The sequence below is a fragment of the Denticeps clupeoides genome, chromosome 2 (genome assembly GCF_900700375.1).
Source record: "Denticeps clupeoides chromosome 2, fDenClu1.1, whole genome shotgun sequence".
In the NCBI taxonomy this organism is placed as follows: Eukaryota; Metazoa; Chordata; class Actinopteri; order Clupeiformes; family Denticipitidae; genus Denticeps; species Denticeps clupeoides.
This window is the reverse complement of record NC_041708.1, coordinates 38,284,934-38,564,933: the sequence shown is the minus strand read 5'-3', so window position 1 is coordinate 38,564,933 and position 280,000 is coordinate 38,284,934. Positions and strand designations below refer to the sequence as shown.

The window sequence follows — 280,000 nt, the reverse complement described above, 5'->3', positions numbered from 1 at the left end:
TGTGTGTGTGTGTGTGTGAAGTGCCAACTCAGCCGTTTCAGTTCCCAGCGGCGCTCTGCTATTCGTGGCCTTTTTTAGAGACACACTTTGAAAATGTCATTTCCAGACGGATGTTGCTGGACTTGTTCTGCATCACAGCGAGTTTGGGGTTCGGCGTCTGAGAATGAACTGAGGTCGGGCTTTTTCCCGAGTTTCTGCTCAGTCCTGGTGATGAAGGATTGGGCAAAAAAGTGGACATAGAATGTCAACCTCCAGTCAGGCTGGGACACACACGTCCTCATCGGTCCAGGGATGAAGGTGAAATGGGCGTCCTGGTGTTAAAGGAACAGCGCCAGCTGTAAACCACGCCCACATCTCCACCACTCTTACTAACAACATGATGTGTGGCCTAAAAAACTAATTCAGTCAGATGGACAGATTCCCTGGCTTTAAAAAAGTGGCATCTTGAAAAAACACAGACACACACACACACACATTCACACACACACACACACTCACATTCACACACACACACACACACGGCTGTGAGGGAGCAGATTATGACACGCATGAGGACTTGAGGACAAGAGCAAAGAGGAAATGAAGGTTTTCATGTTGGAGCGTCTCCACCCTCGTGTTTTATGTGTGTGTGTGTGTGTGTGTGTGTGTGTGTGTGTGTGTGTGTGTGTGGATCATATGTTGCCAGAAAATAAACGTTACATCACATAGAAAGGGATGCGTTTAGAATACTGAATTCATATAAAGTACGTGTGCGTTCATTTCGCAGATCCGCATCAGCATGAGTAAAATGTTAATGTCACATCAGATGTGCTGTAAAGTTATTCAATTGCAACTATATTCTAAATACCGACATTCCATGAATATTGGAATACTGGGATGCATGTCTTCCATTCTGTTTAGTTTCTGACTTTTTTTGTGTTTTCTCCTCTTCTCCAGGATGACGATAACAGCAGCTGCAGAGGTAAGAGAAGAATCTCTTCTGTTCTACAGCACCTGCTGTAGTTCTATGTGTGTGTGGTGCAGAATGTTAAGCCCTGTGTGTGCTACTGTTTGGCTGGATGGGTTGTGCTGGACGCACACTGTGTAGTAGTGTTTGGGTAGACAACCTACTGCTAGTACCTGGATCTGGCATGTATGGTGCTGTATGAGGTGAGGTTGTGTCAGCATGGTCAGCGTGCCACTACAACCTCCCCTCCTGTAGGTGGCGCTGTACGACTGGGTACTTATTCCTGGGTAATTACCTTTTGGCATTTCATGCAGAGTCAAATCACAAAACACGACAGACCGAGCAATTTGCTGCTATAATTGTCATTATAGCAGCAAATGTGAGATATTCAGGCAACACAACACTGATTTACAAGCTCTTTTGAGCAGGAACCAGAACCAGTACAACAGAAACCAAAGCCTATAAACAAACTCCCATCTGCCTCGCACTCAAAAAACACAAAAAAAATCCGAAATCAAACAAACTCCCATCCGTCTTACACTCAAAAAACACAGGAATCAATCAAACTCCCACCTCGCCTCACACTCAAAAAACTACATCAAACAGACTCCCAGCCACCTCGCCTCGCACTCCAGAAAATATGAAACCAAACAAACTCCCATCCACCTCGCCTCACACTCATAAAACTACAACATCAAACAAACTCCCATCCAACCTTCTGATTACGGGGCCGTTTTCATTACCTGCTAGGCCATCGCTGCCCAAAAATCTTCCATCCATTTCGCACTAAAAAAAAAGATGACGTAATTAAACAAACTCCCATCCACTTCATTCTCAGAAATCAAAAAAACTCCCAAATGACCTACCCTCTTACCCAATAGAAAATGACGGAATCCACCTCACCTTGCACTTGCACAAACTACGGAATTGGTAGTTCAGGAATTCTATAACGCAGATTCAGGTACATGGTCAACACCCTGGAGCCACGGGATGTACACGTTGTAAAAAATCTATTCTCTCTGCAGTGTAGAATTTGGTCTCCGGTACGTGTGGTGGTGATGTTGGGTGGTGTTTGGGCTGGAGGGCCTTGCCGGACAGTGTAGAATTTGGACTCTGGTACGTGTGGTGGTGATGTTGGGTGGTGTTTGGCTGGAGGGCCTTGCCGGACAGTGCAGAATTTGGACTCTGGTACGTGTGGTGGTGATGTTGGGTGGTGTTTGGCAGAAGGGCCTTGCCGGACAGTGCAGAATTTAGACTCTGGTATGTGTGGTGGTGATGTTGGGTGGTGTTTGGGCTGGAGGGCCTTGCCGGACAGTGTAGAATTTGGACTCTGGTACGTGTGGTGGTGATGTTGGGTGGTGTTTGGCAGGAGGGCCTTGTCGGACAGTGCAGAATTTAGACTCTGGTACGTGTGGTGGTGATGTTGGGTGGTGTTTGGCTGGAGGGCCTTGCTGGACAGTGTAGAATTTGGACTCTGGTACGTGTGGGGGTGATGTTGGGTGGTGTTTGGCAGGAGGGCCTTGTCGGACAGTGCAGAATTTAGACTCTGGTACGTGTGGTGGTGATGTTGGGTGGTGTTTGGCAGGAGGGCCTTGCTGGACAGTGCAGAATTTGGACTCTGGTATGTCTGGTGGTGATGTTGGGTGGTGTTTGGCTGGAGGGCCTTGCTGGACAGTGTAGAATTTGGACTCTGGTACGTGTGGTGGTGATGTTGGCTGGTGTTTGGCTGGAGGGCCTTGCTGGACAGTGTAGAATTTGGACTCTGGTATGTGTGGTGGTGATGTTGGGTGGTGCTTGGCAGGAGGGCCTTGCTGGACAGTGTAGAATTTGGACTCTGGTACGTGTGGTGGTGATGTTGGGTGGTGTTTGGCAGGAGGGCCTTGCTGGACAGTGTAGAATTCTGACTCTGGTACGTGTGGTGGTGATGTTGGGTGGTGTTTGGGCTGGAGGGCCTTGCTGGACAGTGTAGAATTTGGACTCTGGTACGTGTGGTGGTGATGTTGGGTGGTGTTTGGGCTGGAGGGCCTTGCTGGACAGTGTAGAATTTGGACTCAGGTACGTGTGGTGGTGATGTTGGCTGGTGTTTGGCTGGAGGGCCTTGCTGGACAGTGTAGAATTTGGACTCTGGTATGTGTGGTGGTGATGTTGGGTGGTGCTTGGCAGGAGGGCCTTGCTGGACAGTGTAGAATTTGGACTCTGGTACGTGTGGTGGTGATGTTGGGTGGTGTTTGGCAGGAGGGCCTTGCTGGACAGTGTAGAATTCTGACTCTGGTACGTGTGGTGGTGATGTTGGGTGGTGTTTGGGCTGGAGGGCCTTGCTGGACAGTGTAGAATTTGGACTCTGGTACGTGTGGTGGTGATGTTGGGTGGTGTTTGGGCTGGAGGGCCTTGCTGGACAGTGTAGAATTTGGACTCAGGTACGTGTGGTGGTGATGTTGGGTGGTGTTTGGGCTGGAGGGCCTTGCTGGACAGTGTAGAATTTGGACTCTGGTACGTGTGGTGGTGATGTTGGGTGGTGTTTGGGCTGGAGGGCCTTGCTGGACAGTGTAGAATTTGGACTCTGGTACGTGTGGTGGTGATGTTGGGTGGTGTTTGGGCTGGAGGGCCTTGCTGGACAGTGTAGAATTTGGACTCTGGTACGTGTGGTGGTGATGTTGGGTGGTGTTTGGGCTGGAGGGCCTTGCTGGACAGTGTAGAATTTGGACTCTGGTACGTGTGGTGGTGATGTTGGGTGGTGTTTGGCTGGACGGCCTTGCTGGACGGTGTAGAATTTGGACTCTGGTACGTGTGGTGGTGATGTTGGGTGGTGTTTGGCTGGACGGTCTTGCTGGACAGTGTAGAATTTGGACACTGGTACGTGTGGTGGTGATGTTGGGTGGTGTTTGGCTGGAGGGCCTTGCTGGACAGTGTAGAATTTGGACTCTGGTACGTGTGGTGGTGATGTTTGGTGGTGTTTGGCTGGACGGCCTTGCTGGACAGTGTAGAATTTGGACTCTGGTACGTGTGGTGGTGATGTTTGGTGGTGTTTGGGCTGGAGGGCCTTGCTGGACAGTGTAGAATTTGGACTCTGGTACGTGTGGTGGTGATGTTGGGTGGTGTTTGGCTGGAGGGCCTTGCTGGACAGTGTAGAATTTGGACTCTGGTACGTGTGGTGGTGATGTTGGGTGGTGTTTGGCTGGACGGCCTTGCTGGACAGTGTAGAATTTGGACTCTGGTACGTGTGGTGGTGATGTTGGGTGGTGTTTGGCTGGACGGCCTTGCTGGACAGTGTAGAATTTGGACTCTGGTACGTGTGGTGGTGATGTTGGGTGGTGTTTGGCTGGACGGTCTTGCTGGACAGTGTAGAATTTGGACTCTGGTACGTGTGGTGGTGATGTTGGGTGGTGTTTGGCTGGACGGCCTTGCTGGACAGTGTAGAATTTGGACTCTGGTACGTGTGGTGGTGATGTTGGGTGGTGTTTGGCTGGACGGCCTTGCTGGACAGTGTAGAATTTGGACTCTGGTACGTGTGGTGGTGATGTTGGGTGGTGTTTGGCTGGACGGCCTTGCTGGACAGTGTAGAATTTGGACTCTGGTACGTGTGGTGGTGATGTTGGGTGGTGTTTGGCTGGAGGGCCTTGCTGGACAGTGTAGAATTTGGACTCTGGTACGTGTGGTGGTGATGTTGGGTGGTGTTTGGCTGGACGGCCTTGCTGGACAGTGTAGAATTTGGACTCTGGTACGTGTGGTGGTGATGTTGGGTGGTGTTTGGCTGGACGGCCTTGCTGGACAGTGTAGAATTTGGACTCTGGTACGTGTGGTGGTGATGTTGGGTGGTGTTTGGCTGGACGGCCTTGCTGGACAGTGTAGAATTTGGACTCTGGTACGTGTGGTGGTGATGTTGGGTGGTGTTTGGCTGGACGGCCTTGCTGGACAGTGTAGAATTTGGACTCTGGTACGTGTGGTGGTGATGTTGGGTGGTGTTTGGCTGGACGGCCTTGCTGGACAGTGTAGAATTTGGACTCTGGTACGTGTGGTGGTGATGTTGGGTGGTGTTTGGCTGGACGGCCTTGCTGGACAGTGTAGAATTTGGACTCTGGTACGTGTGGTGGTGATGTTGGGTGGTGTTTGGCTGGACGGCCTTGCTGGACAGTGTAGAATTTGGACTCTGGTACGTGTGGTGGTGATGTTGGGTGGTGTTTGGCTGGAGGGCGTGGTGTGCGGTGGAGTTGCTACGTGATGATGACGCCTGTTAAAAGGTCAGCTGCTGCTGATTGGCTGTCCGGAGTTCGGTTACGGCCGCGGCGCTCCGCAGGAGGTCGTGACCTGTAGAGGAGCGCCAGGCATCCGGCCTTCATGCAGCATGCCGGAACACGTCCCCACACACACACGCACATTCCGAATAGTCCATCTGCCGAGCCGATTGACGTGTCCCGCTCCTCACCGCGCCTGGCGCGCTGTTCGCGGTGCAGAAGAAGTCGTCTGCTCGCCGCATGTTGACAACATGGCGGTCTCGGCCCATCTCGGCTGTGCTGCTGTGTTGTTGTGTTATAAAACCAGCGGCGTTTTACCGCTCGGTAACGTGCCGTGACGCCGTGAGCCGCTGCTTCTTCCACCTGATACCGCCCTGGTCCCGGCAAATCTATTTATCGACCGCTTCGTGTCTGATGCTGCCGATTGGCGCAGTAGGTGCTGATCAGCCGGTTCGTTTTCATGACCTCGCAGCGTCTCCTCGGCGTTTATTTACTCCATACGGATACTGTACTTTTGAAATGTAAGAATGTGGAATATTCTTTGTGGTTTACGCTGGGTTTCTGATGGAAGGACTGGTGGAACGTTGAGGGGTGCGCGGGGCGGAGAGCTTTTGTAAGTGAGCTGCATGTTGTCCCCTGTGGTTACAGGTTTATATGAGCAGCGTTGAAGGTCTACGTGCACGAGTAGATCGCATCATCTGGGCGTGTTCAGGCCAAGTTCCTCGCTCCTCGTTCTTCATGCTCTCCAGCATCAGCTGCTTGTTAACTTTATCGCTCTGCTAGCTCTCCAACAATCGGAACGGTATTGGATGATTATTAATAATCGGCACTGTGATGGGCTGGTTGGTGGTTTCGCTGTTTGGTGAAATTGTTGATGCTGGAGGGTTAACATCTCAGGAGCAGCATTTCTTCCACCCACTTTCTTCTGGACGTCATGCTTCTCCACTTTGTGTTTGAAATGCCGAGGTGCTGATGTCAGAAGTGTAGCGGGTACCACACTCGCCTATAAACCAGAAGACCCGGGTTCAAACCCCACTTACTACCATCGTGTCCCTCCCTGAGCAGGACACTTAACCCTGAGTGTCTCCAGGAGGGGGACTGTCCCCATAAATACTGCTGGATAAGGGCGTCTGGTAAACGCCATAAGTGTAAATGTCATAGAGAAAACACACTTGATGTACACCAGGATGGACCTGGTGTGTGTGTGTGTGTGGGGGGGGGGTCCTCATGTGGGCGGGACTGAATTTTGGCGAGGAGACGCGGAGAGGAAGTGCAGGGTGTGGTCAGCTGCTCTGGGACTCCAATTAGAGAAACGGGGGAGAGACGGGTCTGTATCCATGGTTACCGTACAGTTCTAATGTTCTAATGTCATGAATCCAGTGATGAATGCAGCTGCTGTGAGATATATATATATATATCTGAGTGAAGCTCCTGGTGAAGCTCCTGGTCCTCGATTGGTGCTTTCCTTGTGCAGAGCGCGCCACGCCAGGGATTTCCTGAAGAATGTGCCCTGGACTTGCCCCGTCGGTGCAGAACGCGCCTCAGATCCCGCGTAGGTGCCCGATGTGTCCATATTCCCACCGAGGTCCTCTACCTTCTCCTTTCTGTTTCGTTCCCCAGTCAACATTCTTCCTCCCAGGAGGAGGGAGGGGAGTCGTGGAGGAATTTGGCCGACTGGGTTGCGTAATGATTCTGTGTGTGTGTGTGTGTGTGTGTGTGTGTGTGTGTAATAATATTATCAGCAGTCCTGGCCCTAAGACAGCAGTCCAGCTGTGTGCACACAGAGTCCAGCCAAAATAAAAGTGGAACACGCCTTTAACAACACGCCCAACCGCTGCATCGTAAAGCATCATCTGGACTTTTTAAACACACACACACACACACACACTGCATCATGTTACACAATCCCCCTCGGTTCCTCCGCATTCTTGCTGTAATAAAGATGTGATGGTGACTGGAATGTGACGGTGCTGCTTCTTGATCCCAGAGAGAAGGACGGAAACGAGTGTGTAAGCAGGTCACGTGACCTGGTCTCTGAGCTTCACCATCTTCTCTTCATGTATTTGTGTGTGTTGCTACGAAGGAGGCAAGTGTGTTTAATACCACTGTGATGCTGTCACACACACGGCGGAGGCTGAACTGCTCCCTCTACTGGAAGCGACACGGTATCCTCAGTACCGGTTTTACAGAGGCCTCAGACCACCATCCACACACACCAGGGGTCTGTTGACACGTCTGTGAAGATTCTCAGTCATCCAGGGGAATTTGTCTGAAAGTTGAGTCTATTGATGGAGAAAGTTCTGTGGATGCAGAATGAAACATCTCTATATTAAAGAAAGTCCACTTGCCACGACTCAACTTTCAGACATGTCCACTGATATGTCACAGTGTCTACAAGTGGGGCAGTGGTGGCCTAGCGGTTAAGGAAGCGGCCCCGTAATCAGAAGGTTGTCGGTTCGAATCCCGACCCGCCAAGGTGCCACTGAGGTGCCACTGAGCAAAGCACCGTCCCCACACACTGCTCCCCGGGCGCTGGTCATGGCTGCCCACTGCTCACTCAGGGTGATGGTTAAATGCAGAGGACAAATTTTACTGTGTGCACCGTGTGCTGTGCTGCTGTGTATCACATGTGATGTCCCAGAGCAGTTTTCACACACACACACACACACACACACACACACACACACACACACACACACACACACAGAGGCCATAACGTATACACCATATATTGTTCTTCTCACACACTCCTGGTGTAAAATGCGGTGTTGTTCATATGTTCTGAGAGTAAGCACGCCGAACTCTGTCCATAGTTTTAACCCCTGTGGACATTGTGGATTTCAATACAGTCTTGCATATTACATCACTTTTTGTATAAGACTCACAATGGCATTAAAGTGGGCCGGTGGTGGCCTAGCGGTTAAGGAAGCCAGAATCCCGGTCCGCCACAGCTTTTTAAAAGCCTGGCTATGAGCGAGCGTTAGACGGAAGCTGGGCGTACGCTGCTCGCTACGAATAAATGGCATGGCGAGCTCACCATGTATGTAATATGCTACCTGACACAACCAATATGAACACATCGGAAGCAGAAGAAGAACTGACATCAGTAGTGATGCTGAACAAAGCAAAACGTGCCGCTTTGGCCATTTGGTGAGCAGAAAACTTTCCCACTGTTCTCCCCGTTGTTCCAGTCGTGGTAAGTAGGTGAGACCACGTCACGGCTTCAACTGTTAAGTTGGTGGCACATGCGCGGTGAGGACCGACCAAACTACGGGCGTGCGAATCACTTGCACCAATCACCAAAATAAATGTACAAGCAGCAAATCACTATAGCCTGAAAGTTGAGCTGAGCCCAACTAAAATGATAAAAATGGAGGCCAAACCCGACCAAGAATTACAGCTCTAAAAACTTCGCACTTTTTCTATTTACATTTCAACAGCTGTAACACATAGATTAAAAGTGTACAATAACAGTGTATTACTCATTATTATATATGTAATAATAATAAATAAATAAAGTGAAGTGATACACACATGTGATACACAGCAGCACAGCACATGGTGTACACAGTGAAATGTGTCCTCTGCATTTAACCATCACCCTGAGAGGGCAGTGGGCAGCCGTGACAGGCGCCCGGGGAGCAGTGTGTGGGGACGGTGCTTTGTGACACCTCAGTGGGACCTTCTGATTACGGGGCCGCTTTCTTATCCGCTAGGCCACCACTGCCCCTAATGCACCACTGTACTAATGCCACATTTTTGATCACGCTCTTAACACACACACACACCCACACACCCCGCCCCCAGGTTTTAACGCAGGTTTTAGGTCCGTTTTGTTGGTACGTGGCGGGTTATAAATGAGACCCCAGGAGATGAACTCATCTGGCAACTGTATCGTGTGTGTCAGCGTGTTTAAAGTCATGTTCCAAATGAACGGTAGACGGCGGTTAAATCATTGATCAGATATTTGAACGACAGTCAATCATTGACATAAATATGATGATGGCCACAGAAATGAAGAGGAGAGCCTGGAGACTTGTCTTCATCAATTGAAAATGAGATCATTCAAGACGTTTCTACATAACTACCTTTATTTCCAGAAAGTTAATCCCTGGAAGTTCATCATCAGGCCTGGTTTTCTGACTTATTTGTCACCTTGTGTGTTTTTCCATGAAATGTGCGTTTATCTGAATGTTTAAGATCCAGTCAGTTGATAGACACGCACACACACACTCTTGCAGTCACGCTTGCATTAGCGTTCCAGCCTGAAGGTAATTGTTTGATTGGAAGCTCATGTTGTTTCGTTGCCCCTTCAGCACTGCAGCTCCGCCACTCATCAAGGCCAGTTCTGTGTGTGTAGGTCATCCAGTCATGACCCCTTTTGTCTGGCTCACACAGCAGCAGTGGAGGGTGTATGATGAGGGGGTCATCAAAGGTGAAGTGACCCTATGACCCTAACGTTCACTGACCAGACACTTTTTTTTTCCCACCAGGGAGACAGAGGAATCGCCTGGAACCAATGGACACCATCTTTGTCAAGCAGGTGAAGGAGGGAGGCCCCGCCCATGGAGCTGGACTCTGCACTGGTAAAGCCCCGCCCCCTGCATGCTGTCATCATTAACAGCCATGTTTTTGACTCTGATGCTTCTACTGCTTCTGCAGTCATATTTCCAGAATAAAATAAATGAATAAACTGGTACACACCTGAGGTGTTACAGACCAACTGGTGTTACCAAAAGAGGCAAAAGTGACGTCTGAGGCTCACCAGCCTGGCCATTCATGTCTTTCATGTTCTCTCAAGGGAGAACGATAGTCTGGCACTCTGCGTTTTCCCACCGTTATCTCCACCATATCTGCTTCGTCCATCTCCTCTGCCCTTCTTCCTCTGGCTTTTTTCTTTAGAAAATGGCCATCGCAAATCTCACTGCTGCTGCGGAAAATGTTCTATTTCATTCTAATACAGTATTTAATTCATTTTTCTTTTTTATTACTAGTATTGCTGTTGTTTTAGTAGTTTTTACTGTACAGTTCTAGAAAAGAGATGCATTTGTAAGATGGTGGGTGTGTAGATATTTCAATGGTTCCTGTAAGGTGGTGTGTAGATGTTTTGATGGTCCCTGTAAGACAATATGTATATTTTTGATGGTCCCTGTAAGACAGTGTGTAAATGTTTTGATGATCCCTGTAAGACAATATGTATATTTTTGATGGTCCCTGTAAGACAGTGCATAGATGTTTTGATTGTCCCTGTAAGACAGTGTATAAATGTTTTAATGGTCCCTGTAAGACAGTGTGTAAATGTTTTGATGGTCCCTGTAAGACAGTGTGTAAATGTTTTGTTGGTCCCTGTAAGACAGTGTGTAAATGTTTTGTTGGTCCCTGTAAGACAGTGTGTAAATGTTTTGTTGGTCCCTGTAAGACGTTGTATAATGGTATCTCGTGTCTTGTTCTCTGCCCCAGGGGACCGGATCGTGAAGGTGAATGGGGAGAGTATTATTGGGAAGACGTACTCCCAGGTCATCGCACTGATACAGAACAGGTACCCATCACTTTAATTCAGATGCACATTCTACTAACATCACAGAGCCTGAATTATGAAGATATCAAGCAAACCACACATTTCTACAGTAATCCATCACTGACTCAATTTCACAAAATTGATTCTTTGTGAACAGCAAAGTTAATGGGGTCCTGTTTATATGAAACGGAACATGTTTGAATGTTCTGTATGTCTAATGGGCCCTCAGATCCTTGTTAGCATGGTGTGTTGGAGCTGTGATTAACCAGGCCCGGTGATTATTTTCAGCCTGACTGTTTATCTCTCATCCCCCATCATACAGTACAATGAAGTGTAATATGTGCCTGAAAATAACATTGTGTGTGTGTGTGTGTGTGTGTGTGTTTCTTCCTACAGTGACACGTGTCTGGAATTATGTGTAATGCCAAAAGATGAAGACATTCTGCAGTTGGTAAGATATCATCTGTGTAATTGTGCTTTGTTGGGTCTGTGTTGTTCCATTAAAGTCTCCCTGCCGCTACCATATTCACCACCATGCATTTTTAAAATGCCTATTTTATTCTGGGGTCTGACTTTTTGTAGGGTTTAATCTGGCTTTACTGCAAGTTTAGTCTCTTTTCGGAGGTGACAGTCGTATAGTGATTAATCGGTGCTTCCTGTTTCACTTTTTCACCACAATGAAGGCTGAGGGATGAGCTTCATCCTCTTCCTATCTCCCACTGGACTAATGATCTTTCAGTCCATTTTTCCTGGGCAGTACACACCACATCTGTCCATATTTTCTAGTCCACTACATCAAGAGCACATTTAATCTGGTTCGGTTGACCTCTACAATACACTTTGAGTACCTGCTGATTTCTAGTATGCCAAAGATATCCATCACCACAACTCCGTTTGGTTTGTTCCTTTTGTTCCGATTAACACTTTCATGTTCTTCCATCCAGCTAAAAATACACTCCTATACTAGTAGAAAAGGAGTGATGGTGTAGATAAAGTGGTCAAGAAAGTTTTTTTCCTTCCTTCCTTCCATCCTTCCTTCCTTCCTCTGTCCCGTGTATCTGTCTCTATTAGACCCACAGTGTGTGTGTTTAGCATGCTTGACTCCAGTAGACTCTTTTCTCCTCACTCCTCTTCCTCTTTCTTCCCTCCTCTCTCCTGGTTTCCATGATTTCCAGTTCTCGAGAGACATCACAGCTCTGGTAAGGAGGACCTATCACCGCTCCCTCCCCGTCTTGGCTGGCCTCGATGCTTGTTGCATGTGTCTGGAGTGTGTGTGTGTGAGTGTGTATGGTGTGTTTTCAGTGCATACCTTGGGTGGATCTCCCCCTTTTTTTATTTCTTTCAAACTCCCCTTCCTGCAACCGTCTGCACAGCAACTACATTTGTATCTGATTTGTATTATTTTGAAAGTGTTCCCCCATGCGGTGCTCCGCCCACTACTCACGCGCCCCGCCTACTCACGCGCCCCGCCCTGAGGTGCACCGAAACTTGACTCTGCAGGTAGAGCAGCTCACGTGCTGATGAAAGTTCAGCCATTTCCCTCGCTCCAGAGCTCTCTCAGCAAACACTTCGCTCGCAGGCTCCGTCTGGTTTTATGGGGGGGGGGTTCCGTTTGAGACCTTGCTCCATTTTTCCGGGGGGCTCCGCCAGTGTTTTGGGTCGGTTGTTTTTTTTCGGTCAGCTCTTAGACGTGATCACGGAGCCGGAGATAGCCGGTCCAGGCTGAACACATCCTTCACCACCTCCCCGGTTTTCCCTCACTGTTCCGCCAGGGTGAAGGTGGGTGAGCCTCGGACCGATTGGATACTAGAGCGGCGTGTTTCTTCTCACCTCGCCTCACAGTTGTGGGCGTGTCATGGTTACCTGGTGGAGTTGGGGAGCGTAAACCTTAGCAGAGTGCAGTTTTTCAGTTTGAATAGAATTTCCGATGTTAATCTGGAATTATATTCATCACTTTATTTTATCTGGAGGTGTTTTGAGATCTGTCTACTGCTTATGGAATGAGTCAAGTTTCATTCCCTCTACTGATGTTTCTAATGTTCCAATGTTTTTGCTTGCAGGCGTATTCCCAAGATGCATATCTCAAAGGAAACGAAGCATACAGCGGAATTGCCCAGAACATACCAGAACCACCCTCCATATGTTACCCTCGGATAGAGCACAAAACCTCCTCGGCCACAGACCTTTCCTGGGGAGCGGCGTCTGGATCCTGCCGCAGAACTGCGGCCTCGTCCATCCCAGCGACACAACCAGAAGTGAAGTACTGCGTGGAGACACCTGGACCCGCCTCTTCCCCAGATCCCTCACAAGTCACCAAGACCCATACCCAAGCCGTTGTGTGTGTTTGTAACGAGAGTGCTAGATCTGTGGTGGCACCGCCAGCAGACGCCCAGGCTTCCAGTGAGTGGGGGTCACGCATTACATCCTCTGGACCTGGTCATCGAACTGAGGGGAACCTGTACACGCCCTCCACAGACCCCGCTTCTGCCAGGTTCAGGCCCCTGACCACCTCCATGCCATCTGTGGCACAGCAGTTTACCCCAACTCGGTCTGTGGAGCCATCAGGCCACCCTTCTACCGGCTCCTCCAGACGTTCTCCACAGCCCTACCCTGAAACGCCCCCAGCCAACTCGCCCAGCCACTACACCCCTTCCCCTCCCAACTCCTCCTCGCCCTGCTCTCCACACCAGAACATCGACTGGCGTAACTACACCACCTACAAGGAGTACATCGACAACAAGCGGCTCTATATGTATGGCTGCCGCACCATCCAGGAGCGTCTGGACAGTCTTCGTGCTGCAGCTGCTGCGGTTTCACGTAGCAACTCACTACAGCAGCAGCAGGCTCCACCGGTCACCTCCGTTGCACCAGTCAGCCTCCGCAGTGGCCTCTTGGGGTCACAGGTCAGGCGCAGGAGTACGTCCCACGACCGGGTGTACTCGGCACCCAGCATGGTCCCTCTACGCAGCACCTCTCAGGACCGTCTGGTTGGTATGGTGAGGGACAGGGGCAGAGACTGGCCACGCAGCGCCTCCCAGGATGCACTCCCTTCTTCATCTTCCTCTAGAAGCGTGCCCAAAGCCCGGGCTCATTCCTGCGATTTCCTCGGCAGACCCAGTGCTGAGGGCCTCGGTGACCGGCCTGCTGTGTTCAGCAGGGTGGTGGAGGAGCGGCTGTGTAGTGCCGGAAAAGACCGGCTCAGTAGACAGGCTGAGACGTCTCCAACATCACTTGGGGGCAGTGGAGGTTCGGACCCAACGCTGACCCCCAGGACTGAGGGCCACAGGATGTCTCGGCTGCCTGTGAAGACCTCTGATCCAGCTGCTTCTGCCTCCTCATATGTGGCCATCGCTCTGGCCTCTGTTCAGAGCCACATCAGCAGCACCAATACCACCTCAGCAGACCATCTCAGAGACCAAAGACCTGTTGTAGGCAACCACCTGTCCCAAGTATCAATCCCGACTCATCTGCAGCACCGGGGCCGGTCCGGTAGTCTCCAGGAGCCGGGAAGCAGGGAGGTGGGGCGCAGTCTGAGGTCGGTATCTTGTTCCGTCTCTTCTAAAAGCACCACCTCCAGAACTCAACAGGTCGCCACCACGAGTAGTACTTCCCCTCTGACCAGTAATGGCAGAACATCTGTCCCCAAGGCCACACAGGGCCAGGGAGACGTTCAGGGTCGAGCTAATGGGAAGGCACCAGAGGGGGGTACCGAAGGCACGGGCTCCAAGGTTGTTGTGGTGATGCGGCGTGAGAAGTCCGGGACCCAGCCCATTCGACACCCATCCTACATCCTGGCGGTAACTGACGTGGCAGGGACGGCGGGGTCAGGGGTGGATTCGTCCAGCATGTGCTGGCTGCCCAATGATGCCAGGCGTGAGATGCACATGAGGAGGCTTGGAGAACAGCACATAGTGTCCTGCCCCAGCAACCTGGATGACTCGCTGGACTCCATCCCCTTCATCGGTGAGTAGCCAACGTAGTGGGTGGATACGAACACAAGGGGCACGTCGCTTCATGCCGCATTAGTTAGTCTTAATGCAGGCGTTAGATTGAATGCGTTCAGTTCGCACGCTTCCATGATGTGGAATAAACAGCATGTAAAAGTTCTATCAGACAGTGGTGCTCTTGCTTATGGCCACCTGTACTGACTAGGTCGTCAAAGGAAGTGGAGTGATACACAGCAGCACAGCACATGGTGCACACAGTGAAATGTGTCCTCTGCATTTAACCATCACCCTGAGTGAGCAGTGGGTACCATGACCGGCGCCCGGGGAGCAGTGTGTGGGGACGGTGCTTTGCTCAGTGGCACCTCAGTGGCGCCTTGGCGGATCGGGATTCGAACCGTCAACCTTCTGATTACCGCTAGGCCACCACTGCCCCCAACATTGGAATCTGTGAATAGCTCATTATAAAATGTGAATGGGAGATAAGGGCCACGCTGCCCCACCCTCTCTCTGTTTGTTCATGTAGTCCCAGCTACCCTCAGATAAGTGAAAGTTGATAATAACGGTGTCTTGTGTGTGTCTGCTGTAGTGCTGTGTGAGGTTTCCGGTAAAGAGAGGGGTTTCCATGCCGGGGAATTCCCCCGTGGCAGAAACACACAGCACTAAGCTTTTAGGGTTGCAGTTCTGTAATATGGCCAGCGGGCAAAAAGGAAGATCGTAAGGCCTTCGGGTCACATCACTGCACCGGTCTCGCGGCGTTGGGGGAGCCCTGGTCCCCCCTGAAACCCCAACAATGACATTTTGATGCTCCAGTCAAATCTACACAGGCCTTATTTTTTTATTTTTGATCATTTACAGAACTTGAATAACCTGCTTACCTTGGCATGCGAAATATGCCAAGATTAATGGCATGTTAAGACGGCATGAGATCACTGCGGTATTTCCGATAGCAGCTTTAGATGTGATTCAAGTGATGTTATTTATCACCTCCTGCAGGATAAAGCAATTCATCTTGTCTGGTTATCTGATCATCCTTAATTTTTGTCGAACACCATAATCGTTTCCGAACACCGAAAGCTTGTTAACGATTCAAATATGAATTGATTATACAGTTCCAGCTCAGCTACTGCAGGCATTTTAATTCTGGGTAGACGTCCATGCAGCTGGGAACCACCCAGCTTTACCATTCGCATCTTTACTGAGACACAACACACACACTTATGATCAGATGTTTGCGACGAGACGTTTCAGGCCAGTTTTTCCTGGTTGGCAGCGGTTCCATGCTGATAAAGTCATGTGGTTCAAATGAATTTGAAGTTTGTATTGCACGCAACCTGTGTGTGTGTGCATGGAACGCTTGTTGCCCTGTGTGTTGTTCTTGATTGCCATGAATGACTGACACAGTTCACGGGAAGTTTATTTCACACTTGAACTCATTTCAAATCATTTGGACTGTGAGAGATAAAGATCATCAAACCAGAAACGGTCACACAGCAGTGGAGCCGGGCTCTTTTACGAAGCGTTTCGGGGTTTTTTTACGCTGCATGCAGTACGACAACAAGGGATCCAAGTTGGGAATAAATTACAGAAAAGGGCGGATTTATGCAGATGCTGACCAACCAAACCGAAATTACTTCTCTGAAAGTCCAACATGTTTTCTTTATCTTCAGGACCATTTACGTTGGTAGATTCTCACTGAAGGCATCAAAACTATGAATGAACACATGTGGAGTTCTGTACTTAACAAAAAGTGGAGACCTGACCTCCACAGTCACCGGACCTGAACCCAATCCAGATGGTTTGGGGTGAGCTGGACCAACAAGTGCTAAACACCTCTGGGAACTCCTTCAAGACTGTTGGAGAAGCATTTCAGGTGACGACCTCTTGAAGCTCATCGAGAGAATGCCAAGAGTGTGTAAAGCAGTAACCAGAGCAAAGAAACTAGAATATAAAACATGTTTTCACTTATTTCACCTTTTTTTGTTAAGTTCATAACTCCACATGTGTTCATTCATAGTTTTGATGCCTTCAGTGAGAATCTACCAACGTAAATGGTCCTGAAGATAAAGAAGACACGTTGAATGAGGAGGTGTCTCCAGACTTCTGGCCTGTACTGTATATCACAGTACTCAGGAATAGACAGCTGATGTGACCTCTTCTCCCTCGTTTTCTCTATTTATGTAAATCCTGAGGGTTCACCTGCGAACACGCCCCAGATTTAGCGTGCAGCGCTGCATCTTGCCTTCAGTCTTGTGCTAAATGATTTGCTCTTTCTTACATAGACGAGCCTTCCAGTCCGAGTATCGACCACGACTCCCCTCACATTCCCGCCTCCGCAGTCATCTCCGTCACCCCCAGCACCCCTGTCATCACCACCATCCCCCCGAGCCCGACATCCCCCTCTCCGATGATTCGCCGGCAGCTGTCACATGACCACGGTGAGCCACCCTTTACCGATCGGTGTTCAACCGGGCGTCTCTCAGCCTTTCTCATAATTTACTCTTATTGTCCTCGAAAAGATTCTCTGCGTCTGACCATCCTGAGTTCTGACTCTGCGAGCAAAACTGAGCGTTCCAAGTCCTACGACGAAGGCCTGGACAACTACAGAGAAGAAGGCAGGGCAGGGTAGGTCCGGGCTCCACCGCAGCAGCATTCCACCAGGACGCGGTGAGGTTGTCTGACCCCGTCTGTGCTTTTCAGGAGGGGTCTGAGGGCCATCGCGGGGCTCCGGGGACTCAGGAAGGTCAGTAACCTGCGGTCCGCTGCTCTGCCCTCAGTACTGTACTGGAAGTGTGTAACAGGTTCGGATGTGGACGTGATCCGAACCAGACCCGACAAACACAGCTCTTTAATCTGAACTAAGAGGGCAAAGAAATGAGTGACCGAGAATTGCCAATCAAATTAACATTTCATTAAACAATTCATTTTTAATAACAAAATGTACAACATGCGAAACGTACAAGCAGCGGATAATACGGAAAGACCAGAAGTTGGTGTTTGCGGACAGACCAAAGCCTGACCCAACCCGACCCGACCCAAAGATTTACATGATTTCAACAGGTGGTTTGGTGAGTAGAGTTCTGCAGGTTCTCCGTAAGCCCGCTGACAGGTCAAGTGAAGAACATAATCCACCTAGCTTGCCAGAAAAAGGCAAATGAGAATCTGAAGTTGGCCGTGGAGTGGTGGAAGAACCAACATTGTCCCCCTGATGTCCTGTTGATGGCATGTCCTGTCCTGTTGTATTTTCTTGTGGATGGCTGTACGGTTTTAGCTCATGGGTGGGTGTTCCTTCGCTTGCTCTGCACTTTTCCTGTGTTCTCCCAAAGACGGAGATTGGAAGAGATTAAGAGGAAGGAAAAGGGATGAAGAGAGGTCTCCTAACGAGGCAGTATCTTCACAGGGAGCTTTTAGAAGACTAGATGAAAACGCTGGAGAAACCCGCTCAGTCGCCAGAACTCAGTTACTGGTGTTGCCCGTAGATCTCCTGTCAGCAAGGGTAAATGTGGAGTACAGGGCTGCAGTTGTGATGCTCCTCTCGTGTGATGCAGCCTGTGGACAAGTCTTCAGAAGACTCTGGATCCAGGCGGGATTCGTCCTCAGATGTGTTCAGTGATGCCACGAAGGAGGGTTTGCTTCACTTCCGCCAGCTGAACTCGGACAAGGGCAAGGTACGTTCACCACAAGCCTAAACAGTGGTTATGGTGGCCTCTACCTACTTAATTTTATTGCCATATTATGGTACTGAATCACATGACTTTTTTTTCCATTGCTCCTGTGTCCAGGATCAGTAGTTTTCTTCTGACCACTCTTCTAAGCTCATGTTGCATGGTGTGTCTGGAAATGCTTTAAGTTCAGTCCAAATCTCAAAATCTCCATATTCCTTTCTGCTAAGATATTTCCAGCTTGAACAGTTCTTATCCCATTTCGATGCAGGTCCGTAATTTGAACCTTCTGAAATGCAGTGACATCCTTTCCCGCATATGGGATGTTTTCCCACTTATCTTTTTTAAGAAATGGGATTTCTTCATCCGTTAGGAATAAATAATACGTTACCCTCTGAAACATGTTCATCACTCAGCCACTTGGTTTATTGTGTGATTGCAGTGGGGGGGTGGAGGCATGCGGCCCTGGAAACAGATGTACGTGGTGCTCAGAGGCCACACCCTCAACCTTTATAAGGACAGAAAAGAGGGCGTGGCCCACGCCAACATCCAGGTGGAGGATGAGCCCCTGTCGATCAGCATCAAGGCCTGTCTGATTGACATTTCCTACAGCGACACCAAGCGTAAGAACGTGCTGCGACTGACCACCTCCGACTGCGAGTACCTGTTCCAGGCCGAGGATCGGGAGGACATGCTGTCCTGGATCAGAGTCATCCAGGACAACAGCAACGTGGATGAGGAGGTGGGTGCCGTACTGCCAGACTGCGATTCAGAGGAATAGAGGAGCACCATGGCTTCTTCTGACAGAGTTTCCCTTTCCAGAATGCCGCAGTCACCAGCCAGGATCTCATTAGCCGGAAAATTAAAGAGTACAACACGCTCATGAGGTAAAGACGCACTTTTAAATTCAAACTTGAGTGTGACTTACGAGGCCTGGTGTTTAAAGGACATTTAATGTTCCTCAGTCCACCCAGCAGCAAGATGGAACCATCACCCAAACAGTCCCGCAGTATCAGGCAGACTCTGCTTGGTGGGAAAGGCGACACCAAGTCCCAGAGTCCTCAGTCACCCAAACAGGAGCAGGACAGGAAGGCTCTGCACAAAGGTTCGGCCGGTTGGATGTTCTGTATCATGTGGGGTTTGACCCGTGTCGGTTGTAATTATCGGGGGACATGACTGTCTTTAGACGAGACCAGCCCTCCCAAAGATAAAGGCACATGGAGGAAAGGGATACCGGTTTTGATGAGGAAGCCGTTTGAGAAGAAAGTGCCAGCGGGGGTGACATTTGGAGTTCGTCTTGATGACTGCCCACCTGCCCAGACCAATCGGGTAAGAGCCTGACCCTAAACACCACGTGGGACTTGTGCCTCCTGTAGGAACATAACAGAACGTGTGTTTGCAGTTTGTTCCTCTGATTGTGGAGGTGTGCTGTAAACTGGTGGAGGAGAGAGGTCTTGACTACACCGGCATCTACAGGGTACCTGGCAACAACGCTGCCATCTCCAACATGCAGGAAGAGCTCAACCGGGGCATGGGAGATCTTGACATTCAGGACGATGTGAGAGTCCAGAGTCATCATCCTGCACATGTCACCACTTCTACCATCATCTTCCTCAAACTCCTGCACACGTCACCACCGCTACCATCATCATCGTCCTCACACCTTCACACGTCATCACTTCTACCATCATCTTCCTCAAACTCCTGCACACGTCACCACTTCTACCATCATCATCGTCCTCACACCTTCACACGTCACCACTTCTACCATCATAATCGTCCTCACACCTTCACACGTCACCACTTCTACCATCATCGTCCTCACACCTTCACACGTCACCACTTCTATCATCATCATCCTCACACCTTCACACGTCACCACTTCTACCATCATCATCCTCACACCTTCACACGTCACCACTTCTACCATCATCTTCCTTAAACTCCTGCACACGTCACCACTTCTACCATCATCTTCCTCAAACTCCTGCACACGTCACCACTTCTACCATCATCATCGTCCTCACACCTTCACACGTCACCACTTCTACCATCATCGTCCTCACACCTTCACACATCACCACTTCTACCATCATCTTCCTCAAACTCCTGCACACGTCACCACTTCTACCATCATCTTCCTCAAACTCCTGCACACGTCACCACTTCTACCATCATCTTCCTCAAACTCCTGCACACGTCACCACTTCTACCATCATCTTCCTCAAACTCCTGCACACGTCACCACTTCTACCATCATCATCATCATCACACCTTCACACGTCACCACTTCTATCATCATCATCCTCACACCTTCACACGTCATCACTTCTACCATCATCATCCTCACACCTTCACACGTCACCACCACTACCATCATCATCCTCACACCTTCACACGTCACCACTTCTACCATCATCATCCTCACACCTTCACACGTCACCACTTCTACCATCATCATCCTCAAACTCCTGCACACGTCACCACTTCTACCATCATCATCATCCTCACACCTTCACACGTCACCACTTCTACCATCATCATCATCATCACACCTTCACACGTCACCACTTCTACCATCATCGTCCTCACACCTGCACACGTCACCACTTCTACCATCATCATCCTCACACCTTCACACGTCACCACTTCTACCATCATCATCCTCACACCTTCACACGTCACCACTTCTGCCATCATCATCCTCACACCTTCACACGTCACCACTTCTGCCATCATCATCCTCACATTTTCACACGTCACCACCACTACCATCATCATCCTCACACCTTCACACGTCACCACTTCTACCATCATCATCGTCCTCACACCTTCACACGTCACCACTTCTACCATCATCATCCTCAAACTCCTGCACACGTCACCACTTCTACCATCATCATCCTCACACCTTCACACGTCACCACTTCTACCATCATCATCCTCACACCTTCACACGTCACCACTTCAACCATCATCTTCCTCAAACTCCTGCACACGTCACCACTTCTACCATCATCATCATCATCACACCTTCACACGTCACCACTTCTACCATCATCATCCTCACACCTTCACACGTCACCACTTCTACCATCATCTTCCTTAAACTCCTGCACACGTCACCACTTCTACCATCATCTTCCTCAAACTCCTGCACACGTCACCACTTCTACCATCATCATCATCATCACACCTTCACACGTCACCACTTCTACCATCATCGTCCTCACACCTTCACACATCACCACTTCTACCATCATCATCCTCAAACTCCTGCACACGTCACCACTTCTACCATCATCTTCCTCAAACTCCTGCACACGTCACCACTTCTACCATCATCTTCCTCAAACTCCTGCACACGTCACCACTTCTACCATCATCATCATCATCACACCTTCACACGTCACCACTTCTACCATCATCGTCCTCACACCTTCACACGTCACCACTTCTACCATCATCATCCTCACACCTTCACACGTCACCACTTCAACCATCATCTTCCTCAAACTCCTGCACACGTCACCACTTCTACCATCATCATCCTCACACCTTCACACGTCACCACTTCTACCATCATCGTCCTCACACCTTCACACGTCACCACTTCTACCATCATCGTCCTCACACCTTCACACGTCACCACTTCTACCATCATCATCCTCACACCTTCACATGTCACCACTTCTACCATCATCATCCTCACACTTTCACACATCACCACTTCTACCATCATCATCCTCACACCTTCACACGTCACCACTTCTACCATCATCATCCTCACACCTTCACACTTCATCACTTCTACCATCATCATCCTCACACCTTCACACGTCACCACCACTACCATCATCTTCCTCACACCTTCACACGTCACCACTTCTACCATCATCTTCCTCACACCTTCACACGTCACCACTTCTACCATCATCATCCTCACACCCTCACACGTCACCACTTCTACCATCATCATCCTCACACCTTCACACATCACCACTTCTACCATCATCGTCCTCACACCTTCACACGTCACCACTTCTACCATCATCATCCTCACACCCTCACACGTCACCACTTCTACCATCATCATCCTCACACCCTCACACGTCACCACTTCTACCATCATCATCCTCACACCTTCACACATCACCACTTCTACCATCATCATCCTCACACCTTCACACGTCACCACCACTACCATCATCATCCTCACACCTGCACACGTCACCACTTCTACCATCATCATCCTCACACCTTCACACGTCACCACTTCTACCATCATCGTCCTCACACCTTCACACGTCACCTTTATTCTATTTGCTGAAATCTGAGTTTTTTTCTGGCAGAAATGGAGGGACCTAAATGTGATCAGCAGTTTATTGAAGTCATTCTTCCGGAAGCTTCCAGAACCGCTCTTCACCAATGGTACATTTTAATGTAATAATTTATATTACACAGCATTTCAATATGAACGGTTATTTATACATTTGGACCTGAGTGACAGCGGTACATCATTTGGTCTTCTCTAGAAAGGTACGGTGATTTTATTGAGGCCAACAGAATTGAGGACCCCCTTGAGAGGCTGAAGGTTTTGAAGAGATTGGTGAGTTTGGCCTTTAATTACCGCTGTAGGACTCATGTCCTCATTACTTTCTCCTCTTAATTAACAAACATCCCCAGGGACAAGGACCTTGCTCCAGCAATTTAATCAAAGAACATCTCATTTTCAGCTGCATGAGCTCCCAGACCACCACTACGAGACGCTCAAGTTCCTCTCGGCGCACCTCAAAACCGTGGCGGACAACTCTGAGAAAAACAAGGTTCCTCCGCCGTTCTGAAGCGGCCACTGTGGAACGCGGCGTCTGGGTTCTTCAGCCTTGCTTCCTCTCTCTGTCTCAGATGGAACCACGCAACCTGGCCATCGTGTTCGGCCCGACGCTGGTCCGCACCTCCGAGGACAACATGACGCACATGGTGACGCACATGCCTGACCAGTACAAGATAGTGGAGACCCTCATACAGCACGTGAGACCCTGTCGCTCGCATCAGGAGGGACGCTGAGTGGTGAAGTTCCGTAAACAGAGCGTCTCTCTCTCTCTCTCTGTGTCCCTGCAGTATGACTGGGTTTTCACTGACGAGGACACCGAGGACCCGGTGGTGGGTATCGGCCCTGTGGGCATCTCTGTCTGTCTCTCTTCACCATGTTTCTGTGGAGTTCGCATTTTTAAAGCTTGTGTCTCCGCGTCCCAGACGTCTGTCCAGCAGGAGAGCGCCGTGGAGTCGCAGCCCGTGCCCAACATCGACCACCTGCTGACCAACATCGGCAGGACGGGCACGTCCCCGGGGGAAGTGTCAGGTAACGCTGGTGGGCTCGGGGGGACTGAATGTGGTTGGACGTGGCTTGGAAGCAGCTTCTCTTCCTTTGCTTCAGCATGAATGAGTTTTAAAAATGGGAATGTGGGAATGGCGTGGGAATGTTTTTCGTGACCTTTCCCTGACCTTGTCTGTTTCTGACTAACTCGGCATCTTCTTTCCCCAAGAGGGTAAAATCCAACAAACGCCACCGAGCCGATCTCTAGCGCCCCTCTGTCGCGTGTCCTAACGGCTTTCCCAGCATTCACACATACTGATCTTGACACAGGCCAAGTGGGCGGAGTCTATCACGCCGTGATGTCACTGATGGACTCTGTAATGTCAGTGATGGACAGCTGGAACTGTAGGAAGAAGGACGACTGCTGTCCCCAGTGCAGCTGCCTAATCTGCCGCCGCCCACAGGTCCTTTGAAAAGGCGGAGAATTGTGGGTACTGTGGCGGCGTGGGTGAGCTGTGCTGGACGCGCGTGTGCGCGCGCGTGTGTGTGTGTGTGTGTGTGTGTGTGTGTGTGTGGTGGGCGAGAGAGCGGCGCCGCCGTCTCAAAGACTCTCTCCACTCTGTCTGCTCCCCTCTCTGAAGCCGGCCAGCAGGAGAGAGAGCACGGTATGGCCCCCCAGTCACCACGACCCCACCCGATCACCCATCATTGCCGCGCCCACGGGGGGTGTGCAGGGGGGCTTGGCTCCGGGGGGAAACACGTTAAATGGGTGGAGCAGGAGTACGTCTGTGTCCGTGTTCGGTAGCTAGCCCCTCTCTGACCCCCGCCATCACGTCCGATTCTCACTGTTGCCATGACAGCACTTCCTCCATCTTCTCCATGCATGGACAGAGTTTCACCTCCACGCCCATGATCACATTTTCACCCGCTCATCCTGCGGATATGTCGTCTCCCTCCCTCGCTCTTCACCCTTTTTCTTGCTGTTTTTCTGTAATGGGGTCATGACCCTTGACCTCGGTGCACAAACAGTCCTTAACGTTTGGTTTTGTCGTCTCTCTCTCTCTCCCCCCCAGATTCAGCCAATAGTGATCCTGCCAAGTCCAAGGTGAGTGGGTGTGGCTGTGGACAGGACTGAGTGGACGCTCCCTGAGCGTTTGGAATGTCGCTGGAACGTGAGGCTGCTTTAGCTCTGGCTGGGTAGTGGGGTGAATGCGCTCAGGGTGGAGCTTCTGCCGTGCTGTGGGCGGGGCAGGGTGGGCGGGGCTCTAACGCTTTCTCTGTTGACCGGCCCCTGCTGGCAGACGTGCAGGTGAAGTACGTTCTGCTCCGCCCCGTAGCTCAGCCAGCGCTGATGTCCATCTGCTGACTCCGTCCACTCATTGTTGCTTGTCCTCAGCAGGGCTGTGTGGCTTCGGGGAAGGACCCGTCCAGCCGCGACCTTCTGGTCTCCTCCATCTTTGCTGCAGCCACCCGGAAACGAAAGAAGCCCAAGGAGAAAGCGCAGCCTAGCAGCTCCGACGACGACCTGGACGCCGTGTTCTGCACGGAGCCGGAGGAGCCGCCCACCACCACCACCACCACAGCCGGGGAGCGGGCCCCGCCCGGACCCCAGCCCCGAGGACCCGTCTCTGGAGAAAAGACGGCCAAGAGCAGGAAGGAGCACAGGAACTCGTTCTTCCGCAGAGAGAAACCGACACCATCTCCCTCCCCGTCCCCAAAACACCGCGCTCCTGCCCCCTCCCAGCTGGACGAGCCCACGTCGGACCTGGGCACCACCAGCTCCGGGGCCTCGGGGCCTCGGGGCGGCTCCAGGACGTGGCTGGAGCCGGCCGGAACAGAGGTGAGCTCCGTCACCTCCGACTACTCCACCACCTCCTCCAACACCTTCCCCACGGGGGCGGAGTCCAGCGCCATGCTCAGCCCGGAGGCGGGCTCTGCCGCGGAGAGCCGGGGGGGCGACGAGGCGGACGACGAGCGCAGCGAGCTGGTCAGCGAGGGCCGGCCCGTGGAGACCGACAGCGACAGCGACTTCCCGTACTTCTCCAGCGGGGGCGCCACCCTGTCCGCCGAGCACATCACCACGGACCGCGCGGGTTCAGCCCGCGCAGGGGCTGATGGGAAAGACTGTCTCCGCCTCCTGCCCTCCCACAGGCTGCTCGAATGCGACACGCTCTCTCGGAGGCGGTCCCTGTGGCAGAAGACCGATAGTGACTCGTCAGTGGAGGGCGGAGCCAGCAGCGGCGGGGGTCGAGAAGGGTCATCATCGGTGAGGCGGCTGTCGCGGGTGCTGGAGATGATGAGGAGGGGACGCTCCACAGGAAGTCTGAGTTCCTCGTCCCGTAGCGAATCAGAGCGTGCCGCAACAACAACAACAACAAGCGGCCCCGCCTCAGAGTCGGCCTGGCGAATCAAGATCACGGAGCGGGTGAAACTCCGCCTCCGGGGCTCCGCTGACGACATGTCCGGAGTGGGTTCCCCGAAGAACCGTTCTCCAGACCTCACCCGCAGGGCCAGCAAGAAGAACAAGAACATCCGCCGCCGCCACACCATGGCCGGTCAGGGAGACTTTGCCGAGCTGTCGGCCATTCACGACTGGCGGGAGGAGGGGGGCGTGGCCCAGGCGGCCGAGCTGTCCGCCGTGGACCGCCTGAAGCCCAAGTGCAGCTCGCAGGACTTGTCCATCCGGGACTGGATCGCCCGTGAGCGAGGGGGGTCCCCCGCGCCGCCAGCCAATGAGGACAGAAGGGACAGCGTGTGTCGGAGAGCCACGCCTCCTGCCCCGCCCTCGGCGGTGGAGCCGGAACCGGCCAACGGGGCGGCTTCACAGGCCAAAACCAAAGCTGGACTCAACCTGGGGGGGGACGCCCATCCGCACAAGCTGTCTGGAGCGCAGGTGGTGCGCTCGCGCTTTTATCAGTATCTGTGAAGTGTGTGTGTGTGTGTGTGTGTGTGTGTGTGTGAGAGAGAGAGAGAACCATACTGTTACATATGTAAATACAATGAAGCATTATAGATTTTTTTTTATAAACTATATATAAATATATTCTATAAAATTGTATATATCTTGATGTGTACAGGACTGTATCTGTAATGTAACTGGAGTTTAAGAGATTTTTCTCTCTCGTACTGGAACAAACCGGAAAAGTTGACCTCTCTTGACCTCAGAGCCCGGTACGGCGATGAAGGACTTCCCTGCAGAGGCGAGAGAGAAGCTCCTTTTCTGTAGGAACCCGGTTCTACCTGTAGTATCTCGTATGAGGAATGTATTCATGTTCTGGTTATGTTGCTCGTTGCACGAAAAACCGTGTACATACGTCGTGTCTCTACTTGAAGACTTTGACTTCTGTCCTGCGGGCTGTCGGAAGGAGTTTTATTTTTGCAGCGTAGTTCCAGGTCTGAGTAAAATATACATACAGGACTTGTCCCCGACAGCCCGTCCCCTCGGACGGTTTACCGGACTTTTACTCCGCCACCAGCGGCGTGATGTCGCTGAAGAGAAGAGAATGGAAGTGCCTCATGTTCTTGGTTACTGAGGACAGTTAGGGTGCCATTTATTATTCTTGTTTTTTAACAGATGTATTTTGAATGACTGGATTTTTTTTGTCAAGCCCATTAAAATAATTTTACACGTTTGAAAGGAAAAGCAACATGTGAACTTTTATTTCCATCCACTTTCCTTCTCATTCTTTCCCTTTCCAGCAGCGAGTGGTTGATGGGAAATAAATTTCTGCGTCCCCACAGCGCACCCATGTGGCCAGGGGTGGAATGTCATCTTCTTTATACTGACAGCAGAGGGCGCTGTCAAGACAGCAATCACAAGCAGAAAACTTTATAGGTTGTACAAAGTCTTCTGGTGCACATAAATAAGAGATCTTGTGAGTATACACATAGTTTTATACGATCCAGGAAAAGTGATAATAAAGGCATGTTCCAAATTAAATCGAGCTTAAATAATACTCATGCAGGCACCTGATAAAATTGTACATTGGTTTTGGTTTCTGAGTTTATTCGTGAGGAGGATGTATGAAGGACGTGGAGGTGAAAGGTCATGCGGTAGGGAGTCGGATATTAACTCAGGCCTTTGAATGGGGAAACTCGGCACCTTTTGTAATGGTCACGTCTGCCCGTGTCAGCTCTCCGTTGCACAACTCCACAAACTCCACACCCTGAACACACTTTCTCGCTCCCGCAGCCACCGGCTGGAGTTGTGCAACTGGTCCGATGCAGACGAGCTAATTAATCAGGACGGGTTGTGTGTGTGTGTGTGTGTGTGTGTGAGACGCAGCTGTTGTGCTGCAGTGGGTGGACTGTACAGTCGAGTGGGCAGGGATAATTGCAGGTTCCGTGCTGCTCCTCTCCTCCTTAATGCGCTTTAATGGAACGAGATGAAGAAGCGTGCTGGAGATGCCTCGGGGTCCGGCCTGCTTCCCCGATAAAAGCTTCTGCGGGGGTCCCGGCCACGGCACACCATGCAGATACACACACACACACAGACCGACAGGCCCCGACCCTTCAGGGCAGCGGTGGAGCGTGTGGAGGGGACCTCGCGGGGACCTGAATATTTCTGTGTTTATTCGTGCTGTATCGACACAGCAAACAGTCATTGTGAAATTCCCGCTTGGGTTTAAAATTGGTTATGACGGCTGAAAAGGAGATTTTTGGTTCCACTGATGCATTTTGACAGATGCAATTGATCCCGTGATGCGTCCTTTCCTCCAGGACCCTGAGAGACGGTGGCATCTGTCACAAAACATCACTGCAGCAGGACTACAGCCAGCAGCGTGTGACAAACCCGCCATGCCAGTAAATCCTGCAGCCGATAGGTCCCGGGACTCATCGTCATCGGCCATCGTGCCGCTAGAAAGACAAAAGTCCCCAAATGACGGCGGTTAGTAATAATTAACCCTCCGGTTTCCTCATTCCCGCGCGTGGACCTGCCCCCCGCGGGGGTTAAATAGAAGCCGGCGAGATAAGGTGGGGGACACCATGGCGCGCACCGACTGCGTCCAGAAGCCGCTGGCGCTGCTGTTCCACAAGCTGGGACACCTGGTCGGGTCCTATCCCGTCTGCTTCCTGACGGTCCCCGTTCTGCTCAGCGCTGGTCTGGGAGGGGGACTGTACCTCCTCGGGGACCGAGAAGACAACGACATCGAACGCCAGTTCACCCCGACCGCTGGCCGGTCAAAGGAGACCAGGAGGTTCGTCCAGGAGAACTTTCCACATGACGCCTCCATGTTCTCAGTCCAGCGGCTGGACACGGAGGGGATCTACGCTTCCATCATCATTACGTCTTCAGATGAGGACAACATTCTGAAAAAGACCACATTTGAGGAAATCGTTGACCTCAACGGTAAAATAAGGAGCATCTCTGTCACTTCTTCTGATAAGGTGTTTAAATACGAGGGGCTTTGCACCAGAACCAGAGCCGGCTGCCTGTCCAACGACATCTTAGACATCATCGAGCACCAGCCAGAGAAGATCGAGCAGGTCAACATCTCCTTTCCCGTGCATGAGGTCAGAGGTCGGCCAGCGTTCCTCGGCGCGGCGGTCGGAGGCGTCGACCGGTCGAAGACGCAGTCGCTCCGGAGCGCCCGGGCAGTCCGGCTCTTCTTCTTCCTGAAGGACACGGACATCTCCCGCCTGTGGCTGAGGACGTTCCACCACTGGATGTCCTCCAACAGAACCTACCAGCAAATCAGGGTGAGCGTTGCAGCCAGAAAAGATGAAGGAACCAACGAGCCAGTATCTTCAGAATGATTCTCGTCTACAACCTCAGTAGCTGCTTACTTGGTCTTCACAGGTGTCTCACTTCACGTCACTGTCCCGGCAGGAGGAGTTTGAGGAGCACACGCCTGATGGCATCCCATTGTTCTCCATCACTTACGCTCTGGTCATCGTCTTCTCCGTCATGTCCTGTCTGAGGTAAGCAGCAGCGATGCGGGGTGACGTGCGATGCGCCGCGAGGATCTCAAGCCAGACGTTTCTGCTGTGCCTCAGGCTGGAGAACGTGAGGAACAAGGTGTGGGTGGCGTCGGTCGGGGTTCTGTCTGCAGGACTGGCGGTGCTCTCCAGCTTCGGCCTCATGCTGTACATCGGAGTCCCTTTTGTCATAACTGTGGTCAACTCGCCGTTCCTCATACTTGGTAAGGACGACATTGTCCAGAGTGCCTTACAGTCAGTAGTTACAGGGACAGTCCCCCCCTGGAGACACTCAGGGTTAAATGTCTTGCTCAGGGACACAATGGTAGTAAGTGGGGTTTGAACCTGGGACTTTGTGGTCTTCATGTTTATACTGGAAGTTCAGAGGTTAGCGGCACATTGATGATAAAGTCCATGCACCATGGATGTACAGTACAGGCCAGGAGTCTGGACACCTTCTCATTCAATGTGTTTTCTTTATCTTCATGACCATTTACGTTGGTAGATTCTCACTGAAGGCATCAAAACTATGAATGAACACGTGTGGAGTTACGTACTTAACAAAAAAAGGTGAAATAAGTGAAAACATGTTTTATATTCTAGTTTCTTTGCTCTGGTTACTGCTTTACACACTCTTGGCATTCTCTCGATGAGCTTCAAGAGGTCGTCACCTGAAATGCTTCTCCAACAGTCTTGAAGGAGTTCCCATAGGTGTTTAGCACTTGTTGGTCCAGCTCACCCCAAACCATCTGGACTGGGTTCAGGTCCGGTGACTGTGGAGGTCAGGTCTCCACTTTTTGTTAAGTACAGAACTCCACATGTGTTCATTCATAGTTTTGATGCCTTCAGTGAGACTCTACCAACGTAAATGGTCCTGAAGATAAAGAAAACACGTCAAACGAGAAGGTGTCCAAACTTTACTTGATGCCACTCTGTGACTTTTTAGTTGGTGTTGCACCTAAATGCTTTGGAGCTCATGCAGGGATCCATTTGGTTTCATAACTTTTGTCCAGATGATGTATGGGCGTTAAACTGTGGCCTGAATTCTCTCGTACTTCTCAGGGATTGGTGTGGACGACATGTTCATCATGATCTCCAACTGGCAGCAGACGGCCGTGAGCGACCCGGTGCCAAAGCGAATGGCCGACACCTACAAAGAAGCAGCCATGTCCATCACCATCACCACGGTGACCGACATCATCGGCTTCTACGTCGGACTGATGACCGACTTCCGGTCGGTCCAGGCCTTCTGTCTCTACACCAGCACGTCCATTTTCTTCTGCTACCTCTACAACGTCACCTTCTTCGGCGCCTTCCTGGCCCTGAACGGTCGGAGGGAGGGCTCGAACCGGCACTGGCTGACCTGCGCGAAGGTCCCGACCGAAAGGCCGGCGGGCAGCTCCGCGACCTTCGCGCTCTGCTGCGTCGGAGGCGCGTTCGACGAAGCGACCGGGAGGGAAAAGGAGCAGCCTGTCAATCATTTCTTCAAACAGCATTATGGGCCGCTGCTGACCAAGCCATGGACCAAAGCGTGCGTCCTCGTCCTGTACGTGGGGTACCTGGCCGCCGCGCTCTACGGATGTCTCCACATTCAGGACGGGACCGACCTCAGGAATTTAGCTGCGGACGATTCGTATCTCATCAGCTACTATGAGGACGAGAAGAAACACTTCACCACCTTTGGCCCCACCGTGATGGTCATAGTGGGAGAGGAGTTTCCATACTGGGATCCCAACCGAACGTCACAACTCGCCGCCTGTTTAAACCGGTTTAAGGAGCTCAGTTTCGTCAGTCAGGACATCTTCTTCTCGTGGCTCGACATCTACCAAGAATTTTCACGGAAAATTGGATTTAACATAAACGATGAACACGATTTCATGAACAATTTATCCTTCTTTTTTAAAGTCTTCCCTGAGCTTCGGTTGGATGTTAATGTAACGGCCTCTAAAGTCCAAGCTTCTCGATTCTTCATCCAGACGATGGACGTGGCCAACGCTTCCATGGAAATCAAGGTGTTTAACGGGCTGAGGGACACGGCGAAGTCCTGTCCAGCGACCCGCCTGCTGGTTTATCACCCCGTCTTTGTCCTGTTCGATCAATATGACGTGATCAAGCTGAGCACCATCCAGAGCATCACCCTCACCGCCGCCGTGATGCTGCTCACCTCCCTCCTGCTTATTCCCAACCCCCTCTGCTCCCTCTGGGTCACCCTCTCCATCGGCTCGGTCATGACCGGGGTCACCGGTTTCATGGCTCTGTGGGAGGTCAACCTGGACACCATATCCATGATCATTCTGGTCGTGTGTGTGGGCTTCACTGTGGACTTCTCGGCCCACATCTCCTATGCGTTCGTGTCCAGCGAAAAAGAGACGGCCAATGAGAAGGTCACCGATGCTCTTTTCCACCTGGGCTACCCGGTGGTCCAGGGGGCCGTGTCCACCATTATTGGAGTGGTGGTGCTGGCCACCTCCAAGAACTACATCTACCGCACGGTTTTCAAGATCGTGTTCCTCGTCATGATGCTGGGACTCGTTCACAGCGTCACCTTCATTCCTGTCTTCCTCACCCTATTCTCCTGCGGCTCCACCAAATGCCAGAAAACACCAAACCATCTCGTCAGCCAGGGTCTTCAGGCACAAAAACACATTTTACTGAGCAGGAACGTTCTGATTTACGACAATCGAGCCGTCCTGACCGACACCATCAGTACACAGCAGACCTACGTGATCCAGTATGGTACAGCTCCCACGAGGGCGTGGCTGGACCCGGACTGCCCATGAAGTTCACATTTCAGAACCCGATCATGGAACTGGTGCCGTCTTGCTTTGACGTATCTTTGGTGATGAAATATCGCACAGAGAGTTTTATTTTGCAGCTCGCGGCCCCCGGCGACCCCTGTCACCGCCATCGCACGCCTGTCTTCCCCCAACGCGGGCGATCTGATCTGGGGAAGGCTGGCGAACCAGACGCTTCCGGGCTGCAGCGTGCATCTCTACTGCAGGCCGGAGCTGCTGCCGTCTTCAAGAACCAGCTTACCGTCCATTAAGCTGCTCGCACCCCTGCTATTTCAATAAAAACCTGCTGAAAATGAGACCTTGAGCTTCCGGTGTGCATTATTTCTTGTGTGTGAGCCAATGGAAGTGAAGTGATTGTCACATCAGCAGCACATCACAGCACACGGTGCACACAGTGAAATGTGTCCTCTGCATTTAACCCATCACCCTTGGTGAGCAGTGGGCACCATGACAGGCGCCCGGGGAGCAGTGTGTGGGGACGGTGCTTTGCTCAGTGGCACCTTGACGGATCGGGATTCGAACCGGCAACCTTCTGATTACGGGGCCGCTTCCTTAACCGAAGGGGTGCTGGCGAGGCGGTGACTCACTGCACCATCTTTCACGACTTCCGGTTCACGATTAATTCGCCAGGAAGGTGGAAATGTGGAGGAATGTGTGGTAGTTTCATAAATCTCGGGATCCTTATCGGTAAAGCAGCGGTTTCCAGCAGCAGGCTGCCGTTCCGCTCCTTCGCAGCCGCACCTATCGCGAGATTTCCGGGCGAGATGATCGACGGCCCGTGCGGCCATACGCGGCGCCGGGGAACCCGCGGGGAGCCAATGAGGCGCGGGAGGGGGCGGGCCTTGGTCCGGACGCGCTGCGCGCCGCGGCCGGAAGGGGGCGCAGCGCTCCGGGCTTCCTGCCGCGGCGTGCGTTGTGCAGGAGCCGCGCAGTCGGGGGAAGACGGAGAGCCGGAGACGCAGACGCTCCTGCGCGCCGATCACGTCACTTTTTATTTAAAAAATACTAATAAAAAGAGAGAATTTGGCGCGCCTCTGGTTTCATTCTAATTCTAATAATAATAATAATTATTATTCCTCGGCCGGCGCGGGAAATATCTACAGGTGAAAATGCGCCGCTGACTGCGCGCCGACGACGATGGAGACGCCGCTGCTCCGCCTGGCGCTGCTGCTGCTGCAGGCGGCCGGGCTCCTCGCAGCGAGCGGCGGACCGAACCGCCGCCCCGACGAGCGCCTGTCGCGCCCGGTCGCCGCCTTCCTGCGCTCCGGGGAGCCCTCCGCGCTGACGCACGCCAACTGCTCCCGCAGGTACGAGCTCCAGACCCCCGGCGGGACGCACGGAGCCGTGCGCGGCGTGCTGGACGCGGTGACGCACGCCGCCAACTTCCTCAACATGGTCCTCCAGGCCAACAGGTCCCGGGAGCGGAGCCTGCGGCCGGACGCGGAGTGGTACCACGCCTTGGTCCGGAGCGTCCTGGAGGGCGACGCCAGGATCCAGCGGGCCGCGGTGGCCCTGGGCCCGGACGCCGGCGTCTTCCTGCAGGCCACCAGGGAGGGCGGAGAGGTGGTCCTGCGGGACCACAGCGGGGGCCCCGACGCCGGCTGGTTCCACGACTTCAGGGGCAAGAAGAAGGGCCACTTCCAGCGGCGCGTGCAGAGCCACGACATCGAGTCGCTGGACGCGTCCCTCAAGGCAGGAGAGACCTTCGTCCTGGACAAGAGCCACGTCAGGTGGTCCTCGCCCTACCTGGAGTGCAGGAACGGCGTCCTGCTCCCACGCTGGCTGCTGACCTTATCTGCAGGCTTCTACGGCCTCAAAGCTCCCTCCGTCCCCGACTTCAGGTAAGAGGCCACCGGGGAGGCCGTGACGGTTTTTTAAGGCGCTGATGTGTGGCGAGCAGAGAAAAGCGAGTGTAATTCCATACGCGCACACACACACACACACACACACACACACACACACACACACACCTGCCTCAACACCCTTCATCCAGCATTAAACCAAGAAGAAGCACGCATATACACACACATATACACGTTGCCATGTTGTGAGAGATGAAGGGACCTGGACGACGTTGGTGACGTCTGGTGACGTCCTGGCTGCTAAAAATACCCACAGGGCGGGGTCCGCAGCCCGGTGACGGTGCGTGCATGTAGGCGCCGACCCGGTCCTCCGCCGTCTAGTGTTCCCACGTGTCACGGAGATCTGGATCGATATTCGTATGAAACCAGACCTCCCGCTTCAGTACTGATCACTTGGGCACAAAGTCGAGCAAACGACACCTGATGATGTCACGTGTGATGTCACCAGATCCACTTCACAGTTCTGTGTTCTGAGAGTCGTGGTTTTACCTGAAATGTAAAGAATTTACTTCTGGCTGAACCACACACACATACACACACCCATACACACACACACACACACACACACACACATACACGCATATACACACATATACACACACACATATACACACACATACACACATATACACACACATACACACACACACACACACACACACACACACATACACGCATATACACACACATACACACACACATACACACACGCACACACATATACACACACATACACACACACATACACACACGCACACACATATACACACACGCACACACACATATACACACCCATACACACACAAACACACACACACACATATACGCACACCCATACACACACACACACATACACGCATATACACACACATACACACACACACATACACGCATATACACACACATATACACACACACACACACACACATACACGCATATACACACACATATACACACACATACACACACACACACACATACACGCATATACACACACATACCACACACATACACACACGCACACACATATACACACACACATACACACACGCACACACATATACACACACCCATACACACGCGCACACACACGCACACACATACACGCATACACACACACACCCATACACACACACACATATACGCACACCCATACACACACACACACACCCATACACACACAAACACACACACATATACCCACACCCATACACACACATATACACACACGCACACACACATATACACACCCATACACACACAAACACACACACACATATACGCACACCCATACACACACACACACCCATACACACACAAACACACACACATATACGCACACACATATACGCACACACATACACACACGCACATATACACACACATACACACACGCACACATACACACACATATATACACACACCCATACACATACACACACGCATATACACACGCACACATACACACACGCACACACATATACACACACACTTACACACATACACACTCACACACACTCTGTGTCGGGAGGAAATAGCGGATCACCTGCCCGTCGATACGAATGATGAATAAATAATGAAAGACGGAGAGCGGCTGCCTCGGGCGAACGTTCTGGACGGTCCCCGTCCTGCTGGACGGTCCTCTATGGCCCGATACTACATCTCCGGGTCACGCCGTCATCATGGAAGAACGTTCATCTAGCCTCGATGCCATGACATGGTGACGGGACACCCGGTGGTGGCAGGGGACATATTTGTATTGTGGCTGTATTGTGAACGCTGCGTGTGACCACGTGGCGTGACGTCCGGGACCAGAACCGCTGAGCTGAATTTCCAGAACCATTTCCAGTGACATCTCTGTACGAGATTACTGAAGACGGTCCGGGATTAAAGTCCCCGAGGGGGGAGCTGCGTGATGGATATTAATATCGTGTTGTGTCTGACCATCGCCGTGGACGTCAACCTGGAGACGTGTCACCGGTGGCAGCTCGGATGTGTCACGTAACCCCGCATTTCACCTCGTTCCGGTACGAACTACCCACCGCGCCCTCTGAGTTGGCCTGGAATTATTTATGGCACCCAGAAGGTGAACTTTACAAAGGGGAGGAGCCTGTGATGATGAAGACCATGTAAACCCCCCCCCCCCCCCGTATCGAACAGATATTCCCGCTCCGGTTTTAACTAGTTTATCTGTATAAAAAGTTCCATTTAACGGCCAGCCATGTCACCCGCCTACCAGACCACCACCTGCAGCTCACCAACAAGACCGCGCCCACGGTGCAGTGGTGGCACAAACCGGGCGTGACGTGGCGAGGGATGTTCATGATAAATATGACCTGGACCCCAGGATCCAGTCTAGTTAAAACTGTGCATCTCACCATCAGCTGATGGTGGATTTTTTTACCGCCTGGTCCCCTGACGTGTGGTCCCCCCGGCCTGTCTACGGTCCTGCAGCGGCTAGAAATGGCGGTCGGTGTAAAGAGGGTTTTGGTCGTTCTGCTTCTCTGTTCAGACGGTCGGAGCCGGTATTTGTCCCCTTATGATGTCACGGTTACACGGTTACAACAATTGTTGCACCATACATTGTGGTTGGTGGACGGTGTTGATGACGTAATTTCAACTCCTATAGGCCGCTCTCCTCCTGGTCCCGCCTCTCTTCTCCTCATTTGCATATATAGCTACAGACGGTGAAACGGTGCATCCTGGGAAATCTCATTGTGGGACTGGATCAAAGTGGCTGTAATTCTGCACCAAGAGACGTCAGATACAGAATTATTACAGTTTATTGGTGTTCTACACGCTGCTGACTAATCAGGTAGTAGTGTGTGGTAGCCTAGTGTGTAACACACTCGCCTATAAACCAGAAGTCCCGGGTTCAAACCCCACTTACTACCATCCTGTCCCTGAGCAGGACACTTAACCCTGAGTGTCCCCAGGGGGGGACTGTCCCTGTAACTACTGACTGTAAGTCGCTCTGGAAAAGGACGTCTGGTAAATGCTGGAAATGTAATTCAGCCCAGCGGTCCCCGTAACACCGCGCTGACCCCACGGCATTGTGGGATTTCCCATGGTCCCCTGTTGTCAGTGGCAGCCTGCTGAAACAGCTGCTCCTGTCCCCTCGTGACCGGGTCCTGGGGATCCCCGGGGCTGCTCGACAATGACCTTGTGGGCGACACCCTCTGACCCAGCCCCGCCTTTCGTTATTCGGCGGCGCCGCGTACGCTGCTGTAATTATGCTAATTAGTTCCCTTTAACATGCAATTAGCGGCGAAGAACAGGATCGGGGGCGCGACCTCTGCACGTGGGAGGTCTGTCACGGCCGCTCCAGGTGACGACTGTGTCCCCGGACGGTGACCTTGGCGGAGCGGCGTTTCTGAATACCCACAATCCCCCAGCCCCGAACACGCCGCTAAATTTATCCCGAGCGGCTCGGGCGCCTCTTCAATTACAACGAGAGGCGAGTCGCTCGCGTCTGCAGATAAATCAAGAACGAGGGAGAAGGCAGAACGTGTGTGTGTGTGTGCGTGTGTGTCTGTGTGTGTGCGTGTGTGTCTGTGTGTGTGTGTGTGTGTGTGTGTGTTATGATGGGGATAAAAATAGAAGCAGGAAGAGAGTGAGGACGGCGGGCTTCAGATGGAATTCTTGCTGCTTCTCCTGCATGAGCTCATGTGAAGCTGGAGAAGATCTGTCTGTCTCTCTGTCCATTTTGTGTCCATTTTGTGCTGGACGGTTGTCCCAGTTGGCCCGGTGTGGCTTCATTTGTGCACCGTACGTCACGTTTGGCAGCAGGAAGACGTGACGTGTCCTGTGGTTCAGTGCTTGGCTGTGTGTGTGTGTGTGTGTGTGTGAGTGAGTGTTTCTTTAAAGAGGAAATGATTGGAGAGAACAAGCTGACATCAGGAAGCTTCCGGCAAGGCCACACTGGGAGTAATTAATAAGAGCAGGTGCATGTGGCTGTGAGAGAGAGAGAGAGAGAGAGAGAGCGAGAGAGCATATGTGACCCTCAGAAAAACAGTTTTGTCTCACCTCAGGAAAGAGCTTTTGCAAATGCAACTCATCTGCAGATCTGTAAATCACAATTTACATTTACATTTACAGCATTTACGCCCTTATCCAGAGCGACTTACAGTCAGTAGTTACAGGGACAGTCCCCCCCTGGAGACACTCAGGGTTAAGTGTCCTGCTCAGGGACACGATGGTAGTAAGTGGGGTTTGAACCTGGGTCTTCTGGTTCATAGGCGAGTGTGTTACCCGCTAGGCTACTACCCCCCCCCCATTTAGAACCTGCAATATTCTCTTTTTTACCTGTAAATCTCGACATTTTCAGATGTACTGAAGCTCTGGTCATGACCCCTGACCCTTTGACCTCTATGCTGCTGTTCTCTTAACCGAAGAAAAACAAAACAAAACGTAAAATAGAATAAATCGGCGCATGGAACTTTTGATGTGGGCTGTCTGTTGAAAGCTGATTGGCTACAGGCCAGTGGGCAGGGTCAGGACTGGTTCCCATGGCGATGCATCATGTTGAGAACAGTCAGGGACGTGGGCTCTTTTAAGAGATCCGCACGTGTGCAGAACGTTTCTCAGAACGTAGCTGGTTATTGAAGGTACGCCACGGTTCATCGCGGCATTAAGGGATCATTAAAGATCCTCCGTGTCCAGGCTGAACAACATTAATAATGAAAGCGATCATCATCCAGAGCTAAAAGTCCACTTAGGTCCAGGACAGGAGCTGCTGGGAAGTCCAGACTACATGTCCACACCGTCTCATGGCGTCAGGAACTAGAGAGTTGCAGATGGGGGAAAACAATTCTTTTTCTTTATTCATGATTCATTATTTCGATATGCAAATTATTTCGATATGCAAATTATTTAGATATGCGATGAACGTAAGCCTAAGTGGTATTTCTACATGTCCACAGGGGCGTGGTGCGCGTGGACGTGAGTCTCCAGAACGTGGACATTGACCAGTGCTCCAGCGAAGGCTGGTTCGCCGGGACCCACGGCTGCAACCTGACCAGCATGGAGGTGAGTGTGGACGCCTCCGGCCCAGGGGCTGGTCACCATCGCTCCATCCTGAGAGAAGGAATAGATTTTGAACAAGTGCTCCGGCCCGGAATGCTCCATAATGCATGCGGTGTAATGGACTTCACCGGCCCCTAAATAATGAAGCAGCCTGTCTGGTGATGGTGCGGAGCTGCTGAGGGGAAGTATTTCCTGTGATGAAATCGTATTATTCGGCCTGTCCTATTTTTAACGTTTCTCGTCTTGTCCCATTATCTTTATTATTCCGCACACACGTCCTATACAATCATTCATCTGGCTCGTCTTCTGCCCTGGGACATGGTTGGATAAAAGGGCTGAGCTGGCAGCAGCTATTAATGCCCCGTGCGGGGGTCCGGCCTCCACGTGCTGTTCGGGGGTCGGTGGAGGTCCGGCCAGGATTGGGACGAGCGGAACCGCCACGTTTGGCCTCGCCAGAGGAACCGGGGGGGGGAGGAGCCAGCAGGGAGGAAGCGGCGGAGCTATTTTAGGAGCAGCTCTCTCCACGGTGTCAGCATTGATCCACGCCGGCGAACTCACGCCGCCGCCTTTCTCTTCCCATCGATCTCTCGCCGCTATAATTGTCCCCGTTACGCTCGGCCCACAATAAACAAACAGGGACAGCAGTTCTGTGTGTGTGTGTGATTGTGCGTGCGTGTGTGTTTGTGTGTGTGTGTGGGGGGGTTTGTGTGTGTGATTGTGCGTGTGTGTGTGTGAGGGTGTGTGTTTGTGTGTGTGTGTGTGTGTGATTGTGCGTGTTTGTGTGTGTGTGGGGGGGGCTTTGTGTGTGTGTGTGATTGTGTGTGTGTGTGTGGGGGGGTGTGTGTTTGTGTGTGTTTGTGTGTGTGATTGTGCGTCTGTGTGTGGGGGGGGGTTTGTGTGTGTGTTTGTGTGTGTGTGTGTTTGTGTGTGTGATTGTGCGTCTGTGTGTGGGGGGGGGTTTGTGTGTGTGTGTGTGTTTGTGTGTATCGTTACCTTTACTACACAACATTTTACTGAACTGCTGCATTTTCATGCATGTCTTCCAGGCCCCTGGAATGCGTGTTGAACGTTGTAAAGTGAGGACTTGGTCGTTGTGCGACTTGTACGCTGCTGTCACGTGTGGAATTGTGGGAAATCGGGAGGTTATTAGCGGACGTCTGATTTCCCGGCTCTCCAACACAATATACGGCAATCAGGCCGCAGCGCCGTCCAATGGCGTGACCCGGCGAGGAAATGGTCCACCGACGCGTGCGTCCCTCACTCCGTCCAGGCATGTACCAGCGGGACGCCTCGCTCGGCTCCGGCTTCCGCTTCCCTCATTAGTCCAACTCGCCGTGGACGCAGATCCACGCCAATTATCTCCCTGCAGGCAGGGTGGAAAATGGCGGCTAGAGCGGATGGAACCACACCTGGACTAGGACGTTCTGCGATTTTCCTGATCTGCTGCAGTAATGAGCTGGATGAAGATGAAGTCGTTTCTCTAAGTGACGTTCTGTCTGGGTGTCCCTGTGTGTCTATTTCTGTTCCTCTTCCTCGTTCTCCCTCTGTCTGCTCAGCAGAAAGCCCATTCGTCTTCATTGAGCAGCGAGTTGTGTGTGTGTGTGTGTGTGTGTGTGTGTGAAGGCGCCCATGTGAGCATCATCCAAGTTTTCCTTCACTACAGAATCTACATTGATATTTTCAGCCCATTGTCTTCCTGTTACTGCTTCCTCCAGAACGGTGGCTTTACATAATGTCCTAAACCCCCTTATTATATATGAAATTTTAGAAGAGCTTCTTATCCGCTTCAATCCCATATTCAACCTTTCTGGAAACATTCAGGAGGACGATGAGACCTTTTGATCTCCTCCTCTCCAATTTTGTGGTCTTTATGCAGCCCCAGGAAAATCGACACAACTTATTTAGCCCAAAATCACATACAGTGTGTCTCACTGGGCTTTGACAGGCCCTACAGTTGACACCCCCACACTTGACCCTTCTGCACACAAGGAAAAACTAGTGAGAAACGTTGGGAAGGAGTGATAGACAGAGGGACGACCATGGTGTCAGTGCAGGGTTGGCAGTGATTTGTCCAAGAAACAATAGTTCAACAGGTGCAGTGGTAGGAAAGTCCATAGTGCAGTATAGCACATCTGGTCTACACTGCTTGTCCCATTATAATCCTATTAATGTCTTCTCCGCGTCTGGTGGAGATGTACAGTTGTGTGTCATCTGGAAGTGAAAAGTGAAAGTGATTGTCATTGTGATACACAGCAGCACAGCACAACGAAATGTGTCCTCTGTATTTAACAGTCACCCTTGGTGAGCAGTGAGCAGCCATGACAGGCGTCCGGGCAGCAGTGTGTGGGGACGGTACTCTGCTCAGTGGCACTTTGGTGGTTCGGGATTCGATTGCGGGTCCACTTCCTTACCCACTAGGCCACCATAGCCCCTTATCTGCATAATAGTGGTAGTATCAACTATGTCTCCAAATTGTGTTTCCAAGTGGAAGCATATACAGAGAGAACAGTATTGTTCTTAGTATGGATCCTTGGGGTACTCCATATTTAACCAATGATTTTTCCAAACATTCACCATTGGTATGGATATTGACAGGTGTATCGACCCTGTTCAATATGAAGCAAACCATTTAAGTGCACAGCTTCTGTGTTCAGTAGAATGCCGTGATCAACAGTATCATATGCAGCGCTGAGATCACGTAGAAGGAAGTATGGAAATGAAGTCATGTCTGATGACAACTCTGGCAGGGCTGTTCCATGCTGTGGTGTGGTCTGAAGCCTGACTGGACTGTATGCGAGAGCTGTTGTGCTAGAGCTTTTTGTAGGAGTTTCGAGATTGGGCAGTAATTTCACATTTAAATGAATTTTGGATGAATTGCTCCTTTAATTAAAGCCGAAGGAACACTAAAAAAGAATGAAACGTCGCTGTGACGGTAGCGTGTGTGTTTACTGGAAAAGTAAGCAGTCGGGTGAAGGTCCAGTTAAGAATAAAATGACATTTTAGTATCCGTTCTTATCCTGTTTAAGAAAGTGTCAAGAGCATCATGGGCTGGTAATATCCTAGCAGGTAACACACTCGAACCATCATTGAACCAGAAGACCCAGGTTCAAACCCCACTTACTACCATCGTGTCCCTGAGAAGGAGACTTGAGGTCATTTACAGGTCTAGAACGTCAGCAGACGTCCAGTTTAAACGTATGACCTGTCATATTTGTCAATTTATAATAATTTTTGGGTCCCTGATTCTGCTTCTCCGGCAGCCCCGGAACATGTCTGGGGATCTTCTGCTGTATTTCTCCATGCGGTGTTATAATCGCGGTGAATCTGCCAGCAGCGTCTCTGCAGACTCGCCGTGGGAAGGAAAGTGGATTTCATCACAGATCCCTTCCTCCTCCATCCTTTTATCCCACTTGTGATGCAAGAACAGAAATAATTCCGAGCCCAGGCCGTCGTACAGGACGTGTGAGGACCTTTCCAAACATCTGCTGATTCTTCAAAGGCAGGCTGGTGAAGCATGTGACCTCTGGCTCATCTCACACCAAAGGGAATTTCTCAACGCTATAAACATCACGTCATCAAGAGCCTGGGATTCCCATGGTGCTCTGGTGTGCCATGGCCCCGCCCCTTCTCTCTGATTGGCCGAAGACAGCTGCTTCTGCCCCCTCTGATTACCGTAAATGGAAGGCGTTGGGACGTGAGATTAATGGACCTCATTAAACTTCAGCAGGACCTTTAGGGCCAGAGGTTCTGGAACATTCTCCTGGCAGTAAAGCGGCCAGGAAATCTCCCACGGGGGTGGAACCATCAGGACTTTCTTTAGCTACAGATTCCGATTAAAAGCTGCGTCGCTGATACCGTTCCCGACTTTTATCCACATGGGGCCGGTGGAATAATTAAAACCGGATCTTTTAAAGAATGAGATGGAGTAAAAATGGAGAAGGGGTGCCAGTAATAATTTTTATGGCTTTTATTGTAAAGCTGTGGCAGATAATCAATGTTATTGATTAAACAGGTACTTTTTTCCGCACAGTATTGATTAATTGAATTGTCCCTTTCTTTACAGGGAACATTATTGTTCCACATGCTGTTGTTATCTGGTATAAAAAATGGTGGCTTTCATATCGGAGACCGGGATCATCCACACATCCTCTTTTACCTCAGTGTCTGGAATCCTACAGTGTGTGGGTGTGTGTGGGTGTGTGTGTAAATGGACCAGTAACATCATTATGGACACGTAATCTAATGGACACGTAAACACACACACAGTCCTGAGTGAAGCGATGTGCTACTGCAGGTATTAATAGAGCTGCACCTGTGACAGGGGGGCGGGGACAGAGCCGGGCGGCGAATATTCCCGCAGGTCTGGAAGTGACAGGGATGCCGAGGATCCGCCGTGTCGGGAACACGCTGTTCCTGTGACGGTGTGACACACTCCATTAAAAAGCTCTCGTCTCACCGCCGCCGCCGTGTCGCCATGGCAATTAACATGTCAGCGGCCAGGTGAGCGTCGTCCGCCCGGGGGACGTTCTGCAGCAGTTCCTATTAATAACCATGAGGAACACCGGGAGCGTCTGGCCGCCTCCATTTCACCGCGTTTCTTCAGCCTCTTTACGCTCTTTTGTTGGTTTTAAAGTCATTTGGTATGAAATAAATAATTCTATTTCGCTGTATGGATTTAAAATGGACCCGCTTTTTTAAAAACGAAATGATCCATGTGGATCCATCCAGGTCCATGCAACGTCACGTGACCCTTAATTACGTATTCGTCGTTTGGGCCCATTCATTCACGTGCAGAGAAAACAACTCGCATTGCATTTTAATGCATTTTGCTCGATCATTCATCCATCTGTTACCCACAATTCATTTCACACCACTAGACACACTAATTATGTACAATGCGTTCAGCAAAAATGGGTTCCACACCCTTCTTTGTTTATTCTTGAGCTTCAGCATGTGGTTGCGGGAAAAATGGTCTGTGAAGAAGAAGAAGAAGAAGAAGAAGAAGAAGAGGACCACTTATTGTTTATTGCTTGATAGAAGAGAACATAATGAAAATATGTAGGGGTGGTAGTAGCCTAGTGGGTAACACACTCGCCTATGAACCAGAAGACCCAGGTTCAAATCCCACTTACTACCATCGTGTCCCTGAGCAAGACACTTAACCCTGAGTGTCTCCAGGGGGGGACTGTCCCTGTAACTACTGACTGTAAGTCGCTCTGGATAAGGGCGTCCGGTAAATGCTGTAAATGTAAATGTAAATGTAAAATAAAACCGGCAGCCTCAAAATGACCAGATATTAACACACAGACTTATAGCTCTACTGTATCGACACCAACCATCATGTCCATGATCAAGACGCTTAACCCCGAGTTGTTCTAACATAACCCGAGTTAACCCCGAGTTGTTCTAACGTAACCCGAGTTAACCCCGAGTTGTTCTAACGTAACCCGAGTTAACCCCGAGTTGTTCCACTAACATAACCCGAGTTAACCCCGAGTTGTTCTAACGTAACCCGAGTTAACCCCGAGTTGTTCTAACGTAACCCGAGTTAACCCCGAGTTGTTCCACTAACATAACCCGAGTTAACCCCGAGTTGTTCTAACGTAACCCGAGTTAACCCCGAGTTGTTCTAACGTAACCCGAGTTAACCCAGAGTTGTTCCACTAACATAATACAAAAATCCCCAAAATCATCACCAGATCATCATAAAGAAAAACCCTCTGTTTTACATCTTCTGATCTCGCAGTCACTAGTTCTGAGGACAGTCCCCCAGTCCCCAGGAGCAGTATGGCCATGTAACCATCTTTGTCATCTGAAATCTTCTTTCTGCTCTGCAATGAACATGAGAGTTCAACTTTTGGGTTTACAAGACATCCCCTTTACATCTCCTTAAGCCACACAGATAATATTTTTCTTCAACTTTAACATCTACAACCCCTCATCCAACACCAACAAGGTCTTCAGACCATCATCCTAGACCACTGACATCTACGTCTTCCCATCCACCAACATTCTCTTCATGTATCAACGTCTACAACTTCTTATCCAACATCTCCAGCTTCTGTGCTCTGAGCTCCTCATTGTGAACCCAGCACTCCCTTCCCTCCAGAAGGTGGTATTTTTAGAGGAGGCTGAGCAGGACTCCCTGGGGAGGAGGTGTAATGCGACGCGGCGTGTGTGGAGAGGACTCAATTCTCCAACTGCAGCCCACGTCACACCCAGACGCCAACGTCCCCGCCGGCCGTCAGCCTGACAAACTGCTGCGAATGTGGGGGCGGGGCTTCAGCATCCCTTCTGTCTTCATCAGATTGGGAGGGACAGAAGAAGAACAGCGCCATGCCGGTCCATGATGCATTCGTGGAGGAATGAGGAACTCTGCAGGCTACTGAGGAACAGAAGTGCAGAAGAACCGTCAACGACTTCAGCATGTCCTGAATCACTAACATGAAACACAATGGACTTCTGCCCAGGATCCTCACTCCAAATCATCATTTATCAGCCAGTAGTTACGGGGACAGTCCCCATGGACAAATGTACATTCTTATGGGTTTAGCAGAAGAATCTCCATGTTTATGTAACAGATCTTTACTTTGCTTTGCAGAAGTGTGGTGTGACGTGATCGTCATTGTGATACACAGCACACGGTGCACACAGTGAAATGTGTCCTCTGCATTTATCCCATCACCCTGTGAACAGTGCGCCCGGGGAGCAGTGTGTGGGGACGGTGCTTTTGCTCAGTGGCTCCTCACCTTCTGATTTCACCGCCAGGCCACCACTGCGCCGTCGCAGGACGTCACCAGCAATTCTCGTTCGGTTTCTAGAGATTTTCAGTTTACAGAACTAAGAGCCCCGAAAAGGCCGAACTTGTCAGGAATAGAACATGCTGGGAATTGTTAAGTGCTGGATGAGTTTTTGTGTGTGTGTGTTAGTGTTGGAGCAGGACAACTTGTCCCACCAGCTAGGGACAACAAAGGAGAACAGAGTGGATTGGGATCGGAGACTCCGTGAAGAGGGAGTTTGTAGATCTGAGAGGACGTGCAGGAGTGTATCTGGCTAGTAGTGTGTTGGTGTAAGAGGGAGAACTTCCATTTACAGCCCTGTAGGCACCATCAAGGATTTAAACTGGATGCGAGCAGCTACCAGGAGCCGGTGGAGGGAGGTGAGGAGAGGCGGGACGTGGGGGTTTTTCGGCTGGTTGAAGATGAGAGGGGCTGCCATATTTTGGACCATCTGGAGGGGTTTTATGGTGACCGCAGAGGCTCCAGCCAGGAGAGAGATACAATAGTCCAGTTTAGAGATGACCGTCGCCTGGACGAGGAGCTGCGTAGCCTGTTGTGAGAGAAAAGATCTAATCTTGTGAACGTTGTAGAGAGTGAACCTGCAGGACCTGGAGATCGCAGCAACTTGATGGTTAAGACCCAGTTTGTCGTCAATCCAAACTTTTTGCAGACGCCGTGGGTGTTAGCAGTGAGCAGATCTGGTCCCCACGTGGTGTTTCCTGCTTCCTTCTCCAGCCGTGTCCTGCAATCAGGCTCGAAGCCCCAAGAGTCCTGAATAGGCACCAGAAATAGACGTCTCCAGCGCCGCTTGACTGCAGGAGCTTCTCGGTCAAACTCCCTGGGACTTTACCAGTGTTAAACAAGAAAAGTTTTGTGTTGGTGACTCAGATGCAAATCCGTGTTTCTAATTTAGATATTAATTACTGAATGTAAGAAGTGTGAGTGTGTGTCCAGGCAGTAGTTCCATCAGAATCAAGTTTAAAGGTCCCCTGACATGAACATTTTCGTCTTGTTGGTCCCCTAATTCTGTATCTGATGTCTCGTGGTGCAGAATTACAGCCACTTTGATCCAGTCCCACAATGAGATTTCCCAGGACGCGCCGTCTCACCGTCTGTAGAGGGACGAGGAGGAGAGTTGAGGGGACATTCACGGAAATGACGTCATAAACACCGTCAACCAACCACAATGTTACGTACAGACAGAAAGTCCCCCTTGTGATGATCTAAGGGGACAAATTCCAGATCCGACCGTGTGAGCTGCCAGGACGACTGAAACCATCTTTACACCGACCGCCATTTCTAGCCCCTGCAGGACCATAGACAGTCTGGAGGAACTCCTATTAATGTTCAATCATCTCACAAAGTCCCATTTTCATGTCAGGGGACATTTAAATGAAAGATGAACCAGTTTGTTCGCTGTAATTGGTCAGGCGGCTTCTTCCAGTATTTCGGCCCAGTTTTATGTTATTTACCACGCCGCTTTTGTCCTTCAGCTGCAATTAAAATAATTGTATTATCGTGAGTGAACGTTTTGAGGAAACGGAGTGGAAACCCTGGCTTTCATCTCCATGTTCTCTCTCTCTGTCTCTCCGCAGTGCTTGCCCATCCCGGGCTTTGGGTTTGTCCTGGACAAGTACAAGTGCCACTGCAAGCCGGGCCTTCGCCATCCCAACAGAGTGTCCGTGCACGGCCGCGCCAGTAAGTTGACCACTTATTATTCCATCATTTATGAATAATGAGCAGGCAGTCCAGTCCTGATATAAGTGTTTATCTGAAGAGAAATCTGGTGCATTTGCTGACATGTGTTACTTTATGCATTACTTTTTGTTTAAAACTACCTTCATTGCTAAAGTGCTGATTATGATGTTACAGACATATTTTTTTGCAAACAACATATTGCATTTGCAACGTCCTGCACCGTCGGTGCTGGTTGCAGATGGGGTCCTTCATCCTGCTGTAGGCGTCTCCCGGTGTGCAAAATATGATCATCAAATTGTTCAGACGGAATCGGGCCCCTGCTCTGTGGTTTTATTGGCCCTTATGCAGGGAGAAAGGGGGCATAATATGAGTAGAATTAGAGAGCCGGGACCCAGCGGCCAACCTGCCCATGACGCTTTCGGGGACCCCGTCAGAAAACCTCCCCAGAACCTGAGGGTCAGAATGACTCTGCCATTTTGTGAGTGTTGGGCCCGAAACCGACCACATCTGCAGGCCGGAGGGGACGTCCCTGCTCTCTGGCCTCTGTCCTGTGTGGGTGTCCAGTAGAGGGCTGCATTATGCCTGAAAATGTTTTTAAAAGAGATTTAGCATGTTCACCAACGACCGGTGTTTACAGACGGAAAACTGTCCTCAGTGTTGCCAGATTGGCTGCTTTTGAATTCGATATATTCAGGAAAACTTGATTATCGGTATTAAGAAACCCAAATCTGACCAGTTAAATCCATAATTTATTAGCAGCTTTTCTGCCTTTTTGACAACTGTGTGCAGAATGAATTGCTTATCTGGCAACGCTCCTCGCACTACTTGTGTGTGTCGTATTTAAACATCCAGAAAGATGCAGGGTGTGTGTGAGCTGTAGGGACTGGGTTTGAAATAGCCTGATATAGAATATTATCAGCTGCAGTTTTGATGCCGTGCAGCCTGATGTCGGTGACAGTGTGCAAACTCCCGAGACCAAGTTCAGTGCCCATGTCCTGTTGTCACAAAAGTACTTTCAGGAGGGGCCTTTCTGCTCCGATGGAGGATGCATTATGGATCAGAAAACAGCAAAAGGGAATAAATTAAAGATGCGCTCCCGTTTATGAATAAATATCTCAAGCATAATGACATTGTGTGTGTGTGTGTGTGTGTATGAGTGTGAGAGAGAGAAGGAGAACTAAAATGGAGTATAAAAGGTACTGCATCAGACACACAACAGAGATGGAACTTCCACACTGTAAGGATGGACATCACGGGAGCATGCCTTTTGTGTTGCAAAACAGCTGTCTGCAGGGGGAGGTGTCATTCCTGTGTGGATGGTTGTGCGTGAAGATTCGGCACCCCTGTTTTACATGCCTTTTGTCTGACGGCAACGTGTGAAGTGTCAGCTGTCAGGACCGGCCACCCTCTTTGCCTTCCCCAAATGGGAGGCACCGGGGCGTGACATCAGAAACAACAGGTTCTGATTGGTCAGTGACAACTTCCTGTAGGCCAGTGACAACTTCCTGTAGGCCAGGGGTATAAAAGTCTGCTCACATGTGGAAAAGAGGACTGAGCTTTCTTGCTCAGGGGGTTTTCCATCGGAAGCTGGAAGGCTTTTTTTTTTTACATTCAATATTCATATGTAACTACAATAATTATTTACCGGTGTTAATAAATTAGAAACTGTACATTTTTAACCTCTACTGTGCCACGCCTCTTTCTGCCAGGTAACATCAAATTGGAGCGGTTGAATACAGTGCTTTGTGTGGAGGGAGAAAGAGTTTTTCTACACACTCTATTCTCTTCTCCCACACCACATGGTCTTTTTTGGCAGAAAGAGGCATGGCACAATAGAGGTTAAAAATGTACAGTTTGTAATTTATTAACACCGGTAAATAATTATTGTAGTTACATGTGAATATTGAATGTAAAAAGGTGCCAAGGTTACAGAGAAAATAAAAATGAGAAGAAAGAGTAAATAGGGAGAAGAAAAACCCCCTGAGCAAGAAAGCTCAGTCCTCTTTTCCACATGTGAGCAGACCTTTATACCCCTGGCCTACAGGAAGTTGTCATTGACCTGCAGGAAGTTGTCACTGACCAATCAGAACCTGTTGTTTCTCATGTCACGCCCCCGGTGCCTCCCATTTGGGGAAGACAAAGAGGGTGGGCGGTCCTGACAGCTGACACTTCACACGTTGCCGTCAGACAAAAGGCATGTAAAACAGGGGTGCCGAATCTTCACGCACAACCATCCACACAGGAATGACACCTCCCCCTGCAGACAGCTGTTTTGCAACACAAAAGGCATGCTCCCGTGATGTCCATCCTTACAACACACACCCAGCAGCCCAGACACACTGGAATTCTGCCCCATGAGCACGGGCGGCAGGAGGGAATAACCGCAAACCCATGGCGGTTCGGGATTTCAACCTCCTTATCCGCTAGGCCACCGCTGCCGTCCTGGATGGAGCCCAACTTACTGTCGTTGCTGCTTTATGTTTTGTGTATTTTTGTTGTTCAATTTGATCTAAAAATTAAAACCATCAATCAAAAACCAAAATAGTTTCAGAATCAAAAAATGATCTGCAGCCCTAAGAAAGGATGGCGATTATGATCCATTCTGGACTGTGTGTGTGTGTGTGTGTGTGTATGATAGGTAACAAGCAGAAGGACTCAAATGATGACAATGCCCCAGGAAGCTCCACCCACTGCCTGCCCTGTCAGGAGGGCTGTACCTACTGCCAGGACGACACGCCCTGCGTTGCCCATGACGACGGCTACCTGCGCCTGGCCGTGCTGTCCTTCCAGGGCCTGTGCATAATGGGAGATTTCGTCAGCATGGTGCTGGTGTACCACTTCCGCAGGAACAAGGTGGGAACCGTGATCTCAGATTAACGCCAGGGTGTCTGGGTGAATGCTGCACTCTGATTGGCCAGTTAACCTCTGTTACAACAGTGACCTGCTGAAGGTTAAAAAACCCGGGTGATAATAACCATGTAATAAATGGTTAATAATGTGTAGGGTGTGGATTACGTACAACTCTCTTCTCACATTTCACTTGGTATGATGATGCAAACACACATTTTCACCGGAGAATATTACACACAGCTGCGGTGCTTCAGGAGCACATTAGCCGGGACGGAACATTAAGCCCGGAGCTGCGCTTCGTAGTTCACTTCATTAACGTTTCTACAACAATCAAAGTCGGCTCGACCCGGCGCGTCGCGCGAGGCTGCAGACTAATCTGCTGGTGTAACGTGGACTCTTCTAGACCATTTCACGCCGTAGATCCTGCGTTATAGACACGTGCGGGTGGCGATGGCCAACGCGTCTCTAATAAAGTGGCCGCGGAGTGTGTCACTGCACCATCTAACGGGACGCCGGCGGCGCCGCAGGAAGTGGCTGTTGACTCTGGATCAGTTACAGTTGGCGCCGGAGGAAGCGGCTGAGGCTCGTAAACTGGCTCCCTGTGGGGGGAACTGAAGCCAAGCAGAAGCCGTTGGCAAAATTAGGAGGGGGTGTATTCCGCCGAGAAATTTCCAGATGAAAGGGACCCACTAGGCATTCGAGAGGCTCGTTTTTCTCATGCAGCGCCCTGCAATGCCGAATTACAAGTTACAAATGTAATAAAAGTCAGATGGTGTGACCCTGAAAGAACCTCTGAGATTGTTCATATATTGTGTGTGTGTGTGTGTGTGTGTGTGTGTATATATATATATATATATATATATATAGAGAGAGAGAGAGAGAGAGAGATGTAGAATTTTGTCCAATCGCTGCAGCCCTTCAACAGTCAAAGTAGCTGGAACATTAAACAGTAACCGCCCAGCATCTGTTATTTTAAATATTGTTTTTACTATATACAGTACAGGCCAAAAGTCTGGACACCTTCTCATTCGAGCCCATTGGGACATACTGTATGTGATTTTGGGCTATATAAGAAATAAATGTTGTTGTTGTTGTTGTTGATGTGTTTTCTTTATCTTCATGACCATTTACGTTGGTAGATTCTCACTGAAGGCATCAAAACTATGAATGAACACATGTGGAGTTCTGGACTTAACAAAAAGTGGAGACCTGACCTCCACAGTCACCGGACCTGAACCCAGTCCAGATGGTTTGGGGTGAGCTGGACCAACAAGTGCTAAACACCTCTGGGAACTCCTTCAAGACTGTTGGAGAAGCATTTCAGGTGACGACCTCTTGAAGCTCATCGAGAGAATGCCAAGAGTGTGAAAAGCAGAAATCGGAGCAACGAAACTAGAATATAAAACATGTTTTCACTTATTTCACCTTTTTTTGTTAAGTACAGAACTCCACATGTGTTCATTCATAGTTTTGATGCCTTCAGTGAGAATCTACCAACGTAAATGGTCATGAAGATAAAGAAAACACGTTAAATGAGAAGGTGTCCAAACTTATGGCCTGGACTGTACATCCAATATAGAGATGCCAATATAGAGATGACAGTGACTGAAACATTCATTTTAAAATCACAGAAAACTAAAAGACCAAATTACACACGCATATGCTAAATCACACGAACAAAAGCTTCAAAAACACCTACACTGAAACCTTCTAAAGCCCCGGTGAGGGTATCCCCCATATACCCAACCAGCTCCAAACCAAAACCAGCTGGACGTGACACCCCGACAGTAACAAGCAGCCAAGATCTAATCATTATGATGATAAGGATCATATTATAATAGCTATCATTCAAAAGTAATTATTTGGTAAGAAACTTTAAAATGCCGTATTAAATAGCAGTAGAATTAAAGTGGAGAGTATAAAGGAGCTCTCGGGAAATGATGTTTTTGAGATTGGTTCTGCTCTGTAGATGGTGTCAGGTCGGTCAAAAAGTGCCTCCTGGCTGCGGCGCGTCTTACGCAACGGGCCAATGTTCTGTCACCGTGAAGAACAGGACCTTATGCCACCAGCCCGAGGTCACATCTCCACTTTATTCTCCATCCCATCTGAGGAGGGCCCATTCAGGGCCACATTAACATGCCCTGTGGTCACAGTGACTTTGCGGCATGTGGCTGCATTTGTGGGTTGTACGGCTGGACTCCACATATACATACTTATATCTAGAGATGTTGTAGAAGAACTGGCTGTTGGTCTCTGCCAAGCCTGTAAATGAATGAATGATCTCCTACAAGCAAATGTCTTCTCTTCACACATCATGTCATTGTTTCATGAAAAATGTGGTCAATGTTTGACATGGGATGAACAGATTAGATGAAAAGTGGTTTTGTCCTCCCTGCTATGTGTTAGTGAGTAAGATGGTTCTCTACACGTGTGTTTTATGGTTTGGGAATCACGGTTCAGTCACCGAATGCCACTGGCTATTTCAAACCTTATCACGATGCATGAGTTATAAAGAGTTAATGAGTAAATAATCAATCAGATTAAAGTCGAATCTGTGCAAATCGTGCATTATTTATGAACTCAAATTCTGTAAATGATGCTTCCTGTAACCCGGCGCAGCGCATCCTCCGATGTCACGGCGTGGGGAGCGTTCAGTCACAATGCGTCTCATGCAATTAGCAGCACGTTTCGTCGCAATATACTGACTAATTAGCGCGTGTCACGTTGCCCCCTCGTGTGGTTGTTGGGGTCACCTCTGCTCTGCTGCTCTCTCTCTCTGCAGGCCATCAGAGCGTCAGGTCTGGTCTTGTTGGAGTCCATCTTGTTTGGCGCTCTGCTGCTTTACTTCCCGGTGAGTGACATCATCGTCCACACGGCGCACCGAACACTACCGGTTACATACACACTCTACGCTAGATATGTGCCAATAGAATCTGGATTTGAGCTGTATTCATGTTAGACAGTACATAGTGAAACAAAAGAACCTTTACATTTACCAGACGCCCTTATCCAGAGCGACCTACAATCAGTAGTGACAGGGACAGTCCCCCCTGGAGACACTCAGGGTTAAGTGTCCTGCTCAGGGACATGATGGTAGTAAGTGGGATTTGAACCCGGGTCTTCTGGTTCATAGGCGAGTGTGTTACCCGCCAGGGTACTACCACCCAACCTCCCACGGAACCTTTAAAGTCAAGTTACGCTGCTACATGTAACATTTGAACGATGGGAAGTTACATACTGACACGTGTGCGACAAACTAGGCTACATAAGGTGCAAACAGGGGACACAACAAACATGTAGACAACAATGAGACAGACGGCACGAAACAGGTGACATGAATAATAAAAATGGAAAGTAAAATAGTGTAAATACTGCTGTGCAATAATAGAAAATGTTACTCAATATAAATGAGGTAGTGCGTGTGCGTGCGTGTGTGTGTGTGCGAGTGTGTGCGTGCGTGTGTGTTTGTGTGTGTGTGAGTCCAGAGTGGAATGTCCCTGAGTGTTCTGATGATCTTCTCAGCTGTCCTCACTATCTGCGTTGCACGTTCAGAAACAGATTGTTGACCTTACTCCAGTCCTTCAGTCGTTGCGCCTCCTCTCTGTCTGCTGGCTCGTCGTTCTTGCTGATGAGAACCACCACGGTCGTGTCATCGGTGAACTTGATGATGTGGTTGGAGCTGTGAATCGCTGCACAGTCGTGGGTCAGCAGGGTGAACAGCATCGGACTGAGCACACAACCCTGAGCAGCTCCAGTGCTCAGTGGGGTGGTGCTGGAGATGCTGTTCCCGATCTGGACAGACTGAGGACTCAGTCAGGAAGTCCAGGCTCAGCTTCTCGACCAGGTGTTGAATTCTGAACTGAAGTCTATGAACAACATTCATGCGTATGTGTCCGTAATGTCCAGGTGGGTGAGGGTTAGATGCAGGGTGATGGCACTGGCATCGTTAGTGGAGGGACATCTGCCAGCTGGTCTACACATTCTCAGAGCATCTTCCTAGGGATGCTGCTCTAATGGCTCGAGACAGTTTGTCCCTTGCTGATCTTAGGTCCACCTTGTCACCTTTCCTGAAGCTACGTGAGCAGTTCACGTACCTCTGCAGTCATCCACAGCTTCTTGTTTTATCGTGTGATTATGGTGCATTTGCTGATCATCAGGAAATTTGCTGATGTAGCTGTTCACTGATGTCTTGTACTCCTCCAAGTTGATTGTGTTGGCGCCATTGGTTTCAGCATCCCTGAACATTTGCCACACTCTCCTCACATAACCCTAAACAATACTACACACTCGTATCATAACACTAGACAATACTACACACACTCGTATCATAACACTAAACAATACTACACACTCGTATCATAACCCTAAACAATACTACACACACTCCTATCATAACCCTAAACAATACTACACACTCGTATCATAACACTAAACAATACTACACACACTCCTATCATAACACTAAACAATACTACACACACACTCGTATCATAACACTAGACAATACTACACACACTCGTATCATAACACTAAACAATACTACACACTCGTATCATAACCCTAAACAATACTACACACACTCCTCACATAACCCTAAACAATACTACACACTCGTATCATAACACTAGACAATACTACACACACTCGTATCATAACACTAAACAATACTACACACTCGTATCATAACAGTAAACATTACTACACATACTCGTATCATAACACTAAACAACACTACACACACTTGTATCATAACAGTAAACAATACTACACACACTCGTATCATAACCCTAAACAATACTACACACTCGTATCCTAACACTAAACAATACTACACACACTCGTATCATAACACTAAACAATACTACACACTCGTATCATAACACTAAACAATACTACACACACTCGTACCATAACCCTAAACAATACTACACACGCGTATCATAACACTAAACAATACTACACACTCGTATCATAACAGTAAACAATACTACACATACTTGTATCATAACACTAAACAACACTACACACACTTGTATCATAACAGTAAACAATACTACACACACTCGTATCATAACCCTAAACAATACTACACACGCGTATCATAACACTAAACAATACTACACACACTCGTATCATAACACTAAACAACACTACACACACTTGTATCATAACAGTAAACAATACTACACACTCGTATCATAACACTAAACAATACTACACACTCGTATCATAACACTAAACAATACTACACACACTCGTACCATAACACTAAACAATACTACACACACTCGTACCATAACACTAAACAATACTACACACTCTCGTATCATAACACTAAGCAATACTACACACTCATATAATAACACTAAACAATACTACACACTCGGCAGACAGAATACAGAATATTAAATTTGGCCAAATATGTATTTTCACATTGTTTGTGCTTGTGAAGGTTGAATGGAAACCAGCGCATGGATCATGGTTTAGAACCTCTAATGAACCCTCCACATAGCAAAGGACGGAGGTGCCAAGCGACTTCAAAACGCTGCTAATGTAACGTTGCTCCAGCCTTGATTTGCCCTGGTGGAGGAGAGGCCCGCGGCGGCGTGTAATCGGGGTTTAGCGGCCATCGTTGGGACCTATAGGCTCTGTGCAGCAGCCAAGGGTAAACGTAATTAAACTGATTTCGAGTAGACCAATCAATTCAATTAGCAGCGACAAGGTCCTGGAAAGTAATCATCTCTGAGATTGTGGTGGAAACCTGAGTGAAGGTCTTCGGGCGTCCTTCATGGTGGTCCTGCTCCACAGGAGCGTGCAGGTCGTTAATGACTTGAAGAGAACATGGAGAAATGCAAAAAATCAGGATCCTTGTTGAATAAACTGGCTGAGCTCGTCGTCGTTATCATCATCTCGGAAAAGGGTTAAAACTCTGCCGGAATCGCATGGATCAGACATCCGCCTGGCTTTTTAAATAACTCCAGGGTCATTCCGGATTCAGCGTTGTGCTGCACCACCTCTCCTCACACGTCCCCACCTCCCGTCCCTACGCTCAGCGCGTCACATCAAATCACTTCAGCCCACAGCCACCGCGCAGCAGAGGAACCAGAGCTACGTTCCCACATTTACACACCATGCTTCTTCTCCTCTCCATGTTCCTCCTCCTGCTCTGGTGGAGCAGCTGGGCTCATCGGGGGTCTAATTAACAGCAGAACGACTGCGGGGTTACTGCAGGGCCACAGCCCCGCCCGCGTCCCAGCGCCTGTCTACTTCCTCCTGTCCTGGGGGTGGACGGGACGCTGCACCCGCTCCACCTGGCACCGCCACTGCCACTTCCTGGTGGTTTCAGCGCCGTTATTACACTCTGGCTTTTTTTTTTTAAACGCTTCAAGTGCTCCTCAGACTTGTGTTTAATTAATGCGTCCGTTTCCGGGCGGGGCGGTGGGCGTGTTTCATGAAAAACACGCTGGTCCCATCCCGGTTACGGTACAGGCTGGCTGGCTGGGTGTACTTTACACCCCTCCTGGTAATCTCGGATCGGTGGGAATGAGACACTCACCCTCAGCCAGGAGTTTGAGAAGATGAAGAAGATGAGGTCAGAATGAGGAGACGTGTGATCGCAGGAGGTGGGAAGTGGAGAGACAACCTAGGAGAAAGAGGACATTAAGTGAAAGTGAAGTGATTGTTATTGTGAGACACAGCAGCACAGCACATGGTGACACAGTGAAATTTGTCCTCTGCATTTAACCATCACCCTGAGTGAGCCGTGGGCAGCCATGACAGGCGCCCGGGGAACAGCGTGGGGACGGGACCTTCATCAAGGGGACCTCAGTGGCACCTTGGCGGTTCGGGATTCGAACCGGCAACCTTCTGATTAACCGCTAGGCCACCACTGCCCCCTGTCCCGTTAAGAGGGACAGACCGAACACCATTCACCCACGCTTGGAAGCCATGACGGTCGTGGAGATCATGTTTTTGGGGAGGGGCGGGAAATTCTCTGGGCAGACAGAGAAACAGGAGATAACCTTTCCCCTTATGATGTCATTCCAAACGTCTTATCCAGTGGTGGCAGGGACACTCAGGGTTAAGTGTCTTGCTGGGAGACACTATGGTAGTAAGTGGGGTTTCAACCTGTGGTTTTGTGGCCTTCAGATTTGTAGGTGGCCTCTGGCTGGGATGTACCTTTCTTTGACGTCTTTGTTACGTACAACGAACATTCAGGAATGAGCCTCTTCCCAACACTTGTCTCTGTAATAATTGTAAATATTATAACAAGCTGATGATGGATGAATTGGAATATTGGAATATGCTGGCTCCGCCCATTTCAGTGGTGTCCGCTCACTTGACTAAATGAACTTTATTATATCAACATGCCTCAACTTAGTCGAGAACCTCACCTGTTCCTCCACCGCTGGCCTTCTGCAGTCACAGAAGCTCTAGATACCTGCTGCAGATACATGAATAATCCAGGGCTTTTCTGACCTGAACCAGACACGCTTGACGGGACAGTAACCGGGTCAGTCCAGGACGCCGGAACTACAGCTCCACTCCATCTCCTCCTGAGCCGTAAAGCCACTGGATCCGGTGACCGAGGATCCTCCCATAAGCACTTCGATCTTCTCAAGGTCCAGTGGGGACAGGCGGGTTCCTGGTTTCCCCAGCAACAGCTTCGGGGACTCAGTGGGACGTTCATTACTCTCCTCTTCACTCAGGCATAGATGCTGATACGGAACGCGCCTGCTGACTCCGCCCCCCGATATCGATCGTCACCACGAGAAGATACTAAAACAGCAAGGGGGGCATATCAGTAATGAAGTTCCTTAATGAAATGTGAGACAGTTCACCAATTTAAGCCAATTGATTTTTGGCACCATGTCATCATTAACCTCTGTTCAAGGTCACACAGATCATACTCACAGGTGGGGTGTGTGTGTGAGTGTGTGTGAGTGTGTGTAATTTGATGAGCAACTTATTGAACCAACAACATGGTGTGTCCCAGAATAAACACACTCACACACACACACACACACACTGCAGTCCCCTGGAAGACACACACCACTTCATCCAAGCAGCAGCTCTGCTTACAGCGGCACTGCAGACCTCCATCTTCACACTTCTCTTAAAGGAACAGGCCGATCATTTCTGTAAATTCCCATACAGTCATTAATGTAGCAGCATTCCGAACTCCTGAAAATTCCCCGGAATTCACTCATCAATACATTAACAAGCTTATAAATAAATATGTCACCTCTGAATGAATACCAGCAACCAGGTGATGTCATGATCACGCCACACACAGGATATGGACTGAGGTGACAGTGACGATGCGCACCTCTCTTCATTGTGATGTGGGGCCTGAAGGCCTCATGGCCCAGTTTTCAGGGTGCAGCTGTACACTCCAGCGTCTTTAAAAGCCTCTTTCCTCGTCTCTGTACTGTGCGCTGAACAAAAGCCCATCTGACCGAGGCGTGGCTGCCGTGGGGCGCGTCTTCCTGATCCGGTCCAGACAGGATCCATCTTCAGGCTCCGATGGAGGAAGTGAGCAGGAAGAGGCCTTAAAAGGTTCCTTCTCCTCTCATCATCATCTTCCTTTTCAGTCCTTTTACACCTGCTGTTTATATGGATCTACTGAGTGTGTGTTTATTATCTATCTATATTTTAGGTGTTTTATTGTTCTGGAGAAACATTGTTTCGTTTCACTGTGTTCTGTCTAACCAATATGCTGCTGAAATGACAACAAAGCTTTTATATGTTGTTAAGAGTAGTTTTTCAGGTGTATTTTGTGTTTATTGTGTCATTATGATGCGCTTTATCCTGTAATTGTTATATATTTGTTGCGATCTAATTTGTTATTTTGAGATTATTATGTGTTTATCGTGTGTTATTGTGTAATTGTTATAGTGGTTTTTGTTTTCTTCTATGGGTTATTGTGTCTTTGTTGGTGTGTTATCGTGTGTTATCCTGTAATTGTTATATGTTTGTTGCTTTCTAATGGGTTATTGTGTCTTCAGTGTGTGTTTATCGTGTGTTATCCTGTAATTGTTATATGTTTGTTGCGTTCTAATGGGTTCTGTTCATTTTGTGTTTATCTTGTGTTATCATGTAATTGTTATATGTTTGTTGCATTCTAATGGGATATTTTGTGTTTATTGTGTGTTTATTGTGTGTTATTGTGTAATTGTTATATGTTTGTTGCGTTCTAATGGGTTATTTTGTGTTTATTGTGTGTGTATCGTGTGTTATTGTGTAATTGTTATATGTTTGTTGCATTCTTATGGGTTATTTTGTGTTTATTGAGTGTTTAACGTCTGTAATTGTTAAATGTTTGTTGCGTTCTAAAGTGTTATTTTGTGTTTATTGTGTGTTATTGTGTAATTGTTATATGTTTGTTGCATTCTAATAGGTTATTTTGTGTTTATTGTGTGTTTAACGTGTGTTATTGTGTAATTGTTATATGTTTGTTGCGTTCTAATGGGTTATTTTGTGTTTATTGTGTGTTTAACGTGTGTTATTGTTTTAATTGTTATATGTTTGGTGCGTTCTAATGGGTTATTTTGTGTTTATTGTGTGTTTAACGTGTGTATTGTGTAATTGTTATATGTTTGTTGCTTCTAATGGGTATTGTGTCTCATTGTGTGGTTATCGTGTGTTATCATGTAATTGTTATATGTTTGTTGCGTTCTAATGGGATATTTGTGTTTATGTGTGTGTATCGTGTGTTTATTGTGTAATTGTTATATGTTTGTTGCATTCTTATGGGTTATTTTGTGTTTATTGAGTGTTTAACGTCTTGTAATTGTTAAAATGTTTGTGCGTCTCTAAAGTGTTATTTTGTGTTTATTGTGTAATTGTATATGTTTGTTGCATTCTAATAGGTTATTTTGTGTTTATTGTGTGTTTAACGTGTGTGTTATTGTGTAATTGTTATATGTTTGTGCGTTCTAATGGGTTTATTTTGTGTTTCTTGTGTGTTTAACGTGTGTTATTGTGTAATTGTTATATGTTTGTTGCGTTCTAATGGGTTATTTGTGTTTATGTGTGTTTATCATGTGTTATTGTGTAATTGTTATATGTTTGTTGCATTCTTTATGGGTTATTTTGTGTTTATTGAGTGTTTAACGTCTGTAATTGTTAAATGTTTGTTGCGTTCTAAAGTGTTATTTTGTGTTTATTGTGTGTTATTGTGTAATTGTTATATGTTTGTTGCGTTCTAATGGGTTATTTTGTCTTTATTGTGTGTTTATGATGGGTTATCCTGTAATTGTTATATGTTTGTTGTGTTCTAATGGGTTATTTTGTGTTTAACATGTGTTATTGTGCAATTGTTATATGTTTGTTGCGTTCAAATGGGTTATTTTGTGTTCATTGTATGTTTAACATGTATTATTGTGTAATTGTTATATGTTTGTTGCTCTATAATGGGTTATTTTTTGTTTATTGTGTGTTTAACGTGTGTTATCCTGTAATTGTTATATGTTTGTTGCGTTCTAATGGGTTCTGTTCATTTTGTGTTTAACGTGTGTTATTGTGTAATTGTTATATGTTTGTTGCATTCTAATAGGTTATTTTGTGTTTATTGTGTGTTTATCGTGTGTTATTGTGTAATTGTTATATGTTTGTTGCGTTCTAATGGGTTATTTTGTGTTTCTTGTGTGTTTAACGTGTGTTATTGTGTAATTGTTATATGTTTGTTGCGTTCTAATGGGTTATTTTGTGTTTATTGAGTGTTTAACGTCTGTAATTGTTAAATGTTTGTTGCGTTCTAAAGTGTTATTTTGTGTTTATTGTGTGTTATTGTGTAATTGTTATATGTTTGTTGCGTTCTAATGGGTTATTTTGTCTTTATTGTGTGTTTATGATGGGTTATCCTGTAATTGTTATATGTTTGTTGTGTTCTAATGGGTTATTTTGTGTTTATTGTGTGTTTAACATGTGTTATTGTGCAATTGTTATATGTTTGTTGCGTTCAAATGGGTTATTTTGTGTTTATTGTATGTTTAACGTGTGTTATTGTGTAATTGTTATATGTTTGTTGCACTATAATGTGATATTTTTTGGTTATTGTGTGTTTATTGTGTGTTTATCGTGTAATTGTTATATGTTTGTTGCGTTCTAATGGGTTATTTTGTCTTTATTGTGTGTTTATGATGGGTTATCCTGTAATTGTTACATGTTTGTTGTGTTCTAATGGGTTATTTTGTGTTTATTGTATGTTTAACATGTATTATTGTGCAATTGTTATATGTTTGTTGCTCTATAATGGGTTATTTTTTGTTTATTGTGTGTTTAACGTGTTATCCTGTAATTGTCATATGTTTGTTGTGTTATAATGGGTTGTTTTGTGTTTAGCATGCGTGTCATTGTGTACTTATTACATGTGTGTTGTATATCCTGTGATGTGAGTTGACTCCGCCCCGGTCGGGGGCGGGGTTAGACCTGAAGGCTTCGTGGCTCCTGAGGGACCACAGTTCGACTTCCCTGAGTGCTGATGGAAGAACGCGATGTTCATACAGACACATGAATACATTCATGAATCAACACAGACACACACGCACACACACCACACACACCACACACACTGAATTCAACAGTCAAATAAGTATTTACAAGAGTAAAATCATTATTACCTTTTGATGTAACAGTAACTGCATATTGATTATATTTTGACACATGCAACATGTCAACATGCTGAAATTGTTGTATATGCATCTACATGATATTTTTTGATGTTTGGACCATCTCTACATAAAACGAGTATATTTCTTCTGAAGGGTCCTGAGTAGAAGGTCTCTCCACTACGGACGGTCTCAGCCTCCCATCTCCGGAGCAGCGCCGGTGTTCCCGGCACTCAGCATTGATTATTAATGTATAACCGAGACGAGGGGGAGTGCGGGCGTTGACACGGCACCGTCACTTCCTCCTCCTCCTCAGCCAGTGATGAGGAGTCTGTCTAATGGACCCTCGACAACATTCCTGCAAGTCCTGCATCTTCATCCACAATCTTAGTGGGGACAATGTGAGAAAATGTCCTGTTTCTGTAACGGTTGTGGAGGTCCCACTGTTCTCCTGCCGCCACCTGCAACCGCAGTATAGTATGGTTGGACGTGGGGAACGCTGGGAACGGTTAATGAACCTCTGAACGTCCGACTCGTCCCACATTTGGTCTGTTTGGGACCGGCTGAGCCGCAGCAGCTACATCTTCATGACAGCCGAGGGACGGAAGCGACGCCGAAGAGAAGGAGATACATCTCCAAAGCCGCAGACTCTAAATGAGACACCAAGAGCCGTGGATCTTCTCTCACTTGCATTGCCTGCTGCTGCCTGCACCCACTGAATCTTGGGATACGTTGGTCCTGGGCAGGATGCACCACGTGGACCAGGAAGAGGAGAACCTTCTCTCCCCACGTTCCCTCTCAGATGGTTGCAGCCAGTTGGTGTCTCAGAAGGTTCTGCGTTATGAAGAGTGCGGAGCCCTTGTACCGTCACCCCGAACCCCACAGCTGTAAAATATCCCGACCGCGGCCACTGGGAGATTCGGGAGAATCGGGGTCAGCGGTGGCGTAGCGGTGAATGAAGCGGCCCCGTAATCAGAAGGTCGCCGGTTCGAACCCCTTGATGAAGGTCCCGTCCCCACACGCTGCTCCCCGGGCGCCCACTGTCACCAAGGGTGATGGTTAAATACAGAGGACACGTTTCACCGCGTCACCGTGTGCTGCGCTGCAGTGTCTCACAATGACAATCACGTCCCTTTGACGGGACACGCGCTTCCGGAGGGTCCGACTGGACCGGAGCGGAAGACGGGTCCTCGCACGTGTGTCTGGGGAGACGCGTTGGTGACGAACATTAACGATCCCGCCGGGCGGCCGCGCTGATGTTTGTTGTTTTATGGCTTTCGCGTCGTTCCCGCTACAGGGATATGAACCTGTGTGTGTCTGTGTGTGTGTGTGTGTCTGTGTGTGTGTGAGTGCGTGTGTGTGTGTGTGCGTATGTGTGTGTCTGTGTGTGTGTGTGCGTGTGTGTGTGTGTGCGTATGTGTGTGTGTGTGTGTGGGACGGGCGGGGCCACGTTGTCATTTTTGTTGACATGTTGATGTCTGACAGGGAAAACTGACACACAAATCAAAAACAATAATTAATATGTGTACAAAGCGCTAAACAAATGACTGAATAAATAACAGAAACATGAAATAAATGAGAATAAAATAATTAGAATTTATTAGAATAAAATAATTATTAGATTAATTATTTATTTCTGCAGCTCGTATGCTGATTGGCTGATTGAATAGGCCCCTCCCTCTTTCTTTATTGTGCTGACCGTGTCCCCGGTTCCTGTCCCAGGTGGTGATTCTGTACTTTAAACCCGGCGTGTTCCGCTGTATCCTGATCCGGTGGGTCCGTCTGCTGGGGTTCGCCACCGTCTACGGCACGGTCACCCTCAAACTGTACAGGTACGCGTGCACACGCACACACACACATACACATATACACATACACACATACACACACACGCACACACGCACACATACACAGATGTTATATTGGTTTCACTGGTAAAAATAAATAATTGAAATGGGTATATATTTGTTTTTTGTTAAGTTGCCTAATAATTATGCACAGTAATAGTCACCTGCACACACAGATATCCCCCTAAAATAGATAAAAATAAAACGAACTATAAACTACTTCCAAAAACATTCAGCTTTGATATTAATGAGTTTTTGGGTTAATTGAGAACATGGTTGTTGTTCAATAATAAAATTATTCCTCAAAAATACAACTTGCCTAATAATTCTGCACTCCCTGTACACATACACATATAGACATACACACACATACTCACACATACACATATACACACACACACACATACTCACGCATACACTTATACAAACACACACACTTACACTTACACGCACACACTCACACATACACATATACACACACACACACATACTCACGCATACACTTATACAAACACACACACTTACACGCACACACTCACACATACACATATACACACACACACACACATACTCACACTTACACTTACACGCACACACTCACACATACACATATACACACACACACACATACTCACGCATACACTTATACAAACACACACACTTACATGCACACACTCACACATACACATACACACACACACACACACATACTCACGCATACACTTATACAAACACTTACACTTACACGCACACACTCACACATACACATATACACACACGCATACACACACACACACACACTCACACATACAAATATACACACACACACACATACTCACGCATACACTTATACAAACACACACACTTACACTTACACGCACACACTCACACATACACATATACACACACACACACACACATACTCACGCATACACATACACACACACACACACACACGCCCTGTGTGAGTCCAGACCTCGGCAGTGAGGGACGTCCGGGCCGGTGTGTTGTGGACGCGGAGTGTCTCGGGAGAGCGCCATGTTTCTGATTGACGGCATGAAAAGGGTGACACACACTCACACTCTGGTGATTCATGGGGATTTCTCGGATGGCCGTGTTATTAAATGTCACAATGTCACTCCCAGATGTGGCTGTGACACCGGGGTCTCAGGGGCGGGCTTTGCCATTTCAGCCACGTCTGTTTTTTGGACCGCCCCCGCACGCTGGCGGCCCGGCCGCAGGGAGGGGGCCAAATGTCACGCAGCGGCCCGGTCGCAACATGAAAGATGGGAAAAGGTTGTGGCTCCGTCATCCTACATACAAAACACCTCGCGAGGCGTGGGGTCAGGGGTCACGGCGTTCCGGACAGCGATGTCTGCCCGCTCTGATCTCGATTCGTTAAAGGCTGCAGCCTGCGAGGAGACTCACGACCTCGTAATAAACGCCGGAGTCGGGATGCGAGAGGGAGGAAGAAACAGAGATAAAAACCAACAACCAACCCAGGAGGCGGAGCAAAATGGCCACAATTTATTAGGTTTTATTGAGTGGGTGAGACAGGAGGGGAACGGTGGACAGATGGAACGAGATCAGTAGTGAGGATGGAGCAATAACAGCGTGATGTGTGTGTGTGTGTGTGTGTGTGTGTGAGGTTGTAGCAGGTTGTGTCACGTCAGGTTAATGAAGAGAATTAATTGAGACGGGTGATGGTCCACATGGCTGGACTGAGCAGAAGGTGTTTGGGTGGAAGTTCACATGTCTGTCCATATGCTCTGTGTGTGTGTGTGTGTGTGTGTGTGTGGGTGTGTGTGAGAGAGAGAGTGTGTATGTGTGAGTATGTGTGTGTGTATGTGTGAGTGTGTGTATGTGATGTGTGTGTGTGTGTGTGTATGTGTGTGTATGTGATGTGTGTGTGTGTGTGTGTGTATGTGATGTGTGTGTGTGTGTATGTGATGTGTGTGTGTGTGTGTGTGTGAGTGTGTGTGTGTGAGTGTGTGTGTATGTGATGTGTATGTGATGTGTGTGTGTGTGTGTATGTGTGTGTATGTGTGTGTATGTGGTGTGTGTGTGTGTGTGTATGTGATGTGTGTGTGTGTGTGTGTGTATGTGTGTTCTGTCTCTGATGAGGTTTGTGGTATTTGTGTAATGGGGACGATTACTTGACCGCTGAAACCATGATTTAAATTGTATACGATCTGCGGAGAATAAAAGGCGCGTCAGTCACATGACATCAGCGCCGCTGGACGCTGTAATGAGGGGCGGCGATCGTATTAATGTGGAAATGAAGGAACGTTTTGTCATCGGGGGGCCTTTACTTGGCACTCGAGGGAGTTTGAAGGTCAGTTTCTTTGCCGTGAAAAGGTTAAAAGAAAAAGAAAAAGAAAGTCATGTGAATATTGCAGCGTTCACTCCTGTTTTATGCATAAATGCATTAAAATGCATGATGGATTTGTGGCATTTCCTCTCGTGTCCTGCGTTAGCTGGTATATAATATATTCTATATAGAACGTTCTCTGTGGCCTCCAGGGTGCTGAAGGTGTTCCTGTCGCGGACGGCCCAGCGGATCCCCTACATGACCAGCTGGCGTGTCCTGCGTCTCCTGTCCATCATCCTGCTCATCGTCTGCTGGTTCCTGGCGGCCTGGACCTCCGCCGTCTGCCAGAACCCGGACCGGACCCTGGCCCTCATCGCCGTGGGCTTCACCCCCGAGGGGCTGCAGTTCAGCATGTGTCTCCTGGACAGCTGGGACTACATGATGGCCGTGGGTGGGTCCTCCACGTCCAGACAGGGTAGCAGACAGGGTCCATGGAGAGTCCTTGGAGATCCTCCAGGAGAATCAGCGTAGATTAGTCCAGACAGACAGCGCTGATGTCACACTAATGGTGACAGATCTTCTGTGGGGCAGCAGATGTTTGCTGCTGTGGAGCCGCCCGTCAGGAGATGACGTCTGTAGGGGACGCTTGTCAGGTTCTATAAACACCTGGCGCCTGAGAACTTCAGCGCGTCACTCACGTCCCCCTTTCTGTCCCCCGCAGCTGAGTTCCTGTTCCTTCTGTGGGGCGTGTACCTGTGCTACGCCGTGAGGACCGTCCCATCTGCGTTCCACGAGCCTCGCTACATGGCCATCGCCATCCACAACGAGCTCGTCCTCTCGGCCGTCTTTCACATCATCAGGTGAGGGACGACCTCGGGAGATGACGTCTCTTCACTTTTCACTTTCATTTCCTGCTTTATCATCTAACAACAAACCCTGCCGCCTGGCCTACATCAAGGGAAGGAACCCGTTTAGGATTTAGGAAGATGAAGGTTCAGTGTGGCCCAACACAGAAGGTTCTAGAAGAAAGAATTTTGAGACACGTTGGGTGCAGTTTGTTCGGCATAAAATTGTTAAACCATTAAATGTTGTCCTGTCATCGCTCTTCATTACTGTTTCTCATGGAGCATCAGGTTCCTTGTGAACTCGTGGATCCATCAGAGACCCCGAAGAGCAGGAGCAGGAAGGTCTGGGGTGTCAGAAGTAACGTTCTGAGGGAGTGGAAGGCCTGACGCCGTGGAAACGCGCTCCCAGTTGGAGTCTCCGTGATTGGAAAGCTCTCCAGATCAGATTATGGTGTGATTAGGCGTGCCAGGATGATTTATGTCCTTCCTGAGACTGGCCCAGAATGCTGTACTGTTTCCGTAGCGACCAACATATATAACCATCCTGGAAGGACATACAAGCGTAGGATAGGCTCTGTAGTCCTCTTCTACCCACAATGCATTGCATGCTGTCCGGTTGTCTGGTCCTCACCTTTTTATAGCCCGGTTGAGGAAGGATCGAGCTGAGGAGCTCGGCCACCTGATCCAGAGTCACATGATCCAGAGTCCCTTTAATACCGTGCGTGTATCCGCACGCATCCGTAATATCGACATCATTACCTTCAACATCAGGCATCTGCATTTATTACGCTGCCATCACCATCAGCCATGAAGTGGGGCAGTGGTGGCCTAGCGGTTAAAGAAGCGGCCCCGTAATCAGAAGGTTGCCGGTTCGAATCCCGATCCACCAAGGTGCCACTGAGCGAAGCACCGTCCCCACACACTGCTCCCCGGGCGCCTGTCATGGCCGCCCACTGCTCACTCAGGGTGATGGGTTAAATACAGAGCACAAATTTCACTGTGTGCACCGTGTGCTGTGCTGCTGTGTATCACAATGACAATCACGTCACTTCCACTTGCGGAATGATGGAAGTAATGGAGATTTCTGTGCATTGTTGATGTTGTGCAGTAAAGAGCGTTTATTCCGCGTGATTGCAGGTTCTCGCTGGCTGCTGAGCTGCATCCTGATTGGACGCTGATGCTTTTCTTCGCTCACGTGCACCTCACCGTCACGGTCACTTTAGGGCTCCTGCTCGTCCCCAAGGTAACCAATCTGGACCCCAGTCCCGGCCGTGTTTTCTTGCCACTGTGCTGGGCTCTTTTTGTGGACATGACGTCTCTGTGTCCCGCTGCGCTAGTTCCTGTTCGCGGGGACGCATCTGAGGGACGACATTGCCACAGAGGCCTACGAAGACGAGCTGGACATGGGACGCTCCGGCTCCTACTTGAACAGCAGTATAACGTCCGCCTGGAGTGAGCACAGCCTCGACCCTGAGGACATACGGGTGAGTGTCCCGTCCCCTCCGCCAGCGTCCCCCCCCTCTGTCTCGCGCTCATTTATAACCGTGTGGTATTTTTATAACTGTATAAAATGGTGAGCGTGGCAGTTTTTTATTGCAGACGCCGGACGAAACGGGACAGCTCAGGTCTTTTAACGGCTGTGGTGTAAGGCCGGGGGACAGTGTTTGGGAAAAACAGACCAACGTGAGCAGACGTTCCTGTGTGTCTGTTAGAACGAGGGACAACCTTCTCCTGAAGTTCATCGCTTGTAGATCTTAGTGAAGCATCTAGAGGCTGCGTCAGACCCAACACTAGCTCGCCGTGTGGACAGCGTCTGACCGTGTCCTGTGTGCAGTTTGTCGGGCGTAACGTCCTTGGTCCTCGGTGTCTCTGTAGTAGCTCATGCTGCATGATCTCTGTGCATCCTGTCCGCTCAGTTCCACAGTTCTGTGTGCTTGTCTGTTTATCTCGTCCTTTTCTTTTGTAGGAAGAGCTGAAGAAGCTTTATTCACAGCTGGAGATATACAAGAGGAAGAAGATGCTGGCCAACAACCCCCACCTGCAGAAGAAGAGAAGCTCCAAAAAAGGTCTGGGCCGATCTCTCATGAGGCGAATCACTGAGATCCCAGAGACTGTACGCCAGTGCAGTCGTGAGGACAAGGACGCCGTCGACCACGTCACCAGTAACCACAACAGCATCTGTGCCCTGCGGAAGAACCCATTCGATCCCTCACACGCCACCAAGGCTGCCAAGGAGGAGTCCTTGCGGAGCAAAGTCTTCTCCCTGAAGAAATCTCACAGCAGCTACGACCATGTGAGGGATCAGAGCGAGGACTCCAGTAGCTCAGCCGCCGAGAAGATGGAGTTGTCCGCCACAGAAGCATCTCTCCTTGACACCCTCATGGGCAAGACACTCATCAAGAAGAAGTCCTCTGAGAAACTCAACACTGCTGGGGAGTCAACAGAATCTGTTCCCTTAGTCTGCAAGTCGGCCAGCGCTCACAACCTCACCGCGGACAAGAAGCCTCTCCACCCAAGGACCTCTATGCTACAGAAATCTCTAAGCGTCATTGCTAGTGCCAAAGAGAAGACGCTGGGCTTAACGGGGAAGACACAGACTGCTGAGGACACCAATAAGAAGGGAATCCAGAAGCCAAAAGAAGCAGAGACTCCCACTGAGTCCGAGGATGAATCTGAGGGCTTTTCCAAGATGATCATCAGCCAGTCGGTTGAATACAAGCAGACCACTACCAAGACTGGAATCATGAAACAGCAGGTGAGTGGCAGCCAGCCATCCATCTCCTCTGAAGGTAGCAAAAACAAGGACTTGTACAACCTGTCTGAAGTTTGCCCCTGGGAGGTAGAGGATCTCCCAACGCCTTCGGAGAACAGGATTCAGAAACATGTGTCCATCGCCCCAGATGAGACCACCACAGTCCATGGAAGCAGCACCAAGGGTGGCAAAACACATCAGAACCAGAAAAGCACAGGCCACTCCCCATCTGTCAGCCGCCATCTTAACCAGAAGCCTCTGGACCAAGTAGACATCTGCTCCAGGGAGGATGGCAAGGAGACCAGGTGTCATAAGGAGAAGCCAAGACCTTCTTCCTACAGCCAGTCCTCAGGAGAAACTGGCAAAACCCACAGAGCTGATGTCTGTTCGTGGGATTACGAGGAGGTCCCAGTGAGGTCTGTAGATCCCGTTGATAAAGGCCGTCACAAGAAAGGCAGCAGCCTTCCCGAGGGGAAAGGGAGAGGGAAAGAGACGTTGTGTGAGCCTGTGAGACCTTCTCACAGCTTGCTTCAGTCCGCTGCATCGAAGGCTGATGTTTGCCCCTGGGATCACGATTCCACCACACAGATATCAAATTCCAAGCAGGCGCCAAGCTCCTCGCAGACGTCTAAGACAAAGGAGTCTACCGCACAAGTGAAAGGAAATGTCTCAACGAGAACATTAGAAAAAGAGACAGGCAAGGAAAGAGATAAACCAAAGGACACCGAGGAGGAGAGAAGTAAACCGAAGGTCAAGGAGAGCCTCCTCTCAGGCAAGTCCACAGCAAAGCACACGAGCCAAGCCAAGATGGCAGAGGTGTGTCCTTGGGATATAGCTGGCGAGGAGACGCTGACAGTGGAAAAGAGACACAGTGCCAACGTCGGGACTGCCAAAAGCAAACAAACCGATGTTTGTCCATGGGACTTTCAGTCCACCTCAGAGAGCAAAGGGACAGACAAAAACTCAGCTTCTTCACTGTCCAAACAGAAAAGTTCCAATTCCAAAGCAGGGGCTAAAGCCAAAATGGCTGATGTCTGTCCCTGGGACTTTGAGGACCAGACAGCCGGGAAAAAAGCGTGACAGTTGACCTGAGTGGACATCGTAAAACGTAGTTCTGGTTTGATCCTTTCCACCACATAGGACTCTGGAGTTTAGACTTTTAATACAACCCATGGTGACTTGTCAGAATATATGGAATTCTACAAGTTGCCTTTTATTTCCAAGATTTTGTTTGTCCTTTGTCCTTTTTGGAAAAAAGGGGTGAAAAAATGGACAAAATGTCAATACATCAAGCATTCCAGATTCTTACGTAGTCCTTAAAGATCACGAGTAGTCTGAAAATTATGCAACTCTTTATGTGCAATGTAGAAAACATGCCAATATTCATACACTCATCCCACGTAGAACCGGCACAAACCATTCGCCATTCGTCTGTTTTGTCCAGGTAACACCCAGAAATTAAAAGCCTAAATGAGGATTGGACAGGTAGCGCTTGGACAGGGTCATCAGAAGAAAATGCCAAAGATACAAGAAAGGACGGGGGGTTCCGATCAGAGCGAACTCGCGGTGAGTTCTGAGTCTGCAGTGACTCAGAACTCAGTGAGGTGATCAGCTTTCGATGTTTTTTCCTCCTGGCAGCGCCACCCAGTGTTGTGGAGTAATTAAAGCGCCGATTACTTTTCTGAAATTTTAAGCCTGTGTTGACTAATTAGTTCATTAGTTCCTTCGTCTTCATGCTGAAGGCGCCACATTGATGCCCAGAAGTACTTTTCCAACAGTTCACCAGCCTTTCCAAACACAAATCTAAAAATATTATCATCATTACATCTTAGTATGTTTGAATGACGAACAACGTCGGTCGTATGTGCTCCGCAAAAATGTTGATTTTACATTTTAACTATCGATTCCTTTATTTGTCTGTGTATTGCACACCAACTTTTTAAAATGTTTGAATATGTAATCCATACGGACTTGTGACCTCTACCGTGCTGATGGTGGGAATTTCCTCCTCGCCGTGAATGTCCACGTGGTTTCGTGTATTAGAATCCTGCGCTAGGTCCCCTTGACGAGTCCTTCAGTGACTGCTTCTTCTAGTTGGCATGAACTGTTGTCCGGTACGAGGCCTGAAGTACGAGGCATGACCTGTCCAGTGGTGTTTGACTTGGTGTCCATGATGAATATTTAAAAACTGACTACACGCCCGCTCGTTCACAGTCGGTCCAAATTATACATTTTTAGAAGAAGGGAAAATTCTGCCTTCGTTGATATTGATCAATGCAGTTTTATTGTCATGTACCAAAGAAATAGATAAAGCACTAAGGGAATAGCATGACACTACATGACGGCATGGTGAACAGTCTGTAAAACTGATCAGCCAGGGACTGGTGATGCATGTGAAGCACCTGGGTATCTAACGGGCGCGGCCGCGGGCGTGGCTGTGATGCTCTCATCGATAGGCTCCACCCCCGGTGGTCGTCCGAGCGCTTTTGACTTTATTTCTCCCCTCACGCGCTACTTGACGTCTGGAGACCCCGAGGGGACCTTCTACGTAAGTTGTAATGTCGTACCTACTGCTCCTGTGGCTTCTGCATGATGTCAGTAAATTAGTAGGACTGATGTTCCACTGCCCTTGTTAGATCTGAGAACAAGACCTTTTGATCTTTGGTGGACCGTTACCAGTTGTATAGTGAGTGGACGTGTACCGTAACCAACTGTAATAACGGCTCTACGACAAGCTTATAGCAGACTCACATATGGAATAATATTTGGTAGATTTATATTGTGTTACATTGTGACAGCATGTAAATAAAAATACAAAAAAAACCTCCTCTGCAATAAATATTTATAGAAAATTCTCCTCCTGCCTGGAATCCTTCCTCTTTAATTCAAGTCAGGAATGTGATTTTCACAGTTCTTCTGACCCAGACCTGACCTGCTGTTCCATCCGGATCTGCTCCGTCACCAACCTGGTGGACCAGGTCGAGCCTCTAAAAGCGCACGCTCTGGCTCGGCTCCTGAAAGGCTTTTATGGGACAGCTGCAGTCTTTTGGAGACCCTCGGGGGACCCGCCCCGCCCCGAGTCAGGGTCTACCTGATCCCTCTGTCAATACTCGCGCGTCTGTGGACCAGCGCAGGAGATCCGATGACCGGGGAGGAATAAAACACAAATCCCGGAGATCCGGTTCAAGTCCGTTTCGGAACGTCGAGATTTTCGTTTTCCAGGTGCGGCTGCAGTCTGCAGGAGGACTTCCTGCTAAATAAAGATCCGGAGCGATGATGAGCGGTGCCGTGAGGTGGGAGCGGAAGGAGCACGAGCGGATGGTTTTAGCATCGATCGGTGTTTGGGAGAGCACTCTGCGGCCTAATGAAGAGCCGGTCGATGCCGGTCCTGTCCACAACTCACTTTCAGAAAGACGGCGAGCGAGCAGAACGGTTCCAGACGAGGTTCTAATACGCACACGGAACCGGCCAATCAGCAGCAGGCAAATGCGGAGCAGAAGAAGGACGGACCACTTCCCAACGTCCAGGGAAGGAGTTAAACATGACTGAACAGCTTTTAATGGGACATTTACCAGACGTCCTTATCCAGAGCGTCCTACAGTCAGTAGTGACGGGGACAGTCCCCCTGGAGACACTCAGGGTTACATGTCCTGCTCAGGAGTAAGATGGGTCTGAAACTGGGAATTTCTGGTCTCGTTATTTTACCCACCATAGCGTCCTACAGTCAGTAGTGACGGGGACAGTCCCCCCTGGAGACACTCAGGGTAATGTGTCCTGCTCAGGGACACGATGGTAGTAAGATGGGTCTGAAACTGGGAATTTCTGGTCTCGTAATTTTACCCACCAGAGCGTCTTACAGTCAGTAGTGATGGGGACAGTCCCCCTGGAGACACTCAGGGTAATGTGTCCTGCTCAGGGACACGATGGTAGTAAGATGGTTCTGCTATACAGTGCATGTTTTGGTTTAGGATATAATAAATGTCCTTGGGTTTATTGATGAAGCTGGACCAGGATGAATGGCTCGTCATGCTGATCCTGAGTCATGCAGGTGGACACACGTGCGTCCCCAGAGCTCTCGTAAAAGGTCATCCTGGAGGGTGGAGATGCCGTGGGAAATAAGAGGGAAGAGAAGGTGGCTTCAACACCTCACGTGGGGATTAAACTGGCATCTTCACACGTTCTCCTGTCTCCACCCTCACCGAGTCCCTCGTCCTCTCTGCAGATCCTGGTGGGAGCGGCGGTCTGGACTCCTCGCCGCTGTGTGAGGGGGAGGCTTGGTGACTCACCCCACCCCCGCCTCGTCTTCAGACGCTTCTGCACCAGCAGGACGTCATTTCTGAAGCTCAGGCTGCGAGAACCTTCCAGATGGTCTGCTGAGACCTGCCTGGAACCCCGAATGGTCTCCTCCTCCATCAGCCTCGCTTCCTCACCTTCACCGGCTCATTCGGGGCCGGGAGCCGCTGCTCTAATGACAATGTACGTTGTAAAAATGGATTGATTGATTGATCGAGTTGATGTTCCTGAAGCGGGAGGTCACACTGTTCCCTAATTAGCGGTGATTACAGCAGGTTCCAGAATCATCTCGCACGTTTCATAGCCACAATTCCTGGAGCATCATGCCAGGTCGCTAGGCCAGTCTCTCCCGGTCCGATTCCCACTTTATTCCGCACAGTAACCCAGTTCATTCTCTCGCTTGCTGCTTTGTTTGATTAGACGGAACCGGGTTATGATGTCACGAATGTTCCGGAATGAATATAGAAATATGCTTATTAGTCGTTGTGACACGTTAGCCGTGATAAATGTTAATCACCTTCTGGTTTTTCTCACATTTGGGACTGAATTTAATCTTCAGCGTCAAGGACCAATTATCTGGCACCGGAGTTCCTGTCCCCCCAACAGGTGACGTCCCGTCTCCTCCTGCCTGCAGGACCTCCGCCACCTCAGTCTAATTTATTCCGGGGGGGAAACACCTCGTTCTGCTCAATAAATGTGCCCGGGGCCCACAGGCAGGCTTCCGAGGGCCGGAAAAGCTGTGGGGCAGCGCCACCCAGTGGACAGGAGGGGCAGTGCGGCCTGCTTCGTCACCGTGTGATGCTGATAAACGACTTTCCTCCTCTTCCTTTTAAATGACATTGAGATATAATGTGTGATAAAATATACAATTAAAGGCTGAAGTGATAATATTCTCAGAATAGAGGTAGAATAAATAAATGATTTACCCTCGAGGGGTAAAATGAAAGGAGTCACAGTGATCGAAATATAGCAGGATGTTTCTATACATGAGCAGAGAAAGACCTGCTTGGGCTCGTAGATTTTCCACTTGGCGTCTCTTCACAGACTGAAACTGAGGAAACAGAAGCGGGATGGAAATGACTCCCTGAGTCACGAGTCGCGTCCTGCGTCCTGCCTCTGCAGGAGAACATGAATCATGAACGGGTTCCAGAGGCTCCTTCTCCTCCTCCAACCTCCTCAAAGCCTGGATGGCCCACCGTTCTGCATGTTCTAGATCACAGAAGTGCATGGGCGAGTCGTGCAAGATGCAAGAACGGACAGCGAGTGTCCAGTCGGCCACAGTGGGGGGTACCAGGGTGGTAGCAGCCTTTGCGGGTAACACACTCGCCTCTGAACCAGAAGACCCAGGTTCAAACCCCACTTACTACCATCGTGTCCCTGAGCAAGACACTTAACCCTGAGTGTCTCCAGGGGGGGACTGTCCCTGTAACTACTGATTGTAAGGCGCTCTGGATAAGGGCGTCTGGTAAATGCTGGACATGTAAATGTATGAAGTGGGATATGAAATGTTAATGTTTCGGCGTTCTTCTCACCAGCCCACCCTGTTTAATAAGATTGAGATTGATTTCTACCAAAGGTGAACAATGGGAATCCATTCAAGTTGAACTCTTTTGCCACCAGGGGGCGCTGCTGCTCCACCGGTCACCCAGCAGCACCCAGAGGACCATGGGACAACATTGGGATGGTTCTAAAAAGGACTGAGATGCTCAGTAACTGTTACAAGAATAATTTTATTTTTCATGACGTCACCTTATTAAGGAGCAGTGGTGGCCTAGCGGTTAAAGAAGCGGCCCCGTAATCAGAAGTTTGTGGGTTCGAATCCCGACCCGCTAAGGTGCCGCTGAGGTCCCCTTGATGGAGGTCCCGTCCCCACACGCTGCTCCCCGGGCGCCTGTCATGGTCCCACTGTCACCAAGCGTGATGGTTAAATACAGAGGACACGTTTCACCGTGTCACCGTGTGCTGCGCTGCAGCGTCTCACAATGACAACCGCGTCACTTTCACTTGTTCATCTCATTCCTGCCGCTGAGGTCGTCCGGACATCATCTGGTTAAACGCCCGCCCCCTCGTGACGTCACAGCCGCAGTCCGGAGCCAGAAGAAGGGACCGAGAGTCGGACATTACCGCCGAGGGGACAGAGTCGCACATCGAAGCCGGACAGCCGCCGACATGGGGAACTGCCAGGTGGGAATTCCGCAGCGGAAGTGGCTTTTTTCCCATCTGCTCCCCCGTTAAACGTCGTCAGGAGTAAAGATGGGGTCGGGAATTAAATCCCGTTAGCGCGGCGACAGGAAGCGGCCGCTCCTGTCCCGGAGTGAACAGGAAGTGGGTGCTGGGACACGTGGAATGCTGGGAATACTGGGAATACTGGGACTTTTCCAGCAGGAGTTTCTTTCTGCGCGCTGATTGGTCCGTTTCCTGCGAGTCAAAACGCAGCTAAAAAATTGTAATTCCGTAAAATATTTCATGATTTTTTACTGTTTTTCCCTGACCCTCGAAGTAGAAGATAAAACAAATAAAAATAACTTTTAAAAAAATCGATTTTATAGTTTCAGTAGAAATGCGCGTTTGTAGGAGATCTTTCATAAAGTTCAGGGACGTTCCTGCCCTGTGTGTACCATTTCCCATCATGCACTGCGCTCCCTGTCTCCTCCCACGCAGCCCACCATCTTTCCCTACGAAGACTTCGACGTGGTCGCCGACATCAAGGCCATCCGCAAGGCGTGTAAAGGACTGGGTGAGTTGAGCTGACGAAGCGTCCCGCGGGACAGGGACACGCCTGACCCCTCTTGACCTCTGCGTCTCAGGGACGGACGAGCAGGCCATCATCGACATCCTGGCCTACCGCTGCGCCGCACAGAGGATGGCCATCAAGCAGGCCTACTTCGAGAAGTATGACGACGTAAGATCTGTCTCGGCTTTTTAGGGACACGTCCAGCGGGTTCCACGTGAAGAACGCGGTCGTGCGGAGGGCAGATTATCTTCAAAAGCGTAAATGTGCTTTTTTTGTTTGCAGGAACTGGTGGAGGTTCTGAAGAGCGAGCTCTCGGGGAACTTTGAGAAGGCCATCCTGGCCATGCTGGATCCTCCACACGTCTACGCCGCCAAGGAGCTGCGCAGGGCCATGAAGGGCGCTGGGACCGACGAGGACGTTCTGGTGGAGATCCTCTGCACAGCCTCCAACGCGGTACCCTCTCCTCCACGTCCTGCTCTGGATCTAGGAATGATGTTCTCTTCTGAAGGTTCTCTGTTCTTTTATCCCCAGGAAATTGCTTCTTATAAAGAGACGTACACTCAAGGTAAATTCTGGTATGAGCGTTGTGAATGCGGTTCTCCGACGTTCCTCTGAGAACCTCAGGCCTGTTTTATTAAAGTGCACGAATGTTCTCCTCCAGTCCATGACCGAGACCTGGAGTCGGACATCGAGGGGGACACCGGCGGGAACGTGAAGCGCCTGCTGATCGCCCTGCTGCAGGTAAACGTCTCTCCCAGCCTGCTGGTAGGGGGACGGGGGACACAATGGCCGCAGTCAGGCGGGCCGGTCGGGTTTCCGTCCGAGTGAAAGCTGCTCTGCGTTGCAGGGAACCCGAGACGAGGGGTACGAGGTGGACGAGGGCCTGGCGGAGCAGGACGCTCTCGCCCTGTTCGAGGTACGGAGCAGAAACGTGTCTCGTCCTCTTTAATCAGCTTTATTAGGGAGGTCAATCGGTTCCGACGTGAATAATAAGTTATTGGACGTTAATCGGGGTTTCAGGCCGGAGAGGCGCGGTTCGGAACGGACGAGGTCACCTTCAGCCACATCCTGGCCACCAGGAACTACCTGCAGCTCCAGGCCACCTTCAAGGCCTACGAGGCGGTACGTCCTCGCTGTCCTCCGTTACTTCCAGGAAGAGCTGTAAGGTCGTGACCTGGGATGTGTGTCCTCTGCAGCTCTCCGGAACCGAGATCCTGGACGCCATCGAAAGCGAGACCTCCGGCACGCTGAAGGACTGCTACATCACGCTGGGTCGGCAGCACCGTCTAACTAAAGATGGCGGGATCAGTAAAACGGGGACAACCCTCACAAACCCTGTCCTGTCTCGACAGTGAGGTGCGCCAAGAACCCGCAGCTGTACTTCGCCCGGAGGTTAAACGCCGCCATGAAGGGAGCCGGGACCGACGAGGACACCCTCGTCCGCATCATCGTGTGCCGCTCCGAGGTGCCTCCTCCGTGTCTTCTCGCTCGTGTCCTGCGTACGCCGGGATTCTCCGACTACGGTTTATATTTATATGGTCGGTAACTATAGCAACAGTGGGTCAAATGGTCATTAGCAGGCTCAGTAACGTCACATGGCGGCGTTGAAACGTCAGTCGGTGACACGGTGACACGTGTCCTCTGTATTTAACCCTTACTGAGCAGTGGGCACCATGACAGGCGCCTCACTCGCCTGCTAGGCCCGTATGATATAATATGAATTATATTAATCCATCGTTACCAGCGTATATTTCTATTCGTTTTTGTTTTGTACAATTTATGATCAAATTTCCCAGAACTGCAGTTGAGGAATCGCCAATGAGATGGTGGCACCTGACACGTGTACGTATTTCACATGTACGTGCTTTCAGATCGATCTGGAGACCATTAAGGACATGTACCTGGAGAAGTACGACGTGTCCCTGAAGGACGCCCTGAGCTCGGAGTGCAGCGGCGACTTCAAGCGCCTCCTGCTGGCCGTCTGCCACTGAGCGGGCGAGGGCGTGGCGCCCCGCCCAGCGAGACCACCTGAGATGGAGGAGCGTTATTACCCCGGCCACTTCTGATCGGAACTTTATTCTAGTTTGTATCATAGACTAATATTAACCCGGATAGAGCCGGTCCTGGGCTGGGCCTGCAAAATGGCATTAATAAAAACGACTTTTTACACTTTTATGTAGAATTTACGAAAGTTTGGGTTTGTTGGTTTTTCTCTGGGTTATTTGGTTTCTATAAACGGTTCCGAAATGATAAATATAGAATATAGAAATTCGGAGACATAATGTGGGTCATCTGCTTTATTTTATTTCTTACGGAACTCCACCCATAACTCTCAATTTGTAATGAAACCGCATATTTTCATTGTTCAGCTATTGCCCAGCCTACACAAAATATATTTTATGAAAATTTTATTAAACCATTGCAGTGTTTATCCTGTAGCTGTGACTCTAACATTTAACCCGTGTGTGTTCTACTAACGGAACCGAGCAGCCATGGAAATAAAGAACCGGGACCAATGCGCCTTGTTAAATAATAAAATTAACTTCAAACTCAGATTCTCTCCATTTACTTTATTCATCTATGTTTATTTCGCTATGTATGAATGTTTGCAGCCACTTTATTAGAAACCCCGCCCTGTAGTCCAGCCGGTGGTCCTCAGTGGCCACTTTATTAGAAACCCCGCCCTGTAGTCCAGCTGGGGGTCCTCAGTGGCCACTTTATTAGAAACCCCGCCCTGTACTCCAGCCGGTGGTCCTCAGTGGTCACTTTATTAGAAACCCCGCCCTGTAGTCCAGCTGGGGGTCCTCAGTGGTCACTTTATTAGAAACCCCGCCCTGTAGTCCAGCTGGGGGTCCTCAGTGGTCACTTTATTAGAAACCCCGCCCTGTAGTCCAGCTGGGGGTCCTCAGTGGCCACTTTATTAGAAACCCCGCCCTGTACTCCAGCCGGTGGTCCTCAGTGGTCACTTTATTAGAAACCCCGCCCTGTAGTCCAGCCGGGGGTCCTCAGTGGCCACTTTATTAGATACCCCGCCCTGTAGTCCAGCTGGGGGTCCTCAGTGGCCACTTTATTAGAAACCCCGCCCTGTAGTCCAGCTGGGGGTCCTCAGTGGCCACTTTATTAGAAACCCCGCCCTGTAGTCCAGCTGGGGGTCCTCAGTGGCCACTTTATTAGAAACCCCGCCCTGTAGTCCAGCTGGGGGTCCTCAGTGGCCACTTTATTAGAAACCCCGCCCTGTAGTCCATCTGGGGGTCCTCAGTGGCCACTTTATTAGAAACCCCGCCTTGACGTCCAGCTGGGGGTCCTCAGTGGCCACTTTATTAGAAACCCCGCCCTGTACTCCAGCTGGGGGTCCTCAGTGACCACTTTATTAGATACCCCGCCCTGTAGTCCAGCTGGGGGTCCTCAGTGGCCACTTTATTAGATACCCCGCCCTGTAGTCCAGCTGGGGGTCCTCAGTGGCCACTTTATTAGAAACCCCGCCCTGTAGTCCAGCCGGTGGTCCTCAGTGGTCACTTTATTAGAAACCCCGCCCTGTAGTCCAGCTGGGGGTCCTCAGTGGCCACTTTATTAGAAACCCCGCCCTGTAGTCCAGCCGGTGGTCCTCAGTGGTCACTTTATTAGAAACCCCGCCCTGTAGTCCAGCTGGGGGTCCTCAGTGGCCACTTTATTAGAAACCCCGCCCTGTAGTCCAGCTGGGGGTCCTCAGTGGTCACTTTATTAGAAACCCCGCCCTGTAGTCCAGCCGGTGGTCCTCAGTGGTCACTTTATTAGAAACCCCGCCCTGTAGTCCAGCTGGGGGTCCTCAGTGGCCACTTTATTAGAAACCCCGCCCTGTAGTCCAGCCGGTGGTCCTCAGTGGTCACTTTATTAGAAACCCCGCCCTGTAGTCCAGCTGGGGGTCCTCAGTGGCCACTTTATTAGAAACCCCGCCCTGTAGTCCAGCTGGGGGTCCTCAGTGGCCACTTAATTAGAAAGTCCAGTTTAGTGTGTGTTATATCAAGTCTCCACCCAACTTTTACTTGGGTTAAAAAATAATCCAATTCCAAGACGCTGCACTCAAAGTCCCAGGGTGCTCCAGTCCGCGCGATCACCCAGAATCCTTTGCGGCGGGGCAGCGCGCTGATTGGCCGCTTCTGCTTGTCAGAAGGCCCGCCCCTTCCTCCCCGCTCAGCCCGACACCCGAAAGTGCCTTCATGTCGCGTCGGAAAGGCGGCAGCCGAGGTACGGTGTGGTGCGGTGCGGTGCGGTGCGGTAGAAACGCGCCGCCGTCGCCTGCGTCGTGTCGGCCGCTCCGGGTCGCGGTGGTTCCGGTCGCGCCGACTGCTGCGGGTTTTGACGTGATGCGCGGCGCTGTGTGAATTGTGGGTAAATGTCGGTGTGTGTAGGTTTGAGGATGAGGATGAGGATGAAGATGAGGATGAAGATGAGGATGAAGATGAGGATGAGGACGGCCCAGGGACTCATGCTGCGTGTTGTTGTTGTTGCGCGATTTTTAATCAGGCGCCGCGCAGGACGCGCTGCAGGAAGTCGGGTTCTAATCAAGAACGTTCTTCACCAGACAGACGATGGAACATGAATACTGATATACAGAATATAAAAACTGTCTTCTATACCACAATTAACAATATGTGCATGAATATATAGTTTTAAAATGTATACTTTTATCTGCAATTCTAGTAATGTCACAGAGCGAGTTACAATCAGTAGTTACAGGGACAGTCCCCCCTGGAGACACTCAGGGTTAAGTGTCCTGCTCAGGGACACGATGGTAGTAAGTGGGGTTTGAACCCGGGTCTTCTGGCGAGTGTGTTCCCTGCTAGGCTACTACCACCCCATGCATGTATTTTAAAATATATATTTTGTCTTCATATGTCTTGCTGCAGGTGCATTATTACCTTTTTAAAATGTATAGTAACTGTTGTAAATTGTACTTTTTAAAATTGAATGTCGGTTGTTGTTAATCTCCTGTAATAAAGCGGTCTTCGTCCCCAGCTCCGTTCCCCGAGCGGCGGGAGGAGGGCTGGACCGGACAGGACGGCATGTCCCTGTGGCAGCAGGCCGCCACCTGCTCGCCGAGCCTGCAGATCGACTCCAGCTCGGGCCGGAGGAGGGCGTGGCTGAAGCAGGAGTGCGACGCCGAGGGCGGCGAGTGGGCCGACGCCATGACGTCGGGCGTGGCCAGCGACGTGGAGCAGGACAACACGCTGAGCAGCGCCGTGTCCAGTAAGTCACCAGAGTCCCGCTCGCCCGCGCCACGACGCTCCTCTCTAAAACGGGACGTTTTCTGGCCCGCGTCCCCACAGAAACAGGGGACCCCCTCACATTCTGCAGCCGAATGCGAATGCCAGACCATCCGGGGCGTCTCGGGGTCCCTTCCCTCACTCCTGGACACGTCCCACCAGGAGGAGACCCCGACCTTTAACCCCAAACGCGTCCCACATACAACAATGCAGCAGCTAGAAGAAATCCGCTGTACGCTGTGCGTTTCTACTGAAAACAAGGAGGGCGGGGAGCTACAGCGCCACCTACAGGTGTGGAGGGGGAGTTAAAACCAAAAACCTGTTTTAGAGAAAAGCGTCCTCGCGTGGACGGGCCTGAGGACCAGAGGGGTGTCAAATCAACACAGACCAAGCAGTAGATTAAGAGAATATGAATATAATATCAGTAGTACAGGGACGGTCCCCCTGGGGACACGGCGGTAGTTAACCGGGTCTTTTCTCCCGTCCCGTCAGCCGCCACGTCTCTGGAGGGACTCCCCCCGAGCGTCCTGCTCACCATCACCAGGCTGCAGTGTCTGCTGGAGAGCCGGGAGGAGCGCATCCAGGCGCTGGAGAGCCAGGTGGAGGACCTGCAGCAGGACCGCAAGTTCCTGCGCTCTCAGATCGAGAACCTGACCAGCTGTCGCAGCGGCGCCGCGCAGGAAGGTCGGTGCGGGACCAGGTTCTTCACACGTTCTCATACTGGCCAGCCCACTTCATTTACTCCGTTTTCTCACTTGTAACCGCTGTCAAACCATGAATTTCCCCCCAAAATAATTCATCAGATCAGTTGACAATTTGTCGTATAAATGTTGTAAAAAATGAAAATGTTGTATTTATTACGTAAGCAGAGGACGTTTTGTTGCCTCTATGTGGTGAATTAGGGATCACTTTTTTGACATCGTTTTTGGACCAGTGGTGGCCTAGCGGTTAGGGATGTGGACCCGTAATCAGAAGGTTGCCGGTTCGAATCCCGATCCGCCAAGGTGCCACTGAGGTCCCCTTGATGAAGGTCCCACACGCTGCTCCCCGGGCGCCTGTCATGGTGTCCACTGCTCACCAAGGGTGATGTTACAGATTTCAAATTGAGACGCTGTGCTGCAGTGTCTCAAAATGACAATCACTTCACTTTCTTTCTCTCCTTCGTCCTCCTTTGTGTGGCAGAAGAGATGAAACTGGTAGCGGGTGTGGCGGGTTCTTTACATTTACGGCATTTACCAGACGTCCTTATCCAGAGCGACTTACAGTCAGTAGTTACAGGGACAGTCCCCCCCTGGAGACACTCAGGGTTAAGTGTCCAGCTCAGGGACACGATGGTAGTAAGTGGGGTTTGAACCTGGGTCTTCTGGTTCGTAGGGGAGTGTGTTACACACTAGGCTACTACCAGCCATTCTTCTTGGTCGTGTGGTTCAGCTTCTTCTTCTTTTTTAATTTTAATTAACATTATTAAGATTTTTTTATTTTTTTTTACGTACACAACATGGTTTATTCATCATTTTCCGTTTAATGAAACATTTTCCACTTTTCAGACTTCAGTTTGCGCCGGAGTTTAGTTTTGCGGGTAAAGTGATGGTATTACAGCTCCGCCCTCTCTTCGCCCACAGTCTCCGCCCCCAAGGCCGGCAAATCGCAGTATTCCGACTCGAAGCTCCGGAAGAGGCAGCGGGAGGCGTCGCCCAGCTCCTTCAGCAGCGAGAGCGGCTCCGACGTGTCCGCGTCCAGCGCGGCGTCCCGGACGTCCACCGACTTGAAGAAGCGGCGCCACCACAAGGAGCGGCGGAGAGGGAAGAAGGGGAAGGACTACTGCAGGAAGAGAGGTAGCGGCCCCGCCCACCCAGAGTCAAGACCAATGTTAACGTGTTGAAAATGTCCCCTCTGTCCCCCCACAGCCACCGGCGTGCAGTACGTCGTCCACCGATACAAGCAGGTGCTGTCCGCCTTCACCAAGAAGAAGAGCATGACGGGCGCCTTCCGCCACTACGGCATCGACCGCAACACCATCGCCAACACCGCGCCCATCGCCGAGCTGCACCTGGCCGCCAAGGAGTCGCTGGCGCTGGTGGGACAGTTCCGTCCCGGCGAGGAGACGCTGGTCAGCTTCGCCCAGAAGTGCGCGCTGGTCATCGACACGGACGAGGAGCTGAGCAAGAAGATCGAGCAGATGAAGGCCACGGGCCAGCTCCTCCCCATCACGGCCAAGAGGCCGCGGCCGCAGCCCGCCGCCTCGTAGCCTCGCCCGCGTCTTTTTACAATGTCCCACAGACTGAGCCTACAAGCTGCTGTCCACTCAACGTCCAGCGTGAATACGTCCCCGTCCCTCGCGTATAGAAATATATTTCCTCTGTATGGATAATGACCGTAAACCAGTGCGGCGTTCGTGTTACGATGCTGTACTGTTAGAACGTAAAGCAGGAACCGGCAGCGTGTGGGACGCGGCGAGTCCGGAGCAGTTGTGAGAATTGTTCGTTTGTAAATTGGGGAAAAGTCGACGTGTTGATATATCTTTTTTTTTTGGTAGAACCGTATCTGATGCAGCACTTTTTACGTCTGGGCTCCTCCGTTACTCCCAGTTTGTACTTCGTATTTCTGTACCTTTTGTCTATTAAAAATCCTGAAGATCAAATGGTGGAATTTTTTATTATTATTAATTGTATTGATTTATTGATTTGCAGCAACCTTTATACTCTACATTTCTGATCATCAGAATTGCGGAGACCATTTTCAGGTGTGAGAAGAAGAGGAGGAAGCGTCCTTGGCCGGTGGTAGATGATGGGTGGAAGTTCTTCTGTTCACCTTCGCTCTTCTTTCGGGCAACAGATGCATTGTGGGAGATTATGCGCTCGGCGCTCTGTGTCGTCTCGGCTTCAGGTTATAAGCAGATCATCGGGGTGGATGGAGAAGCTGCTCCACCTGCTGTCATTACGGGCCGACAGCTGCTGGTGGCGCCGCAGTGGGCGCGGTCAGATGCTCACGTCCATCCTCCATCGCTCCTCGCAGCCAAGAATCCGGCTCTTCGTCCACGGCGGGCCAGCAGCGGAATATCGGGAGATGCGGTGGAGCTCCGAAACGGCTCCGGACCAACGCGGAGAAGCAGTCCTTCCCAGCTCAGACTCCAGCTGATGGTGTTCCTCATCGTGGTGTTCCGTCTTCAGAACGCCGCCTAGTCCAGGCCCGCGGCATGCTGGGAGCCCATTGGCAGGGCCTGGTCCGCCCTGCGGCATGCTGGGAGCCCGTTGGCAGGGCCTGGTCCGCCCCACTGCATGCTGGGAGCCCATTGGCAGGGCCTGGTCCGCCCTGCGGCATGCTGGGAGCCCGTTGGCAGGGCCTGGTCCGCCCTGCGGCATGCTGGGAGCCTGGTCCACCCCGCGTTGGCAGGGCCTGGTCCACCCCACGGCATGCTGGGAGCCCGTTGGCAGCGCCTGGTCCGCCCCGCTGCATGCTGGGAGCCCGTTGGCAGGGCCTGGTCCGCCCCGCTGCATGCTGGGAGCCTGGTCCGCCCCGCTGCATGCTGGGAGCCTGGTCAGCCCTGTGGTAAAGCGGGTAAAAGTGGGTCGGGAGACGAGGCTCCGGGTCCGAGCGGCGCCGGCGTCGCAGGGGGACAGCAGAGGGAGCCGTTTATCTTCTTCATGGCTTTTCATGTTCGTTTTATTCCCACCGGGACACCGACGGCGTCACAACATGGACGGACCTGATGGACATCGCAGGCCTGCTCGCCATCTGGCTGCCGCTGATAAGGACTGGAGAGGGGGGTTCTGGGTAATGGCTTTATGAAGCGGGGGGTATAATGGGTTCTGGGGGGGCAGTTCCTCCCTTTTCTCCCTCTCTGGAGCCGAGGGCTGCCGGGAACAAAATGTCCGCCAGCACGGCAGGGGACAGGGCCGCGTCCTGAACCCAACCGTCCCCCGCGTGGGTTCCAAACATTTACATTTACAGCATTTACCAAACGGCCTTATCCAGAGCGACTTACAGTCAGTAGTTACAGGGACCGTCCCCCCCTGGAGCAACTCAGGGTTAAGTGTCCTGCTCAGGGACACGATGGTAGTAAGTGGGGTTTGAACCTGTTCGATGTGAGACGTGTAGACGTGTAAGAGGGTGCGTGTTCGGTACGGCTGGTGGATTTATGGTGGCTTATTCTTGTGGCCCCGGACTTCGTCGGTTAATGTCAGGGTCACTGCGGGAAGACGCACGTGGACGCGTGACAGTCCCTGTGTGACTCACACTCATGCCCACCAATCAAATGTGTCCCAAGTTAAAGCCACGCCCACTGCAAGGATTTTAAACTTGCAATTCAGTTTTTATTACACGCAGCATAATGAACAAAATCACAAATCAAACCGCAATCAACAAATAAATGAAAATGAGACGGATGATTTTTAATGGTTCAGCGGCGTGGAAAGGCCCTCTGGCCGCGTCTCTTGCATCTTCCTCTGTGGGGCTCAGGGCTGTTTAGTGAGGACACAACCTCTATTTTCGGGGTCATGAGCATTTGTTTATGCCCCAGGTGGCTTCATACCAGCCCAGGTGCATCTTGGGACGTGGACTCCGGGGGAAAAAGCGGCGAATGCGGACAACAATGCGGAAACGGGGGGGATGGAGAAGGTAACGGAACAAAGGACGGCCAGAGGACCACCGCGCCGAGAGTGAGATGTCAGGAGGGGGAAACAGGCCCCGCCCCCCTCGGCCTGATTGGCTCCTCGCCTTGCGGATGTCGGGGTGGAAAAACACAGCGAGTCTGGCACTCACTTTCAATTTGGATCACGCCCAGGGGGGCGTGTCTTCGCACCCGCCCCCTGTTTGAGTGGGTAATGACAGGGACCATTATCAGCTGAAAAGGCAGGCGACCGGGCGTGTCCATGGTGATTTGCCGTGTAATAATTGCCTCACCTTGTCTGCTGCTGTCGTCCGCAGATAAAAGAACAGCCGGGCGAATAAATCAGGACCGGATCGGCCGGAGGACATTTACAGTCCCACGCTAAACGCTGTAATTATACTGTAATCACTTCCTGTCTGGGGGTCCTGAATGGTCCTCAGGTCGAGGAGGTTCTGCCAGAGAATGTCATGGCGATGCTGCCATAAGATAACAACAACATTTATTTCTTATATAGCCCATAATCACATACAGTATGTCTCAATGGGCTTTGACAGGCCCTACAGTTGACACCCCCCACACTTGACCCTCCTGCACACAAGGAAAACCTCCACACAAAAAAAACTCTAGGACAGAGAAAAAAAGAAAGGAAGAAACGTTGGGAAGGAGTGATAGAGAGAGGGACCCCCTTCCAGGGTAGAGTGAGCCTGCAAATGGTGTCAGTGCAGGGCTGGGGATGGTTTGGACAATAAGATAAGATAAACCTTTATTAGTCCCATAAGTGGGAAAGTGGATAGAACAAAGGAAAGATCCGCGAAAATGAAAGAACAATACAACAGAATTAAAAACTATATAACAATAAAGTATAAAATGTACACTATACGGTCTAGAAACACAAAATATGGATGTATGTACTGAAAAATAATTAAGTACATGTAAACTTTAAATAGATATATGTATTTATCTACACATGTATTATTATATGTACAGAGTAGATACATGAATGTGTGTGTGTGTGTGTGTGTGTGTGTGTGTGTGTGTGTGTGTGTGTGAACACTGTGGATAATTATACAGGGTGGGCCATTTATATGGATCCACCTTAATAAAATGGGAATGGTTGGTGACATTGAACACATTTTATAAGTGGTCAGAATAAATAACTCATGAGTAAATAACTCATGAAAGAATAAAGTTACGTTAAAACCAATTTCTTGTGAAATTACCAATAAATTTGATGTGTCACATGACCCTCTTCCTATTGAAAAAACAAAAGTTGGATCCAAGATGGCCGACTTCAAAATGGCCACTATGGTCACCACCCATCTTGAAAAGTTTGCCCCCCCCTCACATATACTAATGTGCCACAAACAGGACGTTAATATCACCAACCGTTCCCATTTTATTAAGGTGGATCCATGTAAATGGCCCACCATGTATATCTACACACACACACAAGTACACAACGGAGTGACAGGCATTGACAAAAACAGTAGTATTGCACCAGAAAAAATGCACATTTATAAATTGCACATTAGCCCCAGTAATAAAAATAAACCCCTAAAATTGCGCGTTGCACCAGAAAAATTGCCCACAAGTACTACTGCGTATGAGAGAAAGTACCGTGGTGTATCGGATGTGTGTGTTTGTGGGTCTGTGTGTGTGTGTGTGTGTGGGGTCAACTGTGAGGTCTTTCTTGTACAGTCTGAAGCCACGTCTCGAATACCCCCATTCGTCCCCCTCTCAGATCAGGAGGACGCAGGATAAATTAGCATGCGGTAATGGAAGTTCTCTTCTTCGTGGTGAATCACTCGGCTTTACTGAGTCACCGCGTTCCCGCCGTACGCTCCGGGCCGTTAGCGGGAGTCGTGACGGGGGGAAGGACGGCTTTATATAACATGCGTCCTGCAGAACCCTCGCAAGCACGCAGGGGCGGCCATTCGGCATCAACTGAGCTGTACGAAACGCCTCATCAAATGGCGGGAAATTCTATCGCCGCCGAATGAATAGCCGCATTAGCATTTTATCTTTGAATTTGGTCTCAGCAGAGTGGACGGACTCCACGTTTGGCGGCAGTTGAGTGATGTCCTCGGTGGCTTCTGAGACGCTGTGATTTATCGGCCGCCGTCCCCTTTGTCTCTCTGTTGCAGCTGCGGACGACGCGCTCTGCTGCATTCCCACAATGCTCTCTGCTCCAACGGTCCCGGCGTCCCCCTCCCTCGCCGCCATCATCAGTGGCCTCGTCATGTTCATTTCCTCCACGCCTGCGATGTCCTGATGTCTCGTGTGGGAAATGTGTCCCAGAGCGTCCCCCGCCTCACCAGACGAGATGGGGACATGATGGGGATCTGATGGCCCCGGGGCAGAACTGGTCGCATGGGTAAACCTGATGATAAATCTGCACCCCGGTCATCATCGCCCCGCAATAATTAGCATATTGCAGCCATTTATGACGCAGATTTAAATAAACAAATTCCATTCAATCAAACGTGCAGATTCATCTCGTCCCGAGGTGGAACCGTGTGGTTTTAAACGCTGGCCTGCCACCATCGCACCACGAACCCATTTCAAGTCCTCGCTCAGCTGCGCATGCAAAGCGCGGCTGCTCCTCTTTCCCCAATTCGGCGTAAATTCTAGCGGCGGCTTGAGGTGACGAAGGTTACGGTGCCGGGGCTCCGAAGGCTCCGAACCAGTCGGCAGGATCTGCTGCAGCTTCACACGCCAGCGTCTGGTAAGGGTCTGGTTCTCTGATGAAGCTGTACCACCCAGGGGCCCATCATCATCATCATCGCCTGTTTAGCATTTCTTTAGAGGGTATTTTGTTGCATATAAATGAAGTTGCCTATACTGCCATGACAGTGATCTGGTTAATAATTGGCTATCGGTTGATGAAAGTAATAATTGGCCGGTGGGGACGCTGTAGTGTTTTGTTGGACCTCACGTGTCCTTTTTCTGTCTGCTGCAGTGATGGGAAGTGAAGCGTCAAATAGCCTAATAAGCACTTCTGGGAGTCATTTAACCTTTGACCCCCGCCCCTCTGTTGGTGCGTCCCCAGGGGAGGGGAACAAGCCGCCGGAACGCAGCACCTGCCCCACCGGGGCTCTTCTGGACCTGGTGATGGGAGGAGCCTCGGATCTAATCTGGACCCCCGTAGGTTCTCGTATTTCTGCTCGTGAAACGTCAATATGAAACCCAACAAACGCGTCTTTCAGGATCCACCGGAGTGAACGTGGGTTTTGCCGGTCTCACGACGCCGGATTTATTGCGGCTTCTGTTCGGTTCTGGACTGGCGTGTTTATGTGTCTTGGCTCCAGTAATGCAGCCCGAGGCGCCTGGCCCCGCCCGTAGTCTGGCTTGCGCCCATTTGTAAATCAGCGGCGCAGGAAATGAGGCGCTTTGCCGCGGTCACTCGAGAAGCAGGGTGACAGGTGACGCGGACCTCCCTGACGAAGGAGCAAAAGGCCGCCAGACCCCCGTTTTGGGGGCCCCGGGCCTCGCCTAGATCCACGCCTGCAGCAGGAAGAGGAACGTGCGAAGAACCAGCGACACTGGACCCGGCGAAACGGAGAAGGAGGCCATGAATTTTTCAGCCTCCCGGCGGCTCGCGGCCACAATGGCGTCTGGTCGGGGGTAACGGGCCGCGACCGAGCGGCGGGAAGCGGGGCGTGAGCTGTGAAACGCCGCCGCCGCCCCGCTGGATTCGTGCGGTGAAACCGGACACCGGGCTCGAGACAACCTGAGCAGGGCCGACGCGTGTCCCTCCGGCTACTTCACAGCTCGGTGGCGTTTAAGTGGTGGCCCTCGAGTCTCACGCTCGGAAAACGGAAACCAGGGTCAATAACGAAAAAAGCGAATAACGTGAAAAACGGTGAACTAAATGACGATTCCGGCGTCCGGGTTCCAGAACGGCGCATCGCGGTTCGCCGAGGAAGGATAGAAATCTGCTCCTCGGGGACTTCCTGTGCCACACGCCTCTTCAGGTTCACTCGGGGACGTCCCGCACACTGTTGTGTTTGGTCAGCTGATCTCTCCGGCGTGTGTAAAGTTACCGTATGATGGAGGAGTTGATTGTCGGGGGCCAGGCCCTATCGCCTTCGCTTATTATGCAATATAGTGTTACTTTGTGTGAATAATGCATCGGCGTGGCCCCGTATCCGGTTCTGCATGTCGGGGAGCTCAGTCGGCTCCGCCGGATGCGTGGGGACGTGGATCGGATTTGTCCCTAGCCATGTAAAGCTCCCGTAGGGAAAGTAAGTAGAGCGTTTTGCTGTTTTTGCGAGTGTTTTGCACGGCCAGGGTGTGGTCGGGTGTGCAGGTGTGAACTTGGTCTGGATCAGATCTGAACGGGATTTTTCTTGCCTTCCCAGATATCCAGGATCAGGTCTCTTGCAATAATTCATGAGCTACAGATGTCAATATTGCTATTAAACTGTGTGATTGAATGACTTCCATCTCTCAGTTCTATCGGATCTATTTTGTACAATATCTTAGATTTTCAGAGGAATTCACATTAAAGTCATTTCTTGTATGGAGCTTCTGATGAGTCCCAACTTTTACCCTCTAATAATTACCTGATTAGGACGTGGACGTGTTCCAGGAGGACTGGAGGTTGAACCAGAATCAAGTATCTGATGGATGAATTGTGTGTTGATTGTGTTGGTCGGGGACATGCTAAAGTGACGTGATTGTCATTGTGACAATCACTGCAGCGCAGCACGGGGTGAGACTGTGAAACGTGTCCTCTGTATTTAACCGTCACCCTTGGTGACGGTTACCAGTGGGCACCATGACAGGCGCCCGGGGAGCAGCGTGTGGGGACGGGACCTTGATCAAGGGGACCTTTTGAACCGGCAACCTTCTCATTACGGGGGCGCTTCCTTAACCGCTAGGCCACCGCCGCCCCAATTGTGACTGGTGACCAGGAGGGTGGTACTAGCCTAGCGGGTAACACACTCGCCTATGAACCAGAAGACCCAGGTTCAAATCCCACTTACTACCATTGTGTCCTTGAGCAAGACACTTAACCCTGAGTGTCTCCAGGGGGGGACTGTCCCTGTAACTACTGATTGTGACATCAGCTTTAGGACGAGTGACTTTGTGGGTCACCACTAGGGTACACCCCTGTAACGTGTCAGCGATTTTAAAGTACCGATCCTAGACAGCATCAGAAGGAGCAGGATCCTGGTCAGAATTTTACATAAAACCGTTTCCGCGACTACCGGGGGCGTTGGCCTTCATAACCCCTCCTCTGCTGGCATGCCAAGGTTAAACTGGAAGGCTACTCCACTTACTGTTACGACAAATTAGCTCGAGTCCTTGTCCCCATGTGGTCCTGGGGCCTCCAGGGGGTCTGCGGGGGCCTAAATCTACTTCGTTTCCGGAAATTCCTGCTTAATCTCCCCACGGGACGGAGAAGTGATATGGAACCACGTAGCCGCGCCCATGGAGCTGTTACTGCTGTACTTACACGCTTCAGCTCATACGAGTATCATTACGACCAGAACGGCACAGGCGGAAAATGAACTCTTCCCTGCTGTTCGGTCAGGTGGGTCGCCGATGCGGCGCATTTCGCGCCGGGACGGTGAAGCGACGGCCCCTGACATGCAGTCATGTCACACGGTGTCGGTGTCGCCGGCTCGCTCCCCTGCGCTGTAAATCAGCCGGGAGGTACAGCAGCTCGCCTCCCGGGTTCTCCGGTGTCCCGCCCTGTTGTCCATTATTGAGCACGCCTGCGGGTCACACGTGAACACAATGGCCCGGCGCGGGGCCCGGCTCTATGGCGCCTAATTGCTCCGCATCAGCGATTCAGCCAGGATAATGTTCTAATGGCACCGATAACGTCCTTATAATTTGTCTGGTCCGTTCTTGCATTACTGAATTATTGACGGGCGGCTATTTCGCCCCTTGTAACTGATGTAAATAAGGAGCTAGAGGCCGGCCGGCCAAACTGTGTCGCGTTCAAAATGTAATATTAGAGCCCGCGTTGAAATATTCATCCAAAACATCCTGGCTTTTCGGTGCCGTGGCCACGAACCCAGATTTTACTCGTCCTGAGGACGGGCTTATTATCAGTGCGTGAAAACGGATCAATGCTACCATCAAAATTAGCGCTGTGATTGACTTAAAATATTTAACAGGTTACAACGTTCAGCTACGTGCATGTAGCGCGTTGGATGGTACCCGGTGAAACCAGACAACGGTTCTCCGGAAGCTGCTGCTACACGGAACATTTAAACCGCCTGCGACATCGACAAATCTCGGTCCGACCAAATAAACGCAGCGTAGTTCTCTTTACCGTGGTAGTAGCCTAGCGGGTAACACACTCGCCTATGAACCAGAAGACCCAGGTTCAAACCCCACTTACTACCATCGTGTCCCTGAGCAAGACACTTAACCCTGAGTGTCTCCAGGGGGGACTGTCCCCGTAACTAGTGGCTGTAAGTCGCTCTGGATAAGGGCGTCTGGTAAATGTAAATGCATGCTTGAGGGCAACGTTGCCTGTCCATGTGACGAATGGAAATGGTGGACTCGCGGTCGCTTGTCCAGGTCATGATGAGTCCCTGATGAGGGACTCTCCGCCGACTGGCTGACCAGCTTTGCTCTGTGTATGAATGGACGTCTAAATCGGGAACGGCTGATGGTGCAACCACGGCTAATTCCAGCTAATCCGCACATATCTGCTTGTGCTTAGCGCCGTTTCCTGTGCCACCGTCCTGCTGTAGTATTTGCCAGGCCGGTACAGCCGCTCGCCGCTCTGAAGCCACGGTCGCGCTGCCATGATCCAGCATGGAGGATAAGTGTAAGTGCGATTTGCATTCGGGTTCGAGTCTGACACGCGTGTTTGAGCTGAGCAGTCTGCGGCGGTCGTGGCCGTACTGGTTCAAGCTGTTTGGTCAACTGTTTGGTCAACGCTCGTCTGAAATTTATCTCTAGATGTTGAGCGTCTACAGTTCATTGGCCAAATAGTGATCAGATTCTAGTGCAAAGAACTGGGAATTATGGGAAGTCTGTCTCTGAAATGTGGAGGTACAGTCCTGTGTGGAATAGGAACGCTGAACCACGGTTCCCACACTACCCAGTGAGGAACCTGAGGTTTTTGGTGCCAAATGGACATTTCCCAGATGCTGTATGTATCATGTAAATGTCCACGAGCGACATTGCTTTAGATTCAGGCCAGAGGAGGACGCGGTGGGTCCAGAGCTCCAGGGTTCTCCATGAAAGCAGGAAGAGTCTGTCTATTTTTAATACTGCTGGGTACAGAATCAGCATCGAGTGGCCAGTGTGAACCACATTCACACGTTTTTATATCGACGTAGAAACAAAGGTTCAAAATCTTTACTAAAGCTCTTGTCCAAATTTCTACACGAACATCTGAAGGCGAATGTAACTACAGACTAGCAGGAACCTGTTTAAATACCGTTAATACTTTTGTGGGAGATTTATATTTTCATTTAGTTTATCTTTCATCACTGAAAAACGTTCCCGCCTCTTTGCTTTTGCCTGTTGTCTGTCCCAAGATGCACTTTGGTTGTGGCGCTAAATTGAGGCGTGTGGCTGTTGCGACTTCACAGAAAACACTTACACGAATTTATTTATGTTTGTTTTTTTTAATATTTTTTTTTTATTGATTCCTATTTGTTAGGAATAAATAAATATTTGTTGTCCATGTATTTTACTGTTCTTCTGATGCATGTTTGTGTGTCCTTTTTATGTCTGCACAGCATTTTGGTGCAGTGGAACTGCTGTTAAAGTGCTCTAGAAATGCAGTTTACTTGACTTGTAACTATTATAATCTGCCACTGCAGTGCAGTAGTTGAAGAAAATGGACAGTTTGTGTTGAGATTGCACCATTGCCAGCTCTGGTCAGTTGGTAGGAGTGTTGGTTTTTCATGTTTCATGCATCTTCATTCTCATCAGCCACTTTTTTTCCTGTTAACGTGTCCTCTGTTCTAAACTTTGGTTGATAATGCAGTAATGCATTGAAAAAGTTTCTTCTTGGGGTTTGTTTCAAATTAGCTTGATTAACAATAGTGGAAATTGATCTCAAACCAGACCATTTGTATTTAAAACCACGCGACCTGGCACACTTTCCATACAGAAGGAGAAGCTTGATAGCACTGTCATGTACTTGGCAGATGTTATTACATCCAGTCCAGTAAGAGTGTATGTATGAGTTTGTTCCCTGTCCTTAAGAAATAATATCCTCTGATCTAGACTAGTGATCAGCAGCATTTCTGAGGGAACCATTAGAAAAATCTGAACCGTTGAGATTGGTGGTGAAGGTGTGAGCACCATGCCAGATGCGTGAGGATGCGTGACGGCCCTGAATGTGAGAAAGTTGGCAGCCCTGAGCCCAGCTGGGTTCTTCTGTAAAATAGCTTCCGCGCTTCTGCACAGAGCCTCTCTGGTTTCGGCATTGTTCTCTAGAGCCGGACTCCTCTGCCAAAACGACCTCAACAGGCTCTTCACGTTTCAGCTGCGTGTTAAATGTATTTATGGGCCCAGCCTTCACCAGGTCATGACGCTGCACCGAGGGACCCGTTATGGCTTTTTGTTGAGAGCCTCTGATATTTTACTGGAGGCAGTGAAACCAGCCGTTCTTCAACCTTACTAGCCACCACCAGTCCATTATACTGGGTCTCACAGTCAATGGGGCTTCTCAGCTTTTCCATTTAGTGGTTCAGCCTCCTGAGCTCTGTGGACATAAAAAATGATGAGGCCTGACCTCAGTGCCACTTAGAAATACGCCCGCAAATGGATGACAGGCAGTAAAGCAGAGTTTTAAAGGAAACGGCCTTTTTCTTCCCATCGGCGTTGGCAGTAGTTGAGTTGTAAAAACGAATCGAGTTGTAACGAGTTGTAAAATCGTTTATCAGACATATTGTGTGCTGATGACAGTGAACATGGTGGGACACCAACTGTGTACCCTTCTTACAGTTGTTTAAGCAAAAAAATGTAATTAAAATATTCTACTATCCTAAAACAACGTTCCCGGTGTGAACATTACGTGGCAGATACTCAGATTTACTCCAGCAGTGAGGTTTTGAATTTTCACTCGTAATGGTGTGTGTGCTGATCTCTGATTGTATCCTACTAACCCTTTAAAAACACGCTGTGAACCTGCAGAGTATCGGCCCTGTTGGCTTTCCACAGTGGAGGGGGAAGGGGATGGTGGCCTTATAGGAATTTTACGTATCATTATTATTATTATTACTATTCCTACTTAATAGGCTTTGCTACGCAGGTAAATTCATGCCGTTTTCATACTAAGACAAAATTTTTCTGAATTCCATGTTATAAATGTATTAATTCAATTTAAAACCAAATGGCAGATCACATTTAATCACTGTTCAGCAAAGTGCTTGTGCATTTACTGTTAAATGTAAACCATTTACATGTAAATAATATGTGCAAACAGGTCTCAATATTACACATTCTTCCATTTGCAAAATAAAACCGTGTTTTCAATCAGCTGATTTCTTTGCATGACCAAGAGTTTGCTGAACTGCGAGTTTGGCGAGTTTGCGTGGGCAAGTGATTTGAATTTGACACTGACAGCCTTTTTCGCCATAGCTGTATGCATTTAACATTGCATTGCTGTGTGAACGTCAGGAGGATGTTTGTTTTAAGAGAGGATGTTTTTTTGTTTTGGGAGGGGAATGATTCTGACCGTTTTTGTTTCAGAGGGGATGTTCGTTTTAGAAGGGGAATGGTTTTGACCGTTTTTTTGTTTCAGAGGGGACGTTCGTTTAGAAGGGGAATGGTTTTGACCGTTTTTTGCTTGAGGGGGGACGTTCGTTTTAGAAGGGAATGGTTTTGGCCGTTTTTGTTTTGAGGGGGGTGTTTGTTTTAGAAGGGGAATGATTCTGACCGTTTTTGTTTCAGAGGTGACGTTCGTTTTAGGAGGGGAATGGTTTTGACCGTTTTTGTTTGAGGGGGGACGTTTCATTTTAGAAGGGAATGTTTTTGGCCGTTTTTGTTTTGAGGGGGGTGTTTTGTTTTAGAAGGGGAATGGTTTTGACCATTTTTGTTTTCAGAGGGGACGTTCGTTTTAGAAGGGGAATGGTTTTGACCGTTTTTGTTTTGAGGAGGGTGTTTGTTTAGAAGGGAATGTTGTTGGCTGTTTTTGTTTTGAGGGGGACGTTCGGTTAGAAGGGAATGGTTTTTGACTTTTTTCTGTTTGAGGGGGGGACGTTCATTTAGAAGGGGAATGGTTTTGACCGTTTTTTGTTTTGAGGGGGGTGTTCGTTTTAGAAGGGAATGTTGTTGGCTGTTTTTGTTTTGAGGTGAACCTTTGTTTTAGAAGGGGAATGGTTTGAACGTTTTAATTTGGCATCCCTCCTCATCCACCCCAACTTGAGTACTGGCTGTTGGGGGCGCATCTCCAGCGCATCTTCAGCCTCTTTTACAGCTGAGTGGTTGTAAATCTTACAAACAATCTTACATCCTGTGAAATGAAGTTATCGTTGTAACATGTGAACTGTTCTGTGGATGCTTTGGTCTGGTTGCTTTGAGGAAACCCTTTTGATCATGGCAGTGGTGACCTAGTGAGAAAGGAAGCGAACCCGTAATCAGAAGGTTGCCGGTTCGAAATCTCCGATCTGCCAAGTGCCACTGAGGTCCCCTTGATGAAGGTCCCGTCCCCACACACTGCTCCCCCGGGCGCCTGTCATGGTGCCCACTGCTCACCAAGGGTGATGTTAAATACAGAGGACACGTTTCGCTGTGCCGCAGTGTTTCACAATGACACTTCACTTCATCATGAGAGGAAATGAAATAAGTACATCATGGAAGAAGTCTGCTCAATGATTAAAATGTTGTGGAACAGATTGTCCCAACCATGAGAGTTTTTGTGACTAGTTGAACACTGGGAATATGTGTGTGGACTGACCTGTTTCTTCTCTCATCTCCAGGAGATCCCTCAGGAAGATGTTTCCAAAATCGGGGAGATCCATTGTCTTCAACAACTTTCCTGATCCCACCGACACGTGGGAGATCATCGAGACGATTGGGAAAGGAACATATGGAAAAAGTTTATAAAGTTCTCAGCAAGGTGGATGGGAGCAAGGCGGCTGTCAAAATACTGGACCCCATCCATGTGAGTCCATCTCAGCCAATGGGAATTCAGAACCGCTTGTTTTTCTCCTGCAGGAACTGATATTTGGCATCGTGCATTTCTTCCAGTTATGATCTATACTGAATAAATCTGAAAGATGTAAAATATCGTGGTATACAACGTCTCATACTGACCGGGTACATGAAGGGCCATCAGAAAGCCCAGGAGCTGCTCGAACGTGACAGAATGGCTGCGGGGTGAAGCCCCCATTACTCTACTTTATGGAGGATTCTGCGCTCGAACCCCAATGTCCTGGTGGACTGGTCATGTTGTTCTTCAGGCTTGGGAGGATCTCCCTTCTCATTTTTCCTGCACAAATGCACTTCATGACGTGTCATTTTGTGGAAGAGCACGTCCACATTTATTTACATTTTGCAGCATGAAAAGTGCCCCACAACGTATGACATTCATCTAGATCCCACCGAATTACCGCCGCTGCTTGTACAGTTGCATGTACAGAGTAGAAAATCACGTTTCAGTTGTCCAGCAAAAATACAAAGAAACCTTCAACAGGAAAGAAGGTTCTGAAAGAAGAACCCATTCTCCTCTGATCACCATTTTTACTTTACAGCATTTACCAGACGTCCTTGTCCAGAGCGCCTTACAGTCAGTATTTAAGGGAACAGTGTCCTCTGGACTAAGTGGAGCTGACACAAAACTTATGACCCAGAAGACCACAGAGTCCCAGGTTCGAACACCACTTACTACCATCATGTCCCTGAGCAGGACACTTAACTCTGAGTGTCTACTGTCCCTCCCTGTCACTACTGACTGTTGGACGCTCTGGATAAGGGCATCTGGTATATGACGTTAAAGTAAATGAGCTCTTGGAAGGTTAATTTAAGTGAGCTCTTCATCTGACGTTCCTGCAGGACATCGATGAGGAGATTGAAGCGGAGTACAACATCCTGAAGGCCCTGTCTGACCACCCCAATGTGGTCAAGTTCTTTGGGATGTTCTACAAGAAGGACGTGAAGAACGGCGACCAGCTGTGGCTTGTGCTGGAGGTGAGTGGCAGACCTTCTTTATTTTGTGTGAGTGCCCCTCGGCGACCCATGGCTCGTCCCTGTCCCCCGCCGCCTGGGGCGTGGTGTTTGGGCGTCGTCCCGCGTCAGTATATCAGTCGCGCTGCGTAATCGCGTTACTCCACGCGTGACCGGGCAGGTAACGCGCGGGTCGCCCGTGTGTGGGAGACGTGCCATTTTTCTGTGATCTGATTGGCCCTGTGTGGGTCCTGAGGCGCCAGCGGCACTCTGGAATTCTGGGCCGTCGCCCAGCAGCCATCGGCCCCCTGCTGGATAAGATCTGGCAGAGAGAAGGAGCTCAGGATGTCAGATGCTCTTTTTTTTCTTCTTCTCCTGAGCGTGAAGCTCAGATTAATCAGGCCTGAGTATGAGGTGATTGGACCGTGTGTAGAAGATCACGACTCATCATCTTCTCACCGACTTGGACAAAGTCACCGATCCTCTTGTACTTTCTGAAAAGATGATGTTCTCTCCACACCTGAAGGCTCGTCTTTTCATGCTGTTTTCAGAGCTCTACAGAAACAAGCACTGCACTGCTGTGCAAAGCATCTTGGGAAGGCAGAGTGATCTTTTCAGCAGTGCTACTGGGTCATGAACTTGGGCCAAATGCAACTGACAATACTGAGGTTTGTAATAAGAACAACGAGGGCCCTATGAAATCCACAGATAAACCGACAGAATGTGTAGAACTAGCCGTTTCCACGCGAGGTCAGCGATGGTGGAGAGGCGGGGCCTGGCTCGCAGGAACACACCGATGTTCTCAGAAAAGTACGGAGTTCGATTCTTAGTGATGAGACAATATCCAAACAAGTTCTTTTATTGGGCGAACATACGAGACGACCACTTACTGTCAAAAACCTGGTATCAGGAACAGAGAAAAGAAGTTTTTGTGACTAGTTGAGATTTGGAACACTGGGAATATGTGTGTGGACTGACCTTCTTCTCGCCATGTCCAGCCATCGTTCCAGATCTTCTGTGTCCAACCAGCGTGACAGATACGCTGTTTTTTATGTTGAGTTATGTTTTTATGCTGCACTTTTATTTAAAAAAAGTACGAATGTGTAATATTGTGAAATAGTTCTTTGCATGAAACGCACATATTATTTACGTGTAAATGGTTTACAAAAGCAAACCGTAAATGCACAAGCACTTTACATTTACATTTACAGCATTTACCAGATGTCCTTATCCAGAGCGACTTACAATCAGTAGTTACAGGGACAGTCCCCCCCTGGAGACACTCAGGGTTAAGTGTCCTGCTCAGGGACACAATGGTAGTAAGTGGGATTCGAACCCAGGTCTTCTGGTTCATAGGCGAGTGTTTTACCCACTAGGCTACTACCACCAACTTTGTTGAACACGATTAAATGTGTCATATTGCAGGTTATTTTTTTCCAGAATCAGTTTTCAGGTGAATAAATATGGAATTCAGAAGAATAAAAATGGGAGAAAAAATTCCTGGGTCCCTACAGAAAAAAGCCGCTCGTAATGAGTATATGTGAGTAATTATGAAGCATCTGAGTACTTTTTTATTGGTCCAGGTCCTGAATGTTTGTGTCTGTCTGCAGAATGTCGAGACCTGAATCCTGCATCGGATATAATTGGCTGCGGCTCGGGGCCTTTTTTTGCGGTACAATTTACCACAAAAGAGAGTGACGGGAGGAGGGGTGGGTCGCCATGGTAACGCTCCATCTCGGCCCGCCGTGGTTTGCCGTGTTTATTCTTTTGTGCGGCCCTTTGATTACGGCGAGGAGCGTCGCCGCGCTTCCTGGCTCCTCATCAGCCCGCCGGTTCCCTCTTCCCGTTTTCCAGCTTTTGTCCGCATGCTCATCACCGGAACGGGCGCCGGCCTCTCATCCGTCCGGCCCTTCGAAGTGGCCAATCAGAGCGGCCCGTTCCCTCCTCAGGAACAACAGCTCCTTTTTAGCTCGTAATGAAGCGACGCATATTCGTTCATAACAACAGATAGTTGAATATTCTCCTAATTTCGTCAGATTGGTGCAGATAAATCCACTGAATTGATGATAATAACAGCAGAATATTGTGCTTGTTATGGTGTATTTAGGTCGCTGGTTTGAATAATTGATCGGCGGAGTATCTCCCCATCTCCTCACTCGGGTCACCCTCCTCTCCTGACTGGAAATCAGCACCAGCCGACGGGAATCACATTTACATTTACAGCATTTACCAGACGTCCTTATCCAGAGCGACTTACAACCAGTAGTTACAGGGACAGTCCCCCCTGGAGACACTCAGGGTTAGTGTCTTGCTCAGGGACACGATAGTAGTAGTGGGGATTTGAACCTGGGTCCTTCTGGTTCATAGGCGAGTGTCTAACCCACTAGGCTACGACCACCCCCCCATCGACTCCGTCTGTGCGGAGGGTCCGGTGACCTGTCCTGTCGGGGACACTACGTGCGGTGACGTGTATCCTGATGGAGTTATGAGAATAACTGTCACCAAGGGTGACGGTTAAATACAGAGGACACGTTTCACCGTGTCACCGTGTGCTGTGCTGCTGTGTATCACAATGACAATCACGTTTTTGTCATATTAGCGAACGAAGCCCCTTATCCAGAGTAGTGACAGGGACAGTCCCCCCGGGGTTCGAACCTGGTGCTGTGGTGCAGGGTTGGTACTTAAATGAATAAAATGGCATGAATTGGCTAAAAAGTTTTGTCTCAGCGCTCGTCCTCGCGCCGCCATCAATTCGCAATGAGCTTTAAAATGCCGGCGTTCGTCATGGACTTTCATTAAACGTCCAGAGAAAGTGGACACCCTCACGCGTCTTTTACGGCGTGGCGATAAGGAGACGCGTCTCACCGCAGACATTGTGTGACACCGTATAGGAGCGCGGCGCTTTGCTGGGTGCTGGTCACCGTTTACCCGCCCTGCACCTGCCTCATGAAACATGCAAATGAATTGTGGGTAAAAGCAGCGTGATGAAGACGCCGTGTCTTCCAGGAGCCGTAGGGACGATTGTCCTGGCGTTAACAGCGCTCCCTCTCTCTCCCTCTCTGGCGAGCACCAACGTATATAGAAACGGGGACCGTGGGGACGCCGGGAGAACGCGGATTCACACAACAAGAATAATTCCCCCGTTGTGACGTGGCCAGGCAGGGGCAGGAGGGGAAGGTCAGAGGTCACAGCGGCACAACGGAACCGTGGCGCCGTATTACATTTACAGTGACAAGATAACAAAAAACAAGTGATTGTCACGGTGAGACGCTGCAGCACAGCACACGGTGACACGGTGAAACGTGTCCTCTGTATTTAACCCTCACCATGACAGGCGCCCGGGGAGCAGTGCGTGGGGACGGCACCTTGCCGTTTCAGGGTTCGAACCAGCAACCTTCTGATTACGGGGCCACTTCCTTAACCACCAGGCCCCCACTAGTCAGCTGCTGGTCATTCTAGATAATTCTCACTAGTCAATAAACAGTCAGGTCCACCGCGGCCTAAAACCATCACGCCAATGACGTTATTTTATTTTATTTAAACTGCAAGTTGTGAGACGGCTCAGAAATTTCCGGCAGCACCGGCACCTTTTATTCATCCAGCGAAAGCTTTTATCTCAGCTGCGGCGAGCCTCGGTACAATGGAGCCGCTAAATGTGCCGCGCAGGGCTGAAGTCGGGCTCGGCGGCTGATTGGCTGATACAGGCTCTCATGAAGCACTCCACCCTCCTGCGTCTGGATGCCCCGCACTATTTGTTTATGGCGGAACATTAATAATTCTTCTCCTTTTGCATGCGCGACTTGTATAAATCAGCTACACAAACGCATGCAAAGTGCGCCTGGAGGCAGCGAAATAACAGGACTAACAGGCCCACGTGTCCTGGACGTCTGACCACTGCAGGGTGGCCGGAGGTGACACTCGCATGACTCGTTCAGCGTCTTTATTAGTGGTCAGGGTGGTGGGACGAGGGGCAGGAGAGAGCCCGGTCCGGGGCCGAGGGGTGCAGGGGTGTCGGGAACCTCGTGGTCGAGTTGAGCGTCGATGAGACAGAAATGATCAAAGAGCGGCGGTACCCACGGTGGCGTTGACCCCGTCGTCTTCCACTTCCGGGTCGCCGTCGCATGCACCCTGGGGGCCCGGGTGGTGGGACGGTTGCCATGGGGCAGCGGTGGCCTAGCGGTTAAGGAAGCGGCCTCATAATCAGAAGGTTGCTGGTTCGAATCCCGACCCGCCAAGGTGCCACTGAGCAAAGCACCGTCCCCATACACTGCTCCCCGGGCGCCTGTCATGGTGCCCACTGCTCACTCAGGGTGATGGTTAAATGCAGAGGACACATTTCACTGTGTGCACCGTGTGCTGTGCTGCTGTGTATCACATGTGACAATCACTTCACTTCTTCTTCTCTATGACAGTTCGTTATAGTCTATAGTGGATTCTTGGATTTTATTGATGGGGGAAATGTGCAATTTATTAATGTTAAAGTTTTTCTTGTGCATTACTACTGTTTTTGTGAATGCCTGTAACTCCATTGTGTACTTTGTGTGTACTTGTGTGTGTGTGTGTGTGTATATATATATATACACACATATTTATGTATCCACTCTGTACATATAATCATACATATACCCATTGTACATGTGTAGATAAATACATCTACCTATTTAAGTTTACATATACACATATATTTTCCACTACATACATCCATATTTTGTGTTTCTAGATTGTATTGTGTACATTTTATACTTTATTGTTGTATAGTTTTTTATTCTGTTCTCTTCTCTTATGTAGTGTAGTTCATTAACGTCTCGTTTTCGCAGACGAACATTTTTAGTCACAAGAACTGGATTTTTGTGTTTCATCCTGTACGCTGCTGCTTCCTGGAAGGGGTCAGACTGATGCAGCCCCAAATAAGCGGGTATTGTTGTTGCCAGGGCAACGTGTAAGACGGTTTAGTGTAATTTGGATGGGGGGGGTTGCCGATGTCAGTGCACCAGTACGTGCAGCAGAATGATCACCGCTATCATTCCACTTCTTTAATCCTCCTATAAGAACGTTAATTCTCCGTGGCCCCGCCCACGCCTGCGTATGGGAGATAAGGCTGGACCTCATCGTTGCTCCTCCCCTCTCTCCTCGCAGCTCTGTAACGGGGGCTCGGTGACCGACCTGGCCAAGGGTCTGCTGAAGACAGGTGACCGCATGGAGGAGCCGATCATCGCCTACATCCTGCACGAGGCGCTGATGGTGAAGATGGTGGTCTCCTTCTTCACTACACTGTCATAATACAAGCACAAATTAAAAATGCAGCAATAAAAAGCATCTTTCTAGATCTGCATCATCTGAGTAGACTTGTCACAGCCCAGGTAGAAATATTTGCATTATTGTGTAAGATTCTTTTTGATTCACCTGCGATCAGTAGATGGGACGAGAAGTTGGTTCTGGGCCGGTGGAAGGAGGATCTCACTGCCCTCATCTTCTCCCTGCAGGGTCTCCAGCATTTGCACGTGAACAAGACCATCCACCGTGATGTGAAGGGTAACAACATCCTGCTGACCACGCAGGGAGGGATCAAGATGGTGGACTTCGGTCAGTTGTGGGTGATGTGGGACGGGGGCGGGACTATTTTTACTTTTTTTTACATAAATGCTAATTGTGTTCTGATTATTTCTTCGTCTGAGGGCGGAACACGTTAATCACGTTAAGAAAAGCCTGCGGATTAAACGCGTTTCCATTAAACGCAGCTGATGGAGGAGGAGGAGGAGGAATCTTTTTTATTTTATTTTTTTACATGAAGGCTTTTAACCGCCAGGGTCTGAAAAGTGGCCGCTAATGAATCATTCCCAACAGAGCGGGGCCCACGTCCCCCGGACCAAAACACCGTCTTCTGTTACTCTCCCAGAGAGTGGCCTTTCACTCCATTTACTTCTGTCGGATCTTAAAAGCAGAGGAAAAAAATGAACATAATTAAATACATAATAGAACATGCGGGAGGAGGAACGTTTCTTCCCATTTCATGGATCAGTGGGCGGGGCCTCTCCTGAATAGAGGCTGGAAAAGGCCTGTAATTAGTCTGAGGGAGTCCGGGCCCGGTGTCCCCCCCCGGTTTTGGAGGGGGTTGGGCAGCCGGGATGAGATGATGGGACAACCTGAATGTGGAGTCGGGGACAATAGGACCGTGAGAGTCATGAGTTCTGAAGTTGCAGCAGAAGGGTGGAATTTATCAGGTCCATGACAGACCAGCACCCAGCACAGTGGGCCTGTATTTCATCTACTTTAGGTTTTAAATAATATAAGACGTAGGGTGTGGTGATTAATGTCAGATTCACCAGTTCCATCCATTAAAACACTTGAATCAACCTGCAGGTTGGTGTTGGTAGTGGGCGTGGTCACGTCTGGGGTATTAGGAGTGTGGAGAATGGAGGGAAATGGAGGAGATGGACACTGTGCTGCATCTGGCCGTAGTTTAAATCGTCCAAAATGAGGAAATATCGGCCGATCATGCCTACAGGCTCCTCCCCCTTTTAAATTTGGATCATTAAAACATCATTAATGTTCATTTTTTGGAAATAATTACCAGTTAGTTCCTGCTCCTCTGCAACTGGGTTCCTGGAGTGTTTCTTCCTTCGGTGTGGAAGTCTGCAGCTTCTTACGTAACATGAAGTGGCTGCTGCTGCCGTCAGCGGGAATGTTCACTTCGGCAGGTGACCCAGTTGCAGAATAAGAGGACTGTACAGACAGCGTGTCACGTTGTGGAGGTCGGACGCCTCGGAAAACGTGTCACGTTGGAGCCTCCGTGTTTATAAGATCCAGAGTTAATCCCGCAGCGAGAGAAAGGTCAGAGTTATTACCTCGCACTTCCTCGCTGAGCCCGGTGTTTATACAGAGAGTGATGCATGGGTGGCGTGTGTGTGTGTGTGTGTGTGGTAGATAAATACAGATGGACGCGGCCCCTCCAGAGAGCCGGTGTTCAGAGAGGAACGGAGGGGGAAAAATCCACATTATTGGCAGGAAAAGATACAGGAGGCGGGGCTTCATGAATATTCTAATTGGCGGCTTTATCATCACTGATGGTTATTAAACGGGGCCCCGGGGCCCGGTGTTCGGCTAATGGAGCCGAGGCGGGGGGGGGACCCCAGGGAGCTTTTGTGTGTGTGTTAATATGATCTGAATTCCCTGTATTGTTCCGCCTAACACGAGTTGTGTGATGTCATCTGTCTTTTTATTTCATCGCACCATTTGCAGGTTCCCGACGGGCGTTTTGTTAAAACTGTTAATAAATCTGCAATAAAGGCGCCCGGGATTTTCCCCCCTTCCTTCTAGCTGGACTACCTCTATGTACCATCCGACAACTCATACATTATCAGCATTTACCAGACGCCCTTATCCAGAGCGACTTACAGTCAGTAGTTACAGGGACAGTCCCCCCTGGAGACACTCAGGGTTAAGTGTCTTGCTCAGGGACACGATGGTAGTAAGTACCCCACTTACTACCCCAGGGTCTTCTGGTTCACAGGCGAGTGTGTTACCCACTAGGCCACTACCACCCTACAACTAATACAGACTGATGTTCAACCTTCCCAAGTTCTCCACACCGCCCCTCTGCTACGTTCCCTCCACTGGCTCCCAATAGCTGCACGCATCAGGTTCTAAATACTGATGCTGGCCTACAAAGCCAAACATGGAGTAGCACCATCCTACCTCACAGCCCTTATTACACCTCGCACTGCACCTGGTATACTCCGAGCCTCCAGTACTGCTCGCCTGGTCCCTCCATCTCTGAAGGTAAAAGGAAGACGCTCATCTAGACTCTTCTCCGTCTTGGCCCCTCGGTGGTGGAATGAACTTCCAGCTCAGTCACTGAGCACCTTCACACGGCAGCTCAAGACCTTCCTCTTTAGAGAAGATTTAGATGGACTTGTAACCTTCTTCTGTATAGAAACTAGAACAGAGTGAATAAAAAGATTGTATTCATAGTTGGGGGTCCTGGTGAACCAGAACTGACCACTTCATCCATGGTGACATGGAAGTCGCTTTGGATACGGGCGTCTGGCAAATAACTTAAATGTAAATGTAGAGGAAAAAGGAACGTTGCTAAAGACCACTGAAGGTCAGTAACGTGGTGTCAGTAGACCTGGACGTGCTTGGCGATGCACCTCAGAATGGCGGCTGAATCCTTCAGTGAGGACGTGTATAACCGGCGTATAAACAGCAACCAAATCAGCAGGAATCTTCCAATCCCGCATGCAAATGGCAGCGCTTCTGGTGACCATTTGGAATTCAAAGCGCTTGAACATTTGCCTTCGCTGCGTCCAGGCTGCCCGCCGCTCCGCTGGCTGTTTTCTACTCGTTTTCCGTAAAATTCCGCACCTTTTCCTTTTTTCCCAGGAGTCTCAGCGCAGCTGACCAACACTCGCCTCCGCAGGAACACGTCGGTGGGGACGCCGTTCTGGATGGCGCCTGAGGTACCGGTCCCCCTCTGTCTCCGGCCTGGGACGCGCCTTCCTTTTCTTTGACTGGCAAAACACGAAGTCGTTTGAAGACGAGATTTCCATCTTATTAGAATGGCGTTCGGCGCGGCGATCACCGGCTTCGCAGAAGCGAGATCGCGCCAATAAAACAATGTCAGTAGGGTGGGGTCAGTAGGGCGGGGTCAGTAGGGCGGGGCCAGGCCGACCGGCTCCAGGTCATTTGCAGCGCGGCCTCCTCCGGCCGCGGACGGTCCCAGGTCTCCGCGAGTGAGGTGGGGTACGAGCTGGACCATCTTCTCCTCCTCATCTTCACCCCGGTAACAGGAAGTGGCGCGTCTCCAGCTCGTCGTTATTACTGGATAATTCCGTGCAGCTTTATTCGCTTTCGGCTGCGATTATTTGAAATTCGGATGAATTTCGGAAGCAGAGGTTCAGTTTGTCTAATTGGTTTATAACTTTGTTGGACGTCCCATGTTTGTGCGTCCTGCCTGTAGGTCATCGCGTGCGAACAGCAGCTGGACTCGACCTACGACGCCCGCTGCGACGTCTGGTCTCTCGGAATCACCGCCATCGAGCTGGGGGATGGAGACCCGCCCCTCGCCGACCTCCATCCAATGAGAGCGCTGTTCAAGATCCCCAGGTGACGGACCCCAGACCCCCACCTCGGGACAGCGGGTCCCCCGGAGCAGGACGGGGATTCACAATCACAGCAGAGGGACAGTCTGGTTTCGAAGATCTTGAACAAATAAGTGTGTGTGTGTGTGTGTGTGTGTGTGTGTGTGAGTGTGTGTGTGTTTGTGAGAGTGTGTGTGTGTGTGTGTGAGAGTGTGTGTGGTGTGTGTGTGTGTGTGTGTGTGTGAGTGTGTGTGTGAGAGTGTGTGTGAGAGTGTGTGTGGTTGTGTTTGTTGTGTGGTTTGTGCGAGTGTGTGTGTGTTTGTGTGTGAGTGTGTGTGTGTGTGTGTGTGTGAGAGTGTGTGTGTGTGTGTGTGAGTGTGTGTGTGTGTGTGTGTGTGAGAGTATCTGTGTTTGTGTGTGTGTGAGAGTATGTGTGTTTGTGTGTGTGTGAGAGTGTGTGTGTGTGTGTGTGTGTGTGAGTGTGTGAGAGTATGTGTGAGTGTGTGTGTGTGTGTGTGAGAGTGTGTGTGAGTGTGTGTGAGAGTGTGAGAGTATGTGTGAGTGTGTGAGTGTGTGTGTGTACATTTTACACTGTAAAGGGAGGTAAAGACTCACACACACACACACTCAGGAAGTGGAAGTTAGAGCAGGGTCCCGTCTCTCGGGGGGGATGGGGACGTGTCCACCCACGCCGGTGATTATCCGCTGCCGGACCCGCCTGTCTTTATCCGTCTGTCGGGGGCCCCGCCCCCCTAAAGACCCCCTTGAAAGGGCAGCAAACGGCGTCTAATTAGCCCCCGTTGTTCCCCGCCGCTCCCGTCTGGTCGTGGTCTTTCTGAGGAGATGATGGTTCCTCACACCACTATCTTCTCCGCAGAAACCCGCCTCCGACTCTCCACCAGCCCGAGCTGTGGTCCGCGGACTTCAACGACTTCATCTGCAAGTGAGCCGGTGGTGTGTGTGTGTGTGTGTGTGTGTGTGCGTGTGTGTTATACGTGCTTTTTGGTTGTGAGCGTAACGCGGTGTAGTGACGGTAACTGCGTGTAACAGGTGTCTGATTAAGGACTTCGAGTTGAGGCCCAACGTCCAGGACCTGCTGCATCATGCCTTCATCGCGCAGATCTGCGGCCGGGAGCGCGTGCTGCAGAAACAGCTGATGGAGCTCATAGACCTCAACCAACAGATGGGCACCATCGAGAAGACCAGGTAGAGCGAGGGCCTATCATACGAGGCACCACGCCCGGCCTGTACATGCAGATCTTTGGTGGAGATGTTCATACACACAGTGACAAAGACATGCATGTTAGAACCACATGATGGAGTTCTTCCGTTCATGTACAGAGACAACGATCTTCAGGACGTACAGTAACTCTGAAATACGAGGAATTTCACCCGAGGAACGAAGCTATTGGTCCGTCTTGTGCGAGATTTTAGCCGCTTATTTTATTGTTAATATTCGCTCTAAATAGTCAAACTAAACGTATTACGTTCGCACGCTAACAGGTTGGTTTCCATGTGACGAGGCCTTACTGTTAATAAATGTTGGTTATACGTTGCCAGTAACTGAGATGCACACTTGACACGTATACGTTAATCAATACAATTTAGTCCCGAAAATGATTTTTTCACGAGTTAGAGAAGCCCAGCAGCAGCGTGGACGTCCTGCCCAGAACGTTAATCTCATTTCTGTCCCTCAAGCCACCACGGGAACCCAGATCGCAGTGCGGACGGTGCCGACAGGTACGGGGTTCTGACTGTAGCGTAGCGCCGCGCTCACCCTGACTAGCTGTAGCGTCTAGAACCTTCTCACGTGCCGTCCCGTGGGTCATTTACAGAGTCGCCTCTGCCCCGGTGCACCATGGGAAATGCTCCCGTCTTAAAATTGGACTGGACCTGCTCTGTGTGTCTCCTGTGATGATCCACATCCAGCCTGCTTGTGTTCTGCAGACATGAGCGCATCCACACGAAAAGGGGCAGCTACGTGAAGGCAGCCGGGGACATGCGGGACGAAGTCGAGGACCTGGCCACCCTGGAAGTGCTGGACGAGGTGTGTGTGTGTGTGTTGTGTGTGTGTGTGCAGTATAGGGTCAGAAACTGGGCCAAGAACCTAGTTCTGAAAAAGTGTCCCCTGTATGGACTCCTGATCCGTGGACGCCAACATGTTCCCGGTGCGTTTCAGAACACCGTCACCGAGCAGCTGCAGAAGCGCTACGCCAAGGAGCACATCTACACGTACGTGGGCGACATCCTGATCGCCGTCAACCCCTTCCACCACATGGACCTGTACACGCCGGAGGTGAGAACATCTCACCCGGGTTCCTCAGCTCCCATTGTTCACCGGAGCAGCTGACTTGATTGGCGTCTTTTTCGCCGCCAGGACACGAAGATGTACATCGGCGCCAAGCGCACTGCCAACCCGCCTCACATATTCGGGGTGGCGGACATCGCCTACCAGTCCATGGTGTCCTACAACGCTGACCAGGTACCTCCTGCGTGTTTCCTGTCCTGAGTGTCTCGAGTGGTGGACGTGTTAGTAAAAAAAATGTCCCGACGTGTCCAGTGCATCGTCATCAGCGGAGAGAGTGGCGCCGGGAAGACGGAGGGCGCCCACCTCCTGGTCCAGCAGCTGACCGTCCTGGGAAAGGTGGGCGGTGGTGATGAAAATGAATAATGGACGCATGTGACAGCGTTGGGACGTTTCGCGCTGTGTGTGTGTCTCCAGGCCAACAACCGCTCCCTGCAGGAGAAGATCCTGCTGCTCAACAGCCTGGTGGAGGCGTTCGGAAACGCCTGCACCGTCATCAACGACAACTCCAGCCGCTTCGGGAAGTATCTGGAGATGAAGTTCACCTGCGCCGGCACCGTGGTGGGCGCCCAGATCTCCGAGTACCTGCTGGAGAAGTCCCGTGTCGTGCACCAGGCCGTGTAAGATCTCCACTAGATCCTCACCACGTCCCGAAGGAGATGGCGCTTCACCCCCCGTTCAATCTGGCCTGGCGTCCACACGGAGGCGCCGTTTCATTTACAGTATTTACCAGACGCCCTTATCCAGAGCGACTTACAACCAGTAGTTACAGGGACAGTCCCCCCCTGGGGACACTCAGGGTTAAGTGTCTTGCTCAGGAACACGATGGTAGTAAGTGGGGTTTGAACCTGGGTCTTCTGGTTCATAGGCGAGTGTGTTACCCGCTAGGCTACTACCAGCCTTTCTTTTTATAAAACATGTCAGCCGACCTCCAACGTGACCTTTAACCCCAAATCTATAACTCCTACATACAATCTTCTCTACGCTCTACGAGGCTGGAGAACAACGAACGAGGAGAGCAGGTGGTTACAGCGCCACCTACAGGTGTGGAGGGGGAGTTAAAACAGCGCGTGGGACGTTCTCTGGGTCTCCGTGTGGACGACATCGCTTCACGCAACGTTCTCGTGTGGACGCAGGTTATTTAGAAGCCGTGGGTTTAACTTCCGTGACGGAACCGCTGTTCCCAAGTTGGTCACATGACCTTTACACCATAAATAATTTCGGGAACGATACTGTCACTCCCAGATGTCCTCTCGGCCAATCAGAATGCTCTGTTTTAGAGCTTGGTCTTCACCACAGATTTAAAGCGGGTCGTGGGGATCACGTCGCCGTGATTTGATCAGAGGTCAGGGGTTAAAGCCGCTAACTGCTGCCATTGTCTTTCTGGAGGTGATTTTATGGACCGTAAGATGGAAACGTTGGGTTTACGTTGCAAAATTGTTCACAAAATGAGAAAAAAGGTCTTTTTTTTCTCACGTATGATGTTGACACCTGCGCCCATACGGTTCTTCAGAGGCGAGAGGAACTTCCACATCTTCTACTACATCTACGCCGGCCTGTCCGAGAGGAAGAAACTGGCCCACTACAAGCTGTCCGACAGCAAGACGCCGAGGTAGGTCCTCCGCCCTCCAGGCCGGTGCGCCGCGGCCGCGCCTCGACCCCGGAGCTCACCGGCGTTCTCCCGCGGCCGCAGGTACCTCCAGAACGAGACCGTCAAGCTGGTGCCCGACATCGTCAGCAGCGCCTTCTACAGGGAGCAGTTCCAGGCGGTGGAGCAGTGCTTCAAGGTCATCGGCTTCACCCTGGAGGTACGGCAGCACCCGGCAAGCGGCCAAACCCACATTCACATAGTGGGCGGTCATCGGGGTCATAGTTCATGTGACAATCAGGGCGGCGGTGGCCTAGTGGTGAAGGAAGCGGCCCGGTACTCAGAAGGTGCCACTGAGGTCCCCTTGATGAAGGTCGCCTCCCCGGGCGCCTGTCATGGTGCCCACTGTCACCAAGGGTGACGGTTAAATACAGAGGACACGTTTCACCGCGTGCTGCGCTGCAGTGTCTCACGTCACTTTCTTAAATAAAAAAAAAAAAGATAAATGATGTTCGATTTTGCTCGTCTTTTAATTGTAATTGTATACGGGGAACAAATGAACCTGCGCTGAAGTAACCGAAATGATATTTGTAATATTAATACATATTAAATAACGTATAGATTCTATATATCCTGCCGCGTAAAACAGGGAGAATAATGTGTAATGTGCATTCTGCTAATGTGTATCTGCGGGGGGATTTGGGGGAACCACTGGCAGGTATTTGTCTCGGAGAGAGAGAGACGTGGACATGTCCCATCAGCTCGGTTTGTGTTTTGTCCCCCCGGTCCCGGCAGGAGTTGGGCAGCGTGTACAGCATCCTGGCCGCGATCCTCAACGCCGGGGACGTCGAGTTCACGTCCGTCGCCACCGAGCACCAGACGGACAAGAGCAACATCTCCAACATGGCGGTGCTGGAGAGCGGTGAGGACGTTCTGCTGAGTTCTAGACTCCGTGTGTAATGTGCAAAATTATTCTTCATCATCACAATTTGCAACGTTCTGACTAAACAGAGAAAAGGTTCTAATCTCATTTATAATTCAAATTAATTCACGAAACAAACATTTCAACCACTTCTCAGACCTCGGAACCCCCTGTGTGTGTGTGTGGTGTGTGTGTGTGCACGTGTGTGTGCACGTGTGTGCGTGGTGAGTGTACACGTGTGTGTGTGTGGTGTGTGTGCACGTGTGTGTGTGTGTGTGTGTGGTGTGTGTGTGTGTGTGCACGTGTGTGTGTGGTGTGTGTGCACTTGTGTGTGTGTGTGTGTGTGTGCGTGTGTGCGTGGTGTGTGTGTGTGGTGTCTGTGTGTGCACGTGTGTGCGTGTGTGAGTGGTGAGTGTACACGTGTGTGTGGTGTGTGTGTATGTGTGTATGTGTGTGTGTGTGGTGTGTGTGTGTGTGTGGTGTGTGTGTGTGCACGTGTGTGAGTGGTGAGTGTACACGTGTGTGTGTGTGTGTGTGCACTTGTGTGTGTGTATGTGTGTGTGTGTGTGTATGTGTGTGTGTGCTTGTGTGTTTGTTAGTGTGTGCTTGTGTGCGTGTGTGTGTGTGTGCACTTGTGTGTGTGTGTATGTGTGTGCTTGTGTGTTTGTTAGTGTGTGTGTGCTTGTGTGTGTGTGTATGTGTGTGCTTGTGTGTTTGTTAGTGTGTGTGTGCTTGTGTGTGTGTGTATGTGTGTGCTTGTGTGTTTGTTAGTGTGTGTGTGTGTGTGTGTGTGCACTTGTGTGTGTGTATGTGTGTGTGTGTGTGTGTGTGTGTGTGTGTGTGTGTGTGTGTGTGTGTGTGTAGGTGTGTGGTGTGTGTGTGTGTGCACTTGTGTGTGTGTGTGTATGTGGTGTGTGTGTGTGTGTGTGTGTGTAAAGCCTGTGACCCTCTTTACCTGCACACACTCCCTCCTGCTGGATCTCCCGCTGCTGCTGTGTTTACGTAAGAGCTGCAGATCCTGTAGAACCGTCACAGCCACCCTGGATTAGAAGCTCAGTCGAGTGTGTGGTGTGGTGTGTGTGTGTGTGTGTGTGTGTGTGGTGTGTGTGTGTGTGTGGTGTGTGTGTGTGTGTGTGTGTTCTCCTACAGCCGCCTCGCTGCTGTGTATTCGCCCGGACGAGCTGCAGGAGGCGCTGACCTCCCACTGCGTGGTGATGCGCGGTGAGACCATCGTGCGGCCGAACCCGGTGGAGAAGGCGGCGGAGGTGCGTGACGCGATGGGCAAGGCGCTGTACGGTCGCCTCTTCAGCTGGATCGTCAACCGCATCAACACCCTGCTCCGCCCCGACAGCGCGCTGGGGTGAGAGGGGACGTCCTGCACGTCCTTTACAAACACGAAACGCGCAGTCTGTTCAGGACAAAATGACATCTGCTACATGATCTACATGGTCCCCTCGATGAAGGTCCCGTCCCCACACGCTGCTCCCCGGGCGCCTGTCATGGTGCCCACTGTCACCAAGGGTGACGGTTAAATACAGAGGACATGTTTCACTGTGTCACTGTGTGCTGTGCTGCACCCTTGTCCAGGGGAGCATCATCATCATCATCATCATTTAGTCGTTTAATGTTTTACCCCATATTGCTCTGGAATTACGGGGAATTACGGAACTGCGCTAATTTAAAGGACCAGACTGTTGAGATGTTCCTAATTATGTAAGTCCACGTGCTCTTTACTTTCTGACACCAGGGAGGAAGACAAAGGTCTGAACATCGGCATCCTGGACATCTTCGGCTTCGAGAACTTCAAGAGGAACTCGTTCGAGCAGCTCTGCATCAACATCGCCAACGAGCAGATCCAGTTTTACTTCAACCAGCACATCTTCGCCTGGGAGCAGGTACGCCGGCCACGCCCCTCTCCATGGCCACGCCCCTCTTCAACCTCCCTCTCTGTGTGGCCACGCCCCTCCCCCAATCTCCTCTCTATCTGTGGCCACGCCCCTCTCATCCATCTCCTCCCTGTCCGTGGCCATGCCCCTATTCTCCCTCTCTCTGGCCACACCCCTCTCCTCCCTCTCCATGGCCACACCCCTCTCCTCCCTCTCCATGGTCGCGCTCCTCTGGGTGTATTTTAGGGTTTGTTTGTGGAGGGAGTCCCCAGCGTCCTGCCCTGAGCTGTGGGACGAGGTGACGTCTCCATAAATCACTGGAAATGAGGCTTTTAGAAGCTCTGCACTGTGGGACGTCCACAGAGTGTAACTCCGGTTCTACCTTCTGAACACAGGAGATAGTTGAGAACGAGCTTGAATTATTTCTGACATACAGCCTGGAAGCCTGCAGGCAGGGCGGAGTCTCTGGGTTATAAAAGCTAGTAAAGCGCCAGTGGAGCCCGGACCTGCTCTGTGGAATCTTTGGTTTTCCTGATGGAGACTGAAAAAAGAGTCCGGTCCGGTGTCACCAGAGAACCCTTCACAGTTTCCATCGTTACGATGATCAATGCGGAGACATGCGTCTCCTGCCTCAGTTAAAATGTATTGAAATCCCTGACTCATGTCTGGAGGTGGAAATCTGTACATTATTCCTAATTCATTTACATTTACAGCATTTACCAGACGCCCTTATCCAGAGCGTCTTACAACCAGTATTTACAGGGACAGTCCCCCCCTGGAGACACTCAGGGTTAAGTGTCCTGCTCAGGGACACGATGGTAGTAAGTGGGGTTTGAACCTGGGACTTCTGGTTCATAGGCGAGTGTGTTACCCGCTAGGCTACTACCACCCTACTCCTGGCCGGTGTGGACGTGATTTGTCCTCTTTTCCACCGTGGTGGTGAACGGAGGATTCTCTCTGTATGTGTGTGCGTGTGTTTGCGCATTTTTCTGTCCCTAAACTCGACCGCCTGGGACAACTGTCTTCATCAGACGGTGACCGAGGCAGGTCCCGGCCACCTAGACAGGTCGAAGCTGCAGGTTTCGTGCGGATGGTGACGATGGTGCAGCGCTGCAGCGTGACTGAGAATAATAATAATTAAAAAAATAAAATAAAATAATAATGATAATAATAATCCTGTCATCTCCACTTCGTTCTAAAATCAGAACGTCACCCTGAGTTTCCATTTGAGAGTCTATTAAAACGGGACGTTCTGTGTCCCCCGCAGGACGAGTACCTGAACGAAGACGTGGACGCACGTCTGATCGAGTACGAGGACAACCGGCCGCTGCTGGACCTGTTCCTGCAGAAGCCCATGGGCATGCTGGCCCTGCTGGACGAGGAGAGCCGCTTCCCCCAGGCCACGGACCAGACGCTCGTGGGCAAGTTCTCGCCGTCGTTACTCGGCTTCTACCAGGATTTACAAATCAGTCCCGTAGACGCGTGACGTCTCTGTGTGACCGCAGAGAAATTCGAGGACAACCTGAAGTCGAAGGACTTCTGGCGTCCAAAGCGGGTGGACCTGGGCTTCGGCATCCATCACTACGCCGGGAAGGTAACTGCGGCGTCCAGGAAGTAGACTCCATGTTGCGTTTGGCCGTGGCTGATGCCCCCGACCTTCTCGCTCAGGTGATCTACAACGCCGGAGGCTTCCTGGCCAAGAACCGCGACGCGCTGCCAGCCGACATCGTCCTGCTGCTGAGGTCGTCAGAGAACGAGATCATCCGCAAACTGGTCACCCACCCGCTCACCAAGACCGGTAGGAACGTCACACCGGCCGGCCGAGGGGGAGAACGAGCCGCCAACGTTACCGTGCACCACTCGTAGCAGATCCAGCCACGCCCGCCATCCCACGATCCCCAAATCCCGGTCTTTATCTCGCGAGCTCAACGCGCGTTCCATAAATCATCATCGTCATCAGCCCACCACAATGTGCCAGGAGACCATTTTTACCACCCAATGTCCCACCACCCAACACCACCACCATCATCAGCCCACCACAATGTCCCAGGAGACCATTTTTACCACCCAATGTCCCACCACCCAACACCACCACAACCATCATCAGCCCACCACAATGTCCCAGGAGACCATTTATACCACCCAATGTCCCACCACCCAACACCACCACCATCATCAGCCCACCACAATGTCCCAGGAGACCATTTTTACCACCCAATGTCCCACCACCCAACACCACCACCATCATCAGCCCACCACAATGTCCCAGGAGACCATTTTTACCACCCAATGTCCCACCACCCAACACCACCACCATCATCAGCCCACCACAATGTGCCAGGAGACCATTTTTACCACCCAATGTCCCACCACCCAACACCACCACCATCATCAGCCCACCACAATGTCCCAGGAGACCATTTTTACCACCCAATGTCCCACCACCCAACACCACCACCACCATCATCAGCCCACCACAATGTCCCAGGAGACCATTTATACCACCCAATGTCCCACCACCCAACACCACCACAACCAACATCAGCCCACCACAATGTCCCAGGAGACCATTTATATTCACAGTTTGGCCCACCACCCAACACCACCACAACCACCACCACCCAACACAACCCCCACCATCAGCCCACCACAATGTCCCAGGAGACCATTTATACCACCCAATGTCCCACCACCCAACACCACCACCACCACCATCAGCCCACCACAATGTCCCAGGAGACCATTTATACCACCCAATGTCCCACCACCCAACACCACCACCACCATCATCAGCCCACCACAATGTCCCAGGAGACCATTTATACCACCCAATGTCCCACCACCCAACACCACCACCACCATCATCAGCCCACCACAATGTCCCAGGAGACCATTTATACCACCCAATGTCCCACCACCCAACACCACCACCACCATCATCAGCCCACCACAATGTCCCAGGAGACCATTTATATTCACAGTTTGGCCCACCACCCAACACCACCACAACCACCACCACCCAACACCACCACCACCATCAGCCCACCACAATGTCCCAGGAGACCATTTATACCACCCAATGTCCCACCACCCAACACCACCACCATCAGCCCACCACAATGTCCCAGGAGACCATTTATACCACCCAATGTCCCACCACCCAACACCACCACCATCAGCCCACCACAATGTCCCAGGAGACCATTTATACCACCCAATGTCCCACCACCCAACACCACCACCATCAGCCCACCACAATGTCCCAGGAGACCATTTAGACCACCCAATGTCCCACCACCCACTACCACCACCACCATCATCAGCCCACCACAATGTCCCAGGAGACCATTTATATGCACAGTCTGTCATTCCCGGGCTTCCTGCATTAGTTGCAATTTGCCAGAAGGTGATAATGGAATTAATCATCATTTGCTTCAGGTGAGTTATGAGGAGATCTTGTGTCTCATCTCTCTGATCCCAGGTAATCTGGCCCACACCAAGGGCAAGACGGCGAGCACGGGCCACGCCCAGCGCGGCGGCCAGCGTACCCTCAACATCGCCAAGGTAACACGACGATGCTCCATCCTCGCCGGCCATCACCACGCCTCGGGTTCTTCTCTTCTTACCCGTGTTCATTTCTCTCCCGCCTCCTTCTGTCTGGCGCTGCTCCTCCTCTTCCTCTTCCTCTTCCTCTTCCTCCTCCTCCTCCTCCTCCTCCTCCTCCTCCTCCTCTTCTTTTCTCTGCTTGAAGATGGGGATGCTCGCGCTTTTCTCCTCGCTCTCGTTCAGTGAGGTAATGATGACATGACCCCGTCCTCATCCTGCTCTGCTCCCCTGGCTTCACTGTCAGAGTGTGTGTGTGTGTGTGTGTGTGTGTGTGTGTGTTACCTGTAGATTAGATGACTGGTTCAGTGGAAGGTGTGTTAACGTGTGTAGCGCAGCGTTGTGATCTGCTGATTCTTCACTTCTTCTTCTTCTTCTTCTGTGTTTAATTTCTATGCACTTTCTCTTTCAGCCGCCCTCCAGGAAATTAAACCTCAGCCCCGAACATAAAAATACCGTCGCGTCGCCCGCCAATCAAAATGTTCCATTTCAAATGGTGATTCAGGACACAGAACAACTTTTTGTTAAAATGCAACATACAAAAGAGAAGGCAGCAGTAGATCTTCACCCAGCAATCTCAGAGCGGGTCTGTAGTTAACGCTTCATCTCTGGACGTTCGTCTGTCTGTCCCAGGCGGAGGCTGGAGACTCCACCCACCACCACCCCAGGGAGACGACCAACATGAGGACCCAGACGGTGGCCTCCTACTTCAGGGTAGGAGAGATAACGTTAATTCATCACAGCGTCTCTACTGGGATCCGTAATGTAAAGTCCAGGCCAGAAGTCTGGACACCTTCTCATTCAACGTGTTTTCTTTATCTTCATGACCATTTACGTTGGTAGATTTCTGAAGGCATCAAAACTATGAAGGAACACGTGTGGAGTTCTGGACTTAACAAAAAAAGGTGAAATAAGTGAAAACATGTTTTATATTCTAGTTTCTTTGCTCTGATTACTGCTTTGCACACTCTTGGCATTCTCTCGATGAGCTTCAAGAGGTCGTCACCTGAAATGCTTCTCCAACAGTCTTGAAGGAGTTCCCAGAGGTGTTTAGCACTTGTTGGTCCAGCTCACCCCAAACCATCTGGATTGGGTTCAGGTCCGGTGACTGTGGAGGTCAGGTCTCCACTTTTTGTTAAGTACAGAACTCCACATGTGTTCATTCATAGTTTTGATGCCTTCAGTGAGAATCTACCAACGTAAATGGTCATGAAGATAAAGAAGACATGTTGAATGAGAAGGTGTCCAATCTTCTGGCCTGTACTGTATACTGTGATGTGTAAGGGTGCATGAACTTTTTCTAACTAAAATTTTAGAACAACATTGTGTTGCGTTAAATCGATATTTCATCAGCAGTGTAACAATTTTACAGCAACATTTACGTATTAAAAGAAACATTATAACATTGAACAGATTAAAAAGAAAAAGACACTTTTCAGAATGGCTGTCCCCGTTGCTTTAAATTCCTGTCCTGCCATCAGTACTCCCTGATGGACCTCCTGTCCAAGATGGTGGGCGGTCAGCCCCACTTCGTGCGGTGCATCAAGCCCAACAACGACCGCCAGGCCCACAAGTTCGACCGCGAGAAAGTTCTGGTCCAGCTGCGCTACACGGGGATCTTGGAGACGGCCAAGATCCGCCGGCAGGGCTACTCCCACCGGATCCTCTTCTCCAACTTCATCCAGAGGTGGGAGCAACGTGGGCCTTTACTCTCTTCTTCTGAACGGTCTCCTGAATTTGGGGGTTTTACTGTTGTTTAAAATGTGACCTCAGGTACTTTATCTTGGCTTTTCGTGCCAATGAAGACCCACCAATGACACCAGAGACGTGTGCAGCCATTTTGGAAAAGGCCAAACTGGAAAACTGGGTCCTGGGAAAAACTAAGGTGAGCAGGTCTTTACCATCATGGAACATCACCTGGCTGTCCCTCACCTGGGCTCTGGTTCTGGTTCCTCAGGTCTTTCTGAAGTACTACCACGTGGAGCAGCTGAACCTGATGGTGCGCCGCATGACGGACCTCATCGTGCTGGTGCAGGCGTACGTACGGGGCTGGCTGGGGGCGAAGCGCTACAAGAAGATCCTGGAGCAGCGGGAGCAGAGCGCCCTGGTGCTGCAGTCAGGTGAGGCGGCCGGTCACGTGACCTCAGCCCGTTACAACGCCCCTTATTGTCCTGTTCTCCAGCATACAGGGGCCACAAAGTCCGGAGGAGAGTCGCTGATGATAAGAGCAAAGCCAAGTCCGAGGTGTTCGTCCTCCATTTCCAAGCCGGTACGAAGTGTTCGTATAAGCCCATCGAGTGGGTGTGGTTTTTGCCAGTGTGATCAGCGATGGGCTTTTTCTCCAGCATGCCGGGGCTTCCTCGCCAGGAAGACATATAAGGAGATGTTGGATGAGAAGAACAAAGCAGCTGCCAAGATCCAGGCCCACTACAGAGGCCACAAGGAGAGGAAGAGCTTCAAAAAGAGGAAGTATGAGCATTCGGATTATTCATAGTGGTGTTCTCATCAACAAAATATCTTCACCAAAGAACCTTCATGATACGAGACATGAACTCTGGTCATGTGATAATACACCATGATATGGTTCGTTCTAGTTATCGTTGATGAATACAAATTAGACTAAAATCGTGAAAACTAATCAGAGTGTCTTCGTGTCTGGAATAGATGTCGAGTATTCTTGAGTATAATATAAGAATAATATAATAATAAGATAACTTTGTTTTAATTAAGAAAATGTAATTATTAGAAATTTACTCAGTACTATATTGTACTATATTGACCGGGTTAAATATACTATATTAAATGTACGATATTACTGGGTTAAATATACTATATTAAATGTACTATATTGACCGGGTTAAATATACTATATTAAATGTACGATATTACTGGGTTAAATATACTATATTAAATGTACGATATTACTGGGTTAAATATACTATATTAAATGTACTATATTGATAAATTAGAATTCATATAATTCATTATATGATTCATTCCCTTAAATGAAGATGAAGGAACACACCGGAATGTCGTTGGACTCTTGGGAATTGTTTAATAATTCTGATCTCTGTCCTCCAGAGAGGCCATGCAGCAGGAGAAGGCCCAGGCCCACAAAGGGGAGGGGCCTGACGAGGAAGCCGGCGATGATGCCACGCCCATTGGCAGCCCCGTGCCGACAGAAGCCGAGCAGGAGGTCGGGGAGGAAGATGAAAATAAAGCCGCCGTGGTCCTCCAGAGTAAGTACCGCGGCTACCGGGAGAGGAAGAAGTTCAAGGAACGAAAAAAGACCCTCGCCGGTGAAGACCTCGACGCCGCGGCCGGAGATGCGGAGGAGGATCCCAGCAGCGATTCCACCATCGTTGGGGAGGAAGAGGAGAAGGCTGAAGATCAGGAGGAACTGCAGGCTGATGCCGACGGGGAACAGGAGGCCAGGGCAGCCACCGTCATCCAGAGCAACTTCCGGGGACACCGGGAGCGGAAGAGGCTGGAGCAGGAGGGAAAAATCCCTCCCAAGGGCCAGAAGTCACAAGGCAGCAGCCCGTTGGAAGAGCCGCCTTTTCCAGATCCTCCCGAGATGACAGCGGAGGAGCCAGTTGAGGAGCTTCCTGAGGAGAAAGGTGCTGAAGATGAAGAAAAGGCTGCTGTTGTTCTGCAGAGCAACTTCCGGGGTCACAAGGAACGCAAACGGCTGCAGGAAGAAGGGAAGATCCCCAAGACAGAAAGAAACACTCCATCGCCAAATCTGAGTCCAGAACCTGAGCCAGCAGCAGAAGAAGAACCGCCCGGAGCAGAACCGGACGAGGAGAGAGCAGCCACCGTTCTCCAGAGCAACTTCAGGGGCCACAAAGAGAGGAAAAGGCTGAGGGAACAGAGGGAGGGAGCGAGTACAGGGCCCGAGAGTCCAGCACAGGAAGAGGGGGGTGATGGAGCAGTCCTGGAACTCTCAGCCATCCAAGTGGAGCGTATGGAGGAGGAGCCTCAAAGCCCGGACGAAATGCATGATGAGGAGCAGGCGGCGGTCAAGCTTCAGAGCAACTTCCGGGGCTACAAGGACCGGAAGAACCTGAAAGCCACAGCTGACCGAGAGTCTGAGCAGCTGGAGGTCTTCACCACCCAGGTATAACTCCACACCCAGTGCCACAGTACCTGTCCTCCTGGTCAAGTTCAAGTTCTCGCCTCTGCCCCTGTTTGTCAGATATCCAAGGCTTCGCAGGAGTACCTGGCTCTGCAGCAGAAACTGAACGAGATCATTCTGGCCCATCAGATCGACCCCGAGAACAACGGCATGTTTGTCAAAGGCAAGTCCCTGAACCACCAGTCAGGTGGGTCCTTCAACGACCCACTCGGTGGAAAAGTGCAGCTCGCTTTTCCCTTCATGTCGAGGAGATGTGAAGACGTAACCAGAACGTAACCAGAACGCAACCAGAACGTTAGGTGTATGTGAATAGTAACAGCTAGTTAGTACGAGTTAGCTTCACACGCTAGCTCCAGAGTTCCAAAGCTAATGTGGTGGCCTAGCGGGTGAGGGTGCGGACCCATGATCAGAAGGTTGTGGGTTCGAGTCCCCTTGATGAAGGTCCCGTCCCCACACACTGCTCCCCAGGCGCCTGTCATGTTAAATACAAGGACACACAGGGTCAGTGGTGGCCTAGCGGGTGAGGGTGCGGACCCATAATCAGAAGGTTGTGGGTTCGAGTCCCCTTGATGAAGGTCCCGTCCCCACACACTGCTCCCCAGGCGCCTGTCATGTTAAATACAGGGACACATTTCACCGCGTCACAAGAAGAATGAGATTCGTCTCCACTGGGTTAGCATGTTAGCGTTTTCGTTCTTCTCAGCTCCGGCTCTGATTTTATCGCTGGATGAGGTTGTGCCCGGTCCTATCAGGAGGGAAGAAGAAGCGGAATGTCGCGAGTCTTCGTCTCATATCTGTAATTGGTTCCGCGCGGCCAGATAGAACCTCGTTATTGTGTCAGGAACCATTAGCGGCAGGTTTATGAAGCCATCCTTCACTGTTGATGCCCCGTCAGATGTGACGGTGATTCTCTGGTTCTCCAGGCTCTGTTCCGGTGTAATAGCGAGCAGCCAGACGCCGGCGCGGCCTCCTGCGTGGAATGCTAATCACGTCGCTCTTTACGCCAAAGGTCGTTAAATGCTAATCACAATTCGGGGGCCACGCGCTCGGCCAATTACGGCCGCCGGGCGAATATGAGCGGGCGAATTAGGCCGCGTTCCTCGGAGCGACCGCACGTCTCGGTGACCTTTCCGAGACGAGTGGAATAAAAACAACGCGCCCTCCTCATTCGGCCAATTAGTTTTCCTGGACGTTGATGGATTACGGCGGCCCGGCGGTGAGAAGTCGGTCAGCGGCCTGATTGACGGCTGCGGGGTCAGGGGTCGCGCCGGGGGGCGTTTCGTGTCCCACTTCTCCCGTGAAGACCGAGCAGAAGCGACTTGGCGTGAGGTTGACACCAGAATAGCGGCTTTTCTTCTCAGCAGACGTGAAGCAGGCCAGGACGCCGCGCCGGACCCAACCGCCCAAGACGCTGAACACGCCGGAGGACTCGACGTACTACACCCTCATCCACGTGAGCCGCTCCAACCAGAAATATTCCGGAGGGGTCACGTGACCCGGTCCCCCGTAATCCTCCTCTCTGCTCGCCTTTCAGAGGTCCGTGCAGAGTGACAAGCGGAAGCCGAGGAAACGAAGGTACCCGGCGTCCCCCCGGCGTCCCCCGTCCACACGCGCCCCCATAACGTAACTCTCTGTCCCCCCAGCCCCGGGAAGCTGCTGGACATCGACGACCAGTACTACCAGGGACTCTCTCCCAGCAAGTCCATGAGTTCCCTGCCGAGCGACAGGCCGCTGTCCGACTCCGACGTCCCCAGACACGTCAGGGACACGCCAAGGAGGTGAGTCAACAGGAAACGACACCGGCCGTGGCTCCCGTGCTCCGCCTCACTGGCTTTGCCCCTCCCACTCCCCCAGCCGCCACTCGTTCCCCAGGACGCCGTCGACGGAGAGCCAGGCGGCCGACAACCCGTACGACTACCGGAAGCTGCTGAGGAAGACGTCCCAGAGGCGGAGACTGATAAAGCAGTTCTGAGCGCCCCTCTGGCCCCGCCCACTGTCATCTCAGTCTGCACAGAACTGAAGTGGAGATGGTCAGCTGACCCCCTGTGACCTCCACGCCCGCCCAGCGTACAGACGTGACACCACACCCCGACCTGCCAAGTCACGTCCCACACATGTGGGGGACAGCTGCTCCTCATGATGAATGCTTTTCTGGGCCACGTGACTGTGTGTGTGTGTATGAGTGTGTGAAGCTGTCTGAAATACACTCTTTATAATTTATCACCGTGCCTGTGTGTGTTGTACAGAGGGGGGTCAAGTCGATGTGACGTCACTGCGCGGCGGCTTTATCTTGTAATAAATAAAAAAAAAAAACATTTTTTTGGTCACGACTCGGTGGTCGATGACGTCGCACGTTGCCCCGGTGACGTCAGGCGGGCTGCGCGCCGCGAGCCTCCGGTCGCCCGTGATGCGCTCAGAAGCGCGCGCTGCCGTGCCGCGCGCACCGGGATTCTATCCGTCCGGGTTCCGATATTAAAAAAAAGGGAAATAAACGAAAAATGGTTAAAAACGCGCTTTTTGCTATTTTTTAATAAGCGATTTTCCCGTTTCGAATAAGCGGGAAGCCCGTTATTCGGGTTTTTCCCGGATGGGCTCTGCTGCTGCGGCGGTCTGCTAGCGGGTTCCGTTCCTGATGGCGGCTTCTCACGGGTTCTGGTCGCTCGGCGGGGAGAACGCTGGAGAACCCGGCAGCCCCAACCTCAGCGCGCGTGAGTACTTTTTATTAATGAACGAATTTGTTTTTTTTTATTCGGTCTCGCGCGTCCGTAATTTTTTATTGGCGCTATTTTATTCTGGACGCTGACGACACGTTCAAGGTTAAACACGAACCAGCAGAATTTTCCACCGTTTTCCAGCTAACGAATAATTTATTTTACAGCGTCGTATAACCCGTATAATTATAATTTTGATATTTTTTTTATTAATTTTTTTTTTGCTGCTGCTGCTGCTGCTGCAAGCGAGGGCTTGGTGCCAGGCGGCGGCCCAAAAATTCTCCGGAGGAATCGGATCGAAATTATGCGGTGGGTTCTAAAAAAAAATTCGTTCAAACCCGATTTCGCCGACGCGGTGTAATAATAATTATTGTTGTTGGAATAATTCCGTTTCGATCTCGGACCGTGAAATGGCGCCGATGCAGCCCTGCTGAGCGTCGGAGAAGCGGAGCGACCCGCGGACCCCGCGGCCAAGCGGGACCCCGACATCCCGGCCGAGACCTGCGGCTGCGCCGAACCGGGCGGATTCGGCGACCTCTACTCCTCAGGTCCTCGCCACATTCGATCTGAAATCATCTTAATTCTTCTCCTTTTTACTCCAACGCGTTTTATTCGTTTTTATTCGTTTGTTGCGCGTTGAATTCGTGTCGTATTAATTCGACCTTCGCTCAGGCTGAAGGTTAAAGCGCCGCGCTTCTCTCCCGCCAGACCTGCTGCCCGCGCTGGACGGGGACGTGAAGACGCTGAGCTTCCTGCAGGAGGTGGTGGACATCCTGCTCTCCTACGTCGTCGAGTCGTTCGATCGCTCCACCAAAGTCATCGACTTCCACTACCCCAACGAGCTCCTGCAGCGCAACAACTGGGAGCTGTCGGACCAGCCCGAGACCCTGGACGAGATCCTGCTGAGCTGCAGGGCGACGCTCAAATACGCCATCAAGACCGGTACCGCCCAGCCCGCCCAGATCCTGCTCCAGTACCCCAAAAACCTCCCACCGCGCTCATCTTCTGCTTCTCTGCAGCCCATCCCAGGTACTTCAACCAGCTCTCCACCGGACTGGACATGGTGGGCCTGGCTGCAGACTGGCTGACCTCCACCGCCAACACCAACATGTGAGCCTCTTCCTGCACCCCAACCCGGGCCCGAACCCCAACCCGGCTCTGAACCCCACCTCTCCCCTGGCAGGTTCACGTATGAGGTGGCGCCGGTCTTCGTCCTGCTGGAGTACGTCACGCTGAAGAAGATGCGGGAGATCATCGGCTGGCAGGACGGCCGCGGGGACGGGATCTTCTCCCCCGGTGACAATAACCGTTCCACTCGCCATTTCTCAGGGAAGGCGTGGTCAATAACGTGGGTCCCCCCCCCCCGCAGGTGGCGCCATTTCCAACATGTACGCCATGCTGCTGGCCCGCTTCAAGATGTTCCCCGAGGTGAAGGAGAAGGGGATGTGCTCCGTGCCTCGACTGGCGGCCTTCACGTCCGAGCATGTAGGTCCATCTTCCATCAACCCGCCGAGAACACGGAGAACCTCCTGCTGCTTCCTCATGTAGTTCCTCACTCACACACACACACACACACACACACATACTCACACACACACACACACACACTACACACACACACACACCTACCACACACACACACACCGACACACACCAACACACACTCCTCACACACACACCATACACCACACTCACACACACACACACACACACACACACACACACCACACCCTACACACTCACACACACTACACACACACCTACACAACACTCACACACACACACACACACACGCCTACACACACAACACACACACACTACACACACCTACACACACTCACACACACACACACACACACACGCCTACACACACACACACACCTACACACACCTACACACTCACACACACACACACACACACAACACACACTCACACACACACCTACACACACCACACCACACCCACACACACTACACACTCACACACACACACCTACACACACCTACACACACTCACACACACACCTACACACACTCACACACCACACACACACACACACGCCTACACACACACACACCCACACACCTACACACACTCACACAGACACACACACACACCTACACACACTCACACACACACACACACACACGCCTACACACACTCACACACACACTCACACACACACACCACACACACATACTCACACACACTCACACGCCTACACACACTCACACACACACACATACTCACACAGACACACCCCTACACACACTCACACACACACACACCTACACACACTCACACAGACACACACTCACACACACACACATACTCACACACACAGACACACACCTACACACACACACACACACCTACACACACAGACACACACCTACACATACTCACAGACACACACTCTCACACACACACACACCTACACACACACCGGGGTGTTATTTGGATCGTGGGTAATTTATGAAGATCCCGCCTCTTTTCAGAGCCACTTCTCCATCAAGAAAGGCGCAGCAGCGCTGGGGATCGGCACAGAGAGCGTCATCTGCATCAAGGCGGACGAGAGGTGCCTTCATTCATATGTTCATTCACTCACTCACTCACTCGGTCATTCATCTGCACGGCAATACTGACACTGATGTCATTTCCTGTTTCTCAGGGGCAAAATGATTCCCTCGGACCTGGAGAAGAGGATCCTGGAGGCCAAACAGAAGGTGCGAGTTCTATTAGTTTACACGACTGTCACTGTAGTAGAACGATATGAACTACAGACCTTTTTAAAATGTGTGGAGATGCGCTAGAAGAACTCGGAGAACATCAGGAGAGCCTCATCTCAGTGTCCCCCGTCCCCCCTGCAGGGCTTCGTGCCGTTCTTCGTCAGCGCCACCGCCGGCACCACCGTGTACGGAGCCTTCGACCCGCTCATCGCCATCGCCGACATCTGCAAGAAATACAACATCTGGATGCACGTGGACGTGAGTGACAGCCGGCCTCCATTATGGCGGCGTACAGGCCGTCTCCGTCTCTGTGTGTGTGTCTGTGTCCCCGAGGGATGCTGGGATTGATACCTCGTTACTTCATTAACTGACAACACAATGAAGTCTGGCCTGGGGGTGTATTCTCATTAACATGAAATAAAGCAGCGAGACCACACACACACACACACACACACTCTCACATACACACACACACACACTCTCACATACACACACACACACTCACACACACGCACACACACACACACACACACTCTCACACACACACACACACCACACTCACTCACACACACACACACACCACACACACACTCTCACATACACACACACACACACACACACACACACTCTCACACACACACACACACACACACACACACTCTCATACACACATACACACACACACTCACATACACACTCATACACACTCACACACACACACACAGACAGGACTAACTGTGTCCTTCACCTTTGTACACTCAGTGAAGATTGTAAAGTAAGTCATTTTCCATCCCAGGGCGCGTGGGGTGGAAGTCTCCTCATGTCCAGGAAGCACCGGTGGAAGCTGAACGGAGTTGAGAGGTCAGTTCTTCTCCACCAGCAGGTCCTGCAGCCCGACCTCCGGAACGTTCTCATCCGTTTCTGGTCCGTTTCAGGGCCAATTCCATGACGTGGAACCCTCATAAGATGATGGCGGTTCCGCTGCAGTGCTCCGCCCTGCTGGTTAGAGAGGAGGTGAGGAGCAACTCTACCAAACACGCATTAAAACAACGACCTGCTTATAATGGAAGTGGGCGTGTCTTTGGAGCCACGATCCAATCAGAGACCGGCAAAATCAGAATTTGCCGTGTGATAACGGGATGGTAGTAGCCTAGTGGGTAACACACTTGCCTATGAACCAGAAGACTACAGAGTCACAGGTTCAAATCCCACTTACTACCATTGTGTCGCTGAGCAAGACACTTAACCCTAAGTTGCTCCAGGGGGGACTGTCCCTGTAACTACTGATTGTAAGTCGCTCTGGATAAGGGCGTCTGATAAATGCCATAAATAACTGCGTGTCTGTCCGCAGGGTTTGATGCAGAGCTGTAACCAGATGCACGCAGTCTACCTGTTCCAGCAGGACAAGCACTACGACCTGTCCTACGACACCGGAGACAAGGCCCTGCAGTGCGGCCGCCACGTCGACATCTTCAAACTCTGGCTCATGTGGCGGGCCAAGGTGAGACGTTCGCTTTTTCTGTCCAGAGGGGGCGGGGCGGGGCGAGGTGAGAACGTTCGCTTCTTCTGTCCAGAGGGGGCGGGGCGAGGTGAGAACGTTCGCTTTTTCTGTCCAGAGGGGGCGGGGCGAGGTGAGAACGTTCGCTTCTTCTGTCCAGAGGGGGCGGGACGAGGTGAGAACGTTCGCTTTTTCTGTCCAGAGGGGGCGGGGCGAGGTGAGAACGTTCGCTTTTTCTGTCCAGAGGGGGCGGGGCGAGGTGAGAACGTTTGTTTTTTCTGTCCAGAAGGGGCGGGGCAAATGAGAGCTGGTGGGGGCGGGGCTGACACGGCCTGCGGCGTCTGAAAACGCGTCCAAATATAAAATGTCGATGCTGCGCCCACAAATTGATGCACACGCCCTGAGGATAAGACAATCTGTGTGTGTGTGTGTGTGTGTGTGTGTGTCCTCACCACCCACAGGGCACCATCGGCTTCGAAGCCCAGATTGACAAGTGTCTGGAGCTCTCTGAGTATCTCTACAACAAGATCAAGGACCGGGAGGGGTATCAGATGGTCTTCGACGGAAAGGCGAGTGACCTTGTCCCCTGACTTTGTCTTTGGTCTGGGCTGCTGCTGGCGAGGCGGGTCGCGTCTTGCCGATTTGCACGTGTGTTTTATCCGGGCGCCTGTGGGGGGGTCTCTGTTCAGCGCTGGACGGAAAGATAAAGAGACGTTTCCTGGACTCTCTTTGTCCCCGATAGAATGGGCTGTAATGATGAAGGGGGGGACGGGTGCTGATTTAATTCCAGGGCTGCGCACGACTCGAGAGATAGACGGTCAATACTGCTGATTGGGTGTCACTGTGTGTGTCCTGGTGCTCACTGTCCGTGTCCCCGCAGCCTCAGCACACCAACGTGTGCTTCTGGTACCTGCCGCCCGGCGTCCGCTACATGGAGGACAAGGTGGAGAGGATGAAGCGTCTTCACAAGGTGAAATATGCCACCTCTCATACGCTCAGTTACAGTCCATGAGGAGAGGCGGGACGTTCCCTCTCCGTCCACAGAGAAATGGCCTGTGACATTTTATTTTCCAAAAGACTCTGATTATAATGCATTTTACAAATTATAAAAATCATAAATCCTTTTTCAAAATTTCTTTTCTGTTCGGTTCTCCTGAGATTTGTTTGAAGGCCTTAAAACTGTACGTCTGGGTGGACGAACAGAAGTGAAATTTGTATTGATAAGCTCCGTCATATTAAAAATGTGTTTATTAGAACACCGTGAGGATTCATGTTCTTCTACATGTTCTTGTGGTGGGACGTGTTCTAACCTGGAGACGGCACCATGCAGCAGTTAGAATATTTCGTTTCATCAGAGCAGCCGGCACAGACTGGGCACGTTCACTGAGGCCTTCAACATGGCTGTTTGTTGCTCGCAGGTGGCCCCCGTGATAAAGGCCCGGATGATGGAGTACGGAACCACCATGGTGAGCTACCAGCCGCAGGGAGACAAGGTCAACTTCTTCCGCATGGTCATCTCCAACCCCGCGGCCACATTCGAGGACATCGACTTCCTGATCGAGGAGATCGAGCGGCTCGGACAGGATCTATAAATCACGCCTGGGACTGGCCTCACGTGTTTGTAGTGAATGTACCGCGGTTCTTCTTCGTTTCTCCTCTGCTCCAAAGTGTTCTATAGGTAGGTCCGTGAGAAGAAAAAAAAAATCTCTATTTCTGTATCGTTGCATCGTCACATACCTCCTGGTCCAGAGCCATGTGAAGTGTCCCGTCTGCTTTTCCTGTCTACATTAGTGAACCATTAGTGAGTATTTAGTACGACGATGAGGTCCTAGTGCGTTAGAGAACACAGAGAGTGCCGGCGATGACATCTTTTTAGAGCTCATTATAACCAACGTAACGAATTTAATTTCCCAGAATCCACTGGGCCTTCAACAAAGCACTAGATATATAAATATATGAGTATACATAGCTGTAATATTGTTGTATATTTGACTTGCTGTTCTGTATTTATTGCTGTTGGTATTTGAACCCGTGTGCATCCCACCTCCGGCCGGTCGTGCGCCGCGCCGCACCGGCGAGCAGGAAGTCAGGATAGCGAATGATGAGCTCCGGCTCGCTTTATTTCCTCGCGCGTTACTCATTCCGCCCTGTACATACGACTTTTACCACTCCCTGAGAACGTGGGTGTACATACGCCAGAGTCTATTTGTGATGTAAATGATTATTTTGTCTAATATTGCTTGTGTGTGTGTGTGTGTGTGTGTGTGTGTGTGCGGGGATTGGCGATGTGACTACGCCATTTTTAAAAGCCGGTTCTGTTGTGTTCTTCTTGTGTGTGTGTGTGCGTGTGTGTGTGCGTGTGAGTTTCGTGCTGCATCAGTATCGTCTGGTTCTCCTGAAAGGGAGGTTGTGCACTTTAGCTTCCGCGTACGATCAACAGAAACGCTTCTTTCTAGTTCCGTGTGATTAAAATCGCCGCGCGTGGCGGTTTGTCGGGTCCGGCCGCTTTCGCTGTTCCTCCTCGCTTCCCCCAGCGCTTCGTGGCGACGTCCCACCGGCCTGGTGGGCGTCGGCCATCTTGTCTCTCGCTTTGCCGGTTTTGCACGTGCATGAACGCCCCGCCGTCCCAGTGATGTAGTGACCAGTGGTGTCGTGACGCGCCGCCGCCTGCTTCTCCTTCGCTAAACGTCCCTCTCGCCTCGAACCTGTCTGCATGGCGTCCCGTCCTCTCTCTCTCTCTCTCGCTCGCTCGCGCGCCTTTCCTGTAGCCTGACCTCTTGACCTCTCCGCAGCTGCTCCGTCTGTGAAACAGGGTACCGCCCCGCCCGCGTCCGGCCTGTATGTTCACCTCCGTGGGAAATAAATGCAAATAAACTACAAACAGCCCGACCTGGACGCTGCGCCGTCTCTGTGTCTCTGTGTCTCTGTGTGTGGAGCATCATTAAAATAACAACTGTAATAATAATATCACATCTTCATTAATTACATAATAAACCGATCGTTATTGATAGAATTATGAAAATGATATATATATATATATTTAGAAATAGATGTATATTGTTATTTCTATCTTAAATTAACTTTGTAACAATAAAACAAGGACATTTGCCATAATATTAATATTATAATTATATTATATTCTTATTATATAACTATTACTAATATAAATGTTATTATTAATTTTGTTGTAATTAGCTATTATTAAAATAGATTATGTTGTAATGTATAGTAAAATATATACACATTTTGCAAACAAATTTATCTGCCCATTTTCTCTATTACTATAATATTTTATTCTGAGTAGAATATAGATATTATATATTCTTTTGAGTAATGCTGACAGCCTGCAGGAGGAAGCCACCTGCTGACCCTGGACCAGCCTCCATCAGGCCCACGTCAGCGTGAATTACACGAAGGAACACAAGTAGAACGCAGGCGGTGATGTGCCGTCGGATCACCATTATAAAACATAAATGCTAAAATGATAAAGAATTGAATTTCACAAACGGTTATATATTTATTTAGTAGACAACCTTCCATTTTTTTTTATGGATTGCAACCACGCGGTGGTTCTGTGAGTGAAAATCAGATTTGTAATATTTTTCTGATCACGTTTCATCACAGTCAGACACATGGACTGCGGGACAGCGGTCTTCTCACCACCGGCTACAATTGTCCTGTAAATCAGATGAGTGGATTTATTTTCATGGACAGCCAACCTCCCATAATTCATTGCTACAGAGAACATCTAGAACATCTCCATCACAGACTCCTCCTCTAGGTGGCACTGTGTCCACACAGATTATTAATGTATAATAATTTGTACATTAATAACCGGCGTCTGAAGATGGCCTGAACCCAGCTGCATGTGACATTTGGGGACACGTCCTCATTCCACAAGCATGACACAAGGCGCCACCAGGCAGCTGCAGGAGCTTCACGGAGATCCTCACACGAGATGCTCAGCACTTGCAAATCCAACATAGATCATATTTATATCCATCTACAGGTCCTGCTCTGCTCATAACTCCATATTGATTATGCATGACAGCCACCAGATCACCGGGCAGGTTCTCTGGTATCCATGAAGAGGATCTCCTGTGGGACCCAGGCTGCCATCAGCTGCTGGTTTCTCCATATGTTCCCATGGCGTTGGGGACCCTGCTGACCCTGAACCCTCCGTCCAATAGGATTCCGGGATCAAGCTGCGTTCGTCCTGTAACTGTAGGCCTGTGGTCCAGGTTGATCTTCAATGCGGCCTGTGGTGGATGTGAAGTGTGTGTTGCTCTGGAAGAGTTATGTAGAGTAATCTGTAGAGTAATCTGTAGAGCATTCTCCACTGGGGAGTGGAGGAATATTAGCATAATAGCTATTTTATTAGAACGCACATCAATCATGTTTTCCAGGACCGGTTCCAGCAGCAGAACACTCGGAACTTTTCCCTCGCCAAATAATGCTCCCAAATGTGGAGCATCAGTGTCAGGCCTTCAGAGCTGCACTTGGCCACGGCCTTCGATCATTCAGAACCTCCGGCCTCGAAGCGCAACTTCCTGATTTCTGAGCAGGATCACGGAGCCCACAGATCCCGGGAAGGACGTCCTGAACGAGCGACTTTTACAGCACCTCTCTTCATCCCTCAGATTCCATCTTTCTCCAAACAGCCATGTAACGGTTTTTATTGGTCTATCGTTCTCGACGAATCCAGTGTGCAGTGTTCATACTGAATTTTACTTATATATATAAAAAATAAACTTCTATATGAACACTGCACACTTATATATAGAATAAGGTCCCGGGAAGGGGCGGAGCTAAGGCTTTACCAAGTGGCCTTCAAGCAGAGGGGGATTATTGGCAACTGTGTGAAATGATTTATGAATTCATGTGAATACTCATATTAATGTATTATTTTATGAATGTCCAATCTGATTTATTAAACCGTTTTGATGTTTGTGTAAAGATAATTGTATGGTGTCTGTTTAATAAATGGTTTGGTCCAGGGCTATAATCTGTATGATCTGGGTAGTGGTGGACCCATAATCAGAATGTTGCCAGTACGGTTTTTAAATATTCAGCTATTTTAAGGTATGTTGAAATATAATTTATTAAACGGAGTCTGAACGACATCCACGTCCATGTCTTCATTCCTGCTTAACAGCGACTGATGTTCACCAGGTTTAATATGTTGGTTATTAAGGTGGTGGTGGCTTAGTGGGTAACACACTCGCCTATGAACCAGAAGACCCAGGTTCAATCCCCACTTACTACCATCGTGTCCCTGAGCAGGACACTTAACCCTGAGTGTCTCCAGGGGGGGACTGTCCCTGTTACTACTGATTGTAAGTCGCTCTGGATAAAGGCGTCGGGTTAATGCTGTAAATGTAAATTTAAAATGGTTATATGTTGCCAGATTGGGCTTGTTCATGCAGAATACATTTGAAAGGTGAAATTCTTTATATTGATTAATTGCGCTTTTTCAATTAAATACATATTAAATACATAGATTTTGTACAGTAGGCTAAGAAGGTAACAAAAGTTACGATTTGGAACAAAAGGGGAAGTCAGTAAGAGCAGCTTAAAAACATAATGGGACTTTTATTGTTTTTTTTTTTTTCATAAAGCACTTGCTCATGAACTCCAGTCATTTACATAAACACCACATGGCATGAATATGAAGAATTTTGTCCCCGCCCCCTTCACCCCTTCATCTCTTCCTGAATGCATGCAGAATCTCGCTCGATCTGAAACCCCAAACATCTGGCAGCTTCACTGCAGAAACGTCTCATTATTCCTCGCAATCCGTGCGGGTTCTCCCGTCTTCAAGCGCCGTTCGCCATGTTTGGACGAAGGGCGTTAACTGGGGTGGGGTTTATAGATTTATAAACTCTGTGACCTTTTTAGGTCTAGATTATGCATAATTATTTCAAATTTACTGAGTGGTTTTTCATCTGTCTGTCCAGTTTTAAAATGTTTTCAGATCAGCCACGTAAATCTCCGTAAAGCGGAGGCCTTTCACCCCGCGGTTTGACCTCCTGACCTCTGGGGATCCTCTCGCATCCATCACGTCAGAGCTCGGCGTTTGGCAGGAAATGAGACGTTCGGTCTGAACCGGGCCACGTTTTCTCGCTTTTGGCTGCGCGCTGGCTGATTGACGTTCATCTTCATTTTATGTCTCCGGTTTCCAAGACACCGCGGGGTTTTTATTTTTCAATCTCTTCAAATAGTGCGCGCTGGCCAGAGTTCAAGTCGCCGCCGCCGCCGCCGCCGCCGGTTTGAACAGGACCCTTGATGTGGTCGGCCAGCACGCCGACTTGATTGGCCAGGAAGGTTCCAGAACGTGCAGAAGATTGTTTTATGGCTTCTTTCTTCCTGATTCCTGTGCTGTAATGGAACACTTCATTATGCGTAATTGTCCAGGGGGACGGGACACATACAGAAGCGATTAAACGTGGAATGCACAGTTCGCACGAGGCTACGGGCGCAGACGTAACGCGAAACACGTGCGGGACGGAATTAAAGTCACTTTCCACGGAGACCCGTCTACATTCGCCGATGTTTCCAGGAGAATTTGCAATAACGGATTTGATTGGCTGGCTGCTTGAAAAGTTCGTCGTTTTTTAACGGACCCACGTGATAAATTAACTCATTAACGCAGAATATGCTATTAAAATGTATTCAATTAACAGCCCTTGAGTAACGTGACATCAATATTGTCGCAATCCAAGAAGAATCTGACACGATACGATACGATACGAAGTACCAACATTTACGGAGAATAATCCAACTGACTGGGATGTCAGATGAAAACTGTGTAACGTAACATAAAAAAGACGTTAAAAAGAACATTGAAAAGGAACCAGCCGCCGTCCTCAGAACTGACAAGTACTCGCGTGTAATTATCAGACATGATGGAAAAAGAGGGTAACCTAGCGGGTACCACACTCGTCTATGAACCAGGAGACCCACTTACTACCATCGTGTCCCTGAGCAGGACTCTTAACCCTGAGTGTCTCCAGGGGGGGACTGTCCCTGTAACTACTGTCTGTAAGACGCTCTGGAAAAGTCTCTCCGCTCTGGGAGTTGGGGTGGCAATCAGTGCTGGAGGAAGTGTGGACTCGTGGGTGATCAAACGCACATATTGTGGGACTGTCCCACTGTTCACCGCTTTTGGACTTGAGTTGCACGTAGAAAAGCTCCTTAAAGTGAATCTTTCCTGGGATCATCTGTCCCAGGATCTCCTAGTAATGGCTGCAGGAATAAAGACACCTGAACAGTAATATTTAATGGGACAGTTGACAGCACAACTCCAGCTGGAGACTCGCGTCCTTGGAAGAAGACGGGGACCGCTTCACAGCCCTGTTGGATACGCCACGTATGTCTGTTCTGAGTTGATATTTGTGCTTGAGGTTACAATGCTTATTGTCATGATATATAAATCGTTATTTGAGAGCTCGCGGTGAATCTCTGGTTAATTTATGGTGACTGTTTTTAATAAAAGTTATAAAAAATAAAGGAAAGAGACAACGCGCTGAAGTGGCCGCGGTCTCGTGTTCGTTCGCCGATCACAGCGCCACCCAGAGGATGGAGACGTTACTGCCGCCGTCCTGGGCGATCCGGTTGACGCGGCCGCGAGCACAGTCCAGTGCGACGTGGACCGCGGTGCCGTTGTGGACGGCGAAGGACGCTCGGAGACTCATGCCGGCCCACTCGCTGCCCTCGGTCATGTGACCGGCCGCCTGCTGCGCCACTGGGGCCCCGCCCTGCGTGAGCAGCGTCAGCTTCACCACGCTGCACGAGTGGATGAGCTTCAGGTTCAGTGCCACGCTGGCGGTGCCGTCCTCGGCGAAGACGAAGTCCCGCCTGCCATGGGCGTGGCCCGGCCCGCCCATTCGTACCTGCGCGGCGTCCGGACCGACCTGGCGGAAGAACAGGGCCTTGTCCCGCACGGCGCCCGGCGGCAGGCCGGCGGGGGACACGGCTGCGGTCAGCTCGGCGGACATGGCCGCCGGGACCCAGACGAGGCTCAGCGCGCTGATGCCGGGGGCGTCGGCGAAGTAGCGCGCGGTGCACTGCGCCGGCGAGCGGATCTCGAAGTTCAGGAAGTCCCCCGCCGCCACCCTCGCCGTCCCCGACAGAGTGACGGACGTGTCGCGGTAGTTTACGCCGGGCTTGAAGGCCCGCGCTACCTCGGCGTTGCTGCCGTTGCGGTTGACGTAGGCGACCGCCGAGAAGCCCTCCGGCACGCAGGCGTGGCCCATGGCGTAGACGGCCTGCTGCAGGACGAAGCGGACCGCCCCGCCCTCCGCGAAGGACACGCCGCGGCCGTCGTGCGTCAGCGTGACCACGTACGGGTCGGAGACGGAGGGCGCGCGGAACGCCGGCCGGTAGTGGGTGTGGTGGGGCGTGGACGGGGACGCCTGTGCCGTCATGGCGACGGCGCCGGTGTCGTGGGACAGCCAGAGCAGGCTGAAGGGGCGGCCGCTCAGCTGGAGCGCCTGCACGTCGCGGCGCTGGTCGCAGTGCTGGTTGGGGCTCCGCAGGAACGCGGTGAGGGCGTGGTCGGGCTCCACCTCCGCGGCGGCGCTCACGCTCGCGGCCTGGAACGAGACGGCTCATTTTACGCCGGTTTATGGGGAATAAGTGGGTGTCGGCGACCTCTGACCTGGAAGTGCTTCCTCTCCGGCTGCTCCAGCCGCACGGCGCTCAGCTCCCGGCCCTCCTCCTCGCTGCGGTTCAGCCGCAGCCCCACGCGCAGGAAGTTCCTGCAGCCGTGCCTCACGGCGAGGTTGTGGTCGATCCAGACCAGGCCGTGGCGCCGGAACACCAGCCGGCCGTCCCGGTTGGACAGCAGGTCTCCGTCCGCGCCGCCCTGCAGGTCCAGCTGGAGGCCCGGGGAGAAGATCCGCGGGGCGGCCCTGTCCCCGGCTGTCGGCACGGCGACCGCCGCCCCCCACGCCCGGGAGAGCCGCTCCTCTGAGGGCGGGGCGCACACGGCGTCGCTGGTGGCCGTGCAGGGCTGGGCGGCGGGGACGCCGTCACAGTCGGAACACGCCTGGCACTCCTGCAGCTCCTGGTGGTAGAAGTACTCGTGTCCACAGAGTCCGGCCACCGCGCCAAGGCACCGGAACCCACCTGCGAGCCACACGGTCACGGCACGTCACGTCACGGCACGTCATGGCACATCATGGAACGTCACGTCACAGCACGTCACATCATGGCACGTCACGTCATGACACGTCACATCACGGCACGTCACATCATGGAACGTCACGTCACAGCACGTCACATCATGGCACGTCACGGCACGGCACGTCACGTCACGTCACGTCACGTCACATCATGGCACGTCACATCACGGCACATCACGGCACGTCACGGCACGGCACGTCACGTCACGTCACGTCACATCATGGCACGTCACATCACGGCACGTCACGTCATGGCACGTCACGTCATGACACGTCACATCATGGAACGTCACGTCACATCATGGCACGTCACGTCATGACACGTCACATCACGGCACGTCACGTCACGGCACGGCACGTCACGTCACGTCACATCATGGCACGTCACATCACGGCACGGCACGTCACGTCACGTCACGTCACATCATGGCACGTCACATCACGGCACGTCACGTCACGTCACGTCACATCATGGCACGTCACATCACGGCACGTCACGGCACGTCACGTCATGACACGTCACATCACGGCACGTCACGGCACGGCACGTCACGTCACGTCACATCATGGCACGTCACATCACGGCACGTCACGTCATGGCACGTCACGTCATGGCACGTCACATCATGGAACGTCACGTCACATCATGGCACGTCACGTCATGACACGTCACATCACGGCACGTCACGTCACGTCACATCATGGCACGTCACATCACGGCACGTCACGGCACGTCACGTCATGGCACGTCACGTCATGACACGTCACGTCATGACACATCACATCACGTCACGTCACGTCACGTCACTCGGGCAACTCTGATGCCGAAGCGAAGCCTACCTGGCGTGTTGAGACATTTCACATGTTCTCCACACAGACTCGGCAGTTCCAGACACTCGTCCCTGTCCTGCAGACAGATTCCAACAATAATCCATCATGCCTGTCATCACTCACCCCATCTTCACCAGCAACCTCAACTTAACCTTCATCACTTCACCTTATTCATCCTAACTGCCCCCAGCGTGCGTCAGCGTGACCGTGTACGGGTCCGAGACGGAGACAAACTGTCCAGCTCGTTCCTGCTTTTATTCCGATGAAGGAATGTTAATGTGATGATGTGGTGGTAGTAGCCTGGTGTGTAACACACTCACCTCTGAACCAGAAGACCCAGGTTCAAACCCCACTTACTACCATCGTGTCCCTGAGCAGGACACTTAACACTGAGTGTCTCCAGGGGGGGACTGTCCCTGTAACTACTGGTTGTAAGACGCTCTGGATAAGGACGTCTGGTAAATGCTGGACATGTAAATGTGGGACGGGCCTGGCGGCGTTACCTGGCACATCCTGTCCGTGTTGGCTGAGCACTGGGACACCAGGAAGAAGCCCGGGGGACACGTGGTGCATTTCTGGCAGCTGGGCGGATCCCTCTGGAAGTCACAGTACTCCTCCGACCCACAGGCGGCGGGGCAGGACGCCGGGGGTCCGGGGCGGCGGGCGTGTCCCGGCAACTCCATCACTGTTGCGTCCACGTCCAGCTTGTGGACGGCGTAGGACTTCTGCAGCAGCGCGCGCGCCTGGCTCTGCAGGTCGTGGACGGACGTCTGCTTCAGGGCGTCGGACAGGAGGCCGTACTGGGCCTTCACCACGTCCATCTGGTCCAGGATCTGGTGCTGCTGCGCCAGCAGCGCCCCCTGCTGCTCCACCAGGCGCTGCTGCAGCTCATGGATCACCGCCTGCTGCGACCGGAGAGTCTCCACCAGCTTCTCCTGACCTCCTGACAGCTGCAGGTGCAGGACGAGCGCGTCCTCCGATGGCACCTCGTTCTCACCTGGTCCAATTTCAAAGTTCTCATCACCATTCAACATTTACCAGACGTCCTTATCCAGAGCGACTTACAATCAGTAGTTACAGGGACAGTCCCCCTGGAGACACTCAGGGTTAAGTGTCCTGTTCAGGGACACGATGGTAGTAAGTGGGGTTTGGACCTGGGTCTTCTGGTTCGTAGTCGAGTGTGGTACCCGCTAGGCTTCTACCACCCAGTTGATCAGATGTGATAATGGCTGCTCACCTGGTCTGAGGTCGCAGGTCAGCTGCACCCCCAGCGGCGCGGGGTACCCCAGGTCCGGATTCTCCGCCAGGTGCAGCAGGGGGGTCTGGCCGTCCCCGGCGCACGGCTGGCATTCGACGCCCCGGCAGCTCGGCGTGTCGTCGGCGGGGTTCGGGTCGGGGTTCAAGTCGGGGTTCGGGTCGGGGTTCGGGTCCCCGGCGTCCAACCCGAGGCACAACGCCGAGACGCAGGAGAGGAGCAGCAGCAGCATTGTCCTCTCCGGCGGGAAACGGGGTCCAGATGTGGGGAAGCTGGAGCAGAATTCCGGAGCCTTTCATTAGCATCGGGTTCCCCGGCCCCCGTTTAACCCTTCCCTGGCCCCGGAATGTGACCCTGCGGGGGGCTGCGTGACCCCTGGGGACTGTCGCCTGCGTCCCTAGCGGCGGCCTCTCAGCTGAATGTATTGTTTTTAATGTCTCAGTGTCCATATTCAATAAAAAAGATGGAATATCCCGGGAACACGTGACTGTAATTATTTTATTCGTGCAGAAGTCCAGCCGCCAGGGGGCGCTGCAGGCCTGCCGAGATCAACATGTTCTCATTGCTGCAGCATGTTGCTGTTTTAAAGGCCTAAATTCTGCATTACATGCTGCATTCTCGCCTGAGGCGGGCTGGAGATGTTCCTCCTGCACCTCGGCCATTCTGAGGGTGTTTCAGAGTCCAGTTCACAGGACCCGGTCTGGTGGACTCTACGTCTTCAATGAGTTCAGTTGAGTACAATGTTCTGATTGGTCAGTGTTCTACAGTCAGATAAATGAAATGTTCCTTCAGAAGTGTCTGCTGTTGATTGGATGTTCCACCCATCCACCGATCATAATACTGGCTGCAGTTCCTCGGTTCCTCCACCTGAACCTTTCTCCATCTTTGTAAGGGTTCTGCGGAGAAGAAATCCTAACGGCAGATCCTGAGATCAGCTTCTCCACTGTTTCTGGAGGTTGAAGTCATCATTTCCTCCCATGGTCATGTAGATGCCCCCCCCCGGGAGGAATGCAGCGAGCAGGTCCAGACCTGAACTTCCTCATGATGCAGGAAGCGCAGTAACTGTCAGGGGCCGATGCTGCACGCGCTCAGTCGTCTCCTCCCATCGGCGCGAGCACGTCCGGATTTCATCTCCTGTTGATCTGAGGGACCGGAGCCGAGGTAGGTCTTTGTCTCCGTGTGTGTGGGTCTGATCGTTCTGCTGAAGGAGGAGGAAGTTGCAGCTCCTCAGGCGTTTATTTCATGTCGAAATGATTCTAAAGAGCGCGTGTGGTAGAGTCGTCACGTTGAGCTCAGGGCGTGGAGAACAGCTCCACATGTTCTCGGTTAATGTCCCTGCACGCTTGTTCTTCACCGGGCCCCCTGTTATTCAGGGCGCCGTGTGACCGAGGTGATGGGCCTCTGGCTCAGATCTCCTCAACTCCTGAGCTCCTGGGCCAAACTGCTTCAGCTGCAGATGTTGCCGCTTGTCAGAACATGATGATGATGAAATGGTGGTTTAAAAATCTTCGAGAGGAACTGCAACACGAGCACCGCCTGTATCCAGTTTCAGTCTTCTCCTCAAAACCAAGGAGCTCAGGAGACCCAGGAGGTCACGGTGTCTGTATTTGGAGCTATTTGAGAGAAGGCCTCATCTGATGAACATGTTCTGCTGAAGATCTGTCGAGAGAGCTGAGATCCTCATTCAGACACTTCTGTGGTCCACTTTACTGAAGTTCTTATGAACTAGAAATAAAGGACCATGCAGGAGATGAGAGACGGTGTTTCTGTTGTGCTGAAGATCTTCTTTACTTCCTCTGACTCAAGTTGGAGATGAAGGGCGTGGTGTGCAGCCAGAAGCACTGGTGTTTTCTTCTCTCTGCTGTTTTTGTTTGATGTGGATGGAAGATCTGGACCATGATCTGAGCACATGGAGACATCATGTTGGTTTTGGTTTTAAACGGGCTGTCTATCTGTCGTCTGATTGTGGTGGTGACTGACCACCACAAGTCGATGGTCCAGAGACGTTTACATGAAATGACCCCACCACGAGACCCCTGGCCAATCAGGTCTACTCCGCCCACATCCTGAATCATCTCGATGTCCCATCAGCCACTGGGAGCTACAGAACGGCCCTGTTTACTGCGAGCTGTAGCTCATTTCACTTTAGGATCTAATCGGTGCGAAGTGGGCGTGGCTGGTTGCTATTGGCTGAGCCGTGCGGCAGCAGGAGATCTTTTATTCTGTCTGTGGTCCTGTTCTGATGGGCCGCGCTGGATTAAAATGTCTGGATTAAAAATCATATCTAATTAGTGATAAATCACATTTTATTCCTGAAATGTGTCGACCAATGAAAATGGCGGAAAAACACGTATGAACTTTAGTGAGATGAAAAAGGAGGGTTCTGTGACAAAAAGTTAGATATGATCTCACGCGTGGTGTAGAAGATGAACATCAGATGCTCTCCATTTCTGAAACCGGAAACGTTACTCAACAACAGATCTCACTTCAGCCGGGATCAATACGCTCCACGTGAAGCGACCTGTGAAATGTTCAGATCCAAGGCGACCGTGCCTGGTGCGATGGTGCAGTCGCAGTGGGTGGCGGCGGCGGTGATGGGGTCTCTGTTGATGCTTGCAACATGGCAGGAGAGGAAGTGACTCTTTCACCACTTCCTCACCAGGGCGGCCTGCTCCACCATCTGCACGGATCCAGGTTCTCACGTTCAGAGTGTCAGGCCGAGTAAATATGGCCTCTCGTTTTAAAGCTCCTGTCTAGACATCATGTCTACAGATCTAAGGCAGGACATACGGGCCACAGGGATGGACGTAGGATGGAGGTTTCACTCCACCACACGGCTACATCCTGAGTACGCTCTGTTCAAATTCTAATTCTAATGTTATTTGTCACGTACGCAGTCATACATTTACATTTTACATTTACGGCATTTACCAGACGCCTTTTATCCAGAGCGACTTACAGTCAGTAGTTACAGGGACAGTCCCCCCCTGGAGACACTCAGGGTTAACTGTCCTGCTCAGGGACACGATGGTAGTAAGAGGGGTTTGAACCTGGGTCTTCTGGTTCATAGGCGAGTGTGTTACCCGCTAGGCTACCACCACCCTACATGGTACGATACGCAGTGAGATGCTTTAGCGACTGATCCAGACCACAGTATTGCAAATATTGCAAGTATACAATGAACCAATATGCAAATATTGCAAACCTAACCAAATATTACACTTTTATGCCTTTTAACGCAAATGAGTGAAGTCGAAGTAAAATAATTTGTGCATTTACATACAAACCAAGTATACTCAAGACTAGTAAACTTTCCGTACACAAATAGTTGAAATGTAAGTTTTATTTTGATCTGCACACTAGTTCAGCACTTCTCACTATTAAAATAGTCCAGTTTAGAGTAAACGTTTTTTTTAGCTACATTAGTAAAGATTCCAGGTCAGATCTGATGAAAGTATCTAAATCATCGTAGACTTCTCTGTAGAGCTGTACATCTAAGCCGAACGTCTTTAGATGTGATTTCGTTTGGAATGTCGTAATCTGAAAGAATTCTCGCTTGAGATTCGTTTTTAAAGGGGATCACTAGCGGTACACTTGTCCCACCATCGGAGGACCACCAGACTCTGACCACTCAGCCCTTTTCGTCACATTGAGGAAGTCGAGGACTGCTGATGTAGATCAAGTCGCTTCCTACGAAACCAGCTGTCCGTGTTGGGAATTTACATTTACGGCATTGACCAGATGCCCTTATTGAGCAGTTACAGGGACAGTCCCCCCCTGGAGACACCCAGAGTTACAGTCAGTAGTTACAGGGACAGTCCCCCCCGGAGACACTCAGGGTTACAATCAGTGGTTACAGGGACAGTCCCCCCCTGGAGACACTCAGGGTTACAGTCAGTATTTACAGGGACAGTCCCCCCCTGGAGACACCCAGAGTTACAGTCAGTAGTTACAGGGACAGTCCCCCCCTGGAGACACTCAGGGTTACAGTCAGTATTTACAGGGACAGTCCCCCCCCTGGAGACACCCAGAGTTACAGTCAGTAGTTACAGGGACAGTCCCCCTCTGGAGACACTCAGGGTTAAGTGTCCTGCTCAGGGACACGATGGTAGTAAGTGGGGTTTGAACCTGGGTCTCCTGGTTCATGGACGAGCGTGTTACCCACTAGGCTACTAGGCTCCTGTCGGGGAGCGAACCCGACGTTGTGCTGCTCCTCTGGCTGGCTGTTCTGGGCGAGGCGAGGTACGCCGGCATGTCCTGACAGGGCGTGAATGTCTGGGGGTGGTGCACGCCTCGCTCTGATCTCCGGTCTGGACGTGGTGGCTGTGGGGCAGGTATTTCACAGACGCAGCAGATCGCCGACATCTTGGTTTCCAGGCACGATGGATGATGATTGTTAAGATGCTTGTAAGCTGCTGTTTCTGATGAATGATGTGTGTATGTGTATGTGCGTGTGTGTGTGTGTGTGTGTGTGTGTGTGTGTGTATGTGTTGCAGATGGACGACATAGATGCCATGTTCAGCGACCTTCTGGGGGAGATGGACCTCCTCACCCAGGTGAGATGGTGCTCTTCACACGTTGCAGAACTAACCAAGAACAATGATCACATGCCACGCCCACTGGTTCTTTTGTTTGTTTGTTTGCAAAAATGATGTTAACGTGATGACGTAAAATTAATTTAAAGCCATTTTAAAGGAATTTGATCTTGCAGAGAAACATCTGTTCCTCTTCTGGACCAATAAGTTCTGTTGAAACTGCCGACTTCTCGAGCTAAATATACATTCATCCAACTTCCTTCTTCACACAAGCACCCGCAGAACTTCACTCGCCTTCTTCTCATTATTATTACTGATTCATACGCTCCACGGAGGCTGCTGATGGTGCTCTACGTTCAGTTTGTCATATGAATTACAGTTGTGATTATATTTCCTGGAAGAATCGCTGAAAGTTACTTATTTATGATAAATGCCATTTCTGTACCAAGATGGCTGCAGAGTTCCAAAACCTCATTGTCTACGAGTTCCTTTATCCTATTTTTAAATATTCATATTGCTGGTGTGAACACGTTGTCCTCTTGTGATCTTCTGCCTCATGGTTCCTCCTTCTGGCTGAGCAGAGCCTCGGGGTGGAAGATGTTCGTCCACCCAGCCCGAAGAAGGAAGTCAACCTGTCAGTCGGTTTCACTGATTTGAACGGTAAATGGAATGAAGTCAGCGATGTTCTAGCATGATGTTCTAGTAACCATGTATAGAACAGAGTAATGTCCCTCCTTCGTTCTCGGTTTTGCAGAGTCCCTTCTTGAGCTGGAGGACAATGACCTGGACGCTCTCATGGCCGACCTCATGGCAGACCTGGACGCCACAGAGAAACTGGCGGCAGAGAAGAAGGCCGCAGCGAAAGATCCCCACCCCACCCTGGAGAACCTCCACCTGCCGTCACCAGACCACGCCTCTGTCCCCGCCCCCCCGCTGCCACCGGCACACCGGGCTTCATCTGTGCCCGTCCCCACGCCGGTCCCCACCTCCGCCCCAGCCCCCGCACCCTCATCGTCCACCAATCCTCCATCGGCAAGTTATTAACCCAGATACAGATAATCGATCATCTGATCCATCATTATCCAACATGTTGAGGGCAATCTGAAAAGAGTCGTGTAGACGAGTGACAGGGAGATGGAGGTGAGGTCTCTCACCCGCAGCAGAAACGAGGGCTCTATTCCTTTTACAGCCCCATGACCTCGTCCTCCTGAGATGATGCGTTCACGGTGTTTTCTAACGCAGGCGGAGAACGAGGAGCAAGCCAAGGCGGATAAAATCAAACTGGCGCTGGAGAAGCTGAAAGAAGCCAAAGTGAAGAAGGTGAGAGTTTACAGCACTAATGCAGGTATTTTCTGCTCCATCCCTTCATCTCCACCTTCACTGGCCTTCACCAGCAGCATCACGGGGAAGGGAAGTTCTGCAGAAGTTAAACCACCTTCTTCTGCTGTGTGAGGTTTTCACACATTCAGAGGAAACCACACGAGGGCCATGTGTTCACACTGCTATATATAAAAAAATCTACCATATATTCCTCACACATCTACACACAAACCTCACACATTTACATACAAACCTCATACATACACCATATATTCCTCACACATCTACATACAAACCTCACACATACACCATATATTCCTCACACATCTACATACAAACCTCACACATACACCATATATTCCTCACACATCTACACACAAACCTCACACATCTACACACAAACCTCACACATCTACACACAAACCTCACACATACACCATATATTCCTCACACATCTACACACAAACCTCATACATACACCATATATTCCTCACACATCTACACACAAACCTCACACATCTACATACAAACCTCATACATACACCATATATTCCTCACACATCTACACACAAACCTCACACATACACCATATATTCCTCACACATCTACACACAAACCTCACACATACACCATATATTCCTCACACAGCTACATACAAACCTCACACATACACCATATATTCCTCACACATCTACACACAAACCTCACACATCTACACACAAACCTCACACATCTACACACAAACCTCACACATCTACATACAAACCTCACACATACACCATATATTCCTCACACATCTACACACAAACCTCACACATACACCATATATTCCTCACACATCTACACACAAACCTCATACATACACCATATATTCCTCACACATCTACACACAAACCTCACACATCTACATACAAACCTCATACATACACCATATATTCCTCACACATCTACACACAAACCTCACACATACACCATATATTCCTCACACAGCTACATACAAACCTCACACATACACCATATATTCCTCACGCATCTACATACAAACCTCACACATCTACATACAAACCTCACACATACACCATATATTCCTCACACATCTACATACAAACCTCACACATACACCATATATTCCTCACACATCTACATACAAACCTCACACATACACCATATATTCCTCACACATCTACATACAAACCTCACACATACACCATATATTCCTCACACATCTACATACAAACCTCACACATACACCATATATTCCTCACACATCTACATACAACCTCACACATACACCATATATTCCTCACACATCTACATACAAACCTCACACATACACCATATATTCCTCACACATCTACATACAAACCTCACACATACACCATATATTCCTCACACATCTACACACAAACCTCGCACACATACACCATATATTCCTCACACATCTACATACAAACCTCACACATCTACATACAGACCTCATACATACACCATATATTCCTCACACATCTACATACAAAGTTAACAGCACTTTTGACCTGCTGTGTTCAGGTTCATGCTTTTTAGCATTAAAATAATGGAAGTGAATTGTCACTTGTGATACACAGCAGCACAGCACACGGTGCACACAGTGAAATTTGTCCTCTGCATTTAACCCATCACCCTGAGTGAGCAGTGGGCACCATGACAGGCGCCCGGGGAGCAGTGTATGGGGACGGTGCTTTGCTCAGTGGCACCTCAGTGGCACCTTGGCGGATCGGGATTCGAACCGGCAACCTTCTGATTACGGGGCTGCTTCCTTAACCGCTAGGCCAACACTGCCACGGATCAGCATATATGATTCAAGGTTCCCATCATTGACTACACTACAGGGCCAGTGGTAACCTAGCGGTTATGGAAGCGGCCCTGTAATCAGAAGGTTGAGGGTTCAAATCCCGAGGTCCCCTTGATGAAGGTACTGTCCCCACACACAGCTCCCCAGACGCCTGTCATGGTGCCCACTGCTCCATGGTTAATGGTTAAATACAGAGGACATGTTTCACCGTGGCACAGTGTGCTGTGCTGCAGTGTCTCACAATGACAATCACTTCACTTTCATGAACAATTATCTTAACCACAAATTAGCATTATCCACGCTAACCATGAGCTAAGCTAACTAGTTAAAGGTAAATTCCCATCTGACTGTTCTTGGAAAATACATGTCATGCTGTAAGACGATTCACAAATTCCCTTTAGCCTCCTTTACATAAAGTACTTTTGGAAAAGCGGAACTGTTTCATCGGTTCCCGACATCTATGCTAATTTGCTGATGTTCTTCTGCGGCAGGAGATGGCTTTATGTTGTAAATGACTACATTTTAAAGGAATATTAGTATTTGGAAAAGGGAAAATGACTATTTGAGCATCATTGGGCGCCTTGCAGACGTGAAGTTCAGCCTGATTGGATGGAGACGTGTCCATTTTCACACACAGCGCGCAAGACGACAGGCATGAAACGAGGGGAAACTGTGACCGATTCACAGTGACGTGTCACCATGGCCAGAAGACGCAGTGGCCTTCAGCTATGAAATCAAGGTTAATTCCTCTTCTCTTCTCGGCCCAGCTGGTAGTGAAGGTGGAGATGACCAACGGCAGCTCAAAGACCCTGATGGTGGACGAGAGGCAGACGGTGCGAGATGTCCTGGACAACCTGTTTGAGAAGACGCACTGTGACTGCAACGTGGACTGGTGTCTGTATGAAACCAACCCGGAGCTTCAGACAGGTGGGGACACACATCTGTACTTCTCCTTTCCCTCTTTATTCATGTTGTTATTGTCTAGATCTTTTTATGCCTCCAAGGCATATTCCTTGTTTGTGAGAACTCGGTCCTCTGCTCCCAGATGTTTCACGAGTGAAAACGACTTGGTTCCTAGTCATGTCTGAATGTGATCGGTCTCGTTGCAGAGAGGGGGTTTGAGGACCACGAGAACCTGGTGGAGCCCCTGTCGGCATGGACACGGGACAGCGAGAACAAAGTGCTCTTCCGGGAGCAAGAGGACAAGTACGCCGTCTTCAAAAACCCCCAGGTGTGTCTTCATCATGGAACCAAACGCTCAGAATAAGGACATTTATATGTAATTAAAAGGAAAATGAGGACCGTGTCTGATGTCCTCCTTCTCAGGGCTCATAAGCACTTTTTGAAAAATGTTTCTCCAGAATTTCTATTTGTGGAAGAAGGACAAGAAGGCTCTAAAGGACATGAAAGACAAGGACAAGGAGTTACTGCTGGAGGTGAGGTTGTAGATCCCAGAGCTGGAAGGATCTCCTACACAGACTTCTCCTCTCCAACGAGACCTTGATTCTGTTCCTCAGGAGAACTTCTGTGGGAGCTCCATCATCGTTCCTGACCTGGAGGGGGCCCTCTACCTGAAGGAGGACGGCAAGAAGTCGTGGAAGCAGCGCTACTTCCTGCTGAGGGCTTCTGGAATTTATTACGTCCCCAAAGGGAAGACCAAGGTCAGCCAGCTGCAGAGGACACCAACATGAACACACATGCTAGTGTCCAGAAGACCTGTAGTGGACGAGGCGGTGGGGTCGCTGGCGTTTCCTCACCCAAACCTTCCCACAACCCCTTATTCCATCAGATCTAAATTATTACAGGTTTTCTAGCCAAGATTTAAATGGTGCTTCTGTAGGGCTGCTGTGAACCGCCATTTTGGCCTCCATTTTGCATTCCTCCCTTGATTACGAATGATTTATAATAATTCGTCATTAAGAAATGATTGAGGAGAAGAGGTGTGTTCACCCCCCCACAGACGTCTCGGGACCTGGTCAGTCTGGTTAATTTCGACAACGTCAACGTGTATTACGCCAAAGAGTACAAGGCCAAGTACAAGGCCCCGACGGACTTCTGCTTCATCCTCAAGGTGAGTCCGCCGCATTTAACACAAACTGGCTGACTGGCATTCTGGTTATGTTTAACATGCGCAACATGGACACGTTTTTAAAATGCCAACATTATACTGAACACTGCGATTTGGCGGTTAAAAAACTTCAATAAAAGTGAAAAGGGAAGTGATTGTGAGACACTGTAGCGCAGCACACGGTGACACAGTGAAACGTGTCCTCTGTATTTAACCGTCACCCTTGGTGACAGTGGGCACCATGACAGGCGCCCGGGTAGCAGTGTGTGGGGACGGGACCTTCATCAAGGGGACCTCAGTGGCACCTTGGCGGATCGGGATTCGAACCCACAACCTTCTGATTACGGGGCCGCTTCCTTAACCGCTAGGCCACCACCGCCCTAAATGGTACCATTTCTCACACACACACTTGCATTCTTCATTAAAAACAACGTTGCTGCTGTGAAGAGCAGAACAGGTCCAGTACGGCGCCGGAACGTTCTTCAACAGCCCTTGGCCTGAGACAATGCGGTGGATTTTGAGCGCCGTGGAAGTGACCACGGTGGGTGACCGGCTCGGGGGACTATTTCTAGCCGCGGGTACCTGAACCAACCGAGCTGCAGCCTGCAGCAGCCGACATGGCGCCATGTCGTGTCGGACGCTGCCACAAACGTCAGTACCCAACCTGTACCAGTTGCCCCAACTGACTCACGGGGGTCTCAGGCAGACCCACGACCCGGCATTCGACCGGGAGAATGATCACTAACGTGGTATTATGTAGAATGCAGATGTTTCGGTTTCTGGGCCAGTCTGGTGTCTTTATTTGGGAAGACTGCAACTGCTGGGACGGGTTTGAGGATCTGAAACTAACCCACCCCTCAACCGTATTCTTCAACTCCAGTCCAAAAAAGCAGCGAAGGACTTTCACCGCCTGTCCCAAGGGCGTATAGACAGAGAGGTGATGTCACCAAGATCGACCTAGACAGGTCACCACGAGGACATGCTGAGCCTCAGACGGTGACAACAGTCATTAACGGTGTCCTACCCCACCATGCCTGCTATTAGGTGCAGGCTGTCATTACTCCAAGGTGCTGCACATCTGATCATCTAATGAGGGACCTGCAGGTCCAGCAGCAGATCCACCGTGGAGCTCCTGGAAGGGGGGTTAACCGCATGGTGAGACTCCCTCAGTGTTGCCAGGTCCTAAATGGTGAAAGATCGTACCAGCATCTTAAAATGATCATATTTAAAAAAAAAAAAAAAGCAATTACCATTCTGACGTTGCTCAGAAAATCTGCTTCTACAACAGATATCATGATAGTCTGTAGGTTCTGTAGGTAAAAGTTGCATTATACACTACAACATGCACAGACTATCATGGTATCTGTTGTAGAAGCAGATAACGTGAGCAATCTTTCACCACCACAATGACAATCACTTCACTTTATCACTTTATTTAGGGCCTGGCAACACCGAGGGAGTCTTTGGGCCAGTGGTGGCTGAGCGGTTAAAGAAGCACCGTCCCCACACACTGCTCCCCAGGCGTCTGTCATGGTGCCCACTGAGGTCCCCTTGATGAAGGTCCCTAATGAAATAATGAAATAGGTAAAATGATTGTATATTATGGGATTTTTGTAATTATTGATATCTGTACATCGTACAGAGAGTACAGTTATGGTATAAATACCATAATTATCGTACGTGTATAGCATCGCAATGCCGGCAGACTCCCTGTCGCCACCTGCCGGTCATGTCACGTTCCTGCACGCTTCAGCTCCATTCGTTTAATGGATTTATTACAGTTATGCGGATGTAGGGGTGGAAAGACAATCACCAGGATCAAGCATCTTAACACCGAAGCAATTGGTCAAAAAAAAAGTGCTTTTGACTAGTTTTCGAAATTAGTCAATAACATGTAAACAGCGTCATCCCTGTACGTGTTTAAAAAAATTAAATCAGCACGAAAAAATCTCACAGCCACGTGGTTCTCACGCCTCAATATGCAAAAACGATAACATACAGGGAGTTCAGAATTATTAGGCAAATGAGTATTTTGTCCACATCATCCTCTTCATGCATGTTGTCTTACTCCAAGCTGTATAGGCTCGAATACCAATTAAGCATATTAGGTGATGTGCATCTCTGTAATGAGAAGGGGTGTGGTCTAATGACATCAACACCCTATATCAGGTGTGCATAATTATTAGCCAACTTCCTTTCCTTTGGCAAAATGGGTCAAAAGAAGGACTTGACAGGCTCAGAAAAGTCAAAAATAGTGAGATATCTTGCAGAGGGATGCAGCACTCTTAAAATTGCAAAGCTTCTGAAGCGTGATCATCGAACAATCAAGCGTTTCATTCAAAATAGTCAACAGGGTCGCAAGAAGCGTGTGGAAAAACCAAGGTGCAAAATAACTGCCCATGAACTGAGAAAAGTCAAGCGTGCAGCTGCCAAGATGCCACTTGCCACCAGTTTGGCCATATTTCAGAGCTGCAACATCACTGGAGTGCCCAAAAGCACAAGGTGTGCAATACTCAGAGACATGGCCAAGGTAAGAAAGGCTGAAAGACGACCACCACTGAACAAGACACACAAGCTGAAACGTCAAGACTGGGCCAGGAAATATCTCAAGACTGATTTTTCTAAGGTTTTATGGACTGATGAAATGAGAGTGAGTCTTGATGGGCCAGATGGATGGGCCCGTGGCTGGATTGGTAAAGGGCAGAGAGCTCCAGTCCGACTCAGACGCCAGCAAGGTGGAGGTGGAGTACTGGTTTGGGCTGGTATCATCAAAGATGAGCTTGTGGGGCCTTTTCGGGTTGAGGATGGAGTCAAGCTCAACTCCCAGTCCTACTGCCAGTTTCTGGAAGACACCTTCTTCAAACAGTGGTACAGGAAGAAGTCTGCATCCTTCAAGAAAAACATTATTTTCATGCGGGACAATGCTCCATCACATGCGTCCAAGTACTCCACAGCGTGGCTGGCAAGAATGGGTATAAAACAATGAAAAAATAATGCCATGGCCTCCTTGTTCACCTGATCTGAACCCCATTGAGAACCTGTGGTCCATCATCAAATGTGAGATTTACAAGGAGGGAAAACAGTACACCTCTCTGAACAGTGTCTGGGAGGCTGTGGTTGCTGCTGCACGCAATGTTGATGGTGAACAGATCAAAACACTGACAGAATCCATGGATGGCAGGCTTTTGAGTGTCCTTGCCAAGAAAGGTGGCTATATTGGTCGCTGATTTGTTTTTGTTTTGTGTTTGAATGTCAGGAATGTATATTTGTGAATGTGGAGATGTTATATTGGTTTCACTGGTAAAAATAAATAATTGAAATGGGTATATATTTGTTTTTTGTTAAGTTGCCTAATAATTATGCACAGTAATAGTCACCTGCACACACAGATACCCCCCTAAAATAGCGAAAAATAAAAACAAACTAAAAACATTCCGCTTTGATATTAATGAGTTTTTTGGGTTCATTGAGAACATGGTTGTTGTTCAATAATAAAATTATTCCTCAAAGATACAACTTGCCTAATAATTCTGCACTCCCTGTAATTGAGTAATACGGAATTATTGGTGTCGTGTCGTGGGGCAGCGGTGGCCTAGCGGTTAAGGAAGCGGCCCCGTAATCAGAAGGTTGCTGGTTCGAATCCCGATCCGCCAAGGTACCACTGAGCAAAGTACCGTCCCCACACACTGCTGCCCACTGCTCACTCAGGGTGATGGTTAAATGCAGAGGACAAATTTCACTGTGTGCACCGTGTGCTGTGCTGCTGTGTATCACAAGTGACAATCACTTCACTTTTTTTTGGCAGCACCCCCAGATTCAGAAGGAGTCTCAGTACATTAAGTACCTGTGCTGTGACGACCACCGTGCCATGACGCTGTGGGTGACCGGGATCCGGGTGGCCAAGGTGAGTAAAGCCCCCATTTCATCACCTCTCACGCCGAGGACACGAATCAGCCGCGGTCCCACGGCACACTGTGTTGTGTTCAGTACGGGATCGCGCTGTACGAGAACTACAAGACTGCCGTGAAGAGGAGTTCTGCCTCTTCATCCTGGACCGACAGGATCAATTCCACGCAGTCCACGCCTTCCCCGACTCCCAAAGGTGGGACCCAAACCCAAACCGATCAATATTCTGTCCATTTTACCCGATAAAAGCTCATCCGGCTGCAACTCTCCTCTCCTGCAGCTAAAGCTGCTAACGGCCACGTTCCTCCTCCTCCTCCTCCTCCTCCAGAACCTGTTCCCAAGGTATGGAAGGTGACTGATCCTGGTTTTGGAACTGGTTTTGGTCTCAGATCAGGTTCCATTTGGCCTTCACAGCTTTTTACTGATTATAAAATATAACAGATTCATGTCAAATTGGATAAATTATCGTTTTTTTTTTCAAGGCTCCAAGTACCCAGCCGCTTCCACCACCTCCTCTGATGGATGTTTTACCTCCTCCACCTCCGGATCCTGTCATGCCTCCTCCACCCCCGCTGCCCAACAAAGGAGGTCTCCCCCCACCTCCACCACCTTCCAGCGTCACGAAGAACCGGGGCGGAGCCTTACCTCCAGCCCCCGTGGAGGACTTTCCACCTCCACCCCCCCTGGATGATGGAGAGCTGCCCCCAGACTTCATGCCTCCACCCCCGCCGGCCGCGGGCGTGGGCTTCTACCTGCACGGAGGCGAAGCGCTGCCTCCGCCCCCTCCGGACCCCGTCGGGCTCCCTTTAGCCCCTCCTCCCCCAGGACCCCCACCTCCTCCCCCGCCCCCACCACCTGTAGGAGCACCGGCGCCCCGCCCCGTCCTGCCTGCGAAGAGAGAAGGCCCGGCTCCACCCAAGCGGACTACTCCTGGGCTCAGTGCGCCCTCTGGTGGGGACTTCATGTCAGAACTGATGGTGGCCATGCAGAAGAAGCGGGTGCAGCAGTAGACCCCACCTGACCTCCTCTGGACAGAGCGACGACGATGGCGAGAACGGGACAGATCTGTCGAGAGGGACACGTTACTTCTGCGGGATTTTTTATGTGCTGTATGTATATTTTCCCCTAAATAAGTACACAGGAAAGGAGTCTCGTCTTTAAAACGGTTTTGTAATATGGACAGAGGTGATGATAATGCGTGTGTTTTATTAAAATATTGGAATATAGAATATATACATGTCGGTGGGAGAGCTGCACCTGGTGAAAGCGGTGAGTTCAGGGGTCACCTTCTTATTTTACTTTAATGTCCATGATTTAAATATATATATATATATATATATATACACACACACACTCGGTAATAAAGTACTTTGAGAATTCTCTTGGCCCTCCAGTCCCTGGTTTAACTAGTGCATCTTTTGTCATGTTTTCTCCATTTATTCACTGTTCACTGCTTGTGAGAGATTTTTTGATTTTGATGATTATATGACATTAAAATACAGAAACATCGTAATTTATACAGGCTATACTTGTGGCACGTGATGAACGTTTTTCTTAATTTTCCATACACAACTTGGCTGAAGCTCCTGAGTTTCTTTAATAAAGCTTCACGTGTGAAGTGAAAGTGACGCGGTTGTCATTGTGAAACACTGCAGCACAGCACATGGTGACATGGTGAAACGTGTCCTCTGTATTTAACCATCACCCTTGGCACCATGACAGGCGCCCGAGGAGCAGCATGTGGGGACGGGACCTTCATCAAGGGGACCTCAGTGGCACCTTGGCGGATCGGGATTCGAACCAGCAACCTTCTGATCACAGCGCCACGGTGGCACCCCGATGAATAATAATTAGGTTGGTCAGAATCAACATGTAAATCACATGACGTCCCTTCAGCTTGAGCCTCTCTCAAACTCTGTAGTACATTTCCAGCATTTACCAGACGTCCTTATCCAGAGTGACTTACAATCAGTAGTTACAGGGACAGTCCCCCCCGGGAGACACTCAGGGTTAAGTGTCCAGCTCAGTGACACGATGGTAGTAAGTGGGGTTTGAATCTGGGTGTTCAAATCCCTAGTACTACCACCCTAGTAGTTTTACATTTTATAGCAAGCTTCAGTCTACAGTTTTCAGTCCCAAAAGCTGATATACCACATATAAGATAAGATAAGATAAACCTTTATTAGTCCCACAAGTGGACAGAAGCAGAAGGTAATAGCAGCAAAAACAGAGGTAATAGCATCACAAAAATACGATAAATATGTATCTGTATATATGTACAAATGTACAATTTAAACAGTTAACAATTTAACAGAATGTGCCCAAGTGTGTGTGTTTGTCTGTGTGTGTGTGGTCAGCTGTGAGGTCTTTGTTGAAGAGTCTGACAGCAGGAAAGACCTTCTGAACCTCTCCTTCCCACATCGTGGGTGCAGTAGCCTGCCACTGAAGGAGCTGCTCAGTGCTGTCAGAGTTTCCTGCATGGGGTGGGAGATGTTGTCCAACAGGGATGACAGCTTAGCCACCATTCTCCTGTCACTCACCACCTCCACTGGGTCCAGAGGGCATCCTAGAACAGAGTTGGCCCTCCGGATCAGCCTGTTCAGCCTCTTCCTGTCCCCAGAAGAGATGCTGCTACCCCAGCAGACCACACCGTGAAAGATGGCTGATGCCACTACAGAGTCATAAAAAGTCTTCAGGAGTGGCCCCTGTACCCCAAAAGACCTGAGCCTCCGCAGCAGGTACAGCCTGCTCTGCCCTTTTTTATAAAGTGCATTTGTGTTATGAGTCCAGTCCAGTTTATTGTTCAGGTGAACACCAAGGTACTTGTATTACTTGTATTACCAACATATCGAAATTAAACTGATGATCACCATTCTATTTAACTATGAAATATGTATCAGACAGGAGCATGTAGGAAATGAAACGTTCCTTTTCCTTGTAGAACTTGTTCCATGAGTGATGTTCTGTTGTCAACATTTTTCCCCTTTTAGTCCAGCTGTCAGTGGGAGGAGTTTTTATTTCACAAGAGAACCTCTGTGAGGAGGAAGAGACCACGCCCAGGAAGTGCAACGCATATGTGGACATCCCTTCCACCCCCTGACCGTATCTACACTACCAGGGACAAATGAGGACATAAGAAACACCTGGACTACATTATCAAACAAAATGTACTGCAATCATTTTGAAAAAAGATAAAAAAGTGTCACATGTGGTGCTAGTGGGGTAGTGGTGGCCTAGTGGGTAAGGGCCCGGTTCGAATCCTGAACCGCCAAGGTGCCACTGAGCAAAGTACCTGTCACGGCTGCCCATGAAATGGTTAAATGCAGAAGACACATTTCATTGTGTCAACATGTGCTGTGCTGCACAATGACTCTCACACCACTTTCAGTAGTAGTATCGGTACTGTTAGCGGTATGTTCTAGATATATCACCTGAGGTATGTTCCTGGTGGTAACCAAATGAATTTGGAAGTATCACCTCTTTAGTATCATCTCCTACTTTCACTTTATAAGTTTTTGATGTAAAGTCATCTAGTGATTCATCTAGTGATCGGATCTCTGAGCGATTCAGATTCAGATGGTGCTGAGAAACCGTAAGTTATGCAGCTTCTATGGTAGTAACCGATGTTTTAATGAGTATAAGATGTTTTAATGTGCCGGAGTTTACCATTTAGACAGGGGGTAGTTAGGGTTCGCGGCTCCTGAGTTGTTTAATGGATCCGGATGATTCGTGAATCACGCAGCGCCACTTCAGACGGCGGCCTGGGGTAAAAGTGTGATGAGCGCATCTCCCCGCCGCCCCATCCCGGCTCCTCCGGTTCCCGCAGAACGTTTATTATCCGACCGCCTCCCGTCCCCCTCAAATAGTGAGAAGCGGCTCGATGCTAAAATCCACGCAGACGCGTCTGCAGACGCACACGCCTGGACGCTCTGTTGTTGCGGTGGTGCGGGAATCGTTGCACAATTACAATATTCAGCACACGCAGATTTTGGAGCGTTTTATCACTTGCAGAGTCTTATAAAGTGAACGCGCTGCTGCTAGCACGAAGCTAGTTTGGTGACGTCACTACGTTAACCCGACATGGAAAACTATCGACTAAAATAATGTTTTTTTTACAGACGTTAATTGGCAACTCTCTCTGGTTTAAAACTTGCTTTTATTATGCCTGAAATTATTTAATTTTTATGTTACGAAACTTAAACGCGCTAAAGGGGCTGAGCCAATCAGAGGGGACGTCCGCGTCACGTGACGCAACCCTGCGCGTACATGCGCGTCACCGCCGCGCCGTGCGGGAGGAGGAGGAAGATGGCGGCGCCGTGGCGGCACTGCTGGAGACGCTGCGCTCCGGGCTCCGCCGGCAGCCGCCCGCTGGAGACGCTGCTCCTCGGCGCGGGAGGCGGAGCGCCCGCGCCGGCGCAGGAGGTAACGAATCCGGGCGGCCGCTGAGCCGCCGCGACTGAAGGTCACATGTGCGGCTCATTCGGGGTTCCGTCCGAGTTCATGAGCGTCGTTAATTAACGCGGCTGCCGCGCGGGCTCCGCATCCGGTCCCGCTCCGAGCCGCGTGCAGCTTCACCTTGAGGCGGTCAAAGGTCAAATGGGTGCTTCCGGTCTGTTCATGACCGGTGACACGCTGACCAATCGATAGAAAAGATTATGACTGTTCATTATGTGTGTTTCTCTGGACATATTTCAACACCGGTGGCGAGATTATTAATATTAGTGTTATTATTATTCGTGAAATGAAGTGGCACATCTCTCTCTTCTTCTCCAGGTCCAGTTGTCAGGGCGGCCGGTGCTTTTAAATTCAGCCAGATTACTACGCTGCAGTGACCGGTACGTGCCGACCCTGCGTGACCCCTGCGGGGCTCCTCGCCGCGCCCCCTGCCGTAATTTCACTCCTCTTCTCGTATTTTAGGTGGAAGCCCAGGCTGCTTCTCGGCCGCTGCCGGTGGACTCACCAGGACGCCAAGCTGAGAGACCCGTTCTCGCTGGCGCAGAAGGACCTGAAGGACCTGTACGAGGACATCAGAAAGGTGGGCGGGGCCGTGATGTGCGGGCGCGGCGCGTGGCAGCGGCGGCCGGTAGTAACGTCCGAACGTGTCCGCAGGAGCTGCTGGTGTCCAGGGCGGAGCTGAAGGCCCTGTGCGACTACTACTTCGACGGCAAGGGGAAGGCCTTCCGGCCCATGATCGTGGTGCTGATGGCGCGGGCCTGCAACGTCCACGGCGACCGGGACGGGTACGCGGGTGGGGGCGGGCGGGCGCGCCGCCGTGGCTGCGGTTGGTGACCACGCCATCTTGTCTTTGCAGTGACCTCCTGCCGGGTCAGAGGTCGGTCGCCATGATCTCGGAGATGATCCACACCGCCAGCCTGGTGCACGATGACGTGATCGATGGCTCGGACAAGCGCAGGGGGAAAACCACCATCAACGAGGTCTGGGGCGAGAGGAAGGTGCGTCTCGTATTTATACCAACGCGCCGCGTCATCACTTTAAAGCATGTTACTAATAAAAAGTGACCTTTTGATGACCTCCGGCTTTTAGGCGATCCTGGCAGGCGACTTCATCCTCTCCGCAGCCTCCATGGCTTTGGCCCGTATCGGGAACAACGCGGTGGTGTCGGTGCTGTCCCAGGTCGTGGAGGATTTGGTGAGAGGTAAAAAATGGAGGTCGAACAGTAAATGGTGGAAACGAATCCTAATGCTAATCTCTTTTGTTCGAGTGGCTGACTTATTTCACCTCTCGCAGGTGAATTCATGCAGCTGGGCTCCAAAGAGAACGAGAACGAGCGATTCAAGCACTACCTCGAGAAGACGTTCAAGAAGACGGCGAGTCTGATCGCCAACAGCTGTAAAGCAGTATGTACGTTCTGTCTCCAGGCCGAGTGTTCTGTCTCCAGGCGGGCGAGAGACACTCACCTCGGTTCTCTCTCTCCTCGCAGGTCTCCATTTTAGTCAACGCGGATCCTGAGGTGCACGAAATTGCGTTCCAGTACGGCCGGAACGTCGGGATCGCCTTCCAGGTCACGATTCCTCTTTTCCCCCCCACACTCGCATTCTGATAACGAAGCAGCGGCGCTAACCGGACGTCCTGCGTCCCCGTGTGTCTCCTCAGCTGGTCGACGACGTCCTGGACTTCACCTCGTGTGCGAGTCTCCTAGGAAAACCTTCAGCTGCTGACCTGAGGCTGGGTCTGGCCACCGGACCCGTCCTGTTCGCCTGCCAGCAGGTGGGCCCGCCCCCCGAATCAATTCAGGCGATTCGCTCGATTCTCAGCTCAGTGGAGCCGGAATGAACAAATCACTTTAGGTTGAGAATCATCTCAATGCAACACACGTCACTGACTTGAATGCAGGCAAAGTTCCACATCTTCTTCGTCCTCATTTAACAAAAACCCGAAATCTCCACGAATTTGGACGTTTTTAGGTGGCGCCCCCCCTGCTAGTGTAGATTTACTCACTAGAAAATGAATAGCTTTCGTTTAGACTTTTTTTCAAATTTTAAATAAACCATTTGCAAAATTAAAACGAGAAGAAAGAAATATGGAAACGACCCACGAGTAGCAGGTCGAGGCTCACGGTCCCGATCAGCCACTCCGGGCTTTTAGATTCAGTGCATCTAAAAGAACTGCCACGCCCATCACTAATACTTTTTATTATAAGGCAGACAAATATTATGTTTATATATATATATAAATTAATCATTTTTAATTATTTTTTTATTGGGAGACTGAAACTGAAGAGCACCAGAGATAATAAACAGTTTAATAACGTATAAAATCCTTTGTTTTTATCTGTTTTGATTGATTTATGCTGGTTGTACACGGTGAACCACGTCGCGTTGCTTCTGTATTCCGGCTTTAGATTTCGGTTTTATTCTGGACCACTGTCCCTCTGCCTTGATGTTCTGCTGGGCTGATAACTTATCATAACCCCAGTCCTGTAGAACTTTAATAAAAGCCCGCCCACACTGAAATCTGATTGGTTTACTTAGCAACATAAACCAATCAGGATCTGTTTGTCCAGAACGCCTGTTCCCTCCCCCTCATTCTTTCGTGTTCATGCTCTCAGAAGTAAGTGGGGTTCGAACCTGGGACTTTGCAGACGTGTTTTTTGTCATTGGTGCCTGTTATGAGCATCTCTACGTTTCCTCTGTGGTGTCGTAGTTCCCCGAGCTTCACGCGATGATCATGCGGCGCTTCAGCTCCAGCGGGGACGTGGACCGTGCCTGGAGCTACGTTTTACAGGTAACATTGTCACCTACACCCGCAAAGTCACCGTTTAATAGCTCTTAATATTACCTGGTCATTCATATAAAAAAAAAAAAAACTTTCTGAAGCCCCGCCCACACGAACACTTTCCTCTAAAACGGTTTTGTGCTTCTCCGGCGATCAGAGTGACGGCGTGGAACAGACCAGCTACCTGGCGCAGCGCTACTGCCAGGAGGCGGTCCGTCAGATCAGCCGCCTGCGGCCCTCGCCCGAGCGCGACGCCCTCATCCAGCTCACCCAGCTGGTGCTGACCCGCGACAAGTGAGCCCCGCCCCCGGCACGCCTCCACCTCAGGCAGCTACGCTCGCTGGAGCTCTCGGGCGTGGCCCCTTCCGAAGGGGAAATGATTGTTATTTACACTGTTGTCACTATGTGTGGTTCTGTACGGGCCCCGCCTCCCAGGTCCCATCTCTGGTGTGATTGGACTGAAAAATGACTGGGGGAGGAGCTACAGGCATCTGCTATATTTCCATTACAGGGGGGGGTGTGTGTTTGTGGACCCGTTCTCTGTCCTGAAGATCCGTCCACACGTCACCATCCCAGGCCTTAAAGCCACCGTGAACATGTTTTTAACTTAAACCCCGCCTCCTGTGGTTCTTCCCGCCCCCCACATGCACCACACACTCGCAGCGCTTTACGTAGGAGAATGATTTATTATAAAAGACTGTACATTAAAATTCTCATTTAACATATAAATACAAGTGGAACGGGCGGACAGACGAGCGCCGGTGACCGAAAGGAAGCGAAGGGGTTAAAGCGGCGAAAGTTCCGGTTCGATGGGCCATCGCCTTCATCCCGACCATCTACCACGTCGCATCCGTTCAGTTTGTTCGTACTGGCTGCAGTCGGAACCTCGAACATACGAAAAAATTAATGCAATTTTATCAAACGAGAGAATAAGAGAAATCATAAAAGAGCAAAATTAAAAACTAAACAGTGTTAAGCAGAATGGAATTAAAAGTGGATATTATACTAGATATCGTTTTATAAAGTAAAACGTCCGTGTGCAGCATGCGCTGTGGAATAAGTACGTTTATTTCTTTTTTTTTGATTGATGGCGAGTCCGGTGTAGAGACCTCGGCCGTCAGCTCTCGCATGCAGCAAACACGTCGGCTGTGTGATCGATCGAACGATCGGGGAGGGAATCGAATGGCACAATTTTTCACGGTAAATCATCATAATCGTCGCAGTCACGTCATTGAGACGCCAGCCAGGCGGCCGCCGCCCGTCTGCAGCGGCCCGCCCTGCCAGGCAGCAGTACATCATCGATCATTAACCAAGCACGCCCCCGCTTACCCACAACTACACCGTAAAGCACAGACGCGCTCCTATTTACTCGCTAATTTGGGGGGGGGGGGGGGGGGGGGGGATACGGTGGAGCGGTGAATAGAAGACGCCTTCAGTCGGCGTAGTGCATGATGGACTCCACGTAGTTGCCGGGGAACAGGCCCGTCACCCCGTTGCAGACGCCCTCGAACCAGCCGTCGTCGTTCTTCTTGATGATGTAGATGATGGCGCCTTCCATGAAGCTCAGCTCATCGTCCTTGTCCTTGGAGTAGTCGTAGATGGCCACCACTGAGGACGGGAAAGTTCATGCCAAAATGTACATCAAGATTCAAAATATTTCATTTAAACTTATTATTTATTTATTTTTTTTAATTAAAAATTAATGGCAATGGAGGCACAAACAGAAGAAAAAAAGTTTAAATCAACAGACCAAGAAACAACTATTATAAAGCAACATCTTAAAAGGTCCCCTGACATGAACATTTTTTTAAATGTTTTTTATATCTTGTCAGTCCCCTAATTCTGTATCTGACGTCTCTTGGTGAAGAATTCCAGCCACTTTGATCCAGTCCCACAATGAGACTTCCCAGGATGCGCCGTCTCACCGTCTGTAGCTTTAAATGCTAATGAGGAGGAGAGAGGGCGGGGCCAGGAGGAGAGGGGGCTATAGAAGTTGAGCGTCACAATGTTTGGTGGCGTCTGCGTTTTTACAGGATATAAAAAACTTCACACAGAAACAGCATGAGAAATGGGAGGTGACCTTTCCCCTTATGACGTCATAAGGGGACAAATTCCTGAGCTGCCGCTCTCTGAACGGTGAAGCAGAACGACCAAAACCCTCTTTACACCGACCGCCATTTCTAGCCGCTGGAGGAACTCGTATTAACGTTAAATCATCTCACAAAGTCACATCTTCATGTCAGGGGACGTTTAAAATATATATTTTTGGGTCGTGGTAAAAGTGGGTGCACCTTTCTCGACGTAATTCTTGGGGGCCCAGTTGGGGTCGCCGTCGGCGTAGGGGTCGCTGTAGTGCACCACAGACGCGTCCTCCTCCTCGTAGTCCACCGGCGGGGGTGGGGGCGGAGGCGGGGAGTCGTCGAACATCGGCATGTCGTCTGGGGGCGGGGGTGGCGGGGGCGTGGGCGTGTCTGCAACTGCAATCGCGCGTCGCCAAACGGCAATCAATCACACGAAGTTCACGCAGGCCGCATGCACCCACCCCACCCAGTAAAACAGCAGTCAGCCATGCACCCGCTCTACCAGCTACTCCACTACAGACACAGGCCACCACCAGGGGGCGCCCCTGACAATCCCGGCTTCACGGTGTCCTCCAGCAGGGGGCGGGCCGGAGCAGACGCGCCGATCCAGGTCTCCTCTCCGGCAGCTGACCCTGGATCAGCCCGTTTCAGCCGTTTAATCTCACGCGGCGCAACAATGCGAGCCGGTTAATTCGGCCCGCGGGACGTAAGCTGCTTTCGCATTACGTAAAGAGCCGCCCGAGAGGCGGGAACGTTGGGTTACGGCGACGGGAGGTGCAGAGCGGCGTGCCGGTGAGGACGGGACACTTACTGCTCTCCTGCATCCGCGCCACAAAGCCTGTGAGGGGGATCTGGGGGGTGAGCTGGGGCATGGGCGGAGGAGGCGGGGCGATGGACACTGGACACGGACACACAGACAGACAGGCAGGAAGGAAGGAGGAGGAAGAAGAAGAAGAAAAGCAGACAAAAAAAGAAAAAGTCAGGAAGGTCACGTGACCCTCACCACACGAGCCACAGACTCATCAGTAGATCTGGAGGCAATAAATACGCACAAAAACGGCCTCCAACCAGGACAGGGCGGGGCTAAAAATAACTCGAGGAGGACAACCCCTTTGAGAAGTTCGGAGCCATTTTTCCCGCTGATATATGGAACGTTATCGAGAGTAACCGTGGGAAACGTTGCGAGAGCGTTGGTGCAACGTTGGCCTCAAGGTGTGAAGTGGGAAGGCGGGCCTACAACAGCGTTGGCTGCTGATTGGCTACTTCACATTTATACAATCAGCCCAGAATGTTTCCGGAATCCGGAGTCGCGGGGGGGCGCAGATCTACGCGCTACCCAGAATACGTTTCCACGTGGAAATTTCGCCGCTTACTTGCGTTGTGGGGGTAGGCGGCGGTGCCGCCGTTAACGTGTGGCGGCGGCGGCGCCGGCTGCTGCTGCTGCTGCAGGGAGAACTGCGAGGAGACGGACGGCGCCCGGCGGTACGTGCCCGTAGCCGAAACCATGGAGACGGAGGAGTTGGTGGAGTTGTGTCGCGAGATCTGCCGGGATATCGTCCCGAACTGGGACATGGGGATCGGGCCGAGGCCGGGTCCGGTGGCCACCGCTGCCGGCACCAGCAGACAGAGAGAGAGAGAGAGAGAGAGAGACCCAAACAAAGATGGTCAGCCCAGAACCTCAGAGATGGACAACAGCAAGAGGTCAGGAGGTCAGCAGGAGCCTGGAGAGAAGAACAGCAGCAGCTCCACCGTCCTGAAATACAAACAGCAGCGCAGCAGGACGGACTGACGGACAGGAGAGCTGCAGCGGGGGAGCGGCCTTCTTCACACGTTTCTGCGTTTAACAGTGCTGTGCTGCAGGTTCTTCACCCATAACACCTCCACATCGTGTATAATATCTGGAGATCTATAGTCTACTTCCACACGGTATACAGTTTTATTTCTTTTGTTTATCTGTATTATTGATTATTGTCATTCTCAGATCAAACCCAAATTAATTTTCAGATCACAAACTTACAAACACACAGACAAATACAATTTTAAACAGACAGAACGTTTCGAATTTAATCCCAGCACCACCACCCAGAATCCAATCATGAACCTGAAGATCAGAGACGAAAGCAAATCAAACGTGGTGCAAGTTACATCTCTCTCTCACACACACACACACACACACACACAGATTTGCATCCTAAAGAGCCCCTGCAAGGGAAGGAACCGCTGACCGTGATTGGCTGAGCTGGGAAACGACAGAGATTGGCTGAATTGAGGAATCGCCCAGCGAGGCCCCGCCCCCCACTCGACTGTGCGCTGTAGAGGGGGCGTGCCAGGCAAGGTGGGTGGAGTCTCACCTACTGCTGCTGCAGACATGGGGGGACTCATTCCAAGGAGGGGAGAAGGTGGAGGCGGGGCAGGTGGAGCAAATATGGGCGGGGCTGTAAGAGTTTATATTGGGTTGGTGAGTTGTTCACACACAGACGCACACACACACACACACAAACTCAAACAGTATATACACATGTAACATTTCTTCAACTGTGCTGGATGAGTATTGCCATGGCAACGGTGCTCATTTCCAGCCTTCGCTCCGTCTGTCCGTCTAGCAGCCCCGCCCCCTCCAGTCACCTGTTCTCCGCCCCTCGCTCCCGACCCAGAAACGGGAGAATCGGAGTAACGGTGCGAGCAGGAGACGTCCTGTCCCACTTACAGACTCAGAAGACAAAAGGGACACTGGAGACTCTAATTCTGTCCTCGAAAACACTCGCGGGGAGGAGAAATAAAGTGTCTCACCTGCAGAGTTGGGAATGGAGGGCGTTGGCACGGCGATGGGGATACCTATACTGCTGCTGCCGCTGTTCTCGCGGCTGCCACTGCCGCCGCTACTGCCGCTGGTGCACACACACACACACACACACACGCACACACACGCGCACACACACGCGCACACACACGCGCACACGCGCACACACACGCGCACACACGCGCACACACACGCACACACACACACACACATACACACACACACACACACACACACACACATACACACACACACGCAATTAGAAAGTCATTTATCCAGAATATAAAACCGTGCCGGATGACCGGCTGCGACCCTCCCAATCAGGGCGGAGCCAACGCACACCCAGCGTGGGGTTACCTGTGTGTCCGGGGTCTCTGGTTGAGCGATGCGGTGCGGGCGGGGCTGTGTTGGTTTCCCAGGCGGGCGGGGCTGGTCATGTAGTCGTTAGGCACGGTGGGCGGCTTCACCGGCTCCAGGGTTTTATATGAGGTGTTGCGCCTGTCGACACACACACACACACACACACACACACACACACACACACACACTCCAGTCAGGGTGTGAAACACCGAGCTCAGGATCAACACTGGTTTGAGTCTCCAGCTGCCGCCGCGGTTCGCACGTGGACACGTCTCACCCGAGAGTGCCCCGCCCCGACATGGGAGGGCTGGGTGGCTTCTGCGTGGGCGGATTGGTCCTCGACAGAGTTCCTCCTCTGATTGGCTGGTTGTTCCCATGTTGCTGTTGCGGGCAGAGAGCAGAGGGCGGGGTCAAGCTGGGGTTCCGCTCGGACTTTAAAGCTCTTACATGATATGAAGAGACGCGAGGAGCTTCCCAGACAAAACAGGAGGAGCCACGCTCCTGGACTTTCGGCTCCGCCCCCGCAAGGGCCAAACCACATACCGGGAGAAGTTCTAGTGGCCCTAAAGCCACGCCCTGTTTATAAAACAGAGCCGACCTCCAACTCGCCATCTGGGAAACTCTCCGCACCATCATAACCACCACCGGAGAGCAGCATGTCGTCCAAATACCAACACGTGACGTACCAAAACATTCCATTTCGTCCAATTTAGGCAACAAAAACCTTGCTGTCCACTATTATTAATATCATATATACAGTATATAATGTAAGAATAAAAACGATGAACTTTGTTTATATGCATTCCAGTAATGACTATATAAGAATATAATTTTTATATATAAGAACATTTTTTCATGAATCCCTCATTAGAATATTTCAATATAAACGTATTTTAACATGATCTGTTGCTCAGTGGTGGTAGTTATTACAGGCATGTAACTATACAGACAAAGCAGACACATTTACACGTTAATAAAAATTAAGACATGATTAGAGCTTTAATTGGGAACTAGTGGCACTACGTACAGACACATTTAATAACCAGACACGGGGCGCTATGGGGACAGGAGGGGCGGGGCTAATAAACAGGACTCTTACCTTGGCTTTTAGCCACTGGCGTGGGCGTTAAGAGAAGAGGGAGTAAAGACAGAAACAGAGAAGGCATGTCAAAATGGGCGTGTCTTAACAGTGTGTGGGTGGAGCCTGACGTCAGATCCACTGTGAGCTTGATTTAGAACCTGTGATTCATAACACACACTTCAGATCTTTTCTTGGTTGAAGGCGTGGCACTTTGTGGACGGGAATGATCAGGGAGCCGAGGACCGGGGACGAGTACGGAGGAAAAACGGAGCGAGCAGACCCGACACAATCACCCCCAGAAAAGAAGTCCAGGGTTCCACATAATCCACCATCTCCGTCCCCGCCGCCCTAATCCCGCGGTCACATGACTCAGGTCGGGAGAACGAGTGCAGGCCAGGCGTAAAGCAGGTCGCGGCTGGAGTGATGTTGACCGGCGCCATCAGCGTATTGATCATCTGCAGGACGTGGCGAGTGATTGGTGCCCAGGGACCACCGTCCCCGTGAAAATCAGCGAGCGGCGACCCCGCAGGGAGGTCATGCAGGTCGGTATGGGGGGGTCAAGTAAAACCGGGTCAGAATGATACGCGATGCTGTGATTGGATGGGAAGCGGAGTCTCATGAGGGAGGCGGAGCTTGCCAACCTGACGTTTGCACCAGCAGATTTCAAATCCTATATTTAAACATATTTTAACAAGGTTTAGAAAGGGGCGGGGCTTGTTTTAGTAGTCCACCTAACGTCCACGTAATGGGTTCAGCTGAAAGGGAACGACGAGACGAGCCAGGGGCATCATGGGTAAGAACTGGGTAACGGCGCCTCACCTTGACCCCGTGGCCGACGTCGTCCAGCACTGTATAGTCGACGGGCTTCCGGATGTAGCGGACGGGCCGCTCCACGTTGGCCGGTGCGATGATCTTGTGGGTCCTCGACGTGTTCTTGTTCGTGGTCAGGATGCCGATCTCTCGCCTGGCGACCTTCTCCTTGTGGATGTCCACCGTCTGCGCAGGGCGGCAGGAAGTGAATTACCGCGCTGGGGCGCCACACCACAGTTAACCGCCTGCATAAGTAGTCATTTTAATATCAGGCCAGAGGTGACCTGCAGATCCATAATCGGTACCGTCCACACACCCACTCAGGGTGATGGTTAAATACAGAGGACAAACTTCACTGTGTGCACCGTGTGCTGTGCTGCAGTGTTTCACAGTGACAATCACTTCACTTTCTTCTTTATCTTTCAAACAGAGCAGAAAAAGAGGAGACAACTCGATCCCTGTTCCATTTCTTTCACCGTAACACCGTACACATCTGGCCACTCATGACCAGCACATGGATGAAGCAGCCAGAACTGCTGAGATTGATTCCAGTTCCCAGGGTCTTCGCCAGAAATTCCAGGAGATTCTGAGAAATCCAGATATCCAAGGACGGAAGGACTGTTTACTGTCAGAACCTGGGAAGTGGACACGGGAGGACAGACAAACCAGAGGCGCTGGAGACGGAACCAAACAAAGTTCTATTAAAAAAATGATGCTCATCCCACTTGTGGAATTAATAAATTATCATCTTATCTTATCTGAGCAAGCTGAACATGGTGCAATAAAAGGTACTGATTAGAAAAATATTGGTCATTCATCAAAAATTATTGATCACGGGCTTCAAAAATCTGCAGACTCACAGGCCCCGCCCCACTTGCAGGCCAACAGTGTTTAAACCCAACCATCATCATCATCATCATCATCAAGCTCTACAGGACGAGGACAACAGAAACAGGTCCGACTGGCGCGCACCCACACACACAAATCGATGTTTAAAAGCAGGGACGAAGTGACGGAGAGACGAGCATGAACGTTTGCGGCCTTGGCAGCCGACTGCTGCCGGTTACGGGCGTGGCTGAGTGTTTATCAGCAGTGCAGCTGGCACCAGCAGGAAGTAGGGAGGTGATTTCATCTCCTTCCTGTGTACAGAGGGGGAAAAAAAATTAAAAATCCACCCAGAACATCTCATCTACACAGGGACAACGTAACCACGTCAGATCTCGCTTACCACGCATAACATTCGAGAGATTTACTGTACAACAGTATACAGCACCTCAAATACTGTTTTTCTCCCCATAGTGTGACCATAAAAGAAATATCTACAGTACAGGCCAAAAGGAGGACACCTTCTCATTCAACGTGTCTTCTTTATCTTCAGGACCATTTACGTTGGTAGATTCTCACTGAAGGCATCAGAACTATGAATGAACACATGGAGTTCTGTACTTAACAAAAAGTGGAGACCTGACCTCCACAGTCACCGGACCTGAACCCAATCCAGATGGTTTGGGGTGAGCTGGACCAACAAGTGCTAAACACCTCTGGGAACTCCTTCAAGACTGTTGGAGAAGCATTTCAGGTGACGACCTCTTGAAGCTCATCGAGAGAATGCCAAGAGTGTTCAAAGCAGTAATCAGAGCAAAGAAACTAGAATATAAAACATGTTTTCACTTATTTCACCTTTTTTTGTTAAGTACAGAACTCCACATGTGTTCATTCATAGTTTTGATGCCTTCAGTGAGAATCTACCAACGTAAATGGTCATGAGAATAAAGAAAACACGTCGAATGAGAAGGTGTCCAGACTTCTGGCCTGGACTGTATATAAAAAGTGAAGAATTGATTCTGTATTTGCTTCAGTATTCGACTGCTACGTCCTTATTTCTGTTTAACGCCTCGGTTGGAGGAACCACACCGGTGATGGAGCTCTTCTTCTTCTTCACAACCACCACCAATTAGAGTCTGGGTCGCCCTGCGGCACTTCGGAAGAAAATATGAACGTCTGGACGTGCTACAGTCGGGCGTGGTCGAACCTGCGAGTAGAAATGCATGGATGGGATTCCAACCAGACTAAGCAAACGGCGACATGAAGAAGTTTACTCAATAACGCTCTACAGCAGGACTCTGAAACACACCCGTTTCACACGCCCCTTTACATAATATACCATCTCGTGGGGCGCAGAACCGAAAAAAAGATGATACAATCAACCAAAACAAAGACCACACCCACACCATCCCCTGGGGACACACCCCCTCGCTGTCATTTCGGTTCAGGGTTTAATCGCAGGGCTCGACCGCAGGAGGCTATTCTCAGAGCAGGTTAGAGAGAGAGAGAGAGAGAGAGAGAGAGAGAGAGGCCACGCCCTAATAGTGACTGTTCTTCTTCACTATTGAAGAACGGGAAGTTACCCAGCATGCACGGCGCAGCGAGCGGTATTGTTAATGCAGGGGCGTGTGCCGCTGATGAGATCTGCATTTTCGAGGTTTTTCCCAGACGTGCGGGGGGCGGGGCCACGCCAGCGAAACGCCGTAAGACCGCCCTCTTGCGAAATCGCTCGGAGGGCCTCGTTTTTCTGGTTCTCCGGCGAGTTTAACCCCCGACGGCCGATACCGCAGCGGCTCCCAGCTCACACTTATCATCACACAGCTCCACTTCCTGTTTGGAGAAGACTCGTCTCCACAGGGAGCCGGAGAAGGAAGCGCGTTTCCTCCGACACGTTTCTACACACACACACACACACCACACACACACACACACACCACACACACACCATTTTTTATACACTCCTCTGCCATTCTGGAGACCCCACTGCACCTCTGAAGGTATCTGGGCCAGAGCAGATTCCTCCATGTGTCTGGAGAACGTGGAGGCTGAGACACCTCCTGTAAGACACCAGGGACGCTGGATCCTGTTCTAGACGCTGCTGAGTGAAGACGCCGCGTGGACATTCAGTAATGCTGCAGAGGCTGAGACAACGACGTCCCTCATCCGCCGGCGGAAACACAGGGGCCATTAACTCCCCGAATGTCCACCATCAGACCGAGACACAGGGCTGCTAATCAAATCAGCCGCGGCACGGTCTCCCATGGTGCACCGGGTCCAGCTGGTCACACAGAGCTCCTCTGTCCTCGTCCGCTCGGCTGAGGGGGATCCACGGACACACGGTCCACAGTACAGTACGGCGTGGGAAAGCCAGCCGGACGCCACGCCCACCCGCAGCCCTACCTGGGGCGTGGTGCCTCTGCGACTCCGCCCACATTTTGATATACGGCCCCGGTTGCAGGAACGGCGCGTTCGGCACTATCGATAATGAACGTTCCGCGGCGACCCGCGCCAGCGGTTCTGAAGTCACATCACAGACCAACTCATCCATCAACCAATCAGCACTCACCCACGCCAACAAACGTACCCACACGCAGCTTGAACCCGTGCCAGATCCCACCAAAAAGTGGAGCGTGCAGAACCTCCGGGAACCGCCATTTTCTGACGCTGTGAGATGTTTGCGTGATGACGGTGGTCCAGTTCATAAAGCGTCCGGTGTTCATAATCACCGTACATGGCAACAGGCGCGCCGATGTATAAATCAACCGTACAAACATCAGCAGCCCACACCAGATACCGTTTCCACGGAGACGCCCTGAATGGCGCATTAACAGGCTGCAATTTGATTTGGCGAAAGGCGCGCCGTGGCGGCCAGACGGAAGCTTTCGAAATGCTTCCCAACACATTCCCGATCCCAGATGGAAGTGTCTGGGAAACCTGGAATGTCGCTGTTTGTGTGTCTGGTACGGCAGTGAGGACTGGACGGGATCAGTGGCCCGATTTAACCGTCCCTGACGTCTGACCCGGCCCGGCGGGGGTCGCGGCGTTGAGCCTCCTCTCTTCGCGCCGGTTAAATGTAGCTGCGGGGCGGGTGGGGGGAGGTAGTGGCCCCGCCTCCCCCGAATGACAAGGACAGTCATTCAGTTGGGCAGAAAAGAGGGGACTGAATGGACATTAAGAGGAAGATGAAGGGACTCGTCTAGGACTCTGTCTCTGTGTGTCACTGTGTATGTCACAGGGACAAATATACGTGCTGGTAGTGACACTCGACTACAAACCAGACAAGCACAGAGTCCCAGGTTCGAACCCCACTTACTACCATCGTGTCCCTGAGCAGGACACTTAACCCTGAGTGTCTCTAGGAGGGGGGGACTGTCCCTGTAACTACTGACTGTAAGTCGCTCTGGATAAGGGCGTCTGATAATGTCATAAAGGTAAAAAATGTAAATATTGTGCACACATTTGCATAATTAATGTTAATTACGTATCTATCTAGGGTTGATTTTGGCATGATAGCACTCCATGGACCTTGAAACGTCCCATCTTTACAGATCTTCACGTTCACATCGTACATCTATGATGATAAATATTTTTACAAAAGATGATATGCAGCATGTCCTACATTAAAGTGAAGTGATTGTCACATGAGGGACGTAGTTGTGGGCGTGTGTACCTGTGATATGTGGTTGATGGACGACTCCATGCGGCGCAGCTGGGACGCCTGGATGTCCAGCAGTTGCAGGACATTGTTGGCCAAGGCGTTGATCTGGTAGGCCACGCTGGCCAGGGACTGGGTGGTGTAGGACTTGGTCTCCTCCAGCGCCTTCCTCTTATCCGGAGCCTGAGGGGGACAGATGGAGGACGGGCTTGATTTTATTCATACAATCTGTCAATTATTATCTTTAAGGTCTTTATTATATGGTATTACGTCTCATCTCCAGCCCAAGTGTAGGACGGTAGTAGCCTAGCGGGTGACACACTCACCTATGAACCAGGAGACCCAGCTTCAAATCCCACTTACTACCATCGTGTCCCTGAGCAGGACACTTAACCCTGAGTGTCTCCAGGGGGGGACTGTCCCTGTAACTACTGATTGTAAGTCGCTCTGGATAAGGCCGTCTGGTAAATGCTGGAAATGTACGGTCATATTTTGGCATTACCAGGGGAGGTCATGGTTGAAGAAACTGAGAGGATCTCTGCCTAAACTCCTAGTGGACGGTGAAGCCACCTCGCTGAGGACCTCTCTCAGACTAAAAACACTATAGAACCATCCTGGGACAGGTGAGAACGTCCCTTGGCCCATCAGGGGACATCAGAAGAAACCGACGGCGGACGAGGAGCAGCTGGCGCCTTCGCGCTCACTTCCTGTGTGAAAGAACCACGTTTTTACTGCGGTCGCTGGTCACCGTTCTGGAGATGGCGGTAAACCGACGCGAGCAGGTGAAGCGAAGACGAGCGTCCGACCCGAAACCCACAACATTTCCCAGGATGCAGAGCGATAAACGCCTAGAGAGCTGAGAGGAACCATCAGTCGCTCTTCCGGGGTGGTTCTTTACTCCACGTTCCTGGAGGCCGAGAATATCCCAGGGAACCTCTTGAGGATCCTCTTAAAATTCCAGGAATTCCAGAGTTCCTGGTCACCGCCTGACGGAGGTTGTGTTGCAACTCCCGTGCGAATACGCACTTCCTGCGAGCGACTGATCTCCCCGAGGCCAAACGCTCTCCACGACCACGGTCACATGACATCCAAACACCGTACGAGACCAACCGTTCCGTCTGGATCTGGGTTTCAGGAGCAAAGAAGGCCACCCCCAAACAAAGAGACGAGGGGTCACCTCGAATTCCTTCAGTCAGATGGAGAGATGGCTATTCATCCACCCCCACTGCAACGTTTCTCTCACTGAGTCCATTTTGAGAGTTTAGTGGGGACGGCCTGACAGGACAAAGTTCTGAGGTCTCAGGATAAGATAACAGAAGTTGAGGATCAGGGACAGAAAGCAGGAGCATCAGATCTCCTCCCTGTGGAAGGCCATCGGAGCCAGAACATGTGTCCCGCCACACTGAATGACTCCTCCTACGGCATAATATTCATAATGCGATATTAATTAAGCCATAGACTGTAGATGTATATATTTACAGCATTTATCAGACGCCCTTATCCAGAGCGACTTACAATCAGTAGTTACAGGGACAGTCCCCCCCTGGAGACACTCAGGGTTAAGTGTCCTGCTCAGGGACACGATGGTAGTAAGTGGGGTTTGAACCTGGGTCTTCTGGTTCATAGGCGAGTGTGTTACCCGTGTTTTGGTAGCACGTGTCCATAGCAAAGGCGCGGCAGCAGGAAGTTGTATAATTAACTTTTTACAGATACATCAACATGGACCGTCACAGCCATGAGGCCAGAAGATACCAGGTATCTTATAAATATGAAAAAGCTCTGTATTCAGCCCTGAAGATTGTAAACTGGGTCAGTCGTTGCTCAGGTCTGTATTTTAACACATCGTCCCGACCCCCCCAATAATCAATCGCAGTCATGGTCACCTGACCTTCAGCTCATAAATGCCAGCATTCATACCAATTTCGCTCTGCTTTGATCTCAACAGCATTCTGGGTGATTGACCAGCGTTGAGTAACTCTACGTGACAGATGAGTTTAACGAACCTGGGACCAGAGTTGTCCATCATATTGGGTCAAAGGTCAATTCACTGGTAAACAAACGGGTTTTTCATGTATAGAGGCTGACCGGACCAAGTCCACACAGAAACAGACGAACAGACGGGGGTGATGAACGTCCTCAGACCCGTTTCCTCTCGCTTTTTCTGGTGTCAGCAGGACGAGAGGAAACGGAGGAGGAACGCGGGAAGAACGCCTGAAAATATATAAATAAACTGGGCGTGCTAGTGGGTAACACACTCGCCTATGAACCAGAAGACCCAGGTTCAAACCCCACCTACTACCACCGTGTCCCTGAGCAGGACACTTAACCCTGAGTGTCTCCGGGGGGGGGACTGTCCCTGTAACGTCTGGTAAATGCTGTAAATGTAAGCGCATGGATCTCTCTGTGACTGTAGAAAGGTCGTAGGTTAAAGAGCAGGAAGAGTCACTAGCCAAATTTCTTCACCCCCATTTTTAGATGTTCAGGTGTCTGCTTTCAATATCTAAAGAGCTGTGGTGCCTCCTGAAGCCCAGGTTACACCAGACCCGGGCCTGGTGTGGAGCTGCAGCTTTCATCTGAACAGACCAGTGTGTTTGATCTTCAAGACGCCCTGGGGGGCAGTAGGTGATAAATGCCCCCCTGACGGGGCTCCTGGACGAAGAACATTTGAGAGAGATTCATTCATCAGTGGTGGAAGGTTGCAGGCTCGGATGTTCCACTGAGGTCCCCTTGATGAAGGTACCGTCCCCACATGCTACTAAGGGTGACGGTTAAATACATTGACAGCATTTATCAGACCAGAACCTGGGTCTTCTGGTTCATAGGCGAGTGTGTTACCAACCCTGGTACACATTTCACCGCAACTTCACTTCATCAGATGTTCTGCTGGTGACTAAAAGTCATCATTCTTACTGGCGGAGGAGGACGGCTGGAAAAACAGAAGTAGAACGTCCACACTGCATACTTCCTGGCGGGAGACACAGACGGAAACGTCCCACGTAGCGAGCGAGACAGGAAGTTATAAAACCAGGCGAGGTGATAAACGCTCTTCTGGGTAATCTGGGCATTTTGAGGACATGCTCGAGCCGTATCGCATGGAAACGCTGGACGTGGGCGTTACCTGAGGCCAGGTGGGTGCGTCCTGTCCACTGGGGTGACGTCCCCCCACCTCGTCTCGCTATTCACAGAGCAAAAACGTCCACAAAAGAGGAACTGAGACGAAAGTGAAGTATAAAAAGAAATAAAGAGAGAAACTCCGAAGCTGGAAGGGAAGAAAGGGCGGAGTCTAGAAGCGAGAAATAACCCGCGTCCAGTAAACATGAAGTCCAGAAGGTTATTACATTTCAATTAATAATTAAACCGGTTCTGCGGGAACTTGCAACGGATAGTAAATCTAAAACCAACACAAAATATATTTTATACCAACATAATATGGTCGAAACTAGAAATAATGCTGCTTCATAGCAAAACCTTTTAACTGGTCACAGGAAGTGCATTAAGACGGTCGAATTTCCGCAGCAAGAGCCCCAAACTCCCCATATTCCTTCAGCGGGACGGCTACATGCGCTTTTATCTGCGCTTTTATCTGCGTAAAAGATGGGGAGAGGTGTGGAGGACGTGGAGCACGCCGGTGATGATAATTACTGTTAATTACGGGGGAAGAGATGCATGTGGCCCGAGTCTCAGTAGAGTGGACACACCCCGAATGTCCCTGGAGCAGGAGGAAGGCCGATGGAGCCGGCAGGCCCGCAGGACGCAGGAGAGAAGAGAACTACATGCCGCGTCAAGCTGGGACACGCCGCCGGGAGGACGGTCCTGGACCAGATCCAGCTCCACGGCTCACCTGGCGGGCCGGGCCCAGAGCCACCTCACGCTCCTCGGCGGCCACCACGCCACAGTGACACTGTCGGAAATGTGCCTGTCTCACGGTTTACTTGTGTAATTAAAAAAATATTTAAATTTTACTTATTGTATTGTATTTAGCGTTCTGTCATTTTTATTAAACATCATCCTGCCGTTTCCTCCATGTAAGTTGCCCACTGAGACAAATCAATAAGAAATAATTCATCAATAAACGTGTCCCACTCGTGTCGGCGATTCTCCCGGTGACATGACACGATTCGAGACGAATATCGCGACAGAACCGCAGATATCGCGATATCGGAGAGAAATGGAAGCTACGCTGAAAAAAACTTCATTCAGTATCCCGGTTCACACCCTCGGGACGAACGAATCGATCCGGCGAGCCTCCCCCCCGAGCTCCGTCTCCGTGGATCCACATTTCCTGCCTCCAGTTCGCTCTGAGGAAAAAGCCGCCGAGAAGCCGCCGAAGCCGCGCCTCACCTGGACATAGTTGCTCTCGCAGTAGTCCGCGACCCGGTTCAGGTTCTGGTAGCTCTCCACCAGAGCCCGCTTTCCGGCCGGGATCTCTTCGTCGAGCAGCATTTGCAGCTCTGCCATCTTACATCCCCCCGCAGAGCCTCTCCTGGTCCCTGTGAGCGGACGCGCTCGGTCCGACAGGCGGATGACGGGCCCTGCCGACCCGACAAAGGGGCCAACCAACAAGCGGGGCCGCGCAGTGCAGCCTGGGAGATGCAGTTCTGCAGCGTGGCGTGCTGGGAGATGTAGTTACGCTGGATTCAGAAACAAATCACTGTATTTCACCACACCAATGTCTCTGACACGTTTCAATAATATTAATAAGTATATTATTTACTTTTTATAACGGAAGTACATAAATAACACACTGATCTGCTTTGCTTTACGTAGTAGAGGTAATGGAATAAGTATACGTTGTCTTGCGGCAATGTTCGATGGGGTGTGTAGTTTATTAATCAAGCAGTCTAGATGCATTGTGGGAAAGGTAGTTTGAGAAAAGTCCAACTTAACCCCAATACAGTTTAAGAGAGCGCAGCTGCGTCGCACAAACTGCACGTTTCGCAGCGCGGTGCACCACTCCGTTATTTGACTCGATTTTTTTTTTATCGTTGCGACCAACAGCAAACGTTCAAAAAATTGACTGAGAATCGCCTCCGACACGTTTTTAGGTCGTTGTCGGGCAAGAGTACAGCAGTTTCTGAAAATACACATCCCACCAAACAGTCATCCGCACGGTGCATTATGGGTATTGCTGCGCGGACCTTGCGGGCTAAAAAACTACAAGTCCCGTAGAACCCCCGCTGCGCGCATGCGCACATCGACCGATCGCAACATAAGCCGAGAAGACGCTGTCACGGCCGCAGGTAGACGATCAGATGGTGAGGAATAAACTTATTATGATCGTTATTATCAGCATCATCAAGAGTTCTACCCGTCGTGACGCTGCTTGAAGAGCCCGGTATGGAATACTGTGCGCCGTGTGACGCGTGTGAATCGCTACGACGCGGAAGGCTGAGCGATTTTCTGTTTTTGTGTAGAAATTGGATTAAAGGTTAGAGAGTGTTAATAAATGTCCGATCGCTGTAGGAATAAGTTGGGGGTGGGACCGTGTGCCTGTGGTTGTTGTCCAGTTGGAAGCGCCTGACCTCTGGTCTCCTGGTTTCAGGCCAGCTCTCGCCGTGCCGTGTGACCGTCTGTCCGTCCGTGTTCCTCCGTCCAGATTTGACGGTTTGCTGGAGCTGGCGACATGATGGCGGACAGCAGCAGACCCGTGTACGAGCTCAGGTTCCACGCCGCAGTCAAAGTCATCCAGAGCCTACCTGCCAACGGTGAGGATGCCAACCATGAGCTGTAACGAAGGTGTACTGGCACCTGGGTTTACCTCGGCCTGATCTATCACAGAACCTGCAGAACATCATTATTATACAGAATATTATAATGACGCTCTTTTCCTGGTGGCGCCATGAATATTCGAGCTGAAATGGAGTTCCAGTAGTGACTGTGTCTGCGGATGACTGATCTGGGTACAGCGGCGGTCCGGGAAAAAGTAACGGATCCCACACACGTAGTTCAAAAAAGAGAACACGAAGTGACCAAGCAAAATCGGTGGGATGATGGGAATCCAAATCACGATAATCAGGAATGTACCGAATCATGAGACCGGGTTCACAGGTCTGGTAACCATGCAAGGACGATTACAAACTACGTTATACCTAGAACCGCGCAGAAGCAATAACCATGCAAGGACGATTACAAACTACATTATAACTAGAACCGCGCAGAACTCATCTACCAATAACCATGCAAGGACGATTACAAACTACGTTATACCTAGAACTGCGTACAACCAATAACCATGCAAGGACGATTACCAACTACGTTATAACTAGAACCACGTAGAACCAATAACCATGCAAGGACGATTACAAACTACGTTATACCTAGAACCACGTAGAACCAATAACCATGCAAGGACGATTACAAACTACGTTATAACTAGAACCACGTACAACCAATAACCATGCAAGGACGATTACAAACTACGTTATACCTAGAACCGCGCAGAAGCAATAACCATGCAAGGACGATTACAAACTACGTCATACCTAGAACCACGTAGAACCAATAACCATGCAAGGACGATTACAAACTACGTTATAACTAGAACCACGTACAACCAATAACCATGCAAGGACGATTACAAACTACGTTATAACTAGAACCATGTAGAACCAATAACCATGCAAGGACGATTACCAACTACGTTATACCTAGAACCACGTAGAACCAATAACCATGCAAGGACGATTACAAACTACGTTATACCTAGAACCGCGCAGAAGCAATAACCATGCAAGGACGATTACAAACTACGTTATACCTAGAACCACGTAGAACCAATAACCATGCAAGGACGATTACAAACTACGTTATAACTAGAACCACGTACAACCAATAACCATGCAAGGACGATTACAAACTACGTTATAACTAGAACCATGTAGAACCAATAACCATGCAAGGACGATTACCAACTACGTTATACCTAGAACCACGTAGAACCAATAACCATGCAAGGACGATTACAAACTACGTTATACCTAGAACCGCGCAGAACCAATAACCATGCAAGGACGATTACAAACTACGTTATACCTAGAACCACGTAGAACCAATAACCATGCAAGGACGATTACAAACTACGTTATAACTAGAACCGCGCAGAACTCATCTACCAATAACCATGCAAGGACGATTACAAACTACGTTATAACTAGAACCACGTAGAACCAATAACCATGCAAGGACGATTACAAACTACGTTATACCTAGAACCGCGTAGAACCAATAACCATGCAAGGACGATTACAAACTACGTTATACCTAGAACCGCGTAGAACCAATAACCATGCAAGGACGATTACAAACTACGTTATACCTAGAACCGCGTAGAACCAATAACCATACAACAACGATTACCAACTACGTTATAACTAGAACCACGTAGAACCAATAACCATGCAAGGACGATTACAAACTACGTTATACCTAGAACCGCGCAAAACTCATCTACCAATAACCATGCAAGGACGATTACAAACTACGTTATACTTAGAACCGCGTAGAACCAAAAACCATACAACGACGATTACAAACTACGTTATACCTAGAACCGCGTAGAACCAATAACCATGCAAGGACGATTACAAACTACGTTATACCTAGAACCGCGTAGAACCAATAACCATGCAAGGACGATTACAAACTACGTTATACCTAGAACCACGTAGAACCAATAACCATGCAAGGACGATTACAAACTACGTTATAACTAGAACCACGTAGAACCAATAACCATGCAAGGACGATTACAAACTACGTTATACCTAGAACCGCGTAGAACCAATAACCATGCAAGGACGATTACAAACTACGTTATACCTAGAACCGCGCAAAACTCATCTACCAATAACCATGCAAGGACGATTACAAACTACGTTATACTTAGAACCGCGTAGAACCAAAAACCATACAACGACGATTACAAACTACGTTATACCTAGAACCGCGTAGAACCAATAACCATGCAAGGACGATTACAAACTACGTTATACCTAGAACCACGTAGAACCAATAACCATGCAAGGACGATTACAAACTACGTTATAACTAGAACCACGTAGAACCAATAACCATGCAAGGACGATTACAAACTACGTTATACCTAGAACCGCGTAGAACCAATAACCATGCAAGGACGATTACAAACTACGTTATAACTAGAACCACGTAGAACCAATAACCATGCAAGGACGATTACAAACTACGTTATACCTAGAACCGCGTAGAACCAATAACCATGCAACGACGATTACAAACTACGTTATACCTAGAACCGCGTAGAACCAATAACCATGCAAGGACGATTACAAACTACGTTATACCTAGAACCGCGTAGAACCAATAACCATGCAAGGACGATTACAAACTACGTTATAACTAGAACCACGTAGAACCAATAACCATGCAAGGACGATTACAAACTACGTTATACCTAGAACCGCGTAGAACCAATAACCATGCAACGACGATTACAAACTACGTTATACCTAGAACCGCGTAGAACCAATAACCATACAAGGACGATTACAAACTACGTTATACCTAGAACCGCGCAGAACTCATCTACCAATAACCATGCAAGGACGATTACAAACTACGTTATAACTAGAACCGCGCAGAACTCATCTACCAATAACCATGCAAGGACGATTACAAACTACGTTATAACTAGAACCACGTAGAACCAATAACCATGCAAGGACGATTACAAACTACGTTATACCTAGAACCGCATAGAACCAATAACCATGCAAGGACGATTACAAACTACGTTATAACTAGAACCGCGCAGAACTCATCTACCAATAACCATGCAAGGACGATTACAAACTACGTTATACCTAGAACCGCGTAGAACCAATAACCATACAACAACGATTACCAACTACGTTATAACTAGAACCACGTAGAACCAATAACCATGCAAGGACGATTACAAACTACGTTATAACTAGAACCGCGCAGAACTCATCTACCAATAACCATGCAAGGACGATTACAAACTACGTTATAACTAGAACCACGTAGAACCAATAACCATGCAAGGACGATTACAAACTACGTTATACCTAGAACCGCGTAGAACCAATAACCATGCAAGGACGATTACAAACTACGTTATACCTAGAACCACGTAGAACCAATAACCATGCAAGGACGATTACAAACTACGTTATACCTAGAACCGCGTAGAACCAATAACCATACAACAACGATTACCAACTACGTTATAACTAGAACCACGTAGAACCAATAACCATGCAAGGACGATTACAAACTACGTTATACCTAGAACCGCGCAAAACTCATCTACCAATAACCATGCAAGGACGATTACAAACTACGTTATACTTAGAACCGCGTAGAACCAAAAACCATACAACGACGATTACAAACTACGTTATACCTAGAACCGCGTAGAACCAATAACCATGCAAGGACGATTACAAACTACGTTATACCTAGAACCGCGTAGAACCAATAACCATGCAAGGACGATTACAAACTACGTTATACCTAGAACCACGTAGAACCAATAACCATGCAAGGACGATTACAAACTACGTTATAACTAGAACCACGTAGAACCAATAACCATGCAAGGACGATTACAAACTACGTTATACCTAGAACCGCGTAGAACCAATAACCATGCAAGGACGATTACAAACTACGTTATACCTAGAACCACGTAGAACCAATAACCATGCAAGGACGATTACAAACTACGTTATAACTAGAACCATGTAGAACCAATAACCATGCAAGGACGATTACAAACTACATTATAACTAGAACCGCGCAGAACTCATCTACCAATAACCATGCAAGGACGATTACAAACTACGTTATACCTAGAACTGCGTACAACCAATAACCATGCAAGGACGATTACCAACTACGTTATAACTAGAACCACGTAGAACCAATAACCATGCAAGGACGATTACAAACTACGTTATACCTAGAACCACGTAGAACCAATAACCATACAACGACGATTACAAACTATGTTATACCTAGAACTGCGTACAACCAATAACCATGCAAGGACGATTACCAACTACGTTATAACTAGAACCACGTAGAACCAATAACCATGCAAGGACGATTACAAACTACGTTATACCTAGAACCGCGCAGAACTCATCTACCAATAACCATGCAAGGACGATTACAAACTACGTTATACCTAGAACCGCGTAGAACCAATAACCGTACAACAACGATTACAAACTACGTTATACCTAGAACCACGTAGAACCAATAACCATGCAAAGACGATTACAAACTACGTTATAACTAGAACCACGTAGAACCAATAACCATGCAAGGACGATTACAAACTACGTTATACCTAGAACCGCGTAGAACCAATAACCATGCAAGGACGATTACAAACTACATTATAACTAGAACCGCGCAGAACTCATCTACCAATAACCATGCAAGGACGATTACAAACTACGCTATACCTAGAACTGCGTACAACCAATAACCATGCAAGGACGATTACCAACTACGTTATAACTAGAACCACGTAGAACCAATAACCATGCAAGGACGATTACAAACTACGTTATACCTAGAACCGCGTAGAACCAATAACCATGCAAAGAACGATTACAAACTACGCTATACCTAGAACCGCGCAGAACTCATCTACCAATAACCATGCAAGGACGATTACAAACTACGCTATACCTAGAACCGCGCAGAACCAATAACCATGCAAGGACGATTAAAAACTACGTTATAACTAGAACCACGTAGAACCAATAACCATGCAAGGACGATTACAAACTACGTTATACCTAGAACCGCGTAGAACCAATAACCATGCAAGGACGATTACAAACTACGCTATACCTAGAACCGCGCAGAACCAATAACCATGCAAGGACGATTAAAAACTACGTTATAACTAGAACCACGTAGAACCAATAACCATGCAAGGACGATTACAAACTACGTTATACCTAGAACCGCGCAGAACCAATAACCATGCAAGGACGATTACCAACTACATTATACCTAGAACCACGTAGAACCAATAACCATGCAAGGACGATTACAAACTACGTTATACCTAGAACCGCGTAGAACCAATAACCGTACAACGATTACAAACTACGTTATAACTAGAACCATGTAGAACCAATAACCATGCAAGGACGATTACAAACTACGTTATACCTAGAACCACGTAGAACCAATAACCATGCAAGGACGCTTACAAACTACGTTATACCTTGAACCGCGCAGAACCAATAACCATGCAAGGACGATTACCAACTACATTATACCTAGAACCACGTAGAACCAATAACCATGCAAGGACGATTACAAACTACGTTATACCTAGAACCGCGTAGAACCAATAACCGTACAACGATTACAAACTACGTTATAACTAGAACCATGTGGAACCAATAACCATGCAAGGACGATTACAAACTACGTTATACCTAGAACCACGTAGAACCAATAACCATGCAAGGACGATTACAAACTACGTTATACCTAGAACCGCGTAGAACCAATAACCATGCAAGGACGATTACAAACTACGTTATACCTAGAACCACGTAGAACCAATAACCATGCAAGGACGATTACAAACTACGTTATACCTAGAACCGCGTAGAACCAATAACCATGCAAGGACGATTACAAACTACGCTATACCTAGAACCGCGCAGAACTCATCTACCAATAACCATGCAAGGACGATTACAAACTACGCTATACCTAGAACCGCGCAGAACCAATAACCATGCAAGGACGATTACAAACTACGTTATAACTAGAACCACGTAGAACCAATAACCATGCAAGGACGATTACAAACTACGCTATACCTAGAACTGCGTACAACCAATAACCATACAACGACGATTACAAACTACGTTATACCTAGAACCGCGTAGAACCAATAACCATGCAACGATGATTACCAACTACGTTATACCTAGAACCGTGCAGAACTCATCTACCAATAACCATGCAAGGACGATTACAAACTACGTTATACCTAGAACCGCGCAGAACTCATCTACCAATAACCATGCAAGGACGATTACAAACTACATTATACCTAGAACCGCGTAGAACCAATAACCGTACAACAACGATTACAAACTACGTTATACCTAGAACCGCGTAGAACCAATAACCATGCAAGGACGATTACAAACTATGTTATACCTAGAACCGCGTAGAACCAATAACCATGCAACAACGATTACAAACTACGTTATACCTAGAACCGCGCAGAACTCATCTACCAATAACCATGCAAGGACGATTACAAACTACGTTATACCTAGAACCGCGTAGAACCAATAACCATGCAAGGACGATTACAAACTACGTTATACCTAGAACCGCGTAGAACCAATAACCATGCAAGGACGATTACAAACTACGTTATACCTAGAACCGCGCAGAACCAATAACCATGCAAGGACGATTACAAACTACGTTATACCTAGAACCACGTAGAACCAATAACCATGCAAGGACGATTACAAACTACGTTATACCTAGAACCACGTAGAACCAATAACCATACAACGACGATTACAAACTACGTTATACCTAGAACCACGTAGAACCAATAACCATGCAAGGACGATTACAAACTACGCTATACCTAGAACTGCGTACAACCAATAACCATACAACGACGATTACAAACTACGTTATACCTAGAACCGCGTAGAACCAATAACCATGCAACGATGATTACCAACTACGTTATACCTAGAACCGCGTAGAACCAATAACCGTACAACAACGATTACAAACTACGTTATACCTAGAACCGCGTAGAACCAATAACCATGCAAGGACGATTACAAACTATGTTATACCTAGAACCGCGTAGAACCAATAACCATGCAACAACGATTACAAACTACGTTATACCTAGAACCGCGCAGAACTCATCTACCAATAACCATGCAAGGACGATTACAAACTACGTTATACCTAGAACCGCGTAGAACCAATAACCATGCAAGGACGATTACAAACTACGTTATACCTAGAACCGCGTAGAACCAATAACCATGCAAGGACGATTACAAACTACGTTATACCTAGAACCGCGCAGAACCAATAACCATGCAAGGACGATTACAAACTACGTTATACCTAGAACCACGTAGAACCAATAACCATGCAAGGACGATTACAAACTACGTTATACCTAGAACCACGTAGAACCAATAACCATACAACGACGATTACAAACTACGTTATACCTAGAACCACGTAGAACCAATAACCATGCAAGGACGATTACAAACTACGCTATACCTAGAACTGCGTACAACCAATAACCATACAACGACGATTACAAACTACGTTATACCTAGAACCGCGTAGAACCAATAACCATGCAACGATGATTACCAACTACGTTATACCTAGAACCGTGCAGAACTCATCTACCAATAACCATGCAAGGACGATTACAAACTACGTTATACCTAGAACCGCGCAGAACTCATCTACCAATAACCATGCAAGGACGATTACAAACTACGTTATACCTAGAACCGCGTAGAACCAATAACCGTACAACAACGATTACAAACTACGTTATACCTAGAACCGCGTAGAACCAATAACCATGCAAGGACGATTACAAACTATGTTATACCTAGAACCGCGTAGAACTCATCTACCAATAACCATGCAAGGACGATTACAAACTACGTTATAACTAGAACCGCATAGAACCAATAACCATGCAACAACGATTACAAACTACGTTATACCTAGAACCGCGCAGAACTCATCTACCAATAACCATGCAAGGACGATTACAAACTACGTTATACCTAGAACCGCGTAGAACCAATAACCATGCAAGGACGATTACAAACTACGTTATACCTAGAACCGCGTAGAACCAATAACCATGCAAGGACGATTACAAACTACGTTATACCTAGAACCGCGCAGAACTCATCTACCAATAACCATGCAAGGACGATTACAAACTACGTTATACCTAGAACCGCGTAGAACCAATAACCATACAACAACGATTACCAACTACGTTATAACTAGAACCACGTAGAACTCGTCTACCAATAACGATGCAATGACGATTACAAACTACGTTATAACTAGAACCGCGTAGAACCAATAACCATACAACCACGATTACCAACTACGTTATACCTAGAACCACGTAGAACCTATAACCATGCAAGGACGATTACAAACTACGTTATACCTAGAACCGCGCAGAACTCATCTACCAATAACCATGCAAGGACGATTACAAACTACGTTATACCTAGAACCGCGCAGAACCAATAACCATGCAAGGACGATTACAAACTACGTTATACCTAGAACCACGTAGAACCAATAACCATGCAAGGACGATTACAAACTACGTTATACCTAGAACCACGTAGAACCAATAACCATACAACGACGATTACAAACTACGTTATACCTAGAACCACGTAGAACCAATAACCATGCAAGGACGATTACAAACTACGCTATACCTAGAACTGCGTACAACCAATAACCATGCAAGGACGATTACAAACTACGTTATACCTAGAACCGCGCAGAACTCATCTACCAATAACCATGCAAGGACGATTACAAACTACGTTATACCTAGAACCGCGTAGAACCAATAACCGTACAACAACGATTACAAACTACGTTATACCTAGAACCGCGTAGAACCAATAACCATGCAAGGACGATTACAAACTATGTTATACCTAGAACCGCGTAGAACTCATCTACCAATAACCATGCAAGGACGATTACAAACTACGTTATAACTAGAACCGCATAGAACCAATAACCATGCAACAACGATTACAAACTACGTTATACCTAGAACCGCGCAGAACTCATCTACCAATAACCATGCAAGGACGATTACAAACTACGTTATACCTAGAACCGCGTAGAACCAATAACCATGCAAGGACGATTACAAACTACGTTATACCTAGAACCGCGTAGAACCAATAACCATGCAAGGACGATTACAAACTACGTTATACCTAGAACCGCGCAGAACTCATCTACCAATAACCATGCAAGGACGATTACAAACTACGTTATACCTAGAACCGCGTACAACCAATAACCATACAACAACGATTACAAACTACGTTATACCTAGAACCGCGTAGAACCAATAACCGTACAACAACGATTACAAACTACGTTATACCTAGAACCGCGCAGAACTCATCTACCAATAACCATGCAAGGACGATTACAAACTACGTTATACCTAGAACCGCGTAGAACCAATAACCATACAACAACGATTACCAACTACGTTATGACTAGAACCACGTACAACTCGTCTACCAATAACGATGCAATGACGATTACAAACTACGTTATAACTAGAACCGCGTAGAACCAATAACCATACAACCACGATTACCAACTACCTTATACCTAGAACCACGTAGAACCTATAACCATGCAAGGACGATTACAAACTACGTTATAACTAGAACCGCGCAGAACTCATCTACCAATAACCATGCAAGGACGATTACAAACTACGTTATACCTAGAACCGCGCAGAACTCATCTATCAATAACCATGCAACGACGATTACAAACTACGTTATAACTAGAACCACGTAGAACCAATAACCATGCAAGGACGATTACAAACTACGTTATAACTAGAACCGCGCAGAACTCGTCTACCAATAACGATGCAATGACGATTACCAACTATGTTATAACTAGAACCGCATAGAACCAATAACCATACAACAACGATTACAAACTACGTTATAACTAGAACCGCAAAGAACTCATCTACCAATAACCATGCAACGACGATTACAAACTATGTTATAACTAGAACCACGCAGAACCAATAACCATGCAACGACGATTACAAACTACGTTATAACTAGAACCGCGTGAAATTCGCATATCAATAATCACGCAACAACGACAACAGATATCATCATAACGAGAACCGCGCAGAACTCACATATCAATAGAACCACGCGAAACTCACATATCAATAATGATGCAACAACGACAACAGATGACATCATAATGAGAACTATGCGGAACTCGCATATCAATAATGATGCAACAACGACAACAGACGACATCATAATGAGAACCATGCGGAACTCGCATATCAATAATGATGCAACAACGTCAACAGACTGGGTGCATTATAAGTTTTATTTGTGTAATGCAGTTACATTGAGAATGTGGTAAATAATTGCAGTGCATTTGTTGTTGAACTCAGGTTCTTTTCAGCCATCTAATGAAATGATGCTGAAGTTCTACAGCTTCTACAAGCAGGCCACGCAGGGGCCCTGCAACATCCCACGGCCCGGATTCTGGGATCCTGTTGGCAAAGTCAAATGGTATTTTACATTCATATTAAACACCGTGATCTGAATTCCTCCGCGAATCACAGCAGCTTAAAGCGCCTTTGGACCCACGCGTGCCCCCTAGGAGCGGTCCCCTAGGGCCCGGCCACAGCAGCTTAAAGGGCCTTTGGACCCGCGCGTGCCCCCTAGGAGCGGTCCCCTAGGGCCCGGCCACAGCAGCTTAAAGGGCCTTTGGCACCCTGAGAGAGGGTGAGAGAGAGAGAGAGAGAGAGAGTCGGGGCAGGTCAGAGGGGTTAATGTTTGATCGGGCAATAAAACCTGTCAGTTATTAATCTCAAATCTGCAGGATTCCCGTCACTTCGTGAGTTATAGGACTTCACCAAACTTTCTGAAACCTGATCTACTGCAGAACAGATGTTTCTGTGTTACTGTAGAAGAGAAAATCCAATTCAGTGCAATTTCAAGGAAGAATATTCATCATTAGTCAAAGAGAAAATATACTTGAGAGTTTGTGGACAGGGGACAGCTGATACCAGCGTATTGATTGTGTCCTTCTCTGGACAGATCAGTATTTGTCAGAGTTGCACGGTCATAGAAATATAACCTTGGATCAGTATATCGCCGCTCGAATTACGTTGACCGTGCGGTTCTCCCTGAACAGGGACGCGTGGAACGCGCTGGGAGACATGCCCCAGGAGGAAGCCATGAGGTCCTACGTGGATGAAATGAAGCTGGTGAGCGCTTGACTTCTGTCCCCCTCGGTTTAGACCGAGAAGCTCCTCACGCTCGCTTTGCTGCACCACCAAACAGATCCTGGAGAGCATGCCGGTGACCGAGGAGGTGGAGGAGCTGCTTCTGGTCTTGGGGCCATTCTACGAGGTGGTGGAGGAGAGGAGGAAGGTGACACAGGTGTCAGACCTGACCTCTGGTATGCACCGAGTCTCCGTCCCCACCCCATCATCACCTGCACCCAGGATACCAGTGGATGATGGTTTAAAATGAGCTTTAACTGGGTTATTGCATCTCTATCATGGTCATCAGTTTCTGACCAGTGTTGCATGTATTTCACGACATGCATGTAAATAGCGTGATTTTTGGTTAATTCGGCAGACTTTATGTCCATTTCTGGCCCATTTTGGCACATATTTCACTACATTCCTATCAGCTTAATCAACCGTCACCAACTTCTTGTGTTTGTGGTGATGTGGAGTGAATTTGAACAGATTATGGTACCGCCGTCTGGCGTTAACGTGTTCCTCTGTTCTACGCTCAGCACGCCTGGAGAAGTTTGCTAGGCAGCTGGAAGGCAAGTGGCGTGGTCGTGCCGTAGCGTCGCAGTAGCGCTCCCCCTCGGCCCCCGATTAGGGTTCTAGCGTGACGCGGAACGTGCCGCCCTCACCGCGTTCCCCGCTCGTTCCCCGTTCTGCAGGGTTGGGAAGCATGATGGCCGCTCCGTCCAAGGCCGTCACGAAAGACATCATCAGGAGTTTGACCATGAACGGCACCCTGGACAATTACGGCGGTAAAGCCGTCACCCAGAGGAACTCCGCGCGGGAGACGGAGGATGTTGGAGAAGAAGACATTGTGGCGCAAGACGAGGAGAAGACTGAAGAGGTGAAAAAAGGTACCGCATGCTGCTTTCAGCTCCATGGACTTTCACTTGGTAGTAGCCTAGCGGGTAACCCACTCGCCTGTGAACCAGAAGACCCAGGTTCAAACCCCACTTACTACCATCGTGTCTCCAGGGGGACTCTGTCCCTGTAAGTCGCTCTGGATCAGGGCGTCTGGTAAATACCGTAAATGTAAATGAGTTTAGAACATTTTATACAGTAGCTGGTAGAACCAGGTTCAGGTCTGAGTGAAGGAACCGTGCTGGATCTCTCATGTCTTCAGGCCCACAGATGAAGAAAACTGGCCCGGCAGGGAGGCCTAAAGAGCCGGTGCCCAATGGAATTATGGGTCACGGTGCAGGCTCGCTAGCCAATGGAACACACAGTTCAGAGTTGGCCCTTAATGGAGAAAGCTCTGAAGAAGGAGCAGCCAATGGCAGCCCGGCTGAGGTCAACGGTGAGGTCAGAGGTGAGGTGACAGAGAGAGTGCGTGCTACGCTGGTTACCATCCTGTAGAAAACGTTGACATTTTTATTCCAGGGCATCTGGAGGACGCGGCGAACCCCCAGCACCTGGCCAGCGACTCGGACAGCGAGGTGTACTGCGACTCCGTGGACCAGTTTGGACTGGAGGAGGTTCTGGTTTCAACACAGTCCTGGTTACTCAGAAACGAGACACGTATGAAGCAGCTGGTTTGTTCTTATTCCTGCCTCCAGGGCCCCGAGGCCGGTGTGAAGCACGCCCTGGACCTGGACGTCCGCAGCGCAGCGTCCTCCTGCGGGGACGGGCCCGAGGGGGTCCAGTGCGGGGGGGAGGACGGGAGGACGGCCGGCGGCTCGTCCCACAGGCACCGTCTGGGCGGCGAGAGGAGCGCCGGCTCGGCGGGCCGGAGGGGAGGAGGTGTGTGTCGGTAGGCGGTACCGCACCTACCGCTGGCTCGGGTTCTATATGACGAACCTGCATGCTGGTAGTGGGCGTGGTCCCGAGGTCCCTGTGTGTGTGTGTGTGTGACCTCAGGATCCAGGTCCGTGGCCCCTGGCTCCGGGGGCCCGGCGCCTCTGCAGGGTGGCGGGGGTGACGGCGAGCGCTGGGGGTCCGAGGGCCCGGTCACCGACGACCTGAACGAGCAGATCGTCGCGGCGCTGACCCGGCTGCAAGAGGACATGCAGAGCGTCCTGGAGAGGCTGCACACGCTGGAGGCGCTCACCGCGTCGCAGGTAGCTCGCCGGCCACGCCCACCGGCCACGCCCACTTCACACTACACGCCAATCAGAATGGAGCGTTCCAACAGGAAGACCACTTCTCTCCTCAGGCGCGGTCACTCGCCCTGCCGCCACACTTCCCATCAGCCCCCGCGAGGAACGCCGGCAAGGTGACTTCACCGCTCCTGCGCCAGGCGCTTCTCTGCAGCGCCGTTCGCACCTTCTTATCCATCAATTCTGCCTTCCAGAAGCCGTCCTGGTGGCCTTTCGACGTGTCCCCGGGCACCGTGGCCTTCGCCGTGGCCTGGCCGTTTGTGGCGCAGTGGCTCATCCGCTTGTACTTCCAGCGCCGGAGAAGGTGGGTGGAGACCATCGCCGGCGAAAGGTCTCGCCGTACCGATGTCATTTGACTTCAACTGTGATTGGCAGACGGATGCGCTGAGAGGCGGGGAGGACTGGAGAAGCCCCACCCACCCGTCCAGAACTCGCTTTTGCACTACGGATGACGGCACCAATCGCAGCGGGCGGCCGGATGAATGTAAAGAGCTCAGCACGTCACGCCACTCGCTTCCTGTAACGTTTCTTCTTGTTTGTTCCTATTTTACAAGGAAAAAAATTCAACGTTTTTTTAATATACCAATTTTAACGTTTTTTTTTTACATTTTAGACTGATCTTGTATGTTGAACGGGCATTATGATTCCTGCATTGTCCCAGTCATCTGCTGCTAATTTATTAGGGGAATTTGTAGAATTCTGCTTGCGGTACAGATTATACTGTATTCTACCGTGACGGAGTCACGCCATCATCGGTCGGTTTCATAAATAACCTTTTTAATAAGCATTTTAATTAAAAAATATAGATCTCATGACGTGACTTAGAACGCAAATAACACTGAGAGCCACATGATTTCAGTTTTTAAATGTTTTCTTTCCATATAAACTGCTGAATCCTGTTAATAATGTTGTATAGTTGTAGATAAGTAATATATCTAATGGTGCAATATTTTCATTGCACTAACCTGTAATATTGTAGCATATATATATATATATATATATAAAAGTCAACATTTAAATTGTACCTGTGCGACTGTGCTTGGATTAGCAGTAGAACCGTCGGTTTTGAAGCCCCTCCCCCCGCCCCAGTGGGCGGGTATCGCATGATGCTAATCGGAAGCATGAATAAAGTTTTGGAGCAATTTATTATTGCAACTCAACGATACGGTTTCCTGCCTTTCTTCGCGGTGGAGCACGCCGAGTTACGGTGTGATACGATTAGACGGTAGATTTTTATTTGTAAGTGTTTTCCAAGGCCATACATATAAAACAGGAGAAAGAAGACAGGAGAAAAAGGGAGAAGAACATCTCAATAAAACACTGGAGGGGTAAAAATCTCTTGTTTAAAACATAGAAATAGGAGCAGAATAGCAGCAGGGATTTTTTTATATATATTATCGTGTCTGTTCTTTTTAGCTAGTGAGGAAGGTATCTACAACACACGTTCCACAGGTTCTAGATCAGTGCTCGATGGCCCAGTGTTACAGGCTGAACCCTGAAAGCGCCAGGTGCTGAGCAGCGTTCCTGGCCTCGAAGTAGGACGTGTCCGTCTCGTCGTCTGGTTGCGGGATGAAGGGCATGTTCTGGTTATGCAGGTTGTCCCAGTCCTGTCCCGCAAAGAAGGGGTGCACCTTCAGATCTGGCGAGGACACAACAAGGTCATTTAGAGACCAGAACTGTAGACAACGTGGCCCTCTCAGCCAATCAGAAAGCAGGAACAACCTTTCATCCCAGCCCTCTTGGAGGAGTCCATGGCGAGCAGGATCTCGATGGCATTCCTGGCGTTGACTGGCAGCTGCTCGTCACCGTCGGGCCAGGGGACATCTGAGGACAGCCGGAAAATCGGGGCGTAAAGCAGCTCTAGGCCACGAAGCCGGACCGCGCCGATGGAAGGAGGGTACGGAACCCAGCTTTAGAACCCGAGCACGCACTCACCACGGTTGAGAATGTTCTGGAAGACCAGCGGCGGCGTCTCGTCGTTGAAAGGCGGGACGCCCGTGAGGAACTCGAACAGGCACACGCCCAGCGCCCACCAGTCCACCATGAAGTCTGGACACAGAGCACATCGGTCATCAAGCTGAAGACTGAGTGGACTAATGAAGCGCCAATCATTTAATAGATCATCGTAGACTGGGGTCAATTAAAATGAACCGTAATTCCGAGTTTTCCCATCAACGGAAAGTGGCCACGTGACATTAACTAGAACCGGAATTCAGAAGAATTCCGCTGCATGGGTGTTCTGGTGCATTTCGTGGTTGTGCTTTTATCCTCTCATGAGGGACGACAGATTTGGACTTTTTTTATTCATTTGTCCACCAGTACGTCTCCTCCCTGGCTGGGTTCCAAAATCATAAACTCTTACCAGCAACTTCAGAACAAAGTCGCATCCTGATCGGTGTCAGTATCGTAACCGTCGCACGTTTTTCAGGACCAGATGTAGGCTGCAGCCTGCTAGAAGACGGCTCATGTGGAGAACCCCCCAAACCTCCCCAGGCGAGGAGGAGTCGCCCCCTTTCCCCCGAGATTACGGAAATTAAACCGCACGCAGGTCGGTAGCAGTGACATGCAGGAAAATGCCGGAAAAAGAGGTCCAGCGTCACTCCCTGAGGAACGTGCAACTTACCACATTTCTGCCCCCCCGGAACTTAAAAACATTTTATATTTACGGCATTTACCAGACGCCCTTATCCAGAGCGACTTACAGTCAGTAGTTACAGGGACAGTCCCCCCCCCTGGAGACACTCAGGGTTTAGTGTCTTGCTCAGGGACACGATGGTAGTAAGTGGGGTTTGAACCTGGGTCTTCTGGTTCACAGGCGAGTGTGTTACCCGCTAGGCTACTAGCACCTAAAAAACAGGAAGCAGTTATAGGAACGTCCTCTCAGAAGGCGTGAGGCGAGCTGCTCGTACCGTGCACTTGACCCAGCAGCAGCTCGGGGGCCAGGTAGTCGGGCGTGCCCAGGATCGGGGCGCCCTCCACCGGGCCGGGGCCCCTGCGGACGCTCTTCGGGGTTCTGTACGGCGTGTGGGACGTGGCCGTGGGGGTCTGAAAGCAGAAAAGTGGCCGTCTTCACCTCCGTTATGAACCTGATGGGGGGGGTGTATTAGCAAGGATGTTGTACATGTCAATATATTCTACAGTTGGCTGGAATACCAGATGGTGGTCAGTCGGTCGCTCGTGAAATGCCAGACAGTAATTTATAAAGGTACCCAGCCGTACAGCGCCATCTACAGGAGTGGAGGTTGTACAGGGGCGGTGGTGGCCTAGCGGTTAAGGAAGTCAGAAGGTCGCCGATCCGCCAAGGTGCCACTGAGCAAAGCACCGTCCCCACACACTGCTCCCCGGGCGCCTGTCATGGTGCCCACTGCTCACTCAGGGTGATGGTTAAATGCAGAGGACACGTTTCACCGTGTTCACTGTGTGCTGTGTATCACAAGTGACAATCACTTCACTTCACTTTTTTTTAACCACTTCACTTTCTCATCTCTGCTGACGTCCCTGAACAAAATGCTGGACAGCACCCCCCCCTTGGACTACATCTGTATACAAAAATATGACCCTGAAGCTCCGCCCACCTGATAAAGGGAGCTGCTGAGGCTGGGTCGTCTCTTCTGCAGCGGGGTCGTGGCGGCGCCGTGGAAGGACGGCGTGGCGGACTTGTCCATGGTGTCCACCGAGCCCAGGCTGAGGCGCGAGCAGCAGGACACGTTGGAGCGGTTGATGGAGCTGCAGTAGCTCCGGAACGCCACGTTTCGGGGTTTCAGGAAGGAGGGCGATGCGGCCGCGGCGCTGGGCGGATCGTGATCACCAGACTTCCCCAGATCCTTGAATGAGGAGGACATGACCACCTCCGTCTTGTTTCTCGGAGGCGGCGCAGCAGCGATGAAGGACATCTCGTCCTCCGACTCCAGGCTCAGGCTCCTACTGCGGTCTCCTGGCCCAGGACGTTCAGGAACGGCCTCCTCCAGCTCACACAGGAGGTTCTTGGCCACGACGAGCGGCCCGCCAGCCTCCATCTTCCTGACGTCCTCCAGCCCGACGCTGGAGAAGATCCCGGTGAGTCCCGTGGTGAACCTCACCTCATCCTCAGGCACCTGAAAGCTGCGCTGGTACTCCCAGACGCTCTTCTTCGCCAGGACCTGGCCGTCCTCTGGACTTCTGTCCACCTCTGAAAAGGTCCTTTTGACCGACTTGGTTAAGGTGCCTCTGATCTGGTCCGGTGGCAGGGTGCCGTCCTGCACTGGACAATGCAGCTTCGTCCCTACAGGGACACCAGAGGACGGGTCATCCGGCCTTCCCCTCGGGGTCACGCTGTCCAGCGAACCAAACACGGCACCCCGTCCTGGGCTTTGGGGTTCCGCCACGTCCTCCCCTCCCTCAATTAGACTGCTGTGTTGTGGTGGGACGTTCTCAGACTCTCGTCCATCCTACACGAACACGACAGCAGCATGAAACAGACATATTTACCTATTTACCCGTTACCTTGTCCCCGTGGCGGGACGCGTACCCTCCCGTCCTCCCACATGGGGCTGATGCAGCTCTCCGAGTCGGTGGTGGAGGGGAACAGGCACTGGCTGCTCCCGGCGCTGAGGGTGCTGAAGCGCTTCCTGGACTTCATCAGCTTCGGCGTGAGGCGCTTCGCCAAAACCCCGGCGCTGAACACACTGTTGGGTCCTGGACAAAACCACACGTACCAATCAGCGTCCTTCCTCATTAGGACGCTTAACGAAGGGACGACGAACAAAGAGGGTTAGGAGGCGTACCCAGAGCCCGGGCAGAGCAGATCGGGGAACACAGGCTGTCCCTCATCCTCCTGACCAGCGGGGACGAGACGGAAGCTATCCGCTGCCCCGCCTTCCCACAGGACATGGGGCTGGACGGCACCGACATGCGTCCGTGACGCCTGCCCTCGACCCCCGGCGTGTTCTGGAAGACCGTGCACATTTTTACTGGACCTGCCCGTCCCGTCCCGTCCTCGGACGTTTTAATGTACTTTAATCAACTTTGCTCAACTCCTCTGTGGTTTTAAAGAAATAAAAGATATAAAGGTAATATTTAACTCACCAGGCCGAGCGAGCTGATGAGCGACAAGACTTGACCGGGGGTGCGGAAATAATCCTTCTTCGGCTTTGCGATAGAGGGCGTCGTCAGAATGTCCATGAGATTCAGCTCTGCGGGTTTAGGAAGAAGGTCAGCTTGACTACTTGGGCTTAGTTAACATGGGTAACACGAGGGACATCTGATATGAGGTAATATATGGTAATATGAGGGACACCTCGGTCAAGCTTCACTTTGGAGAGACCAAAGTCGGTGAGTTTGATGTGTCCTTCGTTGGAGATGAGCATGTTGTCTGGTTTCAGGTCCCTGTTAAAGGAAATTGTATACAGATGGAGGGCTTACACGTTTATGATTTACAAAGTTCCAACTCCCACAACTTTCCCAGCAAAAAGCAGAATTCCCTGCAACTCCCGTATAAAGAAATGTCCAATATAACGTTTAACGAATTAAAAAACTGCATGTACGGAATTGTTGTAGAATATCGGCAGCTGCATCTCTGACGTCCTCTACATGCAGGTTTTATTTTACCACTTACGATTATTCACCGTATTACGCCTGTGGGGGGTGTAGTTCAGCGAGACAAAAACTTGCAAATAGTAGCACTCGTTACTGGTCCGGCCCACCACCGTATTCACTGTAAAAATCGCCAGGGAACTTTATCTTACCTGGAAATGGCCATATTCATCATTTTTTTACAGTGAATACGGTGTCGGACCAGACAGGTAACACCTGATACTATTTCTACCCTAAACAAGTGACTTTTCAGTGGCCCAAAGATTTTAAACCCTATTTGTCTTACCTTTTATTCCCGACAACAGAGTGAAAGAAATGATTGTATTCATGGTTTGAGTCACATTAAAAGCACGTTGTAAGTTGCTCTGGTTAAGGGCGTCTGCCAAATGCCATAAATCTCCCCGGTGAATTTTAGTGGATTACGAGTGGTACTATTTCTGATTTTTTTCGTGGATACACAGATCATTTACATATACAGCTTTATGTTAATTTCTGAAACAGATTTCCTGACGTTTTGTCTCGCTACGCCCTACAGGCGTAATACGGGTACTGCCGCTTTTAGGGTGCAACGGACAAGTCGAATAAGGAGCTAACTTCAGGGTCGTACATAGTAAAACGGAAAAGCGATTCTACGGAACCTGGTGCTACACGTAACGTTTAACAACGTTACATACCGATATAAAGTGACCGTGTGTGAGACGGGACAAAACGGGCTCCATAGGGTACAAGACAGTGACATCAAATAAAACAGCTCTAAAACCTGAGAAATTGGTAATTAGGGTGCAGAGTAACGCTATATATATTTACTAAAAGCCCCTGGCCCGCGGGAAGCCCGGGTTCCACACCTGTGGATTATTCCGTGCCGATGGAGGTAGTCCAGGGCCAGCGCCACTTCGCAGATGTACTTCAGGGACATGTCCTCGTCGAAGTAGCCGTAGATGTGCAGGAGGGATTTAACATCTCCCCCGATGAGGTACTCCATCACCTGGGGAAGAGAAGGCAGACGCAGGCGCACTTATCGAAACGTTTTTAGTTGGAGAAGTTCAAGGAAAAGACGGTAAGTACAGCACCAGATACTTGGACAATAAAGCGCCATAATAATTATTGAAACAGGTAAAACACTGGTGGTAAGACAATAGTATACACTATGGCGGTAGTATCCTAGCGGGTAACACACTCTCCTATGAACCAGAAGACCCAGGTTCAAACCCCACTTACTACCATCGTGTCCCTGAGCAAGACACTTAACCCTGAGTGTCTCCGGGGGGGGACTGTCCCTGTAACTACTGACTAAGTCGCTCTGGATAAGGGCATCTGGTACATAATTAAATGATCAGTGAACCTACCAGGTAGACTCTGCTGGAGGTCTGCAGCGAGTAGAAGAGGTGCACGATGAAGGGGCTTTTACTGAGGGCCAGCGCGTCCCGCTCGGCCTTCATCTGCGCCGTCATGTTCTTGTCAGCCATGTCCGCCTTCTTCACCACCTGAAAAAATGCGGAATAATTCCAGCTTCGAATTCCCGTTCATACCAACATAAAGTCGACCAGCGCGACGCTGACAAACACCTTGACGGCGTAGAGTCGCGAGTTCTGCTTCTTCCTGGCCAGGTAGACCTTGCCGAAGGCGCCGCGGCTGATGGGCTTCACCACCGCGAAGTCCTCTATGGACGGAGGCCGGGGCACCTCCACCGCGACCGGGCCCCGACAGCACTTCCCCTCCACGGCCTCCATCCCGGCTGAACAGGTGGCGCTGTCTGCTGCTACGGTTGCATTCTCCTGGTTTTGGATTTTTGTTTTTCAGGAGGAGGTCGGTCCTGATCCTGGTCCTGGCGACGCGTTGTTTTGAAAATTTGAAATTCGCTCCGGGGTCCTGCGTGAGGTGTCCAGACACCGCCTGACGCCCGCCGTCGCAGGAGAATAATCCTTAATTAAACGTTTATACAAAAGCCAAATTTACAAATATAAACGCCTTTATATATTCATACCGAGTTTATTTTACATGTGTAGATTTTGTAATACATCGGCGATTAAACTTTTAATTTACTCTCAGGCATAAAGTCATCCTACTATATTACTGTATCAGTAAACTTGGCAGTAAAACGAAACAATACATAATTTCCAAGAAATAGAATATATTCTCACGTTTTACAGCTGTCCAAATTTAATTAACGTGTGGTTGAGTCTAAACAAAGTCTTATGTTAAGAAAAAAGAAAAATATTTTAGTCTCCTTGGTGTTTTTATATTTTTACTCAGATGTAGATTTGTACTGTTTTAATAAATCTATTATGTTATCTGTTATGTCATATTTTTGCGATCACATTAAGAACCACCGTTAGAACCTGGTAATTGTCTATTCAAAGAATTCTTAAGAATGATATATCGTTCGACGTCTTTATAATGCACATGTTCCTTTTAAAGTCTTAAAAGAGGCTGAAATAATGGGTTTTGTTTTATATGCCCGTATATAAACAGCCAATATGTTCTATATAAGCGTGTTATTCTATATTTGTACTATGTATGAGTTCTATAAAAGCGTGTTATTCTATATTCTACTTTGTTTACTCCGTTTAAAGGGCATACTTTGTAAAAACGCTGACGTCACGCGTGTGCGACGTAACCCGGAAGCAGTTTCCCGACGTCGTCGTCAGGCAGAGGCCGGCATCGCCGCAGCGGACTCGGGAGTAGGAATAATAAAGGAATATAATATAGAGTAAAGAGTAATATGAACTGTAGTATTTGAAGAGTAATATTGAACTGTAGTATTTGAACTGTGCCCCCGCGGCGGCCCTGCTACGAGCCTCCACCGGGCTTCTGTCGGCGGAGAGATGTTCTCCTTCCAGCCGCAGGTAAACACATGTCGCCCCGCTGCTGCCTCCGCGGTCGTGTGTAGGTCGTGTGTGAGGTGTGTGTAAGGTGTGTGTGAGGTGTGTGTAAGGTGTGAGTGATGCCTTTTCAACGCTGAGAATGAGAAGTAAGTTGACTGGTTACTTCCTGGGTTATTTCTTTAATCCAGTGAACGTAGAAATGCTCCGTTACACCTCAACTACAGTGGTGTTTTACGCTGATGATCGTGTCTGAAGTCCAGATAATCTGACACATTTTCCCGATATTCAATCTGAACCTCCACGTCTCCGGCTGTTCTGGTAGTAGCTGCTCCTGGTGTTGAGGTTTCCGTTGTTGGATCTCCTGTATGGTTTTACTTACATGAATATTTACCGCATTTACCACACGTCCTTATCCAGAGCGACTTACAGTCAGTAGTGACAGGGACAGTCCCCCCCCCTGGAGTTACGTCTTGCTCAGGTTTGAACCTGGGTCACTAGGCTACCAGCACCCTATATGAATCGTTTTATGAATTGTGTGTTTTACTGTTTTCAAGGTGACGGTCCCTCTGAACCTCCTGATCAACGCGCTCCACAATGCCAAGAGCTCGGCCACCTCTGCCGCCTCGGCGTCCGTCCAGAGCTTCCAGAGAGAGCGGGCGGAGCCGGAGCCGCTGCTCAAAGAGGTACTGAGGCGGCGACGCCCGCATCCACTTCCACTGACAAACTGGCAGATCCAAATAGATCAAGAACGGACATTACCGTCCTCCTTTTCTGTGGGGAAAAATGATTAAATGTCCCCTGACAAGAAAATGTGACACTGTGAGATGACTGAACATTAATACGAGTTCCCCAAGCCTGTCCATGGTCCTGCAGGGGCTAGAAATGGCGATAGGTGTAAAGAGGGTTTCTGCTTCACCGTTCAGAGAGCAGCAGCTAGGACGGTCACATCTGGAATTGGATCTGACGCCATAAGGTGCAAGGTTACCTCCCGTTTCTCATGCTTTTTCCGCCCAGAGAACAAAAATAAGCACAAATACACACTATTCACAGTAAGTTAGTGGTGATATTGTTATTTACATGAGTGCTTTTCCTATTTGCTCCGAATTTTAATGAAATAAAAGTTAGTACTAATATTACTAATAATGTATGAGAAGAAACACAATTTTCATTAGTTTAATATTTATTACCCCCAAAATTTAGTGGTATATGGGGCACTGTGACCGGTATAAATGCAAAAAAAAAAAAAAATCATATCAGGGGACCTATAAAAAAAATGATTAAATTGTTGTATATTGTATTATATACTATTATAAATTTCAACAAAGAAATATCTGATTGAACCCACATTTTGCTGATGCACCAGATATTTAACTAGTTTTATTGCTTTTTTTTCTATAAATGGGGTAACGGGTTTTAATCTCTACAGGGTGAAGTGTCTCGGAACTCGACCTGTTGTTGGCTATAGAGCTGAGCGATATGGCAAAAAAAAATGATCAGAATATATCCCATATTTAATCTGATCAGTTTTTCTTGATACTGAACACACCAGAGATGATGAACAGTTTATTAAGATATAAAATTATGACTATCGCTGCCCTCCTCGGCTCTGTTTCGACCATCTTTTCTAGCTTTACGCAGTGAAAAACGCCACATGGTGCTGCATGCGTTTCTTCTGTATTCCGGCATCTCAACAGGCCAGACATCCAAAAACCTGTGAGTCCTTTATTCTGAGGTGAAATGCGGTTTATATTTAGATCTTTATTGTGGAGCGCTCTCCCTCTGCCATGATGTTCCACTGAACCCACCAGTCATCAGAACTTCGAGAAGTTAAATAATAGCCCATCCAACCTGAAATCAGAATTTTGGTCATTTTACTACGTACACACAGTGTGTGTTGGGATGTGTGGCACCCACGGGTCTTCATTTAAAAGTAATGTAAACATACAGTGGCGTTCTAAGGGGTAACCAAACGGACCCGTAATCGGAAGGTTGCTGGTTCGAATCCACTGAGGTCCCGTCCCCACACGCTGCTCCCTGAGCGCCTGTCATGGTGCCCACTGTCACCAAGGGTGATGGTTAAATACAGAGGACACGTTTCACCGTGTGCGGTGCTGCAGTGTCTCACAGTGACAATCGCGTCACTTTCACTTCACACACAGAATTTCTGCCATTTTTTTGGTGATCAAGAAAAATGCCCAAAGCTGAATGCAGAGATTCCATCATGAACAGCTACCAGAGTCGTGTACAAACTGGGGGTAATTGTGCTTGTTATTGCTCTGTACTGGACCGCGTTCCCATCATGAATAAGCTCTGCGCCAGACGTGTACGACTGTCCCGATCATCTCGCCGTGCCACTGACGACTTCTCTGCCTTCAGCCCGCTGCGGCCCTGCGGGACCTGGGCCTGTCTGACTTCAGGGTGGCCCAGCTCGGCGGCCTGGTGAGCAGGCTGCTCCCCGGACTGACCCCAGAGGGGACCCCACGTGTCTCACCAGTGTGGAGGACGTCCCATGTGTCCGCAGCCTCCTTCTACCACAATAAACACGGTAAACGTGGTCCTGGGCCGTGTGTTTGATAAATTTAATAAAAATAATTAACCTATTCCTCCCCCACGCAGGGTTCTCCCCTGGAACGTTCCACAGGCAGCAGCCCAGCCCTCTTCAGGCCATCTGCTCAGAGCTGCAGCGCTGGCCTGGTACGGGTTCCCACTCGGGCTCTCTCGGGCGTGTGTTCCCTTCATCTACAGTGTGGCTCCAGAACAGAGGCTTCAAAACGCTGAGGTCCAAAAGCCGCCGCCTGCAGCTGTCTTATGAGCAGAGCCCGTCCGAGTCTGAGGGCTACACTCCCACCTTCATGAAGGTCTGTGTGTGCTGAGCGGAATGGGCCAGCGTAGGTGCTTCGGTTCACGTTGATCTGGATTTTCCCTCCTCTCGCAGGGTCTCCTGATGCGGGACAAGGGACCTGAGACCAACAGTTTAGAGCAATTACTGAAACAGCGGAACCTTCCGGACTCCCAGCAGGACGCTTTTAAAACGGGCTTCACCGAGGGCTTCATGAAGGCCCAGGCATTGACGCAGAGAACTCAAGGCATGTTGTCCCCACCGCCAGAAGATCCGGTGGTCTGTTCTCATTTCTCACCTCCTTCTGCTTCCGTTGCAGACTCGCTGAGAAGGACGCGCCTGGTGCTGCTGGTCCTCCTGCTGGTGGGCCTGTACGGCCTGTCTCGAACCCCGTTCCTCTCGGGTGAAGGCGCCCGTTCTGATGCCGGCTTGTCACCAGATTTTAGGAGCTTGTTGGCAGTTTTTAAACGCGTCGCTTTGGTCCGTTTCAGTTCGTTTCCGTGCCACGTCCGGCCTGGACTCGGCGGTGGACCCCGTCCACATGAAGAACGTCACCTTTGAGCACGTGAAGGGGGTGGAGGAGGCGAAGAACGAGCTGCAGGAAGTTGTGGAGTTCCTCCGCAACCCCCAGAAGTTCACGGCGCTGGGGGGGAAATTGCCCAAAGGTGAGGTCTTGGTTTTCAGACCCTCGCAGAGCGGCGTGGCTGTACCGAAGCGTCTCTTCCTGGTTCCCAGGGATCCTCCTGGTCGGGCCGCCGGGGACCGGGAAGACCCTGCTGGCGCGGGCGGTGGCCGGGGAGGCGGACGTGCCCTTCTACTACGCCTCTGGCTCCGAGTTCGACGAGATGTTCGTGGGCGTGGGGGCCAGCCGCATCAGGAACCTCTTCAGTGAGTCCCGTTCCGTCGCCGGGAAACGAAAGCGCGTCGGTACGTCCGCCTAACCGGTTCTGTCCCCCGCGGTGCGTTTGCCAGAGGAGGCCAAAGCCAGCGCGCCTTGCGTGATCTTCATCGACGAGCTGGACAGCGTGGGAGGCAAGAGGATCGAGTCGCCGATGCACCCCTACTCCAGACAGACCATCAACCAGCTGCTGGCCGAGATGGACGGGTCTGTCCACAGATGTCCCGTCAGTCACTGATCCAGCTGACCGCGTCACGTTCATCTCATTGCTTCTTTCTTTTCTGCAGTTTTAAGCCAAACGAAGGAGTCATCGTTATCGGGGCAACGAACTTCGCTGAAGCTTTAGACAAGTAAGCTGTGGGTTCTTACTTTACATCTTAATCCTCTGATCTGGCAGTCACATGGCGATTAAATACAGGAACATGCGGCCTGGTAATAAGCATTATGGGGAATCGTTCCGTCTTTTTAATGCTGTGGGGTTTTTTTCCAGTGCTTTGATCAGACCGGGCAGGTTTGACATGCAGGTGACGGTTCCCCGCCCAGACGTTAAAGGCCGCACTGAGATCCTCAACTGGTACCTGAAGAAGATCAAAGTGGAATCATGTAAGAGGTCCCATCACCTTGGTCCCATCACCTTGGTCCCATCATGATCAGCTCAGCTCATGTCTGCCTTTCCTCCTCTGTAGCGGTGGACGCGGAGATTATTGCCCGGGGAACAGTCGGGTTCTCTGGTGCAGAGCTGGAGAACCTGGTGAACCAGGCGGCCCTGAGGGCAGCAGTGGATGGGAAGGACATGGTGACCATGAAGGAGTTGGAGTTTGCCAAGGACAAGATCCTCATGGGTAAGTCCGTGAGCGTGATTTACATCCAAAATGACCAAGAGGCGACTCGCCGGGTCTTAACCCACTTTTTTTTTTTCCGCCTGGCCACACCCACCGTGCATCCACCCGCAGGCCCTGAGCGCAGGAGCGTGGAGATCGACGAGAAGAACAAGACCATCACGGCCTACCATGAGTCCGGACACGCCATCGTGGCGTTCTACACCAAAGACGCCATGCCCATCAACAAGGCCACCATCATGCCCCGAGGCCCGACTCTGGGTCATGTGAGTAGCCGGCGTCCTCCTGACATGCCCCGCCCACAAGTTACAGCAGATCACTGCAACCCTCGATCCAACCATCACACGCCTGCTCGTAATTTTACTTTACGGTTCTGATTGGAATAGCGGACAGTTTTAGTTTTGTAGTAATTAAAAAAATTCTTCATCTGTTTCAGATCAAGAATCTGATTTGTCAAATTTGAAACAAAACTTTCATAATGTCAAACAAAACAAAACACTGAAATGTAAAATAACAGGTTTTTGCTTAAATCTCGCATTTTTCCCCTCATTCCATACGTGATGGCCAATGGCCGTTCAGAGGAAAGGAGCTGTCACTCAAATTCCTGCGAAGTCCCGCCCACACGACAGATCATATCGTCAGGCAGCATAACCGTAAAAGGGCCAGCAGCAAAATAAATAAAAAAAGTCACATTTTAAAGAGCGAGATGAAAGCAAAAACGTACTTTGTGAGAATTGCGACCTCTGATTAGATTTGAGTGTGTTGTTTTTGTTGGATATTCTGCGAACCCCCCCGCAGGTGTCGATGCTGCCGGAAAACGACCGCTGGAGCGAGACGCGGTCCCAGCTGCTGGCGCAGATGGACGTGAGCATGGGCGGCCGCGTGGCGGAGGAGCTCATCTTCGGCGGGGACAACGTCACCACGGGTGAAGGGGGCTCGCTCGGCGCCGCATGCAGGGGGGTGCGTGGCGCGCGTTGGAATTGTCCTGGTGATGTTTTATTGTGATCTTGTAGGCGCCTCCAGTGATTTCGACGGAGCCACCAGAATAGCCAAGATGATGGTGACCCGCTTTGGAATGAGTGACAAGGTAAGCGGCCGCTCGAGACGTAAATCTCCGCCTGCTGCTAATCGGCTGTAAGCCGACTAGTGCGGCCACGAGTCCGGACTCATTGGTTTCTTCCGGACTGTTCCAGCTCGGCGTTATGACGTACGGCGACCTCTCCAAGCAGAGCCCGGAGACGCAGGCCGCTGTGGAGCAGGAGGTGCGGGTGCTGCTGCAGGTCGGTGGGATTCGGCTTGGCGTCGCATGCGCGAGGGCGGAGCCGCGTTCAGTAGCGCAACTCTTACTTTTCCGCCCTGCAGGACTCGTACGAGCGAGCCAGGAAAATCCTGAAGACCTACAGCCAGGAGCATAAGAAGCTGGCCAATGCCCTGCTGACCTATGAGACGCTGGACGCCAAAGAGATCCGGATGGTTCTGGAAGGGAAGTCTCTGGATCCCAGATGATGTCGGCACTAGAGACAGTTATGGTTTTCACACGTGTGTGTGTATATAATATATATATATGATGCGAAATGCATTTCTTTTTTGTCTATGTTTCCTCTTCAACAAATGAGAACATTTTCATTTTCTGGTTCTGAACAAAAAAAAAACCCATCATGCATCTGTAACCCCTTCAACTGGGAATTCCGGACGACCACAGGAGTTCCGGTTCCTGGATTTAAATGAGTTTTTCTGTCACAGATAATAAGAAAATAAAACCACGAGACACCTGCTCCGCTCGCTATACAAAAGACATCACACACAACATATTACACGTGCTTAGATTCAACATTACTAACATTATTTACAACAGTTACAGTTAGACCACACATGAAATAGAAAAGCACCATTTCCACATTTCTTCATCTTGTTGGACTTTTTTTGAATTAACTTTTTATTCGTTTGATCTTCGCATTGTTCCACATTTTCCTTATTTCACCCCTTACAGAATATTTCTGAATGTGACCTCTATATTCATGTACTGTGTTTTACTTGAACCATGTTGATTTTTGACTTGATGACTCGACTCTATAAATGTCTTCATTCAAGCTCATCGTCTGGTCTGTTGGTCCATTGATCATCTCTGCCGTGTCTGCAGTTTAGGGCTTGCATTGTCCCCAGTACAATGGCTGGTTTTGTCTCCCAGCTCATTTGTGGGCAGTGACTGTAAACGTGGCCACTTGAGTTAATTCGATTGCAAGTCTTCTTTATTCAGATCAGCGAGGCCGCGTGCAGAAGGGTAGCTGTGGATAAACGGCCAGCAGAAGGCAATCATTGTATCATCTTGGTGGGAAGCAGCTCGGAGGCCTGCAATTACGGGATTCTGTTACAGATGTCCCTCCATGATAGGTCCTCTCGCTGGAAGCCCTTCCCAGGGGCACCGAGTTGTGAAAAGCCCCATAAGAAAAGAGGAGCGAGCGGCGTAGCTCAAAGGAGATGTAGCTGCACACCGTGCAGCAGAAGAGATGGACGGAGACATTTCTGTTGTTGGCATAGGGTGCAACTTCCCTGGAGGTAGGTCCATTTTTTTTTAGGTCTCACGATTCGATTCCAATTAGCGATGCAGCCAGTCATCTTTTCTACATAACTTCATATTAGATTTCCAAATCTCAGTCAGATGAGAGTTAAGACGTCACTCACATGGACGTCTGAAGCAGGCGTTCAGATGGCGCCAAGTGAACACTGCATGCAATGTTTCTTCTGAACAGCGATCGAGCGCAGCCACAGAGTGCAGCAAAAACGTTCGTTTTTATACCACCGCCAGAAAATGACCTAGCAGCGTCATTATGATGGAAACTGCATCACGATGCATCGATTATTACATTAATTTCAACCCCCCTACAACCTCTGAACCAGAAGACCACAAAGTCCCAGGTTCGAACTCCACTTACTACCATCATGTCCCTGAGCAGGACACTTAACCCCGAGTGTCTCCAGGGGGGGACTGTCCCTGTAACTACAGACTGTAAGTCGCTCTGGATCAGGGCGTCTGGTAAATGCTGGAAATGTGTTTCTGGCTCTGGTCAGTTCTGCTTCTACACCTCCTTGTAGGAGAAGGTTAAGCCCACATGTTTTTTTTGAAGGCGAAGGTGTAGATAACTTCTGGAAGGTTCTAGTCGAAGGACGGAACTGTGCTGTGGAGATCCCACAGGAGAGGTTTAACTGCTCCTCCTGGTATCATCCCGATGACGGCCAACCTGGAAAAACTCAGACCACTAAAGCTGCTTTCATCGATGGGTGAGATGTTGGATGCTTCTAAAATGAATTTTTGGGGTTTCTGAGTATTTGGATTATATTACAGTATAATGTAACAGTCTTTTGACTCTTATCTGACCTATAATGTGGTGTTCATATAAACCATAGCTTTAATATTTTAACAGATTCAATGAAATTGACCATAAATTCTTCGGCATCACTGAAGCTGAGGCTGACTCCATGGATCCCCAGCAGAAGCTTCTCCTGCAGTGTAGCTACAGGGCATTTGAAGATGCTGGGATACCCCTGGAGAAGGCATCAGGGACCAGAACTGGCGTCTATATTGGTAATGTCCGTAATATTCATTGTAAAATGATACAGAATACAGCATATTTCATTTTTTTTGCTTGCATGTGCACATCAGGTCTCATGAACAGGGATTATGAGTCCCTTTTGAACAACAGCCCCAGCAGGATCACCCATTACAACGGTACGGGAACAGCGATGAGCGTAGCGGCCAACCGAGTCTCCTACACCTTCAACCTCACCGGGCCCTCGTTCGCCATTGACAGCGCCTGCTCTTCTTCACTGGTGGCCCTTCATGCAGCCTGTCAAGCCATCAGGCAAGGTAAAACACCAAGCTGAAGTTGTGTGGACATCACTTTTCCAGAGGTGTGAAGTGCCTCATACTTTACCAGGGGACTGTGACATGGCCCTGTGTGGAGGTGTAAGCTGCATTCTGGAACCAAGAGTCTTTGTGGCTCTCAGCAAAGCTAAGATGATCTCACCTGAAGGCACCAGCAAACCCTTCTCGAGCCAGGCAGATGGATATGGGAGAGGGGAAGGATGTGGAATGCTTCTACTGAAGCCTTTGAAAAAAGTAAATCATCTCTGTAACACAAGGGCAAGACATTGACTCATGTTCACCTCACCATAAATTCATCAGATATTGCTTATTATTTCCCTTACAGGCTCTTGAAGATACTGATCATGTTTGGGGCATTATCAGCAAAACTGCAGTAAACCAAGATGGCCACACGGTCACTCCAATCACCAAGCCCTCTCAGGTCCAGCAGGAGGAGTTGCTCAGAGGAATCTACTCAAAAGACAGCGACTGTAGCCACGTCCAGTACATAGAGGCTCATGGGACTGGAACACCAGTTGGGGATCCTGTAGAAGCAGGTAGCATCTCCAACGTTATTGCTAAAGTCAGGCCTTTAAGATCAGAACCACTGTGCATAGGCTCTGTAAAAGGTAACATTGGACACACTGAGTCCGCAGCAGGAGTGGCGGGACTCATAAAGGTTCTCCTAATGATGAAACACGAAGCCATTGTCCCGTCTCTGTTCTACTCTGAAGACAATGCTAGTATTGATGTGAAGGTACTAAATTTAAGAATTCCCATGAAAGCAGAGGATTGGAAGAAAACGTGCCACACTGAAAGGATTGCGGGTGTCAATAACTTTGGTTTTGGTGGCACCAATGCCCATGCTGTTATAAGAGAATACAAGCAGTCCACTCCAGATTCCAGGTTGACCAAATCAAGAATGATATTTGTTCTCTCTGCAGCTTCAGAGAAGTCCCTTTCAGTATGCATCAGCGACACCATCAAATGCCTCCAGACAGACAAACAAGTGGATCTGCAAACGCTTGCATATACATCAGCATGTAGGAGAACCCACGGCAAACACAAATTCAGGAAGGCCTGTGTGACTTCTTCTGTCTCTGACTTGGAAGCCCAACTAAAATCCAGCCTGAGCAAGAAGACTATCCTGTCCAAGTCTGAATTAAAGTTAGTCTTTGTGTTTTGTGGAAATGGTGTGACCTACAGAGGGATGTGCAGGCAACTCATGAAGGAAGAGCCTATTTTCAGACAAAAGGTGAGGGAGGTGGAGAGCCTGTTCCAAAAGTACAGGTCATCAAGCATTTCCCGAAAGATAACGGATGATTATGACAATGATGATTTTTCAAAGCCTGATGTCATTCAGCCGCTCCTTTTTGCCATTCAGGTTGCCATTGCCAACCTCTTTAAGCACTGGGGTATTAAACCAGACGCTGTTCTTGGACACTCAGTTGGAGAAGTGGCTGCTGCCCATTTCTCAGGTCTACTTACCCTTGAGGATGCAGTGAAGGTGATCCATTACCGTAGTGTTTTGCAGAGCCGAGTTACTGGAGGTAAAATGCTGGTGGTTGGAAACGTTCTGGTATCTGAGGTCTTGGAGCTTCTCCAGGCTTACACAGGGAAGGTCTGCCTGGCTGCTTTAAACAGTCCTGTGTCTTGTGTCTTATCAGGTGATGCTGAGGCGATGGACAGTTTACACAAAAAGTTAAAAACCTCGCTAGTCTCTAAAAACCTTTTCCTCCATGTCTTGGATGTCCCAGCAGCATATCATAGCCAAATGATGGATCCCATATTAAATCAAATCAAGGACAGTATAGGATGTCTAGCTGTTGGTGAAATGGAGTGTGATCTTTATTCAACTGTCACAGGTAAATCAAGGTCTTCGGGGGATTTCACTACAGGAGACTACTGGGCAAGGAACATCCGCGAGTCCGTAGTGTTTGAGCAAGCAGTGAAATCTGCTTCCCAAGAGAGGAAACGTGTGATTTTTGTAGAGATAAGTCCTAGAAGGGCATTGCAGAGGAACATCACAGAGATTTTGGGGGACGAAACCATGGCGATTCCCTCAGTACAGCCAGACACGGATCATGAGACGATGCTCAACGCTTTGGCTAAACTCTTTGAGCTGGGCTTTCAAGTTGAATGGAGCAAATTTTATGCAGGTTTTGAAGCCCCACCAACCGAGATCCCGAGGTATCAGTTTGATAGTCTCAAGAAGGAGGTCTGTTTTGAGACAATAAGGCAAGGAAATGAAGTGTTGTGTAATTCTTCCCATCCTTTGATAACTCCGACAAAACAAAACAGGAAAGAGCACAAGTGCAGTCTATCGCCAAGAAGTGCACCCTACCTCTGGGAGCATAAAAATCACGGTGTTGTGATCGTACCCGGGGCTCTTTATGTTGAGCTCGCCTTCGCCTCAGCCATGTCAAGAGCAAAACTAAAGATGCCTCTGCACTCTGTACAAGTGAGTGTAACTTTCCAGAATGTTCTTGTTCTCAGTAAGGATGCACCTGAGTTGAGAGTTTCGCTTGAGCCATGTGGCAATAAGTCCCTTTTTCGGGTGGCGTCTTCCTCAGCAGCCTATGCCTCAGGAACCATTTTGTACACAGGTGGACAGGCAGTGCTGGAGGAGAAGAGCATTTGCCTGGATGTCCTCTCACGGAGATGCTCGTCAGTCATACCGGGAGAGATGGTTTACGCTTCCCTTTCTCGGGCTGGATTCGATTATGGGCCCGTCTTCCGACAGCTGGGTGAAGTTTACTATGGGGACGAATTCAGAGAGGCCATGGTGACAGTCCGAGTCCCACATGAACTGCTAGAGCACCTGCAGGATTATTACCTTCACCCTGTAGTTTTAGACTACTTTCTGCAGTTGACAGCAGTTGTGGCAGTCGACGGCAGCTGTGCAAAATCTGTTTTTCCGTCCTCACTGGGTAGTGTGGTGGTCTCCGGGCCTGTACAGGAAGAGATGGTGATATATCTGCGGGTGACTCAGGAGACATCTCAGTATTTTGAGGTGTGTGGCTGTTTTGCAGGCCATGGTGGCAATGTTTTAGTTGAACTGAAGCATGTAAGGATCTCATTTGTAAAGGAAAGGTCTCAGGTTGCTGAGTCACTTTTCTTTCACAATGAGGTTGTGACCATAAGCGAAGATGTCAGAGTCTCCAGTAAACCCAAAGCATTGGTTTTTGCAGACACAATGGGCGTAGCCAACGCAATGAAGCCATATCTCCATCCTACATCTTGTTTTGTGAGCACAGGGCACTTTGAAGCTCCTCAGAACACTTCTGACATGGACATTGGAGAGGTTCTATTCATCTTGGGAATTCAGAACCTCAGTCAAATGAAAACGGACTCCATTCTGCAGCACCTGGTTGACTACTGCGAGCTTTATCGTAAAGTACTCCTGAGCTTGAGGCATGGCTCGTTCACAGTCCGCGTCATTACCTACAGGTCATCTGGAAGTTCAGCTGACCACATCAGCCCTGGCTTTGTGCTGTCTGGTATGACCAGGGCATGTGCCGCAGAGATGACCAGCATCTCCTTCCAGTTAATTGACCTTGCATCTGTGTCAAGTGAGGACATACAAGCGTTATCTTGTGTGATCAGCTCCAGTACACTGTACCCTGAGATCCTGATAAACAAAGGTCAAGTTCACATGACTTCTATAGCTCACTGCCATTCAGTGGACAACACCAAGAGAAATAGCCATTCTCTTCTCCCACAACATTTTTTGCTTCACACTGCTGACCCTTACAGGATGACCAACCTATCTGCTGCTCCCACTAATGACGAAGTAGGTAACATGGCTGAGAAGCATGTGGAGGTTCAGCTCAACAAATTATGTGTCCATTCCTCAGACTACTTTCCAGTCAGTGTGGCAGACCTGAATTTTGGCCAGACGATGTACTGGAACAAACACACCAACCAGGACCACAAACTTCTGGCTCTGGACTTCAGTGGTACAATCACTGCCATAGGGAGGAATGTCAGGAATCTAAATGTGGGGGATCACATTGCTTCCTGTTACCCTGTAGCTGCTTCCTCCAAAGTTGTGATTCCAGACTCTGTGTGCTACAAAACAAAGAGGCTTCCATTTTTGAGCGAATTGCCCTGTGTTTCTTACTTTGTGCTGGCATGGGAAATCTTCCAGTGCATATTAGATCAAGTAAAACCACAGCAAAACATTATAATCTTCTCAAGCGTTGCCAAATCTTGTCTGGCAAGGTTGCTGGTTCTTCTTGCAACAAAATTGGGATGGAAGGCTAATGTTCAAACACAGACTAAGGATCTTCTCCAAAGTGCCAAAAACTGTCCTGTGCTTATTGTGTTGCCTCCTTTTGATGAGTCCTTGGTGATCACTGCAACCAGGAAAGCTGCAGTTAAGCGTGTTGTTCTTATTTGTGACCAAAGGTTCCCCTCATTTTTGTCAAATGCGGTCTATCAAGGCAATGACTCTGTATGCATCCATAGTCTGTCAGTGTCAAGAGTCTTACAAAAAGCCAATCTTCAGAAGCAGACAGTACATGTATCCCAATGGCTGAAGAGCCTTCGTCTTGGAAAGAGTGTTTTAAGTATTCAGTGTGATACCTTCCAAAACGATGTCTTGGACAAAACTGGTAAGCCAACCACAGCTTATGAGTCCTACTTTAATGGAGCGAAAGTCTCCCTCATTGTGCTGGCAAATGACTGCTCTGGTCAGAGAGGAGCATCTGGCATCTCCATTCTCCCACAACCTAAACGGCTGTTCTCAAAGAACAGCGTGTACATTGTGACAGGAGGGCTCTCTGGTTTGGGGCTGGAAACCGTCAAGTTTATTGCTCAGCGGGGGGGACAATGCATTGCTTCACTGTGCAGAAGTGTTCCCTCTACAGAGGTGCAACAGGAGTTGGCCACACTTGAGAGGAGATATGGCATATCGGTGATGACGCTCCAGTGTGACGTTTCCTTGTCAGACCATGTGGTGAAGGCCATCACCGCCATTGAACAGAAGTTTCCATCTTGGCCAGTCAGAGGAGTTTTTCACAGTGCGGCTGTCCTGCATGACGGCTTGATAGAGACCCTTGACAGGACACTGTTTGAAAAAGTTCTCAGACCAAAAATCTGTGGCGTGCTGAACCTGCACTACGCAACACTGCAGAGCAAACTTGAATATTTTGTGTGCTACTCCTCTATTTCCTCCTTCATTGGAAATGCCTCTCAAGCAAACTATGCCGCAGCAAACTCTTTCCTTGACACGTTCTGTCACTATCGCCGGAACCTTGGACTTGCTGGGCAATCCATAAACTGGGGTCCCTTGAATCTTGGCCTCCTTTTGAACAAAGCCAATTTTCAAAGGTTTCTGGAGACCAAAGGCTTAATGACCCTGGAGGTGTCTGAGATCCATGAGGCCCTGGAAAAGTGTCTTTTGACAAACAACACACAACAGGTTGTGTGCAGGTTTAACTACCTGAACCTGAAAAAACACGTACTGTCCCAAAACAAATCCCTCCGAGCTCGGCTATGGCCACTTGTAGAGAAAGAGCTGAAGAACATGAATGTGGCCGAGCCTGGGACACATCATCTGTGCTCGGTGGATAAATATGTCAGGAGGTTGCTCAGTGAAACGAGCAACGTTGAAATTGACGAGCTTGGTGACAATACTGCTCTCAATGCAATAGGAATGGATTCCATGTCTTCCATGACCATACAGAACCGCATTTTCCAGGACAGGAATGTGAATGTTCCTCTTGTAAAATTACTGGACCCCACCACTACCGTGTCAACTTTAGTTCAGATTCTAAAGCAAAATGGCAACGATGAGCCTGAAGGGTATGCAGTAGTGTAGTCATTTTCATTCTATCCATGGAACGATTTGGATCTTCTTCATGTCCGCTGAGTTGGTTCTCTTTTTACTTTAAATGACATTAGCAGAATCAGATTATTTTAGCATTGCTTTAGATTTACCTTGATCATAAATATATGGGAAATACATGCTGGCACCAACATCTGGAAAAAAAACATGGACCACATAATCACCAAAGATGGTGAGAAGATATCTGTAATAATTTTTGGAATCGCATTTAAAGAAGACACTGAATATTTGCATGTATGTTGCATTTATATATTTTTCTTTTTGTAAAATAACAGTTGCTAAACCATGTGTGCTAAAAAAAAGATCCATTGCTCTACTGTTTCCAAAGCCTGTATTTTTTATGCTGTCTTAATTAATGATGATGTAAGCCAGACATGGACTATATTTTATGCCTGCATTGTAAAATAAAATTCAATCTGCAATTAAAAACGAAAGGTTGCAAATGTTGCATGTCACAGGTTCAAATTACTATGCAGCTTCCCCTCACATCCTGCCAAGCACCAAAATCCCTCTGATTACCTAAGCAAATATGCAAAGCATTTAACCAGATTAAAACCCAGCAAGATTTGAAGAATCATATTGCATGTAGTTGAGTGACAACATTTTCATAAAATATATTTTACATCCAGACCAATTCTGGCAACCAATTCTACTTGATGAATTTGCGGGGAAATAATGTGTTCAAAGACACCAGATCATTATAGACATTATAATTATAATTTATTCTGTGTCATTCGTTATTTAGGGCATTACAGTCCAGTATTATTTTGGTCAAGGAAAGAAAAAAAACACATATTGATGATAATGTTCATAAAACCAGTAGAATGGAAAATTAGTAGCAAACACCTACATAAACAAGCAAGGTGAATAAAATGATGCTTTTTTACACACGTTTACAATGTCACCATTGCATATGCACAGGGTACAACCAGAAGTGGAAATCTAGGGGAAAAGCTAGGATTATTTTTTTCCCTCGGTGCCAGCCAAGTTGGAGTGCTTTGAACAGCTCTTTGTCGTGGCCGGACCAAGCAGGCAGTTCACAAAGGAGCTGGCTGGAGCACCCTGGCAGCTGACTATACACATATATACACACAAGGAGGCTTGAAATGTGCCGCAGGTAGTCGCGGCGCAGCGGGAGAACGCTCAAGTACTTACTTCAGTTCAGGTGCGCTGCGTTTCCCACGACTTCAGCGGGGAGCCCGGGTACATGTGGAGGTCAAAGGTGTGGGTGTCGATGGTGAACATGGGCACGGTGCTGGCCATGCACACCTGGTGGCCGTGGCCGCGCTGGTTACCGACGGCGAGGGCCCAGATGCCGAGGCGGGGCTGGGCCGGAGACACGTGGTTGTTGTCTGGCAGGAAGGTGTGGTTGTCGTAGATCTGTTTCTCCTTCGCCTCGTCGTCCTTCAGCATCCCCTCTTTGCCGCTGTTTGCTGATTGGCAGTTCCCCAGGGCGCGGTCCTCCAGGACGTGCTTGTCCTGCTGTCTGGGCTTCCCGTTCATGCCACTGCAGATGTCAAAGAAGGTGAGGAACACGGGGATGAAGGTAATTCCGTGGAAGAGCCCGAAAAAGATGACGAGGAACATGATCTTGAAGAAAGTTCTGAAGATGTAGTTTTTGGAGGCGGACAGCACCACCACGCCCAGGATAGTGGACACAGCGCCTTGTAATATGGGGTAGCCGAGGTTGAAAAGCGCCTCCACGGCTTTCTCGTTGGCACTCGGCTTCTTGTTTGACACGAATGCGTATGAGATGTGAGCAGAGAAGTCCACGGAGAAGCCTATGCAGACCACCAAGATAATCATGGATATTGTGTCCAGATTCACGTCCCACAGGGCCATGAACCCCGTGACCCCCACAATGACGGAGGCGATGGAGAAGGTCACCCAGAGGGAGCAGAGCGGGTTGGGGATCAGCAGGAGGGAGATGAGCAGCATGACGGCCGTTGTGACAGCAATGTTCTGGATGGTGTTGCTGACTATGACTGCATACTGGTCGTGGTAGATGAACGCTGGGTGATAGACCAGCAGAGGCACTGGGCAGTTCCTGGCCGTGTCTCGGAGTTTGTTCAACATGTTCATTTCATCGATCGCCGTGGAGATGTTGACGGTCTGAATGAAGAAGCGAGACGCGTGAATGGAGTTGTTCGTAAAGTTCACGTCTTGCTTGAAGTCTGTGTAGAACCTCAAGAAGGAGCCCAGGTTTTTCTTGAACACGTTCTCCGTGCTCAGATTCAGTTTCGTGTGATGCCCGTAGTACTTGTAGGATTTCAGCCAGGAGGTGAAGATGTCCTTCTCAATGAAGGACAGATTTTTGAAATCGTCCACGCAGCTCTCAAGATCCGCCATGTTCTTCTCATCCCAGTATGGAAACTCCCCTCGTACGATCACCATGATATTTGGACCGTACTCAGAAAAGTAGGCCTTTTCTTCATCGTAATACTTGACCACGTAGGAGTCATCAGCTGCCAGATTGCGCAGGTCAATTCCCTCCTTGATCTGGAAGCATCCATAGATGCTGGTGCACAAATACATACTGTAGAGTAGAATCACGCACACCTTGGTCCACGGCTTGGTCAGGAAAGGCCCATAGTACTTTTTAAAGAAGTGGTTCATGGGCTGAACCTCCTCGTTGCCCGTGTGGGGGTCATAAGCCCCGCCCACGCAGCACAGGTCGTACCATTTGGACTGGCCAACCGGGCAATCCTCCGGCACCTCTTTGCAGGTCAGCCAGTGTTTGTTCTTGTTCTCCCGCCGGCCGTTCAGCACCAGGAACGCCCCGAAGAAGGTGATGCTGTAGAGGTAGCAGAAGAGGATGGACGTGCTGGTGTAGAGGCAGAAGGACTGCACCGAGCGGAACGGCGTCATCAGGCCGATGTAGAAGGCGAGGACGTCGGTCAGCGTGGTGATGGTGATGGAGATGGCCGCCTCCCTGTACGTGTCCGCCAAGCGATTCTCCACGCGGTCGTGGACGTTCGTGTTTTGCCAGCAAGATATGAGGATGAACATGTCGTCCACTCCAATGCCTCGAGGAGAAAAAACAAGATGATTTTATTTTTTTAAAACTTTAAATTTAATGTACTAGATATATATTTGCTTGCACTGATGATAATGAACTGCCCATTAAGTTTTAAGATGAGATGAGAAGATATTATTTTTTCATAAACATGTTCAGTACAATAAGAGGAAGACAGTAGTAATGTTATACATAAAATTTTTATTATTAGTTATAGTTGTGATAGTTATTACTACTATCTTTTTACTACTATTACTACTTTACTAATATTACTACATTTTATTGTCTTAATCTACATAACTTATATTTACAGAGTATCTACTAACTATAACAAAAGCAGATGTAATAACTGATTGTGGTTATGAATCGCCTACTGATGCGTAATGAAATGTAATATTTAACCTGATGACATAAATACTTCAAAAAGAGGAGTTGCTCGGACTCACAAGTAGAAGGGATTTCCTGTGGCGTTTCGGTTTTTAATGATGGTGTGAAGCTTTGTGATGATCAGAAGATCTTACCCAATATCAAGAAGGGTGAGTTTGCAACAGTCATGACGAAAGGAACGCCGATATGAAGCATCATCCCAAACGAGGACAACACGGCCAGGCCAGCAGAGAGCACCCCGAAAGTGGCCACCCACACCTTGTTTCTCACACAGTCAAACCTGGCAAGCCAAGCCGTAGAAATGTATGCAAATACAAATTTCTTTTTAAAATGTCATTGTGTGATTGTGTTATATTTAATATTCATTTCAAAAGGTTTCTGAATGGACGAGAATTGAGCCCCGATTCAGCATGAGTGAATGTAGGGTGTTAGTAGCCTATTGGGTAACACACTCGCCTATGAACCAGAAGACCCGGGTTCAAATCCCACTTATTACCATGGTGTCCCTGAGCAAGACACTTAACCCTAAATTGCTCCAGGGGGGGACTGTCCCTGTAACTACTGATTGTAAGTCGCTCTGGATAAGGGCGTCTGATAAATGCCGTAAATGTAAATGTTCGCAGTGCAGTCACACCTTAGGCAGGAGAGGATGGAAAATGCGATGGCAATGACGTAGGTGATGGAGAACAAGGGAATGACATCCTTGGTGTTGGCCTCGAACTCCACCTGCCTTGACAGCGAGGTCGAATGGGTGACCTGCGGACAGTACAAAGCCGTGCTTTGATTATTAATCGTGTTCTGTGAACTGGTCCTCGATGTCGTTGGCTTCGCGCTCGGCGAGGAGGTAGAAGCCGCTGCCGAGCACCGCGGAGACGAGGAGCGGGCTGATGAAGAACCACCAGGGGTTCCTGCCCACCAGGCGGCCGAACCTGCGGAATCCGACCGAGATGGGCTTCTCCACGCAGTCTGTGGTGCAGCCGGCCATGTCCGGAGGAAAAAGCAGGACAAAAGGGTGAAAGTTGCGCGCAGCACGACGCCCGGAGCTCGAACTAAACTTCTCCTGACGCACTTGCGCAAGTGCGACCACCCAAGGAAGCCTTCAAAAGTGCCCTTTAACCACACTTCATCCTTCTTCTAGGTCCTAATAAGTTAATAAAGCAACCTGATTCCTACCAGATCGAATTCTTTTCTTTACCTGTGATGCGTTGTGTCGGAAACATTAAAATATGAAGTTGAATTCATTTTTCAGTGTACAATTTCCCTTAATGAGGGAGCACCAGGCATCAAATGAATGCAGATTATGCACGACGAACACGTTCATCTCTGAGGCAGTAAAATAAACGAAGTTTGCAATAAGAAGAAGTGCAGATATAAAGACTCACGTCTGGGTGCGTGAGGCATGTCGAGATCCTGGGAATGATTTTTCCTGGGAACGAGTTCAGCAGCCTGTTCATAACTACGCAGCCTGTCACCCACATAATTAACGGGGACATCATTGTCCCACAAGCGGGGTTTTTGGCATGTCGTCCTGCTTCGCCCCTAATTTGTCTCCGAGGGACCAGAATTAATATCAACTGTTCACAACTGCGCGCTTACTTTTATAAAATTCATACAACACTTTGTGTAAATGTATCCAGCATGTAATAGAAATGAAATGGTAATGACATAGAAATGGACTGTACAATTGTAATACTCTATAAACTCGATGAATCCCCCACCTCAGAAATTCTGATCTGTTGTTGCCCTCTTCTGGACTACAAGTGTAAAAAGCACAATGTGTTGGGAAATGGCGATAATCAATAAACCAAATGTAAGCAATATCAACTTTAAATGTCAATTTAAGCAGGTTTAATTAAACAAGTACGTATATTTCATTCAAATGAGAATATTCATTAAGTAGATTAATTATAAATGTCGCCATGAAATATCACATCTGACTTTCAAGAGTTTAATAAATATTTCACTTTCTTCTGGCTGCAGTAACTGGTCACTTTATTGGGGACACATTCCTGGAACCAGGGTTTCACAGCTGGACCCCCCAGGAAAAAAATCTATGGAACCAGTTTGATGTCCCCTCCATATGTCACACACATATAGGCACGTGTGATGACGATGGTGGAACGTGCAGTTTTCATCGTTCCAAAAATGAGACCTTTCCAAGAAAGATGCCACAGAGCTTCAGCAGGCATATGGATAGGTGAACCCCAGGTGAACTTGCCCATTTCATGTCACTTTTTTAATATTTCAATATTTTACAATTGGCGTGCACCCGTGCCCCTCCTCTGGCCATCCTGGTCATCACAGCACACCGCATCTCTGACCTGCTTTTATTGGAGACATTCATCACTTGTAAGATGTATGCCAAACAGAACCACTGGCTGCTCTATAATCCTAAAAGTTGAAGCCAATTGGTGAGTTTATAAAAAATCTCAATGCTCGATTACACAAGGCGCCCGCCCACCTTCCCTTTATGTCAGTGATAAGAAGTTTAAGTAGGAGGGTTCTTACACATTTTTAGAAAAGAATTTCCATGACTTTTCATTTACTCTATGGCAAATATTTATGAGTTTTGAACCTTTAGTTGTAGTTACGGGAACTATGTACTTCATATTGCATGTCAATATGTGTCAATATATGTGTCAATCCAATTTCAGTTATTTTCAGAGCTTTATATGATTATTTCATATTCTAAAACTTTTCAAGGTCTGAAAATGACTTTTCCAGGTGATTAATGACCGAAATAACCCTGAAGTAGAATAACTTATGTGTCAGGGATGACTGCACCTGGAGACTCACCTGTGCCCAATCAGGGCGCTGTTGTTCCGCCCATCTGCGGCTCCGACATTTTCGTGAACTCTTTACTGGACCCTGCAACTGTTATGTGTAAAGTGTTTTGAGTTCTGGCAATCGGTTTAAGATCTCCCCTTTTTTCCTGTTTTCGGCCATCGTGCCGTTGTTAATTTATCGTTAATAAATCCTTGTTCCCAGAATGGCCTGTCTCTGTGCTTCCTTCCCCCGTCAGCTCTCCGACCTGACAGAATGTCGGAGCCCTAGCCAAAAGTGCAGAGGACTAAAGCAGAGGAGCACCAGGAAGAAATCAGCCAGTCGGGGTGAGTCTGGGTGCCAGTGGGGAGCACTGAATGGTCGCCCAGGGGGTCGGGGAGATCCGCAGCGAGATGTGCCAGGACCGGGATACGATGCCCATCTACTGCCAGAGCGATTTCTTCCCGGCAATACGGAGGTCGAGCCGTATCAAGCAGCGCCGGGTTATGATGTAGACCCCTGGACGCGCAAAACCTGGAAGCAGAAACGGAAGCGTTCCTCTGGTGGGGAGAGGGGTCGGCTCTAGCTGGAATGGCCGGGGTACTGCCCGTGGGAGCAGATCGCGCCTTGGCACGAGGGGGTAAGCAGGGTGGACGACCCACGGGATGAAACTATTATTCAAATTACAAAAAAGGTTCGAGGGAAATTCTTTGCCTCGAGGCTTCGTTTAATTCACCAAAATCATATACGTGTTTCCGCCTACTGCGGAGGTGATGCGTTTCTGCTTATTGCGGAGCTCCACACCAGTTGCAGCCAGGTGCACTTGTTTTACCTGAAGCACATTTCAAAGATGCCGGAAAATGAAGATACTGGTGTGCGTAAAAGGCATAAAATGTCTAAAGTGTGTGACCATTTTACGCTGCGTAAGGTGGACAACGTAGTGCAGTGTATACACTGTAAAACAGACCTGGCTTACCATAAAAGTACTTAATCAATACTACAGCAACCTGAACCGAAAACATCCTCACGTGAACTGCAGTTCTCCAAGCAAACTCGGAGCTTCTACATAGTATCATATTTTTATGATTGCTAACTTCTTAGAACGTAAATTATTTGTAATTATTGTAGCCTGTGTTGAGTCGATAGTGATGAGGCATGATAAGTAGCAAGAGAGCAAATACAAAGCTCTCGCTCATGTAATTCTCCCGCGCACGCCACACACACACACACACACACACACACACTGATAAGTTACATCTCAAAACACACCTTCCCTATACATGAGGTAGTAATAATAAATGCAACAGATGAACAAATCTACATTCATTAGCATATAGATTTACCCAAGATGGCGCCGGGGAGGTCGACTGCTGTCGTGACTGCTCCGACCCCGTTTCATTTGTTTTTGTTTTTTAAACAAATTGTTGTATGAGTTATCCAATTAATCGATAAATCAAGGAAAAAATCTACAGAATAATCGACTACAATATTTGATAGTTGCAGCCCTGCACAGGACTGCTGATGGGAGGACATGGATGACGATGAGAGCAATGATGACGTGAATTGCTGGTCAGGGTCGGGATGGCTGAAGACGAGGGAGACATGGACGACGACGAGAACGATGACGACGCAAGTTGGCTGGTCGGTGCTGGGATGGCTCCGCCCATCGCGCCCGTCCAGGATCGTCGTGAGGTCTCTGGGGACCCATGTTATTTTGGGTGTAGTGAGAACAGCGAGGAGGAAGATGGCGTCACGGGAGTAAGCTGGTGGAAGAGGGTGACGGGAAGTCGCCAACCAGCAACTGTGCTGCTGGGACTGCCTGGCGAGGAATCCGCCTCTCCAGCTCCGGTCACGGACATGCCTTCCCTCTGCCCGGACGTTTCCCAGCAGAACGACAGTGCAGCACCAGCGCCCCTGCCTGCTGTAAAGGACATCCATCACCATCCACGTCAAACACCCTCCACCATCTCTAGCCACGCCCCCAGCCCCCTTGGGGAAATATCCACGATGCCAGGACTTCCTGGAGAGACTGAGGGCGGAGTTCGATCAGCCTGAGCCAGAGCTGGAGCTGGAGAGGCGGAACCCTGCCCCACAACCACACCCAGCGCTAGTCAGGATCCTGTGCAAGAAAACTCAGCACTGGCAGGCGGTGAGAGGGTCATGCCTCCGTGATTCTGGCTGTGCCAGCTTGGGAAGTCCCGGAGAGCCCAGAGAGGGAGCCAGATGACCCTCTCTTCTGTCTGCCTGTCTGTGTGTGTGTGTGTGGTCCGTATGTTGCCCCCACTTCCCCTCTTTATGTCCACCAGATGGCGACCCAGCAGCAGAGCCAAACCCCAGGGAGGAAGCTCCTGACCCGACTGCACCAGTCTGGGATGAAGTGGACATGTCCAGGGGGGGTGCTCCCCCAAAGCGGGAGGGGCTGCACGTGCCCAGAAGGCATCAGCCTTGGGTGCAGTGAACGCTCGCCGGAGGTTCCAGGACTGCCTCCCTGATGCAGGAAGAGAAGCTGGTTGCGCTGCCAGCAGGGACGTGCCGCGAGAGGACGAGGCCTGGGAGGGGGGCTCTGTCAGGGTTGGCTGCACCTGGGGACTCACCTGTGCCCAATCAGGGCGCTGTTATAAGGCGCTGTGGTTCCGCCCATCTGCGGCTCCAACATTTTCGTGAACTCTTTAGTGGACCCTGCAACTGTTCGGTGTAAAGTGTTTTGAGTTCTGGCAATCGGTTTAAGTTCTCCCCCTTTTCCCTGTTTTCGTGCCATTGTTTATTTATCATTAATAAATCCTGTTCCCAGAATGGCCCGTCTCTGTGCTTCCTTCCCCCGTCAGCTTGCCGATGTGACCTTATGGTCACAAAAAGTAGGGTGATGAATGAGTTTTGGTATGTTTGGTGCAATGTAATAAACATACTTGGTGCAGACTATAGGGTTTGAATGATCAGATTAAATTTTTTATGAGTATGCTAACAAAAATTATAATATGCCATCAGGACACTGCAAATGAGCCGAAAATTGCAATCATCATCTTGTGAATCAATAGACCATTTAACAATGACAGAAATAAATTGTCCGTTAAATAGAACCTTTCTTAAGTGTTTCTAAATCATTCATATTTTCAAACCTTCAAATATTAATATATGGAGGGTTAAAAAAAGGTTAAATATACAAAATATTTACAATTACAGGAAATATGTTCATTACTAAATATCAGTTAAAGGCACATTTTCATTTAATTAATAGTTTAGCATCTTTTGTACCATCCATATAAAAAAAAAGAACACCAGCAACATTAGAATGAACTGGTACATGGTTCATTCAATGAAATTTCAAGGCTTTACATTTACATTTACAGCATTTATCCAGAGTGACTTACAATCAGTAGTTACAGGGACAGTCCCCCCCCCCCCTGGAGACACTCAGGGTTAAGTGTCTTGCTCAGGAACACAATGGTAGTAAGTGGGATTTGAACCTGGGTCTTCTGGTTCATAGGCTAGGCTACTACCACCAAGGAACTGCAAAGCATTTCATAAACTTTAAAACAATTAAAACCGGGTAAACATTTCATCACTGCTGTAACTGTCGTCATTGACTGATTTCCCTAAAAATGCCACCAAAGTCGACAGTGTGCTGTTGGGATCCAGCAGGTTGACAAGGGGTATGTTCACACCCCTCCCTTGGAAAATGACGTTTTGCAGAGTCATTGCTAACATGGAGTCAATTCCCAGAGATGTAAGGGACGTGTCCTCATTCAGATCATCGCTTTCAATGTTCAGAAGCTCGCTGAGCACTGACCTGAGGTATTCAGGGGGTGTGGTCAACTGAGACTCGGTTGGTTTGACCATCTGATCAGTGAATTTGGACTTCATGAGTCCCTCCACAATAATGTTAGACAAGCGCATAGTGAGTGATGAGTTTTGAGAAAGAACATTGTGACTCATTTGTGCAAAGTTAAACTTACAAATAACTTGCTGGGGTTTGTTCAGGAGAAGACACTCCTCTAGGGATCTGTGAATTTCATACACTTCCATGACTGGCATGCCTCGGGCCTCAAGAAACTTCTGAAAATGTTCTTTATTCAGCAGGAGGCCCAGATTTAAGGCACCCCAGTTGATGGACTGTGCAGGAAGTCCAAGATTTCTTCTGTAATGACAGAATGTGTCCAAAAAGGTGTTGGCTGCAGCATAGTTGGTTTGAGAAGCATTTCCAAGAAAAGCGGAGATGGAAGAATAGCACACAAAGTAGTCTAAACTACAGTGCATTGTGGCATGGTGCAGATTCAGAACCCCATTCACCTTTGGCTTCAGGACCTTCTCATACAGAGACTTATCAAGAACGTCAACCAGCCCATCATGAAGGACCACTGCACTGTGGAAGACTCCCTTGACTGAACAAGTGGGAAACTTTTGTCCAACGACTGTCATGACATGTGCTACCTGTTGAGGATCTGAAACGTCACACTGCAAAGATGAAACCACAGTCCCACTTTGATTCTCTATAGTCAAGATCTCTTTTTGCATCTCAGGGCTCGGGCTCCTCCTAGAAAGGATGACAATGTGGCTTCCCCCCCTGTAAGCAATGAACTTCACTGTCTCAAAGCCCAGCCCAGTGAGCCCTCCTGACACAATGTACACAGAATTCTTCTGAAAGAGACTCTTCGCTTTGGACGACAAGGGGATATCTGACTGGGCACCCGTAGTGTCGTCCTTCTTCAGCACCACAACGTGAAGGGTCCTACTACTAAAGTATGACTGGGAGTCCCCCACAGGCAAGAGATGTATGCTTTCACCAGCCCCCCTTTGAAATGTAGCATTTGGCAGACCTACTGCTTTTCTGTCAAGATGCATTGACTTTAGCCATTTGTAAAGTTGTGGCTTGTGTGCTCTTAGTGATCCCTTTTCTGGAACACTGGACATGGGAATAGTCTGGATGCGGACACGATCATTTCCAGCCCTGAGAAGTTGTGAATCAAAGGATGATGTCCTTTCACACACAGCAACAATATGTAGGATACCAGGGACTTGGCAGGCTTCATTAAAAGCATGTTGGTCAAATGGTGGCAGGAGAACTAAAGCATCAGCTTTGTGTCCATTCTGGAGGGTCCCACGTATGTCAGTGATGGTAACAGCATTCCAGCCAGACTTATTTGCAGTTAACATCAAGACCTTGAGCAAGCCTGAATCTGGGACAGAGGACAAGATGCACAACCTTTGCTGCTGTTTGACCTTTGGAAGACTATCCTGTAAAATTGTCCAAGAAAGTGCATAATATGACACACAGGGAATGTCCCTCAGGTACGGAAGCCTTTTTGTTTTGTAGCAAGCGGCTGCAGGAATGATAACTTTAGAAGAAGCAGCTACAGGGTAACAAGAAGCAATGTGGTCTCCCACTTTCAGGTTTCTCACGTCCTTCCCCAGGGCAGTGACCGTACCACTGAAGTCCAGAGCAACAAGCTTGTGGTTCTGGTTGGTGTGTTCGTTCCAGTACATCGTCTGGCCGAAATTCAGGTCAGACACACTGACAGGAAAGTAGTCTGAGGAATGGACGCATATTTTTCCTAGCTGAACTTCCACGCTTTTGTCAGGAACAAGCAACTTCTCATGGTCACAATAGGCAGACAAGCTGGTCATCTTGTAAGGGTCTGCAGTCTGCAAGATGAAATTTTCAACCTGTGAAGTCTGAACACTTCTCACTGTGCTACTGTTGACCAGAACTGGTGTGCGAACAATAGAAGGGCTCTGAATCTGGCCATTATTCACCACAAGTTCTGGGTATTTCCTGCAGGGATACGAGCTAAGAATGTTTGCTAGGGCTCTAATATCCTCAGTCGATACAGAGCCAATGTCGATCAATTGAAAGGAGAGATGGGATATTTCAGCTGCACATGCCCTTGTCATTCCTGACAACACAAACCCAGAACTGATGTGGTCAACGGTGTCATCTGCACTACGGTAGGTTACTGTTCTGATAGATTTGGGGAAATTAATCGCTTTCAGTTCTACAACTATCTGTCGAAACATCTCACAGGTCCTTGTCACATTGTCCAAGATGTCATCCACTTTATTCATGGTTAGATCCGCGTCACCCCAGACAAATAAAATTTCCTGGAAATGTTTCTTCACATCCGGAATGTTCAGTCTGGACAACAGTCCTTGAAATCCATGGCACATGAGATCTTTGGCATGTGTGAAGGAGATGTAGCGAGATGCCGGGTTCAGGTGCTGCTGCAGGGCCTTGCAAACCCCAGTCTGGTCAGAGAAGACTAAGGCTGTCTGGGCAGCAACAGATGTGATGCTTTCTGAGATGACGTTGAACTCATTATGATAAAAGTACTCCTCCAGTATTTGGTCAAGACTTCCTGTATATTTAATAACCACATTCTTGATTTCAGCTAAAACTCTTCCAGCTTTGTTTGTGAAACAGCCAAAGACCTCAATGTGGTCAGTTCCCATATTAGTGGATTTCAGGTAAATCGCCATTTCCTCCTCTAAGGAGTCAAACACAGTCAGACCACCAACTGAAACAGGAAATCCAGGTCTTGCCAGAAAGTTCTTTGCACCCGTAACTGGCACAAGTTGCATGACATAATCGAGAAGCACTGGGTGAATGCAGTAGTCATGCAACTGAGGAAGTATTTCTTCTGGGACTGTAACAAAAGAGAGAACCTCTCTGTATTCTGGCCCATAGTAAACATCTCCTGTGTTTCTGAAAACTGAACCATACTGAAAGCCTCCCAGACTTAGATTTCTGTAGAGTTCATCAGAAGTCATTACGGCAGGGCATCTCTTCAGAACCAAATCAAGAGAAATACTTGGTTCTTCAATCAATCTTACTTTGTGATGTGCAACATGTCCAGAAGCAAAAGTGGCTGTGTTTGAATGAATTTTAAATGCTGTATCAGGCTCGGTTGGATCCAGGGTGACTTTCAGAGACAAAGTGTTCTGGTTCAAAATAAACGGTCTTTCAAAATGAATGCTGAGCTGGAGAGAGCTAAGAGGAACTTTCGGCTTTGCATGAGCCATGACTGATGTTAGGCCGAGTTCAACATGAAAGGCACCAGGAATGAGGGCAACATTGTTGTTTTTGTGTTCATGCAGGTATGAGAGCGAATCAGATGACAAATCACAAGTAAATTCAGTTCCGTCCTTGTCCATCTGAGTAAGAAAGCCACGAAAGCCTTCAAAACCCTTCAAGGCTTTTTCAGGGTGAATTGGTTTCTTGACTCTGTCAAAGTGGTAGATTGGTAGAGCTGCAGGGAGGCTATAACAGCCGTTATAAAGCTTGGTCCAGTCTATTGATACCCCACACTCAAAGAGTCTGCAGATGATATCAAGCATTGTCTCATGATCCTTGTCTGGCTGTACTGAGGACAGCACCACAGTGTCCTTCCCTAACGTCTCCAGGATGTTTCTCTGCAAAGCTCTTCTTGGACCTATCTCTACAAAGATCATGTTCTTCCTGTCTTGGGTTGCTGCTGACTTCAGCGCCATCTCAAATGCAACTGGTTCACGGATATTCCTGGACCAGTATGTGCCAGTGCAGAAATCATCCTGAGAAGCAATCTTACCCGTCACAGTTGAGATTAAATCAACCTCCAAGCTGTTTTTCTGTAGATGTCCTATATTCTTTTCTATTTCTAAAAGAATTGGATCCATCAGATGGCTATGGTACGCAGCAGCAACATCCAGGACATGAAGAAACAGATTCTTCCCTTTGTATGAGCTGCTCAGCTTTTGGTGGAAGCTTTGAATAGCATCTGCATCACCTGATAAAGTGCAGGATTGAGGACTATTGTATGCAGCTAGGCAGACCTTCCCTGTGTAAGCCTGGAGAAGCTTCAAGACCTCAGATACCACGATGTTTCCAACCACCAGCATTTTACCTCCCGTAACTCTGCTCTGCAAAGCACTACGGTAATGGATCACCTTCACTGCATCCTCAAGGGTCAGCAGACCTGAGCAATGGGCTGCAGCCACTTCTCCAACCGAGTGTCCAAGAACAGTGTCTGGTCTAATACCCCAATGCTTTAAAAGTTCTGCAAGAGCAACCTGAATGGCAAAAAAGGAGCGGCTGAATAATGTCGGGTTTGGAAAAATCCTCATTCTGCTCAGCATCATTTTCCAAGGTGTCCACCATGTTAAACCTTGTGTATTTCTGGAAGAGCCTCTCAACCTCTTTGACTTTCTCTCTGAAGACTGGCTCCTCCTTCAGCAGCTGCCTGCACATGCCTCTGTAAGTGACCCCGTTACCACAAAACACCAACACTAACCTGGGGTCTGGCAGCGCAGGCACAATTCTTTTATTAAACGCGGACGTGAGCTGATGTTTCAGATCAGTCAGTGACGATGTTCTAAACGCTCTTTTGTACTTGTGTTTGAGATGGCTTCTCCTACATGTGGACGTGTACGCCAGAGTTTGTAAATTATCTGTGCTCTCAGCACGCAGCAGCTTACTGGCTGTATCCTCAATCATCATGGTAAGAGATTTTTCAGAGGCGGCAGAAAGTACAAAATACTCCTGTGATTTCCTAACTATTGGTAAGGAAGCATGTGTGCGTACATGTTGAGTAACAAGAGCATGAGCGTTTGTCCCTCCAAAGCCAAAGTTATTGATGCCTGCAACCAATGTGGCACCACCAGCATTTGGCCATTTCTCCACTTTAGTAGGAATCTTTAGACGTAGTGATTTAACATCAATGCTAGTGTTACTCTCAGAGTAGAACAGAGACGGGACAATGGCTTCATGTTTCATCATTAGGAGAACCTTTATGAGTCCCGCCACTCCTGCTGCGGACTCAGTGTGTCCAATGTTACCTTTTACAGAGCCTATGCACAGTGGCTCTGATCCGAAAGGCCTGACTTTAGCAATAATGTTGGAGATGCTACCTGCTTCTATAGGATCCCCAACAGGTGTTCCAGTCCCATGAGCCTCCATGTACTGGACATGGTTACACTCAGACTCTGTAGAGTACACACTTCTGAGAAGTTCTTCCTGCTGTATCTGTGAAGGCTTTGTCATTGGAGTGATGGTGTGGCCATCTTGGTTTACTGCTGTTTTGCTAATAATGCCCCAAATGTTGTCAAAGTCTTCTAATGCCTATAAAGCACACAAATAGGTTTATTAAAAACATTACGATAATCACAATTGATTACTGACATATGTAATGTAATAAAAATCTTACTTTATTTAAAGGCTTTAAAAGAACCATTCCACAGCCTTCTCCTCGCCCATATCCATCTGCATCGCTAGAGAACGGTTTGCTAGTTCCATCAGGAGATATCATTTTGGCTTTGCTGAGAGCCACAAAGATTGGTGCATGGAACATGCAGGAGACACCCCCACACAGAGCCATCTCACAGTCTCCTGAAAGTGGAAAAATTAACATGATCAGATCATGCACCAAAGCCTAGAGTGGTGATTCTCATGACTGGTTCTGAAAAAATTGTACAACACAGTAAATCACTAATAATCACACATTCACATTAACCCTTTTAGTTTAGTACTTGGAAGCATAAAGTAAATGTATGCAGTTTAAAATTAAAGCCTGATTGTTCTGAATCAAGATCAGATTATAATCTGGTACAGTATGCATGATGGATGTTATTCCTTTCTTACTCAGATGCACCCATAACATTTTGGTCCCCTCATCAGATCATATGACCTTTTCCTATTGGCCAGAGTCCAGTCCCTGCGCTTCCTTCAAACACATGACTATTTTATGACCACACAGATATTTAGTCCCAAGTTCATGTTGCATCTGGTGTGTGTGGAAATGCTTTTATATGTTCCCCGCAGTATGTTCCTTCCTAATGTCTACAAATAATTTACATAATTTTACACTGTAATCATGCCTTAACCAGCTGTGAAAACGTACCTTGTCTGATGGCCTGACAGGCCAAGTGAAGCGCTACAAGGGAGGACGAGCAGGCAGAGTCAATTGCAAAGGAGGGACCGGTGAGATTGAAGGTGTAGGAGATACGATTGGCCGCTATGCTCATGACAGCACCAGTACCGGTCAAGTGATCAATAGAATTCTGGTGGAGGTTTGATGCACTAGATTCAAAGTCTCGGTTCATAAGTCCTGTAAAGGGGATTCATATGGATTTTTATATGAATTTTGCACATATCATATAAGATTTGCAAATCTCTTTGGTAGGGTGGTGTAGGATTACCCAGGAACACCCCTGTCCTTGTCCCGCTGGCCTTTTCCATGGGCATTCCAGCATTTTCCAGGGCTCTGAAGGAACACTCCAGCAAGAGCTTATGCTGGGGATCCATCTGCTCTGCTTCAGCATCAGTGATTCCAAAAAACCTCTGATCAAATTCATTCAATCTGTTTCATAGAAAAAGAAATAGTTTTAAAGCGTAGCTAAATATTGTAAAAAGCAGCTTATTTTTCTATATAATATTAGTTAAATATTCTTGATAATAAAATGCTTTACCCGTCAATAAGGCATGCTTTTGAAGTCCTTGATTTGCCAGGTTTGGTTTCATCTGAATCGTACCAGTAGGAAGAGTCAAATCGCTCCTCTGGGATTTCTACTGCGCAGTTCTTCCCTTGAACCAGGACTTTCCAGAAATTGTCCAGTCCCTCTCCTGCAAATTATTTATAAAAAAAAAACATTGCTAATCGTCACAAATGTTCTCTCAATTGCTGTGTTTGAATGTGAAATTCACTCACCTCCAGGAAAATTGCATCCAATTCCCACCACAGCAATGGCGTCCATACTGGCAAGACCAGTCAGAACGTATCATCAGTGGAAGTGAACTTCCAGAGAGCATCACATCTGCAATACAGAGACACTTTTTATACTTATTCTTAATCTCATGTTAAAAAGCTAAATATTAACCTTATAACAGTTGATAAGAAACAATAAAAACATTAACTTTCCATGCTTGTTAATGTTTAGAATTTCCCTGTAATGAAACTGCAATATATCACATGGCCGGGTTCACTTCTCAGGGATCCACTGCATGTGTCTCGTGGCATCATTTTACATTTACTCTTATCCAGAGCGACTTACATGCATGCTTTAAAATGTCCATGGTAGAAATCCCTCGTTTAATTCACTACGAGGTCTCTAAATACATTAAATGAATAACTCAGAACCCAACTGTTTTTCTTTTAATAAATATACTAGTGCTGAGTGGCTGTTATTGATTGCGATTAATCGCATTGTTGTGTAATAGATTCAATATTAATTTCTAAATTCTTTCACACTACAATAATTGTAGCAATGAGACATTGTGGAACTTAACTTTTAGGTGCAATTTTCCAGTGCAGATTAACATAATAATAATAATAAGTTAAAATAATAATAGAGACTATATTAACATCAGAACAGTATTTTGACATACATTTTAATGAGGCATAAACTTGCCCAGCAATGAAAAAACATAAGGATTTTAGCTTGCGGCTCTTTCATCCTTACACTATGGCTTTCTGTGGCTTAGGAAAATAATTAATAATTTAAGTGTATTTTATTTTTATTGTAGTTAGAAATTAGAAGATCATTGTGATCTTGTAAAATTAAAATGCAATGTGCTTAATTTTGTTGCTCAAAATATGTATCACAAATACATGTGTATTTGCCACCCCTTCTGGCCACGCCCACCACAGTTGTTAATCAGTTTGTTCAATTTGAGTCTGATGCATCTTGGGGTGCGTAAACAATTGTTTGCAATATTTAGTGTGTAATGATTTTAAGTTGATAAGTTGTGTAGAGTTAGAATGGCACCGTTAAGTTCGGGTGACCAGATCTCCTCTTTTCCCTGAACACGTCCGGCTGGGTTTTATTTCTTGTACATGCATATTCCTGCTAGTAATAAATCAATGTAAAAAATTGCATTCTGGTGGCGTTCACCTCCCCCAACCCAACCGAACACGTGCAAAACCCCGCCCTACCATGTACATTGCGAAACATGAGAAAACAGGACAGTGTGAGAGACAATGTGTGTATGTGTGGATCACTGCGTGTCTATGCAGCAAAATAAGATTTCAGTGTGGACGGGCTTTTATTTAATTTCTCCAGGACATAAAGTTATGATAAATCTTTTATTGGTTCAGTGGAGCATCATGATAGAGGGAGAACGTCCCAAAAAACTACAGAGAACCGGCTTTGCAGGTTGGGATGAAAAACGTGCTGGGTTGAAAACGGAGCTGAGGAAGGCGGCGATAGTCGTGGTTTTATATGTAAATATAAAATTGTTAGATATGGAAGAGTCTATTGTGATCAGTATGGCTATGGTATCAATACGGCCTTATGGTGTTGTAAGCAAAAAAGGGGGAAATCTCCTAAGGAATACAGTGGCCGGGACCTACCAAAAGTTGGCAAAGGAAGGAAACGTGGTGAATCAGCAACAGGGTACTTTACTTTACTTTTTACTGTACTTGGCAGACGCTTTTATCCACTTACAAGGAGAAGACACCAGCAATTCCCATTCGGTTTCCATAAACTGTGAGTTACAAGGGTATTGGGTGACCAGAGCTGAGTGATGCACAGTTGTCTGATTCAATAAAACAGCGAAATCACATTTCGAGGATGCCTGTCCTTTCCCTGGAGAAGACATGGCACAAAAGGCAAGCTGGCAGAAGCAGGGGGACGCTTTGGTTCCTGGCAACTGCTAACCGATAATTTAGCATGAAATGAACCAGAGGGTCCCACAGCCACCACCACCGTAACAACTACAGCTTCAGGGATCTTCAAATGGACCAGTAGCATCATAATTCACATGTTATGTAGACCATGAACCTGGACGAAAATCTGCACTGTCCAGTACCTCCAAACATGGACAGATGCTCTATACTACACTTTGGACTTCTCTACAACTGTAGGACTTTTTCTCTTCTTGGACAAATCCAACCAACCCTGCACTGACACCACTTGTAGGCTCACTCTACGCCTGGAGGGGCGTCCCTCTCTGTATCACTCCTTCCCAACGTTTTGGGACGTGCTGGAAGGATCTGCTCAGAATTAGGTAGGATTCTATCATGGTTTCAGTCACATGGTCTGCTCCTCAGAAAAGTGTGACCTCCAACAATCAGCCACCTGACCGACAAGTTGACCCATACAGCAGAAAAATAAGGGACAGTCCCTCAGTACAGTAGAAGGAAGTGCTGCATATAATTCCCGTATATATATATAATAATTAACTGGCAGCTCGTTAATGTGCCACCAGGACGACGCATCTCCATCTGGCGACTATAAACCCCCTGGACGCCTGCGGCCCGCCTGGGGACGATGGCGCGCTGTCACACCGACTGCGTGGAGAAGCCGGTGTCCGCGGCGTTCGGCCGACTGGGCCGCGCCGTGGGGAGACACCGCTGGCCGTTCCTGCTCCTGCCGCTGCTGCTGTCCGGCGGCCTGGGCGCCGGGTTCTACTTCCTCGGCGCGCTGGAGACGTCGGACGTGGAGCGCGACTTCACGCCGGTGGACGGCGCCGCCAAAGCGGAGCGGGAGGAGGTGCGGCGCCTGTTCCGGCGCGGAGAGAACTTCTCCACCCTGCGCCTCGACACGGAGGGCGCGTTCGCGGCTCTCATCGTCACCGGGCCGCCCGACCTGCTACAGCCCGGCGCCTTCCAGCAGCTCCTCGACCTGGACGCGCAAGTGAGGAGCATCCGCACCGAGGACAGCAGGTCCAACTTCAGCAGCCTGTGCGAGAGGACGCACGGCGCATGCGCGCCAAACGCCGCTTTACAAGCGTTCAACTACAACGCGAGCGAAGTCGCGACCAAATACGTCACCTTCCCCACCAACGACGGCGTCTTCCTGGGACAGGCCATCGGCGGGGTCACGCTCGGAGCCGACGGGCGCCAGCTGGACAGCGCCCAGGCCGTCCGGCTCTTCTACTTCGTCCGAGAGAACGAGAGCGAAAGCGCCGCCTGGCTGGACGCGTTTATCCGCACTTTTTCACAGGAACCTGCCGCCCCTGAGACGGTGAGGCCTCCAGAAAAGGCGCGGGTTGCCATGGCAGCGGACGCGGTTTCCGGCCGTCTGATTGGCCATTTCACTTGCTCGGTAGCTCCGCCCCGTTCAGTTCACAACTGAGGCGGGAACTCGACAGTACAATTTCTGACGGAAAAGGATCTAAAAAAGTGTTTTTTTAATATTCCTTAAAGCCTCTATGTAGACATTTGGTGTTTAAATGAACATCACCAACTCGTTTTAATATTAGCTACCAAACAGAGCTGGGGAAAGCGTACTGTTTTTTTACTGCATCATTTTTTATGTTGCAGGTGTTAGTGTCCTACTTCACGTCCATATCAAGAGAAGAAGAATTTAAGAGCAGCTCAAAGAGTGTGATTCCATTCTTTTCCATTACCTATTTTTTGGCAATTACCATCTCCATTATATCATGTTTACGGTATGTAAAAACGTCTGGTGGATATCATGAATTTCATATATAGCCGGAAGTGAATATTTCTGAGGGAACAGATCTTTAGTTTGTGATTTATTTCTAACCATGTTCTTGTTCTTTATTTACTCAGAATGGACTGTGTGAGGACCAAGGTCTGGGTGGCCGTCTTTGGTGTCCTCTCAGCCGGCCTGGCGGTGCTGTCCAGTTTTGGCTTACTTCTGCTCTGTGGAATGCCATTTTCAATGACTGTGGCAACATCCCCTTTTCTGATTCTTGGTAGTATTTCTTAATATTTCATTGCTTTCAGAATTGCTGTACATCACCAGATTCACCAGAACGTTCCTGACTGTACTGTGAACATCCCCAGGAATTGGTGTGGACGACATGTTCATCATGATCTCCTGCTGGCAGAAGACGAAAGTCAAAAATGAAGTTGAAGAACGCATGGCCGACACATACAAAGACGCCGCGGTCTCCATCACCATAACGACTCTGACTGACGTCCTGGCCTTCTACATCGGCCTCCTGACACCGTTCCGCTCAGTGCAGTCTTTCTGTACGTACACCGGCACGGCTCTGCTCTTCTGCTACTTTTACAACATCACCTTCTTCGGCGCCTTCCTGGCACTGAACGGGAAGCGGGAGGAGGCCAACAGACACTGGCTGACCTGCTCGGTGGTTCCATCGCCAGAAGAAGTCATCTCTAGTATCCACGACGCTCCCAGAGAACAATCCAAATGCAGCAGTTGTAATGTAGGGGGAGCTTATGACCCTGACACGGGAACAGAAGAAGAAATACCCTGTAATTACTTCTTTAAAAAGGTTTATGGTCCATTTTTGATGAATAACTTGACGAAGGCATTTGTGGTTTTGTTGTATGCAGGATATCTGGCTGCGAGCATATATGGTTGTTTGCAGATAAAGGAAGGCATTGATCTGAAAAATTTAGCTACAGATGGATCATACGTTAGCAGCTATTACGACAATGAAGACAAGTACTTCTCAGAGTACGGTCCAAATGTCATGTTGATTATAACAGATAAAAACTTTCAGTATTGGAATGAAATTGCACGCCATAATCTTACCAGCTGCATCAATGAGTTTGAAAAATCTGAAATGGTTCAGAACGGCGCGATTATATCTTGGCTTCGTGCATATGTCGCTTACGGAAACACAGCTAGTTTGAATCTTACAGATGAGCGCGTGTTCCTCCAAAACTTGCCGCCTTTCCTCCAAGTGTCAGGGTTTAGTCCGGACGTTAACATCTCAGGTGGAACCATTCTGGCCTCTCGGATGTTCATTCAGACAGTCAACGTCAGCACTGCGCTCGATGAGAAGAACATGCTGAACTTCATGCGACAGACGGCTCTCAGCTGTCACTCAGAGTTGGCCGTGGAGCTGATGGTGTATCACCCCGCGTTTATTTATTATGACCAGTATGCTGTCATAGTTACCAATACCATCCAGAACATCGTGGTTGCTACTCTGACCATGCTGGTCATTTCTCTTCTATTGATCCCGAATCCTCTCTGTTCCCTGTGGGTGACGTTTGCCATCGCGTCAGTGATCGTAGGAGTGGCGGGATTCATGGCGTTCTGGGACGTTAACCTGGACTCCATTTCCATGATCAACCTAATCATCTGCATTGGGTTCTCTGTGGACTTTTCTGCCCACATTTCCTATGCGTTTGTGTCAAGCCAGGAGAAAACAGCGAATGAGAAGGCCATAGAAGCCCTCTACCGCCTGGGGTACCCTGTAATGCAGGGAGCTTTGTCCACCATCGCAGGGGTTGTGGTGCTGGCGGCAGCTCCAAGTTATATTTTCAGGACCTTTTTCAAGATCATGTTCTTGGTCATTTTGTTTGGGGCGGCTCATGGCATCGTGTTCATCCCCGTGTTCCTCACCTTCTTTGGTGCTTGTGCTAAGAACCATGTTGAAGATGAGCAGGAGAAACAACAGAACAATCTACAGATGCAGCCCACTGTCGGGCAATCAACACAGCCCAGCACACAAGTGTCTGCTCTGAATTATAAATTCCACCTACAGCTCAATCCTGACTGTCCTTAAACTGCTTGTAAGATGAAGAATGTTACTGTTATGTATTATATGTGAAGGTTTCTTTTGTGTACAAATAAATATTTATCATTATACATTTGCATTCATTATGATCACACAAGCGAGATTAAATCTGTTAGATTTGGCAGCAGCCACTTCTGTGCAATTCCTTTACATTTACATTTACAGCATTTACCAGATGCCCTTATCCAGAGCAACTTACTATCAGAAGTAACAGGGACATTCCCCCTCTGGAGACACTCAGGGTTAAGTGTCTTGCTCAGGGACACAATGGTAGTAAGTGGGGTTTGAACCTGGGTCTTCTGGTTCATTGGCGAGTGTGTTACCCACTAGGCTACTACCACCTAATTCATGTTTGCTACTTTTTACTTATTGACCTATTAACTAGAAATAAACCAAAGAAAAGAAAATTGATGGACCCATATTCAAAATGTTGCCGGTTCACACTGCTCCCCGGGCGCCTGTCATGGCTGCCCACTGCTCGGTTAAATACAGAGGACACGTCTCACCATGTGCTGCAGTGATTCATAATGTTACGTCCCTGGGTGCTTTGTGCAGGGAGTAGTTATGGGGAATCTCTGTTTGCCATTCCGTGTGTGTTTTTCCTTTCCTTTTTAGGTGTGTGTCTGATTGCTGGCTAATCTGCCATAAGAAGATACCCGAAACAACGGCTTAATGCTCATGGAGGAGTTTGGTGTGGAGAGAGAGATTGTTGGAGTTGATGGTGCTTGTTTTTGTCTCTAGTGTGTGTATTTGTATGTGTATAGGGTGGTAGTAGCATAGTGGGAAATACACTTACCTATGAACCAGAAGACCTAGGTTCAAATCCCACTTACTACCATCGTGTCCCTGAGCAGGACACTTATATGTCCCGTACTTTACAATAAACACAATTTTGAGCACTTTGGTTTGGCCCGTGTTTTCCTCCTTGTCCCCATCCACCACTTTCACATTGTCTACGTTTCTTCCCCCCAGACCAATAAGACAGCTCCTAAAGCCAACTAACAAATTTCTGTGTGACAAGCAACATGATGCAGCATTTATGAAAGACCTTATCACTAGATAATCTTCCCTGTGTTGATCCTGCCAAAGAGCTCAGTCTACAAGTAGATGCATGTAAATATGGATTAGGTGCTGTTCTGCTACAAGATGACAGCCCATCAGCTATGCAGTGAAATCACCTATGCACAGATCGAAATGGAAATGTATGCAATTCCGTTCAGGTTCAAGCGTTTCCACCAATATGCATATAGACGACACGTGCATGTAGAGTCTGATTATAAGCCTCTGGAGTTGATCATGAAGAAACCACTAGCTGCAGCTCCACCAGGACTACAGAGAATGATCTGTCAACTACAAAAGTATGACTTCAGCATCACACGCTGCCCAGATAAAGGTACAAGTACATACAGTATACAGCCACATACCTGTAAGTGAGGAAAGGCTGAAAGAAATGCAAAAAGAAACAGAAGAGGATGGACAGTTTGCATTGGAAACAATGTCCTCAGAAGGTGCAAGTGTTCTGAAATCACAGAGATGAAATATTCAGTAAATGGGATATTCTTAAAAGTGGAGAAAAAACCCATTACTGCCAGTCTCAGGGAAAAGATGTTGGCAAAGATCCATGCGGGTCACCTGGGCTTGGAAAAGAGCATAGAAAACCTACTTGAAAATTGTCAAGAACACAACACATAAAACACCAAAGAACACCAAAAAACACCCTCAAGCCATACTACATTCCAGAGAGACCTTTGCAGATCGTGGCAACAGACTTGTTTGCTTGGCGAAACCTGATTATTACAGCAGGTATTTAGAATTGGACAGGGTAAAAAAGTACCCTGTACTTTTAACACAAGCTAAAAACCGCTCTACAGTAATATCCGACAATATATGCAGCAAAGGAATTTGAATAATTTGTCAAATCATGGGCATTCACGCACATAAAATTAAGTCCACGTTACCCACAAAGCAATTGTCTTGTCAAAAGGACAGTCCACACAGCAGAATCACTGATGGACCGAAACACACCAGTTGACAACGTCAAGTCACCAGCGCAGCTGTTGATGAGTCGGAGGCTTAGGTCCGGAGACTCAGTCTTACCCACTCAAAATAGACAGGTGTATCGACTCAACCGAGGACATGTCCGGAACACAAAAGAGAAGCATGGCTCTTTTGAAAATAAGGTTTGTTACATCCCTGGACGTATGCTCCCACATGCTCTGTATTTCTGGTTGTGTTTTTGCGTCCTGTCTCTTTTAGGTTGACTTCGTGGGAGGTGTTGAGGCCTACCAGCTCCATCTGCCATTGGTCACCTCCACCTATTTAAAGAGACTTCGGATTGTGTTCGGGAGGTCCCCAGGGTCTGCTAGGCCCTTACGCTTTTGGGAGGTCACCAGGGTCCACGAAGATCTGCATGGAGCTCCGTTGAGGATCTCATTCGTGTTTCTTGTTGCTTTGTGTGATAGACCCTTTGTTGTTAGCCTGTGTTAGCCTGTTAGCTGTTAGCCTGTTATGTGCCCTTTTTGTTTACTTGTGCGCGTTTTGAGATATCCCTGTTATCCCATCCCTTCCTTTAGCCTGTTTTGCAGTTGGTTAGCTGTCCTGAGTCCGCTGTCTTATTGAACCTGTTAGCACACTGTAAATAAAAGCACTGTTTGTATCGTTTCTTTGGTTCCTCCTCCTCTCCACACCCTTGTTGCGTTTCTGAGACCCCTAGACTTAGGAACGTAACAGGTTGCCTAAGCAGACCCAGACACACCACCATCACCTGAAACACACGCACACATGGGAACGGTGCACATGCCAAAAGCAGCACACTCACCTGACACACACAAAGCTCAGCACCATGTCACACAAGGTCAGGACGAGAAGCCAAGTCACGGGTCGTTCTGGACTTATGATGGTAAAGGCCGTGGGAGGATCGACGCCATAAAATAATCATATTGTGAAAAAAAATGTAAGTTTGTGTTTTCATGTTTGCATGTCTACCTTGTAGTCGTTAAGATAAGCAGTGATGACCAGTTCAATGTTAATAGTACAAGGGCTTTAGTAACCAAGAATGTATGTTGACACTGACAATGGAATGTTATGATGTGGATACAGATTTAGCTCAGAACAAAGGCTTGATTAAAGAATCTCATTTATTTTCTCATTATTAAAAAGAAAGACAAATGTTAAAAAAATTATTAATATAATAGTAATAATAATAATAACATCTAAATAAATGCAGTAGAGCTTAAATACTATGTACACACAAAAAATATTAAACCTGTAATACACAATGACTTATATCATGTGAAAAAAACATTGAAATAATTCCAAAAACATTTCACAAAAATTTCTGAGAAGAATATTAGTTTATATTGAAAAATAATATGTTAAACATTGTGTGTAAAACTGCCATAGTAACATTTTCACATGCAGATTAGTTGCTGTATGGATTAACCTCTTTAGAATTCAGAGCAGACACTTGTGTGCTGGGCTGTGTTGATTGCCCGACAGTGGGCTGCATCTGTAGATTGTTCTGTTGTTTCTCCTGCTCATCTTCAACATGGTTCTTAGCACAAGCACCAAAGAAGGTGAGGAACACGGGGATGAACACGATGCCATGAGCCGCCCCAAACAAAATGACCAAGAACATGATCTTGAAAAAGGTCCTGAAAATATAACTTGGAGCTGCCGCCAGCACCACAACCCCTGCGATGGTGGACAAAGCTCCCTGCATTACAGGGTACCCCAGGCGGTAGAGGGCTTCTATGGCCTTCTCATTCGCTGTTTTCTCCTGGCTTGACACAAACGCATAGGAAATGTGGGCAGAAAAGTCCACAGAGAACCCAATGCAGATGATTAGGTTGATCATGGAAATGGAGTCCAGGTTAACGTCCCAGAACGCCATGAATCCCGCCACTCCTACGATCACTGACGCGATGGCAAACGTCACCCACAGGGAACAGAGAGGATTCGGGATCAATAGAAGAGAAATGACCAGCATGGTCAGAGTAGCAACCACGATGTTCTGGATGGTATTGGTAACTATGACAGCATACTGGTCATAATAAATAAACGCGGGGTGATACACCATCAGCTCCACGGCCAACTCTGAGTGACAGCTGAGAGCCGTCTGTCGCATGAAGTTCAGCATGTTCTTCTCATCGAGCGCAGTGCTGACGTTGACTGTCTGAATGAACATCCGAGAGGCCAGAATGGTTCCACCTGAGATGTTAACGTCCGGACTAAACCCTGACACTTGGAGGAAAGGCGGCAAGTTTTGGAGGAACACGCGCTCATCTGTAAGATTCAAACTAGCTGTGTTTCCGTAAGCGACATATGCACGAAGCCAAGATATAATCGCGCCGCTCTGAACCATTTCAGATTTTTCAAACTCATTGATGCAGCTGGTAAGATTATGGCGTGCAATTTCATTCCAATACTGAAAGTTTTTATCTGTTATAATCAACATGACATTTGGACCGTACTCTGAGAAGTACTTGTCTTCATTGTCGTAATAGCTGCTAACGTATGATCCATCTGTAGCTAAATTTTTCAGATCAATGCCTTCCTTTATCTGCAAACAACCATATATGCTCGCAGCCAGATATCCTGCATACAACAAAACCACAAATGCCTTCGTCAAGTTATGCATCAAAAATGGACCATAAACCTTTTTAAAGAAGTAATTACAGGGTATTTCTTCTTCTGTTCCCGTGTCAGGGTCATAAGCTCCCCCTACATTACAACTGCTGCATTTGGATTGTTCTCTGGGAGCGTCGTGGATACTAGAGATGACTTCTTCTGGCGATGGAACCACCGAGCAGGTCAGCCAGTGTCTGTTGGCCTCCTCCCGCTTCCCGTTCAGTGCCAGGAAGGCGCCGAAGAAGGTGATGTTGTAAAAGTAGCAGAAGAGCAGAGCCGTGCCGGTGTACGTACAGAAAGACTGCACTGAGCGGAACGGTGTCAGGAGGCCGATGTAGAAGGCCAGGACGTCAGTCAGAGTCGTTATGGTGATGGAGACCGCGGCGTCTTTGTATGTGTCGGCCATGCGTTCTTCAACTTCATTTTTGACTTTCGTCTTCTGCCAGCAGGAGATCATGATGAACATGTCGTCCACACCAATTCCTGGGGATGTTCACAGTACAGTCAGGAACGTTCTGGTGAATCTGGTGATGTACAGCAATTCTGAAAGCAATGAAATATTAAGAAATACTACCAAGAATCAGAAAAGGGGATGTTGCCACAGTCATTGAAAATGGCATTCCACAGAGCAGAAGTAAGCCAAAACTGGACAGCACCGCCAGGCCGGCTGAGAGGACACCAAAGACGGCCACCCAGACCTTGGTCCTCACACAGTCCATTCTGAGTAAATAAAGAACAAGAACATGGTTAGAAATAAATCACAAACTAAAGATCTGTTCCTGCAGAAATATTCACTTCCGGCTATATATGAAATTCATGATATCCACCAGACGTTTTTACATACCTTAAACATGATATAATGGAGATGGTAATTGCCAAAAAATAGGTAATGGAAAAGAATGGAATCACACTCTTTGAGCTGCTCTTAAATTCTTCTTCTCTTGATATGGACGTGAAGTAGGACACTGACACCTGCAACATAAAAAACGATGCAGTAAAAAAACAGTACGCTTTCCCCAGCTCTGTTTGGTAGCTAATATTAAAACGAGTTGGTGATGTTCATTTAAACACCAAATGTCTACATAGAGGCTTTAAGGAATATTAAAAAAACACTTTTTTAGATCCTTTTCCGTCAGAAATTGTACTGTCGAGTTCCCGCCTCAGTTGTGAACTGAACGGGGCGGAGCTACCGAGCAAGTGAAATGGCCAATCAGACGGCCGGAAACCGCGTCCGCTGCCATGGCAACCCGCGCCTTTTCTGGAGGCCTCACCGTCTCAGGGGCGGCAGGTTCCTGTGAAAAAGTGCGGATAAACGCGTCCAGCCAGGCGGCGCTTTCGCTCTCGTTCTCTCGGACGAAGTAGAAGAGCCGGACGGCCTGGGCGCTGTCCAGCTGGCGCCCGTCGGCTCCGAGCGTGACCCCGCCGATGGCCTGTCCCAGGAAGACGCCGTCGTTGGTGGGGAAGGTGACGTATTTGGTCGCGACTTCGCTCGCGTTGTAGTTGAACGCTTGTAAAGCGGCGTTTGGCGCGCATGCGCCGTGCGTCCTCTCGCACAGGCTGCTGAAGTTGGACCTGCTGTCCTCGGTGCGGATGCTCCTCACTTGCGCGTCCAGGTCGAGGAGCTGCTGGAAGGCGCCGGGCTGTAGCAGGTCGGGCGGCCCGGTGACGATGAGAGCCGCGAACGCGCCCTCCGTGTCGAGGCGCAGGGTGGAGAAGTTCTCTCCGCGCCGGAACAGGCGCCGCACCTCCTCCCGCTCCGCTTTGGCGGCGCCGTCCACCGGCGTGAAGTCGCGCTCCACGTCCGACGTCTCCAGCGCGCCGAGGAAGTAGAACCCGGCGCCCAGGCCGCCGGACAGCAGCAGCGGCAGGAGCAGGAACGGCCAGCGGTGTCTCCCCACGGCGCGGCCCAGTCGGCCGAACGCCGCGGACACCGGCTTCTCCACGCAGTCGGTGTGACAGCGCGCCATCGTCCCCAGGCGGGCCGCAGGCGTCCAGGGGGTTTATAGTCGCCAGATGGAGATGCGTCGTCCTGGTGGCACATTAACGAGCTGCCAGTTAATCATTACAGCGCATCACGGCGCGATAACGGGAATTATGGGCCGCGTTTCCGTCTACTGTACGGAGCCATGACGTCGAAGGGAAAAAACGTGATAAGAATTAGACTTTCACGATTTCAAATTATATACATCCGCAAATCAAATGTGTTTTTTGTTTTTTTTTTACAATTTTTTTACAAACAGAAGCAGTGCAAAGATCAGTTCTGAAGAACCACGACTTTGAGTCAAGGAGCAGATCGACACACTGTCACTTGTATCATCCAAACGAAATACATATAGATTTATACAGTAGCACAAAAGAATAAGCAGAAAAAAATATATCACATTTGTAGCCATATCATTCATTCAGAGGGCTAGAGAGGACATTTAGATTTTACATCATGTACCAGAGGCACTCACAATGAAAATAAGAAGGGTTTCAACCTGGTGTTACCCTGTAGGAAACCACCACCTTCCTCTCCACCTTCTCTGACTAGCCCTTCACTGGTCCCTGTGGTATTTAATAAGTAAACCCATTTACCAAGCCACTTCCATTTTTTTTATTTTTACACATCCCACTTCAGTTAAGATAATGACATCATTTATTTGTTCCATGGAAATCAGCAGGGATAATCAAATAAATGACATATATAAATGGAACTTGGAGAGCCTAGACACTTAACTGTAATAAAGCAGAACATTATGCTGCTTTATGCATAACTTAATGAGAGCATAATTATTATCATCCATGTGGCACACATTAGGTTTTTTATTACAAGGAAGTTCTAAAGATTAACTGATTCTCAGGAAACCATTTTATCTCCCCTGATTAAGGTGGCATAAAACATGAGTTAATATGTCATGAAATATGCCTCATATGGAAATACATGACATACATCTTATATTTCACAAATCTTGCTGGATGTTGGCATAAATTAAAATGCTTTACAAATGAGGAACAAAATTAAGTTGAATATAATACAATAGGCCAATAGAAGCAATAGTACAAATCATAATAAGAATCAGAATATCTTTATTGTCATTGTAACAAGTATAATGAAATTAGGCGCAGTCTCTGAGCCGGAGAGGTATCCTTTGTGTGTAAAAAAAAAAAAGCTAGCTTAAAAGAAGACATATACTAAAATATAAAATATAAAATTTAAATGAAAGGGTGAGGTAGAATTTAAAGGGTTTGGTAAAACAGTTTAATGGAAAAAAAAGATCATTAGAGATTAATGTACTTCCTGCTCTAGATTTACTGCTCCTCGGAAGGGGATGCAGGGTCAAGTAGGTCATTTTCATCACCAGATCAAACCAGTACGTTTAATGTAATAGGTGGTCCATTGGGGCAAGTGGTGGCCCCGTAGTTGAATCCTGAGCCGCTGAGGTGCCACTGAGCAAAGTTCCGTCCGCGCACACTGCTCCCCGGGCACCTTTCACAGCTGGCCACTGCTCACTGTTTTGAGCAACGTGTGCTGTGCTGCAGTTTTTCACAATGACAATCACTTCATTTTTACGCACTTTGATGACTTTGAAAAATGTTTGTCAGTGTTTTTCAACCGAGAAACGGACACTAACGCTGTCTGTACAGTCAGATTTCCATTTAGCTGGTTATCTCTATTCTTCAGACCCAATGAAACATGACTAACAGGAACTTTGATTCAAAAATCCATAAAATGCAAATGAACGTCTCTAAAACACGTAGGACAAAAAACATCAGAAAATTTTGGTTAATTTATAACCTTGGTTAAGAACGTATATAAGTTCTGTGAACCTCTGAGCTGAGCAACTTACCTGAGGGATACTCTCTGTAAGTTCACTTCCACTGATGATACGTTCTGACTGGTCTTGCCAGCATGGACGCCATTGCTGTGGTGGGAATTGGATGCAATTTTCCTGGAGGTGAATGAATTTCACATTCAAACACAGCAATAGAGAGAACATTTGTGACGATTAGCAATGTTTTTTTTTTATATATAATTTGCAGGAGAGGGACTGGACAATTTCTGGAAAGTCCTGGTTCAAGGGAAGAACTGCGCAGTAGAAATCCCAGAGGAGCGATTTGACTCTTCCTACTGGTACGATTCAGATGAAACCAAACCTGGCAAATCAAGGACTTCAAAAGCATGCCTTATTGACGGGTAAAGCATTTTATTATCAAGAATATTTAACTAATATTATATAGAAAAATAATCTGCTTTTTACAATATTTAGCTATGCTTTAAAACTATTTCTTTTTCTATGAAACAGATTGAATGAATTTGATCAGAGGTTTTTTGGAATCACTGATGCTGAAGCAGAGCAGATGGATCCCCAGCATAAGCTCTTGCTGGAGTGTTCCTTCAGAGCCCTGGAAAATGCTGGAATGCCCATGGAAAAGGCCAGCGGGACAAGGACAGGGGTGTTCCTGGGTAATCCTACACCACCCTACCAAAGAGATTTGCAAATCTTATATGATATGTACAAAATTAATATAAAAATCCATATGAATCCACTTTACAGGACTTATGAACCGAGACTTTGAAATCACTGCGTCAAACCTCCACCAGAATTCTATTGATCATTGGACCGGTACCGGTGGGGTTATGAGCATAGCTGCCAATCGTATCTCCTACACCTTCAATCTCACCGGTCCCTCCTTTGCAATTGACTCTGCCTGCTCGTCCTCCCTTGTAGCGCTTCACTTGGCCTGTCAGGCCATCAGACAAGGTACGTTTTCACATCTGGGTTACTTGTACAGATACAAATAACAAAATACAGTGGACTGTCTCCTGATGTAATATTTTAAAGACAAACCATTAGCTCTAGAAAAAACAAAGAAAATGTAAACAAGCAAGACAAGCTTTTGTGAGCGTTCAACATGGAACCCATGATAGCCAAGCAATCGACTTCAAACAAGAAATGTACAAAAGTGAAAGAATGAACTCAGATGAAAAGCAAAGGCTAAACAGCCGGCACTATAGTTCTGATCTGCTCTGATCATGCTTTTCAGGAGACTGTGAGATGGCTCTGTGTGGGGGTGTATCCTGCATCTTTCATGCACGAACCTTTGTGGCTCTCAGCAAAGCCAAAATGATCTCTCCTGATGGATCTAGCAAACCTTTCTCCAGCAAAGCAGATGGTTATGGGCGAGGAGAAGGCTGTGGAATGGTTCTCCTAAAGCCTTTGAATAAAGTAAGACTTTTATTATATTACATATACATTTACATTAACAGAATTTATCAGACGCGCCTTATCCAGAGCGGCTTACAATCAGTAGAGACAGGGGGACAGGGACAGTCTCCCTGGAGCAAGTGTCTTGCTCAGGGACACAATGGTAGTAAGTGAACCTGGGTCTTGAACCTGAGTGCTACTTGAACCTCTTGGCTACTACCACCACATATGGGGTATAGTATGGGGCAGTGGTGGCCTTGCGGCTCACCGTCCCCACACACTGCTCCCTGGTCACCTGTCATGGCTGCCCACTGCTCACTAAGGGTGATTGTTAAAAGCAGAGGGCACTTTTCGTTGTGTGCACCATGTGCTGTGCTGCAGTGTTTCGCAATGGCAATCACTGAACTGAACTGTAAATATATTCCTGTTTATAGGCATTAGAAGACTTTGACAACATTTGGGGCATTATTAGCAAAACAGCAGTAAACCAAGATGGCCACACCATCACTCCAATGACAAAGCCTTCACAGATACAGCAGGAAGAACTTCTCAGAAGTGTGTACTCTACAGAGTCTGAGTGTAACCATGTCCAGTACATGGAGGCTCATGGGACTGGAACACCTGTTGGGGATCCTATAGAAGCAGGTAGCATCTCCAACATTATTGCTAAAGTCAGGCCTTTCGGATCAGAGCCACTGTGCATAGGCTCTGTAAAAGGTAACATTGGACACACTGAGTCCGCAGCAGGAGTGGCGGGACTCATAAAGGTTCTCCTAATGATGAAACATGAAGCCATTGTCCCGTCTCTGTTCTACTCTGAGAGTAACACTAGCATTGATGTTAAATCACTACGTCTAAAGATTCCTACTAAAGTGGAGAAATGGCCAAATGCTGGTGGTGCCACATTGGTTGCAGGCATCAATAACTTTGGCTTTGGAGGGACAAACGCTCATGCTCTTGTTACTCAACATGTACGCACACATGCTTCCTTACCAATAGTTAGGAAATCACAGGAGTATTTTGTACTTTCTGCCGCCTCTGAAAAATCTCTTACCATGATGATTGAGGATACAGCCAGTAAGCTGCTGCGTGCTGAGAGCACAGATAATTTACAAACTCTGGCGTACACGTCCACATGTAGGAGAAGCCATCTCAAACACAAGTACAAAAGAGCGTTTAGAACATCGTCACTGACTGATCTGAAACATCAGCTCACGTCCGCGTTTAATAAAAGAATTGTGCCTGCGCTGCCAGACCCCAGGTTAGTGTTGGTGTTTTGTGGTAACGGGGTCACTTACAGAGGCATGTGCAGGCAGCTGCTGAAGGAGGAGCCAGTCTTCAGAGAGAAAGTCAAAGAGGTTGAGAGGCTCTTCCAGAAATACACAAGGTTTAACATGGTGGACACCTTGGAAAATGATGCTGAGCAGAATGAGGATTTTTCCAAACCCGACATTATTCAGCCGCTCCTTTTTGCCATTCAGGTTGCTCTTGCAGAACTTTTAAAGCATTGGGGTATTAGACCAGACGCTGTTCTTGGACACTCGGTTGGAGAAGTGGCTGCAGCCCATTGCTCAGGTCTGCTGACCCTTGAGGATGCAGTGAAGGTGATCCATTACCGTAGTGCTTTGCAGAGCAGAGTTACGGGAGGTAAAATGCTGGTGGTTGGAAACATCGTGGTATCTGAGGTCTTGAAGCTTCTCCAGGCTTACACAGGGAAGGTCTGCCTAGCTGCATACAATAGTCCTCAATCCTGCACCTTATCAGGTGATGCAGATGCTATTCAAAGCTTCCACCAAAAGCTGAGCAGCTCATACAAAGGGAAGAATCTGTTTCTTCATGTCCTGGATGTTGCTGCTGCGTACCATAGCCATCTGATGGATCCAATTCTTTTAGAAATAGAAAAGAATATAGGACATCTACAGAAAAACAGATTGGAGGTTGATTTAATCTCAACTGTGACGGGCAAGATTGCTTCTCAGGATGATTTCTGCACTGGCACGTACTGGTCCAGGAATATCCGTGAACCAGTTGCATTTGAGATGGCGCTGAAGTCAGCAGCAACCCAAGACAGGAAGAACATGATCTTTGTAGAGATAGGTCCAAGAAGAGCTTTGCAGAGAAACATCCTGGAGACGTTAGGGAAGGACACTGTGGTGCTGTCCTCAGTACAGCCAGACAAGGATCATGAGACAATGCTTGATATCATCTGCAGACTCTTTGAGTGTGGAGTACCAATAGACTGGACCAAGCTTTATAACGGCTGTTATAGCCTCCCTGCAGCTCTACCAATCTACCACTTTGACAGAGTCAAGAAACCAATTCACCCTGAAAAAGCCTTGAAGGGTTTTGAAGGCTTTCATGGCTTTCTTACTCAGATGGACAAGGACGGAACTGAATTTACTTGTGATTTGTCATCTGATTCGCTCTCATACCTGCATGAACACAAAAACAACAATGTTGCCCTCATTCCTGGCGCCTTTCATGTTGAACTCGGCCTAACATCAGTCATGGCTCATGCAAAGCCGAAAGTTCCTCTTAGCTCCCTCCAGCTCAGCATTCATTTTGAAAGACCGTTTATTTTGAACCAGAACACTTTGTCTCTGAAAGTCACCCTGGATCCAGCCGAGCCTGATACAGCATTTAAAATTCATTCAAACACAGCCACTTTTGCTTCTGGACACGTCACATTCCATGAAGGAAGACTGATTGAAGAACCAAGTATTGCTCTTGATTTGGTTCTGAAGAGATGCCCTGCCGTAATAACTTCTGATGAACTCTACAGAAATCTAAGTCTGGGAGGCTTTCAGTATGGTTCAGTTTTCAGAAACACTGGCACCATTTATCATGGTCCAGAGTTCAGAGAGGTTCTCTCTTTTGTTACAGTCCCAGAAGAAATACTTCCTCAGTTGCATGACTACTGCATTCACCCAGTGCTTCTCGATTATGTCATGCAACTTGTGCCATTTACGGGTGCAAAGAACTTTCTGGCAAGACCTGGATTTCCTGTTTCAGTTGGTGGTCTGACTGTGTTTGACTCCTTACAAAAGGAAATGGCGATTTACCTGAAATCCACTGATATGGGAACTGACCACATTGAGGTCTTTGGCTGTTTCACAAACAAAGCTGGAAGGGTTTTAGCTGAAATCAAGAATGTGGTTATTAAATATACAGGAAGTCTTGACCAAATGCTGGAGGAGTACTTTTATCATAATGAGTTCAACGTCATCTCAGAAAGCATCACATCTGTTGCTGCCCAGACAGCCTTAGTCTTCTCTGACCAGACTGGGGTTTGCAAGGCCCTGCAGCAGCACCTGAACCCGGCATCTCGCTACATCTCCTTCACACATGCCAAAGATCTCATGTGCCATGGATTTCAAGGACTGTTGTCCAGGCTAAACATTCCGGATGTGAAGAAACATTACCAGGAAATTTTATTTGTCTGGGGTGACGCGGATCTAACCATGAATAAAGTGGATGACATCTTGGACAATGTGACAAGGACCTGTGAGATGTTTCGACAGATAGTTGTAGAACTGAAAGCGATTAATTTCCCCAACTCTATCAGAACAGTAACCTACCGTAGTGCAGATGACACCGTTGACCACATCAGCTCTGGGTTTGTGTTGTCAGGAATGACAAGGGCATGTGCAGCTGAAATATCCCATCTCTCCTTTCAATTGATCGACATTGGCTCTGTATCGACTGAGGATATTAGAGCCCTAGCAAACATTCTTAGCTCGTATCCCTGCAGGAAATACCCAGAACTTGTGGTGAATAATGGCCAGATTCAGAGCCCTTCTATTGTTCGCACACCAGTTCTGGTCAACAGTAGCACAGTGAGAAGTGTTCAGACTTCACAGGTTGAAAATTTCATCTTGCAGACTGCAGACCCTTACAAGATGACCAGCTTGTCTACCTATTGTGACCATGAGAAGTTGCTTGTTCCTGACAAAAGCGTGGAAGTTCAGCTAGGAAAAATATGCGTCCATTCCTCAGACTACTTTCCTGTCAGTGTGTCTGACCTAAATTTCGGCCAGACGATGTACTGGAACGAACACACCAACCAGAACCACAAGCTTGTTGCTCTGGACTTCAGTGGTACGGTCACTGCCCTGGGGAAGGACGTGAGAAACCTGAAAGTGGGAGACCACATTGCTTCTTGTTACCCTGTAGCTGCTTCTTCTAAAGTTATCATTCCTGCAGCCGCTTGCTACAAAACAAAAAGGCTTCCGTACCTGAGGGACATTCCCTGTGTGTCATATTATGCACTTTCTTGGACAATTTTACAGGATAGTCTTCCAAAGGTCAAACAGCAGCAAAGGTTGTGCATCTTGTCCTCTGTCCCAGATTCAGGCTTGCTCAAGGTCTTGATGTTAACTGCAAATAAGTCTGGCTGGAATGCTGTTACCATCACTGACATACGTGGGACCCTCCAGAATGGACACAAAGCTGATGCTTTAGTTCTCCTGCCACCATTTGACCAACATGCTTTTAATGAAGCCTGCCAAGTCCCTGGTATCCTACATATTGTTGCTGTGTGTGAAAGGACATCATCCTTTGATTCACAACTTCTCAGGGCTGGAAATGATCGTGTCCGCATCCAGACTATTCCCATGTCCAGTGTTCCAGAAAAGGGATCACTAAGAGCACACAAGCCACAAATTTACAAATGGCTAAAGTCAATGCATCTTGACAGAAAAGCAGTAGGTCTGCCAAATGCTACATTTCAAAGGGGGGCTGGTGAAAGCATACATCTCTTGCCTGTGGGGGACTCCCAGTCATACTTTAGTAGTAGGACCCTTCACGTTGTGGTGCTGAAGAAGGACGACACTACGGGTGCCCAGTCAGATATCCCCTTGTCGTCCAAAGCGAAGAGTCTCTTTCAGAAGAATTCTGTGTACATTGTGTCAGGAGGGCTCACTGGGCTGGGCTTTGAGACAGTGAAGTTCATTGCTTACAGGGGGGGAAGCCACATTGTCATCCTTTCTAGGAGGAGCCCGAGCCCTGAGATGCAAAAAGAGATCTTGACTATAGAGAATCAAAGTGGGACTGTGGTTTCATCTTTGCAGTGTGACGTTTCAGATCCTCAACAGGTAGCACATGTCATGACAGTCGTTGGACAAAAGTTTCCCACTTGTTCAGTCAAGGGAGTCTTCCACAGTGCAGTGGTCCTTCATGATGGGCTGGTTGACGTTCTTGATAAGTCTCTGTATGAGAAGGTCCTGAAGCCAAAGGTGAATGGGGTTCTGAATCTTCACCATGCCACAATGCACTGTAGTTTAGACTACTTTGTGTGCTATTCTTCCATCTCTGCTTTTCTTGGAAATGCTTCTCAAACCAACTATGCTGCAGCCAACACCTTTTTGGACACATTCTGTCATTACAGAAGAAATCTTGGACTTCCTGCACAGTCCATCAACTGGGGTGCCTTAAATCTGGGCCTCCTGCTGAATAAAGAACATTTTCAGAAGTTTCTTGAGGCCCGAGGCATGCCAGTCATGGAAGTGTATGAAATTCACAGATCCCTAGAGGAGTGTCTTCTCCTGAACAAACCCCAGCAAGTTATTTGTAAGTTTAACTTTGCACAAATGAGTCACAATGTTCTTTCTCAAAATGAAGCTCTAAAAATGCGCTTGTCTAACGTGGTTGAGGAGGGACTCAGCAAGTCCAAATTCACTCACCGAACAGTTGATCAGACAGTGTCTCGGTTGTCCACACCCCCTGAATACCTCAGGTCAGTGCTCAGCGAGCTGCTGAACATTAGAAGCGATGATCTGAATGAGGACATGTCCCTTACATCTCTGGGAATTGACTCCATGTTAGCAATGACTCTGCAAAACGTCATTTTCCAAGGGAGGGGTGTGAACATACCCCTTGTCAACCTGCTGGATCCCAACAGCACACTGTCGACTTTGGTGGCATTTTTAGGGAAATCAGTCAATGACGACAGTTACAGCAGTGATGAAATGTTTACTCGCCTTTAGTTCATTAAATGATTAAAAATCCTCATATACCAGAGAATCCTAACTTTCATGGGAATGTAAATGTATCCATGCAGAAATTACAAAGTTACTTCTTCAATAGATATTTCTTAGGAACATTTGTAACAACATTTTTGAATGCATTTTCTGTGATTAAATGTAGACACTATTGATGAAATACAATTTATTTTGAAAAATTTTAACTTTCAATTTTATTTCCACTGCTTATATGCTTAAACTATGTTCACTGATGTTAATGTATTGGTCTTGAAGAGAGAATTATTTATCAGTGTTTGTCAGATGGCATATTTATGAGTGTTAAACTTTTATTGAGAATTGTACTTGATTCTAATAATCAAATAAAGTTTATTAAGAATGAATGCAGTTTTCAATTTATATGCAGTGCTGAGATTAATGACATATTTGACACAAACATGGACAGCAATTCATCTGTAAATCACTCCAGCTAGTGTAAAAAAAAAAAAAAAAAAAAAAAAAAAAAATATTAAAAGGTTATATATTTTACTCATGTGCATACTGATATACAAAAACTAAATGGACACACACACACACACACACACACACACACACACACACAAAAGCTGTTTACACAGGCATTTCAAAGTGCTTGGCCCAACCCTGCATGTGGACAGATTAACCAAACAAAGAACAATTGAATAAGTGAGCCACCCTTTTATAGAAACCGTAATCTCGGACAGCAGCGCCCTCAATAATGGTTTGAAAGGCACAGCAATGAGTTTGAAGGGTCCCCAGGCCAAAGGGATACCACCTCAAAACCCACAGCAACGAAAAGGCGCTGCTACTGACAACGTGATGCCAGCTGCCACAGCAGATACCTTCCTAGGTGTAGGAGAGTCCGTGGTAAAAAGGGGAATTACTCAATATTAAGAGGGCGAGTGGAACTACGTACAGTCGCATTATAGGAAGTGCATATACTGTCTGAAATGTAAAGCTGTGCTTCAGTAGATATACAGAATATGCTGTAGTGCACTAGAAGTGCTAGAAAACCCAAGGCTGCAAAGAAGAATTTTTTTTACTCCATTTTGAGCATTTTGAAAAAGACACTGCACATAAGTGCTTTGAGAATTTAGTTCCAGGTTATATGAAGCATCTGGCAGCTCAGCTCCCACAGGCGCTGGGCCAGGTCATCGTCCATGGCAGTGCTGGAACAAGACGCCGGAGCGCAGTCGCTGCGGAGGGGGTTGCAGTTCAGTCTCTTGTACGCCAAGATGCACAGCTTCACTTCACAACACAGCTTTATTTCCATATTACCTGTAGTAGGCGCCACTTTCCGACTCCAGTTCCGGGGCCACGGCGCAGAAGATGGTGGTCTGAGCGCCCTGAACCGACGTCTTGGTAAACGGGCTGACCAGCCACATGACCGCCTGCTGGGGTTTACTGAGATGCCGCCACAGGTCCGTCTGTACCACCCCTGGATGGAGGACGTACGTGTTCACCCTGCTGCCTGGTGGGGAACAGGGTCACACGCAGCTAGAGAGAACTAAACAAGCGGGCATGAAGAAATGCAAAAAAAACCAACTTGCATGGCCCCATATCGGACGCCCGCGTCCACCCAGTTTTAAAATGTTACTAGATCTGCATAATACATCCATTGTTAGAAACCGATTAATTACGTTTGAATCTAATTCTGCACCAGGAAATTGACGGCATTAGAAACGATACTGCCGGAACAGACCTTGCAGTTTTTTGGCCAGAGAGCGGGTAAAGAGGACGTTGGCCAGCTTGCTCTGGCTGTAGGCCCGCTTCTTCTCGTAGTCCTTCTCACTGTTGATGTCCTCCAGGTTGATCGACCCCCACTGGTGAGCCACAGATGACACGTTGACGATCCTGGCGGGGGCGGAGCGTTTAATCAAATCCAGCAACAGGTAGGTCAGGAGAAAATGCCCTGCAACGCCAGAGGTCGGGGATGTACCTGAAGCCTGAACCGAATTTGCAATGTACTCGGTCTGAACGTTCAACGCTGTTCTCTTACCCATGTGGTTCACACCGATCTGCATCTCAAAGCCGTCTGCGGTTTTGCCGTAGGGACAAACCATTACACCGGCGTTGTTGATCAAGATGTTCACTTGCTTCTCTTCTGAATTCAGGGACACAAACATTAGTTGGAAAAGGTGCGATGCGCTGGTTCACGGCGAAAACCTGTTCACCGGCGGCTTTACCCTTGTTGATGTCCTCTGCAAACTGCCTGATGGACTTCGTGTCCGACAAATCCAGTTTCCTTGTGACGACGTCTTGGTTTCCCGAGGCATCGATGACCTCCCGTAGTGCCGTGTCTGCTTTCTCCATATCTCGGCACGCCATGATGATCCTGGCCCCTGAAGTAAGAAAAAAAACTCAGTAATAAAGTCACTGCAGTGTTAAAATTACGCCAAAAAGGACTCATTTTTGCACTCGACACATTGAAGATGCCTCACCTCTCTTAGCCAGATCAATGGCAGTTTCCTTGCCAATCCCAGTATTGGCTCCAGTAATTAACACAGTTTTCCCATCCAGTCGGACGCTGGAGGACCACGGGCGCCGAAAGAGGTTTCTGAGACAAAAGAATCATTCAGAATCAGAAAAGTCTCTCAACCCAGAAGGAAATTGCACAAAATCAACGGATGAGACTTTGAAACAACTTACAGAAAAAAAAGGGACAGAGAGACAGAGAACAAGAGCAAACACGCAGAACTGGTTTCAGCAGGGAAAGCATCCAGAATAGCACCCATAGGTGCTGGCTCACCACAAATGAGGTAAAAAAAACAGGTAAAAAAGTTGAACTTTCAGAATCCCAAGCGCATTATAATGAACTTCTTGAGCCAGAATAAAAGAGAAAAAAACCCGTGTATTGGGCGGCCAGTAATGAGATAACACGGTCCTCAAGCCCAGCCAAGTTCTGATCGTTCCTCAGATGAGGAGATAAGATCGCAGCAAGCGCACAGGACGTCCTCAGGAAAAAAGGACATCTGATTACATGTCTACTGCGTGTAAATACTGTTTTACTAAACCTGGAGCCTGGACTCGTCTCTCAGTACTGGACTACAAGATGACGGCGAATAAAGTTTACTTCCACGTCGATATTCGGAGAGAAGGTTTATGGAGGACATCTCCGGTTCTTCTACCTGATTCCTTGCATTGCACGCTTGGCGTCTTGGCTGTGGAAAGGAAAGGAAAATCGGCGGAGAGACGCGGAGCTCCGAAGTCCCGCAGCGTCGCTGCGTTCGTGATACGCGCGGACGTCTTAAAACTTACCGGAAACAAACGAACGAGGAAACGCTTCTGATTGGCTCCGCGGGTTTCTGTCTGTCCAATGGCACGCTGGTGTTCAATTACTCTCCGTGTTGCCAGGTCCGCTTATTCTCAGAATATTTACGTTACATCACGTTATATACGTTACATTACATTACACTATATTCACGGCATTTAGCAGGCACTCTTGTCTGGAGTGACGTACTTCAGTGCTTTGTAGTGCGTATCTGATCTTCATACCTGTACAGCTGGACTTGAATCAACAAGTTCTGCTCAACAGAGAACATCAGTCAAGTTAACATCACAAGCCCTATAAGATCCAAAGAACCTTATAGAATATTTTTTCTTTTACTGTCAAAAGGACACATTTACATTTTTTTTCAATTTCACCCAGAGTAAAAAAACTAAATAATTGTCTGGAACTACACTTCCAGCCTTATGCACCTCCTTACATCCTGCCCATTTTGCACATCTTAATTTATTTTGCACATGTTTGTCTTGTCTTGTGTGTCCTGTTTGAAATATCCAACATTTCCACTTACAAGCGTTCTACATGATGTTGTCCAGTTAGTCCTTGTTCAGTGTATAGAAAGTTTTATAATGTTCTTTTATAGCCTGTACAGTATTTAAGTTTTATTTTTAGTTAGTATAGTTTAGTTTGGTGTATATAGAGTACAGGCCAAAAGTCTGGACACACCTTCTCATTCAACGTGTTTTCTTTATTTTCATGACCAGCTGGGGCTCAACACCTCACTGTGTAACTGGCTGTTGGACCTCCTCACAGGAAGACCTCAAACAGTACGGGTTGGCAGTAGCACATCCAGCACCATCACTCTAAACACGGGGGCTCCTCAGGGATGTGTGCTGAGCACCCTTCTCTTCACTCTGCTGACCCATGACTGCACTCCGTCACACTGCTCCAACCTCTTCATCAAGTTTGCGGATGACACGACTGTGGTGGGACTCATTAATAACAGGGATGAGTCTAACTACAGAAGCGAGGTGAGCCGCCTGGCCACGTGGTGCGGAGACAACAATGTCTCTCTGAATGTGGAGAAGACGAAAGAGATTGTTGTTGACTTCAGGAGAGGAAACACTCAGCATGCTCCTCTCACCATCAACGGTGCATCTGTGGAGAGAGTGAGCAGCACCAAGTTCCTGGGTGTGCACATCACTGAGGATCTCTCCTGGTCAAATAACACCACTGCACTGGCCAAGAAAGCACAGCAGCGTCTCTACTTCCTCCGCAAACTAAGAAGAGCAAGAGCACCAGCCCCCATCATGTACACATTCTACCGAGGAACCATCGAGAGCATCCTGTCTAGCTGCATCACTGTGTGGTTTGGAGCCTGCAATGCGTCCTGCCAAAAAACTCTCCAACGCATAGTCAGAGCAGCTGAGAGAATCATCGGTGTCCCTCTCCCCTCCCTCCAAGACATCTACAGTACACGCCTCACCAAGAAAGCCCTCGGCATAGCAGCCGATCCCACCCACCCAATGCAAACCTTCTTCAGCCTGCTGCCATCAGGGAGGAGACTGCGGTGTCTCCAGGCCAGGACCAGCAGACTGAAGGACAGCTTCACCCATCAGGCGGTCAGGAAGCTCAACTCTCTCCTGACTCTTCCCCCACTCCCCTCTTCTGCCCCACAAACTTTCTGAACTCTAACACACACACACAAACTGACCATGGACCAGTCACTCTGTGCAGCATTGGTCTGCCAACTACCTCACTTTGTCACTTTGTTACTTTTTACACTTATAAGCTCTGTTGCACTGAGTAACGCAATTTCAATTCTCTGCATGTCCAGTACATGTGGCAGAATTGACAATAAAGCTGACTTTGACTTTTACTTTGACTTATGTAAATGGTCATGAAGATAAAGAAAACACCTCGAATGAGAAGGTGTCCAGACTTCTGGCATGTAATAGACGTATATATTTTTCTTTTATGATTGCACTATGGGGGGTCTGTATGAAACATTATTTGAATATACGGTATACTGTGTATACTGTTGTACTGACAATAAACCAATCTTGAATCTTGAATGTTGATCAGTGAAATGGGCTTTCATGTTCATGTTCTTATTTGTAATCTGTGCTGGACCTACTTGTTCTACGTTGTAAATTGCCACTAGGTGTCAGTATTGTACTGCAGTTGCCATTTTATCAGGTCTTTGCCCCGTGTGTGTGTGTGCGTGTGTTAGAATCACAATTATGTGCTGAGAGTCAGTATGATTCAGCTCCCCTGTGAGATGATGCAGCAATTGCTTTACTCCATGCATTGGAGTTCACTGTATCCCTGCACCAGCTGCCTCCCCCACCCTTCACACACACACACATACACACACACACACACACACACACACACACACACACACACACACAGCGAATGACATGTCGGTGTGATAAACCTCACCGTGGAGACGGAGAGGTCACACAGAGTTACTCTGTTCTCTGAGTCAGGGAGTGAGTGGGTGTGAGTCTGCAGCAGGGGGCCACCGAATCACCGGATTCCTGCCCACACTAAACATGTCAGGCGTCTCCACGTGTCACGTCCGCTGCATTTCCAGTAGAGGTCACTGTCAGTGTCCACAAAACGGTCACCGATGGGTCACTGATTAACCCAACTGGCTTCCAGCAGAACACCACGCCATCATGGCGGTAAACGCTCAGTCCACCTTGTTGTAGAAGAAGAAAGGACGCCGGGGAAGGAAGTGCTCTCTCCGCCATCAGCTGATTGTGTCTGAGTAAACATTTCCTTCCCCTGTTCCCCAAGGACAACAGCAGACAGGAGGCTATAATTAGACCAGCGCCGGTTTGAACGTGCCGGAGGTTCACATTAGTCAAAAAGAGAACTTCGCCGACTTCACCCTCATTGGCCTGGTTTTATTCCACAGACGCTTCAACAACACGGAATATATTCATATAAACATACCAGCACAGTCAAATATACCAGTTTGACCAGTCTGGTCAATCTGCACGTGACATCTACAGCACATCACTTCTCAGAACGGACCAATTTTCATAGGCAAACCATGCAAACAACGAGCCACTGATGAAGAATCCTGCAGTTCGCCCGCTTCCCTGTCCGAGTGTGCGAATTCGCGGGGTTAATGATTAATGGCTCCCCCGAGCAGCAGAGCAGCGTTGGTTTGACCCCTTTCGGCCGACGCCAGCCGCCTCTAAGCTGCATTTCCTGGTACGGTATTTAGTCTAAACCGACTGGGCGCGTGCCATCTGGCTGCATGGGGGGGTGAAGCGCGGTACCTGAAGGTACACGTACCTTTTAAAACCCCCGTTCCGTCCAACATTCCTGTAATCCGGGACGGGGTGACAATGGATGACCTTTCCTTTCAATCAGCGGGGTCATATTTCATTTGTATTACACCGTATTATGCAGTGGCGCTGTCATTTATGGTGACTGGGGTGTAATTAATCTCGCCTGCTTTACTCCTCTCATAACTCAAACCGTAAACCGACACATTCACATTTACATTTAGAGCATTTATCAGACGCCCTTATCCAGAGCGACTTACAATCAGTATTACAGGGACAGTACAGGGACAAGTGTCTTGCTCAGGGACACGGTGGTAGTAAGTGGGATTTGAACCCGGGTCTTCTGGTTCATAGGCGAGTGTGTTACCCACTAGGCTACTACCACCCTTGACACGGCCAGTCACTGTCATTACAGCGCTCCTGCCTTCAGGAGCGGCCCCCCCATTTTCCTTGTCGCGGTGCGTTAGGCGGGCGCGGCGTGGAGGACTCCGAGGAAGCGTTACGCAACCACCGGCTCCCAATGTGTTATCAGAGATTGACCCTTTTTTTGGGCTGTAATACGCGGAGTCGGCGCTCAAATCCTCCCTCAGCACGTTAATCCGGGCCGAGCGTCCAGACACATGCACGCAGCAGCAGGCCTTTCTCCACCGCGAAGTAAATCAGGTAATCAGGTTGGACCTGCCGCACGACGGAAGGTGCTATTTTTAGCCCTGTCTCCAGAAATCATTATTATATGTCAGCAGGCGCAGCACGTGATGGTGCCCTGTTCTCGTCCAGATTCGTCTCACTCCTGGACAGCATCTTTTGAGAAATTGATCGTTTTGGACACGTTTCGGACTCTTCAGACTGGATCTGGAATGGTATGAATTCTGTCAGCTGGGACCTCCTATGGCCGCCACGCCTCTCTGGGTGGATCAGGTGTTAGACCCCGCTGCCACTCGAGCTAAATCGGGATCCCTGAGCCTGCGAGAGTTCTGTGCACGTGCAAAAAACCGAGACCCCGGGGCTCCTGGTGACCCCCGCGACATGGAGCCCAGAAAGAGCTGGAACCGGCTGCAGTGTGGACTGTTCGGTTTACGTTCGCAAAACGTCATGTGACCTGGAAGAGAATCACCTCATTTCCATTTCAGATATTCCTTCACGCACGTCCTGACGTCCACCTCATCTGCTTCAGGTCTCGGTTCATCACGTGTTGTCTCAGAATCACCTGAAACACGCTGCTAAAGCATCGCAACACCTTCTCAGTCATGCTGGCTGCGCCACCTTCTCCGGTGAGGAATCTGCAGCACATGGCAGGAAATCATTAAAAAGCCCCTGAGGTTGGAGGTTAAATGGGTCGGTGCCTGGGTCGGTATCGACCATGTTTTACCCAGAATGCAGTATTCATGCCTGCCACAGTTATACAACTGAAATATGCAGATGTTTCCGAAAGAGCCGCTGAGATTTTATTTCATTATGAGGTTTTATTTCATCCTGTTCATGAAGAAGGTAGAAGGTTCTCACATGTGTTCCTCACACATGATGAATGACATCCTTCCAACAGAAGCTTCCTTCCGTCTCTACCTAAAATAAGGGTCATTTTAGAAGAAGAATATTCAATCAGGGCAAATGCTGAAGTTTAATATGGAGCATAGTGGCCCCTGGTGACCAGCGCTTTGCACCAGCATCACAACACGCTGTGATTCCTCCAGCTGGTATTTGTGCGCTGACTGTAAAGCTGAGACCCCCAACAAACAGCTCTGTTGTCCCATCTGCACCGCGACCAGCCAAATCTACAAAAACTATTCACACGTTGCCACGACCAACCGAGACGGTGGCCAGGAACGGCCACCAATCCCACACAAAGGCCCCTTTGGTTCCACTGCTGGATCTGGAGCGTGAGGAACCGCTCTGCATCTCAGGAGGGATGTGCACAGAATGTTAAACTCCTGCAGCAACAGGAACCTTCTTGCCCATGTCCCACGGAATCCTCCCAGCTGCCCAGGATTCATTCCAGACTGAGGAACCGAGGAACTCACAGATGGAGTCAGGCCAGAAGAGCTGCTTTTTCGCTGCTGCCACCGATCTCGGTCCTGTGATGAATCACTCTGCACCACGGGCCTGCAAGCTATCTGCAGGCATCTCTCTAGGGTTCTGCTACTCTTCCCAAGAGAAGAGCAGGAAACAAGGCATCTCCGCTCAACACACCCTGCATAAAGCGATTTTACTACTCCAGTGGTCCACACTTCTTCAGCTGTCTTCTCCACCCAAAATATGCAGGGGTGTGGAGAGGGTGACGTAGCGGCAACACAATCCTCCAACGTGGAAGTTCTAAAGAAGACCATCTACCTACAGTGAAGGATGATGGCATGTCCTCTAGATACTGTAATAGTTTTAACACGCCTGGAAATGCCATGTTTTTCATTCAGAAGCATTTTTAAGAAATAAATTCGGCCTCTTCTTCTGAAACAAGGATGTGACTCGTCTTGTAAACCGACGTCCTTTTTTTGTCCCATTGTTGATCAGCGTGACTGGACACATAAATGAGTCCATCCTGTTTTCTGACCCACAAAGAAAAACCCACAGCAGTGGAGACCAAATCAATGCGGCAGAAACAGACTCTTCAATTAAATGTAAGAGTGACAACAACATCAACAACATTTATTTCTTATATGACCCATAATCACATACAGTACGTCTCAATGGGTTTTGACGGGCCCTACAGTTGACCCCCCCCACACTTGACCCTTCTGCACAGGAGAGAGAAAAATGAAACGTTGGGAAGGAGTGATAGCGAGAGGGACGTCCTTCCAGGGTTGATTGATTGACACTGCGACGGTCTTCACAAATGAGACACTGCAGCGCAGCACACGGTGACGCGGTGAAACGTGTCCTCTGTATTTAACCGTCACCCTTGGTGAGCAGTGGACACCATGACAGGCGCCCGGGGAGCAGCGCGTGGGGACGGGACCTTCATCAAGGGGACCTCAGTGGCACCCTCACCCTCTGAGTGGCACACTCATTGCGGTTCGGTACTCGAACCAGCAACCTTCTGATTACGTATCCAGTTCCATACCAGCAAGGCCACCGCTGCCCCAAGAACAAGTCATTTACATCAAATAAATCAATAAAAATAAACAATGTTGGTTGATCTGCGTCCATATTTTAAACCTTAAAAAATATCTCTCTACAGTTTTTTACTACTCAGTCACCATTTCATTTTATTTTCTCGCCCCTGTTTTGGACCCACAGTTTGGCTGAGAGATGAATTAGAAACGAATGGAAATGGAAATGTAATAACGGTGAGCGGGACCCACGCCGACAATCAGGCAGGATCAGATTCGCGGCTTTGGTGATTCATGAAATCCCATGAAGCCAGCGGGGCGATGCGGGGGATTTGGATAAGGTGCTCAGGACACCGTGTCCTATATTAAGTTAATGAGCTCTAATTTTGCAGGATGGCCGCGCAGACGCAACTTGACCCTCAGCGGCGGTTTATTGGTTTATTGGCTCTTTTACTCAACCTCAACACTGGTGGATTAGACCCCTGGCTCAAATCAGGCAGGACTAATCCCCAAACCTGGACTCGTTTTCGCCACCTTAACTGCTTTATAATGCAGACCTTTGTGTGGCGCTAAGCGGCTTGGGTGCGAGGAGTTGAGTGCAATGGGAATAATCCAGTTGTTTCCCCAAAACCTGCATGTGTCAGCACTTAATTAGAACATTCATTCACACTGAAGCTGGGTCGAAATCAAATCGATCCGGTTCAGCTCGGGGACGGAGGACTTTTCCCAACATTACATTACATGCAAGGCTAACTTGAAAGCACGTTGTAAATCGCTCTGGATAAGGGCGTCTGCCAAATGCCATAAATGTAAATGTAAATGTAAATGAACCAGTGGACAGAGAAACTTTTTGTCATTTTCTTTATATTAAACATTAGGATCCTAATGGAAACTGGCCGATACACAGAATGCACAGAAAGTTAATAGGTTAAATGGAACTTACAGAGGACATGACCTTCGGTGTCCTCACAGGTCTTGCCAGGATCTCATTTGGATCCTAATGAAGCACCAATGTGCTTAATGAGTAAAATTATGAGTTGAGGGCTGGTAGTAGCCTAGCGGGTACCACACTCGCCTATGAACCAGAAGACCCAGGTTCAAACCCCACTTACTACCATCATGTCCATGAGCAGGACACTTAACCCTGAGTGTCTCCAGGGGGGGACTGTCCCTGTAACTACTGATTGTAAGTTGGTAAATGCTGTAAATACAAATGTAAATGAGTGTGTAAGGAATATGAATATAAGAATATGTGAACGCTCAGCGTTCTAGTTTTCTGGAATATAAACATGCACCTTATCACTGAACACTGTTCCACACTAGCATATTGTTCCGAACCCCTAATGATCTTGTTAATGATCTATTTTCGCTGCTCGCGTCTAGAACGATTCCGACCTTTCGTTCCATTAGTGACGGGCCTGTGATCTGCACCTTCCCCCGCCAGTATGGGGGAGAGCTGGAAATCAGAACATCTCCCTGTTTCGTGTTTTCTGTATCAACACCAGGATAAGCATCTGTGTGTTTTCAGACTGGTGTGTGTGTGTGTGTGTGTTTATCAGACAGATCAGGCGCCTGTTGGTGTGTGTGTGTTGTCGACTGATCTACAGATAAATGAAAGTGAAGTGATTGTCATTGTGAAACACAGCACGCGGTGACACAGTGAAACGTGTCCTCTGTATTTAACCGTCACCCTTGGTGAGCAGTGGGCACCATGACAGGCACCCGGGGAGCAGTGTGTGGGGACGGGACCTTCATCAAGGGGACCTCAGTGGCAAGTTGGCGGATCGGGATTCGAACCACCAACCTTCTCGCTGGATCTGAACTGTCTATCCATCTACAGCCAGTTCACACCAACAATGCAGAGCATCGTATGAAATTTTAATTCATATTATCAAATTCCATATGGAAGTCCATTTATGCCACATTGAAAGGATATTTATTGCAGTTCTGACTTTTCCCCTCAAAATCCTTACTGTTTTTGTCGGAATCCTGAATGTATTTCTTTGTTTCTGATGTGAAGTTCCGGGTTACATGGGACCTCCCTATGTGTCTGCCTGTACCTACAGCCCCTGCCACAACGTTCCCACGCCGTTCCCTGTCGGTCTGTTTACTCTCCTCGCATGTTTGTCACCGTCGTTGTGACCCTCGCTGCGCTGGTTTATTCATCTGCCGTATATCGTAACGTGTCAGAAATGACAAAACCAGGTTTACACCTCCTCAAAGCCTGCGTTAAACTTCATGATTAGATAAGTGTTTAATGACGGCCTTTACTCATGTTTACTCAACTTTTACCTTGCAGCCTTTCTGTGAGAACCGGATTACAACTTCCCCAAAAACAGAAAAAGGAGACAAGTCCCAGTAATCGTTGAGTGTAACACGGTGCTCTGTCACTGGACACCTTGAAGTGAAGTGAAATGAACAATGCAGCTCTTCTGTAGGTGTGGCCACTTCGTCAAATGAACAAGCGGCCCATTGTTCAGGTCAATGGCCTTCACTCAATCAGACCCTGGATCTTGTTTGGCCTCGGATTAGTCTTTTATCTTCTTAAATCCTGATGAAACAAGAGATTTTAGTTGCTCTGAATATAATCCCTGTGTTCATGTTTTTTTAAGCATACCCCTGAGATACAACTGGTGTGGTCAGGAGCATATCAGTTACTATATGTTACATGCCGAGATCTAATACTATACATATACGCTACACGCCCAGATCTGTTACTATACATATACGCTACATGCCCAGATCTGTTACTATACATATACGCCACACGCCCAGATCTGTTACTATACATATACGCTACACGCCCAGATCTGTTACTATACATATACGCTACATGCCCAGATCTGTTACTATACATATACGCCACACGCCCAGATCTGTTACTATACATATACGCCACACGTCCAGATCTGTTACTATACATATATGCTACACGCCCAGATCTGTTACTATACATATACGCTACACGCCCAGATCTGTTACTATACATATACGCTACACGTCCAGATCTGTTACTATACATATATGCTACACGCCCAGATCTGTTACTATACATATACGCCACACGCCAAGATTTGTTACTATACATATACGCCACACGTCCAGATCTGTTACTATACATATACGCTACACGCCCAGATCTGTTACTATACATATATGCTACACGCCCAGATCTGTTACTATACATATACGCTACACGTCCAGATCTGTTACTATACATATACGCTACACGTCCAGATCTGTTACTATACATATACGCTACACGCCCAGATCTGTTACTATACATATACGCTACACGCCCAGATCTGTTACTATACATATACGCCACACGTCCAGATCTGTTACTATACATATACGCCACACGTCCAGATCTGTTACTATACATATATGCTACACGCCCAGATCTGTTACTATACATATACGCTACACGCCCAGATTCCAGATCTGTTACTATACATATATGCTACAAGCCCAGATCTGTTACTAAACATATACGCTACATGCCCAGATCTGTTACTATACATATATGCTACACGCCCCGATTTGTTACTATACATATATGCTACATGCCCAGATCTGTTACTATACATATATGCTACACGCCCCGATTTGTTACTATACCTATATGCTACATGCCCAGATCTGTTACTATACATATATGCTACACGCCCCGATTTGTTACTATACATATATGCTACACGCCCAGATCTGTTACTATACATATATGCTACATGCCCAGATCTGTTACTATACATATACGCTACATGCCCAGATCTGTTACTATACATATATGCTACACGCCCAGATCTGTTACTATACATATATGCTACATGCCCAGATCTGTTACTATACATATACGCTACACGCCCAGATCTGTTACTATACATATATGCTACACGCCCCGATTTGTTACTATACATATATGCTACATGCCCAGATCTGTTACTATACATATATGCTACACGCCCCGATTTGTTACTATACATATATGCTACACGCCCAGATCTGTTACTATACATATATGCTACATGCCCAGATCTGTTACTATACATATACGCTACATGCCCAGATCTGTTACTATACATATATGCTACACGCCCAGATCTGTTACTATACATATATGCTACATGCCCAGATCTGTTACTATACATATACGCTACATGCCCAGATCTGTTACTATACATATATGCTACATGCCCAGATTCCAGATCTGTTACTATACATATACGCTATACGCCCAGATCTGTTACTATACAAACATTACATTTACATTTACATTTCCAGCATTTATCAGACGCCCTTATCCAGAGCGACTTACAATCAGTAGTTACAGGGACAGTCTCCCTGGAGCAACTTAGGGTTAAATGTCTTGCTCAGGGACACAATGGTAGTAAGTGGGATTTGAACCCGGGTCTTCTGTGTTACCCACTAGGCTACTACCACCCATTACACTCCCAGATCTGTTACTATACATATACGCTACACGCCCAGACCTGTTACTATACATATACGCTACACGCCCAGATCTGTTACTATACATATATGCTACACGCCCAGATCTGTTACTATACATATACGCTACACGCCCAGATCTGTTACTATACATATATGCTACACGCCCAGATCTGTTACTATACATATATGCTACACGCCCAGATCTGTTACTATACAAACATTACATGCCGACATCTGTTACTATACATATATGCTACACGCCGAGATCTGTTACTATACAAACATTACACTCCCAGATATGTTGCTATACATATAGACAACACGCCCAGATTTGTTACTATACAAACAGGGCATGCAAAGATCTGTTACTATAGATATATGCTCCACGCCCAGATTTGTTACTATACAAACACTGCATGCCAGATATGTCAGTATGCATATACTCTACATGCCCAGTTCGGTTACTATACTTATGACATGGTCCCCAATCAGTGACTTTACATGCATTAGTATTCATTAGTACTGTTCCCTTATTTGACTTGGTACATATATGTAAAATTATGTGGCTTAATATTAAAAGTCAGGGCCATTGAGGTGAATTGGTGTGACAGGTCAGAATAGTTCTAGGGGTCCATAGCTGAACAGGGGCACATAAATCATAGTCTATAAATAGAATGTAATCAATTTTCAGAGTTCTGAGTTGGTGCTATCTACGGATGATCAGAATCTAATACATTTGTTGAGGTCTGACTTTTCAGAGTGCTCCTGTTCTGAGTTTGGAATTTGATGTTCATTACGCATGTTCCTAACTGTCATGTGTATAAAGATATCCTCATTGTGCCCTGTTCCTTGTTCCTTGTTCCATTGTCTTTTACCATGTTCTGTGTGTAGATGTATGTGTGCCCTGCAAGTAAAAAAAAATATTGTTTTTCCTGCGCTGGTGGATCCCTGACATCATTACACATGACATCTTCGTTAAAAAGGTATCGATCACCAATGTGTTCTACATCCCATACTCACAGCAGCATGTAAATACTGCTCATGTTGGGACCACTTAGTAAATCTCATTCATAATCATGCTGCACGTAGACATGTTCTCGCTGTAGTCTTCATGTGCTGCACTCTCACTTCATCAGGACGTAATGTGAGAGACGTGACTCTGAGGCGACCCGGCCGTAACTCTACTCTCTGCTGGGCTACGGGATTTTTTTACATGCTGGCGTGCATCAGAGAGAGGCCGGCGGATCTGTTTTTGGTGGAGGTCACAGGAGGAGAGGACAGGGATGCGTTGACTGGCAGACATACAGTGACATACAACGGCATGTATTACTGATAACATCAGGTTCATATATATATATTTCATTTATTCTTACATACATTTATTATGGATATTACATATTCATAATTCTCTCTCTTGTTTGCATGTTTATTGATCCCTGATCATCCAGCACTGTGGCTCCTGACAGTCTTAATTTATTTCATTGCTTTTCTGTGACATTGCAGAGACAGCAAGACTGAGGTTCTGTAGCCAGCAAGACAAATATTTAGTTTAATGTGACTTCCTCTGGACAAATAGATATGCACACCGGTTCCCATGCAGCAGTCATTTCTCAATTAAAGTGGCCACACACAGAAGAACCAAGCAGAGATTCCCTGGTGCTGAATTAGAACCCATTTGCACCTTGGAACCGGAGGTTAAATCAGCAGAAAATTTAATTAAACTGGTCTGGTGCAAATAATATTCTGGCATAATATTCACCTGTAATGTGATAGCAGAATCTGGGAGAACAAAGACTGTACATTCATAATCTGACACAAAACAGACCACGGGTCCACATGGCAGGACTGCGGTTCACAGTCCTACAGCATAGAAAATATCTTGTGAAGTGAAGTGATTGTCACATGTGATGCACAGCACACGGTGCACACAGTGAAATTTGTCCTCTGCATTTAACCCATCACCCTGAGTGAGCAGGCGCCCGGGGAGCAGTGTGTGGGGACGGTGCTTGGCTCAGTGGCACCTCAGTGGCACCTTGGCGGATCAGGATTCGAACCGGCAACCTTCTGATTACTGGGCCGCTTCCTTAACCGCTAGGCCACCTGTGCCCCAGTAATAAATGAATTTATTACTGACAGCACATGCACAACACATGCATTTAATTTTCATTGTTTAGACAAATGTGCAGAGAAATAATGAATATTCCATTATTTCATAACGAGAAATGATGAAATAAAGGAAGAATTGTGTAGATAAAGAAATACACAAGCAAAAAATGTGAAAATATGCTCTATTCATTCTCATAACCAATAATTAAAATTCATGCATTTTAATTATTTGTATATTTCTTTCTTGTTCATCCTCTGCCAAGCCCTGCTCCATGTCCCTGTCCATGTGTGACCCTGACCTGCAGTAAGGACAGAATTTTCTCCCCTCCCCCAAAACCCCACGTCATTCTGCACTGCAACAGTCTGGTTTATTGACCTTGCAGCAAAACACGCACCATCCATACTAATGAGCGTGCGAGTGTGAGTGTGTGTGGTAGAGAGACTGATGTTAGCATCTACTGGTTACATAACCATTTTTTGTACATATAAACTCCCACATCCCACCATAATTAAACACACCCACATATCCAATCTCTTAGTCAATTCAATTAAATACATTTACACATTTTCACTCACCGAGAGGGTAAATGATTGGAACAGAATCTTAAAGAATAGAACCTACCGATAATAGAACATGCATTCACTGTAGAGAAACTGGATTTTGATCCATAACACGCAGCTGTCTGGTGGAGATGTCATGTGAACTGTGAGACGAGATCAGCTGGTGAAGGAGGTAAATCATGCAGACTGATAAGAACCCCTGACACACTTCCCTCCATGTCAGAAACCCCACAAGAACCTCACAAGGACGAATCCTGGACCTCGAGGTTCTCTTGACCTTTAAACTGCATTCAGCCAATAGCAGAATCCCAGTCGAGCTGCAGCTTAGCAGCATTTGTGGAATATTGTTCAAGAAACGAAGGTCAGAAGGCTGCTACTGGAGCCACAACCTCTGTTTACCCAGGTCATCAGGTCAAACGCTCACCTGCCGACGGTCACCAAGGGTACTGAACATTTCCATCAGCCTCATGTTCTTCTCCAGCTCTACCGACCAATCAGAACCCATGTAACAAAGCAAATTCTTAATGAAACTGTACATTTACATTAGAGCTGGATCTTTTTTCAATGCAGATCCATCTGTCCATACATGATCACCAATTTCCCAGTTACTGTAAATAATATCCACAATCTGTCCAGTGCGTTTCACGTGTCAACTTGCGATGGAGACACGGTCCACCGTTCAAGGTAAAGTGTGATAAATTTAGGATTGCCAGCATGTGTCAGACCAGGTCCCCACAAATAGAACATGTCCGTGTCCACACGTTCCAGCCACAGGAACATCTGCTGATGTGAAGCCTCTAACTGTTCACTGTGAATGACACTGATTAGTGTCACGTTACGTTTGTCCTAAGCGTGTGACAAGAACATCACAGGCTGTTCATGCAGCACCGTGTGCACAGTTCTTGCTTCTGTCAGTGGTGGACATTTAATTTCTTGCTCTGATATGCAGACGGTGTCCTCCAGCCATCAGGAGCAGGACAGTATTTCAGATGCTCATTTGTGGGCCACTGCCATTGGACTGTATAACAGCAGAGAGCACTAATAATGGATGAATTAGGTGTCAGGTGTATAAAAAGAACCCCAGTACACTAGACCTTCACATCAACTGCAACTAGACCTCTGCAAACATGATTCACCCTGAGACTAAAGTGTTGATTATCAAGAGGCTGAAGACCAGATCCACTGCTTATGTGGCAGACACCTTCAATGTGTCTCAGCGAGGATAAAAAAAGATTTGAAGAGACTGGAGATGTTTTTGACAAGCCCAGGTCAGGCAGTCCCCACAAGACAACTGCTCGAGAGGACCGTTTGTTGGCTCGAAAATCCAAGGCCAGACCATTCTCCACTGCAGCAGAGCTCCACGAGACCTGGTCACCTGAAGTCCCTGTGTCAACCAGAACAGTTTGTCAGATTCTGTCTTGAAATGTCCTCCATGGTGGAATCAGTGCCCAGAAGCCAGCACTAAACAAAGGACAATTGGAACATCTGTGTGGCATTTGCCAAGGCCCACAGCCTGCTTAAAGGATGGATCCTGGAAAAGTCGCAGAAGGTGGATTTTTCAGATGAGTCTTCTGTTGAATTACACCACAGTCGGCGCAAATATTGCAGAAGACCTACTGGAGCCCGCATGGATCCGAGATTCACCCAGAAAACAGTGCAGTTTGGTGGTGGAAAAATCATGGTCTGGTGTTCCATCTAGTATGGGGGTGTGCGGAAGATCTGCAGGGTGGAAGGCAACATCTGAAATACCAAGAAATCTTAGCCACCTTTAATATTCCCAACCATAAAAGAGGTCAAATTCTGCCGCAGGATGGTGCTCCATCACATACTTCCATCTCCACATCAAAGTTCCTCAAGGTGAAGAAGATCAAGATGCTCCAGGATTGGCTGGCCAAACACGAACTGTCAGCAGACATGAACATCATTGAGCATGTGTGGTGTAGAGGAAGCATGGAAGACGAAACCAAAGAACATTGATGAACTCTGGGAGGCATGCAGGACTGCTTTCTTTGCTGTTCCTGATGACTTCATCAATAAATGGTATGAATTCTTGCCAAACCGCATGGATGCAGGTCCTACAAGCTCATGGAAGTCATACAAGATATTAAATTTGGCACCACGACTTGATTTACTGGCATATTTTTGTATTTTTCAGTAAATTTGTTCAATTTCAGTATAGACAACAGAACTTTTGTCTTGGCAAAATTTGACCTTTCTGTCTTGAGGAAATGATAAATCTTTTTTTCAGTGAAACTAATTCATTTTAATGCATGAACATCATTTGTAGGGTTTTAGCTTTTAATATGATTAATTAAAAGTCCGGTTAATGTCCGGTACATGACCTGCATCTGTTTTTTAATTTGTATTTTTTTATGGGGTTCTTGGCATAACTGATGGATTTTTATATGTTAACTATAAAAGAAGAAAGCGTGAGACAGTTGTAAAATGACAGAATTTATTCCAAAATTTCTCTCACAGAAGGACAGGACGTCCATGGGAGCATAAAGAATGTCATGATTGGCTGAAATATGAAAACAGCAGAATTTCTACGTTCATTCAGAAGAAGCAGATTGAAGCCCCGCCACCATCTCTCTAAACGCCACTGTGCTTCGTAGTGCAGTGTGTGTGTGTGTGTGTGTGTGTGTGTGTGTGTTTGGGGAGTGTTGGTAATCTCGGTCATCCTGAGCCCGGTTGTGCTGCTGAGGGAGGAAGATTTCGCTCCTCCTCCTCCTCCTCGTGGCATGGCGGCCGCTGCTGACTGCGCTCGTCTGTCTGACGCTGGCACCACGAAGGCAGGTTCTGTCCGAGCGGCGGTGGGACGGGGGCGGGGGCTCTACGAACGGCAGGGCGTGGCCCTCCCCTTCATTTGAAGGACGCCCGGACCCTGCGGCCCTTCAGCTCCTGGGGGGGCCGGTAGTTGTCGCTCATGCAGCAGGGCTCCTCTCCTTCAGCGGAGAACAGCAGGATGCGGAACTTCTCCATCTGTTCCCACGGAGACAGAGCGAGGGATGAATTCCGGCATCTTCCATTAATCCGACATTCAGCAGCGTATTACGTCTCTTTATTAACCTTCATCACCAGAAAAAGCTTATTGCAGGAAAATAAAGAAGAACAACACAGTACACGGTACTCAGGATCGTTCTAGATTGCACCCGTAAATCAAACGGGCCTTTCGAGCTCCTCCAGGAACCCGTCTCAACCCGTCTCGGCGGTCCCGCGGCAGACAGGTGCCAGGAAGGTAATGTGGCTGTCGGTTCAGGTCCCCGGGGCCCCATTTCATCTCGTATTTATAGAGCCTTCCGGAAACCCCACAGACCTGTAATTAAACTGCCCACGGCGGACCGCGGCGTCTAAAAATAACGGCTTTATTCCGAAATAGTTCCACAAAACCACAGAGGGCAGGAGAACAGAGAAGAAGGTCTGGGACAAGCGGGACAAGTTACGGCCGTAAAACCGTATTTCTAGTAAGAAAGCGGAGCAGGGTACCTGGGCGGAGCTGACGCTGATCGGCTCCCTGCAGACGATCCACGTGACGCTCTCCAGGAGCGGGGGCGTGGTCAAGGAGCCGTCGGTAGGTCCAGTAGTCCAGCGATGTGGGCAGGAGGACGCTGGGGTCAAGTTCGGAAGGTCGTCTGCTTGCCCTGCGGGACGTGGAGAACGGTGAAGCGGGTCGCATGGTATTAAAACGCCGGTTTTTAATAAGAGGGTGGTAGTATCCTAGCGGGTAACACACTCGCCTATGAAGACCCAGTTCGAATCCCACTTACTACCATCGTGTCCCTGAGCAAGACACTTAAACCCTGAGTGTCTCCAGGGGGGGGACTGTCCCTGTAACTACTGACTGTAAGTCGCTCTGGATAAGGGCGTCTGGTAAATGCGGTTAATGTAAATGTAATAAACAACGTACCTTTTCTTTGATGGAATTGAAGGCATCGATCACGGTCTGGAGATGAAGGTTCTCCTCACCGATCTGACGGAACAAACCAGGAAGTTCTGCGTTACACGCGGCGTGGGAGCCGCACGAGGAAGCCGCTCATCACACTGACCTGCAGGAAGACGCCCACCACCGCCAGCCCGTCGCTCTGGCTGGCCGCCTCGGCGAAGCTGCCGTACTTGGTGTTCCAGTGGACCAGGTGGAGCTGGAGGAGAAAGCGGTCGGTGGGTGAACGGTGTACCGCAGCGCTCTTCTAACCAGTAACATTTCTGGCCGTACCTCGGCGGCGTATTCCGTCCCGTCCACGGTGTGTTCGGATCCCCGGGCATCACAGGCGCCCCAGTGGAAGTGGAACTGCTTCAGTCTGTAGGTCCCTGAGATTGGCCCCTCAGTCAGGGCTGCAGACACACACACACACACACACGCACACACACGCCAGTCAATCGGCCGTGACCACAGTGACTGGATCTCCAGTCGAATGACATGATGCAAGATGAGATGGTGACCAGAAGATCACCATTTCCGAGAAATAAAGGAGAAGTGGAATAAAGATCGGAGGTTCACACACTTCCTGTTACACAGTAACCGCAGCGAGACCCCTGCAAACGTCACTCACTCGAGCTGTCGCTGTCGTCGGCGAAGGTGACCTGGACGGAGTGTCCGTTGTTGAGGAGGTCGATGGAGGCGGCGGGGTCGTAGCGGAGCCGCAGCGGCTGCAGGTGCGCGTCGTGCTCCGCCTCCCCAGCTTTAATGTCGATGGGCGACTGGCGCGGTCCGTCGGCGATCGGGAAGTTCTCGCACCATCTGCCGGGTCCTGCGGGACATGAGAAGAGTCAGACGCGGCCGGTGGGGTGGAGGGGGCTGCAGGTCCTCGTGTCCCCGTCCCAGCCTCACCGTTGTCCGCCGCGTATCCCCATCCGTGAGACATCGTGAGCCGAAGAGGGACGCGCAGCCTCGCCAAATACGCGCGGCCGCGCTTTAAATACCGTCGCGCACATGATCTCCGCGCCACGGCCAGCGGGGGGGGAGATTACAGGCGATCAATGACAGGCGCGCTCCCGCGGAGCCTCCAGCTGCAGTGCGCATTACGCGCATTACGCGCATTACGCGCGGCGCGGCGCGGCTCGGACCTCCGCCCGCAGCCCACATGGTGGGGGTCCAGTAACGGACCCCGAGAGTGACCGAACCGAGCCGCCCACATGGTGGACGAGACGCGTCACCAGGTGGATTCGTTCGGTGCCAAACGCAGCGCGTCATCAAACCAGATCAAACGACGGCGCCGCTTACTAAGAACGAACCAGGTTGCGCGGGCGCCACCTGCTGGATCCTGCAGATATTTCCATTTGTTTCAGAAATTATTCTGACTCAAAAAAGAGAAGATGGCAACTTCAGATCTTAATTTGTTCTGTCACTGAACTTGACAAATTCTTTCCTGCTGGACACGTCTTATATTCTATATAATTCTATTATTCCGATTCGGTTTTTCAAGGCAACATCAATTTAAGTGAAAGTGAAGTGATTGTCATTGTGAAAAACTGCAGCACAGCACACGGTGACATGGCACTCGGTGACCATTGGTGACAGTGGGCACCATGACAGGCGCCCCGGGGACCAGTGTGTGGGGACGGTGCTTTGCTCAGTGGCACCTCAGTGGCACCTTGGCGGATCGGGATTCGAACCGGCAACCTTCGGATTACGGGGCCGCTTCCTTAACGTCTAGGCCACCTCTGCCCACATAATACAATAATACAAGTAATGATTATTTCTTATACTCATGTTGGCTTGAACTTTGGAGTTTTACTACAGCTGTTTTTTGGTCAAGTTCACTGCTAATTATCTTCTAATTTATTACATCATGTATTAATGTCTTACAGTGCAAGGAAATTACAAATTTTTTCATTAACCATTGAATTTATTCATTTATTAAATTAGAACCTCTCCCATATAAAACTTTCTGTGGTTTTTATTTTGTCGAGATGATTCATGACGCGGTTTTGGAATGGACTTGTTTTACAGGCTGTAAAAAAACGCTCCGACTGCACCACCTTTGTGCAGGACGTGGTGATAAAATCCTGAAGAGCAGCCGCTGTAAAGAGAAAATGAAGGTATTTTATGGGTCACTTGTGGATGTCTGAAGATAAGAATAGAGGAGCGGAGCAGGCCAGGAACCTCCTGCAGAAAACAAATGCTCTTCGCTCATGTTTCATTCCTAATGATTAAAATGCAAAACTTAATTAAATCAAATTTAGTCAAAAGAACACAGGCACTCACTACCTCCTATCTTGAAGAAGGGTGGCATGAAGAAGTGCAGATAATTAGTAAAAGAAAGGAATTCTTCCTAAAAAATGGCTTTATTTTGGGTTGCTGTGGGATCCCGTTTATTCCCAGACAGAATTGAACAGCCTATAAAAACAGGAGCAAATTGACTCGATGACAACAATTAAAAATATTAATTCACGTGATTGAATTAAACAACAAAGAATTAAATAAGTAAAAAAAACGTAAACAAATGACATAAAATATATTAATTTAATTACAACAATTCATATGATCTTTAAACAGATGCAGGGTGGTAGTAGCCTAGCGGGTAACACACTCGCCTATGAACCAGAAGACCCAGGTTCAAACCCCACTTACTACCATCGTGTCCCTGAGCAGGACACTTAACCCTGAGTGTCTCCAGGGGGGGACTGTCCCTGTAACTACTGATTATGAGTCGCTCTGGATAAGGGCGTCTGGTAAATGCTGTAAATGTATCCTGTCTGACAGTAATACTCAACATTATGGAATTTGTTAAAATAATGACGTGTTAAGTGATTTCCTACCGGCACAGACCTGATGGAAATGGACATATTCACAGAATAAATCTCTTCTCTGTGCTCACGGTGCAGTGTGGGAAATGTGGGCGGGGCAGCGTCACCACCAGTCTGGCCAGTTAGAGCAGGGAGGCCAGTATGAACGATGGAGGCGTGCACTACACATAATGAGTTGGCTCCACCCACTTCCGCCACCTGAAGATGAGGGCGTGGCTGGTGCCGATTAGCCAGGCAGCATATCCCGCATATAGGGTGGTAGTAGCCTAGCGGGTTACCACACACTGCTCCCCGGGCGCCTGTCATGGTGCCCACTGCTCACTCAGGGTGATGGGATAAATACAGAGGACAAATTTCACTGTGTGCACTGTGTGCTGTGCTGCTGTGTATCACATGTGACAATCACTTCACTTCGCATGTCACATGACCACAAGCAGACAGGTCAATGCTGCCTGGACGCACTGGAACTCTGGGCAGGGAGGACACGGCCACAACAGACAGCACCCCGAGGCCCAGAATGCCGAGGGAGACGTAAGTGCCAAGGGAGACGTCCCTTCACCCTGCAGCACATGGGTGTCTCTCAGCCAATCAGAACCAAGTGTGCGGGAGAGGGCCCAGCTGAGTAGCTTGTACCTGCAGGAGCGTCTCAGGCACAGCCGAGGTTGTAGGCAGCGTGGACGGAGGCCAGGCAGAAGGACGTCCCACGTCCTCACAGGCATCCAGCCAGGCCGGGACCGCGTGGACCTGCTCACGGCCTGATGGAGGAAGTTGACACACTTCCACTCCCTCCAACACGAGCCACTCGTCACTTCACATGACCGCTCTGTCAAGCAGAGGGTGGTGGCTGCCGGAGACGGGGTCGGGGTCTTCTAGAAGGAACGTGTAGAGGAGTCAGCCCCATGGATGCTTCCCCACTGAGGAAGCAGTGATGCATCGTAGGACTGGCGGCTGGGAGACACCAGGGGGCGCCGCTGAGCTGCAGTCTGAATCAGAATCCCAGGAACCCGAAAGACCTTCTTCTCACCTGAAGAAACTTCTAAAATTCCATTTACGATTTTATCCAAAGCGCCTTACAATCAGTAGTTACAGGGACAGTGGGGGACAGGCACAGTCCCCCTCGGGACACTCAGGGTCCGCATGACCCTCACGTTGTTAATTAAGCACCGCGTGCCAGTGAATAATTAATAAATTCTTTTAAAAACCCCGTCCCGCTCCACCAATCAGACCAGAAGACTCTCTTACGTACACGCCCCCCGAGCGCCGTCAGCCAATCACAGTGGGACAATTTAAATATCCACAACAATCCCAGTGTACATAAAAACCGTGTTTCTAACGTTTTATCCGTGTAATGACATTTTAAACACCTGTTGGGGCGCAGCGTTAAAACAGGTAAATGTGGCCGTGGCGAATGTCGAGTTTTCCTCGTGTTGCTTCCTGCGGACTGTTACACGATAATTCGATTTCTCCGACGCACATGACGGTCCTGTGATCGGTGCTGATTAAAGCCGCCTCCCCCCCCGAGCACCGTCCAATCCAACCCGGTCCAGACCTCCATCGTCCAGACCTCCACCCTCCACCGCCCGGTCCAGACCTCCATCGTCCAGACCTCCACCCTCCACCGCCCGGTCCAACCTGGTCCAGACCTCCACCCTCCGGTCCAGACCTCCACCCTCCACCGCCCGGTCCAACCTGGTCCAGACCTCCACCCTCCGGTCCAGACCTCCACCCTCCACCGCCCGGTCCAACCCGGTCCAGACCTCCTCCGTCCAGACCTCCACCCTCCACCGCCCGGTCCCACCCGGTCCAGACCTCCACCCTCCACCGCCCGGTCCAACCTGGTCCAGACCTCCACCCTCCGGTCCAGACCTCCACTGCCCGGTTCAACATGCATCCGGCCCGCTGCATCCTGGCCGCCGCGGCGACTCTGGCCGCCTGGACGCTGTGCGCGGCGGGGCCTTTTCACGCACAGTGCAGGGTGCAATGGTGAGAAAAACTATTATCACATGACTTGTGCTTATTTGATTGTCTTTGTCAGTGTTTTGTAGTTTAATTTTCTTTTATTTTCTTATTTTCTAAAGACTTTTATTTGGTTACCTGTATTCTGGTGAGGATGAGAGGGAATTATAGTGACAATCTGGGTGTTTAATTAATTGTGGAATATCTAAGTGTGTTAATATTTCTGGTTCTATCAAATATGTTTGTGTATTTTCTGTTTGTTCAATTTATGGTTACTGTTAAAAAGTTATGTGAGTTATATATCACCGTCGGGTTAGTGGGTCGGAGACCTGGTTCCGTTCTCTTGAACACATGGCGTGGGCTGTAAGAGGTACGTGGGGTTGGTGCCCAGAATGTTATTTTTTATTATAAATGATGTACATATTAAGAATATTCTGTGTGTGTATGTTCTTATTATACTGTATATTGTAGAGAGAGGCGCAGGAAGGGGGGAGACGCGATGTTCTGATGCGACTTCGCTTTTTGTGCAGAACAATACACGTGGTTAAGTCAAGTCAACTTTATTGTCAATTCTGCCACATGTACAGGACATGCAGAGAATTGAAATTACATTACTCTCTGACCCATAAAAGTACCATTAAATACAAAAACAGTGACAGTAACGAATACAGAGTATAAATACAATTTAAAAAGAAAGGCACAATATACAATTTTAAAAACACCATATACAAATAAGGGCACATGGTGGAGAGTGCAACATCAGGAGAGTGCAAAAACCAATAGTGCAACAGAGTTTTAAGTTTAAAGTGACGAAGTGAAAGTGAGGTAGATGGCAGACCAGAGCTGCACAGAGTGACTGGTGCATGGTCAGTTTGTGTGATTTAGAGTTCAGAGAGTTTGTGGAGCTGAAGAGGGGAGTGAGGGGAGTGGGGGCAGAGCCGGGAGAGAGTTGAGTTTCCTGACCGCCTGATGGGTGAAGCTGTCCTTCAGTCTGCTGGTCCTGGCCTGGAGACTCCGCAGTCTCCTCCCTGATGGCAGCAGGCTGAAGAAGGTTTGCATTGGATGGGTGGGATCGGCTGCTATGCAGAGGGCTTTCTTGGTGAGGCGTGTGCTGTAGATGTCTTGGAGGGAGGGGAG

The 280,000-nt window shown here is 48.9% G+C and overlaps 21 protein-coding genes and 1 pseudogene across 50 annotated transcripts in view; 14 read left to right on the top strand and 8 right to left on the bottom strand.

Annotated features, from left to right (window-relative positions):
- arhgap21a (Rho GTPase activating protein 21a) overlaps window positions 1-27,262 on the top strand; it is a 45,160-nt gene extending 17,898 nt beyond the window's left edge. For 6 of the 9 annotated variants that reach the window (XM_028969884.1, XM_028969886.1, XM_028969883.1 and 3 more), the window contains 23 exons: window positions 937-961; window positions 9,672-9,764; window positions 10,639-10,717; window positions 11,093-11,147; window positions 11,872-11,895; window positions 12,757-14,659; window positions 16,923-17,078; window positions 17,160-17,265; window positions 17,341-17,383; window positions 18,189-18,308; window positions 18,745-19,044; window positions 19,125-19,189; window positions 19,268-19,407; window positions 19,489-19,631; window positions 19,705-19,860; window positions 22,655-22,733; window positions 22,838-22,911; window positions 23,039-23,128; window positions 23,208-23,333; window positions 23,424-23,465; window positions 23,559-23,664; window positions 24,693-24,724; window positions 25,016-27,262. In XM_028969884.1, coding sequence (XP_028825717.1) covers window positions 937-961; window positions 9,672-9,764; window positions 10,639-10,717; window positions 11,093-11,147; window positions 11,872-11,895; window positions 12,757-14,659; window positions 16,923-17,078; window positions 17,160-17,265; window positions 17,341-17,383; window positions 18,189-18,308; window positions 18,745-19,044; window positions 19,125-19,189; window positions 19,268-19,407; window positions 19,489-19,631; window positions 19,705-19,860; window positions 22,655-22,733; window positions 22,838-22,911; window positions 23,039-23,128; window positions 23,208-23,333; window positions 23,424-23,465; window positions 23,559-23,664; window positions 24,693-24,724; window positions 25,016-26,545 — 5,487 coding nt within the window. In that variant the 3' untranslated portion in view covers window positions 26,546-27,262. The remainder of the gene's footprint in view (window positions 1-936; window positions 962-9,671; window positions 9,765-10,638; window positions 10,718-11,092; window positions 11,148-11,871; window positions 11,896-12,756; window positions 14,660-16,922; window positions 17,079-17,159; window positions 17,266-17,340; window positions 17,384-18,188; window positions 18,309-18,744; window positions 19,045-19,124; window positions 19,190-19,267; window positions 19,408-19,488; window positions 19,632-19,704; window positions 19,861-22,654; window positions 22,734-22,837; window positions 22,912-23,038; window positions 23,129-23,207; window positions 23,334-23,423; window positions 23,466-23,558; window positions 23,665-24,692; window positions 24,725-25,015) is intronic. The other 3 variants (XM_028969881.1, XM_028969889.1, XM_028969885.1) reach the window with 3 other exon arrangements.
- Window positions 27,263-28,605: 1,343 nt separating this feature from the next.
- On the top strand, window positions 28,606-32,318 carry LOC114774957 (patched domain-containing protein 3-like). The gene is made up of 4 exons (XM_028966435.1): window positions 28,606-29,319; window positions 29,420-29,541; window positions 29,617-29,762; window positions 30,601-32,318. Exons 1-4 carry the CDS (start codon window positions 28,606-28,608, stop codon window positions 32,316-32,318), a joined length of 2,700 nt encoding a protein of 899 aa, XP_028822268.1.
- A 938-nt stretch (window positions 32,319-33,256) lies between these two features.
- gpr158a (G protein-coupled receptor 158a) lies at window positions 33,257-72,772 on the top strand. Of its 2 annotated transcripts, XM_028969890.1 has the most exons (12): window positions 33,257-34,174; window positions 39,119-39,224; window positions 47,596-47,698; window positions 50,337-50,551; window positions 53,331-53,399; window positions 63,883-63,992; window positions 66,531-66,769; window positions 67,040-67,178; window positions 68,301-68,406; window positions 68,501-68,647; window positions 68,763-68,846; window positions 69,130-72,772. In XM_028969890.1, the coding sequence occupies exons 1-12, from the start codon at window positions 33,471-33,473 to the stop codon at window positions 70,993-70,995; spliced, it is 3,888 nt and encodes a 1,295-aa protein (XP_028825723.1). In that variant the 5' UTR covers window positions 33,257-33,470; the 3' UTR covers window positions 70,996-72,772. The 2 variants fall into 2 exon arrangements, with proteins under 2 accessions (XP_028825723.1, XP_028825724.1); XM_028969891.1 differs by lacking the exon at window positions 68,763-68,846 and having other exon boundaries at window positions 69,130-70,995.
- Window positions 72,773-76,238: 3,466 nt separating this feature from the next.
- anxa13 (annexin A13) lies at window positions 76,239-79,495 on the top strand. Its single transcript, XM_028967654.1, has 11 exons — window positions 76,239-76,392; window positions 76,870-76,945; window positions 77,016-77,110; window positions 77,225-77,395; window positions 77,474-77,507; window positions 77,604-77,683; window positions 77,790-77,858; window positions 77,963-78,064; window positions 78,139-78,214; window positions 78,295-78,407; window positions 78,814-79,495. Exons 1-11 carry the CDS (start codon window positions 76,378-76,380, stop codon window positions 78,931-78,933), a joined length of 951 nt encoding a protein of 316 aa, XP_028823487.1. The 5' UTR covers window positions 76,239-76,377; the 3' UTR covers window positions 78,934-79,495.
- Window positions 79,496-81,065: 1,570 nt separating this feature from the next.
- LOC114784470 (coiled-coil domain-containing protein 106-like) lies at window positions 81,066-84,826 on the top strand. The gene is made up of 5 exons (XM_028969904.1): window positions 81,066-81,166; window positions 81,938-82,168; window positions 82,678-82,869; window positions 83,808-84,020; window positions 84,093-84,826. The coding sequence occupies exons 1-5, from the start codon at window positions 81,139-81,141 to the stop codon at window positions 84,431-84,433; spliced, it is 1,005 nt and encodes a 334-aa protein (XP_028825737.1). The 5' UTR covers window positions 81,066-81,138; the 3' UTR covers window positions 84,434-84,826.
- Window positions 84,827-97,708: 12,882 nt separating this feature from the next.
- myo3a (myosin IIIA) lies at window positions 97,709-124,629 on the top strand. The gene is given in 38 exon segments (XM_028970862.1): window positions 97,709-97,816; window positions 97,818-97,886; window positions 98,777-98,911; window positions 104,024-104,128; window positions 104,371-104,470; window positions 107,270-107,346; window positions 107,847-107,992; window positions 108,845-108,910; window positions 109,018-109,173; window positions 109,666-109,707; window positions 109,915-110,014; window positions 110,147-110,263; window positions 110,345-110,449; window positions 110,528-110,611; window positions 110,690-110,892; window positions 111,786-111,884; window positions 111,966-112,080; window positions 112,656-112,782; window positions 113,932-114,142; window positions 114,530-114,677; window positions 115,936-116,089; window positions 116,174-116,262; window positions 116,337-116,466; window positions 118,150-118,232; window positions 118,420-118,461; window positions 118,684-118,767; window positions 118,905-118,985; window positions 119,753-119,958; window positions 120,045-120,156; window positions 120,229-120,391; window positions 120,454-120,540; window positions 120,617-120,740; window positions 121,353-122,391; window positions 122,470-122,572; window positions 123,774-123,862; window positions 123,944-123,984; window positions 124,053-124,187; window positions 124,264-124,629. Coding segments are annotated over 38 exon segments (5,184 nt in total). The 5' UTR covers window positions 97,709-97,717; the 3' UTR covers window positions 124,382-124,629.
- A 128-nt stretch (window positions 124,630-124,757) lies between these two features.
- Window positions 124,758-132,255, top strand: gad2 (glutamate decarboxylase 2). The gene is made up of 16 exons (XM_028970861.1): window positions 124,758-125,117; window positions 125,367-125,429; window positions 125,546-125,668; window positions 125,829-126,062; window positions 126,140-126,230; window positions 126,304-126,416; window positions 126,490-126,605; window positions 127,620-127,699; window positions 127,793-127,847; window positions 127,992-128,108; window positions 128,647-128,711; window positions 128,786-128,864; window positions 129,202-129,351; window positions 129,810-129,917; window positions 130,229-130,318; window positions 130,767-132,255. The coding sequence occupies exons 1-16, from the start codon at window positions 125,042-125,044 to the stop codon at window positions 130,938-130,940; spliced, it is 1,734 nt and encodes a 577-aa protein (XP_028826694.1). The 5' UTR covers window positions 124,758-125,041; the 3' UTR covers window positions 130,941-132,255.
- A 3,302-nt stretch (window positions 132,256-135,557) lies between these two features.
- nell3 (NELL (neural EGFL like) family member 3) lies at window positions 135,558-146,781 on the bottom strand. The gene is made up of 6 exons (XM_028965158.1): window positions 146,309-146,781; window positions 140,602-142,520; window positions 139,868-140,361; window positions 139,374-139,440; window positions 138,008-138,477; window positions 135,558-137,942 (listed from the first exon to the last, which is right to left on the bottom strand). Exons 2-6 carry the CDS (start codon window positions 140,849-140,851, stop codon window positions 136,908-136,910), a joined length of 2,316 nt encoding a protein of 771 aa, XP_028820991.1. The 5' UTR covers window positions 140,852-142,520; window positions 146,309-146,781; the 3' UTR covers window positions 135,558-136,907.
- On the top strand, window positions 141,644-155,659 carry apbb1ip (amyloid beta (A4) precursor protein-binding, family B, member 1 interacting protein). 3 transcript variants are annotated; one of them, XM_028965169.1, is made up of 14 exons: window positions 141,644-141,780; window positions 145,116-145,175; window positions 145,736-145,814; window positions 145,909-146,186; window positions 146,397-146,474; window positions 149,073-149,232; window positions 149,415-149,536; window positions 149,667-149,741; window positions 149,823-149,966; window positions 150,266-150,376; window positions 154,179-154,277; window positions 154,361-154,475; window positions 154,560-154,621; window positions 154,762-155,659. In XM_028965169.1, exons 2-14 carry the CDS (start codon window positions 145,116-145,118, stop codon window positions 155,287-155,289), a joined length of 1,911 nt encoding a protein of 636 aa, XP_028821002.1. In that variant the 5' UTR covers window positions 141,644-141,780; the 3' UTR covers window positions 155,290-155,659. The 3 variants fall into 3 exon arrangements, with proteins under 3 accessions (XP_028821002.1, XP_028821001.1, XP_028821000.1); XM_028965168.1 differs by lacking the exon at window positions 141,644-141,780 and having other exon boundaries at window positions 144,960-145,175; window positions 154,608-154,621; XM_028965167.1 differs by lacking the exon at window positions 141,644-141,780 and having other exon boundaries at window positions 144,962-145,175.
- A 2,831-nt stretch (window positions 155,660-158,490) lies between these two features.
- pdss1 (prenyl (decaprenyl) diphosphate synthase, subunit 1) lies at window positions 158,491-169,451 on the top strand. Of its 2 annotated transcripts, XM_028965199.1 has the most exons (12): window positions 158,491-158,701; window positions 159,053-159,114; window positions 159,197-159,314; window positions 159,389-159,519; window positions 159,591-159,732; window positions 159,824-159,935; window positions 160,028-160,137; window positions 160,221-160,301; window positions 160,394-160,507; window positions 161,444-161,524; window positions 161,673-161,809; window positions 169,078-169,451. In XM_028965199.1, the coding sequence occupies exons 1-12, from the start codon at window positions 158,546-158,548 to the stop codon at window positions 169,235-169,237; spliced, it is 1,404 nt and encodes a 467-aa protein (XP_028821032.1). In that variant the 5' UTR covers window positions 158,491-158,545; the 3' UTR covers window positions 169,238-169,451. The 2 variants fall into 2 exon arrangements, with proteins under 2 accessions (XP_028821032.1, XP_028821033.1); XM_028965200.1 differs by lacking the exon at window positions 169,078-169,451 and having other exon boundaries at window positions 158,509-158,701; window positions 161,673-162,127.
- abi1a (abl-interactor 1a) lies at window positions 162,182-177,703 on the bottom strand. 9 transcript variants are annotated; one of them, XM_028965183.1, is made up of 12 exons: window positions 177,469-177,703; window positions 173,143-173,310; window positions 168,657-168,833; window positions 167,856-167,870; window positions 167,034-167,137; window positions 166,754-166,894; window positions 166,387-166,475; window positions 165,948-166,031; window positions 164,970-165,203; window positions 164,408-164,494; window positions 163,807-163,992; window positions 162,182-163,123 (listed from the first exon to the last, which is right to left on the bottom strand). In XM_028965183.1, the coding sequence occupies exons 1-12, from the start codon at window positions 177,583-177,585 to the stop codon at window positions 162,948-162,950; spliced, it is 1,578 nt and encodes a 525-aa protein (XP_028821016.1). In that variant the 5' UTR covers window positions 177,586-177,703; the 3' UTR covers window positions 162,182-162,947. The 9 variants fall into 9 exon arrangements, with proteins under 9 accessions (XP_028821016.1, XP_028821011.1, XP_028821019.1 ...); XM_028965178.1 differs by having other exon boundaries at window positions 166,387-166,484; window positions 177,469-177,700; XM_028965186.1 differs by lacking the exon at window positions 165,948-166,031 and having other exon boundaries at window positions 166,387-166,484; window positions 177,469-177,700.
- A 612-nt stretch (window positions 177,704-178,315) lies between these two features.
- On the top strand, window positions 178,316-193,529 carry acbd5a (acyl-CoA binding domain containing 5a). 6 transcript variants are annotated; one of them, XM_028965197.1, is made up of 14 exons: window positions 178,324-178,462; window positions 178,670-178,832; window positions 189,416-189,536; window positions 190,165-190,237; window positions 190,314-190,431; window positions 190,777-190,809; window positions 190,933-191,127; window positions 191,397-191,582; window positions 191,654-191,748; window positions 191,830-192,013; window positions 192,131-192,330; window positions 192,426-192,485; window positions 192,564-192,673; window positions 192,745-193,529. In XM_028965197.1, the coding sequence occupies exons 2-14, from the start codon at window positions 178,751-178,753 to the stop codon at window positions 192,755-192,757; spliced, it is 1,470 nt and encodes a 489-aa protein (XP_028821030.1). In that variant the 5' UTR covers window positions 178,324-178,462; window positions 178,670-178,750; the 3' UTR covers window positions 192,758-193,529. The 6 variants fall into 6 exon arrangements, with proteins under 6 accessions (XP_028821027.1, XP_028821030.1, XP_028821031.1 ...); XM_028965194.1 differs by having other exon boundaries at window positions 178,316-178,382; window positions 191,654-192,013; XM_028965198.1 differs by lacking the exon at window positions 190,777-190,809.
- Window positions 193,530-193,630: 101 nt separating this feature from the next.
- On the bottom strand, window positions 193,631-199,795 carry mastl (microtubule associated serine/threonine kinase-like). The gene is made up of 12 exons (XM_028965147.1): window positions 199,506-199,795; window positions 199,287-199,424; window positions 198,786-198,925; window positions 197,645-197,733; window positions 197,434-197,540; window positions 197,133-197,295; window positions 196,877-197,043; window positions 195,945-196,796; window positions 195,279-195,414; window positions 194,305-194,418; window positions 194,092-194,193; window positions 193,631-194,008 (listed from the first exon to the last, which is right to left on the bottom strand). The coding sequence occupies exons 1-12, from the start codon at window positions 199,668-199,670 to the stop codon at window positions 193,851-193,853; spliced, it is 2,331 nt and encodes a 776-aa protein (XP_028820980.1). The 5' UTR covers window positions 199,671-199,795; the 3' UTR covers window positions 193,631-193,850.
- Window positions 199,796-200,545: 750 nt separating this feature from the next.
- Window positions 200,546-207,431, top strand: LOC114775273 (ATP-dependent zinc metalloprotease YME1L1-like). Its single transcript, XM_028966472.1, has 17 exons — window positions 200,546-200,786; window positions 201,320-201,448; window positions 203,142-203,310; window positions 203,382-203,623; window positions 203,701-203,851; window positions 203,924-204,007; window positions 204,096-204,269; window positions 204,340-204,492; window positions 204,577-204,709; window positions 204,790-204,852; window positions 204,993-205,105; window positions 205,189-205,344; window positions 205,456-205,607; window positions 206,140-206,266; window positions 206,355-206,428; window positions 206,535-206,621; window positions 206,704-207,431. Exons 1-17 carry the CDS (start codon window positions 200,766-200,768, stop codon window positions 206,845-206,847), a joined length of 2,172 nt encoding a protein of 723 aa, XP_028822305.1. The 5' UTR covers window positions 200,546-200,765; the 3' UTR covers window positions 206,848-207,431.
- Window positions 207,432-207,564: 133 nt separating this feature from the next.
- LOC114775247 (highly reducing polyketide synthase 40-like) lies at window positions 207,565-215,487 on the top strand. 2 transcript variants are annotated; one of them, XM_028966471.1, is made up of 7 exons: window positions 207,565-207,897; window positions 208,467-208,620; window positions 208,764-208,924; window positions 209,003-209,206; window positions 209,277-209,458; window positions 209,550-209,760; window positions 210,148-215,487. In XM_028966471.1, the coding sequence occupies exons 1-7, from the start codon at window positions 207,849-207,851 to the stop codon at window positions 215,025-215,027; spliced, it is 5,841 nt and encodes a 1,946-aa protein (XP_028822304.1). In that variant the 5' UTR covers window positions 207,565-207,848; the 3' UTR covers window positions 215,028-215,487. The 2 variants fall into 2 exon arrangements, with proteins under 2 accessions (XP_028822304.1, XP_028822303.1); XM_028966470.1 differs by having other exon boundaries at window positions 209,550-215,487.
- A 302-nt stretch (window positions 215,488-215,789) lies between these two features.
- LOC114774941 (patched domain-containing protein 3-like) lies at window positions 215,790-219,911 on the bottom strand. The gene is made up of 4 exons (XM_028966434.1): window positions 219,840-219,911; window positions 219,092-219,213; window positions 218,592-218,737; window positions 215,790-218,080 (listed from the first exon to the last, which is right to left on the bottom strand). The coding sequence occupies exons 1-4, from the start codon at window positions 219,909-219,911 to the stop codon at window positions 216,216-216,218; spliced, it is 2,205 nt and encodes a 734-aa protein (XP_028822267.1). The 3' UTR covers window positions 215,790-216,215.
- A 4,270-nt stretch (window positions 219,912-224,181) lies between these two features.
- On the bottom strand, window positions 224,182-235,154 carry LOC114784756 (highly reducing polyketide synthase SAT13-like). Its single transcript, XM_028970405.1, is given in 8 exon segments — window positions 224,182-229,272; window positions 229,274-230,308; window positions 230,394-230,575; window positions 231,087-231,293; window positions 231,385-231,545; window positions 231,655-231,808; window positions 231,894-231,999; window positions 234,957-235,154. Coding segments are annotated over 7 exon segments (6,300 nt in total). The 5' UTR covers window positions 231,940-231,999; window positions 234,957-235,154; the 3' UTR covers window positions 224,182-224,757.
- LOC114774925 (patched domain-containing protein 3-like) lies at window positions 234,422-237,637 on the top strand. The gene is made up of 4 exons (XM_028966433.1): window positions 234,422-235,149; window positions 235,449-235,576; window positions 235,701-235,846; window positions 235,938-237,637. Exons 1-4 carry the CDS (start codon window positions 234,454-234,456, stop codon window positions 237,635-237,637), a joined length of 2,670 nt encoding a protein of 889 aa, XP_028822266.1. The 5' UTR covers window positions 234,422-234,453.
- A 3,353-nt stretch (window positions 237,638-240,990) lies between these two features.
- Window positions 240,991-244,379, bottom strand: LOC114772558 (patched domain-containing protein 3-like). The gene is made up of 4 exons (XM_028965450.1): window positions 243,550-244,379; window positions 243,123-243,250; window positions 242,853-242,998; window positions 240,991-242,761 (listed from the first exon to the last, which is right to left on the bottom strand). Exons 1-4 carry the CDS (start codon window positions 244,243-244,245, stop codon window positions 241,071-241,073), a joined length of 2,661 nt encoding a protein of 886 aa, XP_028821283.1. The 5' UTR covers window positions 244,246-244,379; the 3' UTR covers window positions 240,991-241,070.
- LOC114772549 (highly reducing polyketide synthase SAT13-like) lies at window positions 243,545-253,827 on the top strand. 2 transcript variants are annotated; one of them, XM_028965436.1, is made up of 6 exons: window positions 243,545-243,742; window positions 246,302-246,455; window positions 246,565-246,725; window positions 246,817-247,023; window positions 247,307-247,488; window positions 247,902-253,827. In XM_028965436.1, the coding sequence occupies exons 3-6, from the start codon at window positions 246,620-246,622 to the stop codon at window positions 253,449-253,451; spliced, it is 6,045 nt and encodes a 2,014-aa protein (XP_028821269.1). In that variant the 5' UTR covers window positions 243,545-243,742; window positions 246,302-246,455; window positions 246,565-246,619; the 3' UTR covers window positions 253,452-253,827. The 2 variants fall into 2 exon arrangements, with proteins under 2 accessions (XP_028821269.1, XP_028821261.1); XM_028965428.1 differs by lacking the exon at window positions 243,545-243,742 and adding an exon at window positions 245,813-246,216.
- A 155-nt stretch (window positions 253,828-253,982) lies between these two features.
- LOC114772567 (retinol dehydrogenase 12-like) lies at window positions 253,983-256,722 on the bottom strand. 3 transcript variants are annotated; one of them, XM_028965464.1, is made up of 7 exons: window positions 256,113-256,542; window positions 255,905-256,020; window positions 255,650-255,805; window positions 255,463-255,564; window positions 255,166-255,375; window positions 254,742-254,934; window positions 253,983-254,659 (listed from the first exon to the last, which is right to left on the bottom strand). In XM_028965464.1, the coding sequence occupies exons 1-7, from the start codon at window positions 256,196-256,198 to the stop codon at window positions 254,557-254,559; spliced, it is 966 nt and encodes a 321-aa protein (XP_028821297.1). In that variant the 5' UTR covers window positions 256,199-256,542; the 3' UTR covers window positions 253,983-254,556. The 3 variants fall into 3 exon arrangements, with proteins under 3 accessions (XP_028821297.1, XP_028821290.1, XP_028821301.1); XM_028965457.1 differs by having other exon boundaries at window positions 253,988-254,659; window positions 255,463-255,567; window positions 256,113-256,533; XM_028965468.1 differs by lacking the exon at window positions 256,113-256,542 and adding an exon at window positions 256,592-256,722 and having other exon boundaries at window positions 253,991-254,659; window positions 255,463-255,567.
- Window positions 256,723-272,601: 15,879 nt separating this feature from the next.
- LOC114772184 (carbonic anhydrase 2-like) lies at window positions 272,602-275,138 on the bottom strand (annotated as a pseudogene).
- Window positions 275,139-280,000: the final 4,862 nt, after the last annotated feature.

Coding starts and splice junctions, on each gene's coding strand:
- pdss1 (XM_028965199.1), top strand. CDS start 158,546: ATGCGCGTCACCGCCGCGCCGTGCGGGAGGAGGAGGAAGATGGCGGCG. Junction 159,520..159,590: donor GTCCACGGCGACCGGGACGG/GTACGCGGGTGG, acceptor TTGTCTTTGCAG/TGACCTCCTGCCGGGTCAGA. Junction 161,525..161,672: donor CCTGGAGCTACGTTTTACAG/GTAACATTGTCA, acceptor TCCGGCGATCAG/AGTGACGGCGTGGAACAGAC.
- nell3 (XM_028965158.1), bottom strand. CDS start 140,851: ATGCTGCTGCTGCTCCTCTCCTGCGTCTCGGCGTTGTGCCTCGGGTTG. Junction 138,478..139,373: donor GAAATGTCTCAACACGCCAG/GTAGGCTTCGCT, acceptor TGTGGCTCGCAG/GTGGGTTCCGGTGCCTTGGC. Junction 137,943..138,007: donor CGGAGAGGAAGCACTTCCAG/GTCAGAGGTCGC, acceptor GTCTCGTTCCAG/GCCGCGAGCGTGAGCGCCGC.
- abi1a (XM_028965178.1), bottom strand. CDS start 177,585: ATGGCAGAGCTGCAAATGCTGCTCGACGAAGAGATCCCGGCCGGAAAG. Junction 165,204..165,947: donor CATGTCTGCAGCAGCAGTAG/GTGAGACTCCAC, acceptor TGGTGCCGGCAG/CGGTGGCCACCGGACCCGGC. Junction 164,495..164,969: donor CGCCTACCCCCACAACGCAA/GTAAGCGGCGAA, acceptor GTCCGTGTCCAG/TGTCCATCGCCCCGCCTCCT.
- LOC114784470 (XM_028969904.1), top strand. CDS start 81,139: ATGTCGCGTCGGAAAGGCGGCAGCCGAG. Junction 81,167..81,937: donor TCGGAAAGGCGGCAGCCGAG/GTACGGTGTGGT, acceptor CTTCGTCCCCAG/CTCCGTTCCCCGAGCGGCGG. Junction 84,021..84,092: donor GGACTACTGCAGGAAGAGAG/GTAGCGGCCCCG, acceptor GTCCCCCCACAG/CCACCGGCGTGCAGTACGTC.
- LOC114775247 (XM_028966470.1), top strand. CDS start 207,849: ATGGACGGAGACATTTCTGTTGTTGGCATAGGGTGCAACTTCCCTGGA. Junction 208,925..209,002: donor CAGAACTGGCGTCTATATTG/GTAATGTCCGTA, acceptor TGTGCACATCAG/GTCTCATGAACAGGGATTAT. Junction 209,459..209,549: donor TACTGAAGCCTTTGAAAAAA/GTAAATCATCTC, acceptor TTTCCCTTACAG/GCTCTTGAAGATACTGATCA.
- LOC114772558 (XM_028965450.1), bottom strand. CDS start 244,245: ATGGCGCGCTGTCACACCGACTGCGTGGAGAAGCCGGTGTCCGCGGCG. Junction 242,999..243,122: donor TCCATTATATCATGTTTAAG/GTATGTAAAAAC, acceptor TTATTTACTCAG/AATGGACTGTGTGAGGACCA. Junction 242,762..242,852: donor ATCCCCTTTTCTGATTCTTG/GTAGTATTTCTT, acceptor GAACATCCCCAG/GAATTGGTGTGGACGACATG.
- LOC114775273 (XM_028966472.1), top strand. CDS start 200,766: ATGTTCTCCTTCCAGCCGCAG. Junction 201,449..203,141: donor CGGAGCCGCTGCTCAAAGAG/GTACTGAGGCGG, acceptor CTCTGCCTTCAG/CCCGCTGCGGCCCTGCGGGA. Junction 204,493..204,576: donor CCGCATCAGGAACCTCTTCA/GTGAGTCCCGTT, acceptor TGCGTTTGCCAG/AGGAGGCCAAAGCCAGCGCG.
- LOC114774957 (XM_028966435.1), top strand. CDS start 28,606: ATGGCGCGCACCGACTGCGTCCAGAAGCCGCTGGCGCTGCTGTTCCAC. Junction 29,320..29,419: donor GAACCTACCAGCAAATCAGG/GTGAGCGTTGCA, acceptor TGGTCTTCACAG/GTGTCTCACTTCACGTCACT. Junction 29,763..30,600: donor CTCGCCGTTCCTCATACTTG/GTAAGGACGACA, acceptor CGTACTTCTCAG/GGATTGGTGTGGACGACATG.
- LOC114772549 (XM_028965428.1), top strand. CDS start 246,171: ATGGACGCCATTGCTGTGGTGGGAATTGGATGCAATTTTCCTGGAG. Junction 246,217..246,301: donor TGGATGCAATTTTCCTGGAG/GTGAATGAATTT, acceptor TATAATTTGCAG/GAGAGGGACTGGACAATTTC. Junction 247,489..247,901: donor TCCTAAAGCCTTTGAATAAA/GTAAGACTTTTA, acceptor TCCTGTTTATAG/GCATTAGAAGACTTTGACAA.
- mastl (XM_028965147.1), bottom strand. CDS start 199,670: ATGGAGGCCGTGGAGGGGAAGTGCTGTCGGGGCCCGGTCGCGGTGGAG. Junction 198,926..199,286: donor CCTCCAGCAGAGTCTACCTG/GTAGGTTCACTG, acceptor TCTCTTCCCCAG/GTGATGGAGTACCTCATCGG. Junction 197,044..197,132: donor CTGCTCTGCCCGGGCTCTGG/GTACGCCTCCTA, acceptor GGTTTTGTCCAG/GACCCAACAGTGTGTTCAGC.
- anxa13 (XM_028967654.1), top strand. Junction 78,065..78,138: donor CCTTCAAGGCCTACGAGGCG/GTACGTCCTCGC, acceptor TGTCCTCTGCAG/CTCTCCGGAACCGAGATCCT. Junction 78,215..78,294: donor GGACTGCTACATCACGCTGG/GTCGGCAGCACC, acceptor CTGTCTCGACAG/TGAGGTGCGCCAAGAACCCG.
- acbd5a (XM_028965194.1), top strand. CDS start 178,751: ATGATGGCGGACAGCAGCAGACCCGTGTACGAGCTCAGGTTCCACGCC. Junction 178,833..189,415: donor CCAGAGCCTACCTGCCAACG/GTGAGGATGCCA, acceptor TGTTGAACTCAG/GTTCTTTTCAGCCATCTAAT. Junction 190,432..190,776: donor GGTGTCAGACCTGACCTCTG/GTATGCACCGAG, acceptor TTCTACGCTCAG/CACGCCTGGAGAAGTTTGCT.
- gpr158a (XM_028969890.1), top strand. CDS start 33,471: ATGGAGACGCCGCTGCTCCGCCTGGCGCTGCTGCTGCTGCAGGCGGCC. Junction 63,993..66,530: donor GTCACCCTCAAACTGTACAG/GTACGCGTGCAC, acceptor TGTGGCCTCCAG/GGTGCTGAAGGTGTTCCTGT. Junction 68,847..69,129: donor TTTGGGAAAAACAGACCAAC/GTGAGCAGACGT, acceptor TTTCTTTTGTAG/GAAGAGCTGAAGAAGCTTTA.
- LOC114774925 (XM_028966433.1), top strand. CDS start 234,454: ATGGCGCGCTGTCACACCGACTGCGTGGAGAAGCCGGTGTCCGCGGCG. Junction 235,150..235,448: donor AACCTGCCGCCCCTGAGACG/GTGAGGCCTCCA, acceptor TTTATGTTGCAG/GTGTTAGTGTCCTACTTCAC. Junction 235,577..235,700: donor TCCATTATATCATGTTTACG/GTATGTAAAAAC, acceptor TTATTTACTCAG/AATGGACTGTGTGAGGACCA.
- LOC114774941 (XM_028966434.1), bottom strand. CDS start 219,911: ATGAACAGGCTGCTGAACTCGTTCCCAGGAAAAATCATTCCCAGGATC. Junction 219,214..219,839: donor CATGCCTCACGCACCCAGAC/GTGAGTCTTTAT, acceptor TACTGTCCGCAG/GTCACCCATTCGACCTCGCT. Junction 218,081..218,591: donor CTCACCCTTCTTGATATTGG/GTAAGATCTTCT, acceptor TTTCTCCTCGAG/GCATTGGAGTGGACGACATG.
- apbb1ip (XM_028965167.1), top strand. CDS start 145,044: ATGAATGATGTGTGTATGTGTATGTGCGTGTGTGTGTGTGTGTGTGTG. Junction 149,537..149,666: donor CCGTCTTCAAAAACCCCCAG/GTGTGTCTTCAT, acceptor ATGTTTCTCCAG/AATTTCTATTTGTGGAAGAA. Junction 154,476..154,559: donor GCCTTCCCCGACTCCCAAAG/GTGGGACCCAAA, acceptor CCTCTCCTGCAG/CTAAAGCTGCTAACGGCCAC.
- LOC114772567 (XM_028965457.1), bottom strand. CDS start 256,198: ATGGGTGCTATTCTGGATGCTTTCCCTGCTGAAACCAGTTCTGCGTGT. Junction 255,568..255,649: donor TGCAGAGGACATCAACAAGG/GTAAAGCCGCCG, acceptor CCCTGAATTCAG/AAGAGAAGCAAGTGAACATC. Junction 255,376..255,462: donor GATCGGTGTGAACCACATGG/GTAAGAGAACAG, acceptor CTGGCGTTGCAG/GGCATTTTCTCCTGACCTAC.
- gad2 (XM_028970861.1), top strand. CDS start 125,042: ATGGCGGCTTCTCACGGGTTCTGGTCGCTCGGCGGGGAGAACGCTGGA. Junction 126,063..126,139: donor CAAATACGCCATCAAGACCG/GTACCGCCCAGC, acceptor GCTTCTCTGCAG/CCCATCCCAGGTACTTCAAC. Junction 126,417..126,489: donor GGACGGGATCTTCTCCCCCG/GTGACAATAACC, acceptor CCCCCCCCGCAG/GTGGCGCCATTTCCAACATG.